Below are 257,389 nucleotides of genomic sequence, written 5' to 3'. Positions count from 1 at the left end.
CCCTCGTAATCATTCTTTGTAGCAAAAATGCCTGCGTTTCAGGGCACGGATTTGTCTGTGGGGCGAGATCCTTTGCAGATGAATGGATATGCAGGAACCTTGAGACACCCCCACACAACCTGTTTACATGCTAGTCCTAATAACAGTGCAATACCCAGCTTGGACCTGGGAAGTCCAGTCTCTCAGTATCCAAGTCTGTCCCACTACAAGCGCCTGTTGTTTACCTGGCAGGACACCCCATCCTTCTTAAGTGCGGCTGCAGCCCATGCTCCTCTCTTAAAAACCATTTGATATCGAGAGCACCTTTTGGTCTGTCCCTTCTGAGATCTAGTTTCAGTCTTCCTGCTCCGCTAAAACATACTAACCTCAAGTGCTTCTTAACGTTTGCTAGATTTTGCTGCTAAATCACTCATCACTTGCTATTAGAATACAGACTCATGTGACAGCATTTTGTGTTTGGTAATGGAAGGGAAAGAGTAGATGTCCTAAACTACTTGTGGGGAACCTGCAGCCTTCTTGGACGTTGTTGGGCTCCATTGTCCCTCACCATTGGCCATGCTGGACGCTGGGAGTTGGAAGCCCATCAGCATCCGGATGCCCCCCCCCCAAGTTATTTTTTAGTTTTTGCTCAAAAACACTGTGTTCTGAATCAATGGCTTTTGGAAATTTGATTTCTCTCTTTCTTTACAGCATGACCAAAGAACTTGGTTATATATATATTTTTTGTCCCCAAGTTAGTTGATAGACACCATCTTTTCGTGATGGGTAGCAGACTGCGGAGGTCAGCCGTTGCCTCCGGGGGTGGAGACTAAAAACGAGCATTAAGCAATGAGAGTTGGAAGTTATCTCCTGATCATGAGGACTAGAACCATGGATATTCCCGCCCCCCCCCCGAATCCTACAGGTTGTAGGTGGAAACACTGTCCCTGTCTCATAGTGAGTTCCCCTTGGCTGATAGAAATAATAGATCTTGAATTACATCCTTCTGACTTGCAGAATTTGATAGGGTTATTCCTCAACTTGCCCATTCCACTTTGTTCTTCCCTTGGGTGGAATTGTATGGGTCCCTGGATCATATAAAAACAACACCCTGATTATAATATCTACATACCATACAAGGCAGTAGCATATGTACTTTTTACGTTAATAATGCTGAATTTTTAAAAATAATATATATGTGGTGCTTTTACACCCCGGCGCCCCCCCAAAAACCCCCACTTTTGCGTGTTAGTTTTGAGTTGTTCAAAACTTTTTATTCTCTCTCTGTCTTGCAAACTATTATTTAAAGGGAAATAATGCAGATGTTTTGTTAGCAGGGAGTTGTTCCCAAATCAAACAAGACCTTAACGAATGCAGGCCAGGGAAGAAGCTAAAATACAGCCAGTTTCGTGGTTAATGAGAAGCCCATCGGAACGTCTGGAGGCAAGGATTCATTTTTTAAGTATATAAATAAATTCAGGGACGCGCGGTAATTCACACTCTTGAATGTAGACAGAGACAGATGTTGAAACAATTCCTTGTCTTGGGACTCCCATTTGAGTGTATATAGGTTGCTCCTGGTAATCTCAGCGGGCGCCGTTCAATGGCTTATTCCGCACGCTATGCTGCTAACTTTTGCATGAAGTTTTAAATCTTGTGCCTTTTCGTCTTCTCAAAGTCTCCGTCTTTGGAGCACCCTCACCCCAGAGAGAAGTGTGGAAAACGTGTGTGTACGATGTAGTAATTGGGGGCGTTCAGATTTGAATCGGGGGAACATGTTTTCAAATGGGACACTCGGGTGTCAAAGAGCTCCCTGAATATCTTCAGGAAAGGCCATCTTCCAGCCTTGTTGTTAGGATAAAACGGGAACAAACCCACACGTATATTTGTCAAGGCGGGGCCAAATGAAGTGTCAAAAGAAAGAGATTGAAGATATAATTCTAACTCCATTAACGTAAGCTGGAATTTCATTGATTTCAGATGAGATGTGATTTATATTGTACCTACATCTGAAGCTATACTTAGAAGCAAGGAAGTTTAGGTTCTCGTTTGGAAGACTGTTCCCACCTCTGGATTTAAATAGCACCAGGGTGCCTAGTCTCTTGTGTCCAGGGTTGATAACGGCGGGGTGTTAGGTTTGGGAAATCTCTCAAGACTTATTGGGACTGTCTGCTTCCTTAAAGTAGATTCCTGAGTTCCTGAGCCACTCTATGACTGCTTTCTAGTTTCTGAGCTGCCTGATCTTCTTGTCAAGGGACATCCCAGAAACACCTCAACCACTGCAAACCCGTGGCCTGGGCCTTAGGCCATATCTGCACCATACATTTAAAGCTCTATGGTACCACTTTAGGCAGCGATGGCTTCCCCCAATGAATTGTGGGAGCCTTAGTTTGTTATGGGTACTGAGAGCGGTTAGGAGGCCCCTATTCCCCACTCAGAGCTACAGTTCCCTGGGAAGAGGGATTGGTTGCCGTATTTCAAAAAGTAAAATTCCCGACACCCGCAAAGTTGTGAGCTTTTTTTGGGGCGGGGGAAACAAAAATCGCACAGCACATGCTTTGGGCACCGTGTGAAATTGCAACCCCCCAAAAAAACACATTTTGCGGGAGAAATCGTGCCGCGAGATCACAACAACCCAAATGGCCACTGTTCTCTTGCAATAAGAAACAGGGTATTCCTTTCCCCCCGGGACACTTGAGGGGTATGTTAAAATGTTATAACTGCTTTTAAATGTTGGGTGCAGATGTGGCCTTGTCCTAGCTGAGACCCTCATCTGGACCTGGGAACAGTTCTTGAAAGACACTTGTTTTCTTTCCTCCTTTCTGGCATTGTAGGCTAACATGAGCAGTTCTCTATCCAAACAGGGGTGAGTTACTTTGTCGTTCCCTTCAGCCTGATTGACAGCCTAGGGGACATCAATGGCTCTCCGGACGCGGCTAGTGATGTTGGGGGTGAAGGGAGTTTTTGTCCATCAACATCTCTCTCCCCTCTATCCCTGCCATCAGTGGGAGCAGCCACAACCAGTGAAACCACCCTCTCCGCTGCCCCAGAGAAGCCAATCTCTTGTGTGTCTCTGCATGAGTCCGTGTTCAGCATGTGCCTCCCCTACTGCAAGAGAGGTGCAACAGGCACCCCCTTCATTCGACTCGCCGGGTCTTAATTTCTCGCACCGCCCCAGACTTTCCCTCTGGACGCATTAGCTAGGTTCTGGTGCACGATGCAGGAATGATTTCTTATCAAAACTTGTCTGTTATTTATTTATTTCGTTATATGTTTACCGTGGAGGGGCGGGAGGGAGGTACCATTTAGATTTTCTTGCCTTAGGCACCACCAAATGTATTGGGCCACCTCTGTATGTCTGTCTGTATGTAGAGACTTCCTCTGAACCAGACCAAAGAATCAATTTTCAGAGCTTGTTCATTGCCTCCGGAGTCACTACCAATGGCCGTGCTCTGTTCACAGCAAGAAGTAGCTCGTGAACCTCTGCTGCCAGATTTCCATAAACCTCTGTTTTACCAGGTGAACCATCTAATTCTGTAAGGCGAATAATATGGAAACTGTCGTCTAGAATGAGGCTTCAAGCGGCAGGCAGCATAGCAAGGCAAGTGAGTTGGCCACATAGATTGTCCTTTTTTAAAAAAAACAATAGTATCTCCAAACAGCACAAGCTGCTTCCTGTCCTGTTCTTTAGCCACTGGTCTCTGTATTGTAAGCAGGACTCCTGTTTTAGGTTTTTTGGGGTGTGCGGCAGTAGATATTGTCTAGGGTTGCCACCTTTTTTTAACAGCACCCTCACACACACACACACACACACACGTTTGCAGGCAGAGCAAAATTTATCAGCATGGCGAGGAACTAGCAAGGGGGGGGTCTTTTTCCTCCCCTCATGTGACATCTCAGTGGCTCTATTTATCTGCCATTTAAAGGAGCGGGGTCAGAAAGAAAAGGTGGCAACCTCTGATTCTATCCGTTTAGGCCCCTCCAGCTGTTTTGGGACTACAACTCCCATCATCCCTAGCTAATAGCATCAGTGGTCAGGGATGATGGGAATTGTAGTCCCAAAACAGCTGGAGGGCCAAGTTTGGCCATCACCGTTCTAGATTCTGGCGACATGTTTACATCTCTTGGCGTTAATGGGTCTTTATTTCTTTTTCGCCGCTGTTAAGTCTTTCCTTTTACCCCCAGTTTTGATTGCTCTATAAATCTCCAAGTGGACCAACAGCACAAATTATTGGATTGCGCTTTGGCAATATGACTGTTTGATCAACGCAGCATGCGTTTCATTTCTCGACACGCCCTGCCCCTTCCCTTAAAACTTTCTGGTGCACACACATTTTAAATGACAAAACAAGCAGGTGAAATCTCGTGTTCGCATATTGGTTTGTTTGTTTTTTTATTCCTGTGCGTATGTCTTGTGTTTTCGAACTGAGATAATTATGTATTAAATGTACATTTCTTAGTATCATTTCAATCCACACACACAACACCCCAGCTTTGCGTCACTCACGACGAAAGAAATGGATGAGTAGCTGAATAAATGCTTTACCTGTCTGAGAGAAAACCGGAGAGTGAAATGTTCTGGAATATTTGTGTGTGTGTGTGTGTGTGTTGGTTTTCAGGAATGTTTTTTTAAAAAAAAAGAAAAAAGAAAAAGGAAGTTGAATGCTGGAAAACGGTTGAAGAAGGAGAAAGCAAATGGTTTTTAACTTTAAATTTAAAAAAAAAAACCCTGCACACTTAACTGTGAGCAGAATAGCATTATGGGTAAGATACAATGGGCACCTTAATGCTTTCTTTAAATGAAGCAACTATATTTCCAGTACCAGCCTGTCGTGTTGACGCCCTCGTGTTTACAAACTGTGTGTACATATTTCTTGGGTTTTTGTTTTGTATTTTATTTTTATTGTACGGCATATTCTTCAGGTTGTTATTTTTTGCTTCAGTAATAAATGTTTTTAATTGTTTTTGGGGTTTTATTTCCTCTTTTTTTGGGGGGGGTCGGTCTTCACCTCGTCATGTCCTTTGTATAATTGTACATAGTACTTCAGTATTAGAAGGAATTAAGCATTTGTTTGACCTATTTACGATATGTGTTGGTGCTCATTTGGAAGAGAAAATAAATAAATAAAAGTTTTCCGATATTAAAAAGCCACAGCTCTGTGGGTAGTGGTGGTTTCCAGCCTCCCTCTTATTTGTTGCTTTAAAAACAAACAAACCCCTACAGTTTCTGAATCTATGCGTTAAATCAGGTGTCTCAAAGGAGCGGGTGGATCAAGAGATTCTAAGAAAGCATATCTGAGATTTGTAATGCTGATTGTTCCCCACATTTTTACCTCCTGGCACATAGCTGTCAACCCTCCCTGCTGTTTCCCCAATGCTATAATAAGGGAATTTCCCGCAAAAAAGGGAAAGGTTGACAGCTATGTTCTGGCATGTGGTCCCCAGAAAGTTACCTAGAAGTGAATATGGCCCTTGGTGGGGGAAAAAAAATCCCTGCCCCCTTTTTGAGCTCACCTGGCAAATCTCCCAACTTCCAGGTTTTAAGGCTTGAAGAGGTGCCAGCCCTTAGTGGACCACAGGCTTAACCTGAGCCCACTGTGTGACGCAGCAGCTAAAAAAGCTAATGCTATTCTTGCCTGCATCAGCAGAAGAAGTCTAGTGTGCGGATCAAGGGAAGGAATAGTACCGCTCTGGTCAGACTACACCTGGAATACTGTGTCCAGTTCTGGGCACCACAATTTTAAGAAGGATGTTGACAAGCTGGAAGGTGTGCAGAGGAGGATGATGACAAAGATGATGAAGGGTCTGGAAACCAAGCCTTATGAGGAGTGGTTGAAGGAGCTGGGTATGTTTACCCTGGAAGAGAGGAGACTGAGAGGAGATATGATAGACATCTTCCAATATCTGAAGGGCTGTCTCATGGAAGATAGAGCAAGCTTGTTTTTTTTCCTGCTGGGGGGGGGGAGGGGGTAGGACTCAAACCAATGGCTTCAAGTTACCAGAAAGGAGATTCCGACTAGACAGTAAGAGCTGTTTGACGGTCTCCCTCAGGGGGTTGCGGACATGCCTTCATTGCAGGTTTTCAAGCAGAGGTTGGATGGCCATCTGTCATGGATGCTTTAGTTGAGATTCCTGCATTGCAGGGGTTGGGCTAGATGACTCTTGGGGTCCCTTCTAACTCTACGATTCTATGGTCCTACCTTTGGACAAAGTGAGGCAGGTGGAGGAGCGTGCCATTAAAACAAGACTGAACATCTACTGGTGTCTATGTCTTTTCATCGCTCTCAGACAGCAAAGTCCCTGGCTTATTTTGAAGTGGCCAGAAGTTATACCCCAAATCCAAACAGCTTGACCTTTTCCTCCCCCCCCCACCCTTTTACAGTATTCCTGCAGAGAATCTTCCTTCTCACTCATCCTGCTATGTACCTTTGTGTTTCCATGACTGTGGGATGGAGGAGCCCACTGTTTCCATGGTGACAGATGATACCCTGGTACTGGGTTTCACCTCTAGCCTCTTGGTGTTGTGTTGTCGAAATGTAAAGATGGGTTCAGGCGGGTGGCAAAGAGAGAGCTCAAAACGCTCCATTGTAACGTGAGGAGCTGCTGCTGCTGCTGCTGCTGAATGGAGATTTGAACCCGGGTCTTTCCCAGTCTTACTCCAAAATGAATGGCTACATCAGCTTTTAAATCCACACTACTACAACATCTACTTTTCAAGAGCTGCTGCAAGTCAGTTGCGTGCAATACTGGCCTAGGTGGAATAACGGATCTTCCTCAGTATCTAAAGGCAGCTCCTGCAGTTTCCAATTAAATTGCCCTTGATTCAGAACCATGAGGACTGGAATCTTGCTTCATTTTTAAGGGTCAATCCCCACCCTCTCCAGGCAGGGCTGGAAGGGGCACTGCTTGGCTGAGACCCTGAAAAGCTGCTGCCAGTGTAGAAAATACTGAGCTGGATGGACATACGGCAAGACACCATATAAAGCAAAACATAGCCTTGTGTTCCTGTCCTCCGTTGGATTGTTGTGATCAGGGAGCAAATTTGCAGATAAAACACCCACCCTGTCTATGAATCACCATTCCATTTGCATCTTGGAACAGGAGCTCAGCTAATAGTAACGGCTGCATGGAACAGAGCAAAGCTTGGCATCTGTTCATCTTGTCACAGCCAAGCTGCTAGCCAGGTCATTAAGGCTCCGGGTGGTGGATGGGGGTGTTGCCGGTAATTGTTTTCTTCTATGTATGAAACTGCTTGATACCAAATCAGACCCAGTTCTGGCTTTCTCTGTTGGGCCACTGCTCTCCAGGGTATTATGGTATATGGCAGAGAGAGGAAGTTCTTTCCCCCATCCTTTGCTCTGCCTAACATCCTTTTAACAGGATGTAGCAATGGGAGAGAAATCAGGTTCTGTTCACATGAAAAGGTACAAGCCCGCCTAATCCTAGCTGAAACACACCTGTCCTCCGGATTTTGTAGGGCACTTACCCAGCCAAGTAATGGGTACAAAACAAATGCATATACTAGGGTAAAGTGTTCATAAAAGTGCGTATAATTGTGGAAATGACATGCAAAAGTGCATTATAATATATTGTTGCATTTATATCCCACCTTTTCTCCATGGAGCTCAAGGTGGCATGCGTGGGTTCTCGTCTCATTTTACCCTCCTCACAACCCTGTAAGGTACGCTGAGAGGCTGTGATTGGCCCAAGGCAACCCAGTGGGCTTCATGGCCAAGAGGGGATTTGAATCCGGCTGTCACCCTAATCCTAGTACATGACTCTAACCACTACAACACGCTGGCATTTACATTAAGGGAAATTGCTTTGCAAAAGTTCCTATTAGGCAAAATTGCTTAGAGAAATGTGTATATTGCAGCATTAAAAAAATAAATAAAGATAAATTTTCAAGCAAATTTGCAAAACGGATGTGGCAAGCCAAACTAAATATATTGAAAATGCCTTCTGCATTCCAAGCAGGTGTCCTGACACTGAGCTTGTGGGGCCTTGTGATTCTGGGAACATCGGTGACTGGTGAGTGGTGGTTGTTTTCATTGCTTCATCCCTGCCTGTGCCATATTTACCGGTAGGTAACGTTGTGGATGGCGTAGGTTTTCTGCTTCTGGTGACAGCAGATTTTCTAATGGGCCCTGAAGCTCGAGAGCGCGTTCTGACGCCCAGGGGGCTATTTCTGTTCGAGATGTACGCTTTGGGGTATAAATAGCACAGTGGGTTATTCTTTTCCTGGGACAGGGCATAGCTAGATTAAATGCCTTGCAGAAAGCAGCTGCAAGGGGGGGGAGAGGTCACCTAGGGGGCATCATCTCCCACTGTTCACAGGAATAGTGCCAAAAGATCTCTAAGGAAATGGAGAAGGCTTGGCCGCTATTTTCAAGCACCTACTTGCTTCCTCTGCCTCCTCCAACATAATTCCAAATTCTGCACCAAGGTGCCTAGAGTTCTCTATTTGCAAAGTTGCCTACACCCTACTAATTGCAGGTCAGATTCTAATGGTTGTTAAGGGGCAGAGCAGTAACTCGGGGTTCGGGGGAGCCAGTGCAGACCCTCTAAGTGTCCCTATTTAAAGAAGCCATTCCGGTTTCTGATTTGATCCCAGAATGTCCCGCTTTTCCTTAGTAAAGGTAAAGGGACTCCTGACCCTTAGGTTCAGTCGCGGATGACTCTGGGGTTGCGGCGCTCATCTTGCTTTACTGGCTGAGGGAGCCGGCGTCCAGCTTCTGGGTCATGTGGCCAGCATGACTAAGCCGCTTCTGGTGAACCAGACAAGCGCACGGAAACGCCGTTTACCTTCCCGCCGCAGTGGTACCCATTTATCTACTTGCACTTTGCCGTGCTTTTGAACTGCTAGGTTGGCAGGAGCAGGGACCGAGCGACGGGAGCTCACCCTGTCACGGGGATTCGAACCGCCAACCTTCAGATCGGCAAGCCCTAGGCTCAGTGGTTTAACCCACAGGGCCACCCGCGTACATTATCATCAGATAAATGTTGGAGGGTATGGAGATATCCGACCCCCAAGCCACCTGAAAATAGCCCTGTATAAGGAAGTCTTTTTAAAAAAAATAATGCTTAATGTTTTCTTATTTTTAAAAGTCTGTTAGAAGCTGCATAATAAGAGTAAAACTGTTGTTGTTGTTCTTTATCAATGAAGATGTCCCTATTTTCATTGGATAAATGTTGGAGAATCTGCCTGGGGAGGCAGGTTTATCAGGGCAAATGGGGCACTGCCCCATCAACCTCTCTCTCTGCCCTCTCAGCCAGCCCGCCAGCCCTTCTCTTCATAGTCTCAGTGTTGCACCTTGTAGAATTTAGCAGTGAGGAGGATGGGGAGAAAACTAGGATGAGTTATCTCTGCCTCTCGTTGACTCTGGCTCCCCCAACTGTTGGGCTCCCTGCCTCCTCTCTTGCCTTCAAGCCACCACCAGCTTAGAGCAGCTGCTTTGCATGCAGAAGGTGACAGATTCAGTCCTTGCATCCTCAGGTAGGCCTGGAGAAGTTGTTGTTCAGTCGTGTCCGACTCTTCGTGACCCCATGGACCAGAGCACGCCAGGCACCCCTATCCTCCACTGCCTTTCGCAGTATGGCCAGACTCATGTTAGTAGCTTCGAGAACACTGTCCAACCATCTCATCCTCTGTCGTCCCCTTCTCCTTGTGCCCTCCATCTTTCCCAACATCAGGGTCTTTTCCAGGGAGTCTTCTCTTCTCATGAGGTGGCCAAAGTACTGGAGCCTCAGCTTCAGGATCTGTCCTTCTAGTGAGCACTCAGGGCTGATTTCTTTAAGGATGGATAGGTTTGATCTTCTTGCAGTCCATGGGACTCTCAAGAGTCTCCTCCAGCACCACAATTCAAAAGCATCAATTCTTCGGCGATCAAGTCTTCTTTATGGTCCAGCTCTCACTTCCATACATTACTACTGGGAAAACCATAGCCTTAACTATACGGACCTGTCCAAAACAATGTTTCCCAAACTTGGGTCTCCAGCTGTTTTTAGATCACAACTCCCATCATCCCTAGTTAGCGAGGCCAGTGGTTAGGGATGATGGCAATTATAGTTCAAAAGTATCTGGATCTCTCCCAGTCACCTTCATAGCCCAGAGGGGAATTGAACCCTGCCGTCTCTCAGGTCCTAGCCCAACACTCTAACCACTACACCACACTGCCTCCCCCCATGGGTGATAAATTAGCAGAGTATAGCTGAAGGACACTATTGTTGCCACTTAGCTGTTGAAAACGGTCGCTACGCTTAACCTTTCGTGCATTTCAGCTTTGCGTTTTGTCTTTGATGACCTTTTTTATTATCATTTTTATTAAATGTTCTGTTTTACAATTTTGAACACTCTTTTAAACATCCTTAAAATATCAGTGACTTCCCTGCTTCTCTTACCATGGTTCATTTTGCATACCATAAATCCCTGCATATTTTTACATAAACTCAACCATTCAGTATTCCATTATTACACCCATCAAAACTTATTTACACTGCTGAATTTGTTAATGCTGCCAACGTTTTCAAGTGTGCACAATTCCCCCCCCCATATATTCAATAAACATTTTCCAGTCTTCTCTAAACGTATGTTCTTCTTGTTCGCTTATTCTATATGTTAGGTCTGCAAGCTGCTTATATTCCATCAGCTTAAGTGACCATTCTTCTTTTAGTTGGGACCTCGCTCGCTTTCCAATTTTTGGCTGACAAAACACGTAGTTTGGATCTGCTCTTCATGCCTGACAAAGTGAAGTTGAGTCCACGGAAGCTTGTGCCCGCACTAAATCTGTTAGTCTTTGAAATGCCGCAAGTCTTTTATTGAAACAAGAGGCTTTTTAAAAATTAAGACATATACTTCTCTTCCTGTCAAGCAAATCTTCCTTGACACACATCCCTCTTCTTCCCAAAGAGCTGTGAACGACCCATGAGCAGCTTAGCCGGTCAATTTCTTGCAGCTGTTCCAGTCACAAGGTGCTATTTCAAATCCAAAAGGGAACTTGTTTCCCATTCAGTCGCCCCGCTTCCCCAAAGGCTTTGCACGGGCTGTTGGCGCATTTTGAACCCTGCGTAGATTAGTACATATTTCCAAGAGCCTAAGTCCTCGGATCCTGTTACAGGCCCCTGCTGGCAGGAAGTTCATATTTTGGGGTCTGTCAGTCAGTGCAATATTATATGCCTCTATTCAGAAGTAAGTCCCATTCAGTTCAACAAGACTTGCTCCTAGGTTATTTTACAGTCACGGGAAAAAGAAAGTGCACTGCTTTTGAATTATGTGGTTTTACATATCAGGGCATAATAGCAATCATTTGTTCCTTAGCAGGTCTTAAAATTAGGTAAATGCAACCTCAGATGAACAACAACACATGACACCTGACTCTGTGTCATGATTTATTTAACAAAATTAAAGCCAGGATGGAATAATCATGTGTGGAAAAACTAAGTACACCTTAGGATTCAATAGATTGTAGCAGTACCATGATAACACCCATACCACTTCCATAGGAATTACAGGTGAAACTCGGAAAATTAGAATATCGTGGAAAAGTCCGTTTATGTAAACTATTGTTTTCATTAGCTACTGGAGTTTAATATACGAGATAGACTCATGACACGCAAAGCGAGATATGTCAAGCCTTTGTTTGTTATAATTGTGATGATTATGGTGTACAGCTGATGAGAACCCCAAAGCTGAAATTGTTAATTTGGGGTCCTCATCAGCTGTACGCCATAATCATCGCAGTTATAACAAATAAAGGCTTGACATATCTCGCTTTGCATGTCATGAGTCTATCTCATATATTAGTTTCACCTTTTAAGTTGAATTACTGAAAGAAATGAACCTGCTTCAGGTTAAGAACAGTTTCAGGTTAAGAATGGACCTCCGGAACGAATTAAGTTCTTAACCCGAGGTACCACTGTTTTTAAAATGCATCTCTGGGTTATTTGTGGGGCATAGGAATTCATTCATTTTATTTTATTTTTCAAAATATAGTCCGGCCCCCGACAAGGTCTGAGGGACGGTGGACCGGCCCACGGCTGAAAAAGGTTGCTGACCCCTGCTCTACAACATGTGCAGAAACTCCCTTTATTGACCGTTGGATCCACAATTGATCTCATCTGCTCAATCCACCAGAGCCTGTCTTTGCATGCAGGGGAAGTTTACAAAGCTGTTTCCAAAACAATAATGTTAGAGGTTAAAAAGCAGTTTAAAAAACAGCTACTTAAAACATTCATAAAATAATTAAATCGGCAATAAAGCTAAAAGCCAGGTTAAAACGCATGCCAACATTTTACTTCTCTGGATAGGTTTGCGTAAATAAAAATGTCTTTTAGCAGGCACTGGAAAGAGTTCAGTGAAGACACCGCCCTGGTGTCAAGAGGCAGGGAGTTCCAAAGTGTAGGTGCTGCCACACTTAAATGTTAATACATATAGCAGGGATAGGGAATGTGTGGCATTCCCCAGGTTGCTGGACTACAACTTCCATCATCTCTGGCTCTTGGCTTTTCTGGTGGGGGCTGATGGGATATAAAAGTCCAACAGCATCTACAGGGCCAGAAATTTCATTCATTCATTCATTCATTCATTCATTCATTCATAGCATGTGTATCCTGCTCTGAATGAATGAAAGGCTTCCAGTGTGGCCGACATACGATTAAGCACTTTCTCCTGTCTGTCCTGAATCCTGCAACATGGGATGCCCACTGAGTTCTACTGCTTTGGGAAGAGAGGGAAGGAAAACTCTTCTCTGCATGACTCCATATCCTTCCGTCTTGTTGCCTCTCAGTCGCCGGAGACAGCAAGAATGCCTAGTCGTTTTGAAAGAAGAATTGTCGCAGCGAGGCTGGATCTGTGAAACAGCCAAATGCAGCGGACACGAACATCACCTGGGAGAAGAACGGCAGGTGAACAGCCCCGAGGGATGCGCAGGGTGGTTCTTTTGGGAGCAGAGCTCAGAGGTGAGCAGATGGAGTCTGTTTCTTGGTGCCTGTTCTCTCCGGTCTGACCAGATGCCATTTCTTTTTTGTCTAGAAAGCGGCCCAGGACTGGGTGATGCTTTGCTGGGCTACTGGTGCATAAAGTGAGCTCTGGAGAGAAGGTTGAATTGTGTATTTGTGCATATGTGTGTTTTCCTCCAGGGTTTCAGACAGAGCGTCTTTCGCAGCCCTACTTTGAGATGTATTTTTTTATTTTATTTATTAAATTTGTACACCTCCCTATACCTGTAGATCTCAGGGCAGTTCACAACATAAAATCACAATATAAAATGCCAGAGTCTGGATCTGGGAGCTTCTACAATCCAAGGCAAGGCTCCTTTCCTACAAATATACCAAGGCTCCAGTCCTCATGGTACTTAATTTACGGTTAGGCTACATTGGCTACTAGCCATGAAGGCTGTTCTCTGCCTCCACAGTTAGAGACAGTAATGTTTCTAAATACCAGTTGTTGGTTATTGTGGGAGGGGAGAGTGCTCTTGAGTTCGAATTCCACTTGCAGGTTTTCCACAGTCATCCAACAGAACGGGATGTTGGACTAGAGGAGCTATGGCCCTGATCCTAATTCCCAGAGTTCCTTAGGAAGAGGGGTTAACTAATAAACCACCCTGGGAATTGTAGTTCTCTGTGAGGAGAACAAGCAACTCATAACTACTCCAGCGCAGCTACATTCCCCAGAGTTCCCTGGGAAGAGGGACAGGCTGTTAAACTACTTGCAGCTCTGGGAAGAGAACCGGGTCTCTTCTAACAATGATCAGCACCCTTAAGCAGTTACATATCCCATGATTCTTTGGGGGGGGGGAGGAAGCCATCGCTGTTAAAAGTGGCATGATAGTGCTTTAAATGTATAGTGAAGATGGGTCATTTGTTTCAGCTGAGATAAAGCTTGCCGTTTCTTGCAACCGCTTGGCTGCCCCAACATCCTCTCGCCAGACTGTTCCATGCGGAGTCTTGAACCCTTTTCAAAAATAATACAATATAGGAGGAGTGTGCGCGCCTATGTATGTTTGAACAGCATTCCATGCTTCCTTTGGAAAGTTAGACTGATGTTTTCTTTTCCACTGGGTGACGGGAGTGGGGGGGTGTCTTTCCCCATCATGGAGCTATTTTTATTCAACCTTTGTAAGTAAAACAGCAAATGCTTACAGCCAGGGAAGAAAGAGTCTTGGATTTATGGGCCTGCAAAGGGAGGTTTGAAGAGGACGGTGTTCCTTATTTTTATTTTTAAAAAGTCTGTCATTCACTGAGGCGGTAGCCAACAAAGACAGAGAATCATAGACTGATGAGTTAAGCGCTGATAGAGCCAGGTTTTTGCTGGATCAGAGTCTCAGACGGAATGCTGGCAGGAAACTTTGCAGAATGAGATACACTTAAATTTAAGTGTGTGTGTGTGTGTGTGTGAGAGAGAGAGAGAGAGAGAGAGAGAGAGAGAAATACCATGCAAATCTGCTTCAGTGCAGTGATGAGAGAAGTTTGACCTGTTGAATTTCTGCCATCCAGGCAGCTACTCAAGCCACAGAGCCCCTACCCTAGAGGGAACTGCAACAACATGTTTATTGAGCATAAATGCTAGAACTTGTGGCCATGCATTGAAGCTGAATGCTGGACAGTTCGGGGCAGTCAAAAGGAAGTACCTACTTCTCCACACACACACAGCACATAGCTAGGACTCTGGAACTCCCTCCCACAAGAAAAGTGTTGGCCACCAACTTGGACAGCTTTAAGAGAGGATTAGTCAAATTGGTGGAGGATAGGGCAATCAATGGTTACTAGCCACAGCGGCTATGTTCTCACTGCTGCCTCCGAATACCAGTTGCTGGGAATTGCAAATGTGGAGAGTCGCTGTTGCACTCTAGTCTTGCTTGTGGATTTCCCATTGGGGCATCTGTGAGAACAGGATGCTGGCCTAGATGGGTCCCCCTCTAGCCTCATCCAGCAGCCAGGCTCTCATGTTCTTAAGAACATTTGCCCTGATTCATTTGCACAGAGTTTCCAGGAAGATATGACGCTGGCTGTTTATTGAGCACAATCTTTTGATTTGTTTGTGGGTCATTACGCGAGGTTGTGTCAAGCCATGGTGACGTTCCCCCACTTCCCGGGACATTTTCCTGGCACTTTTCTCACTGCGGAGAGTGTCTGATTTGTGTGTTGGTTGCGCTAGGGCACCAAAAGGCACTTTAATTGTGCAAACCTGAATTTGTGCCGATCGACTCCCTAGACGCAGAGTAGCAGCAGCGTAGGAGCTCCTTGACTTTCAAAGCCTCTTGACCTATTCCCCCCCCCCCGGGGGGGTGGAGGGCGGACAGACAGACGAGGGAGTAACATTTAAGCTCTACATCCGTACTGATAACATCTTTCAACGGAGGTGTGCGTAAAAATAAATCTCAGCAGCTGGCCAGCGGAGGAGATGTTTCGCGCCGCTTACAGCTGTGCTCTGTGGGGTGAGGAGACAAAATTAGTTTGACACACCAGACTGCCTTCTGCAAAAAATTCCTTCTGCTCCGAACAACTTCAGACCGTGTGGCTGAAAGCAGACTGGGGCTCTCTCCAGCTGTGCTCCAAAACACCAGGCCACATTCACACAATATGTTTAAAGCACTACGATTAAGGCGCCTGGGGTGTGTGTGTGCCCAGACTTTTTTCAAAGAGGGCCAGATTTGATGAACATGCGTGAAGGACGACCAAAGATTTGAAGTCGCTGAGTGTTTTTTTAGAATTTTACCCCAGGACATATACTGCCACGGGGGCCGGATTAAATCGACTGGTGGGCCAGATTAGGCCCCCAAAACGGATTTTGGACATGCCTGGATTAAGCAGTCAGGGCTTCCCCTCTCAAAGAATTCTGGGAGATGTAGTTCATTAAGGGTGCTGAGGACTGACAAGAGACCCTTATTTTCCAGGCTCAGTCCTGGATTTACAGAAGCCATCCCAGTTTCTCCTGTGATCCCAAAATGTCCTTCTTTTCCTTAGAACGTCCCTATTTCCATCGGACGGTATGGAGTTATATGACCCTTGAACTAAGGAGATAAGTAAACTTTAGAAGACAACATCTGAAAACATCCCTGTATAGGGAAGTTTCATGTTTTGTTATGTATTTATATATGTTGGAAGCTGCCTGAGAGTGGCTGGGGCAATCCAGTCAGATGAGTGGGGTAATAATAATAATAATAATAATAATAATAATAATAATAATAATAATAGAGTTCCCTATTTTCATCGGAGAAACGTTGGAGGGGTGGTGGCGGGAACCAATGGCTGAGGCTCCCACAGTGCCAAATTATGTGCTGTTGCGAATTCAAATCCTGGCCTGCTCCTGCCCTACTTCAAACTTCCAACGCCGCCTCTCTCCCCACACTCCCCCCCCACCCATTCTGAGAGCTTTGGGGTCATATCCCGCCTCTGTGGGAAATATATATAATGACATCAGTGTTCAAAATCCTGGCTTGAAGGTCTGGAGCCTTTACGATGCTCCGGGGAGCAGCAGTACTTCCACTCAAGTTGCATAAAGGTCGTGGAGCTCGCCCCCCCCCCGGCCCCCCTTGCCGAGCTGAAAGGCACTCAGTTCAGGCGAAATAGAACAAGCCCACACAGATGGAATGATCCAGGAGGTGGGAGGGGGAACCAAAGCGGTTTGGCCGAGAGCATGGAAATGGATAATACGCTACAGAAAAGGCTTCTGTGCTTTCCTGATAGGGATGTAGCTGGGGTGGGCAAGTGGCAAGGACTTGCCCCCCCCATCCTACCCTACATTTCCCCGGGATGCTTCATCATGAGCCTTCCCCGAATACTCAGCTTTATATTTTGAAGTATTCTAAATACTTCAGTAAACTATCTATACCTCATTTCTCCGGCTATACACACCCACACATCAATACATTGAATGCACACGTCTTCCCCCAAAGGATTGTGGGAACTGTAGCTTGCTCCTCAAAGTGCTACAGTTCCCAGCACCCCCCAACACACTACAGTTTTCAGGATTCGTTGGGGGAAGCCATGTGTTTTAAATTTATGCAGTGTGTGTGTGCAGCCCCTCTTTCTCTCCTTTGCTGTCTATATATCTATTGAGATCGGATATAGATATATCTATCTATTGATTGATTGATTGATTGATTGAATGAATGAATGAATGAATGACTAATCCACACACATACTTGTGCATCATAGTTTCCATTTGGTCTCCTCTTGTGTCTTTTAAATCAGCCTGGAACTTTTCCACCAGTGTGACCTAGTGGCTATTACAACGTCAGGCTAGGACTTGGGAGGCCTGGGTTCGAATCCCTGCTCAGGCATGAGACTCACTGGGTGACCCTGGGCCAGTTACCATCTCTCTCTCTCTCTCTCTCTCTCTCTCTCTCTCTCTCTCAGCCTAACCTACCTCTCAGGGTTGTTGTAAGGCTGAAACAGGAAGGAGATAACTTTATATACCAGTAACTTCATTAAAACCTTATTCCACATTTTTCCTAGAGTATATGCCAGTATCTCCCCCTTTTGGTTTCTTAGTGGCCCTTTTGGTTTTTGTCCCACCACCTGAGTTCGCTATGAGCACATGAGAGACACGATAATCAATGGCCGTGATTAATTGCTGCATTTCTATCGCTCCTTTCCTTCAAGGAGCTCAAAACAAAGATATTAACATACTCAAGGAAACTGGAAGAAGATTTTTGAATAATAAAAACAAAATGGGACGGGACGCTAAATGCTTAAGAATACACACAGATAGCCCATTATGAGCATTAGGGGGAAAATAGCAAAGAAATAGAAAGTTGGGATAAAGGATGGAATAGAGTACTGAGAGGCCGAACAAGGTTGGCTGGCTGGCATTCTGAACAGGAACAAGTATGTGCGTGTTTGGTTGTCAATTTCCCCCTGATCTCTTTGTCCGTTATCTTAATAGCACATGTAGTCACATAGCCTGAACATAAGCTAGCAGGCATCCGATCAGCCTCATGACATTTCTTCTGCTGTTTAAATTACGCAACTGGATATGTCGCCGCTGCTCTTCAGAGGCAATCCAACAGACCTTTATTTCCTCCGTAACTCCTAATTACTGATCGCCGAAGAATTGATGCTTTTGAATTATGGTGCTGGAGGAGACTTTTGAGAGTCCCATGGACTGCAAAAAGATCAAACTTATCCATCCTTAAAGAAATCAGCCCTGAGTGCTCACTAGAAGGACAGATCCTGAAGTTGAGGCTCCAGTACTTTGGCCACCTCATGAGAAGAGAAGACTCCCTGGAAAAGACCCTGATGTTGGGAAAGATGGAGGGCACAAGGAGAAGGGGATGACAGAGGATGAGATGGTTGGACAGTGTTCTCGAAGCGACTGGCATGAGTTTGGCCAAACTGCGGGAGACAGTGGAGGATAGGGGTGCCTGGCGTGCTCTGGTCCATGGGGTCACGAAGAGTCGGGCACGACTGAACGACTGAACAACAACAACAACAACTCCTAATTTCTCCAACGAACATGCCCTTTCTTCTCCAAGCTTAATCAGATGTGTCAATTTCGACAGTGCTATGATCATCCAGAGACTTTGTTTGACCATGAGCCGCATTTCCATAAGCTTCACTGATTCCATTTGGGATCCACTTTTAAATAAAAGTACTGTACACAGAAGGACACGGGTGGCGCTGTGGGTTAAACCACAGAGCCTAGGGCTTGCCGATCAGAAGGTCGCCGGTTCGAATCCCCGCGACGGGGTGAGCTCCCATTGCTCGGTCCCTGCTCCTGCCAACCTAGCAGTTCGAAAGCACGTCAAAGTGCAAGTAGATAAATAGGTACCGCTCTGGCGGGAAGGTAAACGGCATTTCCGTGCGCTGCTCTGGTTCGCCAGAAGCGGCTTAGTCATGCTGGCCACATGACCCAGAAGCTGTACGCTGGCTCCCTCGGCCAGTAACGCGAGATGAGCGCCGCAACCCCAGAGTCGTCCGCGACTGGACCTAATGGTCAGGGGTCCCTTTACCTTTACTGTACACAGAAGAAGAGCACTATGCAAATCTGCAGCCATGGCTTTAAGCAGCCATGGCTTCCCCCAAAGAATTCTGGGAGCTGTAGTTGGTTAAGGGTATGTTATCAGGCACCCTATTCCCCTGCCAGAACTACAACCCCCAGCGCTCTCCAGGAAGAGGGATTGATAGCAAAACCACTCTGGAAATTGTAGCTCTGTGAGGGAACAGGGGTCTCTTACCAAGAGTCTCGGCACCCTTGACAAACTACAGCTCCCAGAATTCTTTGGGGAAGCAATGGCTGTTTAAAGTGGTATGATAGAGAGAGAAAATAAGTCCACTAAGTCCAGAGACTAAAATTACCTAACTGTTGGTGGTGCTAGCTTTTAGATAGAGCTGGGCCCTATGTGGGGGGCTGGAAGGATTCCAGGCCTCCCAACCCACTTCTGGAGAACGCAACTGGTTCTTGAGAATACAGGAGCATCCACAGTTAGTGCTTCAAGCCAAACATCGCCCCATCTCCTCTTCACCCCCTCACTCCAGCCCCTTCTGTTTTCTTAAGGAACTGCTAAAATAATGTATTGATAAAGACAGCTGAACTTTGCTCCTCAGCTGAGTAAATATTAAGTTAGGAAGGAGGAAATTCGGTCCTGTCTAGTTTCTTTTGCGAGGAGCTGAGAGGTAAACACAATATAAATTTCCTTTTGGGTAAAAAATAATATTGACTTACCTCTCTGGTCCGTCTTGGCCCTGAAAGCATCTCAAACAGTATTTGGCTTTGACTGGGCAGAAGTGGATTTTTAGGAAGGGAACTTTTTATTTATTTTTTGCAAGGAACTATCTAGCAGAAGAAGACCACAAGAAGTCTTGGACTAACACATTTTATTAATTTATTGCATTTCTGTCCCACCTTTTTTCCTCCTAGGAGCTCAATGTAGCCTACATGGTTTTCCTTACTGAATCCCCACAACAACTCTGTGAGGTAGGTTAGGCTGAAAGGCGGACACTGTCCCAAGGTCAGCCACTGAGCTTCATGGCCGAGTGGGGATTTGAACCCTGGCATTGCAAATTTGGAAGAAGAGTGGATTTTGAAACCGTGTTTCAGTTTATGGATTGTTTCACAAAGCGTGAATCCGGTAGGTTCGCCTATAAAGGCAAAGGGAATCAAATTAATCCCTCGTTGGCATCTGTCTTATCACCGGAGACAATGGAGGAGTGAAGCCTTTGGGGGTGAAGTCCAACCATTGGAGGATTACAGCGTCTGCTGTGGCTGTAGAGACTGATGTGGGAGAGACATGTTTTGTTGCAGCTGAGGCAGAGGAAGGTGTCCGGTTGTGCTGATGTGCAGATGCAGATGTGCCATGGTGTTTCTTCTCTCTGCGCTTCTCCCGGAGTTAATTCCTCCTCTGGTCACTGCCGTGGATACACAACCTGACTGCCTGTCTGCAGGCACCGCGGTCGTCTACAAGGGAATCCCACAGGGCAGGGTTGACGTTGCCAGCCTTCGTGTCACGTTTGCAGACATATTTGTACAGAATCATTGAATTGTAGACGGGACTGCAGACATGCTGGGAATGTGGGTTTTAAGTTAACACAATAATCTTAACAAGGCAGGGAGTGTTTCCCAGCCTTGCCCAGAGAAGCTGAGGATGGAGACCTTTTTCATGCAAGGCAGATGTTCTACCACTGAGCTGCAGCCCTGCACTTAAAAACAAAGCAAGATTCTAGTCCTCATGGGTTCTCCATGCCCATGATAGCATCGGTGTGTCTCAGAAGAAGTGGAGGACTGTGTCCTTTTGGGGCGAAGGGCTGATTGAATAGGAACTTGGGAAGCTGCCTTATTTGGAGGCAGACAATTTGTGCGTTTAACTTAGTACAGTATTGTCTACAGTACACTGACAGGCAGCAGCTCTCCAGGGCTTTATGCAGGGAAATCCCACCCCCCACCCCTTCCTACCTGGAGACACCAGGGACTGCACCCATGACCTTTTCTCATAAAAACTATGTGCTGCACCACTAGGCTACGTAGCCCGTGCAAAACATGTTTTAAAAACAAAAATCTAGCCTGTTTTGTATTACTCCTGCCCCGTGGGTCTGAACAAAGTGAGCTATAAGCAACTTCTCTCTCTCTCTCTCTCTCTCTCCCCCCTTCCAGATTTAGATTCCAGGCTGCCTCTATGAAAAACGAAACTAAAGCTGATTCCTCAGCAGCCGGTGTCTGCCCTGGGAATTGAGCAGAGTTTATTTAAGGCCTTCTGGAAAAAGAAAAGAAGAAGGGGGGGGGGAAAAAACCTTAAGGCTGCCTGCAGACGACTGCAATCGAGTAAATGTTTTTGCAATAATTCTCCCGGGGAACCGAAAACTCACCCTCCTGACTCAAGCTATGGAAATAGCAACATGGAAAAAGTAGCTATGGAAATAGTAATAGCATACGGACATTCATTTTGCGTCTGTGTTTTATGGGCAGTGCTGTGGGTGACATCCAAGGAAGTCGCATTCAGGGAGGGAACAATGGCCCAATTCAACATATGGTAGGCGCCGTCCGTTTTGTGATGATTTGTGCTCATTACATAGTGGAAAGCTCAGTTGGTTACAGCCAAGGTTGCAGGTTCGATTCCCGTACAGGGCAGCGGCATATTCCTGCATTGCAGGGGGTTGGACTTGATGATCCTCAGGGTCCCCTTCCGACTCTTTCATGGATATTGATAAGGGGGAAATCCTATGGCAAGACCTGCCAGGGTGAGCAGCTTAGGATTCAGTGGGTCTCCAGCACAGCTGGCCTTAAGTCTCCAACGCCGGTTCTGCCAGAGATCCATTGTCATAACTTTATTTATATATTTATTGAGTTTGTGTCTCGCCTTTCCCCCCACCAAGGAGCTCAAGGTGGTGTATATAGTTCTCTGCCTCCTCATTTAATACTCACAACAACCCTGTGAGCTACACTAGGCTCAGAGCTGAGACTGATCTAAGTCCCCCCAAAAGGAGATTTTGGGGGCAGGGGTACCAACTTGGATAAAATATTGAGGGGGCTTACACATAATTAATCACATGACACAGTGCATGCACACCATTTGAATGGGAATGCCCATCAACTTTGGGGGTCCCAGCCCCCTCAAAATATTTTATTGTGGGGCCGAATCTCCCTTGGTCCTAGGAGTTGGCTCCTATGTCTGGGGCCAGGAGGGTGTACTGGAAGGAAAATTAATTTATGTTGATTCATATATATATGAATCGAAGCTACTAACATGAGTTTGGCCAAACTGCGAGAGGCAGTGAAGGATAGGTGTGCCTGGTGTGCTCTGGTCCATGGGGTCACGAAGAGTCGGACATGACTGAACGACTGAACAACTATACACACACACACACACACATATATATTAGTAAAAGGTAAAGGTAAAGGGACCCCTGACTGTTAGGTCCAGTCACGGACGACTCAGGGGTTGCGGCGCTCATCTCACATTACTGGCCGAGGGAGCCAGCATACAGGTTCCGGGTCATGTGGCCAGCACGACTAAGCCGCTTCTGGTAAGCCAGAGCATGGAAGCACGGAAACGCCGTTTACCTTCCCGCCGGAGCGGTACCTATTTATCTACTTGCACTTTGACGTGGTTTCGAACTGCTAGGTTGGCAGGAGCAGGGACCGAGCAACGGGAGCTCACCCCGTCGCGGGGATTCGAACTGCCGACCTTCTGATCGGCAAGCCCTAGGCTCTGTGGTTTAGACCAGTGTTCCCCAACCTTGGGCCTCTGGCTGTTTTTTGGACTACAATTCCCATCATCCCTGGCCACTGGTCTTGCTAGGTAGGGATGATGGGAGCTGTAGTCCAAAATCAGCTGGAGGCCGAAGATTGCGAAACACTGGTTTAGACCACAGCGCCACCCGCGTCCCTTATATGTTAGTAACTTTTTATTAATGTAACATTTTAATATGTAACTGTGTATTGTTGGAATGTTTTTGTTTAAGCTGGGACTATGAACTTGCTTTGAGCTGCTTGTATAGCAGTGTTTTTCAACCACTGTTCCGCGTCACACTAGTGTGCCGCGAGATGTTGCCTGGTGTGCCGTGGGAAAAACTGAAAAATTACTTTATATATAGTCAATATAGGCACAGAGTTAAATTTTTTAACATTTTCTAATGGTGGTGTGCCTCGTGATTTTTTTCATGAAACAAGTGTGCCTTTGCCCAAAAAAGGTTGAAAAACACTGTTGTATAGCATCACTTGTGATATATTGTTGCATCACTTGTGATATATTGTTGAGGACTGACATGTTTTATTGCTGTTACTTATTTCATCTATGAATCATTTCCTATCAAGCATATCAAAGTGATTTCACAGTACAATATTGGATGCAAAGTGCTATTAGCAGTAGATAGATAGATAGATAGAGTGGTATATAAATAAGTTAACTTTGACAGTGACGATATATTTGCTAATTCAACCATGGCCAATAAATGACCTTTAGACAACCCCTCCTGCAAAACGTCTCCAGCCAATTTCTGCCTGTTCCAGCACTGAATATTGCAAGAACTCAGTCATCATTCTCCCTCGGCTGCCTTCAGACCAATAAATGAAACAACGGATGAAGCGCTATATTTAAAAAAGGAAAAGAGTGGGGGGAAACCACTTAAAAGAAACGAAATCAATTTAAGGCAACCCCTCTCACGGATTCATAAATAAATTTTTAAATACGGTTCCCCGCTTTTGGAAGATCAAAGCGGATGGGAAATGGAGTATTTCACAGTTGGTAAGATCAAAGGAGGAAATATTTTGCTTACTTAATGTAATTATACCACAATACTGTAGGAGTCAAATATTTGTGTGCCTACTGATGACCTGCTTTCATCCTGCTTAGGATAGGGGCCTTTATATACAAACTACCTCAGTCAAGTAAAACGAGGGAGTGCAGGAACTCTCCTCCAAAACGGAGGCTCTCTTCGCAAGATGAAAATAATAACTTCATTTACGAATCACTTCCTGTGAAGCATATCAAACTGATTTCACAACAGAATTAAAACCACACGGAACAATTGCATGCACAACAATTCCCATGCAACCATTTTAACTGTTTATATGATTACTAGCAATGAAGGCAGCTAAACAATTGCACACCTAATTTCATTTATCTAATTTACACCCTGCTCTTCCTCGCCACAAGGAGACCAGGGTGGCAAAGAGATATATGGTGAAATAATAATAATAATAATAATAATAATAATAATAATAATAATAATAATAATAATTTATTATTTGTACCCCGCCCATCTGGCTGAGCTTCCCCAGCCACTCTGGGCGGCTCCCAAACGAATGTTAAAACAATACAGCATTAGATATTAAAAATGTCCCTTCAGATGTCTCTTAAAAATAGGATAGCTGCTTTCCCCCCCTTGACATCTGATAGAAGGGTGTTCCACAGGGTGGGCGCCACTACCGAAAAGGCCCTCTGAAAAAAACAACATTCTAAAACAGATTTAAACAGCCTCAAAGTAATTACAATGAAAAGTGACTGAAAGCAGTTAAAAATATTATTCCACTCAATAGTCTTGGGGTTGCCAGGAATAGTGTCCTTTGGCCACCAAATGCCTGGGTAAGCAGCAATGTTTTCAAATTACTCCTGAAAGTTACTAATGATGGAGACAGGTGCACCTCACTAGGTAGGGCATTCCACAGCTGCGGAGCCACCACTAGAAAGGCCCTGGCGTGAGTCAGCACAACCGGGGCAACCACCAACAAGACCTCTCAACTGCTGATCGTTGAGTCCCAGACCGGAGGCGCCAGCTTCTCCAGACGATTGAGGGGGTGGGGCGTGACGTCCTGACGTCCTGCACGGAACGCCGCGAGGATCCAGGGGGCAAAGCCAAATGCCCTCTGAACATTGAGGGGTCCTCTTGACCCCTAAAAACAACAACAACAGGGATGGGGTGACAAAGTGCCTTGGCTTCCAGGAGCCGGTGCCTATGTCCAAGATGGTTAGCATTGGGGAAGGAGCAATTTAGAAAACTATTTCGAATCCAATACATATACAAAATGGCCTTATTATTTTTTATCTCCACTTTGAATACCTGTTGGAAGAAGAAAGTCCAACCGGTGATGGAAAGACAGTAGCATGGCAGGTGGAGAATTCTATAAAGTAATAATATAACAGTCCTAGTTAAAACGGTCAAATGATTCCAGTGGAAAACCACCAAACCAGTCGCCATAGCCTCTGCTACTCCTTCTCTCTACAGAGCAGGTGTGGGGTAGCTTTGTCCCTCCGGATATTGCTGAACTACAACACCCACCCTCAGCTTTTGGTCACGCTTGCAACATCCTGGGGACCAACGGATCCCAACACGTACCATAGGGAGGGAGGGAGGTGTAGTTCAGTGGCAGATCACCTGTTTTGGGTGCAGAAGGTCTCATGTTACAGTGTCAGGGTTGGACCGGGGAGATCTGGGTTCAAATCCCCCACTCAGCTATGCAGCTCTCACTAGGGTCAGTGATGGCCAAACTTGGCCCTCCAGCTGTTTTGGGACTACAATTCCCATCATCTCTGACCACTGGTCCTGTTAGCTAGGGATGATGGGAGTTGTCGTCCCCAAACAGCTGGAGGGCCAGGTTTGGCCACCACTGCACTAGGTGATTTGTGAGCCAGATGTTCTCTCTCAGCTTAGCCTACCTCACAGGGTCATTGTGAGAAGATGGGAGGAGGGGAAGAAGTCACACCAGCACCATACATTTAAAGCACACACCCCAAATTATGGGAACTGTAGTTTGTTAGGAGTGCACTGTAAGTACACGAGGGGGGAACTACAATTCCCAGTAATTTTATGAGGGCAGGCGAGCAAGGTAGTTTAAACGTGCGGATGTGACCTGAGTCATGTCTGCTACCTTGAGCTCCTAGGGTGAGATATAAATAAAATAAAATGGATATATTTGGCCTCTTAACAGCAGCTGGCTTGGGAACAAATAACAAGCAAACCTCTCCGTTCCCTTCTCTCTCTCCTGACTTTTGATTTAAATGCTTTTAACAGGGTTTTCTAAAGCAGGAACAAAAAGCAAAGGTTAATATTTAATTAGGTGGCTTTTTAATACATATATATGTCCTGCCTGCTTTCTTTGCCTGAGAGAAAACCTGACAAGGAGGTTGTTCTAAAAGCAGATCAGAGAGAGATATTTATACATCCCGGCGTGTCGAGTCAGGGAGGCTTCAGCTTTTTGTAGTCGTTGTGACAGACGAACACAGAGAGAGTGCTTTTGTTTTGTGTACAAGGTTGTAAGTGTGCCAATCCTTCACTCACACACACACACACACACACACACACACTCTTAGCCTGTCAGAAAAGGGGCATCGCTCACTGACAGAACATCTGCTCTGGGTTAAATTACCTGGTAGGCTTGGCAAAGGCTCAGTGTAGGTCAGAGACTCTCAGGATCAGGGGCCAATGCGGCCCGATTTACATCTTTGTCTGGCCCTCGGGACTCTCTCCTTGCCATATCCTTCCTCCCCCCAAGTCACACCCCTCACCAATCCTGCTCTGTACCCTTCACAAGTTTGAACATAGCATTAAACTCTTGCTTCCCAGGATGCAGGATTGAGAGGGTGTGTGAAGGCAGCCCTGTGTGGGGGACGTTTTAAATGTTCGGTGTTTTTATTTTATCCATTGTTGGAAGCAGTCCAGAGTGGCTGGGGCAACCCAGGAAGATGGACAGCATATTTATTATTATTATTATTATTATTATTATTATTATTATTATTATTATTATTATTCCTGCTGCACAAAGGTGACATTTACTTTTGTTGCTCTGGCATGTTTGGCCCTGGAAGGGAATGTGACGCCCCATGCTACAAAAGGTCCCCCTTCCTAGGCAGGGTTCCCAGACCTCCAGGTGATCTCTGAAATCTTGCCTGGCCCCCTCCTGGTGGCAGGTGTGGGCCTCAGTCTGTAGGCAGGTGAGAGTGCCTTGCATAATAGAAATATTAAGACTGTATATGCAGCTGGCAAGCTTTAGCCTGTCAGGAGCTAGCTGGAAATCAAGGCATAAGACATGGTCTGTCCTCCTGTGCTCTCCTCTCCTCTCCCAATTAACCTCCGTCTCCAGGGCTCAGCCATCCCCATGGCATCACCAGAGGCAGCCCTTAGGTCTAAGCTTTAGACCCTGAAATCGCAGGGTGTGGGGTGCTCCGGATCTGGCAACGCTATTCCCAAATGTAGACAACACTAAGTTGCATGGGCTGAGAATCTGACTCAAATCAAGGCAAATTCCCATGGACCATATTAGGGAAGGGGCTGCAGTTCATTGGTAGAGCGCCCACTTTGCATGCAGAAGGTCCCCAGCATCTCACAAGTGGGGCTGGGGAAGATTTCCTCTCCGAAACCCTGAAGAGTCCCTGCCAGTCAGCGTAGAAGACTATACTGAGCTAGGTGAGCCAATAGCCTGACTGCTATAAGGCAGCTTCTTGTGTTCCCTTAAATTCAAAGCTAGCATCTTGCTTTGCTTGTAGGGAAAGGGCCATTGCTCATGGTTTGCATGCAGATGTCCTAGGCTCAATCCCTGGTATTCCCGGGCAGGGCTGCAACGGGCCATCTGAAACACAGGACAGTCTCTGCCAGTCAGTGTAGACAGTATTGAGTTAGTGTAAGTCAGCTTCTGAAGTATTCTAATTCCAAGTTTGTTGATGACACAGGACCTCATCCCTGCCCCTCACAAATTCAGGGTGTGCCTTCAGGACAACCAAGACTTCAGCAGGTGTTTTAGGACCTAAAGCTCCAGATCTCGGCCTCCCGTTCCTTGCTCCCTTTTGAAACAAGCCCTCTGTCCAGATGTGGTTGCTGACCAGGATTTCACGAGTTTAAAAGCAAAGGCAGGAACAGCTGTGAATGGAAGACGGGAATGACTTCGAGCCAAGTCCAGTAACTTCTCAGACGGCTTCCCCACTCTCCTGGGCACCAGCACGGTATTTCGATTAAACTCTTAATGTGCACGGTAATTAAGAAAATCCATTAGAGTTAAGGAAAGTCATTTGGAAACCGTTAATTGAACTTGTTGGTTGGTTGGGTTTGGATCCGCCGGCGAGCAGAACGAGAACGACTGTGTCAGCTGCTTCTAAATTGCGGTTTGTTGGTTTGTTTCTTCTTAGCAGATCCTTTATCAGAGGGTTGGAGGGGGCACCTCAGAGGCCATCTAGTGCAACCCGCTGCTTGATGCAGGAAGAGGGGTGGCTAGTGGGTAGAGCTGCCCATGACAGCTCCTGGCCTCCTGTCGCCATGTTGCTGTGTTTACTGGGAGCTGGGGTGCCAGTGCTGGCGTTGGCGCAATGCAGACAGTGCTTTGCTCCTCCCTCTCTTGGAGAGGACATAGGAACAGCCGGCTGGATCAGCATCCTGTTCTCACAGTGGCCAGCCAGATGCCCCAATAGGAAAGCCCTCAAGCACAACAACTCTTCCCACTTGTGATTCGCAGCAACTGGGATTCAGAGGCATTTACTGCCTATGACAGTGGAGGGAGAACACAGTCACTGTGGCTAGTAGCCTGGTCCTCTGTGAATGTGTCTAACCCTCTTTTAAACCCATCCAAGAGGGCGTCTACCGCTGCCTCTTGTGGGAGCGCATTTTGTTGTTTAACCACGTGCTGTCAGGAATGTCCAGAGGGAGGAATCAAAGAGTTATCAAAAGTACATTTAAAAGTTAGGGAAAAGGCATGTCCATCAGTCCTACGTCTCTCAGCTACCTTGATGAGGCAGTTGCCGCAACAAAGCCTCCAAACTCTGCTTATGTATCTCCCCCACCCAAGCTGCGTGCAAGCAGACGAAGACTACACCTGTAACCTGCTTCTGCTCCTCCCTCTTCGGTCCTCTTCTGGTCCTGCGAGACAGTGGAGCAGGAGAGATGGGGGCAAGAGGAGGAGGAGGTGTGGAAGCCCTTGACTCTCCACCAGGCTGACCCATCTCTCTCCCTCTTCCTGCCCCTGTTCTTCCCTCTCCAATCCTGCACCTTCTCCTGACTCTCATCTCCCAGCCATTACAAGCTCCCCCAGATCACAGATCCCTTATTCCATGTCAGTCTCCAACCCTCTTTCTTCTGGTGCCCCTCATCAGTATCCAGACAGTCCCTGACCTCAAATAGCTAGCTGTAAACCAGGAGCAGCCGACATGGATCCATCCAGATGACATGGACTACAACTTCCCTTGGCTATGATGGCTGAAGCTGATGGGAATTGTAGTCCAAAACATCTAGAAGGCATTGTGTTGGAAATCCCTGCTGTAAGCAGAAGGCCAAAAACACCATGAAATGAACAGCAGATTCCTCCATGGGACTTCCCATCCCGTTCTCATGAACTCATTTATAAGAATGGCAGCCAAGATGACCAAGGAACCGTTCATGTAGGTCAGCCTACAATATGACCCATTGTTTACTCCAAAGTAAGTGCCAAAAGATCAAACTTATCCATCCTTAAAGAAATCAGCCCTGAGTGCTCACTGGAAGGGCAGATCCTAAAGTTGAGGCTCCAGTACTTTGGCCACCTCATGAGAAGAGAAGACTCCCTGGAAAAGACCCTGATGTTGGGAAAGATGGAGGGCGCAAGGAGAAGGGGACGACAGAGGATGAGATGGTTGGACTGAACGACTGAACAACAACAAGTGCCTGTTGAGTAAATGAGACCATAACATTTGACTTCTTTATAATATATATTATTTGCTTTCTGAGTCTGAGCAATGAGGCATAGTGGCATGTTTTCTGTTCCTTGAGGAAAACAGAGCTTTCCCCACTTTTATTCAAAATACCCGGGGACAGGGCCGGATTTAGGTTTGATGAGGCCCTAAGCTACTGAAGGAAATGGGGCCCTTTATGTGTCCAGCTGTCAACAACAAATTGCCGCTGCTTTTTTGTGTTGAAGATATGCTATATGGTAATTTATGGACCTAGTAGGTATCTAAAGCCGTTTGCACATAACAAAAGCCTAGCAGGCAGGGGCCAATATTTACATCACAGGAGCCTACACAACACAAAACACTGTTGCTGTATGTAGGTTTTAATTTATTTGTTTATATATTTTGGAAATGTAGATCCAGGTTTTTTTCCTTTAAATTTTTTGGGGGCCCCCCAAGAGAGTGGGGCCCTAAGCTATAGCTTCTTTAGTTTATATGTAAATCTGGAACTCCCTGGGGATGATGCAGAATGAGTCACAGGAGGACAGAAGGCCACCCAGTTTGTAACAGTGAGGTACTGAAGAGAGGCACCACAGTGTGGTGTAGTGATTAAGAGCGGTAGACTTGTAATCTGGTGAACCGGGTTCGTGTCTCCGCTCCTCCACATGCAGCTGCTGGGTGACCTTGGGCTAGTCACACTTCTCTGAAGTCTCTCAGCCCCACTCACCTCACAGAGTGTTTGTTGTGGGGGAGGAAGGGAAAGGAGAATGTTAGCCGCTTTGAGACTCCTTCGGGTAGTGAAAAGCGGGATATCAAATCCAAACTCTTCTTCTTCTTCTTCATCTCCGCCACTTCAAATCTCCTCCACCTCTTTGACTAGCCCACATATTATCGAACACAGGAATGATTTATGAGCACATTGCACACTCCTTGCAAACATGTTTGTGAACCTCCTGTTGCTTCCACCGATTTCTCTTTGATGTTACAGTTGGAAGGCAAACACTACCGACAGCAAAAAGTCTTATAGCACCTTAAAGACTAAGAACCCCATCTGCACTGTATGTTTAAAGCAGTACAGTATAGGTAAAGGGACCCCTGACCATTAGGTCCAGTCGCGGACGACTCTAGGGTTGTGGCGCTAATCTCGCGTTACTGGCCGAGGGAGCCGGCGTACAGCTTCCGGGTCATGTGGCCAGCATGACTAAGCCGCTTCTGGCAAACCAGAGCAGCGGACGGAAACGCCGTTTACCTTCCTGCCAGAGCGGTACCTATTTATCTACTTGCACTTTGACGTGCTTTCGAACTGCTAGGTTGGCAGGAACTGAGACCGAGCAACGGGAGCTCATCCCGTCGTGGGGATTCGAACCGCCGACCTTCTGATCGGCAAGCCCTAGGCTCTGTGGTTTAACCCACAGCGCCACCCGCTTAGCACTATGGTAACACTTTTACCACCAGAGTTTCTCCCAAAGGATCCTGGGAGCTGTTCTTTGTTACGGCGACTGAGAGCGGTTAGAGAAGATCCCTATTCCTTTCCCTGAGGTACGATTCTCAGTGGGTTTATCAATCAATACTTCTTCCCAGGAAACTCTGGGAAATGTAGTTCTGGGAGGGCAACAGGGGCCTCTCTCCTAACAACTCTCTGCTCCCCAGATTCTTTGGAGGAATCCCAGTTCTTTAAATGTTTGGTGCTGATGTAGCCTAGTACATTTATCACGGGAACATTTAATAAACTAACGAGCCTGCTTCATCAGATGCATTAAGTCTCTCGGGTGCCATAGCCTAGTGGTTAGAGCACACGGATGCAAAACACCCCAGGTTCGACCCTCCAACATCTCCAAGCAGGGCTGGGATACAAGCCTGTCTGAAACCTTGAAGAGACACTGCAAGTCAATGTTAAACAGGGATAGTCAAGGCAGTGGACTCGCCATGCTGCTCCAACTCCCATCTTTAGGACATCAGGCAGCTCACCTAAAATCAGAATCGCAGGAAATGCCTGCATTCACCTTTCAGAGCTGCAATTATTATTATTTCAGGTGCCAGCCGGCATGAGTTATTTGGGCTTCGATCCCACCGTGTGTGCATTTTTTTTTTTAGCAAGATAAAAGCCCCACACAACCATGCTGAATGGCAGCCTTGATTCATCCGCATCTTGCAAAGAATAGCTAATTGTACGAGTTTATTTCCATGTGATAATTAAACTCCCACAGCAGATGCTCCCGTTCAGGCTTCAGGTTATTTCTCCAGTGTGTTTGTGCCACCTTAAAATATGCATGATTTGATGAATCTGGGCATTAAACAATTTCGTCTAATTAATGAGAGAATCAGGCGCGCAGCTGTTTCCAAGGCCCTCCTGTGCAAAGGGAACCAGGTGCAAACTGCGAAGGGAAAGGTCGCTGGGTTGCAATGTGGACTCAGCTTTTTCCTGCATCTGCCCGCGCCTCTCTCCCTTCTGCTAAAACTGCAGAAATCTAGTGGGAAGTTCTGGTGATTTGATACAGATGATTAAACACACACACACACACCCATACACATGTCACAGAGGTGGAGTTTGAAACCTAAGAGCCTGCTGGAACAGGCCATCCATCTAGTCCAGCATCCTGTTCTCACAGGGACCAACCAGGTGCTTGTAGGAAACACACCACGAATGCACTATTATTGCTTCAATGAGTTGTTGCAGAATCCATTCACCAAAAAGTCTCTGAATTGTCAAATGCCATGCAGACATTGCCATCGGGGTTTTTTCCTACCTGCCTGGGCCTGTTACCACAGTGAGCATCCAGAGATTTTAGCAGGCTACACTACTGCAGATCCTGATGTCGTGCAGCCTCGAGATGAGTTTACCAATTCAGTGAGGACTAGAGACCTGGATCTTCTTGCTAAAACCCAGCCCTAGGGTCTCAGGCAGAGATGTTATGTATTCCCTACTGCCCACATTTACTATTAAGGACCCTGGATTAGAATACATACAGGTATATATACACACACACATAGTGTGAGAGCCAGTGCGGTGCAGTGGTTAGAGTGTTGGACTAGGACCTGGGAGACCAGGGTTCAAATCCCCACTCAGCTACAAAGCTCGCTGGGTGACCTTGGGCCAGTCACTGCATCTCAGCCAAATCTGTCTTGCAGGGTTGTTGTGAGGATAAAATGGGAAGGAGGAGAATATATAGTTGTGGCAGCACAAATGAGGAAATGTGCATTTTGGAGGTGCTCTTCCCCACCCCACTCCTGTGTGTGTGTGTGTCTGTGTGTGTGTGGCTTATGTTACTCTGCAAAAGACCCCATATGCTGACAGAGCTTTGAACAAGCCCTTCTTTTCCCTGCCACCGAAGCCACTGCGTTTTTCTGGCATGCCATTCTCTGCTTCCTAAACTGGCTTGACAGCTCAGATTGTGCTGATGTTAACGGGGGCCCTCTGTCAACTTCATGCTTCCCTGCTCAGGGCTCTCTGTATTTTATTGAGACAGAAAACATCCCTCTCCTTTAGGCCTTCTCAAAATAGCAGCAGCAGTCTAGAGTAGCAATGATTTGTTAAGCAAAGTGCTCTCGTTTTCTTTTGGGGGGGGGGTTATGCTGTTTTTGTTATCTCCGAGTTGAGTTGAAACCCCCCCTCCTTCAATTTAGTCCTCCGAGGTATGACCCACTGATCTCCTGTGCCTTTAAGATCAGCTTGATGAACATAAATCTGCAGGTGGAGGGTAAACGAGGACCTGCTACTGCTAACATCTGCAGACCAAAGGTGTCTCCCAGAATGTCTGTGCTCTGCAGGAGTGATTCAGCCGCAGACCTGAATGTCAGCTTTGCCTGCTTAAAGTGCATTAAGGCCTAGGGTGCCCTTAGACACCCACCTTGGCACCCTCCAAGGTCTGCTGCCCCTACTAGTTTTTAATTTTTCATACAACCATAGAATTGTACAGTTGGAAGGAATCACGAGGGTCATCTAGTCCAACCCCCTGTAATGCAGGAATCTTTTGCCCAACCCGGCTTTCGAACCCATGACCCTGAGATTAAGAGTCCCACGCTTTGCCAACTGAGCTATCCCATCAATATCGGAGCTTCGCCAGTTTTCCTCCTGTGTGATGGGCATTTTGTGTGGTGCCAACAATACTTTATTAGATTTCCCAAATGGGCCCAAGAAGGTTGGAATTCCCTGATCTAATCCCAATGTTTTGCTCGATGTAGGATCACAGGATAGAAAGTAACTATAGACTCCCTGACTGGTGGATCTCCAGCTTCTAGGAACATTGGAATCCGCCTTAAACTGTGTCACACCTTTGGCCCATATAGCTCAGTATTCTCTACACTCAGCGGCAGCAACAGCTCTTGCAGGGTTCTCTCCCAGCGGCCGGGGATTCAACCTGGGACATTCTGCATGCAAAGCAGGTGCTCTACTGCTGAGCTACGGCTGTTCCCCTAAAAATAAAGCAAGATTCCAGTCCTCATGGTTTGGATTTAAACAGGAACAGAAGATGCACCTTCTTCTTTCGTTCTAACAGACCTGCAGCCTGCCCAGTCCTGACCTAAAGGAGTGAGATCTGTTAGGGGGCACCTGAGGATCTCCCTTCAGCTATGTGACTGTGCTTACCTTTGTGCTTTACAGACACAAAAAAGTGGGGGGGGGGAGAGCGCACTGCTTAACAGCATGCATAGTTAAACTACGGAACAAACCCCCACAGGAGGTAATGATGGCTACCAAGTTAGCAGGCAAATTCGTGGAGTTGCTGGGAATTGCAATTGAGGAGAGTGCTGTTTTGGGTTTTCCATTGGGGCACCTGGTGGGATACCGTATTGCTGGAAGAGGACGCTGTGCTATTTGGGTCACCGGCCTGATCCTGCGGCAGGTCTCTTGTGATGCTCTGTCCTGTCCCCCATCCCCTGTGTTTCATATTGTTAGTCTGCCACCTTCAGGTAGTCCCTGTAATCGCTGCACAACAATAACTGCATGACAATCTCCTACCTGCAGATGCTGGGATTGATCCCAGGACCTTGTGCATACAAAAGGCTGCACACTTCCTCTCCCTTAGAAATAAAAGAGGGTTCCAGTCTTCATAGGATCATAGCATTGTACAGTTGGAAGGGACCACGAGGGTCGTCTAGTTCAACCCCCTTCAATGCAGGAATCTTTTGCCCAGCGGTGGGGCTCGAACCCACGACCCTGAAATTCAGAGTCCTATGCCCTACCGACAGAGCGGTTCTGCATTAAAAGCTGATTTAAGCAGGAACACAGGAAGCTACTTTAAACCGAGTTACATCATCATTACATCCATCTAGCTCAATATTGTCTACACTAGCAGCTTGGAGACCTTAATAGCATCATGATAAGTAAGACCTCGTTCTCATCTTTACCTATTCAACGGAAGTAGAACCTCGCTGAAGTTTTAGCATTGATGAAAATATTGCTGATAAATGTATAACTTTTAATAAGTTTACAAAAGTGAACAGAACATTCAGAGGGGAATAGTAGCTACCGTATGTAAAATAGTCTGTTTTCTAAAAAATAATAATTTGGCAAGAGATTATAATGAGGCCCTGGGATGCAGCCCACTCGGCACGTAATGTAAATCCGGCACAGTCTCCAGACTGGGGGGCACCCCAACCCCACCCTGATGATGCCGGTGGGGTTGAACCGGGCATCTTCCGCGTGCAAAGCACATCCCTAACTAGTAAGGATATTCAAAATCCCAATAGAATATTATGGGTTGCCTGGTCATTTTTGCAAAGCGTCCCTCTCGCACCCCCCCCCCCGCCCAAAAAGTGCAATTGCCGAGCACGAAAGAGCCGCGGCATCGCTAACGTCCCGGCAGCAAGATGCAAGGAGATGAAGCGGTGGGCGTGGCTTGGTGAGGTGGGCGTGGTTTGTGCAGGGAGGACGGCCAACGTCATAGGCGCGCGCCACTTCCTTGCTGCTTTTGAGTTGGGAGAGGAAAAACAAGGGGGGGGAAGAGTCGCCTCCAGCCGGGCCACGTGGTTTTCTCTACCTGTAGAAGGTGTGTGCGCTCAGGGAGGGAGAAGGGTGGGGGCTCCTGTTTCTCCCCCCTCCCCAATGGTTTGGGAAGGGGGGCTTTTGCTCAGAGGGTAGAGCCCATAAACACTTTGGGCACTGGAGATGTTCTATATTTAGGAGCAACCTTTTGTGATTTAAAACTCTTGTCAATATTGTGTAATCCGCCCTGGGACCTTAGGGTGAAGGGCGGGTATTTGCAATTATTAAAAGTCCCAGGTTCAATATCTGCCTTTAAAAAAAACAACGGATCAGGTCGGACGTGACTGGGACAGACTTTCTCGATCTGAGACTCTTAAGGCAGCCGCTGCCAGTCAGAGCAGGCGTGAGGAAGCTGCGGTGCTCCAGATGTTGCCGGACTCCAGCTCCCATCAGCCTTAGCCAGCATGGTCAGTGGCGGAGGGGAAAAGGAATTGTAGCCCAGTAAGAACTGGAGAGTTGTCAGTTCCTCATTGCTTATGGTGAACTATTTGTATCAGGCCACTTCCTGCTAGAGGGTGTGTGTAGGGCTGCCTCCCTCTTTTCTTTTTCACTGAGCTGATCTGCCTTTAAAAAAAACAACGGATCAGGTCGGACGTGACTGGGACAGACTTTCTCGATCTGAGACTCTTAAGGCAGCCGCTGCCAGTCAGAGCAGGCGTGAGGAAGCTGCGGTGCTCCAGATGTTGCCGGACTCCAGCTCCCATCAGCCTTAGCCAGCATGGTCAGTGGCGGAGGGGAAAAGGAATTGTAGCCCAGTAAGAACTGGAGAGTTGTCAGTTCCTCATTGCTTATGGTGAACTATTTGTATCAGGCCACTTCCTGCTAGAGGGTGTGTGTAGGGCTGCCTCCCTCTTTTCTTTTTCACTGAGCTGATTCTGAGCTTGTTGACAAACACATCCAACAGGTGCCACTTCCCCACTCAGCATGCTTGAGCTCTGTGGAGGGAAGATGGGATATAAATGTAATAAACAACAAACAAACAAACAGCTCCCAATACTCCTGTGCTCAGTACGGTACTCCCAAATAAGTCTATTTAGAATTGTGGCCTTCAGGTGACATCTGGAGTTGCATCGCTGATCATGGCATGTTTATATCTCTCTCTTTAGCCCTGCTGTTGTGTACAGATGAAACGAAAATCCAAATTGCACCAAGGAGAAAGGAGAGATGATCTGGGCTTTGCCTCTCTGCCAATCAGCAGATACCGGAAGAAATTAGTTGAGGCCGTTCGAGATAACTCATTTATTGTAGTGACGGGCGAAACGGGCAGTGGTAAAACCACCCAGCTTCCAAAATACTTATTTGAAGAGGGTAATCATATATTTTTCTATATGGTAAAAGCAGTGACTATGTTTATTTTCCTATATTGCATTTTGGAATACAAATCCCATTAGCCCCCGGCAGCATGGCTGTGCCTCCTGGAACCGATGGGAGTTATAGAGCAAAATATGTGGATTACACATGTCTCTCTGTCCAGAGGGGTCTGTGTCCTTTATCCAGACAAGCAGGAGACATAATCAGAGTTCAAGGACACATTTCCAGCCAGGCAAAAACACGCAATGAGGTTGCAAAGTAGGGCTCGTGAGGGCTGTGGTCTGGGGAGAGTTCCAAGGGGTTCCCCACCCCTCTTTCATCATCACTTTTGAATGCAGCCAATAAACAAAGAAATTGGCTGAGTTTAGAAACATGTGACAAACTTCTCATGCCCGGAGAATCCCAAATAAAATAATGAATTGCTGCTTCTTTCTTTTTTCTTTTTAAGGGTTGTTAATCCAGTCAGTCTCTTTCCTCTTCCTGTGCAACTTCACAAGTCCTTCTGCTCCCTTTCGTAGGTTTCGCCAAGCACGGGGCGATTGGCGTGACACAACCGCGGCGAGTGGCTGCCACGTCCGTGGCTCAGAGGGTGGCGGAGGAGTTGGACTGCTCTTTAGGGAGCATCGTGGGGTATCAGGTTCGCTTTGATGAATGTGTCTCGGAGGTACGAGTCAGAATCAGTCTGATCAAACTTTATCTTGTATCCCCCCCGCTGCCTCTTGAGTCAAAGGGGGAGGGGAGCTCAAGACAGAGGGATCAGGAAGCTGTTGTAAAGCTGTCGCGGCATCTGTCCTCTCCTTCAGATTCTGAGCTCCAGGTGTGTCCCTCTGCACCCAGTCTTGTTCTTGGAGGGCTCCCTGCGTCTGGCTCTTCTTCAAGCCTCCTGTGTCTTCCACCTCCCAGTTTTCTTCCTCTTTTGATCTTTCTTCTGTGTCTCACCACCACTCCTCTGGGTCTGAGCCTTCTTCCACTGTGGTTTCGCTAGGGGGTCCCTTAGCTGGAGCCTCCCGCCACGCTTTGGCATCCAGCCAGGGGCCCTGACAACCATGTGCATTTGTTGCTCTGCCCACTTTTGCCTCTGGCCCTGCCCTCCACCGGCATGCGGCGCCCCCAGAAGGGATGCGGCCCTCGGGCTGAGAAAGGTTCTCCACATGTGCTCTAACCAAATGCCTGATCTTGAAACCGCACAGGATACTTCCATCCGATACATGACGGACGGCTGCTTCTTACGGCAGATCCTGGCAGATCCACATCTCACCAAATACAGCATCGTCATTCTTGACGAAGCTCACGAGCGGAGTCTGAGCACGGTGGGTAACTAAGCCAGGATGGGCTTATAAAGAGATGCTCACTTGGTCGCCTAGAAATCGCCTTCAGGAGACTAGTCAGGGGAAGCAAGTGTATAGTTTGGGACACTGTGTACAGTTCTGAGTGCCTCACCTCCAAAAAAGGACATTGTAGAGTTGGAAAAGGGTCAGAAAATGGCACCCAAAATGATCCAAGGGAGGTTGCAACTCCCCTAGGGAGAAAGGTGAAAGCATTTGGGGCTTTTTAGATTGGGGAAAAGGCGTTTGTAAAATTATGCATCGAGAGTGTGGCTAGAGAAAAGTTTATCTCCCCAGCAGTAGAACACGTGGACATCCAATGCAGATGAAAGATTCAGGATAGAGGAAATAAATTGCTCCTTCGCGTAGGGACCAGTTAAACTATGGAACTTGCTTCCCCAGGAGACAGTGATGTCCACAAACTTGAACGGTTTTGAAAGACGACTTGACAAATTCACGGAGGCAAAAGCTATCGGTGGCTACTAGCCACAATAGCTATGTTCTGCCTCTACGGCTGGAGGAAGCAATGCTTCCAAATGCCACTTACTGGAGCCCACAGGAGGAGAGAGAGTGCTGTTGTGCTCGAATCCTGCTTGAGGGTTCCCTGTGGGCAACTGGTTGGCCACTGTGAGAACAGGATGCTGGACTAGATGGGCCACTGGCCTGATGCAGCAGGCTGTGGGTTTTTTGTGTGTCTGGGTGGAAGGCTTGTAAGAGGGAAGACCCTCTTATTTCATCCCTGGGAATTTAATGATGACTAGGTGCTTGGATCCCCTCCCGCTTCCAGGATATCCTGTTTGGCCTGCTGAAGCAAATGTTTCAAGGGAAGAAGCCGCCGGAGAGGAAAAGGCCCTTGAAAGTGGTGGTGATGTCGGCCACTCTGGACACGGACAAGTTCTCCGAATTCTTCAATCACTGCCCGGTGGTGGACATTCCTGGAAGGAACTATCCGGTGGAAGAGAGGTTCTGTGGTCTCGTGGGCCCGAGGGATGCTGACGGCTCTGCATATGTTACAGAGGTACTTCCTGGTGGCATTGGGAATGGCTGTGGCTCAGCGGTAAGCAGCACCGGCCTCGCTTGCGGAAAGCTCCCAAGTTCAACCCCAGCATCTCCAGGTAGGGGCTGAGAATGTCCTGGTGTCTGAAAGCTCGGAGGGCCGCTGGCAAGCAGTGTAGACAACCTTGAGCAAAATGGAGCAGTGTTCTGAGTTGGTACATCTGTTTCCTGTGTTCAGTCCTGTAAACTTTGAGTTGAGGAAAGCATCTTTCCAATGCTTTAACAATCTCTGGCTGCTCCCACCTTGTCTGTTAATCTTTTTTAGAAGTGGATTAAAACCACATCTAATCATCGTTTCTTCATTATGGTCCTCTGGACTTCCAGCCAAGGTGGCGTCGAGAAAAAGTCGTACTTGGCTGAGCTCCGCAGGCTCTTTTAATGGTTTAACTGGGGTTTGTTTGTTTTTCTTCCTGTGTGATAGTGGTGGTGTTGGTTCGGCAGCTATCTAATTTATCAGGGGGCAAGGCCCTTTTTAGTGTTGGTTTATTCTCTGGGGACCCAAGAATTGTAAATCGGTTTCAAAGGGAACTCAACAGCCGTTCTCAGTGTTTACCTATACAGGTTTTAATCTTTATTCTAAGGATTTTTTAAACCTTTTTTTTTAACCTTTTAAACTTTTAAGTGTTTTACCACTGCATTATGGTCCTCCACGAGGTCACCAAGGAAAATGGCTAGACTTACAAAGGCTTATCGCCATCTCCTGCACTGACTTGGTATATCTAAAAAACACTATGATACCACTTTAAAGAGTCATGGCTTCTAAAGAATTCTGGGAGCTGTAGTTTGCTAAGGGTGCTGAGAGTTGTTAGGAGGCTCTTGGTGCCCCTCGCCAAGCTACAATTCCCAGAGTTCTCTGTGAAGAGGGATTGGTTGTTAAACCACCCTGGGAACTTAATAAATAATGATAATAAATAAAATCTTAGCTCTGTGCGGGGAATAGGGGTTTCCTAACAAATCTCAGCACCCTTAACAAATTACAGCTCCCCAAATTATTTGGGGCAAGCTATGACTCTTTTGCAGGGACACGGGTGGCGCTGTGGGTTAAACCACAGAGCCTAGGGCTTGCTGATCAAAAGGTCGGCAGTTCAAATCCCCGCGACGGGGTGAGCTCCTGTTGCTCGGTCCCTGCTCCTGCCCACCTAGCAGTTCGAAAGCACGTCAAAGTGCAAGTAGATAAATGGGTACCGCTCCGGCGGGAAGGTAAACGGCGTTTCCGTGCGCTGCTCTGGTTTGCCAGAAGCGCCTTAGTCATGCTGGCCACATGACCCGGAAGTTGTACGCCGGCCAGTAATGTGAGATGAGCGCCGCAACCCTAGAGTCGGACACGACTGGGCCTAATGGTCAGGAGTCCCTTTGCTTTTACCTTTATAACTCTTTTAAAGTGATTCTATAGAGCTGTAGATGGGTGAATGTGGCCTTGGTGAATGCAGGATGCATCCCAGGACTTCTGAAGTGTCAATGAATGCATTATTTCTCCCGTCTCTTCTAAGTTATGATGGGGTGTGGCTGCAAAATAGAACTTGGAGGTGGGGCTATGCAGATCAAGGGGTGGAGCTTATACGGCTAGGAACAGGTTCTGCATTATCAGCAGCTTCTGCCGGGTCTGTGGGCTCCCCCAGGCTGCTGGAGAGCATTTCTGAGCCTGTGAAGGAACTGTGGGTTGCCCACAACCCCAAGCCTCAGCTGGCAAAGTACAGTTTCCCCCACATTGGCATTGGCTTTTACAGCAGAGGAAGGCCATGAGTACATGTGTGTGTGTGTGTGTGTGTGTGTGTGTGTGTGAAGGGAAACTGCTTCCAACGCTTTGCATGAAAAGGGGGGATCTATTTTCAGCCAGTCCTAATCTTATTAATGTTGCTCGTTTCAGACTGTAAAAGTCACCTTGGATATCCACTTGAGCGGCTCAGCCGGAGACATCCTGGTTTTTCTAACAGGTGAGCATTTCCCCTGCAGAATAACCACTTTTGATGGTGAAATTACGATATTAATAAAAAGCATGATCCTCTTTTGGCCCCTGTGCAATTCAGCTCCAGGGACCACCATTCGTCCCATAAGATGCACAGATATTTCGCCTTACTTTTTAGGAGGAAAAAAGTGCATCTTATGGAGCGAAAAAATACGGTAGTTCTTAGCACTTGAAAGCTAGGCCTGGAATAAGACTTCCAGTAGCTGTAAAAGGCAAGTACAGTTCCATAACTTCTTTCTCTTCCCTGTGTTTGAAATAGGGAGGGAGAGAAAGAGAATGTAAGTCTACCCCTTTAGTAAAATGCGAAGCTTTTATTGCCCCAATGCAAAAACATTTGCTTTGTTTGCTCCAAATTCAGAACACAATCTGGCCAAAGCTAGACAATTTTTTTAAATAAAAAAACAGGCTTGCAATTTTGGAGCCTTCCCTCTGCGCCCCCCCCCCCCAGACCTCCTTGTTTCTTTTTTTGTTTTTAGGCCAGTCCGAGATTGAGAAAACCTGCGAGTTGCTTTTCCAAAAGGCAGAGTCTATCGATTACCAATTCGACGTGAGGGATCGCTCCGTTGAAGGCTTGCTCATATTGCCATTATATGGCTCCATGCCAACAGGTGAGTCCGAGTTCTGCTGTTTGAGAATCTCAACTTTCATTACAAACCAAGTTGCTAGTCCTTATGACTTGGAGCTGTCCAGGCAGTGCCTTGCTGAAACTCAGGTTGACTGGGCAAAATGGCGAATCCCTTGGCATAGCCTCATTTCTCCTCCCCATGACCCCATTTGAAGAACTAATGACAGGCGTCTGTTTCAAAGTCTCTGCAACTCTTTTTTTCCACCCCCCAGATCAACAAAGGAGAATATTCCTCCCCCCTCCTCCAGGAATCAGAAAGTGTGTGGTGGCCACAAATATTGCCGCAACTTCTCTGACAATTGATGGAATCAGGTGAGCTGTTCAAGGTATTTTTTGACCAGGAGAATGAGGCAGAGGCCTGAGAACAGAGCGTTGGGTGACTTGGATATGTATCAGTTACAGGTGGGTAGCCGTGTTGGTCTGCCATAGTCGAAACTAAATAGAAAATTCTTTTCAGTAGCACCTTAGAGACCAACTGTGTTTGTTCTTGGTATGAGCTTTTGTGTGCATGCACACTTCTTCAGATACCTTCTTCATATCTGAAGAAGTGTGCATGCACACGAAAGCTCATACCAAGAACAAACACAGTTGGTCTCTAAGGTGCTACTGAAAAGAATTTTCTATTTTGGATATGTATGACAGGCCAACCTCCCCCCCACCCCCCGCCTTACGAGCTCACATGGTTCCTCCACCATTTTATTCACATAACAACCCTGTGAGGTAGGTTAGTCTGAGAGACCATGACTGGCCCAAGTTCTCTCAGTGAGCTTCATGGCTAAGTGGGGGTTCAAACCCTGGTCTCCCAGTCCTAGCCCAGCACTCTTAACAACTGTACCACACTGGCTGTCGCATTTTACGAAAATAAGGGTTATAAATTTGCAAGTAAATAAATAAAAGAGTTCCCAGGGAAGAGGGACTGATTGTTAAACCACTCTGGGATGGGGGTCTCCTAACAACTCTTGGCACCCTCAACAAACTACAGCTCCCAGGATTCTTTGGGGGAAGAAGCCATGGCAGTTTGAGGTGGCAGGATACCGCTTTAGATGTATATGGTACAGATAGGTCCATACTGCACAGAATTAAGAGTCGCTTCTGTTTCTCCGCTCACCTCTGACTCCACCCACATGTGGCTCCACCCCCCAAAAGCATGCCCACGAGGCAATGGGGTATTCAGGCTGCAAAAGGTTCCTCGCTGCTGGTTTAAGGGGCTGATGTGAAATTAGGCTTGCTGTGATGGTTGAATGCATGGATCACATTTGAGCTTCTCTTTAAGGTACGTGGTGGACAGTGGGTTCGTGAAGCAGTTAAACCACAACCCGAGAGTGGGCTTGGACACGTTGGAGGTTGTCCCCATTTCCAAGTAAGTTTGAGGTACTGTGGGGTTTGTTCCCCCCCCCCCATTTTAGAGGAAACGGCCTTTCTTATAAAACCTGTAATTTCTCAACAGGCTGCTACAACTAATAATAATTTATTTAAAACAAAATCAAATAAAAGATTCGTTCCAGTAGCACCTTAGAGACCAACTAAGTTTGTTCTTGGTATGAGCTTTTGTGTGCATGCAAACTTCTTCGTATCTGAAGAAGTGTGCATGCACACGAAAGCTCATACCAAGAACAAACTTAGTTGGTCTCTAAGGTGCTACTGGAAGGAATTTTTTATTTTATTTTGTTTTGACTATGGCAGACCAACACGGCTACCTACCTGTAATAATTTATTTATTATATTCTGCTCTTCAGCCAAAAGGAAGGCTACCAGAGCCATCATTTTTTGGGATAGCCCCTGCCAGCAGGCTTACGATCTAAAAAGGCACGACACAAAAGGAAAATGGGTTGGGAGGGCAGAGGAAATAAGCAAATTCAGGTTCAGGTTTTTGGTTGGTAGTAACTATTATTACCATTGTATTATTATATATTTGTATCTATTATATATTTTGGAAAGTTGTGGGTCTGCTAGCTATGCATTTAGACACACCTCTTAAGGTACCATGATCAAAATTTTCATGCAGCGGTAAAACTGCCAGCACGTTTGCAAAGCTAAGCAGGGGGCGCGGTGGTTTCAAATTGGACGGAAACCGCATATTGAGGATTCCTGCATTGCAGGGGGTTGGACTGGATGACCTTCAGGGCCCCTTCCAACTCTACAATTCTGTGATGCTTCCTGAAATCATGCAGTTGGTTTTTGTCTTAGTTCGGGTACCATTTTGAATCACGATGGGAGACTGAACCTTTCGAAACCCTGCTGATCTTAACCACTGATTTTACGACTGCCTTGATTTTTAAAAATGAGTTTTTTTGACTTCCTGAGCAATGGAAACATTGCTGCTAGTTGCTAATATAACTTCACACATATATCTCTGTTCATTTGACCTGCATTCCATTTTATCCTGGCTTTGTAGAATTTCGGAAGGGATCTCAGAGGCCGTGCAATTCAACCCTCTGGTCAGTGGCAGGAATCTTGCAACTGCTGTGCCCCTGTCAGACACCCGGCCACCCTTTGCTTAAAACCCTCAGCCAAGGAGGGGACCCTGTTGTTTTATACCAGGGGCCAGCAAACTTTTTCAGCAGGGGGCCAGTCCACTGTCCCTCACACCTTGTGGGGGGCCAGCCTATATTTTGGAAAAAAAATATATGAACGAATTCCTATGCCCCACAAATAACCCAGAGATGTATTTTAAATAAAAGCACACATTCTACTCATGTAAAAACACGCTGATTCCCAGACCGTTTGCGGGCCGGATTTAGAAGGTGATTGGGCCGGATCCAGCCCCCATCTTTTACACAGAAAGGGAACCCTGTTTTTTCTCTCTTTCCAAATTCTGTTCTTTGAAGTAGTGTGGGGCTGTGCGTTATCAAAACAATATTTTTGTTGTTTCTTCCAATAGGGCCCCCTCTGCTGAGCTTAACACTTGAGAGGGCCTGTGGGGAAGGAGGCGGTCTTTCACATATTTGAAACCTAAGTTATTTAGTTAGCCTCCAGTATATTGATAATCATTAGTTAATGATCCTCTTTTCAGGAGTGAAGCATTGCAGCGAGCTGGCCGAGCCGGACGGACATCTTCTGGGAAGTGCTACCGGGTGTACAGCAAGGAATTCTGGGAGCAGTGTATGCCCGACCACATGGTTCCAGAGATCAGGCGAACCAGCTTGACGTCTGTCATCCTGACCTTGAAGTGCCTTGCTATCCACGATGTCATCAGGTAGCCCAGCGAGCTGAACGGGGAGCCACGTGGGTGGGGAAGGGAAGAGAGTTGGCGATCTTGTTGTTTCACTTCTTTTTATTTATATTTTTAATAATAATTTTTATTATTTTATGCTATAACTACTACAAAAAATAAAATATACATTCACATTCATTTATCAACTTTGGCTATCATAGCCATGACTTCCCTCAGACCTTCCACATGGCATTCAGATTAATATCTTAATAATATACTTCTTTAGTCTACCATTGCTTATAATATAATATATCTCTTACTCACTTTAACTACCATAATTACAATAATATTTCTACACATTAACTACAGAGCTTCTTGAAGTCCTATTAACGTATTCAATTGCAAATTATTAGTCAAATAGTTCGTAAACTTTAACCAGTCTTTGATGAATTTCTGGTCCTGCTGTTCCCGGATTCTTCCCGTCATTTTGTCCAGTTCTGCATATTCCATTAATTTCATTGTCCAGGCTTCTTTTGTCGGTATTTCTTCTTGTTTCCACCTTTGTGCTATCAAAATCCTAGCCGCAGTCACTGCATATTGAAAAAGTTTAACATCCTGCTTTTTAATGTCTGTACCTATAATACCTAGTAAAAAGGCTTCGGTTTTTTTAACAAAAGTATATTTCAACATTTTTCTCAGTTCATGATATATCATATCCCAATAAGCCCTTACCTTCTTACACTCCCACCACATATGATAAAATGTACCGACTTTTTCTTTACATTTCCAACACTTATTATCAGACTTATACACCTTTGCTAGTTTAACTGGGGTAATATGCCATCTATACATCATTTTTAGCATGTTTTCTTTTATTGATGTGCATGCCGTAAATTTCATTCCTTCCTTCCAAAGTTTCTCCCAGTCTTTTGCCCAATGAATCATCACTGACTCGTTTCACTTCTTTTTAAGGGATCCCACAACCTTTGGTGATTCGATTCCCCCCATTTTCTGTTTAGGTTTCCTTATTTGGATCGCCCAGAAGAGAGGCGTATTCTGGAAGCTCTCAAGGAGCTTTATCAATGCAGTGCTATTGACCGGTAAGTTTAAGCACCTACGTACGTACAGTGGACGCTCGGGTTGTAAACGTGATCCGTGCGGGAGGCACGTTCGCAACCCGCAGCGTTCGCAATCCGCAGCGCCGCTTCTGCGCATGCGCAAAGCGCGATTCTGTGTTTCTACGCATGCGCGAGTGCCGAAACCCGGAAATAACACGTTCCGGTACTTTCGGGTTCGGCGCGGTGCGCAACCTGAAAACACACAACCTGAAGCGGCTGTAACCCGAGGTATGACTGTATGTTTGTTTCCCCTGTAATTTGCTTAAATTATGTTTACCTGCCAAAAAGAAAAAGAAAACCTCGCATCCACCTTACAAATCAGAAAAAAACAAGAGATTGCCGGTTTTCACTCTCCATTGACACATGGAACTTTTACTGTGGCAATGGATTCACACTACAAGAAAGAAGATTCCACCTAAACATTAGGAAGAACTTCCTGACAGTAAGAGCTGTTGGACAGTGGAATTTGCTGCCAAGGAGTGTGGTGGAGTCTCCTTCTTTGGAGGTCTTGACAGCCATCTGTCAGGAATGCTTTGATGGTGTTTCCTGCTTGGCAGGGGGTTGGACTGGATGGCCCGTGTGGTCTCTTCCAACTCTATGATTCTATGATCTAATATTATAGCCATCAGCTGATATTTTCCTTTTCTTTCCGAAAAACTGCTAAGCTCTGTATTCCCTGCGTTGCTTGAAATTAAAAATCAATAAAAATATTTATCTGTTGGGATCCACCCAGAGTGACTGGGGAAACCCAGGAGATGGGTGGGGTATAAATAATAATAATAATAATAATAATAATAATAATAATAATAGAAACAACAGCAGCAGATTAAAACAGAGCATATGTTGTACAGGGGCCACCTGGATGGTGCAATAGCACCCATGAAGTCTTCCCCTGCCACCCAGGAAGCCTCTGGGCCCCCCCACCCAGCTCAAGTGTCCCTTTAGTTGTGGGGTGGTGAGTGTGATTACTTTTTCCCTCTTTTGAATAGTTCATAGAGCTGAAGGAGGAAGTTGGAAGAGTTCTCTCTTTCCCAATTCCTCTTTCAGCTCCAATGCGCTTTTCACAGCTCAGTTTCATTTTGCTGAATCTGACGGTTACCCAGATCTCTTGGCGAAGCGAACTGTGTGTGTTGGGATGCGGGTGGGCTGATCTGGAGGAGTGGGGTGAGAAATGACCTGAGGGAGTGGTGCGCCTGCTCAAAAATCCAAATGTGCTCTTAGGTCTGTAAAGGTAGGAGGCCCCGAGATAATGTGTCTGCTTCCAGACTTACAAGTTCTTTCTACTGCTAATTTCTTCTGCTCCCAAGCAGTTGCAACTTTGCTTGTAACTCAGTAGTAGAGTAAATAAATAAAATGACGATTGGGGCAGAAGTGGGTGGCGCCTTGACTTCTCTGATGTCATTTTGCTACTTTATGCAGTGGGTCACGTGACGCCTCTGATGTCACTTTGTGGAATGGGATCACATGCCTAGGGCTTAATGTTTGGCTAACGGAAGGATAACCAGATTTCCGGATTAACCCTCATTCCTTAACTACCCGCCACCCGTCTTCTCTCTCTTCACAAAATTTAGGAGAGGCTATGTGACCCAACTGGGCGAGTTCATGGTGCGGTTCCCCCTGCCTCCGAAACTGACTTGTGCTGTCATAAAGGCTGCCTCTCTAGGCTGCGAAGACTTGATGCTTCCAATCGCAGCCATGCTCTCAGTGGAAAAGGTGTTCATTCGACCAGGTAGGACGGGAGAAGGGGTGGCCGCTGTTGGCAGCTGTGGAGCCAGAGAACACACATTTCCTCCCCTGAAGACTGTCCTTTTAGGGTAGGATCATTCCTTTTGGAGGCCTTAGCCAAGGTTGTTGTACTCTGGATCGTGATGATGACGATAAGCTTGTGCATCTAGGTAACCCACATTATTTTGCATCAAGAAAACGTGACTTCTATCTAGCCCTGCAAATTTTAAATTTTAAAAAGGCACCCTCCTAATAGCGAACTTGTGCGTTGAGTGCCAGCAGCAGTTGAGAACAAGAGGGTTTCTCAAGAAAGGTTGAACAAGAGGGTTTCTTTTTTTTTAGTTGAGTGCCAGCAGCAGTTGAGAACAAGAGGGTTTCTTTTTTAGCAGCAGCTAAAAAAGCCAATGCAATTATGGGTTGCATCAATAGGAGTATAGCGTCTAGATCAAGGGAAGTAATAGTACCACTGTATTCTGCTCTGGTCAGACCTCACCTGGAATACTGTGTCCAGTTCTGGGCACCACAGTTCAAGAAGGATACTGACAAGCTGGAACGTGTCCAGAAGAGGGCAACCAAAATGGTCCAAGGCCTGGAAACAATGCCTTATGAGGAACGGCTTAGGGAGCTGGGTATGTTTAGCCTGGAGAAGAGAAGGTTAAGGGGTGATATGATAGCCATGTTCAAATATATCAAAGGATGTCATATAGAGGAGGGTGAAAGGTTGTTTTCTGCTGCTCCAGAGAAGCGGACACGGAGCAATGGATTCAAACTACAAGAAAGAAGATTCCACCTAAACATTAGGAAGAATTTCCTGACAGTGAGAGCTGTTTGACAGTGGAATTTGCTGCCAAGGAGTGTGGTGGAGTCTCCTTCTTTGGAGGTCTTTAAGCGGAGGCTTGACAGCCATCTGTCAGGAATGCTTTGATGGTGTTTCCTGCTTGGCAGGGGGTTGGACTGGATGGCCCTTGTGGTCTCTTCCAACTCTAGGATTCTATGAGAACATATAACATTGGTCCTGAAAGACCTACATTGGCTCCCAGTATGTTTCTGAGCACAATTCAAAGTGTTGGTGCTGAGCTTTAAAGCCCTAAACGGCCTCGGCTCAGAATACCTGAAGGAGCGTCTCCACCCTCATCATTTTGCCCAGACACTGAGGTCCAGCTCCGAGGGCCTTCTGGCGGTTCCCTCGCTGCGAGAAGCGAAGTTACAGGGAACCAGGCAGAGGGCCTTCTCGGTAGTGGCGCCCAGCCCGTGGAACACCCTCCCGTCAGATGTCAAGGAAATAAACAATGATCTGACTTTTAGAAGGCATCTGAAGGCAGCCCTGTTTAGGGAAGTTTTTATGACTGATGTTTGATTGCTTTTTATTATTATTAATATTACGTTGGGAGCCGCCGAGAGCGGCTGGGGAAACGCAGTCAGATGGGCGGGGTATAAATAAATAAATAAATAAATAAATAAATTATTATTATTATTATTATTATTATTAAAGAGAGGGATATTGGTATGCTCAGGGAAATTCTTGGGATTATGGAAGTCCAAAAGGCTATTATTAAAACAAAAGAAAAGGAGTTCCCTTCCCCCCAAATCCTAGCCAATGTGAGCATGTTTAGTAGACATGGAATGTTAAGTATCAGATGGAGAAAGAAAACAGAAAGGGGGTGTGTCGGTGTGTCTGTGTGAGTGGAAGGTCCTGCTTGAGTCAACAACTCCTGATAGCTCAAGGTGGCACCTGTGTTTCCATCCTTTTTTAGTCCCCACAACAACCCTGCGAAGTAGGTTAGACTGAGAAGCACTGAGGGAAATAGCTGTTTTCTGCGTCATGGCAGAGGCCTGTAATGGCCGTGGAAATGACAAAATAGGCAAAGGGCTGGGGTGTGGAGTGATGCTTGAATTGGAATGATTGTTGTCCGAGGACAAAGGTCCTTTGATGGTCCTCCCCATATTCGCTGGTGGTGCTGGGCAATCTCTGTAACACATTAACTTTGGGTTTCTTTGGCTCAGCAGTAAAAGGCAGTGCATGGTAGCGGTGCCTTTGAAAGGGAGCTGCTGCGGATGGGGGGCTACTTAATCATTTATCTGTGCCCAGTTTTAAAAAACCAAACTTGAAAACCTGCCCTGTGCCTTCACAGCTACCTCCTTTCCCTAGCCACAAGCTGGCCTGTAGCAACTGAACAGTGACAGGGATATCACTCTGCCTATGCCCAGAGGCACAGTTTCCCCCTTTCCCCACTGCTAATTCTCGTGACAGGTTCTGTAGCTCAGTGTTTTTCAACCTTTTTTGGGCAAGGGCACACTTGTTTTATGAAAAAAATCACGAGGCACACCACCATTAGAAAATGTTAAAAAATTTAACTCTGTGCCTATATTGACTATATATAAAGTAATTCTCTTGAATAGGAATCAAATAAACACAATTTTTCCCACGGCACACCAGGCAACATCTCGCGGCACACTAGTGTGCCGCGGAACAGTGGTTGAAAAACACTGCTGTAGCTAAGCGTTTGTCTTGGACCTTTTTCGGATGTTGTTATAAAAATTAGGATGTCTAATAATAATAATAATAATAATAATAATAATAAATGAACACTTCCTGGGTTACTCAACCATTGTTTCCTGTTGCACCTGACCCAGGAAACGATGATAGAAGCCTGAAAGTACCCCAAAAGCATTAGATTGCACTTGTAAATTTGGAATAAAAGATATTGATGCCCAACTTCATCCAACTTCTCAAATTTTCAGACCTTTATTGGCATATAAACAAGATTACAATAAGGTTCTGTACAATGAAATCACTCAGCAAAATCTGCATCTAACACTTGTATAACACTCACGAATCCTCATTGCGTGCTGCAGAAACCTGGCTACTATCTCCATCTTATTCCCATCCTGGATATACATAAGAAAGACTACCTTGCATCCGCCACCATATTTCCTTAGGTGATCCTGAGGCTCAGAAAGAAGCTGAACTCCGACACCAAGAGCTGTCTTCACAAGCTGGAGGATGCAACGACTTTGCGACTCTCCTGAATGTCTTCGAACAGTGCAAAGCAAGGTACCCAAGAGGGGAGTTGGCTGCAAAACGGGCAGAATGTAAGATCGGTAGGAAGCGGGGATGTTTAGCCCCATTTCCAGGTCACCTTCTCCAAGCTGGTGCCTTCCAGGTGTTGTCAGACTACAACTCCCATCAGTCCGTCTGTGCAGCTATTGGGTCTAGGACAGGGGTCCCCAAACTAAGGCCCGGGGGCCGGATACGGCCCAATCGCCTTCCAAATCCGGCCCGCGGATGGTCCGGGAATCAGCGTGTTTTTACATGAGAAGAAGAAGAAGAAGAGTTTGGATTTGATATCCCGCTTTTCACTACCCGAAGGAGTCTCAAAGCGGCTCACATTCTCCTTTCCCTTCCTCCCCCACAACAAACACTCTGTGAGGTGAGTGGGGCTGAGAGACTTCAGAGAAGTGTGACTAGCCCAAGGTCACCCAGCAGCTGCATGTGGAGGAGTGGAGACGCGAACCCGGTTCCCCAGATAATGAGTCTACTGCTCTTAACCACTACACCACACTGGCAATCACTGGAGTAGATTGTGTCCTTTTATTTAAAATTCATCTCTGGGTTATTTGTGGGGCCTGCCTGGTGTTTTTACATGAGTAGAATGTGTCCTTTTATTCAAAATTCATCTCTGGGTTATTTGTGGGGCCTGCCTGGTGTTTTTACAGGAGTAGAATGTGTCCTTTTATTTAAAATGCATCTCTGGGTTATTTGTGGGGCCTGCCTGGTGTTTTTACATGAGTAGAATGTGTCCTTTTATTTAAAATTCATCTCTGGGTTATTTGTGGGGCATAGGAATTCGTTCATATTTGTTTTTTCAAAATATAGTCCGGCCCCCCACAAGGTCTGAGGGACAGTGGACCGGCCCCCTGCTGCAAAAGTTTGCTGACCCCTGGTCCAGGACGATGGGTGTTGTAGTACAGCAATACCTGGAAGAATTTTCCTCTGGTGCTTCAGTGCCAGAATAGCAGATGGCCAGAGGGTTGTAAGTAGGGTTGAGTTCAAGGTTTTTTGGGGTAGATATTAGGGACGTGGGGCCTTTGCCCAACCTGGGGGCCACATTCCCTTCTGGGCAACGTTGCAGGGGCCACATGCCAGCAGTGGGCAGGGCCAGAAGGAAAAGAGGGTGAAGGAACACATGTTAATTTCCTCACACATGTTACTACATCTTCTATCCAGGAAAACACCCTGGCATCTCTAGGTAGGGAAGAGACCCCTGCCTGAAACCCCGGAAAGACACTGCCAGTCAGTGTAGACAGTACTGAGCTAGATGAACTTGGTATAAGGCGGCTTCCTTTCTTATTAAACCTTCCTTTAATTCAGAACCTTGAGGACTGGAATCTTGGTTTGCAGAAAGCAGCTTCCCATGTTCTATTTAAAACAACAGCTTTTGTTGATCTTGCTTATTTCCCATTTCCTCTGGCTTAGCAAGTCCCCTTCTGCTTGGTGCCGGGATAACTGGGTCCACTGGAGAGCGCTGAAGCTGGCGTTCAGTGTGGAAGGGCAGCTCTGGGAGATCACCAGCAAGCTGAAGCAGGTGGGCCTACCTGGGGCAGGGGTCTTGGGGCGGGGGTGGGGGGGGGGTAGTGCCACGTAGGGGTCCTTGGTAGGTTGCCCCAAGGAGCTGCGCAGAGTTAGCGCTGTGGAACTCACTCCCACAAGAGGCAGTGATGGCCCCCAACTTGGATGGCAGATTTCCCCTTGGCATCTGGTTGTGCGCAGTGAGAAGAGTGCTTTGGACCAGATGGGCGTTTGGCCTGATCCTGCACGCTTCTTACTCCTGATTGTATTTGGTTTTGCCTGCTAAAGCAGTCATTCCAAAATACAAATTTAGTGTTTCACACACCAGAGATTTCACAGCTGTCGTTTAGGTTCCTATCTCTTGTACTCTTTACTTATTGTCAAAATTGGCCCGTGGGGGGGGGGGTGGACTGAGGAATCTGGCTGGCACTAGCTTGCAGTTACCTGGTTTCACACACCTTGAGGTCAGGATACCTGCAAGATTGTCTCGTCCCCTTATATGCCCGGTCGATGACTGCACTCCTGAAAATACCATCCCATCAGGAGATTCACTCCAGACAAAATATGAAGCAGACCTTTGGTGTTCTTTTGGCGTTTCCTCCCCTTTAAATATTAGACAGACGCCATTCAGAAAATACCTGAAGGCAGCCCTGTTTAGGGAAGTTTTTAATCTGTGACATTTTAATGTATTTTAATATTTGTTGGAAGCCGCCGAGAGTGGCTTGGGGGACCTAGCCAGATGGGCGGGGTACAAATAAATAAAATAATAATAATAATAATAATAATAATAATAATAATAATAATAATAATCATCATCATCATCATCATCATCATCATCATCATCATCATCATCTCTGTTGTCTTTTTGGTGCAACCTGAAGACTTTCCTCTTCCAAGACGGCTTTTAAGCAGAGATATTTCCTAGTCTGCATGTGCCTGGGAATTGTTTGGGGGATGTTTTTAAAATGGCTTAGCTTTCTTGTGGGTTTGCCACCTGGGATGCCTTTGGGTGGAAAAGGGGGAATATAAACTTCATAAAAATAAATAAATAATAGAGGATTGGCCTGGAACAAGCGTAGCAAACATGGCACCCTCCAGATACTGATGGACTACAGCTCCCATGATGCCCAGCGGTTGGCCAAGCTGGCTGAGGTTGATGGGAGTTGGAGGACTCCATGTTGCTCACCCTAGAGTAGAAAGACCTTCCATCGGATTGAGTAAGGCAGTTTTTGGTTCCTTCTCTCTCTCTCTCTCTAGCTACCAGACTTTCCAAGAGAGCATTTTGACGGCTCCAGGAATGAGATCCTGAGAAGATGTCTCTGTGCAGGTTATTTTGCCAATATTGCTAGGAGGTAAGGGGTTCAACAATCAAATCTCTTTATTACGGTCAATTACCAATATCCAGAAATAAATTCTGTACAGTTTTGGAAAATAATAGCAAGCAGAACTATATCCATAAAAATTACTAATAGCTGTATAGTACTATGGGATGCCAGGCATGGAAAACAAGATTTTTAAGTTTGCTGAAATGAGTCCCTGTTGAATTTTGCATGCAGCTGCACAATGTTTCACTCCCCCTGAGAGGGATGGGTGCGTTCTGATCCGAAAGGAGCCAAAAAAGTAGAAAATGGACGTGATCATCCTGGGAATTTCCGTAAAAGAGGTTTTCAGTAAAAATCTTACCTATAGCATGATAAAAAGAAGAACACACAGGGACATGAGTTACCGTTTCTGCCTGTCTAGATTCACACGGGCATTTACGTTAATGGGGAAAAGGAGTGGCACTGTGGCCTAAACCAGTGAGCCTCTTGGGTTTGCCAATCAGAAGGTCAGCATTTTGAATCCATGCAATGGGGTGAGCTCCCATTGCTTTGTCCCAGCTCCTGAAGTTCGAAAGCATACCAGCGTGAGTAGATAAATAGGTGCCGCTGCGGCAGGAAGGTAAACGGCATTTCCGTGTGTTCTGTCACGGTGTTCCATGCGCCAGAAGCGGTTTAGTCATGCTGGCCATATGATCCAGAAAAGCTGTCTTTGGCTCCCTGAAAGCGGAGATGAGCGCTGCACCTCATAGTCGAATTCGACTGGACTTTAACCACTCAGGGGTCCTTTACTTTTCCCTTTACCTTATGTTGATGACAGGGAATTTCTTGGAGAACCTCCCCTCCAGAACTGCTGTGATGGAAGGACATTTAAACGTACCAGAGTAAAGGCTCGGTGATGTTTTTGAGTGGAGACCGCGTAAAAGGAGTCCACTGGTTTATAGGGCTGCAGTGCTCTGTCAAAAAGCATGTTATTGGAGGTTAAGACTATAAGCTCATAGAATCATAGAATTGTAGAATTGGAAGGATCTCTTAGGATCATCTCGTCCAACCCCCTGCAATGCAGGAATATGCCACTGTCCCATACGGGGATCGAACCGGCCACCTTGGCATTATCAGCACCACGCTCCAACCAGCTGAGCATTGCAGGGGGTCGACTAGATCATGGGTAGGCAAACTAAGGCCCGGGGGCTGGATACGGCCCAATCACCTTCCAAATCCGGCCCGCGGACGGTCCAGGAATCAGCGTGTTTTTACATGAGTAGAATGTGTCCTTTTATTTAAAATGCATCTCTGGGTTAGTTGTGGGGCCTGCCTGGTGTTTTTACATGAGTAGAATGTGTGCTTTTATTTAAAATGTTATCTCTGGGTTATTTGTGGGGCATAGGAATTCGTTAATTCCCCACCCCCACCCCCCAAAAAATATAGTCTGGCCCCTCACAAGGTCTGAGGGACAGTGGGCCGGCCCCCTGCTGAAAAAGTTTGCTGACCCCTGGCACTAGATGATCCTCAAGGTCCCTCCCAACTCTGATTCATTTTGTAATGTAAATAAAACAGATAGGACAATTATAACAGCAGGTGAAAATTAAAGGGGGGGGGAAACAAAGCTATATAAAACATGTAGAATGAGTACAGTTGCGCAGGGGTTAAAATAACAAAAGTCCCAAGGCAAAGACTATCAGCGTTAGTCAAGGAAACGTGATCGTCCCTTTCAGTGTGTGGTGCTGTACGGGCTGGTTTTTGGAAAGGGTGTTGCTATCTGCCTCAACCTCTTCTTGCGTTTTTGCCCTTAGATCCATAGGCAAGTCGTTCTGTACCATGGACGGCCACGGGAGCACCGTCTACATTCACCCTTCGTCGGCCGTAAGATCCCTCCCTCTGTTAATAATTGTTGGGGAGGGTGGGGGGATTGAATGGTTAAACCTTTCTTTAGATAAAGAAGAAAGCCCAGCCAAGCAGATTCTCTGCATTCCTGGATTTATTTGATGGTCTAGGACTAGGTAAATAGTCTTTTTAAGAGACAGGTCCCAGGTTCAATCCCCAGTTGCATCCCCTGGTAGGGCTGGGAATGTTTTCCTACCTGAAACCCCCGGAGAGCTACTGCCAGTCAGGGGAGACAACACTGAACCAGGTGGACACCAGTGGTCTGACTCGGCACGAGGCAACTTACACCTTATTTAGCTTTTCACTGAGTCAGACCTGACCACCAGCAAACTCTCCAGGGTTTCAGACAAGGGCACTCTTGCCCACCTGGCTCGGGGGCATGAGAGATTGAACCCTGGGACCTTCTGCAGGCAAAGCAGGTGTTCTGCCACTGAGCTATGGCAGTATCGTTCACCATACAGGCAGGGTCCCTGTGGCCAGACGCACAGGAGTTACTTGACATCTAGGTGGATATAACAAGGATATCCCTTAAGGCAGGAAGTCGGGAAGCTGCCAGTTCAGTACGTGCTTAACTCTTCAGTTTTTACCATGGCGTACCTTTCTTTATGAACATGAGATGAGCCTGCAGGATCAGGCCGGTGGCCCATCTGTGCCAGCGTCCTGTTCTCACAGTGGCCAACCAGATGCCTCTGGGAAGGCCACAGGCAGGATCCGAGCAAAAGAGCAACTCTCCCCTCTGGCGCTTTCCAGCAGCTGGCATTCAGAAACATTACCAACTCCAGCCATGGAGGCAGAACAGAGCCATTGTGGTTAGTAGACATTGATAGCCTTGTCCTCGATGAATTTGTACAATCCTCTTCTAAAGCCATCCAAATCGGTGCTATCCCTGCCCTCCTGTGTGAGCCAATTCCACTGTTTTAGTTAAATAATAATAATAATAATAATAATAAGAAGAAGAAGAAGAAGAAGAAGAAGAAGAAGAAGAAGAAGAAGAAGAAGAAGAAGAAGGCGGCGGCAGTGGAAGACAAGAGTGCCTGGCATGCTCTGGTCCATGGGGTCACGAAGAGCCGGGCATGACTAAACAACAACAACAACAACAACAACAACAACAACAACAACAACAACAACAACAACAACAAATTTATTATTCATATCCCGCCCATCTGGCTGGGTTTCCCCAGCCACTCTGGGCAGCTTCCAACAAAATATTAAAATACAGTAGTCCACCAAACATTAAAAGCCTCCCTAAACAGGGATGCCTTCAGATGTCTGGTAGTTGTTTTTCTCTTTCACATCTGGTGGGAGGGCGTTCCACAGGGCCGGTGCCACTAGCGAGAAGGCCCTCCGCCTGGTTCCCTGTAACGTGGCTTCTCGCAGCGAGGGAACCGCCAGAAGGCTGTTCTCGGCACTGGACCTCAGTGTCCGGGCAGAACGATGGGGGTGGAGATGCTCCTTCAGGTGTGCGAAGAACTACTTCCTTTTGTCTTCCTGAAACTTCAGGCATTCAGATGGCCCCGTTTGGGTTCTGTTATTTTGAGAGAGGGAGAAAGGCTTCCCCCAGAACTTGCTGCAACCCATCAGCCCCAGCCAGCAGCATCAGGGATAAGGAATGATGGGCAATGTAGCTCAGGAATAACGGGAGGTCACTGTGGAGGCAGAGCATGGCCATCATAGCTAGTGGCCATCGATAGCCGTCTCCTTCCTGAAAGGAAGCTCCTTTTGTACGAAGCATTTCTGATAACTTGCAAAGCACACATATCTCCCACAGCTCCGTGATCAGGAAGCCCAGCTGGAATGGATCCTCTTCCATGATGTCCTCGTTACCTCCAAGGTCTACGTCAGGATGGTGTGTCCGGTCCGCTACGAGTGGGTTCAGGACCTGCTGCCCCGGCTGCACAAGATCGACGCTTACGAGCTGAGCAGCATGGCCCGGGAGGAGGTGACGGAGGAGGAGGTGGCCAAGTGGAGGAACAAGGAGGACCTCGAGAAGCGGAATGGTAAGCTCGAGCCAGGCCTCCTCTGTGGTGGCCCCAGGTGGTGGAGTGGAATGGCATCCCCTCCAAAGTTGCATCTTGCGCGATCGGTAGTAGAGTATCAGGCTTGCAAGCGAAAGGCATGAGGTGGGGCCAGGGAGAGGCCTCTGATTGAAACTGGAGAGAGCCACTGCTTGTCAGTGTAGATGTTACTGAGTGTAGATGTTCCTGTGCCTTTCGATGTTTGTTTACAATGCACCCCTTTAGCCAGACATTTGGCTGAGTGGCTCTTCTCCCTCCTGTAGCAATGATGTTCTGTGCTGCTGTTTTATTTAAATCTTATTGGCTACTTCATGTATTTATTTATTTATTAGATAGATATCCCTTCCTTCCTTCCTTCTTTCCAAAGGAGCCCTGGGCTGGCCAATGTGGATTTTGAAACTGAACTGGATAAACAGTCTTTCATCTCCTGTGCCTGTAGTTTGTTGCATGGTTCACAGTAACCAAAGCTGGAGAGACAGTTGTCCCCAGGCAGAAATGCCTAATCGCCCCTTTTAGTTGGTAGTTGTATTTTATGATTTTAATTTGGGAAGGGCTGAAGTACATGGACAGAGCATCTGCCCAAAAGGGAATGTGGCCCTCGGGCTGAGAAATGTTCTCCATCCTTGTTAGTTTTGCCTTGGCCTGATGATTATCAGCTTGTTGTAACAGAGAGGCGTTTTTTCCCACTGGTGTTGTGGAATGCCCTCCCTGCTGGAATATGAGTGGCCCCATCATTATTGGCATTCCGCCAGATCCTCAAAACACACCTGTTCAAGTGAGCCGGTGATTTTGTTGTTTTAATTGTTACTTTTAAAACATATACAGTGAAAATAACCATTTTCTAAGTTAGGATGTTTTAATGTTATTGTGCAGTTTAATTATGGATTGATTTTATAGTGGTAAACAGCATAGAAGCCATATTGGAACATAATCAGTATATAAATTTATAAATGATAGTAGTAGTAGTAGTAAGTAGTAGTAGTAATAATAATAATAATAGAAATCCTGCATTTTGCAATATTGATTTCTAGTGTGTGGTTTCCCTCTTTCTCTTTTAGAAGAAGCGACAGACAAGTCTGCAAAGAAAATGGAGAAGAGGAATGATAACCAATCCATAAGTGATGCTCGGGCACGGTTCTTAGAAAGGAAGCAGCAGAGACTGCAGGAATTAAATACCTCTTCCAAGGAAACGAGCTAACCTAGAAACTGCGGCTGACTTGCACCGGCAGCACTCCTCCATCCCTGCCACCCGCAATGTACACTTGTTTTACCTGAATTTGCACAGCTAGAGCTGGGGGAATAGAGACAGTGGGAAGGTAGGACCCAGGGGAGCTCAAGCTGTGTCACCTGATACCTTGAGTGGGTGGAGCTACAACACTGTGTATATAAGGACCAGCTGCAAAGGGACAGCTCTAGTTAACAGTCCCAGCGGGTTGGCTCGTAGCTCAGAAGCGCTTGCAAATGCTGTGGTGGTTGCCGTGTTGAGGCCAAATCAGTTATCTTTTAAGGAGGCAACTACACTTCAAACAAGCCCCCCCCCCCGACTTCTCGTCTCTCTTACACCACACACAAACCTTCCTCTCTCATACAGAGACTTTCACACTTCCCTCTCTCATATGCCCTCCTCCTCTTTTGTCTCTTTTGCAAGGACCCCCCCCCCCCAGGGCAAAAGCCACTTTACAGTTTTCCATGTCAAAATTGATCAAACTGTTGTTCTGCGATCAGAAGAGAAGGCCACTTGACAAAACCCTGGCGGGGAGCCACCTTTTAAAAAATGAGTGCATTAAAAATATTTATGGTTCTTGCCTATGCTGCTTCTGAGCACTGTTCATCTATTGGTATTTGGCTTAGAAAGTGGCCTATGACATTGCAACCTTTTTCTAAAAATGCACACTCACATTGGGTGAACTGTTCAAGCAAGAAGTTATAAAGCTTTTATTAAGCCTTTTAAAGAATATATTCATTGCAATATTGTATATACTGGTGTGTGTGTGTGTGTGTGTGTGTGTGTTTTTGGTTGTAAAATATCCACCCCCTTTTGTTGAGTAAGAAATATTTTTTGTACCTTTTTATAAAGATCTGACAGCTTAAATTGAGCTCTTTGAGTGTATGTGTGTGTGCAATGAATCTTCAGAGTTGATATCAATCTCGGATGGATCTGCTATTCCTCTTTTTTTGGAGATGAGACCTTCAAGTTGAGTTAAAGATACTAGTCCCCATTGTCTTCCATTTTTCTGCAGGGTTACCTATAGCAAGGGTTTGCGGGAGGCAGTGAAAGACAGGCGTGCCTGGCGTGCTCTGGTCCATGGGGTCACAAAGAGTCGGACACGACTGAACAACAACAACAACAAATATTTACTTACATTGTTCATTTTTAAGATAAATTTTTATTTAATTTTTACAATGTAGCCTGCCCAGAGACCTATTCTGATATAGCTGACAGTTAATTTTATTAAGTATTTGCACAACCTCAAGTCATTTCTCTCCTTTATGCATAATAATAATAACAATAACAATAATTTATTATTTATACCCCGCTCATCTGGCTGGGTTTCCCCAGCCACTCTGGGCGGCTTCCAACAGAACATTAAAATGCCATAATCTATTAAACATTAAAAGCCTCCCTAAACAGGGCTGCCTTCAGATGTCTTCTAAAAGTCTGGTAGTTGTTTTTCTCTTGGACATCTGGTGGGAGGGTGTTCCACAGGGCCGGTGCCACTACCGAGAAGGCCCTCCGCCTGGTTCCCTGTAACTTGGCATCTCGTAGTGACGGAACTGCCAGAAGGCCCTCAGCACTGGACCTCGGTGTCCGGGCCGAACAATAGGGGTGGAGACACTCCTTCAGGTATACTGGACCGAGGCCGTTTAGCACTTTAAAGGTCAGCACCAACACTTTGAATTGTGCTCAGAAACATACTGGGAGCCAATGTAGGTCTTTCAAGACCGGTGTTATGTGGTCTTGGTGGCCGCTCCCAGTCACCCGTCTAGCTGCCGCATTCTGGATTAGTTGTAGTTTCCGGGCCACCTTCAAAGGTAGCCCCACATAGAGCACATTGCAGTAACCCAAGCAAGAGATAACTAGAGCATGCACCACTCCGGTGAGACAGTCCGCGGGCAGGGAGGGTCTCAGCCTGCGTACCAGATGGAGCTGGTAGACAGCTGCCCTGGATACAGAATTGACCTGCACCTCCATGGACAGCTGTGAGTCCAAAATGACTCCCAGGCTGCACACCTGGTCCTTCAGGGGCACAGTTACCCCATTCAGGACCAGGGAGTCCCCCACACCTGCCAGCCCCCTGTCCCCCAAAAACAGTACTACTGTCTTGTCAGGATTCAACCTCAATCCATCCTCCAACCGCCTCCAGACACTCACACAGGACCTTCACTGGTTCTGATTTGAAAGAGAGGTAGAGCTGGGTATCATCCGCATACCGATCAACCTGTGGAACAAGGTTACCAGTCCAAGGTCATCTCACTCTGCGTGCCAAGGCTGGGATTCGAACCGGCGGAAAACCGTAAGCAGGTCTTTTCCGCGCAGGCGCCGTAACCACCTACGCTATGGAGAGTTCTGAGCATTTCTTCTCACCAGGGACTATTTTAATAGCCGTGAAAGAGAACGCGGAGGGGAACAAGGTGAACTTCCTCCTCCTCTGCCTAGAAAGTCCACCGAGAGAGAGAGAGAGAGAGAGAGAGAGAGAAAAGCACCTTCCTCCCCCCCATCATGTGATCACGGGCAAGAATCCCAGGTGGTAATGACTGTGGGGCTCGAGAACGGAAGTGACGTCACTCCTCCGCCCAGGTCGCATGATGTGGCAAAAAAGGGGGGGAGACGTAGCGCCGAAGTAGGCGGGGCTCAGGAGAGCGAGAGAGGGAGGGGGCGAAAGCTTGGCTAGAGAAAGACAGATCGAGAGAGAGAGGAGGGGGGGGGGGAAAGAAAAAAGTCCCTTCCGGTTTCGCGTATCCTTCCGCCCTTCTCATTGATTCCTTTGCGTGGGCGGCGTTCTGATCCTTCCGCCGCTGCGCTAATTGGCGGCAGGTGAGGAGAAGGATAAGGCGGAGGGAGCCGCCGCCGCGACTGTTCCTGCGCCGCCTAGCCGTTGCTCTCCCTTCCCTTGAGGAGGAAAGTGGTGTGTCCTTCCGCCGAGCGAGCGGCGGCTGTTTCCGGATCGCTCGCGGCGGCCTCCCACCGTCTTCTCTCTCTCTCTCTCTCTGCTTTCCCCGCCATTGAGAGCCGCCCTTTCCCCCTTCCCGGGTCCTTGGCTCGCCTCTCCGTCGGCTTCTTTTTTCTCCTCCCCCCCTCCTCCTCCCGTGTTTTTTCTTTTTCCCTGTGGAGAGACTAGGTCCCCCGCCCAAACGCCGGGCTGGAGCCCCAAAACCCCAACAACGCTTCGGGCGCCATGGCTCAAATCCTGCCCATCCGCTTCCAGGAGCACCTGCAGGTGAGTCTTCAGAAAAAAAACCCGTGGGGCGGGTGCGGAAGGGGGTCGTGTCTGTGGGGAATGGCTGACGCGGGAGGGTCAGGAAGGCCTGGGGTTGGAAGCGGGGCCGAGAGAAAGAGAGAGGAAGGGGCTCTCCGTGTGTGACAGTTTTAGGCCTTGGGGGACAGAGGAGGAGGGGGGCAGCTGGAGGAATGGGGGGGCGAAGGGAGGTGGGTCCCGGGTTAGGAGCTGGAGCTGGGACAGGTGGAAAAGGGGTCAGGTGGAGGATTTGGGGAAAGGGAGGGAGCTCCTGGGCTTGAGGAGGGCGGGGGAGAAGAGAGATTTGTGCGTTTGATTATTTAATTTCTATACAGCTTAACGTATTAAAAACGCCTCTTAAGTGGTGCGCAGAAACTGGAAGCAACAACAGGCAACTTGTACAAAACATTACAAAAATGCACAGTTGCATATTTTTTTTTAAAAATGTTGCATTAATGCACAGTTAACTGATATGTGTAAATCAGCATGCTTCCAAATACCAGTTGAGAGAGAGAGAGAGAGGGCTGCTGGGAGGTGAGTGTGGGGGAAGTTAGGATTAAAGGACGTTTCTGGAAGGGGTGGGGAGATAGATGTTTGTTTTATATATGTAATTGAACATATATATATATGGGGGGACGTCTATAGTGGAAGTGAGGTGGAAGTGGGGGTGAAGCTAGGGTTAAAGGGGGTTCCTTGGAGCCATGGGGAGGGGAGGCAAGAGTCTTTTGTGTGTGATATGAATGAAGGTTGGTCTTTGGTATAAGGGTAGCTGAGGAAATAAGACTAAAGGAAGTTCATTGAAGGTATTTGGGGTGGGTGTAATGCAGGAGTTGTATTGGTGAGGTGTATTTAAGTATGAAGGAGGGAGGGGACATCTGTCTGATAGCTGAGAGGGAGGACTGGTAGGAGTCAGCAGGAGAAGCTATGGTTAAACAGGGTTCCCTGAAGTAATGGCTGGGTGGAGGGGTAGAGGCCAGAGCTTACCTGATTGTATGAGATAAATATGAAGGGGGGAGTCATCTGTGATGGTTGAGAGAGGGCTGGTAGTAGTAGGCAGGGGAAACTATGGTTAAAGGGGTTCCTTGGGGGAGGGGAGGCATGTGTGTACATAATACATGTATGAAGGAAGGTTTTAACTCTTTCCTCTCTAGAGTACCCATCTGTGTGATAGCTGAGATGAATGGAAGGGAGGCCTTGACTGAGATTAAAGGAGGTTATTTGAAGAATTTAAGGGAAAGCAAGTGAAGTGGGTGGGTGTTAACACTGAAGGTCAGGATCATGAATGGGGGGATGTGTGTGTGAAAGGGCTGCTGGAAGTGGGGAGGGGCTGACATTAAAGGGGGTATTTGGAAGAGTGGAGGAAAAATATGTGAGTTTGTGTAATGTATGCACACACATGTGTTGTAAGGTGCTCTGAGGCTAGGAAGCCACCTGGCAGGCATAGTAAGGCTGCTGGGAGTGGGGAGCTGAGAAGGCAGGTGACTGGGATTAAAGGGGAGCATTAGAGGAGGGGTGGAAGTAAGGGTGTGTGTGCCTAACTTTGCACCAGGAAGGAAGGTCATGGGGCTATCTGGAAGTGTGTGTAGGAAGCAATTTGTGTTGTAGTTTTGTCCTGTAAAGAGGGGATGCTGAGTGAGGCAGTGATAAAATGGCTCGGTTAAAAAGATAGGGATGCTCCAGAGAAGGTTAGGGGAAAACAAGTGTCAATATGTAGAGAGTAAGGAAAAGAGGAGGCGGTTCTGTGATCTCTTCCAGGAGGAGGAGGGAATGATGCCATCTGTATGACAGTGGGAGGTGGGAAGTGTTGGGAGTGATTCCTTTGGGAGAGGAAGGAAAGCCAGTTCTGCTAAAATGAATGAAGGGAGTGAGTGAGGAGGTGAATGAGACTGAGATGGGGGCAGGGGCTTTAGAGGAGCTGGGAGGCAGGAGGGGAGCCTCAGGCATTTAGGTGGAGAACTGAAAGTCACTGGGAGTTTAGAGGCTTGCAGGTAGGGAGGAGAGAAGGCGGTCCTCCGATAATGAAGTAGGAGAGAGGGAACTGTGAGTGAAGATGGCTGGGGCTGTTTGCGCAGTATTCGGAGGAATTGTTGGGTGGGACAAAACCTTTTGGAGTAACAGGTGTTTCTGTATGGCATGGCAGGAAGGAAGATGATCCTGGAGTAACTTTGAAAGGGAGGGGAGGCCTGACTGAGCGGGATTAGAAAGGCATTCTAGGTAATGTGGAGGAGATGGGGCTCCAGAGTAGCAACAGTAAGGTTTAAATAATGGAGGAGAGAAGAAGTAAAGGCTACTGGGATTAAAGTGTTTGTTTGTGGAGAGGGGCATTCTTGTTTGGAGACTAAGAGGGTGGGGTGGGTGAAACTTAGGGAGGTTCTTCAAAGTGGCTGGCATTAATGTTTGGGCATATAGTGTGGGTGGAAGTAGCCCTGGACTAATTTGAAGAGGTAGATGCACCTGTGTGAGAGGGAGGTGGCTGTTTCTCCATATGATGGATTTGGCAGGGTTTGAAAAAAGAAAAAGCCAAGAGGAATTATTCTGGTGCTTAATTGGGTGTGGTTTACTTGCCTTAATGTAGATTAACTTGTTAGGCCAATGCAGGGGCTTGATGGGAGCAAGAACCTGACCTGTAGTGATAGGTCAGGAGGTCAATTGGTTTCTGGTTAATGATTTGTGTGACTGCTGAATGCAGAGTTGTTCTGGAAGAATAATGTGACTAGAACCAGACAGGAGATGATGTGAGTGATTGATGTAGATTTCAGGGAGAGAGAGATCTGTATAGTGGGTTAAGATTCGGTAATGCTGCAAATAACTCTGCAGGGGAAGCCCAAAAGGAATGTTGGGTATGCATGGACAGTTGAAGTGAGAGTGAGCCAATAATTCAACTGGCACATGTTTCTTATGTTTTTCAAGCTCTATCCCGTGTTTCCCTTAGGGATCATGTCCCAGCTGATGGTGAGAAACTGTAAGGAGTATAAAACAGGAGGGAGTGGGAAGAAATGATGTGATGTTGGGTTTGGCTGACTTCAGGAGGTGGGTGTTACGTTAGGCTGAACTTAATAACAAAGTATTTGGAGCTAAAGGAATTATGTATTATAATGTGATGGTTAATCCAAGGTCAGAGGTCATAGTGGGACCAGGTGTGCAATATCCAGTCACTTGGAGGTATGCATAAAAGGTAGAGACAAATGTTGGTGCTGTGCGGCTTGTGGCAGGTAAATAAAAGTGCAGGAGTGGAATCCAGGTGATTGGAGCTAGATCAGGGTCAGATGCATTTGAGGATTCCTTCTTTTTGTGATGAAGGTTGAGAAAGGCAGTACTCATCTTTTTGTGGGTGGAGCTGAAGGTTGTAGTAGTGATTGTGCAGGTATCTGCCTACAAAGTGCACCCCAATCACTCCAGGAAATGGCCCTTTGAGTTCCTGAAGTGGAAGGAACAAACACACTGCTACTCTTGAATCATAGCTTTCTTAACTGTTGAAATAGCATTGCCTATTAGGGGAAAGGTTATCTACTTCTACAGCAACATTTCCCAGCTTCACTCAAGGAATCTGCTGCCTTCACTGTCTGTAGAGAAGTTGGGTATGTGTGAATGAATAAGAGTTGCATTCCCCTGATGTGTAGATGCTGTCGTCCTACACATTCTTACGTGTGCAAAGATGGCTCAGTGATGGTGAATTTTCCTCTGTACCTTGATCGTTCACTTCCCTCCAAGCAGGCACTTCAAGTTGCTTGTGGTCAGTGCTCAATTATCCTAAAATCATAACTTCCTGTATTCACACCATGGCTTCATTGTGCTGGTTTCCCTCTGCCTTCTTGCCTGCCATTCAGATGTCAGCCTGACCTAAGATCTGACATATGCAAACTTTGCATTGTGAAGGGGGAGCTTAGCTAAGTGGTTTCTACTGCAATTCCTACTGTTGCCACTTCACAAGAATAATATAATCCTTATTGCTTGGGCGGCACTGGATCTCTGCCTCCAGTAGTGCCTACTGGGAAGTGTGTGTGGCATTGTAGGAGGGGTGAGAGGGAGGAAAGTGTTTCTGCTATGCTTTGTTCCTTGTTTGGCCGCAAATACTTTGGTTGAGCAAAATGGGGTGGGGGGATCACCTTAAAAAAGAAAGAAAAAAAAGAAAAGAAAATTGACAAGTGCTACTCATAGTGCCTTGGTTATCAAACTTAAGCCGTTCCGGAAGTCTGTTCCAAAACCAAAGCGTTCCTAAATCAAGGCACACTTTCCCATAGCAAGTACCGTAATGCAAAACGGTTTAATCCGTTCCAGACTTTTAAAATCAACCTTTAAAACAGCAATTTAACATGGATTTTACTATCTAGCGAGACCATTGATCCATAAAATGAAAGCAATAGTCAATGTACTGTACTATAAAATAAATAAAACGGTATTGTAGATGATAAAAATTAAAATTAATTTTTTCCCTTACCTGCACTGTTGATAGTCATTGTTTGGATGGGGGGCTTTTATCCATCTCCGCAGTCACACAGTCAATCAGTAGCTGAACTGGGATCCACGCAGTCACAAAAACAAATCAAAAACGCGAAATAAATAGCAAAAACAAAAGCACCAAAAAACCCTCCAAATATCACCTTAGAACACTGCAATTGGAAATGGAAGGCTTGAATTACAACGGGGGGGGGACACAAATTAGCAGCGCAACAGGAAACAGGGGGACTCAAAACAGAGCACGTTTTGTAGCGTTCGGGTTCCAAGTTGTTTGTGAACTAAGCTGTTCGAAAACCAAGGTACCACCACACTTGCAGCTGGTTTTCAGATGTTGCATGTCTATTGTGAACATGTCTCTGAACTTAGTGGCAGCAAGAACAGATCTCTGATGTGAGTAGCTGTACTGTAAAAAGAATAATTCCTAATCTTGCTTCCTGCTGAGCATTGGCTTCTAGCCTCTTGTGTCAGGTCCTGGTTAATGTATGCAAGCAACTGTTTCTGGAAAATGCTTTTTGTGTGGAGCCAAAGTTCTTGCCAAGGAGACTGCATAGGATGATAAGGCAAAATGTAGATGAAGTTGGCGAGAGGCAGTACTCTTGCTCTGCTCAAAGTTATCGCAGCTGTTTTCTTTTGTTTGGAGGCCCTTCAGAAACCTGAGGTGGGGTTCCCCTTCAGGGGGATTTCCCTGAAATAGGGTGTAACTTTGCTTGAATCCTTTGAATGCTAAAAATATGATAGAGAAGGAAGCTTGGTACTGTATATGCACTTCTTTCCCCCCCTAAGACAGCTGATTTCAACTTGTAATAATTTAATGTGTTTGGCATGGAGGGGGGCAATTTTTTCAACCATTTCTTTAGGAGCGGTCAAAAGGGTGCAAAATGTTATTGGGGCATCACATACTGTGGAGGCTCCTTTGCTTATACTGCATGCCTCTTGCTATGCTGAGATTGATGCAGCACAACAAACTGGTGTGGTTTTATTACTCCATTTACACACCACTTTTCTTCCAAGGAACTCCTAGATGGGGTGCATGGTGTTTTACGGCGCATGGTCTTCCCATCCAGGCATTGCCTAGACTGGACTTGGTTGGCTAAAACAATGCTGCCTTATCTTCCATCAACCATGCAATGGGGAAGTGTTCTTCTCCCTCACCTGTTCAGAGTGGGGGGGGGGAAGTGGTTGGCTGTGTGTGCTGTGATGTCACATCCACTATGTGATCTCTGATAGGCTGGGATCACTCACAGGGAGCTAAAACAGAAAGTGACACTGAAGCAGCAGCAGAGAGGGGGAACAGTTGCTGCAGACGCTTCTGAACATCCATGAAAAAGAGATGGGATTCAAGGGCTTTGTGTTGTTTTGCACGTATGGAAGGCATTTCTGATGAAATTAAACTTTATGGCACAGAATTTAGGCTTAGTTCCTAGTATGTGGAAATGCTAATTTGGAAGGATGATGGGGTTCGAGGGAAAGGAATAGAAGGCGTCAAGTAACATTTAGTGTCCTCAGGTGGGTGGGAATTTGCATTAATGTTTTCTTTTTAAAAAAAATACATTACATGGCAACTCAGTGCAAGTTCATTAGTTGAACCTCAAGAAAAACAATGAAGGCTTTGAATTCTTAACATGCTAAGACTTCAGTTCTGTTCATACCTGGAAGTAGATTTCAAGTAAGTTGAGCTTCATGTTGAATAGTGCACTATAATTTTAGCATGCCCAAAGCTCTGTGCATTAGATACATAGGCATTGCCTAAGTTTAATAATATTGGGGGCGGGGAGGGAGGGATTGCGCACCACAGCTTCTAAAACTACTCAGTTTTATAGGATGTTCATTGTTGCTAATGTGGAATGATTCATTTTTGGAAATAAAACATTTCTACTGTACTGAAAAACATAGGTTGGAAATCTTTCTGCCTTTGGGCACCAGTTTGTTTGCTGAGATGGTACAGCATGTCTTCTGCGGAACACCCATAGGCTGCAGAGGATTCTGGGCCATATTCTAGCTATACACTTGGTTTGTATTGGCCAGTCTTGTTGAGCCTCACTGTTGCTCTGTATGGCAGGGGTGGGAAAAACTGTGGCCCTCCGGATATGTTGTACATGTACTAAAATTCCCATCGGACCTGACCATTGGCCAGTCTGCTCCAGCAAGGGCCGCAGGTTCCCCAACCCTCTTGTACAGGCTGCAAGCCCTCCAAACACGTATTTGTTATTACACATTGCAGAAGAAAGCTACAGTGGTACCTCGGGTTACAAACGCTTCGGGTTACAAACTCCGCTAACCCGGAAGTAGTACCTCGGGTTATGAACTTTGCCCCAGGATGAGAATGGAAATCGTGTGGCGTGGCGGCAGCAGGAGGCCCCATTAGCGAAAGAATGCCTCAGGTTAAGAATGGTTTCGGGTTAAGAATGGACCTCCAGAATGAATTAAGTTAGTAACCTGAGTTTGTTTGTAGTTTGTTGTGAATCTTGTCCACCATCATTAATCTTTTCCCAGAAGAATCCTGGGAATATTGGAGTTCTCTGGAAACATAAATGCTGCTTCATGTGGGAGTGTAGAGTTGAGCAGTCCGTAACCCCCCACCCCCCTGTATTTAAATCCTGCCCTCTATTGTTTTGAATTAAATGTTTTTGGATTCCCACAGACAGAGATGCCAGAATTGGTATCTGGGTTATTTCAAGCAAGGTATTGTCAGGTGCTGCAGGTAGGGTCTCCTCCGTTTGCTGGATCTCTTGGCCTCTCTTAGCTGACTCTTGATGCATTATTCAAGATGCAGGCTATGCGTGTCTGCCTCCTTTGAGCCTCAAAGCGACAAATGAAACCTGCATCCCTGCTCACTTTCAGCATGGGCAGTTGGCTTTGGTAACCGTCTGTTGCTCTGGCAGTGAAACGGTCTGTGGTAAAAGAAAACTGGCCTCCTTTCCACGGTGTACCTGCTGTGGAAAAACTTCTCCATCTGCATGTATGCTTGGTACCTTCCTGTACATCTGCCTCCTTGTGTGGAGGAATATGTTGTTCATGTTCTGCAGAGCGTGTCCAGAACGGTTGTAGAAGTGGTTTGGAGATTATCGTGTTGAACTTTAAGCTGTTTTCATTTTGCAACTAGAAATCTGAGAAGACAAGCCATTTATCTGGTTGCCTCTGACAAATTACCCCCCCAAAAACCTACCTGCAGATGGATCAGGCAGGAAGCTCTTTTAATTTGTCTCCAGAGGATTCAATAAAATATTACAATGTTTCATCCAAGTCTCAGTCCAGTAGCCTCTTTTTAGCCACATTCATTACATAATTTCTCACACCTAGTTATGAGGCAGAAAATTGTAAATGGGAAGAGTGTTTTGCGCTCGCAGACTTTCTGTGTGCTGCAAATGACTGACACTGACATGTGCGAGCAGGTAAACTAGATAAAAATTTAGTAGTTCAGTAGGTGACTGAATACTGTAACCTTAACGGAGTTGGTTTATGCAGTAGGGAGCTTTAGGCTTATGTTAATACACTGGAGAGTTATTAATGACTCTTGAAACATAAGCAGTTATGGATTAAAGATATAAAAAACTAGGCTTCTAGAATGTATTTTTGTTTTCAGCATATGCAAACAACCCTGCGCATCAACAGAACAAAATATAACATAGCAAGGAAAACAATATCCAGGGATGAGTTAATATTTGAACTTCTATTCTTTGACAGTCTTGCAAGGCTGTTATGAGTAAATAGAAAAATCATGACAATGTCTAAATGTCCAATCTAATATAAAACACATTACCGCTCTTGATCCATTTCCCAGGTCTCAAAGTCCTTTTCTTTGGTGTGAGTCTTTAAGAACACTGCCTACCTTAGCCATCTCCTCAAGCCTTTGAAAGGCGGGTGCAGGTTGCTTGATGAAAATCTGGGCTCTTTGAAGCCATGGGAGGGGAAAGCTAAAATACCTGCAGTACTTCATTAAACTGTGTTGTTTTAAATTGTTTAAATATTTTATATTGTCCTTTGGTAAACACTCTGAGGGGACCTTATAGGTATTTAATGCTTCAAGAACATGAAATACAACTTATTGTTTCTTATATATTTATGCAAACCATATGTCAAACCAAATACACCCAGTACTGGAAGGAAAGCTACCAGTTCTGGCCCCTTTAGGTTCCAGATTATAGCCACTTAGAATTTTGTTTACTATTGTTATATTATATATACACTGGCATTAAGCAGTATATAAATAACTAATAATGGCTTTGCAGTAGTGTGATTTTATTGTAACAATATTTTTAAAACAATACTTCTGAAACATAACTGTGATTATTCTAAAACTTCATGAGTTTTTGTCTGTTTTACAAGCCCTTACCCTTTCCTCATTCATCCCTCAGTAACAACCAGGGTTCGAAATTAGCAGGCACCAGTCGCATTTTTGCAACCGGTAACCAGCCTTTTGCAACTGAATGGAGATGTCCAGGCACCACCTGCTTGGCTGGGTCATTCAGGGGGTCTTCAGGGTAGTGCAACAGCAAAAGTCCCAGGTCCCAGGAACCACATGGCTCCTGGCATTCCTATCCCAGTTTCTGACACTGGTAAAAACCTCCCACCCCATGGATTTTTCCAGTTTTCCTCCCCATATTTCTTAAAATATGGGCTTATGTGCAGCAGGTTGCAACGTAGCTGTTCCAGAACCTTTCTTTAAAATGTGGGTGAAGTCTTGTCTGTGGAACTATTTGGGGTCAAAGGCTTTATGGGTCGCAGCCTTCATATTGCAGAGGAGGACTGTTGGATGGTCTTACCCTAGCTAGCCAAGACCATTCTTGACAATACAGAGACAAATCTCTATTCTGCCACTTGGCACAGAAAGGTTCACATTTTATTCACTTGATCTCGTCGTTCATCCCCTGAGTAATTCACGATGACACATGTCTTATTTTATGAGATACTTTCATTCAAAAAGGCACTCGCAAGAAGAGCTATGGAAAGTGAAAGGCACTAGCAACAGGATCACCTGCCATCTAAGATTGCTGGCTGTGCTCTTCGTACCACCCACTTGTTGTATGGTGGAACACATAGAGGCATGCTCAGCACGTTTCTTACTTCTGGAGATCAACTAAACACTTCCTGCCTATTCTCTTACCTTCATACTACGACTCCCCTTATTGATGACAGTCTTGTGGCACCTTAAATGACCAGCAGATATTGTAGTATAAGCCTCCCTGGTTCACTTCATCAGATGCATCACTTAACATCCTCTGTAGGTGGGAATGAAAATATACATGTATGGGCATAAAGTGCAGAGATGTTATGCATCTGAGTGAGTTTCAGTACAGGAAAGCTTATTTTACATAAAGTGTGTCCTCTAGAGCCACATTTCCTAACCTGGGATGGCCTTTAGATGCTGTTGGACTACAGCCATATCCAACTTGCTGCCATCCAGATATTTTGGATTCCGACTCTCATCAGCCGCAGTCAGCATGCTGTGCTGGCTGAGGTGGATGGGAGTTGGGAGTACAAAATATCTGGACGGGTAGCAGGTGGACAGAGGCTGGACTTTCAGCTCCCACCTGTCCTGATCATTGGAGGTGATGGGAGTTGGGAGTCCACCAACATCTGGAGATTTCCAGGTTGGCGAAGGGCGGCTTGGAGAATTTGGGCTACGGAGTGAATTAAGTAAACCTTGTTAGCTTCCAAAATGCTGCAACACTCTTTGTATCTGCTCCTCCAATAGCCATCTCTGCAAAAGCTATCAACTATATTAATGGTGCAAGTTGTTCACTGGGTCCAGTAATGCTTCTGAAGGCAAGTTGCTGGAAGCTACAGGAGAGGAGTGTGCTCTTGCGCTCGGGTCCTGCTTGCTGGTTGCAAGCTGGTGGCCCCTGTGAGAACAGGATCCTGGACTGGATGGGCCATTGGCCTGATCCAGCAAGCGCTTCTGATGTTCTTATGGAAGCCACAGAAGTTAACAGGTACACGAAGCCAAAACGCATGTTGAGCCTTCCTAACAAAACAGAAGGTGAAGTGTGAAGTCAGGTGAGACCTGAACGCAGTCCAAAGTGGGGGTAGGCAGAAGAGGGCTTGGAACAGCAGGTGTGCAGAAAGGAGCAGAAGCAGGAATGAGAATGGGCAAAGAGAGAGGTTCAGAAAGAGACTCTTTGCAAAGGCAAGGAAGGTAGGGGCCCTTGTATGGTTTGGGAATCTATACCTTTGCTTGCAGAAGGTGAATTGAGTATTAAAAGAACTACGTTGTAAAAAAAAAAAGATAGGCAGTGCCATCCTCCTTCAGGAGGGGAGTTAAAATGCATTTGTTGCAGCTTACAGACAGATGGGAATACAGGATTGGTTACACAATGTATCTTACATGGTGTAGTGTCAAACAAACAAACAATTATCCCTGCTCCACCTCTCTGACAGAGGCCAAGAGGAGGGTGGGGCATTGACTGGGCCCGTCCTGCAGTCAGGAGGTTCCTGGTTGTTCTGAGAATGGAGTTTAAAAATCTGGATTTTAACTGCCTTGTTCTCATCCAGGAAGAAAGTGCCCCGGGTACCAAAAGTATGGAACATAGTAGGTTAGGGGAAACTTTTGAGTGTGCAAAAAATGTGTCTACTGTGCAGTCTTTGGAAGATAAACATGTTGCAGGAGGACGGGGCCCAGTTTTCTCTCCAGTAACAGAACAATGGCCTGCATCCGGTTGTGTGCTATGAAATCTGGCAGAAAAATGCTGAAAATGCAGCATTGTCACTTCCTCCTGGAAGGTGACAGCTCAGAGGCTCTTCTAGCAAAATAATGCCAACTTTCTACTGGAAGACTTTGCTTTGCTGTTGTCAGCATCTTTTGTTCCTTAATTGTCATCTGCAGGGGTTAATTGATAGAAAGTCTAAAATGCCCTCCTTACGCATTGCTCTTCATAATTCACTGTTGCTACAGCGCTTCTAATGACGTTTGAGGGAAATGGTCCTGAGCTCTTCAGCTTACGTTATAGCAGGTATAAAGCTTGGTGCTCCCAGGCTGGTTACATAGTGTTAAGCAAGGTGTTGCTCAAGAGTAAAGGTAAATGGAATGTAATTATCCAAATAGCAGAGTAGGTACAAAATGGCCTCCTGGGAGATTAGGGAAACCTTTCTGGCTTTTAGTGCATACTTACAATAAAGTGTGTGTGTGTGTGTGTGTGTGTGTGTGTATATATCCTTCACCTTCCATAAAATGTATATCCACAAGCATTAAAAACAAAAACCTTGATGCATCACTAGAATGAAGAACCATAAAATCTCTTTTGTTACATAGTAAACACTAAACACATTTTGGCCATGCTGCCTGGCATAATAGAACTATGGGACAGATCCACACCATAAATTTAGACCACAGGGCTTCCCCCTAAATAATCCTGGGAACTGTATTTTGTTCAGAGTGCTGGGAATTATAGCTTTGTAAGGAAAAAATGCAATTTCTGGGATTCTTCGGGAGGGGGAGGCATGTGGTTTAAATGTACGTGTATGCTATAGACCTGCCCATGGTATGGAAGTGGTGTCACCACTTGAAAGCCTGACACCTTTGGGAGGTAGTGGAATGCTGTCTTTGTTATCTTCTAGCATGGGACTGTCATCATACAAATACTTCTATTTTTGCCCCCTATATGGATATGGGCAATACCTTAAGCGGTGATAGCCACTGATTTACCAGGTGGAGTAGGCTTATTCTTATTCTACTTCTGTGGAAAATAACAATCGTGATAAAAGTCAAGGTGAAGAACCCCTGACAGTTACGGTAAGTCCAGTCGCAGACGACTCTGGGGTTGCAGCGCTCATCTCGCTTTACAGGCCGAGGGAGCTGGCGTTTGTCTGCAGACAGTTTTTCCAGGTCATGTGGCCAGCATGACTAAGCTGCTTTTGGCAAACCAGAGCAGCGCACGGAAATGCCGTTTACCTTCCCGCCGGAGTGATACCTATTTATCTACTTGCACTTTGATGTGCTTTCGAACTGCTAGGTTGGCAGGAGCTGGGACTGAGCAACAGGAGCTGACCACGTCACGGGGATTCAAACCATCGACCTTCTGATTGGCAAGCCCAAGAGGCTCAGTGGTTTAGACCACATCTAAAGACCAATTTATGGTCACAACCTGTTTGGTGTATGTTAATGTGCAAAATACCACATTTTTTTAAAAAAAAGTATATTAAGGAACATGGTAGCCAGATTAGTATTAGCCTGCAGTTTGTAATTATGTGTGCAGTTGATAGCATTTTTCAAAAACCCTTTATGGTTAAAAGAAATAAATGGTTTGAGATTTTCAGGGGGCTGAGGAGACAGATGAGGAAAATGCTTGGGTGCTGTAATAACAGTTGTCCTTCAGTCCCCCTTTTTATGGGATGTGTGGGTCATATAAAATAGGTTTGGAGAAATTTTGGTGGCCCTCCAGATACTGTTGGACTCATACTGGCCAGCAAGGCTAATGGAGAGGAATGGAATGATAGGAATTGGAGTATAACAGCATCCATAGGGCCGCTGATTCCTCATTCCGTGTGTGTGAGAGAGGACAGTACATTACAGTACAGTAGTTCGTTGGTTCCCGAATGGCTTGGCTCCCGAACGCTGCAAACCCAGAAGTGAATGTTCCGGTTTTGCAGGCGTTTTTTGGAAGCCGTTCGTCAAACATGGCTTCCGCGGCTTCCAATTGAGTGCAGGAAGCTTCTGCAGCCAAAAGAGAAGTCGAACAGATTAAGTTCAAGAACCAAGGTACCACTCTACTGAGCTAGGTGGACCAGCGTGTTTTGGTATAAAGCAGTATCCAATGTTCCTAAAGGAAAAAAAGAGAACCAGGGAGCATTTGTGACATAGTCTCTTAAGATGGTGAGGAGATCAGCAGCTGCTCTTGATAGACATACTGCTGTGACCAAATGAGAAAGCCATTAGGCATATAGTCAGTTATTCCTGATCACCAAGGATATTGTTTCCCTGGCTTGGGTGCCATGATTCTCAAGATATGTTTGTGGAGAGCTTGTGGGCATTTGATAGAATCCTGAGCTTTCTTTGTTTCTCACCCTTAATTTGGAAAAAAAGTACAGTAGTGTTTTTATTGATGGAACTTCAGCTTGCTCACCTGCGTGATGGATTGCAGTCACTGCCTGCAGCTGTTTGTCCCGACACCATTGACCAACTAGGGTGTCTCCTGACATTGGTTCTGCGAAAATTTGACAGGATTGCTTATTCTAGCAGATGGCTATAATTAAGGTAAATCTGCCTTGCTTTGTTGCTTAAGTGCTGTGGCTAAGCTAGGTCTTTGCTCAGATAACTGTTACCATCTGCCAATCAGAAGACGCCTGCTTCTTGGGAGAAAAGCAATGACAAACCTAGACAGCATCTTAAAAAGCAAAGACATCACCTTGCCGACAAAAGTCCGTACAGTTAAAGCTATGGTTTTCCCAGTAGTAATGTATGGAAGTGAGAGCTGGACCATAAAGAAGGCTGATCGCCGTAGAATTGATGCTTTTGAATTATGGTGCTGGAGGAGACTCTTGAGAGTCCCGTGGACTGCAAGAAGATCAAACCTATCCATTCTCAAAGAAATCAGCCCTGAGTACTCACTAGAAGGACAGATCCTGAAGTTGAGGCTCCAGTACTTTGGCCACCTCATGAGAAGAGAAGAATCCCTAGAAAAGACCCTGATGTTGGGAAAGATGGAGGGCACAAGGAGGAGGGGACGACAGAGGATGAGATGGTTGGACAGTGTTCTTGAAGCTACTAACATGAGTTTGGCCAAACTGCGAGAGGCAGTGAAGGATAGGCGTGCCTGGCGTACTCTGGTCCATGGGGTCACGAAGAGTCGGACACGACTGAACGACTGAACAACAACAACAACAACATCTGCCACACTTTGGCCTGTTATAAGTAGCCAATGCGATTAATAATACATGGATTTCCATAAATTTGTGTAGCCAACTGGGTGCTAAAGGCCAGTTCAGCCTTTAAAAGGGAGCGAGCTGGAAAAGAGAATGGAAGAGATGGGTGACAGGTGCTGATGAGATCTCTTTAATAATGTGATTTGTATTCCACACTTGCACCAAACCTCAGATAGAGTGACTTGTGTAAAGCTAACGAAGTGTATACACCAAACTTTTTTTCTTTTTTTTTAAAAGTTGGTGCAGGAATCATTACTCTTTTCCTTCAGAACTAGTGCAAGGAACATTAATCCTTATAGATGTTGCTGAACTATAACTCCCATCATTCCTGCCCATTGATTTTGCCCTGCTAGGGCTGATGGGAGTTAAAGTTGGCAACATCTGGGAAGACCAAATGCTCGCCACACACCTGTTTCAGCTTAAAGAACCATTGTGTGCGTCTATAGAAAGAAGAGCTCCTGGAAGATATTGTACCCCGCCCTGTGAGCCAAAACGGCTCTTAGAGCAGCTTACCAAAAAACAAAACAAAACAGTTCTGAGATGGTCGCTGCCCTAAGGTCTCAGGCACACAAGGAAAAAGGAACAGGAGGGAGAAGGGAAAAGCAAGTTCAGGCAACAGTTCTTCAAGTTGGCTGCTTTGCCCTTGCTAAAGAGCAGCCGTGCCCCAGAAGCACTTCTGCCACCACACCAGATTCAGCAGCAGATCTGATGAATTCCAGGACAGGGCACTTTATGCAACACAGTACTTTCCTCAGACAAGTCCTTGGCCAAGTGGAGCCAGTCAGTCAGCACGCTGAAAATATGAGAGAGAATATTAAAAAGCGAAAGACGGTTAAGAGTGTTGCATTTCAAGGCAGCATATATCATTTGAGCCTGGATAGCAGTGCCGGTTTGGCACGGTAGATTCAGTGAAGGGAGTGGTGCATTACTAATAGCTTGTGAATGGTTACTCGCAGAGGTGTGGCTTTACAACAGAACATGACGGCACAGTTGTAGACAAGATGCTTGTGGGGAGCTGAAATGGAAGTTAAGGCGTAGCAGTGCATGAATTAGTTTCCCTTCTCTCTGTGTTATATCAAAGTGGGCAGCCTACCCTACTGCTCCCGAGGCATGATCTTTGAGGCTGCTCTCAGATTCTTAAGAAGCCTTGCTTTAAAATAAATAAATAAATCAACATGCTTCTAGTTCAGGGGTAGGCAACCTAAGGCCCATGGGCCACAAGCCGCCCATGGGGGTCGTTTAACCAGCCCACGAGCCACCCCCAAACTGAACCACCCACTCCGCGAGTCCCTGTGTGCTGTGACTCACTTCCGTGGCGCTGAAAATTGCGTCTGTGCATGTGCGGACACCAGAAATCGCAGGCGTGCACACTCACGCACGTGCGCAATCCAGCCCACGGAGGGATCTCTGCTGGAGTGAACCAGCCCAGGCAAGGTAAACCTTGCCGACCCCTGTTCTAGTTGATGTGGTGACTTGTATTGGCTCTGCTTGGGTCCGGTAGACCCGTGTTTGAGCTGATTCAAGACTGTGTATGAAGCTCACTGGTGCGGCCTCTTAGAGGGACTTGCCCACCTCCTGGGCTGGCAAGGGTAAAACTAATTCTCAGTGGAATATAAAGTATAATTGTTTACCCTTTTAGCTACTGTAGTGTCTGACAATGTGGTGGTGTTTTATTAAACACTTAATCTTTCAGTTGGTTTTTATTATTGTTGTTTTGCAGTCAGCTTTTGTTTGTTTGTGATCCCGCCTCAGTATATATATATTCTTGAAGTGAAAGGCGGTGTATAAATTGCTCTAATAACAGAACAATATAAACCTCTTACGTGGTTTACGTAAAGACATGAAATGAGCAATCTGAATGAAACTCGGTGTTTAAAATGTTGCAGCAGTCTTAATTTGGGGGCTGACGAGAATTGCTGCGTGAACTGAGGAAATGGTGATGTAGAGTTAGGGACTGGGAAGGAGCCTACTGGTTGGGCATTGGACTGGGGGCATGGAAAATCTGGGATCAAATCCTCACCTGGCTGTGAGGCTCACTGGGTGGCTTGGTGTCTTCTGTCCGTCAGCCTCGCTTACCTTAGAGGTTGTGAGAATTGACTAGAGGGAGACACAACATGTGTACTGCCTTGACCATGGAAGACGGGCACAATATCTGCCCTTCAGCTTTCAACCTGGCAGATCCAAAATCACAGCAAATATGGCATGTAAGTCGCATTCACTTTGACCTTCCCTCTCACTCGGATGTGTTTTTTGATGCAGCTTTTAGTGCCTGCCCCTGTTGTAAGTGACCTGCTTCGGAGATATGGTGCTCCTGCACCTGAAACACCCCGACTATTAAAAAGCTGATAATGGGTTTGATATCCTTGATGCGCAGCAGATGATTATCCCTGTGATGCAGATCTGAGATGGGTTTGTCTTCTCATTGCCATATATTCACTCCCCCCCCCCCGATGATAGTCCTTGTTCTATATAAAAACCATACTTCCACGCCAGAGGCAATGAATGTTCTTGAATTTCTCCCCTAGATAGCAGAACAAATACAGCTCTTGTTTTGTTAAACAGCTATTTGTACTGCAGTATAAACCGACCAGAGTTTTATGTGGTGTAGCTTTGAATAGAACAGTCACCATTGGACGGAATTGAGCTATTGCCATTTCTGTGCAGGGCCTACCCTAACTTACATTTAGGGAGAAATTTCAACCCAGTTAGCCTTAGAAATGTGTGCATTGTGGTAGAACAGAGGTTGGGGGGACCTTTTACAGTCTGGGGGCCCCCCAATTCCCTTTAGACAATCTTCTAAAGGGTAGAAGTGGCACCGGAGACAAAATGGATGGGGCTAAAAGTAATTGACGGGACCCAGGTGGTGCTGTGGGTTAAACCACAGAGCCTAGGGATTGCAGATCAGAAGGTCAGTGGTTCGAATCCCTGCCACGGGGTGAGCTCCCGTTGCTCGGTCCCAGCTCCTGCCCACCTAGCAGTTCGAAAGCACGTCAAAGTGCAAGTAGATAAATAGGGACCGCTCCAGCGGGAAGGTAAACGGCGTTTCCGTGCGCTGCTCTGGTTCGCCAGAAGCAGCTTTGTCATGCTGGCCACATGACCTGGAAGCTGTCTGCGGACAAACGCTGGCTCCCTCGGCCTACAGAGCGAGATGAGCGCCGCAACCCCAGAGGCGGACACGACTGGACCTGATGGTCAGGGGTCCCTTTACCTTTGCCTTTAAAAGTAATTGGGGCTCTCGCCTTTGCACAGTGGGTAAAAAGCCAGAGATGTTGACGCCCCCTACACACAGGCGCACACCGCTCTCTGTCCTCCATACAGGCAAGCAGGAAGCACCGCCACAGTGCAAGGACACATTCAAGCCAGAGAACTGTAGTCCTCTTGGAGGATGTATGAAGAGTACGACTGGTGTGGTGTTGGCCTGATGAGGGGATGTGACCTAGGGAGAGTCCTGAGGGCCACATAGAGAAGCGTAGAGGGCCAAATTCGGCCTCCTGACCCTGAGGTTCCCGGTATCTGTTGCAAGGAGGAAAGTAACAGGATGGCTTTGTGGGGTGTGAGGGTCTTTGGTGTGTAGCCTCACATGGTACTCCTAGGGCTCCACAACGTAACTCTTCAGCCGTTACAGAAGAGAAGCACAGGAGTGGCACACCCTGTCTTTATCGCAGGCTACAAGGAAGGACACAGCTGAATTGGGAAGGTGGAGCCTTTATTGTGGCGGATGAAATGACACTGATAATAAGGCAGGGTGACACACAAGGAATTCACACCCTCTTGATGTTCCATGAGGTTTTCACAGGAACGATTGTGAAAAGCATCTGCTCCCCCCCCCCACAAGAGCTAACCTTAAGGAGCAGAATAGAGAACTTTTTTTACTTCTGAAGGGGTGTGTGAAAATGGCTGGCTCTTGCAAAACTCTTGTTTCCAGTCTTTGCCCCCCTTATCTGGCTGTTGTGAATGAATCATTCTTTCTTGGTAGTTTACTACACTGTTGCACAAGTGAGGAACTGAAAGTGCACAGAGTCCTTGGGAAGAGCTCTGCAGAAAAGCTGTCCTTTCAAAAAAAGAGAGGAGCTAAACATTCTAGGCTCTCTTTCTGGCTAAACATGGCTGTCTCTCATTTCCTCCCAAGGAGCTCAGAATGGTCTTCATTCACTTTCCCCATACCCAGCTGCACTCCAGCTGCTGCAGGGCTCCTCCAGCTCCCATCACCCCTGATCTTTGGCCACGCTGGCTGGAGCTTATGAGAGTTTAAGCCCAACAGCACCTAGAGGACATCAGGCTGGGGCAGTCTGATCCACTGCTCAGAGCTGGCCTGCTGTAGTTACTAAGACTGAAGTACAGTACAAATCTGGTTTGAATTACCACCTCTACTATGGGGTAGGTACCTAGGCAGAAACTGAGATATGAATGCTAGGAGCTAAGTGGCACCTTAAACCTAGGTTATGGGTGCAACAAGAATACATAGCTGAAAATGAACGAACTGCAGCTAAAATATTAGGTTCATTTTTCACATGGTCTAGTCCTAGCCCACCCCCCTAATATTCTTAAGAGGGTCCCGTCTCTTCAGTCTTCAGAGAGTAGCAGGAAGTGGGGAGGCAGAGAAAGGTCCTCTTTTCCTTCTACTCTGCAGTTTTAATCTGAAATCTTAGGTGCAGTACTGCGCCCAGAGCTCAGAAACTGTTCACGCTAATGAAATTCCCTGTCGCAAAATGCGCCTAGAACAATGGGAGTTTCAAACACGGTACATAGGTGGCCTTAGTGCAGGTGTGTGAAACCTTTGGCCCATCAGAAGTTGCTGGGCTGCAGCTCCCATCATTCCTGGCCACTGGCCATGCTTGTGAGGGCTGATGGGAGAAGCATCTGGAGGACCAAGAGTTCCCCATTTCTGCCTTCAGGGGACTGAGACCAAGAGTGGCTTCCCATCTAAGAACATAAGAGCCTGCTGGATCAAGCCAAAAGCACATCTTATCCACCATCCTGGTCTCAGTGTTCAGATAGGTGCCCTAATGAGAAGTGCACAAGCTTGTGTTTCCCAGCAACTAGCATTCAGAGGGGTACCACATCTGTATTATGGGGATAATACTAACTTACCTTGCAGGGCTCTTGAAGCATTTTTTAATGCTTTGGATCCTTGTGAGTGCTACACAAATGTTAAGTATATATGCATCCTCTCTAGAACTCCTGAGGTAGAGAGGGCAGAGAGTGACTTGCTCAGGGTTACCCATGAGCTTCCCAGCTGGTTAAACAGGGATTTGACTCAGTCCCTCCGTTATAAGACGTAACAGTGCGACTCAAACATGTTGCTTTTGAAAATGAAGCGTAGTTGTGTGTGACACACGCAGCCTCCTTAAATTTCCCTGTAACACTCTGCAGAAGTGAAAATCAAGTCGAAACAGGAAAATGCGGTTTCCTTAGTAATTGCTGCTTAAATGGCTTTGCCTGAGCTCTGCCCATCCCTTGTGTAATGTTGTTAGTGTTAATTTGGCCTCTTCAGGTTGGAGTAGTGGTTAGAGTGCTGGACCAGGACTTGGGAAACCCAGGGTTCAAATCCCCACTCAGCCATAGATCTGAGTGGATGGCCATGGGCCAGTCACTCCCTCTCAACTAACATACCTCAAATAATTGTTGTGAGGATTAAAGGAGGAGGAGGAGAACCATGTATGCCACTTGGATCTCCTTAGAGAAAAAGTTGGGGTATAAATGCATTCCTACTTTCAGGGGACCATTTCCACATGGACTTACCAGTTGGGGAAGCAGTCCATGTTAGAGGGTGTGTGTTTGTGTTAGGTTACACATTCATTGTATGCAGTGGGAAAACTTGTTCTTATTGTTCAGAGTTTAAGGGTGGCATTCAACTAAGTTTTGCCCATTGAAATTAATGCACGTGACCAAGAGTGTTGGGTTAGGACCTGGGAGCCCGGGGCTCTAATCCCTGCTCCGCCATAAAACTCACTGGGTGACCTTGGCCCAATCACAGTCTCTCAGCCTAACCCACATCTCAGAACTGTTGTGAGAAGAAAATGGGGAGGAAGAGAACTATGTATGCCCTCTTAAGCTCCTCGAAGGAAAGGTGAGATAAATGCAATAAGTAATATGCAAGTTAGTTCCATTGATTTTAGTGGGTCTGTTCCCAAGTACAACTTAACACCACCCAAGGCCTTTGTGCTTAATTCCAGTTGTTGCAGAGGTGATTTAATTACGTTTGAATAACATTGTGTCAGTACTGCCACTTTTTACACCCTGGAGCAGAAGGCCTTTTGGGACTCACCATTTACTTTCCCAGGTTCCTTGGGCTCTCAACACTCTGCAAGCAGGGCCAGCAATTATATTTCCTGTCCTGGTTTTGTTCCACAGCAACCGTGCTTCACTGAGTGATTGTGCCCCACCCCCCAGTTCCAAAACCATGCAGGAGAAACATTTATCCGCAGGAATAAAAAACTAGGAAGGAAGCTTCTGTAGAACTTTCTTTTACAATCTTGCTGGCCTTGAACTACATTACATTTATTGGGCTTCGGGACTTTATTTTTTAAAAAAATAAAGATTCCTACAGTTCAGCGCTGGCCTTGAAGCTCGGTCACATGCGTAATGCTCTGTTTCTCTTTTTTTATGTAATTGGAGACCCTGCATTCTTTGTAGATGGGACCTGGGCAAATAAAAAGCAACCAACTTAATTGGCCGGGGTGGTTGCCCAGTTTGCATTAGGCACATGATGCTTCTGTTGAGCAATCCTTTTTAGCTCTCCCTGCAAATCCCACTTGCCATAGGGCCAATTGCTGGTGCAACACACTAGTGCAAACATCATGGCCAAACGTATCCCTCAAAGAATCGGTTAGTAGCCGCTGAAGAAGAGGCCTCAGTGTCGTAACCCCTGCAGCGTTTCCTCTGGCTGTTCAACAAGTGTTGCTGCAATGCCCACTTCTGCATCCAGCCTTCCCTTAAAACCCTTCCATGTTGGCATAGCTTTCTAGGCACTAATTTGCATGCTTTGTTCATGCCTTTGAAGAAAAACTGGCTTGCTGTTATCTTAAGACCTTGGGACCTGGCAGCTGTCTTCATGAGCTCAATAGAAATGGCTGTTTGGTCATAATCTGGTGTGTGGAAGTGGGGCACTATGGTAGACCAGCCTCCTCCCAACCTGGTGCCTTCTTGATGCTGTTGGGCTGCAACAACTCCCATCAGCCCCAGCCAGCAGTGGCCCATAGTCAGAGAGGATGAGAGTTTGAAGTTCAAAACATCTGGGCAGCACTAGGGCTGGGGGGGGGGGAACTGTTTTAGATGCCATTGCACTATAAAACACTCTTCATCTTTGTGTTCATTGGAGGTTGTACAGGTTTACTTGCACAGTACATAAGGGATGCAATTTGAATTGGGGAATGTGCCCTGGAGCACACCAAAGCCTCTTTTGTGGCTGTGTATTTAGAAGGGGAGATAGGATTATTTTATTTTTAGTGTTGCTTATTAAATTTGTATCCAGCCCTACCTCCAAAGGAGCCATGGGCAGATTAGATTTATATTCTGCCAAGTGGTGTGGGCTTTCTGGGAACCCCCCCTCCATCCCCAGTGTCCTAAATATGGGGTGTGTTTGACATTCAGTGCAACAAACAAACATCAAAGTTCTTTTGGTGTTGGTTAAATGCTATATTCAGCACTTTACCTGGAAATTGTTTTTATTGGAATACTTGGGAGATTGCAGTAGCCTTCCATTGTACAGATCTTAAATAGATGAAGAAATGGTTAATTGATTGTTTTTAGCATGTCTGAAGAGCTGTGTGCATTAATGTACTTCCTAGGGAAAGTTTATGGTGCAACTTTGGTTTTAGATCTTACGAATATTATGTCCTTTCCCATTGCTCAACTTTCTAACAGTGCATTTTCTAAAACAACCAACCAACCAACAATTTTCTAGCCCTATTAACTGCACTCCCAAGGGCTGTATAGTCTCTCCTATCACTAATTTTATCCTCACAACAACCCTGTGAGGTAGTGACTGACCCAAGATCACACAATGAGCGTCTTGGCTGAGGAATTTTGTTACTTACCATTTTTATAACCCACCTATCCCCAAAGGGTCCCAGGGCAAGGTACATACATTTTAAAATAAAAAATTTAAGAGTTTTATCTCCAGGTTCCCTAGGCCTGTTCAGATATTCTTTACAAGGTCGGGGGTAGCCAACATGGTGCCCTCCAGATGCTTCTGCTTATAAATCCCACCCGCCCTTATCAGTGGGGGTCACTTTTCAGGGGGAATTATTACTATTATCACTGATTAATTGATTGCCTTCTATGTAACCGCCTTAAGGTGATGTAACCGCCTTAAGGTGATTAAAAACATAAGCAGCAGATACGTTAAAACTAAAACAATACTAAATAGACTCTCATGGCAAAGACCCTTTTATCCAGCTGGGGAAGCCTGCTGGAACATCTGTTTCCGGAAAGGGCAGCAGTGGGCACCTTGGATCTTGAAAGGAATGCTGTTCTGCATAACAGGAGCAGACAGTCTAAGAGTTACTACATAGTGGGCTTCTGAGATTTTTGGAACTTACAGGAGACTACAGGTAAACTTGCACCTTACATGGGGATTAGGTACTTTTCTGTCACACGCTATAAGCAAATTTGTGTAAAGCCAGGAACTCTCTGGGACTGCCCCCTCCAAAAATGGAGAGCTGCTGCTTGTCCAGCTTCAGGAAGGAAATAAAGTAGACAGGTTGCAAGGACTCAGGCCAGGATGGCAATAAACAATGGTTTTCTCTATTTTTGTTGTTGAAAGTATAAAACAAATTACAGTTACGACGATTGTTAACTCCAGTACAAGGCCCTGTTTCGTTTATTCTTCATCAGCTATCGTTTCTTAGTTTTATGGTCAAAGTGTACCGAGTGTGTCTGGCTAGCTAGCTCTGTTTGCACCTTATAAATGTTAGTTAAAAATAGAGAAAACCATTGTTTATTGCTGTCCTGGCCTGAGTCCTTGCAACCTGTCTACTTAATTTCCTGTATTCTCCAAGGACTCCAATTTTCTAATTAATCGGCTTCAGGAAGGAGGCACAAGGGCTCTGACCAGGGTCCTAGAGTTCTCCTTCCTCCTTTACAAAGTCACGTAAGCACATGGTGCTGGTGGGAAATAAATGGAGAGTGGGTTTCCTGTGCTCTCCCATTCATTCATTCATTCATTCATCCACCCCCCCCCCATGCAAAGCTGTAATCACAGAAGTTAAAAGTGCTTAGGTTTCGAGTTACCTGTACAGAAATCTACTGGGTGCATAAGCAATAAGGTGGTCTCTTAAGTAACTTGGTCTTCAGCTGTAAAATAGGGCCTTAATATGTTTGTATCCCTGAGCTGTAATAGGGACTTATATGTTAGTACCAACACAGTTGAATTTGCAGGTGGCAGCCAGTGAAATCCTGCAAGCGGGGTGTTTGTTATATGCCGGTGGTAGTCAGCCCCTGCAAATGACCTAGTCTCTTCGTTCTGTGGGTGATACAAATTGTGGTCCAGCACCTTGCAGGTACCGTACTGGCTACCCCTGCAGTAGCTTGTACTTGTTGTGACCAAAGCTCCTTTTGATAGAAACAGGTGTATACAGTGTAGTAAGCAAAAGTGTTAGGGAGTAGTACCCATGATTTTAACTTAAATTGTGAGTCCCATTGATGGCTTTAGGTTTTATAGTGTTGAGGCGTTTCTGTGCCTGCATACTGGGACAGGTGGCAATTGGATTAACATCGGAATGGAATACAGGATGGAGCTCTTAGTGACTCCCTGTAATGTGCCAAATGGAATTGCTTGGAATCTAATCCAAACCCTATTGAGTTTTTATGAGATGTTGGCTATTGTAAAGGGACTACGGTATTAATAATTGAATGGCTTTGAACTCTCTTGTGTGTTTGCCTTCCAGCTCCAGAACCTGGGCATTAACCCGGCCAACATCGGCTTCAGCACTCTGACCATGGAGTCTGACAAGTTCATCTGCATACGAGAGAAAGTTGGAGAACAGGCCCAGGTGGTCATCATTGACATGAATGACCCCAGCAATCCCATTCGCCGGCCGATTTCGGCTGACAGTGCAATCATGAATCCCGCCAGCAAGGTCATTGCCCTGAAAGGTACAGGAAATCTTTCTCATCGTATTTCTGAATTGGAATTGAGCTTTTTAGAAACGTGTTTTAAGTTTCAAAAGGTGCAGCGATTTTTGTTGCCCCTACTATTTTGTCATTACTGCTTTTTCTCCTCTTACAAGTATGAGAAGCTTTGGGTTACCAAACATATACAGTATTTTTTGAAAACTAGCAGGGTTGATGAGCTGGTGAAATCCTTGATGGGTTTTTCCAATATAAGGCTGGTTTGTAGTATGGCTTCTATCAAAAGCTCTGCTTAAACTAAATGAGCCTTGTTTCTAAGCCCCCAAAATTTCTAGCCAGTAAAAAATAAATAAAAATAGTTGCATGCTCTTTTTTTTTTGCATTTTAACCAAAAAAGGGCTCCCCGAACAACTTAGATAAGTAGTAGAACAGCCCTGGAACTCGTTTATGATTTAAATGAGTGGCTAACCCATGGGCTGTACCCAGCTCCCTGAATTTTTTTTTGTTCAATTCAAGAGCCCTCCAGTTTGTCATTAAAAATAAGAGGGTTAAATTTACTGCCACTTCTCTGGTTCCCCTGCCAAGCTGCCATTGTTCCAGAGGGTTTTAAGCCCCCCTTAAACTTTTCTTTAAAATGTTTTAACGCCGAATTGAATAATGAACTAATAAGATTTAAAATTGTGTAAAATAGCTAGCGGGTATTCTTTCGGAAGGCAGCCTTTATAGCTGCAGTTCTCACCACACCTATGACCGCACCTAATTGGAGGTATGGCTGCCAGAAGGTTGGCCATGGGTCAGTGTTGGGGGAAAGGGGCTTCACAGCCAGAATAGACACTGGGAAGGCTAACAAAGGGAGGAACAGAGAGCTCTCTGCCATTTGCTCCAGCCGGCTCATTCTCCTGGAAAGGAATCTCATGCGCTCACCTGTCTGGAATTCCTGATCTCCCATGGTGCCTATGCTAGTGGTTATGTGGAAAACTGGTGTGATCAGTGCTTGTGTTCATTTCCAGAGCACTGGAAGACCAAAGTTTTGAAGAGAGCTTACAGTAATTAGCAACTGGGAAATAAGAGAGAAGAGAATAGCATAGTTAAGCTGCATCCCACCTCATTATTGGTGGTGATTACCCCTGTGATTTCATCCTGGGTCCAGTTGCTACCATCAGTGACCTGGCGTGCATGACATGGTAAGCCAGACTACTGCTCCCCAGGAACGTGCAAATGTGAGCTCCTAGAGAGGAGCTCGCAGCTGATTTGCATTTCCCTGGCCCATTCGCTCTTGTGATGTGCAAATCTAAGGCAAGGTTTGGCTTAGTGCAGTGTTCCCCAACCTTGGGCCTCCAGCTGTTTTTGGCCTACAACTCCCATCATCCCTGACCACTGGCCTTGCTAGCTAGGGATGATGGGAGCTGTAGTCCAAAAACAGCTGGAGGCCCAAGGTTGGGGAACACTGGCTTACTGTGTCTTTCAAACCAGGAGTCACTACCACTTTTTATTTTTTAAAGAAAACCTTGCTATCATTTTAAAAAAAATCAGAGTAAGAATATTCGCAATATCATAATTGGCAAAGGGACCCCATTTGTTCTCTTATGCAAGTTAATAAGGAACATACCTTCTGTCAAGTCAGACCATTGGTCTGTCTAGGTCAGTATTCTCAACGCTGACTTTTCCAAGGTTTTCCAAGGTTTCAGGCAGGAAGCCTTTTCCAGCCCAGCTGTAGATGCTGGGGATAAAGCCTGGGACCTTCTGCATGCAAAGTTGATGATCTACCACTCAGCCGTGGCCCTCCACCACCTCCTCCTAACGGGGCGCACCAATTTCCCCGCCCTCTTTCTACGTTCCATCTCTCCTGAGGCATAGTTTTCAAAGACAGGGCAAAACAATGTTATGGTATCCTCCTTGTTACACAAGAAATTGGTAAATATAACTTACCTAGGTTTACAAGTCCCAACTTGAGCAAGTCTTGGGAGTCTTTGGATGCGAACTGCCTGGTCACCTTTGCTCAAAACGTTCAAAGTTATTTTTTTATTTTTTATTTTTAAAAAGCACTGCTCATCTGCCCTCCCCAAAAGACAGCATATTGCCTCATTTCTTTTATTTGCTGGAGAAACGTAAGCTCTCAACTGTCTCATTACAATAGCTTCCTCTTTTTTTTCTTCTGATGGCTTTAATGTTGTATCACTATTTTTGTCACACTTTCTAATGCTTTCTTGTGTGTGCAGATGGTGAGTTACCTCCGTTTCAGATTGTATTTGTGTTTGTCCTGTTTTATGAAAAGAGAATGCAGAAGGCTTACCAGCTTAAAGGCTTAACGGGGGCACATCTCTGAATAATTAAGGTGGAGGAGTAGACAAGGACCTATATATTCTGTCTGCTGTTGAGTCTTGTTCTCAAAGCTCCTCTTTCTTTCTTTTTTTGAAAAAAACAAAAAACGAAACCCTATTCCTGAAATGCTTGTACCTGCAGCATCGTTACTTGGAGCTGTAGAGATGTTCTTGCTTGGAAGCAGTAAACTTGGATATGCATAAAGCTTTTTATAAACAGGACTGAGACTCTTACAATTCCATATCTGGCTGTATAATTTTTTGCTTTTCATGTGCTCCGTGTGGGGCGAAACTGAAGCCGTAGCCTGGCTGTCAAATAGATGTTATCTTGGATTACCATCCCCAACCTCTAAATCCAAGTTTGCATAGTGAAAGGAATACTGACTGAACTAGTCCTGGTGCTGTCCCCCCACCCATCCTTGACATTTTTTTTTTTTACCCCAAGGAAACAAGCCTAACCTGTTGTCTTGAAGACTAACCATCAACCCAAGCCCAGCTCAGAGCAGATGGGTGACCCTTGGTGGATGGTTGACGCATATCCTTCATCCCCGAAACTTAGTACTTTAATGGCTTTGAAAGTCTGGCCTGCATAGCTTCTGTGCTTTTGTGTTCCTCTGGATTGTGTAAAATAATAATAATAATAACCCACCACACACAAACGACCTTAGGAGGGAAATACACACAGCTTTCTCCCCTAGCTGTTTAAATGGAATAACCTCCCCCCTTCCAATGTCTTTGCTTCTAATGACACCCATGAATCTTTCCTGCCTGGTGCAATTCTAGTTCTCAGAGCGGCAGGTGTGAAACAATTGTGGTGTTGTCATGGCTGGGCTGGGAGATAATGCCACACTAGCTTCTCCTCTCCGCTTCCCAACCTTGGTCAATGTCTTGATAGTAAGCTGAACTCCTGGCAGTGTTTAGTACCAGAAGGAAAAATGTATTGGCTTCCTTCCACAATGTCCCACAGGCCTCTTTCCTTGGCCATTTCTAGAGCTTGCTCTGTGGCTCTTTGCCTACTATACTCCCCTTTCCTGTCACAGAGGAAGCTTCCTCCTACCAAGGGAGCCCATTGGTCAGTTTTTTGTCTAACACTGTCAGTGGCTCTCCAGGGTTTCAGGCAGGAGTCTCTCCCAGCCCTACCTAGAGATGCCGAGGATTGAACCTGGGACCTTTGGGATGCAATTTGGGTGTTCTGTCACTAAGCTGTTGGACATTTACAACAGCACTAGTTAGAGAGCCACATGTATGGAAGCTATTCCATGGTATACTGCTTATTTTATTTATATGCACAGTACAAAAGTTTTTATATGCCACCTGTTTCAAGCCATCTCAAAACTTGGTTCAGGTCCATATGATACAACCAGAGTGGCTGGGAAAGCCCAGCCACTTGGGCGGAGTACAAATAATTAAATTATTATTAATATTATTATTAACCAGTAAAACCACTTGCTGTAAATAACTGCAACCAATAATACAAAGGGCTCAGTTAAGAATTAACATTAAAACACCAGAAAGTCTTGGTTGCCCAGGTATGTCAAGTGTACCAAAACCTTCATGGGCACTGGGCTCTTTCCAGAGCTCTTATGGGAGGCAATTCCATAGGAAAGGTGCCACCACAGAGAAGGCCCTTCCCCCTTGGTTTCCACTACCTGAGGTTGCAGCTAAGTGTGTTGCTGGGAACTGGAGGCATTGCTGCTTCATTCCCGTCTGACCCAAGGAGCTCAGGGGAGTGTCCATGTGTTGGTTCCCAATGTTGCCCTCCCAACACCCCTGTGAGGAGGGTGTGGGAAAGACCACGCAGAGAGTCGAAACCCAAGCCTCCCTGCTCCAGATTCCCAGCACTTGTCAGCTGTGCCGCACTGATTCCTTACTCGTGGTAAGAATGCTGGAGGTGGTGGCATGATCCAGCGTTGACATGTGAACACTCACCCCCCCCTTTCCACTCCTCCTGAGACTTGAAGCACCCCCTCCGCCAAAGCCTGCCTGGTTGTCATTGTGTGAGCTCATCTTCTCCCACCCACCCCTGTGTGTAGTGCACGTATCTTCCCCCATACCCAAGTAATCTGCAGTACACAACAGCAAAGAAACTTTGTTAAGGGTTTTGGTTCGATCAAAACCAAACTTGCAGCTGACCTAACAAAGTGCCCGCTTTGTGACTGCCTGTTCACGTGGAAAACTTGTATTGTGTTCCTCCTGTACTTGTCCTCGATGCGGACATAAATGTGTGTGTAGCACTGCCTGTTGTATGCTGTGGTGTACTTTTATCTCGCAAGTGAGAAGTCTTTTTTTAAAAAACCCGCCTCTTGGATTAAGGATGAGTTTCACCTAGCATGAGAATCAAAACATCTCGGCTTCGGTATGAGTGAGACTCATGTTTGCAATACCCGGCTGTGAAGCCATAACCAATTAATTCAACAATTGGTTCTATAATAATAACAACTTGTGTGTAAGAGTAGTAGATGTGGCTTTAGAAATGTTGGTGTCTGTTTTTTTATTTTAAAAAGCAGCAGCCCACTGATCACTGAGGATTATTGCTATTTTTTCACAACTAAATGCAGTGCATGAAACTTTCTGAGGGGTCAGGTGGTGTGTGCAGACGTTCTAAGCCCTCACCCTGGCCCTTCAGCTCTGCTTCTGCTTTGGCTAATTTCCCTGTAAATCGTGTCCCTAGCTGGGAAGACCCTCCAGATCTTTAATATTGAAATGAAAAGCAAAATGAAAGCTCACACCATGACGGACGACGTCACCTTTTGGAAGTGGATTTCTCTGAACACGGTTGCGCTGGTCACCGACAGCGCTGTGTACCACTGGAGCATGGAAGGGGAGTCCCAGCCGGTCAAGATGTTCGATCGCCATTCTAGCCTCGCCGGCTGCCAGATCATCAACTACCGGACGGACGCGAAGCAGAAATGGTTGCTTTTGACTGGTATATCTGCACAGGTAATTCATCGGTATAAGTGGATCCATGTGTATGTAGAAATTGCGGCTTTAACTAGTATCTGTGCTAAACTGCATGGGCAGAGTGTTTCCCGCACTCTAAGGAACATCACAAGAATCTTGTCAAAGGCCCATCTAGTCCTGTGCTCTGTTCTCACAGTGGCCATCCAGATGTTCATGGGAAGCCCGCAAGTACGACCTGAGCGCAACAGCAGCGCTCTCCCTACCTGCGATACCCAGCAACTGGTATTCAGAGGCATATTGCCTCAACCATAGGTTGTCACCCTCTCCATTTTACTAATGGGCAAGCACACGACCTTTGAATTTTTCCATGGCTAAATGGGGAATCTGTGCGTGTGCATTCTGTGGAGAGCTCTCCCCCTACCCCCAGTGCATACCACGTTGATAATTCTGGTCGTTGTCCTGGCATAAAGTCACAGTATTTAATCTACCCCGATAAAATAGTGTGACTAGATGCCACTCTGCAAAGACGTCTTGATAAAATGTGACACAATCCAGACCACAAGCCTGAACCTGACCAGGGCCAGTGAGATGGGGGGGGGGGAGTATTCCTAATGACTGCAGCATGCTGCCTTCTCATTAAAAATAACCTTGGTGTTCCTGGGTTTTGTTTTTTTTTGTAAGCTATTGTCCCTTTCAATGGTGCCTGTAGAGAAATAGAAACTCGTTATAATGCATTTCAGCTGAAGTCTGATATCCTGTGGCTAAAACAATACACCAGCTTTTCCTGGGCAAATTCTTGCCTCCATAGCCTGGCGAAAAGGAGGCTGTGGGTGACAGTGACTTGTTAGGAGTGTAATGAAGGGGGTGGGAGATTCATCACTGCTGCCAGGCCTTCCCTTTTCGCCTGCTTTTTTGACCAGGCCACACCCACCTGCTCTGCATCTGACTTCATATGGTGTCAGGTGTAAAGCAGGTAAAGATGCCACAGGGCTGAAAGGGGGCTTGTAAGCACTGTTGAACAGCTGATATATGACACCTGCCAAATCCTTTGCACAGTGCTCTGCAAACCCCAGTGATCAGGAAAGGGCAGTCTTTTTATCTTCAGATTGTGTGTGCAGAAATAGGTCACCCGATGTCAGGTAATTAACAGGTTGGCACTCCACCCACCTGCCAAATATTGCCAGTGGGAGGTGGAGGAAATTGGGGTCCAGCCCTCCAGCCAGATCAAGTTCCTCATCCCCACACTACAGGAGGAAACTAGAGGAGCCAAATGCAAGTTTCCATTTTGTTTAACTACATTTTTACATGCCCCCTTTCTACCAAAGCAACCTGGGCAATTTGCAGTTTAGAATAATGCCTTGGATAGAAAGCATTTTACAAAAAGAGTAGGTGGGTTGGGGGAGAAGCAAATCTAGGTCCTGGATACCAGCTCTTCTCATACTGTTGAGTAGTGGGCAGATAGAATGATCACTGCAGGAGAAAAGGGTTTAACTGCAGTTCATTCCATTTGGACCAACGACCTCACTTTCTCCTCTCAAGTTGGTCAGGTGGAGTAAGGGTTCTGTGAAGTCACCAGTGGGCAACCTGTTGCTGGCCTGCAACCCCCTGTCATCCATGACATTTGGCCTGGGTGTTGCAAGTGCAACAGAATCCAAGGGACTACCACTACCCCTGCTGTAGATTATGCCGTTAACCATACCTTTTAACCAGACTTTCTGCCCCTCTACACATGCACAAGTCGAAAAAACTTCCTGTTTCTATAAAGACTATGCCTAGACTTGCATAAACATGCCTAGCTGGCGTGTTAAGCCAGTTAATTAGGGTTTATGGTTATCATAACGTTACAGAGTTGAATATTCATGTGTGTGCTCTTCTCTTTTCTTTTTTTAATAAAGCAAAACCGTGTGGTAGGAGCCATGCAGCTTTACTCCGTAGATAGGAAAGTGTCACAGCCCATTGAGGGCCACGCGGCTAGCTTTGCGCAGTTCAAGATGGAAGGCAATGCGGAAGAATCCACCCTTTTCTGTTTTGCAGTGAGAGGACAAGCAGGAGGCAAGGTAAAAGGGAGGGGACACAAATACAGGGTTCTAGGTATGGCGTGTAATAAGCCTAACTGGCAGATATGAGAAAAGGGAAGCAATAGTGGAACAGTGGGGAGCCTCAGGCCTTGAGGCTGTGGCCCTCCAGTCTTCCCTATCTGGCCCTCGGGTCTCTTCCAGGGTTACAGCTCATGCTCAGCCCAGCCCTAAACCCATCAAGATTGTATTTCCCTGGCTGAAATGTGTCTTTCAACTGTGATGATGCCTCTTGCTTCCTTGCAAGAAGCATAGAAGGGTTTTTTTTTGGTGGGGGTAGTGTAGAAACCTCTTGACATTTGCACAACTGGGGTGTAGCTACCGTGCATAGTTAAGAGTTGCATTCCTTTCCATTCTTCTGGACTTGGTATGCGGCCCTTGCAAGATTGCTCACAAGAGAAAATGTGGCCTTCGGGCTGAAAAAATGTTCCCTTCCCCTGCTATAGTCATTTTCAGAAGGACACTTTCAAAGAACATTGGTTGGACGCTGGAGCAAGGAGACTTCCAGCAAAGACACACACCATGTTGGCCTTGCTGTAACAAGCGTCTCTTGGCTGATCTTTCGCACAGTTCAGTGGCCTCAGTCTAGTGTCAACAGGGCTATAGCCTGGACCCTCTTAAATTAGAGTGTTCTCCCTTTATTTGATAAAGGAACAGAGTATTGAAAAGTATTTGCACCAACCGTGGCTGCTGACGTGTAAGATAGCAGGCCCGAATGATGAAAATGCTCGAGGAACTTCCCAAGGAAGCTTGGAGATGCAATTCAATCCTCTTTTCTCTCCCATGCAGTTGCATATCATTGAAGTTGGCACCCCTCCCACAGGAAACCAGCCTTTCCCCAAGAAAGCTGTGGATGTCTTCTTCCCACCTGAAGCTCAGAATGACTTCCCAGTAGCAATGCAGGTATTATTACTAAGGGACAATTTTTGCTTTCTTGCTCCTCATACCCTTTTTGGGGGTGGGGGGGAGTGGTGGTGGTGGTGGTGGGACATCATCTGTAAATCAGTGATTTCAAAATGCTCATGAATGGCGAGGCTTAATACCGCCAACTTCCAAGCCTTGGATTTAACTGTGTAAGCTGCCTTTAATTGCTGCTTAGCCTTCCCTTTTATAGAACAAAAGTTCAGGTATTTTTGGCTTTTGTAAGTGCTTGTTAGGCAGCTCGTTACTTAGCGAAGCTTGCTCTGCTCTTTGGCACTTGGACAGTTTATACTTGATGTATTCAACTTACTTCGTAGCCAGTACTTAACTACAGCCAGGTCTTGTGTTTGTGTACCATGCATATGTGGGAGAACAGTACGGGGGCAGAGTTCAGTATCCTGAGAATCTCAGCTTTCAGGAAAATGTAAGGAGTAGACCCATTGAAATTAATTGACATGACTAACTTAGACTTAACCTTGACATATAACTTAGTTGAATACAACCCTCATCTCCTGGAAAGAAGGCAATTCCTGCTAAAATCTGGGAAGCCAGAGGGTGGGTGAATATATCTACTTGTTGAGCTACAGGACATTGTGTATCTGCTGTCACCACGACTAGTGGAAGGCTTTGAATTTTATGCAGAATGGGTCAGCTTGCTAACTTGCTCAATTAGCATTATGAATATCTTCAAATTCCCTTAGCACATAGCTTCAATTTCGCTTCCTACTGAAATTCTGTGCCTTGGTGGAGAGTGTATACAATTGATCACAACACCTGGTGGAGCACCTTAAAAGGACTGTCTCTGTTCATTTTTGCCCCCCCCCCTTCTCCCTGTAGATAAGTGAAAAGCACGACGTGGTTTTCTTGATCACAAAATACGGCTACATCCATCTGTATGACCTCGAAACGGGCACCTGCATTTACATGAACAGAATCAGTGGGGAGACAATCTTTGTCACTGCTCCCCATGAAGCTACGGCTGGAATCATTGGCGTCAACAGAAAAGGACAAGTAATGAAATCTTAATTGTCTTTATTTATTTGTATTGTGTTCATACCCTGCTCTTCCTCTAAAAAGGAGCTCAGGTCAGACTCAGGTTGCCAGACAGTAGGGATGGGGAGAACCTGCAGCCCTTCAGATGCTGTTGGATTTCAACTCCCACCAACCAGGGATGATGGGCATCGTAGTCCGTCAACATCTGGAGGACCATGGTTTTCATTAAGCCCATTGCACAGACTTTGAAGCTGGCTTTACTACGAGGTTAAGGCCAGGTGGGTAAATGTAATGTGGATGCTGTGCTTGCATCTCTCTCTCTCTCTCTCTCTCTCTCTCTCTCTCCCTCCCTCCCTCCCTCCCTCCCTCCCTCCCACCTTCATATGCTCTTCAACGTCTGAGTCTTGGTGCAGTATTCTGAATGTGTGCAGGCATTCAAAACTCCCACCTGCCACCCCTTCCATAAAGCAGGTCAAAGTGTTGTATTTGAGCGTTAGTAGGTGAAAGTTCAGAGTTTGCCGCCTGAGCAGTCTCTTGGAAATGTTTAACGCTGCTGACCTTAAAGATCTTTGGCATACCGCTGATATTTGCGTTGAATTCCCTACGTGCTGTCTGCAGCGGGGTGTCACTTTTCAGCCAGCAACCGTGACTTCCCAGTCAGCCCTATATCAGGTGCTTGAGGATCTAGTGCAGGGAGAATTGAGCCACCAGGTCAAGCATGGGGGAACCAGTAGCCCTCCAGATGTTATTGGACCACACCTCCCAGCATCCCTGACCATCGACCGTGCTGACTGGGACTGATGGGAGTCTGGCGGTCCACAGATTTCCCACCTCTGGCCCTGGATTTAAAGGATCTTATCCCACTCAAGACCTGCTGAAATGAATGGGACCAAGTCAGCCATGCCCATTATTTTGAATGGCTCTTCTCTGAATAGGACTAGCATTTGCTACAAACCAAAGAAGTGTAGCCTGGGGCTCCACACCCCTCTGGTTCAGAAGCCACACCTTTTCCTCTGGTTGTCCTTCTGGAAGTACGCATGCAGACACACACGCACACACACACACACCCCGGCATTCTGTGTTGTGTTTATCTGTTGCCACTCTGTGATTGTGATGGCCGAGGCAGGCTACCCTACCCTATCATTCCTCGGCTTCATTTCAATGGCAAACTTTGGTGATAGGGGGACAGACCCCATTTTTAAGCAGCCAGGAGTTAATAAATGCACGGGGAAGCAAAAGATCTGGGCATCCTTTGGGAACTCCAGGATTTTACTCCTGCAAGGGATCTAGGAGGACTTCAAAGCACTGAAATGTGTGAAAGGTACTGTCTTACGTATCCTCCCTTCCCTGTGCTTCTCTGCCTTTTAATTTTGCTTCTTAACCCAATAGAGGGTTGCAGTCTTTAATTGCCCTAGACGGATTAGCCTACCCAAGTTTTAATTGGGCTTTGAACAAATGGGACACTGTAGGAGCCGCATGACTTCTGGGGTGTTCATGTAGTAGTCATCCATCTCCACTTTCGTTCCCTTACAATGAGTGGTAGACCTTCTTTGCTGAAATGCCGTGGTTTCTCTGAAGATAATCCTACACGCAGCTTTTTGGCACCGTGCAAATTCTAAATGGATTGGAAAGCCGCATCGCAATCCTCTTCCTAATTGGACAGCTCTGTCAAAAGCTCTATAAAGTGTGGCCACCCTGCTAGCTCTTGGCCCACCAACACAGTTCTTGTTTGAAAGTATGGAGAGCAAAAGGAACGCAGGAAGCTGCCTTGTGCTGAGTCAGACCATTGGTCCACCTGGCTCAGTGTTGCCTACACTGACTGGCAGTGGCTCTCCAGGATTTCAGGCAGGGGAACATTCCCAGCCCCACCTGGAGATGCCACTGAGGACTGAACCTGGAACCTTCCACATGCAAGGCAGGTGCTCTACTGCTGCCCTTTATTTAAAACTTAATTCCTTTTATCTCGAGAGCCTCAGCTGGTTTTTTGGTTTCTCTCTCCCTGTCTTCCGCTCCTCCCCCCCCCCCCAAATTAAACTGCTTGCCTCTTGGCCTAGGTAGCAGTGAGCTGTCCTTCTGTTTCCCCCCCCCCCCTCTTTTTTCTTTAATGGTCAAGTCTATCTGGCTTGAATCATTTCTTGCAATTGGGGAAGGTTGCAGCTAGTGGGGAGCCGGGGTGGGGGGTAGTAGCAATTAATAAATGCAAGTAATTTAACTCTTTCTTGGAAAAAAAAACAATACCCCTCAATATATGTGCAAAATGACAGTGTTAAGGTAAAACTCGTCTTAAGTTCCTTCTTGGGTATAGTTCCAAGGGCAAAGGCTACTTGGACTGTTTTGCTGTTAGGGTTGCTTTAATCTTAGAATTCCAGCAGCTTTCTCAAAGAGCTAGTATCCCTCTTCTCCTCGGATTGCGTTAATCTGCCACTAAGCTGCTATGGCCCTGAAAAAGCCTTTCCCTGGCAGCTGGGAAGCAGCAGCGTTGCCATTTCCTCTGTGTATTAGAGCCCGAGTTGCATCGGAATCTGCCTTACACTGGGCTACGTGCCCATCCCCCTCAGTATTCCCCACACTGACTGGCAGTGGCTCTCTAGGGCAGAATCCTACCTGTCACCAGCCACTGATTGTCCTGTTGCCAGGAATTCAAACAGGGGCGATCTGCCTGCAGTGCAGGTCTTCTGTTGTTGAACTATGGGTCCTGTTAAGTTGATTCAGGTAGTGTTAAGTTTCCCAGCTTCTTAACTGCGCACTCACACACACACACACACACACACACACACACACCCTATACCAGGATGCAAAGGACCACCCAGCTAGTTCAGCACATGTAACGAAAACAGCTGTTTGCCATGCTAAACTGCAGCTTTGAAGCAGGAGAGACTTGTCCAAAGCAGCCTGATGGGGTTCTGCTGTCTAGCCACCCCACTTGGGTGTTCTTGAGCTGTTGTATTAAGGGTCTTCACAAATTGTGCCTTGGTGGTTAAATACTCGTGAACTAGGAGCCCCTCTTTCGCTTGGGGGGGTGTTGGTTCCAGCCCCCCCTGTGGGGAGGAGAGTAAGTAGATGGTGAGGAACCATGGCTCCCACCAACTTCTCCTTTTTCCCCAGCTGGGCTGGGCCCTTTCTCTGCCTTACAGGGAATTTTTGGAATCCGGCTGCCCTGTGAGGAAGAGGAACTGGACAACTTGCTCTTGAGCTGATGGTTTTGGCTTGGCTCCCGTGAGCCTCCCTGCCAAGGCAGGAGGGACAGGAAGCTGGCAGGTTCCAACTAGGCCCTACCTTGCAAGGTCAACAGATTCTGGTTGCATTGCAGCCACTTTGAGAAGGTTGGGTTGCCAGGCTATCACTAAGGAGCCACTGCTTCCTGTTTTTCTAACTGAACCGCCTTTTTTTCGTCCAAATGGGTTGTTGTAAGAACTTAGTAACATTGAGATTTTAGTTCCTAGTTTACTTCTAGTTTGCTCCCTACCCCCACTTCCTCCCCATCCCCCTTTCCTTTCGTATTGCTTCTTCGTAAGCCATAGGGCAGGGACTGTCTTTATTAAAAAATAAAGCTGTAAGCTGCTCCGGGAGTCTTTTTGGCTGAAAAGTGAGGTATAAACGTTTAAGGCAAATGACGAAATCTAGTCTGAGGATGTGCCTGGCACACTGTCCCTTGGAAGCAGGTTCTGAAAGATCAGTGTTTTTTCAGTGGTGGCACTTTTCTATCTTAACTTCAGTGAACAGGGGTAGTGAGCAAGGCTGCATCCCCATATCTTTTTTTTTTTTTTTTTAAAGAAGCTTGCAGGGAGATGCCAGACCTAGGCTCTGGGGGTTATGCACTCCTGAGTCTTTCTGCTTGAGGGTTGGGGGGGTGGGAAAACAACCCTTAGGAAGCTTGTCGGAATTCAAATACTAAAATACAAGGTTTCCCAAGTTGGTTGAAATCAAAGGTCGATCCAACCCAGCACTCAGTCCAGCAGCAGAGCAAACCGATCGGGCACCTGGGGCGGTGTGTGTGCCCTGCACCCAGGGGCGGGGCCAGCTGCCTGTGGGGCGGGACGAGCCAGGGCAGAACGCTCCGCGGTGCCTCCGAGGAGTCTGCCTGCCTCCTCCCACTCAGTCGCCCTGCAGTTGAGGGGGAGGCAGCGGGCGAACTGTTTGGTCAGTGCGGAGGCTGCACGCGCTCAAGCCACCGTGTCTCTCCCAGGAGAGATGTGTGGCTTGGGCACGCTGCAGGCCCCGCGGTGAGTGCCACCCGGCATTTTGTCACCCCCCTCAGTGGTGACACCTGGGGCGCCCCTCCCCCACCGCCACCCCCCTTCCTCCACCCCTGGCTCAGTCTCCCACAGCAAAGGGGACACCTGCAGGAATTTCATGAAATCTTCCTGTATCACCTCTTCGGTGGGATACTAAATGCAATCTCCATATTTGGCTGTTGTGGCTAAGTAGCTATTGATGGAGAAATTTGGAAACGATCAGTATTTTTTAAAATAAACGGCAATCCCTATACCAGCTTGCATAACATTAGCAAACTGTGCTGCCTGTGCGCTGGCTCTGGGGGCAGCCGGGAGTGCTGAGTTACAGCCCTGACCAGCTGTCACGTTGTGAATACTCTAGTCTGCAGTGTGTGTTTTTTGCATGCTTACTGAGGTTTGGAATGCTATGCAAATCTGACCTGTCAGGCATCCATCTGGGATCCCAATGCCCCTTGGTAAACCATGTAAATAAATGCATGTATATATAAATATATACATCCAGATTTGTGGCATGATGTCCTTCTGAGCTGACTGGGAGTATATGATTCATTGCTATTGGCAGAAGAGTCTTTGCTCTTCTCTTCTTCCCTTTGGGCCTCGAAAGCCTAAAAGGCCAGTGACTCATTCCCTTCACACAGAGGAAGAAGGAGCGCTTCCCCAACTCAGAGCAGCTCTATACATACACAAAGAAAAAGCAGTGCAATTCTAAACTGCACCATTTCAAACAGCAAGTGAAGAAGGCATGGGTTTGAATGCTTAGCCTGTATGAAGTGAAATACCTATCAGGGAGAGGGATTCTTCTCCCCACCCTTGCCTCTCCTTTTTGCTAGCTTTCTGGGCTTGCCGATCAGAAGGTCTGCAGTTCAAATCCGCGTGACGGGGTGAGCGCCCATTGCTCTGCCCCAGCTTTTGCCAACCTAGCAGTTTGAAAGCATAGCAGTGCAAGTAGATAAATAGGTACCACCGTGACAGGAAGGTAAACAGTGTTTCCATGCGCTCTGGCTTCCTTCACGGTGTCCCGTTGCGCCAGAAGTGGTTTGGTCATGCTGGCCACATGACCTGGAAAGTTGTCTGCTGACAAACGCTGGCTCGACCTGAAGCAAGATGAGCGCTGCAACCCCATAGTCACCTTGGACTGGACTTAACTGTCCAGGGGTCCTTTACCTTTTACCATGTTAAAGGGTCTGGAAATCAAGTAGTTGAGGGAGCTAGGAATGTTTAGCCCAGAGAAGAGGGGACTCAGAGGAGATAAGAGAGCCATCTTCAAATACCTTAAATGCTGTGACATGGAAGATGGAGCAAGGGTGTTTTCTCCTGCTCTGGAGGGTAGGACCTGAACCAATGACTTCAAGTTCCAAGAAAGGAGATCGTTGAATAACTTCCAGACGGTAAGAACTGTTCGATAGTGGAACAGGCTTCCTTGGAAGAGGGTGGAATCTTCTTCATTGGAAGCTTTTAAGCATGTGTTGGATGGCCATCTGTCAGGGATTCTTTAGCTGCAATTCCTGCATTGCTTGTCAATATCCTACTTAAAATTGGTGCCCAGAACTGGACACAGTACTCCAGGTATGCTCTAACCAAGGCAGAATGGAGTGGTACTGTTACTTCCCTTGATCTGGACACTATACTTCTGTTGATGCAGCCTAGAATAGCATTAGCTTTGTTAAGACCCCCACATACCTTTTCACATGTAGCTGTCAATCCTGGTGTCCCATATCTTATATTTGTGCAGCTGGTTATTCTTGCCTATGTGTAAGACCTTACATTTGTCCGTATTGAATTTAATTTCATTAGTTTGGGCCCAGTTCTCTAAAAGGCGGTCTTGAATCCTGATTCTGAAGTATTAGCTACCCCTTTCCAGTTTGGTGTCTTCTGCAAACTTGATGAGCACCCCCTCAATTCCTTCATCAAAGTCATTTTTAAAGATGTTTAACAACAATGGGTCCAGGACAGAACCCTGTGGCACCCCACTTGTCACTTCCCCCCCCCCAAGTATAAGGAACCATTAGTGAGCGCTCTTTGGGTTTGGTCAGTCAACCAGCTACAAATTCACCTAGCAGTAACATCATCCAGCCCATATTTTACCAGCTTTGGTGCGAAATTGTCATGGGGGACTTTGTCAAAAGCCTTATTGAAATCTCTCTCTCTCTTATATTTCCAACGCAGGTTCTGTCTGTGTGTGTGGAAGAAGAGAACATCATCCCATACATCACCAACGTGCTGCAGAACCCTGACCTGGCTCTCCGAATGGCCGTTCGTAACAACCTTGCTGGTGCTGAAGAGCTCTTTGCCCGGAAATTCAATGCGCTTTTTGCCCAGGGGAGCTACTCTGAAGCAGCGAAGGTGGCGGCAAACGCCCCAAAGGTATAGAAAAATGGCTCTTAATCCATCCAGGCTTTGGTGCCCCTTGAGCGCAGGATCACTCACACAGGGTGTGATGCTGCAGATACTGCTGGCTGCATGCTTGCTTCACTTGGCTTGTCTCCCAACCCTTGGAGGTGCTCTATTAGATATCAGCTTGAGTTATTCCTGGCTGCCGCTTGGGAATTTATACACCAGCAGGTAGGAGTCACGCTCCTCTAGCAATTGGGGCTAAATGTGTGCAGCTGAATGAAGTTGCAGAGGAACATGGGTAGCCCATCTTAAACAGAATCACAATAGTCAAGATGTCTTCGGGTTACAACTCCCATCATGCATCTCTGTTGGCAGATGCAGGGGCTGATGGAAGTTGAGGTCCAGCAAAATCCAAAGAAAAACTGCATACAACCTGGGCTACTGAGTCCACCTGCATGAATGCCACCTAATCCTTTGCTCTTGAAAGCCCACCTTTTCTGTGAATCCTTTGGCAAAACTCTCCCATTCACTTGCTGTACTGTAACACAGCATTCCTGTTCCCCCTGTCTCCACACCCTTCCCCATCCTCTTGTTTCCCTAGTGCAGGCATAGGCAACCTTCGGCTCTCCAGATGTTTTGGCCTACAACTCCCATGATCCCTAGCTAACAGGGCCAGTGGTCAGGGATGATGGGAATTGTAGTCCGAAACATCTGGAGAGCCGAAGGTTGCCTATGCCTGCCCTAGTGGATGCTCTTCGGGGCAGAGATCTGTCCTCTTGTTCTTTTAAAAGTGCTGTGGAAATAGTAACACACACACACACACACACACACACAAACACAAACAACCCTATGTACTCTGCCTATTTTTCAGAAGAAATTCAAGGTGGCTAACAATCAAAAACAGTAAACAATATTTTTTTCTAAAAAAACAACAACAACCACAATTCATCTGAACCATAAATGGAAAGTTACTATAAACAGATGCGTATTTTTGTTGTTGTTGTTCTAACTGGAGGAAGTTATAAGCGTGGGGGCTGCTCAGTCTGTAAAGAGCTAGCTCTGTAACTACCTTTGTGTTCATAATCTAAATGCCCAGTTGGGGGAACTGGGACTGTGAGGTAGTATGTGGCAATAACTCACTCTTTCTGGGATTTTATGAACAGCCCGTTTCCTGGCAACGATTCCCATTTACCATTGCAAAAACCCAAATTGAAAAGTCAGCTGGAATAGCAAGTTCCACTAACTGGATTGTGCCTGGTTCACTAGAGCAGTTCTGTGTCTGCTGATAGGTTGGAAAATGAGGGCACGTGTGCATAACTTTAATCTTAAGGTCGGGCAAAATAGTGAAAAATTACGCCCCCTAAAGGACAGGTGATGCATTTTATTTACCCCTCTCTCTTCCAAAGGGGATCTTGCGTACCCCAGACACCATCCGCCGCTTCCAGAGTGTCCCAGCACAGGCAGGTCAGACCTCTCCGCTGCTCCAGTATTTTGGTATCCTGCTAGACCAAGGTCAGCTGAACAAGTATGAGTCGCTCGAACTCTGCCGGCCGGTGCTCCAGCAAGGACGCAAGCAGCTCCTGGAGAAATGGCTGAAGGAAGACAAGGTAAAACACGTCTTTTTCAAGGGTGGGGGGTGGGGGAGTGTGGCTTAGGAGGTTACCAGTCACCAAATCCACCCTTCCTGCAGACTGAATTCAGTGGCTCTGTTGTGCATTAAGCCCAAATAGCAGCTGTCCATAAATGAGGGCGTTGCGGTTGCTCTTAAGGGGCTGGTGAGCTACAGATCCGTGCTGTGGCAAATGTCAAAATTAAAAGTGCCACATTGCATAGAAAGCAACCTTGTCTTCAGATTGCTAGTTACAGAAAACAGTGTTCATTTGCCAGGACCTTCCCAGATAAACCCAGGGCACTGAATTCTCTACCCCCTTCATTTTCCCAATGCCTTCTGGCTCCGTGCCCTATAGAACTGTTTGACTTCTACCAGCTCTTTTGTCTCCAGTTATAAGCTGTGCATTTTGGTTTGCCTCCTTTAGAAGGCGGTGGGGAGCCTGCTTCGCTCATTATTTTAAATACTTCTTAACAGGATTTTTTTTAAAAAAAAAATCAAGCAGTTTATATCTAGTTGTTTTGATTTATTACCTGCTCTTCACACTAAGTTCCCCAGGCAGGCCACAAAAATTTAAAATGCGACAGCCTCTTCTCACAATTGTAATTTGTTGCAAATCGTTTGGAGTCCGGAACCCCAATTGGTCCCACTCTACCCTTTACCCACCCCTGTTTGGTATGACTCACAGGACCCAAGGTGGCTGGCAGGCAGTGGTGTGTGTGTGTGTATGAGGTCATAGGTGCGCAGGTGACCCTCTGAGTTTCTTCTCCGGCCATTCCATCTTGCACATTTCGCAGCTCTGCCCTTGTCATTTTGCTTCTCTTTTCTAATCTGTTTAAATGTTTGTTTTTGTTTCTGCGGGGGAAACAGCTGGAGTGCTCCGAAGAACTGGGGGACCTGGTGAAATCTGTGGACCCAACCCTGGCTCTGAGCGTCTACCTAAGGGCTAACGTTCCCAGCAAAGTGATCCAGTGTTTTGCCGAGACGGGGCAGGTTCAGAAGATTGTGCTGTATGCAAAGAAGGTGATTTGCTGTTGGGCTGGAACAAGGAGTTGGCACTGGAGTTGGGGGCGCTCGCTTTGCCAGCCCTGCTTGGGCCCTGCCGACTGGCAGCAGCGAACGAAGGGACCATTTGGCCATTCCCAGCACCCTCAGAGCTTAGGTGGATTGTCACCTTGGATAGGGCTACTTCAGTGTCACCCCAGTGATAGGATGATCTCCTCAGGGTGGCCTATCTAGCAGAAAGATTATTTATCTTTGCCCCAGACAGTTTAGTCTTGTGAGCCTTTTACTTTACACCTCTTTTTTATGGCATGGAGCTGCTGGTTAATTTTGTATTTCAACTACCGTAAGCTGTTTCGAAGTGTCTGTGCCCAATTTTTTTAATAGCTAAAAACTGAATAACTTTCTTACTACATTGGAAAGAGAGAAGGGGTTGGTTCTGACACACACAGCATGCACGAGAGATCAGAAGCTAGCTATGGAAGCACAGGACGAATCGACAGCATCAGCAGAGCTTGCCTGTTTGGGTGGCTGCAGTGTTTTAATAGAGGAAGCTACCTTATACCAAATCAGATTACTGGTCCAGCTAACCCAGTATTGCCTATACTGACTTGGCAGTGGCTCTCCAGGGTTTCAGGCAGAGTACCGGGAGAGGCCACTGGGGTTTGAGCAAGGGACCTGCTGCATGCAGAGCACCCCTGGGCTACGGACCTTCCCCATGGTACTTGGCTGAAGCCCTTTCCAGGACGTGCTCCAGAGGAGACGAGCCCTTCTGATGTAGAAGCTTAGGCAGAGTGGCTTGCTTTCTAGTTTATGTATAAAATATTTTAGGCCATTTCCTTCCTTTTGAAAAAAAAAAGCACAAAGCACGTCTTGCAAAAAAATAATAAAAAAATAAATAAAAGGAAAGGAAAGGAAAGGAAACAGTAATGAACAAAGCAGCATGCAGAATCAATAAACAAGACATTTAAAGCCTAAAATGGGATTGGTGGGATTCCTATAAAAGACCAGCTGTGCCGGAAATAGTCCATGGCAAATCAGAAAATTGTGGATGTCAGGGGATTGTCCCAGGCTCAGCGCAGGGTGGTGGAAGGGCTCTCAGGATGCTACAGAGAGCCTCATTCCCACCTGACCAGTAGCAGTTCCTCTTCCATCAGGGGAGACAGCGATGTCTCCAGTAGGGAGGGGGAGGTAGCCCAGGGAACTGAGAGCTGAGGCTCTGGGGATGTTGGAGAGACCCTGCACTCCCCTCACGCAGAGGGAGGGGAGAGGGACGCCATTTCCGTCGCCCCAAATGCGTAGAGAGGTGAAACGAAAAGAGGGGAGGCGGGGATTTCGTATACCGAAGCTCTTATGTTGGGGTCAGAACCGGAAGGGGCCACTCCTGGATTCTGCAGATATTTGATACAGACATGAACTTTTAAGCTCTGCACTGTACATAGTATGCACAATAAAACTACTAAAGGAATGGCTGGAGTTTTGCCTGGTTACTCATGAGCAACCATCCAAGGACCTTACAGTAGCAGTAGGAGGCTGGTCCAGAGAGTCTTCCCTGCATCTCTGAGGCTCAGTTTTGGGGTAGCATTTCAGGGGTATGTAATAGAACTTGAGCTTCCAGCAACAGATCTTAAGAACTGGTTCGAAGTTGCCAGGATAGCTGGCTCTTTAAAAAGTTCACAAAATATCTCTCTGTACATGTGTGTGTAGGTTGGCTACACTCCCGACTGGATCTTCCTCCTGAGGAATGTGATGCGCATTAGCCCAGACCAAGGACAGCAGTTTGCCCAAATGCTGGTTCAGGATGAGGAACCTCTTGCAGATATCACCCAAGTAAGTAAAACTTGAACATGAAAAAAAAGGAGGTGCCTTTTTTTGGGGCTTCTGGGAACCTGAAAATACTGATTGCCCCTCCGGAAAGGTGTTTGTATCAATTTTTAGATGAAAGGTATTGGAGTAAGAAATTCAAGGAATAACTTGGTTTGTCATTTTAAGAAGTGATTCTGTGGCCAAATCTTTCCCCCCACAGGCATAATTCTAGATAAATCAAGGCTGTTGTGAAGATACCAAAGGCTGCATCTACAAATGAACACTGGAAACTGGGTGGTTCTCCAGGACCGATTGCAGCAATAATTTATACCTGGTGCAATAGTGTAAATAGCTGTTGTGGGAGAAACATGAGAAGGGGGTGGGGATGGAATAAGTTCCTCTGTCCCTCTGGAACATTTTTTTTTTTGGTGTAATGCATTGGGTCTTTGAGAGGTGGTATTTGTGGTTTCTAGGATCAGGTAAGAGACCCTGCCACAATCTATGTGGCTCTCCCAATGCTGCCGGCCTTCAAATCCCATCATGCCCAGCCAGCATGGTTGATGGTCAGGCATGATGGGAATTGTAGTCCCAAAAGCTGGAGAACCACTCGTTCCAGCCCACCCTTTGCAAGTCCCTTGAGTGAGTAAGAGCAGATTTGTGCTATGTCAGTGTTAATGACTGGAAGCAGCTCCTTGAGAGCCTTGGGATATGGACAGCGTCTTCTGATTTAGATAACTCGTATAGTTAGTCAGGATTTTTTTTTGGGGGGGGGGGGACAAATTGTACGGTGCTTTATTCCCTACCTCAGGGCAGTTTTGAGTAGTGTGAGCTCTACAGGGAACCTTCTCTTCCCCCTCCAGATCGTGGATGTGTTCATGGAGTACAACCTGATTCAGCAGTGCACAGCCTTTTTATTGGATGCCCTGAAAAACAACCGCCCATCCGAGGGACCTTTGCAAACCCGCTTGCTTGAAATGAACCTCATGCACGCCCCTCAGGTAGGTGCTTTTTGGGGGAGTATGGAAACTTTGCAACCAGGTGGGTGTTCTGGACTAAAGCTCAGTAACTCCGGGGACGGCACCCTTGATTCCGTGATTATATTCCCCATGTTGCGGTTCTCAAATGCTGCAGGAACAACCCAAATGGGGGTTGAACTTGCGCTTTATCCAGTAGTTGGTGAGTTGCTTCAAAGCAACTGCACCGTCTAGATCAGGTGGGGGGGGAACCGTTGGGCCTCTGGGTGTTCCTGTGCTACAACTCCCATCAGCCACAGCAAGCGTGGTCAGTGGCAAGGGATGAAGAGAGTTAAGGCTCCAGAAACCTTGTCTAAATACTCATCCCTTTCTTGATTTGTGGAATGAATATTTCTGCAGCTGTATCTAAGCATGCTTGAGCCTCAATATGTGTTAAAAATAGAAATTCAAAATAGTTGTTCAGTCTAGTGCTCTGATTTGTAAACAAAACAATAAGAAATAGAGGTGGCTGCATCAATCTGGTAAGACACAAAACAAAGAGTCCCCTGAAAATGGAGGTTGTGGTTGTGGTGTTGTTCTAAAGCTGTGAATGGGCAGCCCTGGTGAGCCTTCTTAAGTAAGAAATTCAGAGCAGGCGCCCCATAGAAATGCCTGGAATATCCCTACTTCTCCAAGCAGGCTGCTTTTACCCCTGACGATGGATTCTCTGAGCACATGGGAGGAAATATATTTGAGGCTTGCCGTACCACGTCACTGGCTTTCCTTGTAGCCTCTTAGAAGTTTACATCTGGTGGCAAAGCCGTAAGTGTAGAATGAAGCCTCCCTTTTGACTGCCAAATCTCCCTTTCCTTCCAGGTTGCTGATGCCATCCTAGGAAACCAGATGTTCACCCACTACGACCGAGCCCACATTGCCCAGCTGTGCGAGAAAGCTGGCCTCCTCCAGAGAGCCCTGGAACACTTCACCGACTTGTATGACATCAAGCGGGCCGTCGTCCACACTCACCTTCTCAACCCCGAGGTACAGGGTCCCAAACCAGCTGTATTTTGAAATGAGTCTTTCCATCACTGATGGTGATGGTAGATTCCACCAGTTCAAGTCCTCTGCTTTGGGTGCTTGCTGTGTGCAAATGGGACTTAGAACAATACCATGGGTTAGATTTCTTTCTTCCTTTCTTTTTTTGACTGCCTGCTTTTAACCTGCAGTGGTTGGTGAACTACTTTGGCTCGCTCTCGGTGGAAGACTCCCTCGAATGCCTCCGGGCGATGCTCTCGGCCAACATCCGCCAGAACTTGCAGATATGCGTCCAGGTTGCTTCAAAGTACCACGAGCAGCTTTCGACCCAGTCCCTCATTGAACTCTTCGAATCTTTCAAGAGTTTTGAAGGTAAGGCGACTTGGCCACCTCAGGCTCTTCGCCACAGGGATGAGGAACCTATTTCAGCCGGGGGGGGGGCATATCCCCTCCTGGGGGGGCCACTTGCTTAGTGGTGTCCAGGGCCAGAAGCAAAAGTGCACGGAGCAATGAATGTAAAGGGTTCCTTTCGTACAGTAAGCTGAGCCAATGTGGTGCTGTGATCAGGGTGTCTGGCTAGGACCTGGGAGACCAGGCTTCGTATCCCTGCTCAGCCATGAAACTCACCAGGCAATGGGCAAGTCACTCCATCTCAGCCTAACTAACTTCCCTCGCAGGGTTGTTATGATGATAAAATTGGGAGGAAGAGAATCGGGTACACCACCTTGAGCTGCTTGGAGGAAAAGTTGAGGTGTGAATGTAATAAATAAAATAAAACAACAAATGCACACACCTCTCTCTATCCTCCAACCAGCTGAGTAAGAGGCACTGTCAGAGTTCAAGGGCACATTTCCAGCCAGGCTAAGTTCACTTGAAGGTGCAAAGCAGATCTGGTGAAGAATGTGAGGGGGTGTGGCTGGGGTGAGATGGGGCTCGCACCCCGAGGACAGACAGGGCGTGTGGGTCTGCAGAAATGAGCCTAGTGCACAAAGGTTGATGTGCTCACCCCTGGCATGTGGCCCAGATGAGAATGTGGTGCTCAGTCTGAAAGGTTCCTCCTCCCTTGCCCTACATGAACATTCCTTGTACACAGAGAGTAGTCTTCCCACAGTCCTGCAGGAACTTGTATTACACAAACTGGTCCCACAATCGTACAATTGCTCCACTTGATTCCCAAGATAATGGCATTTAATTTTAAAGTCTCTTCTTTACTCTCCCCCCCCCACTTAGGTCTCTTCTATTTCCTGGGCTCCATCGTCAACTTCAGTCAGGACCCAGATGTGCACTTCAAATACATCCAGGCTGCTTGCAAGACAGGCCAGATTAAAGAGGTGGAAAGGATTTGCAGAGAAAGCAATTGCTATGACCCAGAGCGGGTGAAGAACTTCCTCAAGGTAAAAAAAGGATTGGAGAATCCTCTGCGAGGCCAGCTTATCATCGGCTTGTGGTTTTTAATTCTTATTTTGGTGGTGGAAATAACAGCACAGCTCAGGCCGTTGATAAATCTGTTGGAATATAATAGGTCTTTGATTCCTAAAAGAACACGTGCATTTTGTTAAAAACATTCCTGCATTGCAGGGGGTTGGACTGGGTGACCCTCGGGGGTCCCTTCCAACCACAATTCTGTGATTCTACGAAAATGCCACCACCTGAAGATACAGCTAGGTATTGATTTTGGCAATTTGGCAGAGCAAAGGGCTAAATCACAGGCGAAGGAGCTGTTCGACAGTGGAACGGTCTCGGGAGGTTGTGGACTCTTTCCTCGGAGGTTTTTAAGCAGAGCTTGGCTGGCCATCTGTCACGGATACTTGAGTTCATTGCAGGGGGTTGGACTAGATGACACGTGGAGTCCCTTCTAGCTCTACAATTCTATGGTTCCATGACCTGTGGCCCTCCAGTTGTTGCTGGTGCAGAACTCACATCAGCCCCTGCCAGTAGGGTTATTGATCCAGGATGATGGGAGTTGGGAGTCCAATAACATCTGGAGGGCCAGAGGTTCCCCACTCCTGGCCCTGAACCAAAGTTGCTCAACACTTGTGGCAGCTCTGGTTAGCCATATCCATCCACTTCAGTAGGTCTACTCTGAATAGGGCTAACATGGGGGACAACCCTTAGGGAGGAATAGATCTTGTTAGTGGGGATGGTGTGAGGAGCTAGAGCAAAGGAAGAGGTTTTGGGACCCTTGTAAAGTAGTCTAGCAGTTGTCTTTGAAGTCAGCTTATAAGCAGCGGTTTTGAGTTGCGTGTGTTTGTGAGTCAACCATTTCCTGATCAGTGTGTTGTCTTTTGTGCTGATCCTTGTGTCTGTGGGATGTTCAGGACATGTACCAGGTAAACCTTCCAGCATAGAAATCTCCCCGATCTGTTAACTCCTTCAGTGTCCACTTTTAGTGTAGAGGCTTGTATCCTGGGATTAGCAGCCTTGAAAAACTGTGTGAGTGTGTGTGGTGGCTTAATTTTCCTCTTAGAACACAATCCTTTCTTGTGCGTGCGTGTGTGACCTTGACACCTTGCTTTCAAATGTCATTCACAGAGAAGAACGCTACCTATCATTTCATTACTAGGAGTCATGGAGTTGGATTCAACGAAATTCTGCTCAGGGTGGGCCCATTGAAATTAACGAACCAAGCTAGTTATGCCTATTTACGTCAGTGGGTCTACTCCCGTGGTTTCCAACGTGGGGCGTATGCCCCACAGGGGGGCAATTTAATTTTTAAGGGGGGCAATTTGGAAGCTTGCTTAGACGACGATAATGGCCTTTGAGGCTTCCTCCATGTGAATAGGAGTTCACTTTTTGAATAATAAGAATTCTGTGTCACCGGGGTTAGGGTGGCAATCAGGATTTTAGAGATGCTTAGGTGGGGCATGGCCAAAAAAAGATTGGGAACCACCTGTCTACTCTGAGGAGGGATAGCCTTTCATACCGACACATAACAAATTGCAACAGCTGCATAGGGTTTCTTGAGTTGGGGCGATAGACCCTTGTAAGTTGGCCACTTTTTCCAAGTTGCTTCCGCTATGTGTTTGGGTTGCATCTCGTCCTTGGGTTGCTCCCCTCATCCTCAGCTGGGGAAGAGTTGCTAAGGTCCCCACAAGAGGATTGTTGCCCTTGTAAAACTTGGCAAGGAAGAGGATTGGGGACAAAACTAGAATGAGGTTGCTGTTGTTGGCTGTGGTGCCACCTGCTGTTAGTCTTCCCACCGGTCCCAATGGGCACCAACCGGCTCTGTAAGCAGATCCTGTTTTAAGAGACTGGATTAGAAGACACTGCATTCAGATCAAGGTGCTTTTGGCCCAAAAAAGGAGGATGGAAGCAAGCAAGAATCCACTCTCTCTCCAGTTTGCAAGAGCTTCCTCCATTTGGCTACCCAGAAATTGTTCACTTGCCTGAGGGGATCAGGCAGGCATGACTGGGAAGTGCAAGGTGAAAGGGCTCAACTACTCTAAACACGCCACCCTTTGGTATTAACGCAAGCCTTAATCTGCATTAGCCTCCACAATCCCAGAGTTGATCCTGCGCACTGTGTAACTTGTAGCAGTTGGCAAATGCTGAGGCCTAGTCTAGGCTCGTAATCCTTTTGTCGTCTTGTGCTTTTTGTAAAACTGTCTGCAAAGCGTGAAGCTATGGCTGTAAACTTGATGACTGATTTAAAAAACAAACAAACCACAAAAATAATAAATTGGGAGCTTGGAGCAGGATAAGACCTTGGGACATGCATGGTTGTAAAGAAGAACCAAGTCTGTAAATAAGCTCATTACATTAAATTTGGATAGAAACCTGTCTGTCCCTAGGGTGTATAAATGACTTCATCTCGCCAAACTTGCTTTTCACAGCACAGTTACAGCCCTCTTCAGGAAAGCAGTGGGAGGAGGAGTTCATTCAAACCTTGATTTCTCCCCTTTTTTTTGCAGGAAGCAAAACTGACAGACCAGCTCCCACTGATCATCGTTTGCGACCGCTTTGACTTTGTGCACGATCTAGTGCTGTACTTGTACAGGAACAACCTCCAAAAATACATTGAGATCTACGTGCAGAAGGTAAGAAGCAGGTGGTTATAACTCCTGAAAAGGGGAACCACCAGCCCTTCCTTGATGAGCCACCTTGGCTCACTGGCGGCTCTTTGCCACAAGCTGACACAGTCAAGAAATGGTGGTGCTCACTTAAACTTGAGCTCAGTCAATGAGATCATCTACCTCATCAGTCATTCCCCAAGTTGATGAGGCTCATCTGATTAAAAACAAGACATGGAGCCTTTAGTGTCATCAGCCCAGTTCTATGAAATACTGTGCCAATAGAAATTCCAACAGGCGCATTCTCTGATTCTCTGATTCTTTCAGCTTCTAAGCAGCTGCTGAAAACTTTCTCGTCCTGCCACGCCTATGCAGACAATTAAGAATATTATTTATTTCATTCATTACGTTGATATCCTGCTTTTCCTCCGAAGAGTTCAAGGTGGCATGCATCGTTCTCCCCCACCCCATTTTATCCCCCCGGCAACCAGGCCATAGTCCAGTACAATAACCATGCCATTTGCATGCATCTGTCCACAATAATTAATTGATGTCTTAATATGGCTTTTATTGTATGTTTTTAATGTATCACTGCCGTAGGCCGCTTTGATATATTTTAAAAACGAAATAGCAGTATATATTTCTTTAAATAAATAAGCAGCAGTCTGGCTTTAATCTCATTGGGCTGCTGTCTTGGATTTCTAGTCTGTACAGAATCTAACTTGTAGTTAACTGGCTTTAAACCTCTCTTATATAGCGACCCGCAATGTCAAAAGTGTGTCTAATGAAATACAGTCGTACCTTGAAAGTCGAATGGAATCCGTTCCGGAAGTTTGTTCGACTTCCAAAAGGTTAGGAAACCAAAGTGCGGCTTCTGGTTGGCTGCAGGAATCTCCTGCAGCCAAGCGGAAGCCGTGTCAGACATTCGGGTTCCAAAGACCGTTCGCAAACCAGAACACTCACTTCCGGGTATGCGGCATTCAGGAGCCAAAACATCCGAGTACCAAGGCTTTCGGAAGCCAAGGTGTACTGTATAGTCAAAGGTTGGGGGTGGTCTCCCTGTTGGATTCCTACGCTGATAGAGCCAAAGCGACCCAGAACAAGGGGGCGCCTTCTGGCGGGGTCTGGGAGGATGGTTGCTTGACTTCCCCCCAGGGTTGCATCCTTCGCTGTCCCGCCACGTAAGCTGAAGCTTGTTTTGGGCAGCAACGTGAGTGGGGAGTGTGAGGTTTGGAGCCTGTTGCATGTGATTGTGGCTTTGCTGCTTTAATGACCTCTTGGTGCTGCTGCAGGTGAACCCGAGTCGCCTCCCTGTGGTCATCGGGGGCTTGCTTGACGTGGACTGCTCCGAAGACGTCATAAAGAGCCTGATCCTGGTTGTGAGAGGGCAGTTCTCCACGGATGAGCTTGTTGCTGAAGTAGAAAAAAGAAATAGGTAAACCTCACACGTCTTGTGGGAACAGTGTTCTGTTTTGTGGGGGCATCAACATTCCCCCGGTCTTGCTAACCAGGAATGTCGAACCTGTTTTTTGAGTTTTCTGTTGTGTTGTTAGTTTATTAGTCACCTTCTAAACCACCACCTCAAGGTGGTTTACACATAATTGTTGGAAAGGGAATATCAATTGGTAATTGATCAAGGCTAATACTGAAAAACGCTGTTTGGCCATTACAGAAATATACAGTAGCCCCATAAAGCTAATATTCCAGGGAAGCTTTTTGAGCCGGAGGGCCGCATTCTCTCCTGGGCAACCACTTAAGGGCCACATGCTAGTGGGGGGCGGGGCCAGAGGAGCCACGAATGTTAATTTTATCTTTGGAGTTAAACTAGGCTAGCTTGTACACATACTCTCAGACCCCTCCATCCAAGCAAGTTATTTCTAGAATACAGTGGTACCTCAGGTTACAGACACTTCAGGTTACAGACGCTTCAGATTACAGATTCCGCTAACCCAGAAATAGCACCTCGGGTTAAGAACTTTGCTTCAGGATGAGAACAGAAATCGCGTGGCAGCGGGAGGCCCCATTAGCTAAAGTGGTACCTCAGGTTAAGAACAGTTTCAGGTCAAGAATGGACCTCCAGAAGGAATTGAGTTCTTAACCCGAGGTACCACTGTACACATTTACTTCCAAGCAGAAGCAGTTGAGAAGAATAGAAAGCAGGGTTGGAGAGGGGCGTGGCCCAAGAAGAATTTTGAGGGCCAGCTAGAAAGCCTTGAGGGCCATGTTTGGCTCTTAGGCCTAAGGTCTCTTCCCCCCCCCCAATGGAATTCCAAGTAATAGATGAGAGAGCAGATCCTTTTCTTAAACCCCCTAGTGAGTTTATGGCTGTGTAGCGCTCTGAAGCAGGGATTTGAGGAGCCGTTTGGCGATATTATCCTTGCGTGTTCAGCATGCATTTTCCTCGCTCTCTTCATTTCATCGATCGCTTCCTCCTACTTTTAAAGAAAACTTGTTGGATTCAACGCGAGCCAGCTTTTTTAATAAAAAAAGAATTCATTATTTCACTACCCTCCCAAGGGGCTCAGGGTGGTGCTGTACATGGTTCTTCTTCCCTTCCCCATTTTATTCCCACAATAACCTTGTGAAGGTAACTTAGGCGGGGAGACCATGACTGGCCCAAAGTGTGAGCTTCATACCTAAGTGGAGATTTGAACCCTCATCTCTCAGGTCCTGGCCTGACGCTCTTGACCGCTGTATCATCGCCACTCGCTCTCTTATTGGCTGCTTTCGAGAGCAAGGTGCACTGTCTTAGTTCATCCTTTGCCCTCTGGTGCCCTCCAGATGTTTAGAACTTCAATTCCCAGCTGCTTTTTCAGTTGGCTAGGCTTAGCAACAACCTGTTGGGCAGACAGGGAGATGGAAACAGATTGTGACTTGGCTTGAATTTAGCTCTAACTTCCCAGGATGTGCGTGTATGTGTATGTATGTGGTGGGGTCATGGAAATACATTTATTTGTCCAAACAGGCCTTTTTGGGATCTACCCAACCAATTGACTATTTCTTCCCTCCCCCCCTTTTAAAGGTTGAAACTCCTCCTGCCCTGGCTGGAGGCCCGAATTCATGAGGGCTGTGAGGAACCAGCCACCCACAACGCACTGGCTAAAATCTACATTGACAGTAACAACAACCCTGAGAGGTTCCTTCGCGAGAACCCCTACTACGACAGCCGGGTGGTGGGGAAGTATTGCGAGAAGAGAGACCCGCATCTGGCCTGCGTCGCTTACGAGCGGGGGCAGTGCGACCAGGAGCTAATTAATGTGAGTACCCGACACGTTGAGCCTCTCTTAGCTAGAAAGATGCTCTCGTCGTGTCTTTCGGAGCCAGGAAATGATGCTGGATACGATGTTAATGAAAAAGTAGGTTGCTTGGCTCAGTTCTGATCAACAGGACACGCATCAAAGCAGTTCTCAAGATTGTATGTACTCGGAAGCGGCAGAACTTAAATTGGTTGGAAGAATGGAAGGCTGGATTTGAAGTGACTGGTAAAACAGCAGGTTGTAAGTTTCAGTGTATTCCTCAACTAGCGCTGTCTGTATTTGAAAATCAAAACGCCAGTTTTCCTTAAAAGGACTTAGTTGTATTCTCTATGGCGGCGGCTCATCAGCTGGTGAGGAAACACTGGAAAACTGTTCTAGGATTAACATTATGGAGGTGGTAAGCAAACATTTGGCAGATTGCTTTAGCTGAAAAGTTAACGGGGAATTGAAGGCTATGAAAAGTAAGAAGAGATGACTTCGACATAGTTAGGTTTCGTTTTATTTCATACTAGTCTAGTTTTTTGCTGCTCCAGAGGGTAGGACCCAAACCAATGACTTGACTTCAAGCTACACGAAAGGAGATTCCAACTAAACATCTGGAAGAACTTACTGATAGTAAGAGCTGTTTGGCAGTGGAATGGACTCCCTCAGAAGGTGGTGGGCTCTCCTTTATTGGAGATTTTTAAGCAGAGGTTCGGTGACCACCTGTCAGAGGTGCTTCAGCTACAATTCCTACGTCCCAGGGGGTTTGTCTAGATGACCCTTGGAGACCCTTTCACCTCTATAACTCTCTGAGTCTGTTATTCCTCCATCCACCCATGAAGACCTACGGAGAGACTGCTTAAGTAAATCTACCAGACTTCACAGTGAACGCTATGGCAGCAGAAAAATCTGTTTTACATTGATGCTTGTTATTTGTATGTTCAGAAATCCATTCAATAAAAACACATGAACAAAAAGAGAGAGAGAGAGAGAGAGAGAGCAAAGAATGGTACCCAGAAACCGACATCCCCAGGCAAGACTTGCCTATTCCAACCTATGTTCTACTCCAAACCCTCCCAAATGACTAAATGCTGTGCACTGACTGAACCTTTCACCTCTGTAAAATCCAGGCTCGGAACTCTTGACGCTTTCTCTCTCTTTCTCTTTCTCTTCCTCTACCTCCCCCTCACAAAAGAAGACCTCTCTTTCCCGGCCTGAATATATTATTCTCTCGCATTCCAGGTTTGCAATGAGAACTCCCTCTTCAAGAGCCTTTCACGTTACTTGGTCCGCCGCAAGGACCCTGAGCTGTGGGCCAGTGTACTGCTGGAGAGCAACCCTTACCGGAGACCCCTGATTGACCAGGTACTTCGCGCTCCCCTTTGCTTGTGCTGTGTGTACACTTAAGAAAGTGAGCAATAGGCAAGCAAGTTGCCAGCTGTGGGTGCCCATTGCTCACATCTCTCTCTCTCATCAGGTCGTGCAGACAGCGCTCTCTGAAACTCAGGACCCCGAGGAAGTATCTGTCACCGTCAAGGCTTTCATGACCGCCGACCTCCCCAATGAACTCATTGAGTTGCTGGAGAAAATTGTTCTTGACAATTCTGTGTTCAGTGAACACAGGTCAGTACTCTTGTGTTTGTCTGTCTTGTATCGCACCCCCACGCCTCAAATAATACTTGGGAAGATGCTTGGGAATTTGTGAGTTCAAAAGTGCAGGCTGCTTGCTGGATAAGATTATTAGCAGTGTAAGGTTTTTTTAGGTAAAGGTAAAGGGACCCCTGACAGTTAAGTCCATTTGCAAACAACGTTGGGGTCGCGGCGCTCACCTTGCTTTACAGGCCGAGGGAGCCAGCGTTTGTCCGCAGAAGTTTTTCTGGGTCATGTGGCCAGCATGACTAAGCCGCTTCTGGTGCAACGGAACACTGACACGAGCAGCGCACGGAAACACCGTTTACCTTCCTGCTGGAGCGGCACCTATTAATCTAGTTGGACTTTTTGGCGTGCTTTTGAACTGCTAGGTTCCGCCAGGAACCTCACCCCATCATGGGGATTCGAACCACCAACCTTTTGATCGGCAAGCCCAAGGCTCAGTGGTTTAGACCACAGTGCCACCCACATTGGTTTTTTTTAGCAGGTGCCAAAAAAGAGGATGTTGAAGACATCTGCATAACCTCAATGGACAGGGCGTTCCAGAGTGGAAGACTTGATTCCTTACAATTGCTGAATGAATATTAAGTGGCACTTCATTATTATACCAAGTCACACTGTTTGTCTATGTAGCCCAAGTTTGGAAGCCTTTGTGCCCCCAGAACTGCAACTCCCACCAGCCCTAGCAAGCATGACCAGAGATTATGGGAGTTGTAGTTCAGCAACATCTGGAGGCACAAAGGCTCCTCACACCTGATCGAGCCCCTTACTGTTAGCAACTGCCTAGGATTCTTCTAAGGCTCTCAGCAGAGGGCCAAAAACCCTTCTCAGCTACAGAGATCTGGGACTGAACCTGTGAACTCGCCTAAACCTTTATTATGCCGTTTTGAATGATGTGCCTTAATTCCTTGCTTACCATTCCTTGCTTTTTCCTGTAAAGGAATCTGCAGAACCTCCTCATACTGACAGCTATCAAGGCCGACCGGACCCGAGTCATGGAATACATCAACCGCCTGGACAACTATGATGCTCCTGACATTGCCAACATTGCGATCAGCAACGAACTCTTTGAAGAGGCCTTCTCCATCTTCAGGAAGTTTGATGTGAACACCTCCGCCGTGCAGGTAACGCTGGGCGTCCATGTCTCTGAATTCTGGGTATGCTTCTCTTCACGGAGCTGAGCGTTGGTTTGTGTCCCCAAACTGCTCTGTGTATTTGTGCTGAAGGCGCCGCTTCCGTGTTAAGGGAATCCAGCCCAAGTTTTAAGTGTTCCAGTTCACCAGAGTCTGCAGGGGTTCTAGCCCAGGTTTTACATACAGCTCAGGAGCCCTATATACCAGTGTGGTGTGGTGGTGAAGAGCGGTAGGCTCGTAATCTGGTGAACTGGGTTCGCGTCTCCACTCCTCCACATGCAGCTGCTGGGTGACCTTGGGCTAGTCACACTTCTCTGAAGTCTCTCAGCCCCACTCACCTCACAGAGTGTTTGTTGTGGGGGAGGAAGGGAAAGGAGAATGTTAGCCGCTTTGAGACTCCTTCGGGTAGTGATAAAGCGGGATATCAAATCCAAACTCTTCTTCTTCTACTACTAACTAGACCCATGGGGGGAAGCTGCAAATATTTATAGTGGGCTTTTATCATGCCTCATGTTAAGAGTTCCTGATAAAGTGGCTTGGTCATCCTTTGTGTGAAGGCTTTCGGAGGCACATGCTAGGCTTAATTCTGGCCAAACTGCTCTTGCACTGGCAAATTCTTACCAAAAGCACGCTATTAGTTTTGGTTCTTTTAAATGGCAGCTGTCTCCCCACTTTCTAGGTTTTGATCGAACACATTGGCAACTTGGACCGTGCCTACGAGTTCGCTGAGCGCTGCAACGAGCCAGCCGTGTGGAGCCAGCTTGCCAAAGCTCAGCTTCAGAAAGGGATGGTTAAGGAAGCGATAGACTCCTACATCAAAGCAGACGATCCTTCTTCATACATGGAAGTGGTTCAGGCCGCGAACACCAGCGGTAAGGCTTGGGAACCCCGTATAAAGTTTTGTTTTCAGTAGCCTTTCTTCTGGGAGCTTTCAGAAAAAGGCAACACCCAGGTTGGATTGTAGTAACTTAAGCACTTCTGCGAATGTAGAAAGTTTGACGCATCTCGGAAGTCATAATTTAAATACATTGGGTGTCCTTCCTTTCTTTCAATAATTAATTCATTCCTTCTGCTTCTCATCTCACATTCTCAGTCCAGCATTGCTCTTAGTGTGGTTTGCAGTAAACACAGTTATAATTATGGCAGCTGGAGGAAAACAGACAAGGACAGCAGTGCCGTGATGGGAAACCTGTGGCTGAACTGTAGCTCCCATCACCGCTTTGGCCATGCTGGCTGGGGCTAGTGGGAACTGGAATCCAACACCTAGAGGGCTGCCGGTTCCTTGTCCTTGTGGCTAAATGTTGCCAAGGTTTGAGTCCCCCTTCCCTTTCCATTCAACTCTCCACTTCTCATGCTCCAACACGGGGTGAGGAGCCTCTGAACTGTGGGCCTAATTAAGCCCGCCACACCATTTTAGCCTAGCCAAGCCCTTTTGCCCTCTATCCAGTACTATTTTTTTCTAGAAAAAGAGGTGCTGGAACTCACCATGAACGCCGCCTTTGTTCTTTCTTAATGAGAATGGCGCCCACCTGAGAGGTGCCGGAACTGAGTTCCAGTGAGTTCCGGCTGGAAAAGAAAGCCCTGCCCATACTTCACCTCACAATGTCAGATGAGGGGCAGGTAAAGCTGCAGCTGGGCCCAAAAGGGGTCTCCAGGCACATCCAGTCAGCTGACAGTTGGCGGCTGCAAGGTGCTTTGAAGTCCCACCAGCTGATTGTCGGGGCTTCAAAGCGCAGGGCAGGTCTCTGCAGGCACAGTCCTTAAAGAGAGCCCTGCATTGCCAAAGTCCCGCCACTTGGCTGGTATTGACCGCCTTAGGGAGTTCCACTTTGGGAACTCACTAGTTCAGCTCAGTGGGCTGAAGGAAGCCACTTGGCTTCAATGCACTTTGAATACATACTGCTTGCTCGGAGCAGGGGGAGCACTTCCTTTTAAGTGAAACATTTTTTTCCCTCTTTCCAGATGAAGCAGCTTATCTCTAACAAAGTTTTACTCAAGAGTAGAAATAAATGGACCCAAGTTAGTCATGTCATTGGTTCTATTCTGAGTAGCGTCGGCTACAACACTTTGCTTTCAAACCACTGAAAGAAGCGCTTTCAATGCAATCAGTTTTCTGGGTGGAGGGGAAATGCTTCCTCCCCCCAGGAGCGGTTCTCCCTCCAGACTTGAAAGGGGCTCCCTGTGACCAATTATCAGCTGGTTCTAGGGAGCCTCTTTGAAGGGACACCCCCAGCCTTCAGAGGAGTCTGCTGTAACCACTGATCCTCTGGTGGTTACCAAAATCTCGTTTGGACTTTTGACAGGTTTCAGTCACCTGCCACCATTATGATGTTGGGTGACTAGGGGGTGGGTGGTCCTTCCCACACGTGGAGTTGCCCTGTGGGGTGGTTGGAAGATCAAGACGTGTCCCGGCAGCTGTATCCATTTCCACACCCCATGCTCCACCATGACAACCCAGAAACACAAGAGAGTGACCAAAGAGCTGGCTATTGCACATGGGAATCTGATCTGACTATTGCACTTCGTTCCACAGCATAGGGCCCTTGAGAGAGGGGTCTGTTTTTGCTTTCCTTCAAGTTACTCTAGAATGGCAAGATCAAGCAGGGTTTGCATTGCAGCCAGTCGCATGTGAAACTTTCTCCCCTCAGCCCTCCTCTTGCCAGTGTGGTGTAGTGGTTAAGAGAGGTAGACCCGTAATCTGGTGAACCGGGTTCGCGTCTCCGCTCCTCCACATGCAGCTGCTGGGTGACCTTGGGCTAGTCACACTTCTCTGAAGTCTCTCAGCCCCACTCACCTCACAGAGTGTTTGTTGTGGGGGAGGAAGGGAAAGGAGAATGTGAGCCGCTTTGAGACTCCTTCGGGTAGTGATAAAGCGGGATATCAAATCCAAACTCTTCTTCTTCTTCTTGAAAGCATTTTAAACAGGACTTTATTGGATGAGAAATTCCTAGTTCTGAGACAGTGGCCAGGCTCATACGTCACGCTACACCAGTTTCTTTGCCTTTTTTAATTTTTTTGAGTTTCAAAGATTTTTGACAATTTAACTTCAAATTTAATACAAATTTAAAAGAATTGTAAGGTGCCTTCCCACCCTTCCTCCTGGGTGTTCCCATTCCCGCCCCCTCTTGCTGCATTTAGCCTCCCTCTTCCTTGTTGCAGGAAGCCGCTATTCGAAGCCTAGTTGTCCTGCAACATTGACTTTCTTTTTGTTAAAGGAGCCTCTTTGCTTTCTTCTCTCTGTTCCCCAGTTTTGGTCACCTTCCTTCAGGGTGACCAGGCCGAGGGGTAGAAGAGCCCCTCTCCAGGATTCTAGCAATCACAGGGAGACTTCTTTGTACCAACAGTAACAATTGGTTGTCCCCCGTTTAACTCCCCTCCCATAACTGCAACTGGGAGAGGGGTCTATTCCCTCTACCCTTCAGGGTCCCACTTTTTGGAACCCACAGTAGAGGAAAATATGAGGATCTGCCCCCCTCCCTAATGGCAAGATACCCAAGTGGTTGGCAAAGTACATTTATCCTCTACCAGATGCGTTGAACAGACTTGCTCAGTATAAGGGGCGGATGACAAAGAAGTGGATTGTTTGGCTGACCCGATTTTTTTTTTCCTCCCCTCTTCCCTAGTTTTGGGAAGCTTGTGTTCTGTCCAGCAAGAATGAGCGACTGTGTTTTGCTCTAATAGCTCAGCACGCAGCTCAAGTCTAAGTACGAATTAATCAGTGTTCTGGGGGGCTCATCCTGTTTTTGCTTTTTGCCAGTGTCGCACATGCCGTGATGTTGTCCACCCCTCCCTTTTCTCTAAAAAGTGACGTTCCTCGTTGAGTGAGACTGTGCGGTCGAGTAATAAGTACGAAGTGAAGGATCTCCGTCTTTCAGCCTAACTGGGCAACACTGCCGATTGATTGTCAGCATGATATGACCTTGAACTTTTCTTTCTTTCTTTGTCTCCTCTCCCTCCGCCCCCCAACCTAGGAAACTGGGAGGAGCTGGTGAAATACTTGCAGATGGCCCGCAGGAAGGCCCGGGAATCCTATGTGGAGACGGAACTCATTTTCGCACTTGCTAAAACAAACCGTTTGGCCGAGCTGGAAGAATTCATCAACGGGCCCAACAATGCCCACATTCAACAAGTGAGTCCTTTCGTCAGACTTTTAAATGCGAATTTCAAGTGGGGGGGGGGGTGTTTTGTTTTGTTTTTAGTTTGGTTAGTTCAGCTCCTCCTGTCTCTTTGCAAGGTTTGGATGGGCCTATTGGAGGTTTCTTTTCTTTTTTTGCACACACACACCCAAATATTCTTTACAGCTTTAGATACAAAGATTTGTCTCAAATATCAAAATGATTTTTATATGGGATCTGAGAAGTTTTCTTTGGAGTGGGTGGTTAGCATGTTGAAGGCTGGGAGGACCTGGTTTGAATCCCCACTCAGCCATGAAACTGCCCTGGGGTGGCCTTAAGACAGTCACCACCTCTCAGCCCGCCCTACTCCAAAGGGCTGTTGTGAAGATAAAGTGTGTAGGAGCCATGTAAACTGCTCTGAGCCCCTTTGGAGAAAGACTGGAACAAAAACAGAACGAATGGGCTTCTGAAATAACAGAACTAAACTTGTGCGTGTGCTTTTGGTTAAACTGGCCCAGTAGCGTTTTGTTTTGTTGTTATACAGTTTTATTGGTCGTAAGACACAAATGAACAAAAGTACACAGTGACCTATGTGTGGAGCAGTGAAAGCTTATACAGGCAGTCACGATTTCCCAAATTTCCAGAACTTGTGAAATGTAATTCAAACAGTATTATGTGTGAGGGCATATCACGGAGATTGAGCCAGTGAGAACATAGCCATGCCATACCATTGTGTGGGTCAAATCTCTATTCCCATTCACAAAACTGGCAAACTGGAACCGCATTTTTGTCAAATTGATCAGTCCAGCATTCATATTTCATTGTAACTGTTCATTCACACTCCGAAAGCTTAGATAAATGCTTTCATATGGTCAAATGGTTCAGATAGTTTAGCCTTGTTTTGTCATTGCTTTTGGGGGTGGGAAGGACAGACGGGTGCCTAAATAATGAGAAGTTGAAAATAAACAGAGAAAAACTAGTCATTTCATTAGATGTGCTGACTTGCATAATTGCCTTTCCCAATCCTTTTAGAAGTTAGGTTAATATAAGCAAATACAAGAGACAGACAGGGGGGGAATTGAAAATTAGTAGAAAGGATTTCGTAGAAATGAAACGAGTAATAATGATAGAGAGAGGACACCATAGAAGATACAGAAGGGGAAGAAAAGGAAAGAGGAGGTTATAAAAAAATAAAAAGGTAAGGGAGAAAAATGGGGCGTGGGTGCGATGCAGAGAAAAGGTATTCAGATAATTGAGAACAGGTAGTAAGGGGAGGTGTGACCTCAGTTTTAAGAGAGGACGCTTGAGTATGGAATGAGCATGGTTGGATGGATGGATGAAATCAAGCACTTTTTCTCTTCACCGTCTTCCTCCCTAGGTTGGCGACCGTTGCTATGATGAGAAGATGTACGACGCAGCCAAGCTTCTCTACAACAATGTCTCCAACTTTGGGCGCTTGGCTTCTACGTTGGTCCACCTCGGCGAATATCAGGCAGCCGTGGACGGGGCCCGGAAAGCAAACAGCACTCGGACCTGGAAGGAGGTGAGCCCTTTGCTTCATGCAATAGGCAGAGCTTGTTCCTGCTGGCTTAGATAGGTAGCTTTTAAAAAAAAGAGGGGGGGGGGTTAGAGAGATTCATGGAAGAAGAGAGGCCTGGTCAGACGAGATAGTGTCAGGGAAGAGTCATAGCACTTGCCCTGCATGCACAAGGCCCCAGCTGCAATCCCTGGCATCTCCAGGTAGGGCTGAGAATGTCCTCTGTTTGAAACGCTGGAGAGCCGCAGCCGGTCAGTGTAGACAGTACTGAACTAGATGGACCAATGGTTGGGTTCTGTATAAAGCAGCTTCCTCTGTTCCTGTTTAAATCAGCCTTTGATTCAGAACCATGAGGACTGGAACCTTGCTTTGGTTTTAAAGGAAGAGCTATAGCTCAGTAGTAGAGCACCTGCTTTGCATACAGAGAGGTTCAAGCCTTGGCATCTCCAGGTAGGACTGGGAAGGCCTGGAAAAGGCCTGGAGAGCTGCTGCCAGTCAGTACAGTCAACACTGAGCTAGATGGGTCCATCATCCTTGGCCTCGCCAGCTTGAGCTACTGGGAATTCGAGTCTAGCATCATCTGGAGAACGATGCTGGCTCAGTGCAACAGTGGAGAAATGGGTTTCTAGAGGAGGACTTTGCTGCTCCCTCCAGTTCCTCTGAGAGAGAAGGTAACTGAAGCTTGGTCTTTGATGTTTCCCCCCTCCAGGTCTGCTTTGCGTGCGTGGATGGGAAAGAGTTCCGCCTGGCCCAGATGTGCGGCCTTCACATTGTTGTGCATGCGGATGAACTGGAGGAGCTCATCAACTATTACCAGGTAACGGGGGGAAGAAAAAGCATGGGTGCGCCAGTGCTGATCGTACGGCAGAGCTTTGCCTTCGTAAAGGGATGCTCAAAGAGGCGGCTGTTGCTGAGCATTAACTTGTTACTCTTTCTCCCCCACCACCCCCAGGACCGCGGCTACTTTGAGGAGCTGATCACCATGTTGGAATCGGCTCTGGGGCTGGAGCGGGCCCATATGGGAATGTTCACAGAGCTGGCCATCCTCTACTCCAAATTCAAGCCACAGAAAATGAGGGAACACCTGGAGCTCTTTTGGTCGCGAGTCAACATTCCTAAGGTAACTCTGCCCCCAAGATTGCAAATTATATGAGGAATAGAAAACAGGTGGGGGGGCGTGTAAGAGGAAGATCAGTCCAGTAATAAGAGCACTGGTTAAAAAGCAAAAATCCAGAACCTTGCAGAGTGATTGCGGCTGAGCATTTTGGTGAGTTGCAGTGTTAAACTAGGAACAGGGAGGCCCTGGCTCCAATTTGGGGAGAGACCCCTCCTTGCTTAGAGCCCATGGGGAGCGGCAACAAATCGAACAATAGATATTGTCCGAACTGGTGGTATTGCAGCTTCGTAACATGTCCCCATTCAGCCATAAGGTGGCCGCCCACAGGGTGGCCTTGGGCCAGTGGCTGCCTGTTAGCCTAACCTACCTCACAGGCGTCAGGTGGAGGAGAATCCACGCATATGCTTCCTCTTTCTCAAGGAGGATCAAGAGGCAATTTGGGTGGTGCTGCAGCAAATGCTGCCATCATTGTGGCTCAGACAATGAAGTTAGTAGCACCAGACGCAACAGTGGCTCCAACAATGCACACGTGTGGCAGGACAGCTCTCTCCATGGGCCTGTCAGACAAACTGAATGGGTGGTAGACCTAATGATGGCTGTTAGACATGGTAATGGCTAGGTAGCTCTGGGCATTGGGAGGCGGGGTTTGCTTTCCTGTGAATTCCAGTTGGTCAGGACCAACTGAGGAAGGCTGCCACTGGAGCTTCCCAGAGGCATCTGGTTGGTTATTGTTGAACACAGATGCTGTGCTGGTCTAAGCTAGGAATGCTCTCAGCCTGTTCTAGACTGGTTCTAATACTCTTAAGCCAGTGGTTCACCCTCCATGGACCACTTGAAAATTGTTCAGGGTCTTGGTGGACCACTTAATGATTTTTCTGCCTTTTGTAGCAATTGTAATGCACTGCTCTAGATGCTGTGTGATTTCTATACATTGTATTACAATTCGAATTCCATACAATTCAAGGCTCTAAGTGTTCTTCCCAGACACACTGTGGGTGACCTGCAGACCATAGTTTGCGAGCACCTATTCGAAACCATTTTCATTTCTTGAAGGTGTTGAGGGCAGCTGAACAAGCCCATCTTTGGGCCGAGTTAGTCTTCCTGTACGACAAATACGAAGAATACGATAACGCCATCATTACCATGATGAACCACCCGACAGATGCTTGGAAGGAAGGGCAATTCAAAGACATCATCACTAAGGTACTGTCCTGTTTCTCAGCGAGTTCCCCTCGGTAGGTTTTGTATCTGTGTGGGTATTTTCATTTGGCTGTTGGAACAGGAAGCACCTGCATGATCCTGCGCCACTGATGTGGTGGATGGGCAAGTGGCTTTCTGGTGGGAACTGCGCCAAAGCGAGGGAGGGGCTGTGCCAGGGATAGCCAGAATTGTGCCTTCGTGGCCTTAAGCTCTCCCTGCCACCCTTGCAAATGTTTGGGAGCCAGTTAACCCTCCTTTGCTTCCCTCAGGTGGCCAACGTGGAGCTGTATTACAAAGCGATCCAGTTTTACTTGGAGTTCAAACCTCTGCTGCTCAACGACTTGCTGATGGTGCTGTCTCCCCGACTGGACCACACGCGTGCGGTCAACTTCTTCAGCAAGGTAGGATCATCCCTCTCTGGAGGAAACTTCCCTCTGCATGCCCTCCTTAATTTGGAACCGGCCTTGACACAGATCAGAGCACAGCTGCTTGTGTATTGGCCAAGATCTCCCCCCCCCCACTTTAAGGCAGTTTTAAAAATGATTAAATAGCCCCTGGCTGCTTGGGTGGGTCATAATCTCCTATCTCTGTTCACAGGTTAAACAGCTTCCCCTGGTGAAGCCCTACTTGCGCTCCGTTCAGAACCACAACAACAAATCGGTGAACGAATCTCTGAACAACCTCTTCATTATAGAAGAAGACTACCAGGTAGGAATGGTTTTGGGGTGTCGCATGTTCTCAGGATGCCAAAACTCATCTTCAGTTCTGTCTCCGTGCACCAGAAACTTCCCTACCACCTTTGCTTAGAAACTACATCCTCTGTTTCTCTGGGATATTACTTTATTATATTTATACCTTTACCCTGCCTTCGCTGGCCCGAAAGTGCCGTTTTAAAACCTTCTCCCCCCCCCCCCATCCAGGCTCTCAGGACCTCGATAGATGCCTATGACAACTTTGACAACATCTCCCTCGCTCAGCGCCTGGAGAAGCACGAGCTGATTGAGTTCAGGAGAATCGCTGCGTATCTCTTCAAAGGCAACAACCGCTGGAAGCAGAGTGTGGAGCTCTGCAAGAAAGACAGGCTATACAAGGTAACAGGGCTGGCGGGGTGAGCGCTGCCTGTCTGTGTCGGGAGGGTGGCCAGCGATGAGGGCCAAGCAACTTTGCTTGCAGAAGAGTTTCCGAGGCCCTTCGATCTGTGCTCGCAACCCTCCATGCCATGGTGTTTGTCCCCTTCTTCTTCTTCTTGCCCTTGGGATTGTATGGTTTATTCAGATTCATGTAATTGGACCTACTCACCCAGCCATTGGAAAACAAGTGTTCTTAACGAAGCAGACTACACATCCGTGTGAAATACGTCTATTCAAGTGCTTTGTACACTATCCTTCACCAATAGGCTCCAGAGCAGCTTCGTGTCACTAAACATCTAAATCGGACACAATAGAATAAAGATATGATAGGTTCCACAACTGCAATGCACGAAGAATGGGGGCATCATCTTATCAGTCCCATATTCATGTAAAAGTAGCTCAAGTTTGGAATGCATAAAGCTGATACCATCTAAAACTGCATGTAACATGAAACTAACTTAGGCTTCTGAACCTCTCTGGGAAATCACAGCATTCTACTTTGGGGGAGGGGAGAAAAAGCGCTTCCTGCCCTTAACATTTAAAAAGGCATTTTTCATAAACGTGAATATATTTAAAGAGCCCGAGTAAAAGAAAAGTGTGAAGAACATTCTGAAGATCCCTGGTAACACCATTCCTTTTGAAAATGTTGCCCTGGTAGCAGCTACTGCAGATGGAAAACACATAGCGGAGAGGCCGGCCTTTCCCCCACTCTGATATTTTGGATTACAGCTCCCATCAGACGTAGCCAACACAGATGATGAGATTTGTTGTTTTTTTTTTAAGAATTTATTGGTTTTACAACAAACAACATACAAATATAACACCCACATTAACCCACCTCCAACTAGAAATAAACAAATACACAAATACCAATAATTCTTCTTCTAATGCTGTAAAAAAAAATTTCTTGATCGAATCTTGGTACAGACTTCCCCTGCCTTTTCACCTTCGGTTCCAATCCCAAATATTACTTTCATAACATCTTATGCCATCTAAATCTTAAAAATCCAAATATCTAAAAATTAAAATCAAAAGCTTCCTTTTAACAAATCTTGTTTCATAATAAACAATATTTTCCCATTCTTAACTTAGCATAGATCAGATCATATTATAACTTAATATTAATTCCATACAAGATTCTAGTTCTTATCCACTTATTTTCAAAATAAATCATAACAAATATCTTCATTCACTATAACTGCTGTTAGTAACAGAAATTTAGAGTACCTCTTTTCTTTCTCTAAAAACTTAAAGTCTTGACACACCGGTTTCAGGTTACCCTAATGTAATCTTTACCTTTATACCCTAATATCATTCACCCTATCCCCCTTCTGTCCATTTTCTTTGGTCGTCTTACTCCAGAGCTGCTCCTCGAAGTGTCCTTTTTCTTTACATATCCACAGATCCCGACTGAGTCCAAAGTAGTCCTTGCATAGAACATCAGGGTGCGCACCTTTTCCCCCAGCCTCTCCGGTTCATCATCACATTCTTCTTCTATTTGTAGATATAAACATAGAGTTCTCACCTTCACTCCCAAGCTCTCACCTCGGGAGTTAGTTATAACAATTTTCTCCGTCCTGGGTCTGCCATTACTCCGGAGTAGCCATACCTTTTCATCCTGTTGTTCAATCAGTCCCTTCAGTTCTGTGCCAAGGCTCTCCTCCAGTGCAGCCATTTCCTGTACAGTCTCCTCTGTGGGATATAACTTTTTTGACATATGACAGTTCAATATCTCCAATTTTCGGTTGAGCAATTCCAGTCTCAATAAAATAGTCCTTTCTTCATGGGTCATTTCACAGTTCATAACCAAGTCAAAAACAAAGCCAAGCATGGCAGAAGCAGGCATAGGTGTCAAATTACAGTTTCGGTTCTCAGACTTCTCCATCTTGCCAGTAACTTTCCATTCAATCAAAGTCTTTCACGACCATTTTCCCCGAATCCAGGGTGCAAGAACCAAAAATTTTAAAAAGAGATACTGTCCACCACAGATGATGAGATTTGTAGTCCAAAACATTGCTGGGGCTGATGGGATTTGTAGTCCCAAACATGAAGTTGGGGTAGATGGGCAACGGCTAGGCCACTCTTGAGCAGTAGGGCAGTTACACATCTTTGCTTGACACATTGTTCTCTTTTCCTCCTCTTTTTTTTTGGGCACATTTCCTGATTCTTTTTTTCACCTGCTGCCCCTCCCAGGACGCAATGCAGTACGCTTCGGAGTCCAAAGACACTGAGCTGGCGGAAGAGTTGTTGCAGTGGTTCCTGCAGGAGGGCAAGAGGGAGTGTTTCGGGGCCTGCCTCTTCACCTGCTATGACCTCCTCCGGCCAGATGTTGTCCTGGAGACGGCCTGGAGGCACAATATCATGGATTTTGCCATGCCTTACTTCATCCAGGTCATGAAGGAGTATTTGAACAAGGTAAGGAGGGCCTCAGATCCCACCCACCCCAATAAATCAGAGGCCTCCCCGCTGGTTGCTTGCCGTGCTCTTTCCCCATGAACACAATCAGTTGTGTGTTACGTGTGCGACTAACCCCTGCGTTGTGCTTCTTGGAGCGTCAGTCTCTGTCCTCGTTGGCACTCCTTGTTCTTCTTGAGACTCCCCCCCCCCAAATCAATAAGACGTGGCACAAGAGGAAAAGGGAATGGGAGGGAGGAGGGGAAAGCAAGCCCGAGCACAAGTTTTTCAAGTCACCCTTTTCATAACATAGTTAAATAAGTTCTGGCTGTCTTGATAAAGAGCAGTCCCTCCCAGGAAGCAGCCCCAGATCAGGTCCAGGACCAGAGCAGGTGGCACTGTGTAATCAGCCACAACTTCTACCATTGCTGAACTTGGAGGATGGGCCTGGAATTGGAGCCCTCTGATCAGTCTAGCATTGGTCTCGCAAGACCAATTCCTGCAGGTTGGAAGCCACTTTTTGGGCTAATCGAGAGTGGTTCATCCATAAGACTTAAATCCATGAAGGATTGAATGCTGTGTTTCCTGCCTATGACGGCATTCACAATTAGTGTGATGTAACCAGGTCTTTGCAATTCCTCCTTACATGAGCAGAAGTATGTGCCAAGCCAGAAAGAGTCTGTTTCTATCATCCACTGTGAATCTTCTTCAGGGGTGGTCGGAAGCTTTGCCCACTCAGGAACAATCTGTCCAGCAACGAGTGCTGCAGTCCCCACTAGGTGATCTGCTCTTTGCCAGATTGACGATCTCCCCTGTTGGTCAAGCTTTGAAAATGGGTTTCTGGTCTCCTCGACTGAGCCCAAGTGATGCTTTCAAAGAGGTATCTCTTGAGCAGCTGGCTTTCCACTTGCCTGTTACAGTACCAGCTTAAAACTTGAGTGTTTCAGAGGTTCCAAAACATTTCAGGTGATCTCAGCAACGCTCAGCAATCCTTTCGCTGAAAGAATGGTGCCTCAATGACCCCAGCCAGCTCATGCTCCCAGCCGTTGCCCTCCCTAGTTCTAGGCAGTCTGAATTCTCTCTCCATCCCCCAACCCCCAAGCTGCATTCCTGTGTTTATGGAAAGTTGTGTTTGAGTGATCGCTCTGCTCAAAAGATTTATCCAGAAGCTTGTGGTGCTCACCGCAAATAGCCCTCGATAAAAACAGTGAAAGTTGCTTAGTAGCCGTATAATCGTTTAAATGGGAGTATTTTATTTTAGTTGTTGACTTTATATCCCACACTTTCCTCCAAAGGAGTCCAGGGCGGCAAATGTATCAATGCTAAAACAATAAACCTCTTTAAAAACAGTTTAGAATAACCTTCCAAAAACAGTTAAAGCTCCTAAAAGCATAATCCTGCTGCTCCTGAAAGGGTGAGAAAACTGGGTAACCAAGGCTGAGATTAGGTGGTTCTGTGTATGCTAGGATGTGAACTATTTAGACTGGATTCCAGGCCTACCCCACAAGGCTCTGTTCCTTTCAGAAACACAGGGTCACAGGTCAAAAAAGAACTTGGACACAGCATGCATGAGTTCAGGAAGAAATAATTTTGGCGGCGGCAGCAGTAGTAACCTTGTTCCTTTAACCTGGGGCCAGCGATCTCAGCATAGAAACGTCCTAGTCCAGAAGGCCTGCACTCAGTTGCACTCCGTACATTGTGTATAACCTGGCCTGGCCTTGGAATCGGAAGCCCGACTTGGCTTTCAGCAGCAGATAACTTCCATTATGCTTCTTCTTTTTTAAAGGTTTTAACTCCCCCCCCCCCCCTTTGCTCTTTGCTGATTCTACCTTTAAAAGAAAAAGAAAAATGCTCGATGATGGAGTGAGTTTTTTTCTCTAAGCTGCACCTTCTGAATTCCTTTGCAGGTTGATACAATAAAGGAAAAGGTGAAAGTTGATTCTTTTCCATCTTTTAAGTCTGGAGGCCTAAGTCTAAGGATATATATCTGCATGAGTTTTCCCCCCCTCTCCCCGTCCTTCCTACCTTTACTACACTGCTGCTACTGCTTTCTGCCCGCCAGCCCCTTGAACAGAAATATCACTAAAGCCTCTGCAAATTAAAACCATAGTCATTAGCTGTAGGACCAACCAGTAGACACTAATTGGCTAATAGACTCTCCCAGGAAGGTTGGATACAATCAGTTGGATCACAGTTTGAAGAGAGACCACAAGGCCCTGGGAACCTGGTCCCCAAGAAACATTTCAAAACAAATTGCCCTGCAGGTGGCTGTAAATCATTTTAATGGTGCCACCCTCTCACACCCGCATCTCCCCCCCCCCCCCCGAGAGTATCAGGGTGGCAATCTGGGTTCCTCTCCCTCATTTAATGCAAAAAATTTTTTTGCCTCCTTGAAAAGGACTGTGATCCAACACCTGATCCTCGAGTCTTACTAATGTGTCTCGCTGAAAGTAGGCAAAACCAAAGAATGTTCCAGCTAGCTGCTTAAAGACTGTTTTTTCTCTCTCTCACCTCCAACTCAGCGTCCAGTTTTCCCACTTCCAGCCGGCTCTCCTTCCAGCCCAAGGCTCATTCCCTGAGCCAAAGCCCTCTTGGTTTAAACCCTTCTCACCTTTAAAAAAAACAACACCCCCCCCCGATGTTCTCAGCATTTCCTTTAAACCAGAATCGATGCTCAAAGAACTTCCTTTCCCAGAAATTAAACCCCTTTCCGTTTGGCTGGTGGGTTCTAATGGATGCTAAAAAGCCATCTTCCAAAAAGTCTGCAAATCAGACGTTGATTTAAAGCTGCCTCTTCTTCCTTTTTTGAGCACCCCCCTTCCCCTTGCGGCAGCTTCTGGAACCTGTTGCAGATCTGTGTCTTAAAACGCTCTCCCTAAAAGTCCTTCAGCAGCTAGCAAGTCGAGTCGGTTGAAAAAAATAAATAAATAAAAGTGTGGTGTGAAAAAAGGTTAATGAACTGCAGTGTTTTGCTTTCTTGAACTGAGCATGTTCAACAGTCATTGTGATGTTACATCTCACTTTCCCCTGAAGCTGCAAAGCGCATTGCTGTGGGTGATCGGGAGGGGTGCGGGGTGGGGTGCTGCGTGCCGTGAACTTTTTGGGGGGGGGGGGGGGGGGGCAAAGGGAGCCTTGTCTGGCCGCCATCTTTCCAACCTCACTCCCCTGCTTCAGTTCTTTTGCCTTTTTTTCCATGATCACACACATGGCACCAAAAATATATAGATAAATATATATATAACATTGACCGCATGTGATTTCTTTTTTTCTTTTCTTTTTTACTCTTTCTCCCCCTTCTGCAGCTTTATCGCAGTCTCCGTGGAAAAGCCTTTCTTAAAAAAAAATGCAGTTCTGTGCACTTAACAAAATCTATCAGCAGGGAGTGTCCAATAGTTTGGTTTTTGTGTAAAGAGCAGCTTCTCCCCCCCTTTTTTAACAAGCTTGCAGAGTATATTCTAAACACTTTTGTTTAGTAAGAGCCACCTGAGTAGAGTTTAAAATTTATTCTTAATGGACAGGTTTTTTATTTGTTTTTAATGGTCTGGTCCGGAAACTGGCCTGGGCCCTGTGGAGACTCTGCCTCTTCTGTTTAGCTTGCATTTCTCTGTCTGGATCTTTGCTTCAGCAACCTCACACGATCCCAGCTTATTCTGGTTCTACCTCATCATCGCAGGCTTCCCAGCAGGAGCAGTGTTGAATTTTGTAGGGGTAACACGATCTGCCCAGAGAGCAGGCTATGAAGCTTGAGAAATTTTGACTGGATGCTCTCGTTTGCCTCTCTCTCCCCCCCCCACCTTCTCCATATTTGTTCCCCCTGCCCCCTGTGTGTTCTCCTAACCTCCCTTGTGTTTCGTCGGGAAGCCAACCAGGGGGTGTGGGGGAAACTGCATTCCTGACCCTATTACTCCAGAGGTGGATTCCAGCCCAGCGATAGTGGCTGTGCCCTGCCTCCGCGGCTGGAGGTAGCCATGCTTCTGAATACCACTTGCTGGGAACCACAGGAAGGGAGAGGGCTATTGTGCTTGGATCCTGCTTGCGGGTTTCCCACTGGCATCTGGTCGGCCGCAGTGAGAACAAGATGCTGGACTCGGTGGGCCATTAGCTTGGCCCAGTAGGGCTTTTCTCAAGTTCTTAGCAGTCTTACTAAATAGTAAGGAGAGGGCTGTAGCTCAGTAGCAAATCGCTTGCTTGGCATGTAGAATCTGTTCCCAGCATTCCCCGTTAAAAAGGGAAACCAAAAAGGACCAGGTAGCAACAGGTGAGGATAAGATCTCTCTGGCGGAGACCTTAGAAAGCAGCTGCCCGTCAGAGGAGGCAATATGTGCTCAGACGGACATTCAGTTTGACCTGATAGAAGGCATCTTCCTCAGGTCCAAGAGTAACTTCCAGATCATAGAAGTTAAGTCTTGTAATTTGTGGCATTGGAGTTAGGATCCACCCATTATAATCCTTCTGCAATGCACCCACAACACACCGATTTGTGGGAGGTTCTGCTGGGATCCTCTGGATGCTGAACAAAAAAATGTCTCCATCCCGGGCACTTCATTCAGGTTGGGGTGAGGTGGGAGGGCGCTGAACCTTCCTCCAACCTGGCACAGTTCCAGTGGACTGCTGTATCTCCCCCCCCACACACACACTTCTGAAGAGTATAAAGGATGTTTTCTCCTGTATATGATCAGCCTCTGCCAACCCGAGTGTTTTGAACTCAAACTCACATCCTGCTGGCCGGGGCTGGTAGGAGTTGTATTCCCTTAGACCCCGAGGAGCACCAGGTTGTCAAAGGCAGCCATAGGTTATGGAGAAGCAAGAAGCTTGGATGGCCAACGGACACCCTCCAGTCTTGCTTTTAACAAATGGTTGCAACCCTGTTGTTTTTAAAGAGACGCGCCTGTGCTTCTCAGGTCACCCAAATCTGTGTCAGATGGGGCCTGTAGAGGCTCAGCAGGCAGGTATCGCAGGTTACGTTGCAAGCTGGGGATGTTTGCAAATCGGTTGGGTGGCAGTGTAACAAATTGCCTAGAAACGTATTCTTGGATGTGGTCATTTGATCCCCCGAGTTTAGCCTCTAGAGACCATGAGCCTGACAGGTCCAGGCTGGGCTTGGGGAACGAATAACTGGAAAAACCACTTGGCGGTCGGTGTCAGGCTTTCCCCTCCGTTCTGAAGGTTTATCGGCAGAACCACGATGTCTTTTCCCCAAACGGCTGTCCAATGTAGTTAAGGCGGTCTTTGTAACAGTCCCAACGTTAACTCGACCCCCCCCCCAGCCCCCGAAACCTCATTTTGGGAGCGACCTCGTTTCTCTGACTGCGTTCCACGCCCCTTGAAGGCTTTTCCACTTCTCTGCCAGAAAACAAAATGGGAGTTGAGATTCTGCAGCTCAGCCTTGCCTGATTTCATTGGGGTTCTTCTGTCTTCCTAGGTGGACAAACTGGACGCCTCAGAGTCTCTGAGGAAAGAGGAAGAGCAGGCAACGGAAACGCAGCCCATTGTTTATGGTAACGACCTGCGGCTTAATGTGCAGTTGGGTGGGTGAAATGGGCACGCTTTGCAGCAGATAGTTCTAAAACGGGACTTAATGAAGTTTGGCAGCCGGCAGCCAGAGGCCATATTCTTTTGGCCCCTGGGCCTGAGGTTCCCTGCCCTGGTACAGTGTGTTTCTGGAAGATACCTAGAGCTGCCATGTTCACAGTTTGTTCTAATCAAATAAACTTATTTGTAGGGTACTGAGCAGATTTAAATTAAAAACTTTCCGAAGCAGTCTTTCAAGATTGTAGGAAAGGGGGGCAGTTTTCAGGAGAGGCACCCCCCCCCCTCTCTGAAGGTGCTAGGGCTGGGCAATACTTGGTTTCCAACATTGTGATACAGCAGCAGCTAAATACCGGTACAGTGCTACCTCGGTTTTTGAATGTAATCCATTCCAGAAGACCATTCGACTTCTGAAACGTTCGAAAACTGAGGCGCAAAGGGCGGCCTGCCAATTCAGTAGAGAAAAATGTGAAAAACAACAGATACACACAGCGGAAGCCGTTCCAACTTCCGAGGTGCGTTTGAAAATGGAAGCATTTACTTCTGGGTTTCCGGCGTTCAAAAACCGAAACATTCAGCAACGGAGACGTCTGAAAGCCAAGGTTCCACCGTATATGCTGATAATTCACGATGGCTGGAATTGATCTCAGCTTTTTCTTGCGCAAGTCCCAATGCCTCTCAGGCTCACGTGGGAGCTGAGGATCACGGGGGCTTCACTGAACCGCTCACCTGTGGGGTGGAAGAGGCCTTCTGCCCCCCCAGCTGGGAGCAGTTTCCTTGAAGGGCTGCCTTGCCCCAAATGTACCCACTCAGCCTTTTCACTAGGACCACTTTGAGTGCTTTCCACACTTGTGAAATCCCCTTTCAGTCTAGCAGCATCTATGTTGTGGAACTCCTTGCCTGTCTACAGCAGGCAAGGCGCCCTCACTAGGCATAATACACTCTACAGTGGTACCTCGAGTTGCAAACGCCTCAGGTTACAAACGCTTCAGGTTATGAATTCCACTAACCTGGAAGAGTTACCTCGAGTTGAGAACTTTGCCCCAGGATGTGAATGGAAACCGTGTGCCGGCAGCGCAGTGGCAGCAAGAGGCCCCATTAGTGAAAGCACGCCTCAAGTTAAGAACAGTTTCACGTTAAGAATGGACCTCCGGAACAAATTAAGTTCGTAACTAGAGGTACCACTGTACAGGTGAAACTCGAAAAATTAGAATATCGTGGAAAGGTTCATTTCTTTCAGTAATTCAACTTAAAAGGTGAAACTAATATGAGATAGACTCATGACATGCAAAACGAGATAGGTCAAGCCTTTATTATAATTGTGATGATTATGGCGTACAGCTGATGAAAACCCCTCATCAGCTGTACACCATAATCATCACAATTATAACAAAGGCTTGACCTATCTCGCTTTGCATGTCACAAGTCTATCTCATATATTAAACTCCAGTAGCTAATGAAAACAATTTGGACTATTCCACGATACTCTTAATTTTTCGAGTTTCACCTGTACTGTATATAAAGCCTTCTATTTCAGCAAGCCTACACAGACATATAATTTAAAAGCCAGGAGCGCTGCTTCTTCAGAACAGTGCTTGCTTGCTTTTTGTAAACTGCTTTGAGTTGGTAGTTCTTATTAAACAATCAAATCAATAAAATAAAAATTAATTGTAGGGGTTTTATGCTGTCTATGAACATGGATTGAATTGAGCACTGACTCTTTCACTAACCATTCTTCCTCTTCCTCCCTGCCTCCTTTCCCCGCTAGGTCAGCCCCAGCTGATGTTGACGGCTGGGCCCAGCGTCGCAGTCCCCCCACAAGCACCTTTTGGCTACGGCTACACTGCCCCTCCCTATGGGCAGCCTCAGCCCGGTTTTGGATACACCATGTAAGAAAAGCAAGTCTGTTTGGAGCTAGCATCGATTTGCTGTTGAAACTCCACCGTCCCACTTCAGCTCGACAGGGAAAAAGCTTTGTGCCCCTTATAACCTTTACTTTATGAAGGACTGTATTTTTGTTTTTCTCCCCTGTCCCCAGCGCAAACCTTTTCAATCCCACTTAAGCATAATCCTTCTTTTTTTTCCACATTCCATGTCACTTAGAAAGGACTCTTTTTTTTTTCTTTCTTTCCAAATGGGAATATTTGAGTGGGCTTTCCCCCCCTCTTTGGTTTATTTTTTATTTTTTTTGCAAGACTTGCTTCTTGACATTAAACCCCGGTCTCTTTGTGACTCTTCCAATTTGCACTCTGTAAACGTTTAAACTCTACTATCGAATCTAAAGTTCAGTGTATGTGAGCAGCTTTACAAATATGTACCGTCTTATCTAAGAAAAAAAAATGCATTTAAAAGTCTCGTCGTATATTCTGAAGGGGGGGCGGGCGGGGGGGGGCGGCAGAAAAGCTTAAACCAAGAGAAGGATTTGTATTTGGCAGTTGGAACACTAAACCGGCATCTCCTGCCCCGCTTGGATTGCTTAGCTCTTTAAAAATAAAAGACATGCGTACAGACAACCTTTCCTGAATTTAAAAAAAACAACAGCGGCAAACCTAGTAGAGTCCCCCCCCCCTTTTTAACCTATGCAGGTTTCCAGTTTAGTCTTAGAGAAAATGCTAGTGTGTGTTCACTCCATACGTAAACGGATGATGACCCTTCTGTCGTGCTACTGTATACCCTGTGCTTTTCTTGTGGGGACCATTTTTTTTTATTTTCCATTGAGGAACAAGGAGGGAGCACCATGAATCCAAGTGTGCGTGTACTTGACCTAACCCTGCCCTGCGGTTCGTGTATGTTGGATATTGTGGTGTTCAAGATCAATATTTTTTTCCCTGAGTGTACAGAAGAGAGAAGGGGGGGAAAGAGAGAGAGAGAGAATTCAAACAGAAGAGCAGGGGGGGGAAGAAAACCAATTGCTGTTCAAATTTTTTGTTTGTGCAATTTAAAAATGACTCGAATTGGAAAAATAATAATAAATTACTGGACTGTGGACATGCTCTATGGTAGTTTTTCAGTATGCATCTCTCTTCAAGCTCCTTTTTACGATGTATGTGCTCTGCTGAAAAGCAAAACACGGAAAGGTTGGTGCTTTTTAAGGTCAGAGGGGACCAGCAACTTAGCAAAAATACCAAATTGTTACTATGGAGACCAGATTATATAGGCAGGTGACTTTGCACTGAAGAGATTATGTGTGTGAGAGAGACAGAGATGTGTGTGAGGCAGATGCTTGGGGACTATATACTGGAATAAGGGAAGAGATGATAGCACTTTTCAGCAGGCGGCTGCAGCTGGGCCAACGACAGCGTCTTTTAACCAGGTGATGAAAACCTCTTTAGGGTTGTAGTTTTTGAGTGTTTCCAGTTAAATCTGACAAAAAATTTAAAAAAAAGATCATGTTATAGGTATGTTAAGTTGCCTTAATATATTTAGCTTCAAAATAAAATTGACTTCAATGTTCAAACACTCTTCGAATTACTGTCATGTTTGCATGTACAAAATGATGAACCAGCCGCTGGAGGAAGACCAGCCTCGCCAAGCGTGGAAGAGTCCAGTTTGTACCTGCACATGGTGGCGTGGTGCATGTGACCAAGCCACCTGGCAACTAGCTGGGCTGTCCTGGACTGGGTCTTCTCTAGGTCCTAGAGCAGACGAGAATCAAAGCAACACATGTCTGGTTTACTGCAATATAGGTAGCAATCTGGCTTTTGCCATTTTAAAGGCGACAAGAGTAAACAAAGCCTGATATAGCCACTTGCAAAACGCCTGCAGGGTTCTCAGGGCAGCGGCTACGAGAACTGACTACGAAAAATAAGCTGCCTGTATCACATATTTTCCTTGCAACAAATCCATTTTGGTGGTCTTAACCAGTATCAGTTGACCCAAACTCCTCCTGTCTGTACCAGAGATGCAAGCCTGCTTTTTTGTTGTAAAGGTCACTTGAGTGTGCCTTGATTACTCTTAAAAAACACCTCGCCATAGGTATGTTTTCAGAGTAGACCTATTGAAGTTAAACAGGCATGGCTAACTTTCCTCCATTACTTTCAGTGGCTCTACTCAGTAGAACTTAAGGCAGATACAACTGGCCAGATCCAGGTCCTCACCTCTGCTCTACTCAAAGTAGACATATCGAAGATTATTTGCTGGCTGGCATCTGTTCTACATAACAACCCATGTTGATGTTGTCATGTTAATGCAGCTTCCCTCCAAGAAGTGGCTGAAGTAGATAATCCTTTGCACACACACATTGCAATTCTCAGGTTCTCTAGCAAGCAAAGATTAAGTCAGTCTCTGTGTTCTGTATGAATAGAACCATACATAATTTTTGGAAGCATGTTTTGCTGAGCGTCTCCTATATTAAAATGTACAGTGGTGCCTCGCAAGACGAAATTAATTCGTTCCGCGAGTGCTGTCGTATAGCGGAAATTTCGTCTTGCGGAGCATGGTTGGAGGAAGCGCGGTTTAACCGGGGGGGACGGGGACCGCAAAACGTTTTCGTTTTGTGAGTCACAGCCATAGGGAAATTCGTCTTGCGAGTCACCCTTTCATTAGCGAATGCCTTTCGTCTAGCAAGGCATTCGTCTAGCGAGGTACCACTGTACAAAGCAGCAACGTCCCTCCTTAAAAGAACCATTGCCCACCACCTTGAACAACACCATAAATACGAATCTATCATATCCTTAATAGATTGTAAGCTTAAAATAAGACACTTCTCCCATACTGTGCCATAAGAGTGGTGTCTGAGCTTCCCCCGGAGCCTCACATGAAGCTTAGAGTGTGCCTTGGCTGATTTAAGTACAAGACTAGCAGTTTTAGGACTCTAGGTCCCATTAACCCCAACTAGAGTGACCAATGGTTAGAAAAAGTGGGAGTTGAGAATCCAACATCTGGTGAACCACAAGTTCCCCACCTCTGCTAGACCAGTGATGGTAGGAATCTACCATCTTTGTCTTATCTCTGCTTTAAGCAACATAGTTGGTCTCTAAGGTGCTACTGGAAGGAATTTTTTAATTTTTTATTTTGTTTTCACATAAAATATGTGTCGGATAGCACTAAAAACACACACAATAAAATTATGAAAATATGTTTGACATCAGAGAGGTTTTAAAAACAGTTGCACATAATTATGCAACTTACAGACTGCTCTGCAAATAAAGTATGCTGGGGGATTTTTAACAAGGAATGAAATTAAAATTCTGCAACGCACAAACACTATTGTTTTGGGCTGTTGGGTGAAATGCCCACCAGAGGGCAGCACCTGGTCAGGTTTCTCCATTTTATAAAAAGGCATTGATCACAGGCTGCTAAGGTGCAATCACAACATGCCACTTACATGCTGTTGCATCACTTGCGCTCTTGCATAGATATTTCAAGGAGCGGCAGCTGCTAACCAAACAGCTCTTTGTTTTTGAAGTTGATCTGCTTATTCCCCTATGGGCACCTGAAAGGCTGCAACCTAGAGGCATGTAAATGCAGGTAGTCTGTATCACAGACCTGCGGCCTTTCCCTTAGAAACAAAGCAAGATTCTAGTCCTCATGGTTCCATATAAAGGTTTGAAATCTGAACCTGAGTCAGACCATTGGCCTTCTAGCCATGGATGTCCACGAGGGAGCAGGCGTGGAGAAGGGGGCTGTGTCCGCTCCCCATGCATAGACCACAATCCCAAGATTCCCAGCCTTTTTTTTTTAAGGTAAGTTTATAGCATTTGTAGAACCTGAGATACAAGGCAAAATGTGCAGAGTCCAGGCATAGGCAACCTTGGCCCTCCAGATGTTTTGGGACTACAATTCCCATCATCCCTGACCACTGGTCCTGTTAGCTAGGGATCATGGGAGTTGTAATCCAAAAACACCTGGAGGGCTGAGATTGCCTATGCCTGGTACAGACACTATTATCATTTGGGAATGGAGAAGGGTTAGGGTTAGAAGCTAACCTCCCAGGGCTCTACTTTATACACACACACACACAGGGAAAAAGTTCTGTGACTGCTCACACATGGCAGTATTGTCTAGTATGCTGACATGTAGTGACTCTCCATGATTTCAAACTGATTGATGGTGAAACTGTCTACCCCCGAGCTGCTGCCATCCAATGAAGTGGCAAAATGGAATAATTAAGTTTGGATTTTGTGGGTACTTTTTAAATCAAAGGCTAACAAACTTATTTTGGCACAAATTCCATCATGGACTAACCCCCATTTTGGCAGAGGCATGAAGTGAAATCTCAGATGGAAGGTATTATAAAAGGGGGCAATTGTAAGGTGGGAGTTGAGTGTCAATGAAATGCAAAAATTGCAGTTAGTGATAATTAGAGCTAAATTGTTGCAGCGTTCTTACAGCAGCACATTGCTGATCATGTACTCAGCACTGCTGAGATGGTTTTTTTTTTTTAAAAAAGGAGAACTTTAATTGATTTCCAATGATACAATGAGGCAGAGTCAGTTGCAAGAAACTATCATAGCAAAGTTATCGTGGCATTTGTGGCTAATTAACTCGTTAGGGTGTCCCTTGAGATAACAAAGATACAGTTTTGGATTTATAGTCGCAGTATTAGTGACTAGTATTTTCCCAAGTAACAACTGTACATTTAACTACAAGGGGGGGGGGGGCAGTTGCATTGCTACATCCAACCCTACTGCCAGTTTAAAGGCTAACTCCACCCTTGATTCAGCTCTTTGCCTGCAGGGTTGAACAAATCCTCCTTCATGCCAAAATGCAACTTGCTTTTCTGGCTTGAGCACATGAGCTGGGCAAGTACAGTGACTTAATGTGCTTCATGTGTTAACTCTTAATGTCCCTCTTCTGGGCATAGGTGAGCAGAGATGTGTCTAACAAGGCCTTTTCTAGAGTGGCACCCCATATCTGAAACACCCTTTCCCACTAATTCCAGCTGACACTATATTAGCCAGTGAAAACCTGCCTGCTTGTCCAGATGTTTTGAGTGTTCCTGCTTGATCTCTGTATCTTTTTATATAAATTTTGGTTTTAGGTTAAGATGGTTTTTACTGTATTGTATACCAGATAGTGGTCGCTTGGGTGTCAGAGAAAGAACTAAGCTGATATCCCCTTGTAGGAAAGCATGTGGCCCCTGGAAGCCTCCCTAAGAGGGAATGCGGCCTGTAGGCTGTTAAAGCCCGCCCCCCACCATTGCCTTAGGGCTGCCAGTTCCCAAATCATGCCACAATGGGTTCAGCCAGGGCCTGAAAACTTATCCCACCATGTTCTTTGGGTCTACTGCTCTGGCAGAGTACAGTACACACATGGATTTAAAGTACACAGCTTCCTCCTAAGAATCTTGGCAACTGTAGCTTACCCCTCTCAGAGCCACAATTCCCAACATCATTAACAGTCCCCAGGATTTGGGGGTAGACCCAGTTGGGCATTGTTGAGGTTTCTTCCATGAATATATGCAAAGGTTTGCTCTGTTACTATACGAAGAGCCCACAGCTGTGGAGGAGGAAGTGTGCTTCATTTCTTCTAGGAGCAGATGAAGACAAGTGTTGTTATCTCCTTGACTGTAGAAATGTACCTCCAGTTTACTTCCTAGCAGTCAGGGAGCAAGAGTCCTGGCCTATGGCTCTGGTTGCTCTCCTGGCTCTGGTTCCTAAAGATCCACTCACAAGTCACTTTACCTTTGGGGGCTTAGCAGCGATGCTGTGTTAAGAACCTGCAGTTTTTCCTTGCCTGCATTTTACTAATTAAAAGGGCTGTTAAAATGGGTGAAAAAAGGCAAGTTAAAAATCTTGTCCGGCTACAAGCAGCAGAGGTGCTGCTACTGCTTCATTGCTGCCCTAGTCACTGAAGGAGAAGACTGAGCTAACAGATGGATTTTGTTTTGTCATGAAGGCATGATGTTGTTGTTGTTTAGTCGTGTCCGACTCTTCGTGACCCCATGGACCAGAGCACGCCAGGCATGATATGCTGCTGCAAATATCAGGATGCTGCTGCTAGACAGCAACAACAAATGCGGCCCTTCAGGCCTCTCCATCTGGCCCTTGGATCTCTCCCCAGGCCACACCCCAAAAGTTTTTGCTCGGCTGCAATATCCTTGAACTCTTTTCAGATCGTACTTAGGCATATGTGAATGACAGCTAAAGAACTCTGTAGGATGCCCACCTTCTACATTCCTCACCTCAGATCTGTTAAAAACAAGGATGGGCTGGCTACCTGTGGCTGACCAGAGGTTCCTACGCTACCACTCCCATCATCCCAAACCACTGGTTGTGCTGGCTGAGGCGGATGGGAGTCTGAGTCCAGCAATACCTAAGGAGTGACAAGTTCTTCATCCGAGGAACAATGTCCATATTCCTAAGAACTGTCCCTTCAGACCGACCGTTTTCAAAGAGCCAATTCTCTGTTAAAAAAAAAATCCACAAAGACTGCTCCAGAGAACCAGATTTCACCCTGTACTTAATATACATGCCCTTATTCCCCCCCCCCCCGCACCAACAATTTCCTAGGACAGTAAGTTCAAGGATCATGTTTAACCAGCTGATAACAAAGAAGTAGAGCGTGGACAGGTAACCTGTTGCATTTTATGTATTCCAAATACTGAAAGGCAATGAAAAATAAACCATGATCCTGCTCAATAATCATTGTTTTTAAGGGATTGTTTGCTTTAAATCTATACAGTTGATATCATTATCTCTGGGCTAGATGCTCCACATTCAGTAAAGTTTTAAATGGCCAGAGACTTTGTCAACAACATCCACTGGTCCTGGTCCGATGCCGAGGACAGTCCGGGAACCCGGGGCTATCTGTGTACGGCCCGCATCTTGGATTAAGCTCACTGTCAGGCCCAGCGTTTTGGCCTCGCCCAGGAGCTGAAGCAGCGTTTCCTCGTCAGGAGCTTTGAGGACCACCTTGGGCTGTCCGCAATACTCCCACTGCTTCAGGAGTTCAGGGTTTCGGCGCTGGATTTGTTTGTAGGCTGAGACAGCCGCATGGGAGCACTGGGCTGCCACTTTGCCCTTCTGCATCTTCAGGTCATTCCGGACAACAATCACCATCTTGAATTCGCCGCTTTCGCCCATGATAGTGGCTTCGTTGCCCAGTTCATTGGCAAGCTGGGTCATTCTGGCTTTGGGTGGTCGCAAGAACCGGGCTCGAATGCTCCAGCCCAGGCATACCCCACAGGCAACACCAGCAATTATACTGAAGAGACCAGGCTTGGAAAGGTAATCCATAGCACATCTAGAGATCAAAGACCAGAGGAATGTTAGGAGGACCTAAGAAGTGATCAGGAAATAGAAATTGCAGCCTTCACGACAACAAAGCCATGCAGAAGGTACCAAGTTCAAACCTGGGCAACTGCTAGCTGCATCTGAGAAAGACTGAAAGCTTAGAGAGTGTTGGTGTAAACCAGCATTCACCTACCTGGTACCTTCTAGATGATGCAGGCTCCCACTCCCACCATCCCTGGCCATGGGTCATGTGGGGTGCTGGGAGTTGTAGTCCAAAACATCTGGAGCACAGGATATTTTCAGGCGGGTGTGGGCGGTGGGAAGATGGGTTTGTAGGCCAATGGTCCTCAACTCATACGTCGACACAATTACAATACTGTATACAAGAGTTAAGTGCTACTTAATTCTGTATTTTTATGTTGTAAGCTACCCTGGCACCTTATAGGGGACAAAGGGGAGGAAGAAATCCAATGGGTTGTACCCAACTACGAGGCTGAACCCACTGAAATGAATGGATCCAAATTAGTCATTTCCATTCCTTTTCAATGGGTCTACGTTTTCATTTGTTACTATGGTCTTTGGCGATATAGAAAATTAATTAAAAATAGTAAAAATAATACTAATAAATATACCATCGATCCCAGTCTTCATTTAAGGAACCCATCTTTCTCGGTCAGCATCGAAGTAAATTTGCATATGCAAATGAGGTTGTGTTTTTTTGTTTTTTAAAGTCGGAGAGACCTAACCGTCCGAACTGACTTCTCTGGCCTCCCCACTATATATGCATAAATCTGCATATCTTCACCTGATTCACAGGCACGCTCCGTAGCACCGTCCCCTCCCCTTCTCTCCCCCTTCCCGCCGCCGCTTCTCCTCACCAGCCACTCGCCGCCACCTCGCGTCGCCGACCAGCCTCAGAGCAGGAGCCACGATGTGAGCCGGCAGTCGACGTCACAAATACGGCTAGCCAATCGCAACACCGCGCGTGCCTTTATCGAAAGCTGCCCCGCCCCCTCTTCCCAACGGCCTGTGGGCGACGTCAAATCACGGCCGGCCAATCGCCTTGCTCCTCCGCGGAGCGCAGGTGGGCGGCCTATGCGTGACGCCACACGCACACCGACCAATCGGAAAGCGCGCTTGCTAACTGAAACAGATGTATATTTTTCTCTCTTCCCAGCCCTCTCCCTCCTTTTTTATTTTTAAAAATCTTTCCTTTTCCTTCTATTTCCTGTAATAAAGCTGAGAAGAGAAAGATGAGATCCGAAAAAAGAGGGCACGTGGGGACACGACACCACCAACAACCATCGCCGCGCAGGAACTGACGTCACCGCGTCCGGAAGCGACGGAGTACAGCCCGGCTTTCCGGTTGGTGGGCGGGGCCGAGCGGAGAGCCCTCCCCCGACTTCCGGGTTGGCCCGAAGCCCGGAGGTAACATCAAGAGAGGCAGGAGGAGGAGGCGGAGACGGAGGAGGAGAGGAAGAAGCCGGACGGAGCCGGGGCTGCCGCGCGCCTGTGTGAAGAGAGCGAGCGAAGTAAGTGGCGGGGGCCTGAGGGGGGCGGCCTCCGCTGCCTACGGGTCCCCCAGAGGGACACGGGGCAAGCAAAGCGAGCGCGGAGTAACCCCATCCACCCACCCCGTTCCTGCGCTTTTATTATCCTGTCAGGAAAGGAAGGGAGGGACCCCGGCGGTGGTCTTGGGGTGGGTAGGCTGCCCCTCTTAAACGGTTCTCCCTCCTTCAGTTCCAGAGCTCCCTGTGGGCTGTGCCTACCCAAGTTCTCCTCAGAGTAGACCCATTGGAACCAACGGGGTCTCAGCCCGCTCTCTCCCATTGATTTCAATGGGTCTACCCTGAGAAAGGTCAGCGCCGGATATAACCCAATGGACCTGAGCTAGTGATGGAATTGTAGAGTTGGAAGGGTCATCTAATTCAACCCCCTGCAAGGCAGGACTCTTTCGCCCAATGCGAGGCTCGAACCCACGACCCTGAGGTTAAGAGCCTCATGCTCGACCGACTGAGCTAGTCGTGTCCTTTGGTTTCAGTGGGTCTTCTCTGAAGGTAGGCGGGAGCTGGGCAGCGTCTGTTGTTTGTGGAGTGGGGGGTGGGCTTCTCTTCATCTAGCTCTCTTCTTCAGTTTGAGGCAAGGACCCTTCTTGTGGCTCCAGTGTGGAGGGCAGTGGTTGGTTGGGTGAGAGAAAGAAATAAAGAGCCGGGTTCAAATTCTGCCTTGAAACCTAACTAGCTCTGTCTGTTAGTTCTGCTCAGAGTAGACACAGTGAAATGAATGGATGCATGTTAGGCATGTCCATTGATCTCAGTGTGCTTGATCCAATCATGGCTAAGATTGGATGCAGCCTTCTTAAAAAAAATAAAAAATAAAGTCTAGCTTTCTATTAACTTATCTTTGAAATCTGAGTAACTATATAGGCTTGTATCTGACTTAAGTCTGTAAACTTATACTGTACACACTTGGCAGTAAGTCTCATTGAGGACAGTGGAACTTCTTAGTGTACAGGCATAGATTTGTACTGCAAGTCATCTCCTTGAAAACGAATGGGTCTGCCCTGAGTATGACTCGTAGTACAAACTTATGCCTGCTTACTCAGAAGTATGCCCCATAAAGTTGAGTGGGACTTACTCCCTGGTAGCCAATTCTCTACTCAGTTACAGCATCAGTTTTTTCTTTAATTCGGTTTACTTCATATGCATTCGGTTTATTTCATATCTTCTCAATGTCCATGGGCTCTTCATGGAAGCTCTTATTTATTAAATCTTCTGTATTTTGCAATATGCTGATATTTTAAAGGAGATGGGTCTTTGCCCCAAGGAGCTTACAGACTAAACATTGAGAACCTTAGAGACACATTTACAGCAGAGATTGAAATATTGGCACATGTGTTTGTGTATACTGAGACATAGTTTCTGTTTAGTATGAAGAATTGAGTGTGGAGCGGGAATGATTTCAATTATTGATTATTTAACAGAAATGAGTGTTTTTGACTTGCATCTTCGTAGGGCAGCCAAACTCAGTTGCAGTTGTAATCTAACAGTTGGAAAGAGGAGCTTTCCGTTGGTGCAACTTGTGCCATAGAGGGTGTCATCAAGGAGAGAACAGCCTTTCCAATTATTAAAGATCCAGAAACTTGGACAACTGGTTTGCTTGTTTGCTGAAAGTATGATTGCACTTTGGGAGACAATATTATTATTATTATTATTTTATTTTATTTGTACCCCGCCCATCTGGCTAGGTCCCCCAAGCCACTCTGGGCGGCTTCCAACAAATATTAAAATACATTAAAATGTCACAGATTAAAAGCTTCCCTAAACAGGGCTGCCTTCAGGTATTTTCTAAATGTCAGGTAGTTGTTTATCTCTTTGACCTCTGATGGGAGGGCGTTCCACAGGGCGGGCGCCACTACTGAGAAGGCCCTCTGCCTGGTTCCCTATAGCTTTGCTTCTCGCAGTGAGGGAACCAACAGAAGGCCCTCGGCGCTGGATCTCAGTGTCCGGGCAGAACGATGGGGGTGGAGATGCTCCTTCAGGTATACTGGACCGAGGCCGTTTAGGGCTTTAAAGGTCAGCACCAACACTTTGAATTGTGCCCCATCACACAGTGGGAAAAGCCATAAGGCCATGGGGTGCTAGTGGGGAAAGAGGGGCAGCAATCCCCCTTCCATGAACCAGGTTCACTGCTTTCATTTTTATCCCCAAGCTCACCACTTGCTTTCTTTTCTTTTTTTTAAAAAAGAGTAAGCTTCTGGCATTTATAGAACCTGAGATGCAAGGCAAAATATACAGACACCGTGTGTAAGAGATACTAGCCCACTCCCTGGGTTTCAGTGTTTTACTCCCCACAACCTCAAAAAATTCCTGCAGACACTCGTAAGTAGGCTGTGTGTCATGAGGCACAGGGAGAAAGCAGTTGGATAGCTGCTGTGTTGTTATTTTTAAGTAAGTATTTCTGCTGCCATGGCTTGTCACGCCACAATACTATAAGGATTAGAAAATGTGCAGCTGCTGAAATTCCCTCTTTTGGCCACCTGAGATCTCTTGTGAAGTTGAAACATGATAATGGCAATCTCTTCTTAAGGATCTTACAAAGGTGAATCATAGAATTGTGGAGTTGGAAGGGACCCCAAGGGTCATTTGGCTAACCCCCTGAAATGCAGGAATCCTGCCCACAGCCGTCCCTGGGCGGGCTCGAACCACCAACCTTCCAGTTAACAGCCAGATGGAAAACTGATGATGCTACTACCCTCATTCCTTTATCGTCTTCTTTGCCCCCAGTTTACTGAACAAAATATTCAACTTGTTTCTGGGTGTGTCACACACATGCTCGCACACACACATTCCCATTGCCACAACATTCCCACAGGAATGTTGATTTCCTCACTTCACTGAGGTGGCAACAGCTTATTGCCCTGTTAAGAGCAGCCAGGCTAATGCCCATTTTACCCACTCACCTTAGATAACACTTTGGGTCCCCCAGAGACTGTGGAGCACCTCAAGAGCGCCCTGCAGCCCTGCAAGATCGACACGGCTTGCATGATGCCCACCGACCAGGAGAACTGCCCCTCCGGACATTTAGCCTGCAGAGGCCCCAACCAGCCCTGGACTCTGCCTGCTCTTTCTCGCTAGCTGCTGCTTTGTCTCGACCAGCACAGCCTTTGGGCTGGTGTACTTTGCAAGCCCTCAGGCCGCCAGGACGGGTGAGAAGGCCCTGCGCCAGCTGCCTTGTAGCACCCACCTGTCCTGGGGAGGACCTTGTTGTAGTGTCCTGCTGCCCCCTTCCGCACTGCTGTTTCTGGGTTAAAATCTGTCTCAAGTGTAAAGCAAGGATCTCTGGGGAGGCTGCCACCTGACTGAGGCTGCCTGTTGCTTCCTGGAGGGTTGGGAACCTGGGACCACATACCAAATTCTCTTGTGAGGAAACTTCGGTTTTTCTGCTTAGGATAAACTTGGCTAATCAATAATAATAATAATAATAATAATAGTAATACTTTGGGTGTCTCCTCATGACCTCATGTCATTCTGACTTGCTTGCAGGGAGGCTAGACAACGTTGTTTCAAAGCAAACATCATTCCACGCTTCCCATCACTTTCCTTATTGCAAAAAAGCCCCATATGTTTGGGAAGTGGATTTGTTGCTCAACACCTCCCGGTCGGCTTCAGTTGCACAACCTGGACTTGCCTGTTGGCACTTGAACCCCAACCGAAAATAGCAACAGGCTAGAAGTGCCCTTCAGACTCAGTTTCTGGTAGTAATAAAAGAGATCAGTTTTCTTTCTGGCTTTCCCCTAATCCCAGCCCTGTCTGACAGTGTTTGGGTATTGTCTCGCAAGCTAGCAGTGAAACTTTAGAATGAGGAAATCAGTGGTTAGATTCTTTTGTTGTTGTTGTTTTCAAATTGAGGCTCGACTGCAGCCCTCTTTTTTTTTCAAAAGGTCAGTTTGAGGTAGAATCTCTCTTTAAGACCTTCACACCAGAACAGTCCCTCTCCTCGTTCCTGTTACTCCCTCTGGTGTCTGAATCTAGCATTGTTCTCATCAAGCCTCTTGATTTAGCCTGCTTTCGAAGAAAGGAGTCCTGTGAACTTAACACAATTAAGATCAGGCAGTAATGCTGATTTATGGAAGATGTTTTTGATGGGTATTGTAGAGGCAGGAAGCTGGCACACTTTCACAGAAAACCTTTGAGGTTTTTGGCATTGATGATTGAGCAACTTAGCATTCGTGTGTAGGTTCAGTCGTTTACCTTCCCGCTGGAGCGGTACCTATATATCCAGGGCCGTCTTAAAGGGATCGGCCGCCGTGGCGCAGCGATCCCTCGGCGCCCCCAGTGGGCCGCCTCTCCGCCCACCTCCCTCCCGCGCTGGCCACCCCTCAGGAGGGGGAGTGGGCGAGCGGGGGGTGAGGGGCGTGGCGTTGCAAGCCGGCCGCCCTCCGGAGCCCCAGCTGGAGCGCTGGGAAGGGCGCGCAAAGCCCCGCGCTGCTCCAGCGCCACGCTCCTCATACCCCGAGGGGCGGCCAGCGCGGGAGGGGGGTGGGCAAGCAGGGGATGAGGGGCGTGGCGCTGGAGCGGCGTGGGGCTTTGCGTGCCCTTCCCAGCGCTCCAGCTGGGGCTCCGGAGGGCGGCCGGCTTGCAGTTTGCCCGCTGGCGCGCGAGCGCCCGCCCGCCCATGGGGGTGGGCGCGGGTTGGGGAGGGGGCACCTGGTATGCCAGCGGGCTCGCGGGGGCGCCCCTGGGGGGCCTGGCACCCTGGTGCGCCGCGCCACCCAGCCCCTATGACGAGACGGCCCTGTATATATCTACTTGCACTGGCGTGCTTTCAAACTGCCAGGTGGGCAAGGAACTGGGACCGAACAACGGGGGCTCGCCCTGTTGCGGGGTTTCGAACTGCCGACCTTCTGATTGGCAAGCCCTAGGCTCTGTGGTTTAGACCACAGCGCCACCCGTTTGTGCACTGCTCTGGTTCGCCAGAAGTGGCTTAGTCATGCTAGCCACGTGACCCGGAAGCTGTCTGCGGACAAACGCCGGCTCCTTCGGCCTATAGAGTGAGATGAGCGCGCAACCCCAGAGTCGTCAGCGACTGGACCTAATGGTCAGGGGTACCTTTACCTTTATAGGTTCAGTCAAGATGCTAGCTGGGCTCATCCTATATCAGCCAACCTGGTCCCTTCCAGATGCTTTGGACTACTACTCGCATCAGCCCCAGCCAGCACATGGAGTTGTAGTCCAAAACATCTTGAGGGCACCAGGTTGGCGAAGTCTGTCTGATACTGTTATTTTTTTAGGTATAATATCCAAGTTTATTTCAGCACTCTCTCTACACTTGGGAAACTGAGATGAATTCTCTGTTTTTTTATTGTCAGGCTCCAACCCTGAAGTCATAGAAAATATAGCCAAGTTCCTCACTTTAGCCATCAAAACAGGGTCAAAATTATTAAAAGGAAGATAAGTTCAAAATCGAAATCGCCTGTATTTTTAAACTGTTTCCGGCTGTTTATTTTGTTTCACAAGATTTATATGCAGCGTAATTATAATAAAACCTCAAAGCAGTTTACATAATGAAGAAAACAATAAAATTATCAGTATAAAGCAGTTAAAAACTATGGTATTTAAATTATTTTAAAAGTAATAATTAAAACAAACTGTAACCTGATTAAAACACATGCCAACATTCCATATGTCTGGAAAGGCTTGCCTAGAAAAAGTACAGTGAAGTCTGCCTGTTTCAATAGGCAAGGAATTCCAAGATCACTTTCTGATTATGAGTTTTGTTGTCTATTTATTTTAAAAGGTACAATTTGTGGGTGGGTGTATTTGTCAGGGTCGTGTGGGGAGCCTTTCACAAGAAAATCCACTTGCTTGCCGGCTTGCTTTTGTTGCACGCCAGGCACTCCTGTCTTCCATTGCCTCCTGCAGTTTGGTCAGACTCATTGGTAGCTTCGAGAATACTGTCCAACCATCTTGTCCTCTGTCGTCCCCTTCTCCTTGTGCCCTCCATCTTTCCCAACATCAGGGTCTTTTCCAGGGAGTCTCCTCTTCTCATGAGGTGGCCAAGGTATTGGAGCCTCAGCTTCAGGATCTGACCTTCCAGTGAGCACTCAGGGCTGATTTTCTTCTCAATAAATAGTTTTGATCTTCTTGCAGTCCATGGGACTCACAAGAGTCTTCTCCAGCACCATAATTCAAAAGCATCAATTCTTCGGCGATCAGCCTTCTTTATGGTCCAGCTCTCACTTCCATACATTACTACTGGGAATTACTACTTGCTTTAGAGTAGTATTTATTAAGTACATATTTACAAAGCAGAGCTGATTTCTCAAGCATCCGACCCCTCACTGTCAGTTGCCAGCACTGCCCGCTTGCGGGTCAGCCCCCAACATAATAGTTTTGGCAAACCCACCTGCCTACGCTGCTGCTCACGTCGTTTCCTCTCCCTTCTCTCCGCTGCTGATGGAATGAACGACAATCTCTCCATCTGTCCCGCTGGACAACGGGCGGCGCTGACCCTCTGCAACATCAGGAGCCCCTCTCTCCTCGTTCCTCCCTACTGCTTTCCATAGCCTCTGACTGTCCCGTGACAGTATTCCGTGTTTCCAAACCCCCTGCTGCAGTTGTCTCAATATCCCTCTAGTGCCATTATTTCAGCCTTTGATCAGTTTGTAAAATCTAAAAAGCAGCCCTGAAAGTTAGTTAGCTTTCTTCTTCTGAGAGTGTTCTGTTAGTCCCCTGGCAAAGGCAAGATTTGAATGGGGCAGACCTCTGCTTTTGTGCTTCTGTGCTTCTGTCCACAAGGTTGACCTCTTACTGCTTTACACATTATACTTCTGTGAGTGTGTGTATAAGTGGAAAAACGCTTTGGGAGTTTTGCCAGGAAGTGGCATTTAAAAATGTGAGAAATCGACTATAAAGCCACTGCTTACGTTTGTATGTGCTGTGGATCTCTCTCATTGATCTTGTTATCTTTGTTGATTGACAGGCTAGCTTTATCTAGCTGAAATACACAGCCGCCAGTGAGAGGATATAGTTGTATAAAGCAATTGCTCAAAGTTGGTAAAGACTCTCTCAAGACAGAGTCCAAAAGGCTTAATATTGGATCTTTGTGCGGTTTTTCACAAAGAGCAAGGTTCACTTTGAATCCTTTAAGACTCAAAGGTTTCAAAGATAACCTGGTTCTGTCTGTTCTTTCTTGATAACTAGGACTTTGGCTGAGTGAACATTCTGTGGCCTTTTAAATGTGTTTGTGGGTAGGTGGAGGTTATTGCCTCTATAATAATAATGTTTTGTTCTTGTTTGGTATTTTTATGCTGTGATCTTCAGATGAAATGTGGTACACAAATTTAATTAATACCACTACTACTAATGAAGTATCTTGCCATCTGTTAACTCCTTCATCCTTGCATTTCCCTCCTGCACACTTTCTGTGTTTATTAAAAATATTGTGGTGACGGGTGTGAGCTAAGAGCTGCTTCAGATCTCTCCTCAGGTAGGAACTTGCCAAAGTCACCAAGAGCTGATTCATACCGTATAGTCAAAGAACATTCAACACACATTTAAAGCACGTGACTTCCACAAAAGTATACTGGGAGCTGTAGTAGGTGAAGGGTGCTGGGAGCTGTAGCTCTGTGAGGTGGAACTGCAGTTCCCACGATTCTTTGGGGGAAGTAATGTGCTTTAAACGTGTGTTGGGTGTGCTTTAAATATATGATGTGGACCTGTCCTGGGTGTTTTTGGGCAAGGGAGCCTCTATCTTCCTCAGGTTCAGCCCCAAATACATTATTGGGGAATAGTAGTGCAATTATATCCTGCACCTTCACTATAAGTGTGTGTTGTTCGGGCAGCTAACAGATCATTTACAAAACAATAATCCTGATCCAGCAGGTCTCTTATGTTCTTTTCCCTGCTTTTTGTGAGATTTGGAAATGGTGTCCCAAACTTTGCCATTTATACTCTTTTTAATAATATTTTTTTATTAAATTTTCTGTTTTTACAATTTCAAAAAAAACATTTTGCAAACTTTAAAATATCCAGTGACTTCCCTTTTTCTCTTTCCGTGGTTCATTTTACCATGGTTCATCCCTGCATATTTTACAGTAGCCATTCAAATCAGTTTTCCACTATTACATCCATCGAGAATTATTTACTCTGTTGAATGTTGAATTTATCTTAATGCTGCCAGCATTTTCAGCTGCACACAGTTATTTTCCATATACTCAATAAACATTTTCCAATCTTCTTTAAACGCATGTTCTTCTTGGTCTCTTATTCTATATGTTAAATCTGCAAGTTATGCATATTCTGTCAACCTGAGTTGCCAGTTCTCTTTCGTTGAGACCTCTCTCACTTTCCATTTTCGGGCAAACAAAACATGGGCCCCAGTTGTTGCATAAATGAATAACCTTTTCTGGCACCTGGGGATTTCAGTCTGAGTTATCCCCAGCAGAAAGGACTCTGGGTTTTTTTTTGGGGGGGGGAGTAATTTAAACATTTTTTTCCAGTTCATTATAAATCATTTCCCAATACTCTTTTACCTTTTTGCATGTCCACCACATGTGAAACAATGTTCCCTCCACATCTTTATGCTTCCAACACTTATCTGATTCTGTCTTGTAAATCTTAGCCAACCTACTCAGGAGTTAAATACCACCTATGAATCATTTTCAAACAGTTCTCCTTCAAAGAATAGCATGCTGTAAATTTCAAGTCGCTTTTCCAAAATTCCTCCCAGAGGTTAAGATCTATATTGTGTCCTATATCTATTGCCCAGTGCGTCACTGAAGCTTTAACTAGGTTGTCTTTTGTTTCCCATTCTAATAATATCTTTGTCATTTATACTCTTATTCCAGTTCCTCCCCCAACCCCCCCCAATCTATTCATAATAAGGGGGAAGGTTATTCAGTCAGTCTTTAAAGTTGATTGATGTAGTGAGGATTTCTCCACTTCATTTCCAACTCATTTATGAGAGTGAGAATCAAAGCTGGAGGAGGCCTTGCTTTTCCTAACACCCGTCTCCCTTTGCTGAGGCACCGTGTTCATTCATGAGCAGCTGTGTTGCCATAGGATTGGCGGGTAGAATTGCTGGGGGTTGAAGAAGGGGGAAGTGTGGTGGATTTTAAAGCTTCTGACTTGCGAGGAGCAGAATTCGTGAACTAAATATAGCCTCCTCTGAGTTGGAGGGTTAGAGATGAAGTGAGAGACTAGCCTTGTGGTTTTGAAGCTGGGTTTCACTGGCTTTCAATTGCTGAGGCCCAAATTTTTCCTTCTGTGGTTTAAAACTGCGTTTAGTGTATTGATTGGGAAGAAGCAAGCACAAAACAGTGAGATCTTGGGTGCATTTGCACATTGCGCTAAGACACGGTTAATGGTTTCATCTGAATGTGCTGATTGTTTCCCCCTCCTCCCCTTACAACATGAGAGCAGCAAACCAAAATCCTCGGCCTCACATTAGGTCCAAACTGTGAGTTGCGGTTTCTTTTACAAAACACCATTGGTAAGCCAAGAGTAAGCCATGACTTTTCATCCTAGTTTGGAGCAAAGCAAATCAGATTTGACATCGTGCTGGACTAAGGATTCTTAAGAATTGGGGTTTGTGGCTTTGACTCGCTAGCAGGGAGGAGCAGAACAGAAGCAATCTGCACGTTCCCAGTAAATCATTAACCATAGCTTTCATAACCCACAAATGTAGCCGGTAGGGATAACAGCAGGCATTCTCTTCAGGGTTGGCTATATTTCTCTATCAGAAATGATTGACTGATCTGATCACAGCCAGTGCAGGGACAGAATGGAATTGGGCAACACCCTCACCCCAGTTGAGTCCAATTGCTCATGCCTCGCCTCCTTCCAGTGACTCATGCAGAGAAGCAACGGACAGCCTCCTGCTCACGGCTGGCAGTTCTGCAGCCCTTCTGCATCGAGAGCAGTTGTCGAATCCAGTTGATGTAGAGATGGGGCAGAATTTTCCACTCTGAATGGAAGGAGGTAAGGCCAGGGCAGAAAGTCATTTGGAGGCTAGCGATACCTTGGTGCGTGCTTGTGAGTCCTGGGACATGATTTAAGTGTGACTCATTTGGACCATGGCCCCATCAGGTGGACATCTCAGCATGGAAAAGAGCCGTTCTTACTGGTAGATCATCTGCTTGTATATAGTAGGTCTCGGATGCAATTTCTGGCTTTTCCAAAGAGGGGGCTGGGAAAATATTTTTGCCTGAAACCCTGCCTGCCAACCAGTCATACCTGGGAATAGAGGAAGTTGCCTTTTAGACACATTTGTCCACCTAGCTCAGTATTGTCCACACGGACTGGCAGTCTCTCTCAGCCTTAAGTGGAGGTGCCCAAAGACCTAGGAGTGTAGAACAGTGCTGCTTCATAACCTCCTCATTGAGTGTTTTTCTTTGGCTAGAATGTGTCTCTGATCGTTCCTCTTGCTTGCCTGGAAAGGGACGGGTGTAAAAGGGGAGCGTGTGCTGAAACTAGCCTACTGGACAAAAGGTAAAGCTTACGCTTCTGGCATGTGGCCCCGAGGAGCTTCCCCAGAAAGGAATGTGGCCTTTGGCCTGAAGAAGGTTCTCTACCCCTCTGGGGTAGACAGCGCTGAGCAAGGTGGAACAATGGTCTGATTACAAAGGACGCATCACTGCCTGTTGAATGAAGCATTTGCTGCGTAATCTTCTAACAGCCTCTGGAACAGACACAGAGGAATCTCACCACTACTGAGTCTGGAAGGAAAAATAAATCCATGAAAGAGAGTGTCTCTCCGCTTTAGCCGTCACTGATAATGATACAGCGGGCCATTATTTTTTCACCCCTTGTTAGTTTTCCAGGCCATTCTTGTTCAGCCAAGTAAGGACAGCGTATAATAGTCAGGCTGGCGGTGTCCCTGGTTTAATATTCTACTTTTGACAGCCGCTGGTTCCAAACTGGGATTTCCTAAAGCTTGGGAGTGGAGGCGGGGAAAGAAGGGGGGAGGACAGGTTGGGAGGATTGATGGGACAGCTTGGCAACACCCCAAGCCCACCGGGGGAGGGCAGGGAGAGACATATCTGTTGACCCTTTGCTAAGTCATAGGAGGCTTGTCAATGGGCAGCTGGGAAGGGGCATCGTAGCTGTGCTATGCTGTGCATGCAGAAGAGCCTTGGCATTTCCAGCTAAAAGGAGCTCAGGAGGAAGTGGAACCTGGAAATAAGTTCTTCCTGAGACCTTAAGGAGTCTCTGCCACAGAGAATAGACGGCCCTGTCCCCACCCCCACCCCCACATGCTTTGGACTATGTCAGCTTCGGCTAGCATTCCCAGCAGCTATGGGTGATGGGAGTTGTATTCCCAGCAACGCGTGTGGAGGGCATCAGATTGGGTGGGAAAGACTGGGCGAGGTGAAATTTCGGTCTGATCTGGCTGGGCTTTTCAACACAATCCTGAAAGCTGAGCTGAGAGCCAACGTTTTCATAAAAAAAAAGGAATTGGACCGGGTGTGGGCACGAATCCACCCTTGAGGCCGTTTCTCCATTGTCATCGACTCCAGCCTGATGCCATGTGCAGTCAGATTCGGGGGGGGGGGGGCAAGCAGGGCTTGCTGATTGGCGCACAAGTTCTCAGATCATCTGCACCAGTGTAGCTGGGGCAGCTCGCTGTCAGCACGGACCAGCTGATGAGCTTCATCATCCAGTCTGAACCCAAACCATACCTGCAAACAAACATCCAAGGAGCTGACTGCTTGGTGGTTTTGGCAAACCACCTTGGAATTGTCACCTGATGTCATAATGATGTCCGATTTGGCCCACGGGAAGTTGGCAGAGGGTAGGATCTGGTCGGCCATGTGGATCTGGGTCATAATGCTTGGGGGGTTATGTCCATCAACAAGTGTGTTACATGACAGCTCAATGGACTTCCCACAAGCATCTCTCTGGCCACTGTAAGAACTACAAGGCCCTTTGGCCTAATCTGGAAAGATCTTCCTAAGGTCTTAAACGTGGGGAAAGTGAGCTTCTGGGTTGGAGATGAGCTGAAGAGAACCATCTGTGACACCAACTACCTGAAGAATAATGTGAGGTCAAAGGGTCTGTCAAATCTAACATGTTGTTCCTTTGCCAGTCTTAAAGTTGTATCCCGTTTCCCTGAGACAAGGGACGTGTGGTCCTCCAGTTGACTATAACCCCCCTCATTCCTGATGGTTGGCCATGAGTATCTGGGGAAAGGGCGAGACTGGCTTGCTGGAAGGCCAAACAGGAGCACTCCATTCCACAGCCCAGTGTTTTGTTTGGGTTCATCTTCAAAGTCCAGTTAAAGTTTCCAGTTAAAGCTTGCTTACCTGGTCACCTGGGGTGAACTTTATTTCATCCCAGGCGAATAGCTTTTGCCGAATCCCTTTTGAAACAAACCAACCTTTCCTTCTCTTTCTGACCTCCTTGTCTCCTTGCCAGAGCTGGATCCCATTCTCTCAGCCCCACCCATGCAACCACCAGCTTCAGACCCGGTTAAAAAAAGAAAAGAAAAGTAGGACACCCCATTTGGCCCAGATTAAGCAGGCGCCGCCCAGGGAATGTGTTCTGTTGTGCAATCAGTGCTTATACAATGAGCTAATGATTCTGGGTCCCCTGCTTTTCCAGTAACTAAAATGTAATGTAACCTTTAAACTATGTTGCCGTGTCTCTTGGTTGTGTTACAGTGCTGAAGACTTTGGAGGCGGTGGGGGGGAGGGAGATGAACATAGCAGGACATGAACCCATCAGTTGCTAAACATCTCTGCCAGTTGATCTTGGGCCCAGAGGACCACCTGTTCTCTCTCCCAAAAGGTCCCCTAAGGACATCTGACTTCCCTGAGGCCCTTTCAAAGTGTTACTTAGCTTAAGGGGATTGGATTTTGCATTCTTCAAGGGAGATGGCTCTGTCACTGTTTTCAAGAGGATTTTTGGAGAATTCCCCCTCCCCTTCTCTTTCCCCAGTCGTGCCTTAAGGAAGCACATAGACTTGTTTACAGCAGGGGGCATTAACCTCTGGCGTTTCTGGGGCTACCAGAAGATCCACGCCGCACACTTAAAAGCACAGCCTGGATAGCTCAGCTGGTTAGAGCGCGGTGCCGATGAAGGCAAGATTGCAGGTTCGATCCCTGTATGGGACAGCGGCATAGTCCTGCTATTGCAGGGGGTTGGACTAGATCAGTGTTTTTCAACCTTTTTTGGGCAAAGGGCACACTTGTTTCATAAAAAAAATCACGAGGCACACCACCATTAGAAAATGTTAAAAAAATTAACTCTGTGCCTATATTGACTATATATAAAGTAATTCTCTTGAATTTTTCAATTTTTCCCACGGCACACCAGGGAACATCTCGCGGCACACTAGTGTGCCGCGGAACAGTGGTTGAAAAACACTGGACTAGATGATCCTCAGGGTCCCTTCCGACTCTACAAATGTACGATTCTGTGATCCAATTGCACATTCAAAGCACATGGCTTCTCCCCTCCACTCCCCCCCCAAAAAAACCAAGAATACTGGGAACTGTAATTTGCTCAGGGTGCTGGGAATTGTACTCTATGAGGGGGAACAGCAATTCCCAGAATTCTCCGAGGGGTGTCACACGCTTTAAATGTAAATTAAGTACATAGTGCTGGTCCTTGACCATTGGGCTGATGGGATTTGGAGTCCAAAAACATCTGGGAAGCATTACAATTCTCACTTTTGTTTGATGGGTTCAGCCATTCATTTGTACTTGAGAGAGAGAGAGCCCTTTTGCTCCCTTTGCTACCAAAGTAAGTTCTTCGTTAAGTTGTGCTGTGCCACTTTTGGATGCCTTTCAAGGGTGTCCTAATTTTTTGTCCTAATTTTTTTTTTTTGGTCCTAATTGAATGTTTCCTTTTGGGTGTTCATAGTGCTAAAAATATACAAGGATTTTTTAAATAAATAAAAAATCCCTTTCCACACCACCCTAATAGTTTGTCTGAAAAAAACTTATTGTCTCAACCTTGTAAAACTGGTGTTCATTCTACACTGCATCCCGGGTGGTCTCTCGTTTCTCTCTCTGAAACCCGTAGAACTTTTCCTTCAGCATTTCACAGACCCTGGGCTGCTTCGTTCCTTTGAGAGCAAGGCGGCAAAGGCACAAAGAGGTATATTAAAGCTCAGTCGGGGGAAATTGGTCTAATCGGTTTTGGGTTGAATTTATCTGGTGTTACATTTATAATGTCGCAATTATATTTTTAAAAAAGTCTGCCCGTTTACTCCAGGGGCAGAAAGGATGGGGAGACCCCAATTGCCTGGTCAGCCAAGCACCTAAAAACATGCCTAGGAATTTTAAGGGTTAGGGCTCTGAAAATGCTGAAATTTTCCTCCGGTTTGCTGGGAATGTGGGGGAGAAGGGAGTACGTTTTTGGGGTGTTGATTGTTTGTTTAAACAAAACAAAACAAAAAATTCCTTCCAGTAGCACCTTAGAGACCAACTAAGTTTATGAGCTTTCGTGTGCATGCACACTTCTTCAGATACACTGAAACGGAAGTCACCAGACCCTTAAATATAGTGAGGGAGTGGGGAGGGGTATTACTCAGAAGGGTGGTGGGAATGGGTGATCGGCTGATAGGTGTGGAAAACCGACGACTGCAATTGGTCTTACAGGGAAAGGCAAGGGGTGAGATGGCTAAAGATAGCTTTGTTTGTTTGCTTGCTTGCTTGTTTATTTGCTTGTTGTCTTTCCTTTAATACGGTTTGTTTCCTAAGAAAATCCTACTTTTTGAGTTGCTATAAACCACTTGGCTCTTTACACTTTGCTTTGATAAGCTTGCTATAAAAGAAGATCAACATTGGTGGAACAGATGGCATGGGAGATAACTTGCTTGCTGCTGCTGGTCTGTGGAGAGCCAAAGGGAAGTGCTAGTGGAGCCTGTTCTACTCCTGGGAGGGAGGACCTGTGGACTCCCATTAGCCCCAGCCAGCAGAGCCAATGGTCAGGGATGATGGGAGTTGTAGTCCAGCAACATCTGGGGGGCCACAGGTTCCCCACACCTCCCCTGGAATTTTCCCTGTAACCTCCTGCAGTGTGGAAAAGGGGTTCCCTAGTGGATGAGTCCCTTGTGTATTCCCTGGAAGACAAGGCGTTTGCTTTTTAAAAAAATGCTATAGAATTATGCTTATGAGTCTTTGCCCTGAGTATGGGTTACTCATGGAAAGCTATTATCCTCTTGCTGCTCTCTGCTTTTAGTGGTTTCCGTTGGTAGCAAATAACTCTCGAAGCACCAGAAGGGATTTGGAAGGCAAAGCTGAAAAGTCAGGAGATGTTTGATACGGAAAGGGATGCTTGTTTCCAAAGAAACCTGCCTGTTTGCCTGTCATTGAAGTCAGGAAATGAGGCTCTCCTCTGGGTGTCCTCATCACCCGAGAAACTCTTTCAGTGCAGTCTCGTTTGTGGAACTCCCCACCACCACCCAACAGGTCCACGGTGGGGATGTGAACCTGGGATTCCCTACACACCGATATAGCACATCTTGGCTGTTGAATAAAGCCAGCTGTCCATGTACCAGGAAGCTGCTTGTTAATTAGCACCCACAAAATCAGGACTTTGATTTAGAGAGTCCTAAGGCCGTGGTTGGAGTAAGATATTCGATTTGGGCAGTTTGATCCAGAGGTGTTTTCTGGTGTATATGATCAGATTTTGCAGAAAGTAGTTGGTTCGTGTGACTTTCTGCTCTCGGCCTTAGTTCAGCCTCCACCAGCTTCTGCACTCCTTTGGGTACAACTCCCACCAGAGTGCATGAGCTGGGAAATTTGAAGTTTAGACCCTGCGTGAGTTGGGAAAACATAGTGAACTTTGGCCCTATATTTACTTCTCCAGGTGGCCTTGTGCAGTCATGAGGACTAGTGTATCTCACCTTTACGCTGACCCTTTTTAGATGAGACTTGCGATATTTGATCATACAATACTGTATGGATAAGGGCTCCCTCTGGTGGTTACCATGAAATTGAACATGCAGAAGATGCCGGTCCTCATGGATCTGAATTAAGGGCTGATTTAAATCAGAACATAGGAAGTCATCTTATACAGGCCACTGATCCACCGACCCCAGTATTGTCTACACGGACTGGCAGTGCCTCTCCAGGGTTTCAAGCTGGGGAAAGTCCCGGTCCTGTGTGGTGTGGAGATCTTGCATATTGAATCAGAGACCTTTTGAACGCAGAGCAAATGCTCCCCCACTGAGCTACATTCCTTGCTCTGGAAAAGGTGTCAAGTGGAAATGTGGACTCCTGGCTGAATCATCTCACACTAGAGCCTTTTTTTTTGCTGTCGGGCAACATTTGGCTTAACAGCTTTGTGAGTTTTGCGTCTTGTCTCTTTTGAAGGTAGGTCCCCATAAGTGACTGGTCTATGAAATGGCAGAGAATGGAAGAGACCTGAGGCGCATTGCAATGAGCAAAGAGCAGTACAATGGAAACCTCACAGGTGAGACAGTGAACTGGGATAATGCCGCTTGCTAGCTTGGGAAAGTGTGTATTGAGGGAGGGGGTATAGAAACCATAGTTTGTTTGTTTTTTTTGTTGTGTTTTTTTTTTGCATGGTTGGATTGTAGCCTACTGTGCAAATATAAGAGTCTCATCTGCTGCTCTGCCCCCGTTTTTTTTTTCTTTTCGTTTTGCTTCTGGCCCCACCCACCACGGGCATGACACTAAAGGAAATTGCGATGGGGCAGGAGGAGGAAATTTCTCAGATCTTAAATTTCAGTAAATATCTGTATCAGCTTAGATACTTTTATTTGAACACTGTTGAGGTAACAGTTGAGTTACTTCCTTCTGATTGCTCGGGTTAGATCTACTTTATTTAGATAATTTATATACTGCTTAACTACAACGATGCAATACAATAAATCGGTCAAAACTATAAAATCAAACTTCAGGTAGGTTTCCCCACCCCTGATTTATCTCAGTACTGACCTGCTGTATTTCATAGCGGTTCTCGGGGTCTTTGATACTATCTCATCCTCTGAGGCTGATGTGAGCCGGAGTCCAGCAACATGGGAAACTGACTGACACAGAGTCAGGCCATTGGGTTGATTCTAGCTCAGTTCTGCCTACACTTCTACAGGCTATGAAGTCATATAACACTTTGTGCCCCCAAAAAAGCTGAACGCTGCAACCTGTTTTCGTTATACAAGCTGAAAAAGTGCTGCTTAACCAGTCTTTATATTGCACAATGCATTCTCTTCTTGCAAATATCAGGCTTTTCTATACCCACCCGCTCCCACAAACACCTCTCCCTGTGGCCCATCCAGGCAGGCAAGAAAAGCATGGTCAGAGTTCAAGGGCACATTCCAGCCAGGCAAAAACATTCAAGGAGGGTTGAGAGCAAGGCCATTTGGTGTGTGCTTTTGAGAGAGTTCCAAGGGGCCAGGCAGAATGATCTGGAGGTTAGCATTTGACCCCCCCTAGACCTGCTCTTCTCCACCCCTGTATTAGCCCTTTTGCTTTTTGGATCAAGGAGCCAGCTGAACAACCGTCTGGTGGGTGATGAATCCCCCAGAGCTGTCGATGGCCTCACAGGGGTTCATACCCAGAAGGGAATTTCCTCATCTGAACAAATATCTGCTGTTTCACCCGGAGGGTGAAATCTTTCACAGGGCTGGCAATGCTTGCCATTTCTCATAGCTCTTCTCTCCTAATTCTCCCCTTTCCCTCCACCCCCCCTCCTTCCTCTTTGCAGAGCCTTCTCCGTCAAGCGAACAGAAGAAGAGAGAACGAGAAGAGCGCCTGGATATCGTCCTCTGGAAGAAGCCACTCATTACCTTGCAGTATTTTTTCCTGGAAACATTATTAAACTTGAAAGAATTGACCATAAAGTAAAGGCCCACTTCTCCTTAACTTTTTACTCTTGAACCACGGGGGTCCCAAAACGGGGTATCTCCTCCCCTCCCAAGTGGGGCTGGGTCCAGCTGCAGTTGAAAGGCACTCACTAGCCACCACCTCCCCCCCCACCCCGCCTCTACCTCCTTTATCAATGCCTAGATTTTACTGTGTCCTGATTTAGTCTCAGAGGTGGGAGATTTTTTCCCCTCTCCCTTCCCCTGACTCTAGAACGTGGTGCGCCTAATAGAATGGGGTAGGATCCGACCCATGGCGAAGGAAGTGCACCTTTGCCACAGTACATAATTGATTGGGGGGGGGGGTCTCCTGCAAATTCCAAAGATCTCAGGAGCCTGTTCTGGAATCTTGTGTTATTCTTAGGAAGAGCTTGTCTGGATCAATATAAAGCAGCTTCCTATATTCCAGGGGTGGCCAACTCCCAAGAGACTGTGATCTACTCACAGAGTTAAAAACTGGCAGTGATCTACCCCCTTTTTTGGGGTTCAAGTCAAAGTTGTTGAGTTTTCTCAGGGAGGAGGTAAAATGTTGAGCCTTTTTTAGGAGAGCCACAGTTCAGCTTTTTTGGGAGCAGCCAATGATCTAGCAGTGATCTACCGCAGACGTCCAGTGATCTACCTGGTAGATCACAACCTACCTGTTGGACATGCCTGCTATATTCCTATGGGCTCGCTAGAGCAGGGGGTTATCAGGTTCAGCCACCCAGAGTGCCTGGGGCAACCCAGTCAGATGGGTGGACTACTACTACTACTAATAGTTGTTGTTATGGCTGAAATATGAGTATGAATGGGGCAGGGAGGGAGGTACCAGTGCGTGTCAGTGTGGTCCTTCTCTGGATTTTTGATTCTAAAAGCAGTTTGTTTATTTCCGCCCTCCCAAGATTGTGGCATCGCCGAAGGATCGTGGTGTCTCTCTTGCTGCTGCTGGCACTGCTTACATCCGCGTATTATATCGAAGGCGCACATCAACAGGTAACACCACATATCAAAGGGGCATAGGGCTTTCAGGATGTGCAGGGTCCTTGCATGCATTCTCTCGGTAGGCCAGCAGGTTAAAAAAAAGAAAAGAAAGAAAAAATGCCCAGAATTGGACGATGGGCATCAGTAGAAGAGACGGTCGCTTCGTATCCTCCAAATAAGGAATTTCTTTTCTATCTAAGTGATAGCGCTCACAGTTAAAGCTGTGGAATTTGCTCCCACCAAATTCACAGAGGAGGAGGCTCTCGGCGGCTATTAGCCACAATGGCTGTCTTGTACTTCTCCAGAAGGCCACTTCCTGGGAATCACGAGTAGGGAGAGGGTTGTCGTGCTCAAGTCCGGTTTGCGGGTTTCCCTTAGGCATGGCTGGCCACTGTGAGAACAGGATTCTGGACTAGGTAGGTGACTGGCCTGATCCAGCAGCCAGGCTCCTGGCAATAACAATAATTTTATTATTTATAGCCTGTTCATCTGACTGGGTTTCCCCAGCCATTCTGGGCGGCTTCCAACACATATGAAAACATAATAAAACGGCAAACTTTGGAAAACGTTCCGTTAGGGTCTTAGATAAGTAACAGTTGCATTCTGATGATATGTATGTTGAAATGGAAACCTGTTGAGCAATTGTAATTTTATATATCTAGAAATAAGGTAAAATAATCGTGTTTTTTCTAGCACCCATGTGAGGTTCACCTCTCTGTGTGCTGGTCTTTGGCTTTTTGGTTCTTCCTCCAGATCTGGCTTTCTAGGAGCAGGTGTCAACACCTGAAGTGGGGGGGGGGGTAGGGGACCTGTGGCTCTCCAGATGTTGCCAGACTGCAATCTCTATTATCTCTGACCTTTCGCCATGTTGGGAGTGATGGGAGTTGGAGTCCAACAATGTCTGGAGGGGCCCACAGGTTCCCCACCCCTGCCTTAAGAGGTTCTTAGCCCAGGACTCAAATTCTGCATCAGCACCAAATGGTAAAGCCCTGTGCCCTGCAGGTTTTTTAATTTGACACTGCCCTCCTTTTCTCTGAACTGCCCAGAATTCTGTTTTATTTTGATGTGTGCTACTGTCTCGCAATAAGAGCTTTCCACCCCCTTTAAGGTATGCTCTCCCCAGGGAGACCCACCTGGCAGCAACCTTTTGGCGGCACGGAAATAGATTGTTGTCTTTCTCAGATGTTCAGGCAGCACCAGTGATGTGACACATCCTTAAAACTGGTTTTATGGTAATTTTTTCGAAACGCTAGTGCAGGGGTAGGCAACCTAAGGCCCATGGGCTGGATCCGGCCCAATCGCTTTCTAAATCCAGCCCGCGACCAGTCCGGGAATCAGGGTGTTTTTACATGAGTAGAATGTGTGCTTTTCTTTAAAATGCATCTCTGAGTTATTTGTGGGGCGTAGGAATTCATTCATTATTACTTTTTTCAAAATATAGTCCGGCCCACCACATGGTCTGAGGGACGGTGGACCGGCCCACAGCTGAAAAAGGTTGCTGACCCCTGCGCTAGTGTGTTTTTACTTACTTTTCATTGACGCGCTGTAGAAGGATTTAATAAGCATTGCACCTTCTTGTGAAAGTGTAATCTTCTATTCTTTCTCCCCCACCCTCTTTTCTCTTAGTATGTGCATTATTTGGAGAAGAAGCTCTTATGGTGTGCCTACTGGGTAGGCTTAGGCATTCTGTCCTCAGTGGGACTTGGAACGGGTCTTCACACCTTTCTGCTCTACTTGGTAAGCAAGGGTGTGTTTGTGTGTGCATGGGTGGGTGGGTGTACTCTGAGGTTTGTTTTTATCTCTCTATGTCTGTGGTTTTCAACCAGTGCCTTGAATGATGGTCAGGGGTGCCACGGGCAGCACTGGCCTCTGTCCCTCTTTCCTTCCCTCCCTCCTCTGATGCCCTCTCACATCTCTGCCTCCCCGGGGCTTGTGAAACTGTTCGCCTCACGATCACCTCCATTGGGCCACCAAGACTGGGGGCATCCTCTTCCTTTTTTATTATTAATAATCTTTATTGAAAATTATCTCACAACATACAAATAAAAACCATCATACTAATAACAATCACAGACTAAACAAAATACATTAAAACAAATCGTAAACATTCAATCAGTTTAACAAAAACAAATAAATACAAACAGATACAAACAATACAAATAGTTGAGGACTATTGAATATCCTTTGGATATTTGAGAGCTCTGCGCCTCTCTCACATGAGGCAGCCGAGGAATGGAAAAGTAAGAGTATAGTGAGAAGGGGGAGACACTGAAGAGGGGAAAGTTTGAGTAAAATAGGGATGGAGAGAGAGTGTGAGAGGGAGGGAGGGAGAAGGTGGCTGTTGGAAAAAACAGCAGAGGTTTGAATAAAGCAGGGATGGAGAAACTGGCTGAGATCAGACAGGCCTCCACCTCTGTATTGAACTTGGTTTTCTCCCCCCACAGCAGGCATATTAAGTCACATTGTGCCTATTTTGCTTTGTTTTTTACGTGTGGTTTTTATTGTTTTATATGTCATGTTGTTTGTTGGACTGATGGAATGGTTTTGTTAATACAGTCATACCTCGGGTTACAGCCGCTTCAGGTTGAGCGATTTCAGGTTGTGCACCGCGCCAAACCCAGAAGTAACAGAATGGGTTACTTCCGGGTTTCGGCGCTCTTGCATGCGCAGAAGCGCTAAATCGCTCTTTGCGTATGCGCAGAAGCGACGAATTGCGTCACGCGTGTGTGCAGACGCAGTGGCGCGGGTTGCGAACACTGCGGGTTGCGAACGCGCCTCCCGCATGATCGCGTTCACAACCCGAGCGTCCACTGTAGTTCTGTCAACAGCTTTGTGATCCATTTATGTTGAACAGTGGTCTTAGGAATAAATGAGACAAATAAATTCTGCAACTGCAATTAGGCTCATTGAAATCAATGGACCTCTTATCCATGCCTGGTTGGGCAGAGCAACATCTGGCTTTCAACATTGTGGTATATCACGATGTCTGAAATAAGGCTGGAAATATGTTGAGGCGAACGGCTTAATGTCCTGGCAACTGCTACTGCTTAGGGGTCTAAAACTTACAAGATTCTATTTACCTTTAACATACTGTTACAACTGTTATTTTATAGTACAGAGCAACAGGGGCAGCAGGAATAATGAGAGAAGCAACAACTGGCTTCACAGTTTCCCCAAAAAATCTTGATTTTTTTTTTTACATAGCACACACAAACACATTGTGATTTGCGATATACAGTGGTACCTTGACTTACGAATTTAATCCGTTCCGAATGCACATTCGTAGGTCAAAAAATTTGTAAGTCGAAAAAAGCAATTTTCCCATAGGAATGCATTGGAAACGAAAAATTCAAAAAAAATCGTGAGTCGAGTAAACCGCATCTAAAATTCGTAAGTTGAGTAAACCCCATCTAAAACCGCCAACGGATGTCCATTCGTAAGTCGAAAAATTCGTATGTCGAGTAATTCGTAAGTCGAGGTATTGGCATGTCAAATATTATGAAACCATTAGCACAATGTGGACTTCAAAGTGATTTTGGACGATGTCTTGATACATTGTCCCACTCTAATGCCGAGTGATTACAATAGGTCTTCTCCGAGTGTGTCTTATACCAAGTCAACCCATTGGTCTATGTAGTACATTATTGTCTGCACTGACTAGCAGTAGCTCTCCAGGGTCCCAGCCCTACTTGGAAATGCTGAGGATTATACTAGGGACTTTCTGCCTGCAGAGCATGTGGCCTGCCCCTAAGCTACGGAATCCTTATTCCATAATAGTTGCTATATACTACATGTGGAAGAAAATCTAGCATTCACGTTGTGATTAAAGTTAAGGTCTGTCCAATACTCTGCTTATTAAGGCAAAGCAATGGCACTGGAAAAGACCCCATTAACCAGAATCTCTTCTGAACTGATCAACATGGTGTTCCAATTACACATGGGCGCTAACAGCTTTTTATTGCAATCGGGAAGTTGTTGCAACCCAGTTAATAAGAAACCACAAGGAAGTAACTGTACAGGAGAAAACACAGTAAAAGCAACATTGCTGAAATCAAAACCTCCAACATTCCATGCTCCCTTAATTCTTCCACTTCCTACTAGCTTTCTTTTTACACTCTTAAGAGAATAAACTCAGGCCTGTTGTAGGCTGAGGTCCTCGCAGGTCCCAATTCTGCTTCCATGTGCAGGAGACAAATAAAGTGGCTTTGTGGGCTGCTAGCTGTTCATCCCCCACCCTAAAGTTTCACGTCGCCTTTAATTCTTGCTGTTCCACTTATCAGAGTTGGTTTTCTGGGATAGCTGAGTCGGTAAAGCATGAGACTCTTAATCTCAGAGTCTCAGAGCTGTGGGTTCAAGCTCTGCATTGGGGGGAAAAGATTCCTGCATTGCAGGGGGTTGAACTAGTTGACCCTCATGGTCCCTTCCAACTCTATGACTTTCAAATACAGGAATGTCTCTGAAACTATCCCCCCCCCCCCAGTTTGCAATCAAATTTCTTGCCTTTTTCCTGAACATCATTTATTTATTTTGTATTCCACCCTTCATCCGTAGATCTCAGGGCACTTCGCAACATAAAAAAAATACAAGTCCTTATCTACTCCCAGGAACAGAATTATCAAAATGAGGTGAAACAATAACCTCCTTTGGGACTTCTCTTTTGGGTGGAAGTGGACTTCCAGCTTCAGACACGTAGTGGGGGAAATGGTTGGAAATGAAGAGTTCTGTGTTGGGCGTAAAAAACCAAACCAGCTGCTTACTGATTGTGGTTCAGTAAAACCGCCCCTCTTTGCCTGTTAGCTGCTTTCGCGGCTTTTGGTTCTGCATGGAAGAGTTCTGCCCAAAACCACCACTTGGGGGCTCTGTGAACACACCAAGATTTGAAAGGGTCACGCTTTAAATTTAAAAGAAAAAAGAACCCATATGAAGTTGGTTTACAATTTCCCAACAGATCTTTGTTCTTGCTGTGTTGTTTAAAGGAGACACTAGATGGCACCGTTGTCCTGGTCATTGGTGACAAAGAAACCTCACGCTTGCTCTCTCGTAGTTTTGCTGTTCATTTGCTTCTTAGCATATGAACTCCGCAAGCGACACGTTGAATCATAGAATCGTGGAAGTTGATTTCCCCTGAAACAGACAACTCATGGCCTGCGAACGAGGAAGGCAAGACTCGCCTCTTTCCCCTGGTATGCGGGGTGCACTCTTCACACTTAACGGTGCTGGAAGTGCCCTCTGCATGTGCTCAGGGGCACTTTCGCCTTCTCTTGCTTCGTGTGTTCCAGAGAGGAGGCCCAGACATTGAAAACATAAAGAACAAAAGAAGCTGCCTTATACTATACATTAAAACCACTGGTCCATCTAGCTCAATATTGTCCACACAGACTTGCAGCGAGTTTCCAGGTATTCAGACAGGGGCTTCCTCAGTCCTATTTGGTGATACAGGGGGTTGAACCTGGGACCTTTTGCAAGCAAAACAGGCGCTCTATGGCTGAGCCATGTCTCTTGCTCAGCCTTGGTCCGCTCACCCACATTTTGGGTTTAATATTTCTGTGTCTTAACATGACTGGGCTAGTGTAAGGAATTACTGAGATGAAGTAGGAGAAATATTCCAAGTCAATATTACTGTACTGAACTGCTGAGTGGGATTTTATGCCTTGTTATAATATATAACAAGCTCTCTTGCATTTCCCTTTGCAGCCTGCTTTTGTTGGCTTGGAGTGAGAGGCTACAGCAGTCACGAAAAGCCCTCAGCTTTATGCCAGGTTCCTTTGTGCCATGAGCTCCTTTCGCATCACATTCCCTGTTTGAAATGTGCGGGGGAGCCCTCCGTTTCCTGCCTGTTCCGGGTGGCTTCCAGCATATCGGGGAAAAAAAGGGAAAAAAAGAAGCAGCTTTCTGGAGAGCATGCTTTTTAAGATGCACATCTGTAACTGGATGTCTCGGCTGTGACAACCAACAGCACAGATTGTGCCTGCCCTAATATCATGCTGGTAAATCCCCACATCGTAGCAGCTGCAGCCCAGCGGAATCAAACCTCGCCTTTGCCAAATTCGTGACACCCGTGCCTCCGTCACGGGCGCCGTCCTCGAGTGATCACCAGCTCCACCCCTTGGCTGCCCAAACTCCCCAGCCTTGCCCAGAACCCTCTTGCGAGAGATTCTGCTGGCATTGCAACCATTTGAAATCAGATTGCCTGGCTGAATTAAGCCGTGGCTTTGCTACTTTTCCTAGAGCTCGGTCTTCTTGATGTGTTTGTTTTTAGTTTTGGCTTGTGGTGTGCAGCAGCCCTGGCCGAGGGAGATATGCTCCCGATCCACTGCTAATTCACAGCTGATATGGCCGCAGAGCCTCCTTGTGGTACCCAGATGATTTCCATGCCACCTGAAGGGGTCATGCCAAGGGCAAGGAAGAGACAAACTGCCACTGGAGCAGAGGAGCCTGTCTCTCGTGCCAGGTTGCAAGCAGAGTTGCCACTGCCTTGTTTTTAGAAATCAAAGTACTTCAGAGCTAAGGACCATGTTCAAATATATCAAAGGATGTCATATAGAGGAGGGTGAAAGGTTGTTTTCTGCTGCTCCAGAGAAGCGGACACGGGGCAATGGATTCCAACTACAAGAAAGAAGATTCCACCTAAACATTAGGAAGAACTTCCTGACAGTGAGAGCTGTTCGGCAGTGGAATTTGCTACCAAGGAGTGTGGTGGAGTCTCCTTCTTTGGAGGTCTTTAAGCAGAGGCTTGACAGCCATCTGTCAGGAATGCTTTGATGGTGTTTCCTGCTTGGCAGGGGGTTGGACTGGATGGCCCTTGTGGTCTCTTCCAACTCTATGATTCTATGACCTCTGAACATGGGCAGAGGGACATTCCATAGGAGTAACAAGGGGGAGATAGTATGATTTTTATATATATATAAAGAAAAGGTCCATGTGCAAAGTGCTTTTCTCATCTTGGAGTCAAAAGTAGAGGCGATGAGTTTCTCATGGGGTCAGGGATGTGGCTCAGTGGTAAAGAGCATCTGCCTTGCAGGCCAAAGGTCCCAGGTTCAATCCCCAGCAACTCCACGTAGGGCTGGGATTGTCCCCTGCCCGAAACCCTGGAGAGACACTGCCAGTTAGCGTAGACAATACTGAGCTAGAGGGACCAATAGCCTGACTCGGTAGAAGGCAGGTTCTTGTGTGCTGCATTGGATAGGGTCCCCCGTCAAAGCGCACCGGCCTGTTTCATGCTCTGTATTCTGCTAAACTCCTTTCAGGGTTTGTGCCAGTCGAGTTGCGCAATTGTTTTGCGGGCCGTTTCCTCTTTTCTCGGGAATCTGTTTTGCTTTCCTAATTCTTTGGAAGAGGAGTCAGGAGGGGCGGCAGAAAGCCCCGGAGGACACAGTGACCTTGGAAGTTGTGGGCGGGAGTGCCGCTCTGTGGTTTCGTGAAACGATGTGCTTCTCTCTTCCAAGTGTCCCATTGCACCTTACTGAACCCCACCCATTCCCAACTGTAAAAAAAATAAAAATAAATCTCAAAGCAAAGCAGGTGCAATCTATGGCGTCGTTGTTGTTGTTTTAAAAAAATGGATGTGGCTTGCACCTGATAACAAAAAAATAGTAATAGTAATAGTAACAAAACGTAATTCTAAAAGCTGTGGTTGTATGTTTACCAGACATCTGCATTGAGCTGCGTGTCTGTGCCTCCATCGCGGGTGTTGCCTGCACCTCCTTAAACATTCCTCCTGTTAATAAGGGCTAGGAGAAGGGCTAGGGCAGTGCTCCAAAATTTCACGTGGAAGAGCACAGCTGTGAGGGTGTAGCACCAACCCCCCCCTTAAAAAATAATAATAAATAGAATAAACCCCATAGTGTTCTGTCAACTGAGTGGGAAATTGAGAGGAGTTGGATTGGATTATTTTGCTAACCCACTTAACGCAATGCTTAGGAAGAGAATGATCACTGGTGAATTGTGGATTCAGTAGGCCCTGGATCAGTACCACTGGGCTACTCCAGTGAATGGTAATTCATGGCAAAAAAAGAAGCACCCTTACACACAAGCAGAGAATGGATGGCCCTCTGTCACAGATGCTTTAGCTGTGATTCCTGCATTGTAGGGGGTTGACTAAATGATTCTCATAGTCCCTTCCAACACTACAATTCTGCGATTCTAAGCTCTAGCCCGTATTAAGCATTAGGGACACATCTTTCTGTCTTGCTGTCTCTGTGTATATGTGTGTGCTTTTCCTCTCTTTTTCTCAAGCAAGTTCTGCAGTGACTTAGAGTTACTCTCCCGTACGCCGGATCTTGTTCTTAACTTCACACATCTGTGTTGCAAAACTGGCTTTTGCTGATCGCTGGCATTGTCCGTTGCCGAGGTCGGGTTACTGGTGAGAGGGGTTTGAGAGAGAGAGTGGCTTGGACTGAGAGAGAAGATCCGGAACATGATTTAAAAGTCTTGAAACCTAGCCTGTTCCCCCCACCTCTCTCTCTCTCTCTCTCTCTCTCGGTATGTGAATTGTTTTTGCGACTTCCATCTGTCTCGTGGGCTTCCTCCGTGATTTTTCAGCCGCTTCCTCTCTCTAGTTGTCGCACTGTTCACAATAGGCTGAGGCTTCCTGGAGCGCTCCATGCTGGCATGGAAAGCTCGGAAATCACTTCCGCCCCGTCTGTGATAGTGACCTAGTGCCCGCAGGGTCTCTTGTTCCCAGAAGTGCTGGCAGTGCTTAGACAGAACCTCTGGGGGCTATGCAAACAGAAACTCCAGGAAGGCACTGAATTAAGCCAGATTTTGCTCTGGGGAGATCTCTGCAGAAGCCGAATGATTTTGCCAATAATTATTATTTTTGTAATGCATGTTTGCTTTCTTCCCATAAGTCATTCCGACTTTTTACCCAAGCAATCATGCACATCTGCTTCCCATGCATAATTTTAAATAGTCAGGATAAATGATCCAAAGATATCAAACAGGCATAATTTCGAGGGGGAAGGAATTCTGCTGTCCAGGGGAGAAAGATGGTGTCACTATCATTAATATCACAGTTATAATTAAAATTACAATTGCTATTACAGGTGGGTAGCCGTGTTGGTCTGCCATAGTCGAAACAAAATAGAAAATTCTTTCCAGTAGCACCTTAGAGACCAAATGAGTTTGTTCTTGGTATGAGCTTTCGTGTGCATGCACACGAAAGCTCATATCAAGAACAAACTCAGTTGGTCTCTAAGGTGCTACTGGAAAGAATTTTCTATTTTATTACAATTGCAAGTTATTAATAACTAGCAATAACGATCGCACCCTCAGAAGCTCTACCAGTGGCAGCCTGAGAGAGGGGGAACTCTGGGGCAGCCCCTTAGTTGTGGAATTTCCTACCTTCCCCCGCCCCCCAGGTCCCTCTGGCACCTTCATTGGGAAGTTCCCATCGTACGATGGCAGAAGCACTTCTTTCCCCTGGTGTTTGACACCTGAGAGAGATATATTTTAAGGCCCACCCTAGCCTCTCCGCTGTCATTTCTTTTAAACCGAGTTTCATGCTGTGCATTTAAACAGCTGCAACCTGTCCCAAGCAGCTAAGAACATCAGAAGAGGCCGGCTTGGACCAGCGGCCCACCTAGTTCAGCATCCTGTTCTCACAATAGCCAACCAGGTGCCCCTGGGGGAAACCCGCAAGCAGGACCTGAGCGGAGCGCACGAGCAGCTCTCCCCGCTTGGGGTTTCTAGCAACTGGCATTCACAGGCTTACCTCCACCAGGTAGAACATAGCTAGTAGCTTGGGCTAGTAGCCATGGGCAGCTTTGTCCTCTAACCCTGCTAATTGGCAGCCACTGAGGTTACATTGGTTCGGTGAGGCCTGCCTCTGAGAAATTTCAGCTTAGGCCTGCAGGGAGTGGGTGGGCAGTGTGACAGGATCCGATTCCCCCCCCCCCCAATGGCCAGATCACATCTCAACAGTTGCCTGCGTGTCGACTCCTTGCCCATCGTATATTTAAAATGCTCCGTCACGGGGTCTCGCTCGGCTTTTGAGTAAGGACGGTGATGAGCAAGGGGGACGGACGGGATGAGTCGCTGTTTGTGGTGAGGCAAGCAGGCCGATTTTCCCATGAGAAAATAGCTCTTGCTTCTCTTCATCAAAATGGAATGACACATCCCCCCCCCCCGGCCCCGAGAACTTGTACTGAAAGTTTTAAAATCCCACATTGCTGAAAGGAAACACCATGTTTCAAGAATGCTGGATGGCAAGCAGAGAGGAGGGATCTTTGTTCTCCCATCGCCACCATCGCACTCGCCTCCAGCTGCTTCGCTTTTCCGTCCTCTTGGTATTTGAAATCTTTTTTAGAAACTGCACAACCATTTTTGAACCCCCTGTTACGGTAACTCGTCAGAATGGGCGGGGGCGGGGGGGGGGAACCTTAATGAGCAAAGGAATGTTGCTCTTCAGTTAACACCACCCAGGCCAGAATTGCCCCTCCCCACCCAGATTAAATTCTGGGTTAAATTAACTCATTCATTAGCCAATTCTTTAGACGATTGATCCTGTGGTTGAACCGATTAAAACTTGCAACCTTAAAAGAGACCATTTCAGTCTTGGGCACCTTTTATTTTTTTTCCTGCCCTGCCTCTGAGGAAACTAACATTCAAATCTTTTAATGTTGTTAGTCAGCAGTTTTGAGAGATCGCTCCCACTAACTCTGTCCAAGGGATGCAGACTCACAATCAAGTTGGAAAGAGTGGTGTGTGGGTCCCTCTCCCCCCCCCCAAAAAAAGCTTTGCAGAAGTCTTTGAATGAACCTCGTTCGAAAGCTTTAACCCACCAATGTTTTGATTTATTTTTTTTAAAGAAAGCATGTTCCTTTAAGTTTAAGATACATGAAAAAAAACCGCAACAGGTCTTCCATGGAGAGAGAGAAAGAGAGGCTACCATATTACCTCTTTAAAAAATGGCTGAGGGGCTGAGGGGATGTGGGGGGGGGGTGGAGAAACTTCATCTTCTGATGACCAGCCCCTCATGTCATTTTGATTTATGGTTCACCCTCCGATTCCCAACAACGTGAATTCCAGTCTCCTAACCACAGGCTCCTGAGGGTCCCTCTGTCAGAATTGTATGGCAGCCAAATGTTTTGCACCCAAGTCATCAAAGGAGATTCCTAATAGGGTTTTTCTCCCCTCTCCCTCTCTTGTCGCAACTCGCCCTGGCAATTAATAACACACACACACACACACACACACACACCCCACAAGTTAGCTGAGGCGGGGAGAAAAATTAATGATTAGGTTGCGGCTCATCTCTTAAGCACCTTTTCAACCCTCCTCATACAATTCCCTTCATGCTGTTTGTCTTCTCTGAACGTACAAAGGAATTATCTGTACAAAGGAATTGACTGTGAATGCAGGGCAGCGTCCAAAATCTTATCTTTCATCTTAATCCTTAAACTTCTTTTTTTTTTTAGTTCCTACTCCTTATGGTCACATCTCGTTTATCTGTTTTTGTTATTTAAACTCTGCCAATGGCAACAAATGATCAGGGCCGCTTCCACAGTTTAGAACGCTGTTAGTAGTTAGGGTGTGCGACTTGAAAGTTTGAGAGGCAGAAGCTGGACAAAATCTACAGCGCAGGATTTTAGTGTCATACTTTGCTCCCTTCCTCCTGCCTTCTCCCCCCCCCCCCCCCCGGCCAAAATAAATGGCAAAATCTTGCTCCCTTCCTCCTGCCTCCCCCCCCCCCCGGCCAAAATAAATGGCAAAATCAAAATCATTGCAAATATACTGATTATTAGTAGTGATAGCTCTATGCTGCTCCCACTTACAGAGGTAGGATCGACCATTACACTCAGTTTGTGATGTTTAGCTTCATATCTTTGAGCTCAGGGTGAACCCAAAGGGTTTTTTGGGGGGGGGGTAATAAAATTTAAAAAGAAGAAACCCCAGGTGTGCAGGAAAGAACCAGACCAAGGTCTAAGCATGGGAAATCGGCATGTTCTGTTGAAGGGGCCGCCAGCCTTTTTTGAACCCTTGGGACCTTTGAATTTTTAGAGTGTGCTGGGGGCGGGGTGCCCACCGCAAAACAGCTGAGGAGGTGGGACATGGCACAGAATGGCTGTCATGGGGAGCGAGGCCTAGCACAAAAGCCACCCCCAACAAACTAGAGTCATAGAATGGTACGGTGGGAAGGGACCTCCAAAGGTCATTTGGTTCAACCCCCTGCGATGCAGGAATCACAGCTAAAGAATACCTGACGAAGGAGAGATCTTATGTTTGCCATGCGAAGGCAGCCATGTCCCGCTGCTCCTGATTGTGGAGGTCAGACAATACTGATTTTTACACACGTGCGCAGGGAGTGAGGGAGAGATGCTGTAATAGCACCAAGCAGCTGTTCCTCAGCACCAGGAAAAATACGCAAGATGGCCACACCACATTCATTCTCATTTCACAGTTACTTGCACATTTTGCCCTGTAACTTTCTAGGAGGACTAAGAGACTTTTCCCTTCTAGGGTTGCCATGTGGCCTCTTTTTCCAGGACACGTCCTCTCTTTCCGGGGTAAAAATTTCTGTCTGGGTGGATTTTTTTTTTTTGTAAATGTGCCAAAATGTATCTCGCTATGCTTTCTGGAAGAGACGTAGAAATAACTGGTGGCCAAAGACTTGCTTTCCTCTTCTTTTCTCCTGCCCCCCTCAGCAATATATCACAGCTTCTACAGTAGCCGACATATAGTAGAGGTGTTTAAAATGAGAGTCGCCAAAGCGTCCTTTTTTCTTTTTCTTTCTTTCTTTTGCTCTTCGAAATATGGTAACCCTAAAAAAGCTCAGAGCCTGGGGCACCTGCCCAGAGGCACCAGCGAAGATTTTGCAGCCTCCAGGCTGGTCCTCTCTGCTCTATGGGGTTTTTAACCGTGGAGATAAAACTAGCCCTGAGTTGAACCATTTAGGGGAGTCTTACCTGTGCATTCTAGTTCTGCATACTTCAGTGAGCATGCAGTTGACCACAGTGGAATATTTTTTGACCTGGATAATTGTTAAACTTCTTTGCTTCAGAGCACATGAGGCCCAAGGTTTGGTCATGTTAACACCGAGCCCGTTGTTTTGGAGCTGCGTCTGAACCAAAAAGTATATTTATACTTTTTGAACCACTGGAATATCAAAGAGGAGACTGTCTACTACGTACCGTGGAAATAGTCACGGCAGCCTAATTGCCCATTGCCTGTGCATATAATGTGGACGTCATGAATTTGAGCTCACAGAGGAATCCTGTGCGCTTGGGCCAAACCATGATCCAGGGCCCAGTTGTCTTTGGAAGAGATCGATCCATAAGAGAAAAGGCTACAGACCCCAGATTCCTTCCCTCTGAGCACTCCACACTCAATTATCTTTATAAATGCCCTTTTTACATCTTACTTTTCATTCCCATCGCCGTGTGGTTTCTGTGGGTTCCCGAATGCCAGCCTTCCCCCAATCTCCCATTATAAAATTGTTTGTATTTCAGGCGAACAGTGTTCCTAAATAGGGCCAGTCTTCAGGTGCGTTGACGGATATTTACAGCAGCTCAGTGCACTGCGAACTTGTTTCCTCCCTTCTTGTTAGAAGGTTCAGAGGGAATGGCGGTGGGAGTCGGACAACAATGAGTTGTCAGAGGGAGAAGAGGGAGCAGGCTGGGAGGAGGAAGTGTCGGAAGCTGAAGAGGGTTATTGAGCAGGAAGAGGCTGTGGCAGAGAGAAGCCCAGAATCAGAGGCAAAAGTGGAGGGTGGAGAGGAGGGGGCCCAGAGGGAGAGTGGAGGTAGACATCTGAAGAAGACAGGGGGGTCTCCCCCTCCTGCTGCCACCAGCTCCCCTGCCCCCTGGTCTCCCTGGACCAGAAGAGGTATGAAGAGGGTGGAGCAACGAGAGGCGAGAAGCTGCTGGGAAGGAATTGGGAAGGCGGGGACCTTCAGTCCTCACAACTGCCTCATTGGGGCAAGAGCTACTGGGAAGAGTTGCTGTGACCACTAGGCCTGCGCTGTTTCAGTTCCTTCGAATAAAGAGTTAACTCCAGTGACACCGGGTGGCCTGACTCCTGCTGCTAACACCGGAGCCCACCGACAGCCCATCCTCTCAGGAGCTGGGCACCCAGTCTGGATCAGAATCTTGCCCACCCTCTTACCAAGAGTCCATATGACGAACAAAGTTTGAAACAGGGTGTCCTTTTAAGAACTGTTGGAGGAGGAGGTTGTGGGACTGGGAGCCTGCTCTCTGGAAGAGGAAGTTGTTACTTGGAGTTGCGCTTCCTTGGCTTGAACATTTTCGCTGGCGCTAATGGCGACAATCCGTTAGCAGTTCTGTTTTCTGTTTGATGCGCTAATCAATTCCACATACAGCCCTTCCCCTGGCGTTTGGTTTTGTCTGCGTTCTCCTGCATGCATGCCAACGAATAGATCCAGGGTGGAGGGGCGGTGGCTTGCCGGATATTGCCAGGCTCTCAGCAGCCCCTGCCGCCAGCATGGCCCAGGGGTGTTGGGTGCTGGGGCCCAGCATCCCCACGCTTGAGGGCTGTGAAATCCCCCACCCACAGAGTCAGCCTTGGCGACCAAATTGGGTTGTTTTAGAAGAGGACTTGACAAATTCATGGAGGATATATGGCTGCCAGTGGCTACTAGCAATGATGGTGATGCTCTGTTCCCGCGTTCGGAGCCAGCTATACGTCTGAAAGCCGGTTGCTTGGGATCACGAGTGGGAGAAGCTGCTCGGGTCCTGCTTGCAGGCTTAGCGCTGGGAAATTGGCTACTGTGACAACAACAACAACAACAACAACAACAACAACAACAACAACAACAACAACAACAACAACAACATTTATTATTTGTACCCCGCCCATCTGGCTGGATTTCCCCAGCCACTCTGGGCGGCTTCCAACAAAAATCACATACAAATATATCACACATTAAAAACTTCCCTGAAAAGGGCTGCCTTCAGGTATTTTCTGAATGTCAGGTAGTTGTTTATCTCCTTGACCTGTGATGGGAGGGCGTTCCACAGGGCGGGTGCCACCACCGAGAAGGCCCTCTGCCTGGTTCCCTGTAGCTTTGCTTCTCGCAGTGAGGGAACCACCAGAAGGCCCTCGGCGCTGGATCTCGGTGTCCGGGCTGAATGATGGGGGTGGAGACGCTCCTTCAGGTATACAGGACCGAGGCCATTTAGGGCTTTCAAGGTCAGCACCAACACTTTGAATTGTGCTCGGAAACGTACTGGGCCTCTGGCCTGATCCAGCACAGGCACTTCTTACATTCCTAGTGTATAGTTTTCATCGTATGCTGAGAACATGCTCCCTTTACCCCGGCCTTGGTACACCTGAAATGTAATTTTTAGGGCTTACCCTTGGGGCTGTGTGGCCCTCAGTGGGTTACCCTTGAGGCAGTGTGGCCCCCAACATATTACTCTTGTGGCTATGTGGCCCCTGGTGAAAAAAAAGGCTTTCTCACCATTGTTCCCCCTAGCTTGGCACCGTCTGCACCAGTCGTCTGACTTGCTGTAAGGCAAACTTCCTGCGCCCCTTCCTTGCCCAGAAATCTGGAGGTGTGAGTCACTCAAGCTCCTTTATCTTCCGACTCTTTCTCCATACAGAAGGCCTTGGCTTTGGCCATTTGCCAGGACCCCCTGCTGTCCATGAATCATTCTCAAGGGAGACTGGGGAGTTGCGGCTTGGGGTGGGGAGGGGAGGAAACATCACCGGGAAAATTTGTTCTCCAGAGGTAATGACCGAATTGCACATTGATAACTGAGGGGCGGAGCTGCAAAGCCTGTCATTCTGTGCTGTGGTCAGGATCCAGCAAATTCTGCCTTTGCATGTGGCTTTGGTGTCTTGAAACCGAAAATGCTCTTAGAAGCAGTCTCTGTGTGAGGAACTTTCCTTTGAAAGGTAAAAATTCCAGAGAAAGTAGTGATAGGTGTGTTTGAGCCCACAGGCCTCCCCCCCAATTTATTTATTTATTTATTTATTTATTTATTTATTTATTACAATTGCTGTATTACACCACACTGGCCAGATTCATTCGTAGACTCAAAGAATTGTAGAGTTGGAAGGGACTGTGGGGGTTATTTTTCCAACCCCTTGCGATTCAGGAATCTTTTGCCCAATGTGGGGCTCAAACTCACGACCCTGAGATTAAGGGTCTCGTGCTCTACCGTCTGAGCTATTCAGACACACTGTTTAGCTGGGTTACGGCCGTTTCATGTGTCCACGCTACCAGTCAGTGCAGACAGCACTGAGCTAGATAGACTAATGGCCTGACTAGGCAGGACAGCTTGCTGTGTCCTTCCCCCTACTCTTGCTACACTCCTGGTTAGCTTCTCCCAGCTTCTTCTCCTTGCAAAGGTGCTTTCCTTGCCTCTTCGATTAACTATAACGGGGGCTGACGTGTGTCAACAAATAGGACTCCCTTCCTGGTCATAGAGCGCCTGCATCCAGAATTCTTGAGAAGCCAAAAGGTAAATACTGGAGGTATGTTGTCATACCTTGGATCCCAAATGCCTTGCAAGTCGAACGTTTTGGCTCCTGAACGCCCCAAACCTGGAAGTGAGTGTTCCGGTTTGTGAACATTCTTTTGGAACCGGAATGTCCGATGCGGGTTCCGCGGGTTCCGATTGGCTGCCGGACCTTCCTGCGGCCAATCGGAAGCCGTGCCTTGGTTTCCGAACATTTTGGAAGTTGAACGGACTTCCGGAACGGATTCCTTTCGACTTCCAAGTTACGGCTGTATTAGAGTCATAGCCCTGTTTTGTTTTGGAAGCATCACCACGTGCTAATTATTCACTGCAATCCTTGCAAAATTTCCTCTGCCACCAACCTGTTTCTCTTTCCCCTCTCCAGGGTCCACACATAGCATCGGTGACGCTTGCTGCGTACGAATGTAACTCTGTCAATTTCCCTGAACCGCCCTATCCCGACCAAATTATCTGCCCTGATGTAGAAGGGGTTGAAGGATCAATTTCGTTATGGACCATCATCTCGAAAGTCAGGCTGGAGGCCTGCATGTGGGTAAGAAACTAATCAAGCCTAGCAATATATGTTTTTCAAAATTTAGTAGGTTAGAGAGCAGCCTTGTAAATAAAGCTCAAAACACATACTAATCACAAGTTTTTAGCAGCTCACCCAAGCCAATAGTGGACAGGACACCCCCTTTCTCTCTTTATGCCACCCCTCTCTCTTTCTCTCTTGCTTGCAGTGATTCACACCCCCTCTAGAAATTTTTATTTTATATGCAAGTGTATGCAGATTAAGATGTTTTTAAAAATCAATTAAGGTCTCCATTGTATCAGTGCACCGATGTCCTGCTAACTTGCACTATTTACATTTTCAAAGTGTATTCCTTGTTGTTGTTTTATTCTTCTTCATATAGATAATCCACTTGCATTACAAAAAAACAGGTTTGACAGTTCCCTGCCCCAAAGTGCTTGCTTGCAGTTTTAAAATAGGCACAGGGAAAGGAAAGGAAATGGGAAATAGTGAAATTATTTCGCCTACATCTAGCATTGACTTAGAGACAATAAAGCAGTCTCCAGAGGCTGACGGCCTCTCAGCTCCCCTCAGCCCTAGTCAGGATGGCCAGTGGTCAGGTGTATGGGGGGAGCTGAGAAGGCTGCAGTAAGATATAGGTGAGCGAGCGTGTGTCTACATGTGTGTGGTAGCATGACAATGAACAGGAATTAGATGTGAGGGTGAGTGTGTGGCACGATGTTTGAAACAGGAGTCTCGGGCAGAACCAAGAGCCCACGCATGTTGCTAATGCAATTTCCTTTATGGATCACTTTCTACTTTGCATCTTGAAGGAATCTAACAACAGAAACATCAGCTGGAAAAACACATGTAGAACGACTTACTATGTAAAACCAGTTAAAAGGATTTCCTCCCTGACCCCTCTCTCTATATATTCATACAGTTTCAAATCCATTGGCATAACTGGATACCAGGCATGTATTGTTGGTTGGTGGTGTTTATGGTCTTGAAAAACCAAAGAAAGAAAGAAAGAAAGAAAGAAAGAAAGAAAGAAAGAAAGAATATACAGACTGGGGTTAAAACCTCCACTTGTTGAGAACAGGAGGTCTTCATTGGTTTTCATTAGAGACGGGGACCTGTTTTGATACAGAATGGGAGAGAGGTCCACAGGGCAAATACTGCCACACTCAAGGCCCAATTCATCACATGGAACAGATCTCCTAATGCATACGCAGGAGGCCCTTTCCTGCAGAGCACAGTGATCCTGTTGGGTAGATAAGGGGTGAGCCAGTCGTCTCGCAGCAACAGGAAGAGCCACAGACACATTAAGCCAGAGACAAGGCACTGCTTTACTGATGGGGAGCCACTGCCAAGATGGGTGTGATGCCCGTAGCAGCTGAAATGCCTTGCAGCGCCCCCTGCCTTGACTGCATCCTCTTCCAAGGCCTCCTGGCTCCCGAGAAAAAGCGGCTGCAGAGCGTCCTGGCAGTTGTTGTTGCTGCTGCTGCCGACGACATTGGGTGCCGTGCGACTTTTTGTCTTCCTCAGGAGGGGAGGCTTGCTGTTGGCTGATTTCACAACATGTTTTCCCCTCCCCTTGCCCTCGCTTGCGTGAGTGTACAGGCGCTGCCACTTGATTTCCTATAAACTAAACGATGCTGGCAGCTGGATGTGTGTATGGGCATCTCAAAATGCACACACACACACACACACACAACACCCTTTGTCCCAATTGGAAGGAGGACCGGAGCAGAGGCCAGCGGGCATGAGCTCACATAGTGCAGCAGCGGCTTCCGTTTCTTTCCCATCGCTTAGTCAGACCGTACCTGCTCTTCCCATAACACATTGCTGGTTAACGCTCCCATGTGTTTTTATAACAAGGGTGGGGGGAATCGGGGAAGGTCTGAACTCTCACTGTCACCTAACACCGCCCGCCCGCCCCCCCATCTCTCACTGTTAAGAACCCCTTCCTTAAAAGCAGTCAGTTCCCCCAATCCTGCCTGAATAAAACAGTCTTCGCCTGCCAAAGGAAAGGCAACAAGGAGGGATTGAGGCCAGGTCTAAAAATGTAGCGGAAGTAAGTAAAAAAAATAAAAATAAAAATCCCCTTGCAAGCGGAATATTAGCACATTATATCCCCCATAGAACTGAAGGAGGAAGTGGGAAAGAGTGTCACTCTTCCAACTTCCTCCATCGTCTTTTTGAAGGAGAAGAAGGGAAGTTGCTATCGCCACCTTGTGGTGATGATGGCAGTGAGTTAGGGACTCATGGTTCCCGGACACCCAGTTGGCAACCCCTCAATTAGGGTTTCGGGGTGGCAGTTTTAACAAATGGTTTGATCTTATAGATCTTTTTGTCTATCACCTTGGAGGCACTGAAACCCAAAAGACAAGTTAGCAATCGTTTAACTAGAATAATAATAATAATAATAATAATAATAATAATAATAATAATAATAATAATACTACATTGGGGAGGCATAACAGATGTAATTTCCAAGTAAACGGGCTTTTGGTCAGGATGTTTGGGGTATGAGGGGAAAGCTGTCATGGGGAATAGATATACAAGGGCAGCCATTCCCGTGGAGCATGGAGGAGGCTGCCCACTGCATCTCTGCATGAGTCCATGCTGTTGGCATGCCGCATCCCAATCAGCCTCTGGGAACAAGCAATTTGCTGCTGTGTTTCTTCCACGGGGAGTGACTGGACTGCGCAGATTGCAGAGATGCCTGTCCTCCAGGGGCCAGAGCAGTTACTTGTACAGGTGGGTTCCAGGGAGGGCAGGGTGGCACTCTTTAAAAGTAAGAGTGAGAAGGGTCTTCAGTTTAAGGTGGGGAGGGAGTGCTTAAGCGCTCAGAAGTTTGGGAACTGTTGTAATAGGGGGATCTGTTCTATGGGCTCATATGATCCCTGCGCTCATCTGAGTTGTTTTGCAACTCTCGGCATGTGACCCAGCTAATTCAGGGAAAGTTCATTTCCAGTACGTGCAAGGCAATCTCCTCCCCCCCCCTTCAGTTAGCAACACAAAGCCCAAACAAAGTGGCATGCTTGCTTTCTTTCTTTTTTTTCAACAGAGCAACATGGTTTTTATTTTTATTTCTTTGCCGTTTGCATCATTACCCCGAGAGAACTAAAAAACTTTCCCCCCCAAACGGGTTGTTTGGATGGGGAGGGAGTGGAAATAGCTGCCACTTGTTTTCAGGCTCACGCTTTGAATCGGCAGCAGCGAACTGGAAGATTACAGCATTGTCCACGGCGAACCCGTTTAACGGCTCCTTTTGTTCTCCCCTAAGGGCGGAATGAAAAGTTTTTCTTCCCACTCGGGAACAGCTCTTTCCTCTCTTTGTGGGCACACTTCCCCGGGCTGTGGGGATGCGATGAATCGGAAGGTGTGTAAGGGGGGTTGTGGGGCGCAGGGCTGCGGGTTTTGATAGTACCCCTCCATAATTTGTCCAGATCTGTACTTAGAGAGAGGAGTTAAATAGAGGAAGCTGTTAGGGTGGTTTTTATAATTTGCTTTGCGCAGTTAAAGCTGCATGCCTGTCTGTGCTCAGTTGGAGTTTTCACTAGGGCTCACCCCACCCTGGCAACTGAGTATTATTCCATCCGCATCGGTTACTGATTTACAAACATTGGAAGCTGCCTCTATGTCTGTTCTAGGATTGGGAAACCTCAGGCCCTCCAGACCTCTCTCTTCGGCCCTCAGAACTCTCCACAAGCCACACTGGTTCTGCTTGACACCCCAGTGGTTTTCCCCTCCCTTAATTTACATTAGTTGTCCCACCCACCTTTGCTTCTGGTCCACCCACTCGTGGCATGTGGCCCTCAGAAGGTTGAGCAGAAGGAAATGTGGCCCTCCGGCTGGAAAAAGGTTCCCCTTCCCTGATCTAGTGAAGACTAGGTGCATGCCTAGGCTAGTATTGTTTACTCTGACTGGCAGAGGGTGGCCGTTTTTATTTTGGTGCAACAGGTCCAAACTACCATCATTTAGGCACCTCTGAAGATATTGTTGCTCCATGGAGAGGGACATTGCCCAATTTGGCACAATGGATCCAACCTGTACCATTTCAGATGCCTCTCAAGATACTGTCCCCAAACTTGCCACAAGGTTTCATGAGGCGGAGGCAGCAGTCTTTGTCTATATTTGGATGCCGGGTGCCATTTTGAATCAGTGGCAGACCGAATTAACCCTAATTAAACATTAGCTGCTCCCTCATAAAAACTGATTTGGGACCAGGTCATGACAGACCCCTGGGTTGGGTGTGTGTGTGTGTGTGCAGCCCCAAAACTCACAGATTACACTGTCCATTCAAACACCACAAATTTGGGGTGTTTCTTTGAATTTCCAGGCATTCCTAGGTACTCCATGCTAGCTTATTTTTTATAAATATTTATATACCAGTTATATGGGCAAAATAATCCCCCCTTGTAAAAGTGGTGGGTCATTTTGTGTGTGTGTGTGTGTGTGTGTGTGTGTGTACTTTCTCTTTTGTCACCTCCCTGGTGTGTAACCTGGCTGGCTGGCTTTGAGTCATTCGCAGCCAGCTTCCTCTAAGGTGGGGAGGCGGGGGCTTTCTGTGGTTCATCTGCTCCCTGCCTGTGGGTTGTGTGGCTGAACCTGAGAAGGTCTCCTTGAATGAATAGTGTTGCGTTTGGAGGCAGGTGGTGTTTTGCCCCCCCCCCCAATCTCTTGATTCATGTATGTAATCTGCACTTCCCACAAGCATTTCTTGTGCAGGGTTTTATTTAGAAATTCATTTAGGGCTGGTTCACACATTGCCCAGTTATCGGAGAGGCGCGCCAACACCTCTCGCTTCCTCGTACAAAGGACGACGATGATGTTTGGCCTAAGGTCCAAATCCGACCCTCCGGAACTTTCTATCTGGCCCTTGAAACTCTCCTCAGCCACCTGGCCCAGCCACGCTTCGCAACCTGAATTCTTTTTTGGCTGACTGGACTCTGCCTTTGAACTCTGAAAACGCCTCATGCTGGCCTGGATAGAGCATAGAAAGGGATCTGTAAGAAACTAACCAACTGAAATCCGGATTCATTGCTCATTGCATGCCCTCCAGCACTTTGAAGCCAGTATCCGGGACACCATCTTCCTGGATGCCATCTTCTCATTTTTTTATTGTGAGAGAATGGCGGCCATTTTGGTTACCGTGATCTCATGCGATTTCATGCTGCTGTTTCCTCCCCACAAAAGCAGGTGGGTTTTTCCCCGGGTGCTGTGCCAAAATGGGTGCCATTTTCTACCAGTAAAAAACAGGGTGTCCCTGTTTTCCGGGACACCTGTGGGGTATGTCATTTCCCTTTTGCTTCTGGCTCCACCCACTTTTAGCATGTGGCCCTTGGAAGATTGCCCTGAATAGAAGGTGGCCCTCTGGTTGAAACAAAATTCCTGTTTCTGCTATTCATCCCAGATATAGATATAGATATAGATATAGATATAGATATAGATATAGATGAATGAATACACACACACACACGTGTATGAATGAATGAATGAATCAAGGATTATATGGCTCAAGAGTGTACATGTTGACCACATTGCTTGCTATGTACCGGTATATCTTCTGTGCCCCCCTCACCCCCAAGAAACCCATTGCAGGATCATCAGCTAGTAGGCAATCTAGAACCATTCTCCTCGGCATGTATAGTGTCCTAAATCAACCCCAAAACCCTGTCCTGCAGGCCTGAGAGACAGATTGGAATATCGGACGTCCCACGAAACCTGCTCCCTTCCCCTCTGCCCGCAGTGCAAATGATCTGCATCTGGATAATAATGGGGAAATTAAAATTAAACAAGGCGCAAGAGCCATGTGGGTGCATGCTGTATTGTTTCCTTAACAGGACACAGGCCTTAGACTTAACTGCTAAGGTTTTAAAAAGTAGAATTATTTTTTGAAAATGTTTTTCTTTCAAACCAACCTGATGATATTTTGCTAAGAGTACACAAAGCAGCTGCGACTCTCTCTGTGTCCCCACCAGCAGCAGCAGCAGCTGCCTGTGGGAGGGGAACAAAGGAGGCCAAACAACTATAGAGTTTTACTTGAAAAGGAGCCCTATAAAAGCGTTTGTCACTCAGCGGCGGCTCCGAGCAGAGACATCTGCCTCTGTGGCCGAGGTGGACCCCTCCTCCCGCCAGCTGTCCGATTATTCTCCTCCCTACCTTCCCTGCCTTTCTGAGCCACTGCTTGAATCGGATCCAAGTTTCCTCTTCCGTTAACCTTTGATTAGCCAGATGGCTCGTGCGGGGCTCTTGCGTGTGTGGAAACCCACCTCTCTCCTGCCCCCCCAACACACACACACACACACACGAGAGAGGGGGGGTGCTTTTTAACCTCCAGGATGAAGCAATCTGTTTGCTGTTGGGTGCTTTTGTCCCGAGAAAACAAAATACCTGCTTCTCCTTTGTGGCAGAACTTCTAAAAAGCCAGCCATGGTTATTTCCTGTTAATGGCTGCGAGGACGTAAAAGGTGGGGGGGGGGGATGTAAAGTCTTGAGGGATTCTGCAGTTCATTGGATGGTGCGCTTCTGGCCCTCCATTTGTTGTTGGACTACAACTCCCATCAGCCCTTGCCAGTTTGGCCAATGGTCAGAATGATGGGAGTTGTAGTTGTAGAATCGTGGAATTGTAGAGTTGGGAGGTATAATAATAAGAATCATAATAATTTATTATTTGTACCCCGCCCATCTGGCTGGGTCTCCCCAGCCACTCTGGGCAGCTTTCATCAAATATAAAAATACATTTAACATATCACAGTTTAAAAACTTCTCTAAACAGGGCTGCCTTCAGGTATTTTCTGAATGTCAGGTAGTTGTTTATTCCCTTGACTTCTGATGGGAGGGCGTTCCACAGGGCGGGCGCCACTACCGAGAAGGCCCTCTGCCTGGTTCCCTGTAGCTTTGCTTCTCGCAGTGAGGGAACCGACAGAAGGCCCTCGGCGCTGGATCTCAGTGTCCGGGCTGAATGATGGGGGTGGAGACGCTCCTTCAGGTATACAGGACCGAGGCCGTTTAGGGCTTTAAAGGTCAGCACCAACACTTTGAATTGTGCTCGGAAACTAGCCTCCCATCCACACATCCTGCCAAATGGAGTGCTTGTTGTGTGTGTGCTTTTGTGCATGGAGAGAGAGTAGACAGAGACAGGTTTTCCTCCCTCTGTCGTAACACTAGAACTCACGGGTCTCCAGGGAAGTTGAATTTTGGACCAGGAAAGGAAGAGGCTCTCAGTGGTTACTAGACCAGCTGCTGGAAACCACGGGAGGGGAGAGGGCTCTTGTGCTCAGGTGCTGCTTGCAGGTTTGCCACAGTCACCTGGGTGGCCGATGTGGGAACAGGATGCCGGACTAGATGAACCTAGTCCATCCGGCTTGTCTTACATTCTTATATTCTTTTGTGTGTGTTGTATTTGATGGTGGAATGGAGAATGTGCAATGGCGCCATCGTTTTGGGACTTCGGGGCAGAAGCCTAGGGTACCACTCAGCAGAATGCACAAGTGTTGTTGTTGTTGTTAATATCCTGCCCATCTAAAGAGGGGCCCCCATAAATCCATTAAGGCCAGAGTCTAAAATGACTTAACTGCACCACTGCGGATGTGCTGGAATAGGAAGATACAGGGTTGGGTTCCCCGTGAAATCTGCTGGATGGCATTGTACAAATTGTGCCACCTTCCAGCATCATTTGCTTGAGTGGAGGGAAATGCTCATTCCTTTGTTGCTGTTGTTTTCTCCCCCTCCTCCATTCCCCCCGTCCAGGGTGCCGGCACAGCCATTGGGGAGCTGCCTCCGTACTTCATGGCCAGAGCGGCCCGTCTCTCTGGAGAGGAGCCTGACGATGAGGAGTATCAGGAATTTGAGGAGATGCTGGAACATGCTCAGACCGCACAGGTAGGGTCGGGGGCGGAGAGAAAGACAACCCAGGTTGCGTATAAAGGTGAACGTACCTAATTCACATGCTCCAAAAACGGTAACAGGAACCGAAGCGCAGCCACCTTTTGAAATTTGCCCTTCTCTGACCTTTTCAGGGAAGCTGTCCAGCCAATGATGTTTGCAAGAATGCATATACTGGGGTAAAGGGTGCATTTAAAAGCCATATGTCGGTAAAAAATAACATACAAAACTGCATTGGATTGGGGAAAATTGCTTTGCAAAAAGTTCCATGTTGGGCAAAATCGCAGACAAATGTGTCTGTTAGGATAAATTTGTACTAAAGTGCTGGCGTGTGTTCATGAGGGCGCATTTTTATTATCACCAACTGACGTGGAAACCTTAATATTGGAAAAATTAGAAACTGTGAAAGATCAAAACGGGCAGGTACACAGACAGGTAAAGGCACCCAAGAGCATCATTTTGCCACAGGCAAGGTGTTGCAACTGACTTAAGTCCTACTCACAGTAGACCCGCTGAAGTCATCGCTAACTAAAGCTGGATGCAGGTAGGTAGCTGTGTTGGTCTGACAGTTGAAATAATAATAATGATGATGATGATGATGATGATGATGATGATGATGATGATAATAATAATAATAATAATAATAAATTTTCCAGTAGTGCCTTATAGACCAACTAAGTTTGTTCTGGTATAAGCTTTCATGTGCATGCACACTTCTGGATGCTGGCTGTTGACTGTTAACTTCATAAGGTGAGAAGAAGCATGGGGCACAGACTCAAGTGTACAGTCTAGAAATGGCTGTCCTTAGGGAAGGTACTGTGGAACAAAGAGGTAGGCCAAGGCTGAGCAACCTGTGGCCCTCCAGGGGTTGTTGGACTCCCATCAGCCACAGCCAGTCAGGGGATGATGGGAGCAGGAGTCCAGCGCCGTCTAGAAAGCTACAGGTTTCTCCCATCCCTGATCTTAGCGCCAGCATTTCCTGCCCTTTCCATGCGAGAGATGGAAGAATGCCTCTGTTTAGAAGAGGCATCCCCTCCTGAGAGACAGAAACGCTGCTCCTTAGATCAGTGGTAGGGAACCAGATGCTAATAGGCTCCAGTTCTCAGCAGCCCCAGCACAGCCAGCAGTCGGGGATGATGGGAGTTGTAGTCCAGCAACACCCAATCCGTGAGGTAGAGGAATGGAGGAAGAGTCATAGAAATGTAGCTTTGGAAGAGGAGGTGTTTGCATTGATTTAGCAAGATGGGTTGAGATGTGAGGACTGGAGAGAGAGAGAGAGAGAGAGAGAGAGAGAGAGAGAGAAGGGTAGTTTAATTTGCTTGTCTGGGTTGCTAGTGTAGAAATGTGTTCACAAGGTAATTTTGGAACAGACCAGGCCAATGTGCTTTTTAGGCCCAAATCACTGAAAAATGGTTACTCTCTCCCCTCCCACGCCCATTTTTTACACTGGTGCATTAGTGGAATCAGAATGAGGCACAATGGGGCAGGAGGAAGAGCCTAGGAAGATTCGTGCTGGCTGCAAGTAGCTGGACCCAAACACAGGTTGGAAGGACCCGCCAGACCTTCAGGGTCCTTAGCCCTGTCCACCCTCGGGAAGTTCATGTTCAGCATGCAGAAGGTCCTGATCTCAATCCCTCGCATGTCCATTTAAAACAATCAGGTGCCTGGTGATGTGCAAAGGTCCTTATCTCCTTGACAGTCAGGGAGAGCTGCTGCCATTCAGAGTAGACAACACAGGGCTGGGCAGATAAATGGTCCAACTTGATATGAGGTCAGCCTGTTTTTCATGTGCCCCCATGTCCCTGTGACTTCACAGCAGAAGCAGTTGCTGGACTCCCCTCATTCCTGACTGATGCTGGATGAGGTCAGCCTTGAGTCTAATCCACTTACCAGTAGGGCAGCAGTAAGCTTCCTTCCTTTGCCCCTGCAAGCTACACACACAGTATCACAAGACATCGTAAGAACAGCAGAAGGGTGCCTGCTGGATCAGGCCAAAGGGGGCCCATCTAGCCCATCATCCTGTTCTCACAGTGGCCAAGCAGATGCCCCCATGAGAAGCCTGCAGGCAGGACCTGAGCGCAGCAGCACTCCTCTCCCTGATTGTGATTCCCAGCAGCTGGCATTCAGAGACATGCTGCCTCTAACAACGGAGGGAAGATCACAGCCATCATGGCTGCTGGTAGCCATAGATAGCCTTGTCCTACGGGAATTTGTCTTTTAAGGCCGTCCAGGTTATTTGTACCCAACTAAGTTTTACCCAGAGTCAACCCTTTGAAATGGACAGATCTGGGTTGTTGTTGTTGTTCAGTCGTTCAGTCGTGTCCGACTCTTCGTGACCCAATGGACCAGAGCACGCCAGGCACCCCTATCCTCCACTGCCTCCCGCAGTTTGGCCAAACTCATGCCAGTTGCTTCGAGAACACTGTCCAACCATCTCATCCTCTGTCGTCCCCTTCTCCTTGTGCCCTCCATCTTTCCCAACATCAGGGTCTTTTCCAGGGTTATCTGGGTTACCCATGTCCATCTCTGAGTAAGACTAATGTTGGATACAAACCATGCATTGATTGATTGATTGATTGATTGATTGATTGATTGATTAGGATTGAAAAGGATTATTCCTTTGCCACCTCTGAGCAATGCTGCACCTACCTGGCTGCCTCAAGGGGGCTTGTGAACGAAAATTATCTTGGCCCCTGCCTTGCGCTTGACGGGTCTGTTAGGCAACCAGCCCACATGCCTTAAGTCACCCGTTCTCTGAATATGCTTTTGCTTATCTGCTCCGTTTTTTTATGCATACAAAAAGCTCGCAGCTCTTTCCTCGAGGCTGCAAAACGTAGCATGAGAAGCCACCCCAGAGTGACCGAGTAGCTTTTGGGCTTGCCAGTTACGCACGCAGCCGTTCCAGCTCTTCCTCCTGTTCCATTCACCGCCCTCCCATCCCGTAAAATTAAAAAAAATATTTGGCAGTTGCCTTGTGCTACTATCAGTGGCCTGCTGTTTTGTTTACTCTCCCCAACCCTTTATTTTTTCCCTCTCTCTCTCTCTCTTTAAAGAAATAACAAACTTAAGAGAGGGATTAAGGCAATATAAACCTCAGAGAGCTTAAGGCAGGGCTGGGTGGTTAGGAAATATGGAGTGTTAGTTGTTACTAGGACCCAGGGCTGAGTTTTTCTTTTCTCCCCCCCTCTTTTCTTCCTTTGACTCCTCTGAACCTTTTGCTGGTTGTGGTTTGTCTGGCCCATCACATGATTTCTCAGCAAATTCCCCCTCCCCTCCATTTCCAGTAAACTGTTTGAGCAGGGATGAGTCAGGGTGAAACCAGTTTCCCTGTAACCACAGGACTTGTTTAAAGAATTTGTCAACGTGGACTCCAGAGGGCTGGGGTGGAGGGTGGCTGGGGGTGTATCTCTTTCATTTTATTTTTCGTGCTTAGGTTTGTCACTCTCGGGGTTAATGTTGCGTCACGAGTCTCCCACCCCGGGACGGGGGCGACTTCCTGTCCAGGAGAGAACGAGATGGACTGAGCCTTTGCAAGGAGTTAAAAAAACGATGAACTCGGGAGTTCAATAGGACCATCATGGAGCCCCCGCCCGGCCAAGCTCTCTAAGCATTTCTTAGAGCTCTTGTGGGAACTGGCTTCCCTCCTCCATCTTTCCGCGGGGAGTTCCTCTTCTCCTCTTTGTTTCCTGCAACAGAAAGTACAAAGTGCGCTCGCCTCGCCCTTGCACCTTCGCTTTTGAGAACTTGGAAGGGTGCAGTAGGTGAACGGGCGCAAAAGGTATTTTATAATTGCCTATCGGCAGGTGTAGCTGAAACAGACTTGCGTTTTCTGGCTACCTTGTATTTTTATGAATTTCCTTTTTTAAAAAAGAAGTTCCCAACCGGATTCCATGCATTAGGTTTCAGCAGTGTCAATAGCAAACTTGTATGTGGTGACAAAGCCCCGACACAAACAGCTTATGATTTGTTTATTCATTGCATTCGTGTCCAGCCTTTTCCTCCAGGGAGCTCAGGGGCTGTGTGTACATGGTTCTCTCCTTCCTCATTTCGTCTCCCACAGCAACCCTGTGGGGTAGGTGAGGCTGGGAGGCCGTGATTGGCCCACGGTCCCCCAATGAAGAGCTTCGCAGCTGGGTTGGGATTTGAACCCTGGTTATCCCAGCCTGACCCTCCAGCCACTGCACCGCACTAGCTCATAGCCATGAGGTTCACTGGGAGACCACAGACCAATCACCCTCTTTCTCAGCCTAACCCACCTCGCAGGGTTGTTGTGGGGATAAAATGGAAAGGGAGAGAACCATGTATGCTGCCCTGAGCCCTTTGGAGGACAAGGTGGGGTTAAAATGACAAATGAATGAATAATAGTGGGGAAAGGAAAGCTAGGTTAATGCCTTCCCTTTTCCAACACTCTTTCTGACGTCCCTAGAAGGCACTCACTTCCTCTGAGACTGGGACCAAGGAGCTAGTTAGAATAGTCTTTTGCATATACTCAGGGAGATTTTTTTCCCCCCTTTCAAACTTCTGTTTTCTTTGCAGAGTTAAGGTTCCCATCCTGCGCTGCTTTGCAAACTGCCTTGGAAACTCCCTTGTGTTTCCAAAGTGGTTTGCTGTAGCTTTGCGTGTGTGTATCTGTGTGCTGTTCAACAAAATACACATTCAGAGCCCACGAAACGAGTAACATGATTTTTGAATCTTGGCTTGAGAACTTCCTTGTCTCTAACACACACACACACACAATGCTGGCCGTTTCTCTTGCTCTACGTAATTCCTCCCCGTGGCCAAGCTTCTGTTTATTAGCTAGCATACAAGTCTGCTCCAGTTGGCTTCTGAATTCTGTTCTCTCCCGCTTTCTTAAAAGGATCCTCCAGTTGCCAGACAAGGATGACTGTCGCTGCGACTTCTTCATTATCGCCCAGCAAATGGGCATGCTTAAAAATAGTCCATGAGCTGGTTTCACAAAAGAGGGAATTTGGGAAGACGATGGGAGGCTACCATGTTTGAGACAGAGGAAATATTGATTTTTTTCCCCTTCTGTGCCTCCCCACCCTGAAAGGCAGGGGTTTGGATCCAACTCCAAAAGCCAGCCCTTGTCTGCCTCTTGGATCTTTCCCATCAGCCCTCTTTCCCACCCTCCTCCTCAAATCAGCTTCCTTCCTTTATTAATTGTTCTTCTGCATCTGGCCTGTATTTCCTCAATGGGTGGCCACCACGAGATCTGTCTGTGTGTTGTACATTCCAGGACCTTGAGGCATTCGTTTTGCTAAGGCACGCAGAAGTGGATCTGTCTTAACCCTTTTCGCCCTTTGGGCCATAGCTCTGCACGAGACAAGCAGGCCTAGCTCTTGCTCAACGTCCCAGATTCAAAGCCCACTTGCCCTTTTAGACATGTTCAATCTTATTGGGGTGGGGTCTCAGGCGCCTGCTTTTCATGTATCAAGTACCAACAACTCGAGGAGTTTTTGGTGTCTACTCCAGGGGTCAGCAAACTTTATCAACAGGGGGCTGGTCCGCTGTCCCTCAGACATTGGGGGGGGGGAGGAATGAACAAATTCCTATTCCCCACAAACAACCCAGAGATGCATTTTAAATAAAAGCACACATTCTACTCCCAGTCTCGAAAACACCTTGCTTTTAAAAAAAAACATTCCTAAGCCGCTTCTGGCGAACCAGAGCAGAGTACGAAAACGCCGTTTACCTTCCCGCCTTTTTATCTACTTGCACTTTGAGGTGCTTTTGAACTGCTAGGTGGGCAGGAGCTGGGACCAAGCAACGGGAGCTCACCCCATCGCGGGGATTTGAACCGCCGACCTTCTGATCGGCAAGCCCAAGGCTCAGTGGCTTAGACCACAGCACCACCTGTGTCCCCTTCCAAAATACCTTGCTGTTGGCATTCTGAGCACCACCATCACCTTCCAGAAACGATGCAAAACGATTTTTATTTCTGCAGGAGCATAGGGGCTAAGGATATATAATGTTGCTTCTACTAGGGAAGAGTTTTGGCTTGATGGTTTTCCCCCACCCCCTACATATTTGCCTCCTCCACCCCCTCACTGGTTAACTTAACACACTTCACTTTGAACCCACCTTGAGCTACTTGCTCTGTGAATTACTAGTATTGGAAAGTTGGCACAAAACACATCTTAACGTCATTGTTTTAATAATTGACTCCTTCCCTCGAACTGAAGGATAGGATGTTGCAGGAGGTGACCTCCTGGGGGGGGCGGCTGGCAGGGGAGGGGGGCTTGAAGACTTTGGGGAGTAGGAAGGTCAGTGCAGTGGCAGAATATGATGAATACAAGGCAGGGAAGAAAGAAGGTCCTGATTGAAATGGCTGGACTGTTGGCCACATCCACACCATACATTTAAAGCACTGTGATGCCACTTCAAATAGTCGCGGTTTCTCCCTGAAGAATCCCGGGAGCTGTAGTTTACAAAGGTTGCTGACAGGAGACCAGGCCGAGGGCCTTCTTGGTTGTGGCACCCGCCCTGTGGAACACCCTCCCATTAAAATGTCAGGGAGATAAGTAACTATGTAACTTTTAGAAGACATCTGAAGTCAACCCTGTATGGGGAGGTTTTTAATGTTTTATTATGTTTTTGTATATGTTAGAAACTGCCAAGAGTGGCTGGAGAAACCCAATCAGATGGGCAGGGTAGAATTATTATTATTATTATTATTATTATTATTATTATTATTATTATTATTAGCTTTAAATGTATAGTGCAGAGGGAGGCTAAGTCAGAACAGGCCTGAAATTGGAGAGTTATCTCAAGGTCTTAGGGAGTGGAGAGAGAGAGAGAGAGAAATGCAGATGGCGATTAAAAGTTAAGAAAACCCATCGTGCTCAGCAAGGATTTTCCACGTCATTCTTTTTTTTATAAATATAAAAAACCAGCCCAACAAAGGTAACCTAACACCAGCCGGCCGTTTTATCTTTCCTTTCTCTCGCTCAAGACTGGTCAACAGGTGTGCGAGAGTTAACTGAACACGACCAGCTCGGGAACACTCCGTTCTTTTGCAGATTAGCCAAAGGAGTCTAGGAAGGGAAGGGGGGGTCACACACTCATTACTCAGCAGTTCTGCCGACAGCCGTCTCGCCTGTTAACTCGTCACTTGCTTGTTTAAACTTGGGTTGGGTGGGTGGGGGGAAACAGCTGCTGGGATCTAAATGCGACTCATCCCCCCAAAAATAATAAATCAAGGTCACAGCCTCACACCTCCTAAAATGGCCCTTTCAAAATGGAAAAAAAGGAGTGAAAAAGAGCAAAATGAGAACTAGTTTAGGGTAGTGGCAACAGAGAATTTTGAGTAGTTGAGCCGTGAAGTCCATGCTAGGAATCTCATGCTTCTCACTACCCCAGCCACTGCCCATGCCAAAACTCAGTAAGGCAAGGCGGCTAATGGTTGTCCGATAAGCTTAGGAAAACAGGAAGCTGCCTTAGACCTAAACTCAGATCAACAAGTCCACCTCACTTGGTATTTTTTAAACCTGTGTTTCTCAAACTTTAAAAACCAATGCCCCTTTTTAGCTAACATGGAAATCACACGCATCCCTTCAAACCCGAATTGTTTTATTCGAATTTTCAAACGGATTGAAATTTCGTGACGTTGAATTATATTGCAAACACCTATATTTTTTTGGAAACACTAAATCCCAGCCCCACCCAGTCAAGTTGAGAAACAGATTGGCCACAGCTCTCCAGGTTTGTAGACAGTGGTTATCTCCCAGGCCTGCCTGGAGATGCCAGGGGTTGAACCTGGGTCCTTCTGTCTGCAAAGCAAGCTTCCTATCATAGCAGAGGTAGGGTTTAAATTATATTCAGATCTAATGGGACCTTTGTTGCCACATTGCACCGGATCTCACCAGCTGCCTGTTACCTGGTGAGGTTGCCTGCGTACTGACTGGGCGATGTGTTAAATGCTGTGGCAAGGATCTTAAAGAACCAGGTGGCCAGCTCCTTCCACCCAGGGTGGCCTGAAGCTTGTACTTTGCACCCAGCAGCCTCTATTTGATACTGGGCGAGTAGAGCTCCCAAGAGCAATTCTTAGCAAGAGGGTGGTGAGATAGCCTACTGTCTCATTTCCAGGAATGAGAGCGGGAGCCTGTCCACATATGCCAGTCCTTGGGCATAGCCAAAGTCACTCTTCGGTTACGCATGCAAGTTTTAAGCAGGGAGGGCGCACAGGACCTGAACCGGGGGGTGGCGGAGAGCTGGAAAATGTGGGGTGGGCTAGTCACACCCACAGATGCAGCCCCGATAAAAAGGCTGGCTCCAGAAAACCCTTTTCCTCTCTCCTTTGCCCCACGCTTCCTTTCATTGTCTCTCGGTTTGGTCTGCGTGATTCGTCATTTTTGTCAATCAAATTCTTTTTTGACTCGCCTCGAGTGCCAGGCCTTGTGGCCCTGGGCGGGACGGGGCACCAGGCAGGCATCAGTTGAAGGGGGAGTGGACGTTGCTTGTTGGTTCCATCATTTTTTGAAGAGTTGAGGGGAAGCTCCTTTTTTACTCCGGCCATCACTGCTGCAATTGCTACCATAGGAACATAGGAATCTGCCTAACTAATCCTGGGTCAGACTCTTTGTCCCTTTAGCTCAGCATTTACTCGCACAGACTGGCAGCTGCTCTCCTGGGTTTCAAGCAGGGGTCTCTCCTTACTTGGCGATGCTGGGGATTGAACCTGGGACCTTCTACACTCAAAGCAGGTGTTCTGCCATTGAGCCACAGTCCTTCCCCATCAGACACCCCCATCGGCTGCCTTTTTCTCCATCTCTAGCGCTTCCCTGGAAAGCCCCCACCCCACTCCAACATGCATAGTTGAAATGATATTTCCACAGTCTTTCTTTCTTTCATATTCCCTACTTCTGTTCTTGAATCTGTTTTGGTGGAACAGTTTCCAAAATAAAAAGATCCAATGAGGGAGGAATCGTGCTTGGAAAATTTAAACAGACTTTTATTGCACCACTTTATTCGTACGTTGGGAATTGACATTTCTGCTTGAAATACTGTAACCCATTCATTATAATCCTCATTGCAATCTAAGAGCCAATTTATACAATGGGGGCACAATGACACCCATAGCAGGGGACGGGAGCTGAGAACTATATTGGGTTGTTTCCCTGACGTTAAAGGAAAGGGAACGAGATTGCAATCCTCTGTGGCCTTACTTGGGAGTAAGCCTCACTGAAATCAGAGGGGGGGCTACTTCTGGAGAATGTGACATAGCACACATACACATGAAACAGCTGTAACCTAGCGTGTCCAAATAGCTCAGTCGGTAAAGCATTAGTGCCCTTAATCTCAAGGTCGTGAGTTCGAGCCCCGTGGGGGGCAAAAGATTCCTGCATCACAGCGAGTTGGGCTAGACGACCCTGGTGGTCTAGACAACCGTCTACAATTCTATGATTCGAAACGATGCCCAACTGCATTTCTCGCCGTGTGGATGGAGAGATTTAGATGACTTTGAGTGGACAAATTCAGGGAGGAGAAGGCTATCCGCAGCCGCCAGCCATACTTCCTGCGTTCTCCCCCCACTGCCTCTGAATGGCGTTGACAGGCGTCCGGGTCTCTATTGTGAGGACAGGATGCTGGACTAGATGGGCCATTGGCTCAATCCAGCAGGCTCCTCTTACATTCCTGTCCAGAGCCATGTGATCCAGGTATTTGTGGGATTTGTGGGTTGTGAGATGAGATGCTTCTTCGGCTGGGTCAACCATGGAGCATCCTTTTGTTATTTTCATTATCGCAATCATCACCATGCAGAGGGGTTCTTCTTGTTCTTTTAATGAAGCAACATGTTCTGTTTATAGAGTTGGGCTGGGTGTGTTAACTCTGTGGGCAAAACATTTGCCAGCAGCTGCTGCCTTAGCTTCCCAATCTTTGCCCGCATGAACGGGCTTGCCTTGAATGACAGGCCTGTTTGCACCCGGTCCAGGTGATATAGCTGGGGGGTGCGAAGGCAGACAGGAAGTCGAAAGCAAACCTTTAAAATGCTGCCACTGGAAAGTTGGGTGTTGTGCAAAGCATGTTACATAAGGTATCAGGATCCAATCCCTAGCATGGCTGCTGTGGAACAACTGTCCGTACAGTTGGTTCACATGGGCTGGGCTGCTGGATTGGCTCGTCTTCCATGAGCTGTGTGTGCCCCATAATATGTCTCTTTTTGCGAAAAGGGGGCATTGTTCAGCAGGAGACCTCCTGCTTTTCATTCAGACGGTCCCCTGATTGATCACTGGCTTCCCTAGTTTAAAAGGATCAGAAAAACAAGGTCTTTCTTTATCTGCACAATAATGGGCTAGGTTGGATCCTTGCTCAACTTGGCACAAAATAACTTCCTATGTTGGGCGGGGGTCTTTGTAAGCCACTCTCCCTCCAAAGGAACTCCAGGTTATGTACAACAATACAACAAACATCCAAACACCATAGCTCAGGCAGGGGTCGGCAAGGTTTACCTCACCTGGGCCGGTTCACTCCAGCGGAGATCCCTCCGTGGGCTGGATCGCCTGTGATTTCCGCCATCTGCGTCTGTTGCAGACGCGATTTCCGGCACTGGTGTGCCGGTTTAGCGCAGCGCTTGGGGACTCACCAAGCGGGTTGCTTGGTTCGGGGTCAGCTCATGGGCCAATTAAACGACCCCCGTGGGCCACTTGTGGCCCATGGGCCTTAGGTTGCCGACCCCTGGAGTAGAGCATGTGCTTTGTGTGTAGAAGGTCCCAGGTTTAATCCCTAATGGCATCTCCAGGTGGGGCTGGGAATGTCCCCAGGGAGCTGCTGCCAGGGATGGACCAATGGTGTAACTCGGTATAAAGGCAACTTCGTATGTCGTCTTATTGAGAAATCCCCTGATAAGGTTCTGAGGAGCACCAGTTTTTTCATAAAACACCATTCAAAGATCCCAAACTCTTTGCAGGGTGGGCAAGCTGGTATGTTTAAGCAGCATGCCCCCCCCCTTTTCCCTATTTGTTGAAAGTACCTTAACAAGTGTGGGTTGTTTTTTTTCAAGGCTTCCAATAAACTAGATAAATGGAAACACAACATCATCACTTCGCATTGATTTTTGTTTTTTTAAGACCGCATTTGGAGAACCACGATGCGGAGGAGAAAATGCATCGCTGAGGTTCTGCGAAGTCTTGCTCAAGAGCTAGCAGAGGAGCTCTTGTTGTCTATGCAGGAATGAAAAGTGGCGAATTAAGAAAAAAATACAGGCTGTAGCATATAAATTCCACTCAGCCGTGGAATTAAGGGGGGCGGGGAGAGAGCTTGTGGGAATGGAAGAGCCTGTGTGGTGAGAGCCAGTGTGGTGTAGTGGTTAATATCGGTAGACTCGTAATCTGGTGAACCAGGTTCGCGTCTCCGCTCCTCCACATGCAGCTGCTGGGTGACCTTGGGCTAGTCACACTTCTCTGAAGTCTCTCAGCCCCACTCACCTCACTGAGTTTGTTGTGGGGGAGGAAGGGAAAGGAGAATGTGAACCGCTTTGAGACTCCTTCGGGTAGTGATAAAGCGGGATATCAAATCCAAACTCCTCTCCTCTCTGGCTGGCGGGGTGAGGTGTCGTTTTTCTTGCATGGCGCTCTTCTCAGTCGGCAGCACCTGCACCTGTGAACAAACAGCTGCTAGCACAGCAGCACTGCTGACTCTGACTCCCATAGTACACAGTGCCCAGGTAGAAGTAAGAACTGGGACTCCTGAAATCCAGACTCTGTAACTCCTTCTCCTGCAAATCTGCTTCCACCTATTCTTCTCTCCGACTCTGCCACTCTTTTACTCATACCCAGCTCAACTGTCCGGGATGGGGAGCCTATGGCCCTCCAGATGTTGTTGGACTACAACTCCCATTATCCCCGCTGACTGTTGTCCATGCTGGCTAGAGCTGATGGTATTGGGAGTACCTATGTCATATGACTTCCACTTCTTTTTTCCCTTTGAGATAGATCAGGCACCCCCAAACTTAGCCCTCCAGATGTTTTGAGACTATAATTCCCACCATCCCTGACCACTGGTCTTGTTAGCTAGGGATGATGGGAGCTGTAGTCCCAAAACATCTGGAGGGCCAAGTTTGGGGATGCCTGAGATAGATAGATAGATAGATAGATAGATAGATAGATAGATAGATATAGATATAGATATAGATATAGATATAGATATAGATATAGATATAGATATAGATACATACATAATGGTGACCCTCCATATTTTCACAAGGCTCCTTTTCCAATACCTAAACTTTATCTCCTCCTCTAGGCAAGGCCCATAGTTAAGTGGCAGAGCATCTTCTTTGCATGCAGAAGGCACCAGGTTAAATCCCCAGCATATTCAAATAGGGCTGGGAGAGACTAAAACCCTGGGGAGCAGCTACCAGTCAGTATAGGCAGTGTTGAGCTTGGTGGACCCAATGGTCTGACTCAATATAAGCCAGCATTCTTTATTCCTACCAAGGGGTCCTTCCTCCTCTCCAAAGACAGCACTTTTAGAAACTACGTTTTGTGAAGGAATTAATGTGATTGTTCCACCATGGTCCCCGATTTTTGAGCTCTTGACGATTTAGTTTTGATCCTGTTAAATCAAGGCCTCGGTGTGGGAAACAGCTAGACTAGGGAAGAAGAAAAGCTTTCATACATCGTAAATGTGAGCTTGTGAATCGGTCCTTATTTCAACATCCTATTTTTATTTTGAGGGTGCCTGTTCCCAGCACAGCTCTTGTGATCTGATGATTAATCCAATGAAGTAATAACTAATCATTTAACTATTCCCGGCCAGTTAATGCTTAGTGGCAGGAAGCCGTTTTCTAAGCCGACGAACAGTCATCCTTTTGCTAGGAATAAGGTTGAGCAAATAACTTTATTTTTTGTTTAAATCATTACAATAGAGAAAATTAATCGCAGTAATCAGGAGGAAAGGAGAAGAAAGTCTAAATTCTTTAAAATGGGGGAAATAATGTTTTGCCCGTAAGTAACTTTAAAATCTCATATATAGATACAGTATATAGATATATTTGTGTCTCTTAAAAACTGTCAGGGATGAATAAAGTGTTAGTGGGTTGTTGCTTTAAAAAAAAAAACTTTCCCAAAGTGAATCTTCTTTTTTAACCTCTTTGGCTTTTTTTTTTGAAAATGGGATAAAAGTTGTGAAACTGACTGTTTATATAGCATCTGAGAAATGAAACTGTGAAAGGTCTTTTTGATTACTGCAGATGGGATTTTGGCTTGTGTCTTTAAGCCAAGTAAAATTTTATCATTAAGGAAATCAAAGCTAGAAAATCCAAAAACATCAGTGTTCCAAATAATTTCAAAAAGGTCTTTACTTCTGAAGCTCTATTTATTCACCTAATATTTTCTACTCTAGTACAAATTAGAATCTCTGAATCTTCAGACCTTAACATATTAGTAGTACTGCAGTATTCTTCTGTTATTATATATATGTTTAAAGTTCATAAACAAAAAATGCAGAATGAAATAGAGATAATCTCTGAGTGTTTGATAAATGAAATAATTACTATTAATGCATAATCATTATTCGATTTATTTTATTTTAGCCTACTTGTTCACAAACTTTAAAAACTCTTAGCTGTTGCTTAGAATTTGATATAGGTTGTGTACTTTTCCTAGAACATTTGAGAGCTTTAAAGAAGTAATATTAACAAAACAAAACATAGAAAAACAGTTTAAATTTTGCTAAGAACTGGTGCTCGGATCCACTAGGGCAAACTTGATTTTCTTTTTAACTATGCATTTTTGATCCCTTTTATAAATAAGGAACTTGGAAATAAAAATCATGTGCCCTATGAATTACATTCTTTGATGTGTAGATAGCTGTCCATTACCTTTATCTTGAACATGTTTCCATGGCACTAATTCACCTTAAAATCCATGGTTCTTAACACCTTAGAAAATGCTTTTAGGATCGAGGAACCCTTTATCATGGGCTTTTCTCCAAATGTGGAAAACTTAGAAGTGCAATTCTTCCTCTTTTTTCAACAATCTCATTTCTTTTGCACATCCTAAGACTTTTTTTTAAGGTCTTTATCAGTGTAGTTCTCCAAATAGCTTTTGCCCCCTTTGCCAAGAAGGTTATAACATGAGATTTGTGGAAGTCAAACAGAAATCCAGCCTGATTTCACTGTACTGTAGCTCATACCTGTTTGGGTTTAATATCCAATAAATGTGGCGTTTTACTGTACAACCAAACCTGGGGGGAAACTCTTCAGAAATCACCCCCCCCCAATAAAAAATACTATTTTTTGCAAATGTTTCAGTAACGCAGTGTGCTTTGTGCAATCGTTGGGGCGAAATAGGAACTGAAAACTTAATGCTCGGATCTACCATGGTAGCAAGAAACAGAATAGGGAGACTTCTTATGAAATCGCAGTGCAGATGGACATACTCTCCTTAGTTCACTTCTCCTTTCTTTTCTTTTCTTTTTGCCTCCCCTTCCTTTTTATATATAAAGCAAAGGGGTAATAATATGCATGGAAGTCCCACTCTCCCCAGTCGCACATAACCTGTGTGTGAAAAGAAAGACAAACTGCAGTTTCCCACATCTAGCAGCTATGGTGGTGGCCCCAATCCAGAAGATTCAGATCTCCTAAATGCAGAAATCTTCCACCTCCCTGCTAGGAAGGGGCTTGCCCTGTTTCCATTCCCAGCGGTTTGATAACATGGGGTGGGGGGGCTGTGTCGGCTGCTTTGTGCCCTAATTATAAACTGGGGTTTAAAACATTTTTTTTAGAGTATCTCCCTTTGAATCATGGGTATCTACCTGTCCCCCATCCCCGAAACTGGCATTTTTTGGGCAATTAGAAGTGGCCTTCCCCCTCCCAAGACACACTCTGCATCTTTGCTCCCCCAGCTAATTTATATTATTTAAATCACTCTCTACAATGGCTGTTTGAGTGGTCCCTTCTAAATGGTACTAACCTTTTGCCAAAAGGAGTTGCATATTCTCCTCTTTTTGGGAGACGTAAACATTCACACACCTTATAATTTTTAGCCAGAAGGGCAGAACACGTAATTAAAGTTGGTGGTTGTTGTTGCTGCTGCTGCTGCTGAAAATAATTCATAACTTCAAGCTAAATTTGGTTGACAGCTAATTCTTTTAAAGCACGCAATTAATTTCCCCCTTCTTTAGCTCGTTTTCACAATGCGTTATGAAATCAACAAATCATCTCTTCCCCCTCCCCTTGAAAATTTATTGCCAGCAAAATCTAGCCGTTGAAAACCATTAATATAAATGCACAACTTGAGGGATGAATACACCATTCATCCACAAAATGCTAAAAGTCTTTGTCCTCAGATTGCACCAATGCAAGTATATTCCATATTGGCATCTGTAGATAATAGACCCAGAAAATGCCTTCCTGGAACAAACCAGAATTTTATCAGCACCCAGGTCTTTTCTGTTAAAAATAAATAAATTAAAATGTACTGTGTAATAAAACTGTTAATTCCTGAAAGTTTTCCAGCTGTTTTGGGGAAAGAGTGATTTGCTGACAAGGCTGTCTTTCAAACCTAATAAACACATTTTATTTTATTTTATATATTTTATAATACTGGACCTTATCTATATTTTTATATCTAGGAACCACAAAATTTCTGTGAATTTAAGTTGTTTTACACAGTTTTCATATTGGGTTTTAATTGTTGTAACCATGGGATCTTAGGATGAAGGACAGATAATAAATTATAATCATTGTCTGTCTGTCTGTCTGTCTGTCTTAAACTATGCACTCACTAAGACTAGGTAAATTGAAACAAGATTTACATCTATGGTTCATTTAATAAGAAATTCCCATTTTTTAGAGTCAACTTACAAGGAATGTATGACAGCTGGTTTATCTTCAGTCTAAAGCTGATGGAAATGGTACTATGTACCGGTATGTGTAACATATTCCCTTCTGTTCTAGTGAGCTGTAAATAAGCTTTGAATAGGCAGAAATGTTTGAGCTTTGTGCAAAAACTCCCATTTTCTTTTTATTAGAAGGACCTATTTTTGCTTTTGAATTTTTATGTTAAAAAATCCAGGCATTTGAACTGCACTGAATTATATATGAATCAGGGAAAAGGCTGTTGTTTTCTGTATATATTATTTATATTCATTTATTTATGTTTATGAACTGCCAACTCAAATTTTTTGATGTTCAGTATAATCATTAAATTATAATTCATAAAATAGATCTCAGTATGGGTGAATATATATTTTAAAAGAAGTTAAGTGTGATCTCATAATTACCTGCCCTATAAAGTTTGTCTTATCAGGCCTTTTTAAAAGAAAAGAAAAGAAAAGAAAAGAAAAGAAAAGAAAACTATTGAAATTAGCAGGCAAAACCTCTTTTTTTAAGCAGCAGTTTAAACCAAAGTCTGTCAGTTTCCTTTTAGACATACCAATTTAGGGGCAGAAATGTTGAAGAAATTTGAATCCGGATCCTCTGATTTTCCTCTATGATTTCACAAGAAATAAATCTGTGTCCTGGAAAGAAAATGTTGCACCTCAAACCTATCCAAAGGGGGACATAAAAATGAAGTGTGTTAGAGAATGTATTTTAAATGTCGCCTAAAAGTAATAATTTAAACTGCTATTTAATTAGCTGAAAAACATGCTATCTAGTATTTTTTATACAGTGGTGCCTCGCAAGACGAAATTAATTCATTCTGCGAGTTCTGTCGTATAGCGAATTTTTCGTCTTGCGAAGCACCAACGGGGGAATAGCGGTTTGACGGGGGGAATTTTTTTTCGTCTTGCGAGGCAAGCCCATAGGAAAATTTGTCTTGCGAGACAGCCTTTCGCTAGCGAATGCCTTTCGCCTAGCGAGTTTTTCATCTAGCGAGGCATTCATCTAGCGAAGTACCACTGTATTGCATTTTTCAAACCAAGGTGAAACTTTGAAACTGATTTTTGTTCAACAGACTTTCTAATCAGAGTCAAATGATGTGTGTGTTTTATGGGATGAGTGCATTCTGTTAAAACAGTTTTGCCATCCTAGAGTTTAACATCTGTGCGAAATCGTTATTACCAGATTTCTTTAAATGAAGACTCACTCATAATTTTTATATTTGTGCCAGTCTTTAACATAAAATATTATAACTATCTTTGTTCGAAACTAACATGATCCATTCAGACTCATTTTCATTCTTTGTCATATTTCTGTGCCTCTACATAAAATTCATTTGTTTGGGAATATCTATATCTACCTACCTACCTATCTGTCTATCTACTTGTATATGCATTGAGTACCTGAGAGTTAGTTTTTTTTAACCAAAAAATTAGGTTTAAAATTGGGGCTCGCCTTATACACAGGTAGTGCTGAGGGGTGTTTTCTTAATTTAGAGTCCCCAAAAATAGCGGGCGCCTTATACATGGGGGCATCTTATACACAGAAAAATACGGTATATTTGCTTGAAAGTTTATACTTTTAACGTAAGATGGTTTGGAAAATTTTGCCACAGGACATTTTCATGAACATGCTCCTTTCTTTTGCATTGTATACAATATATTATTGCATTGCAATACTAGATATTTGTAAGAATATACAGTAGTTGGGAACTTGGGGTGGGGGGTGTAGGTTAAAAAATAAATAAATTAAAACATGAGTCCTGTAGCTGTTGGTTGCTTCAGAAGTTCCCCAAAGCAGAGCTTCTATAAAGGCAAATGAAGACTCTTGTAGCACCTTGAAGACTGTCAGGTTTTTCTAGTGGCAGATCCCATGGGCAAGAGACCACTTTGACCAAAGGTAAAAAGGTAAAGGACCCCTGATAGTTAAGTCCAGTCGCAAACGACTCTGGTGTTGCAGCGCTCATCTCGCTTTACTGGCCGAGGGAGCCGACGTTTGTCCGCAGACAGTTTTTCCGGGTCATGTGACCAGCATGACTAAGCCACTTCTGGCGAAACCAGAGCAGCGCACGGAAACACCGTTTACCTTCCCGCTGGAGCGGTGCCTATTTATCTACTTGCGCTTTTGGCGTGCTTTCGAACTGCTAGGTTGGCAGGAGCAGGGACAGAGCAACGGGAGCTCACCCCGTCGGCTCTGTGGTTTAGAAGACCACAGCACCACCCGCATCCCTTGTCCAAAGCTTATGCAACAATAAATCTATTAAATCTTTAGGGCGATGTAAGTGGAGAGAGTGGATACAGGCAGGTAGTTAAAATATCAACAGCACACGTACCAATAATATATGAGATGTAGGAATGCTGAGTGGCATGCCTATTGTAACTCAGACAGAATGTTTTAAAGGGCTGCTGCCTTATTTAATTGGTCAGCAGATAGACAAATCTCCCCACAACCTGAATTTGAAGTCCGGTCCTACTCTTGGAATTATTGTTCTCCATCAGTTGGGCTACTTTAGGTTTCCATTTACCAGAGGTCACCAACCTTCCTGAACCAATGGGCACATCAGGAATTTTGAGAGGATGCTGTGGTCACAAAATGGCTGCTTTGGGTGGTGTGGCATATCACAAAAAGGCCGCTGTCAGAGCATGGCCCGACACAGGATGGCCCCCACACCGGAAAGAGCAGAGAAAGAGGCAGGATCACAAAACGGATCAGCCAACCCATCGATGGGAGAAACAGCACCTCCATTTGTGACTGCCGTATTGGCTTTGCACCTCTCTTCTGTTCAGTACGGATGGGGTAAGGTGTCCAGTTTTGGCACCCGTTGAAAAGCGGGCATGAGGGTGGGTTCAGTGTTAGAGGAGGCTGAATCCTGTTGAAACAGGATCTGAGCAGGAATGGCAGTCATTGGGGCATGGCAGATTTTGAGGAGGTGGTTGCTGAGAGCCAGTGTGGTGTAGTGGTTAAGAGCGGCAGATTTGTAATCTGGTGAACCGGGTTCGCGTCTCCGCTCCTCCACATGCAGCTGCTGGGTGACCTTGGACTAGTCACACTTCTCTGAAGTCTCTCAGCCCCACTCACCTCACAGAGTGTTTGTTGTGGGGGAGGAAGGGAAAGGAGAGTGTTAGCTGCTTTGAGACTCCTTCGGGTAGTGATAAAGAGGGATATCAAATCCAAACTCTTCTTCCATAGGCATTGTATTGGCAACCCATGCCATATACTTTAGAAGCTGCCCCTTGTTTGATGTCCCAACACCCATTTGAGGATATTTTCCTCCTCATGCTACCAGTGTTCCATCTCTGAACAACAAGGGTGTTCTTGGTACAGGTTTTGCTACTCTGAAATGCTCAGCCTTTTGGGGTAAGCTCTCCCCATCAAGGATAATGTCCAAAGAGTTGGAGGGCTGCTGGTTCCAGAATCACACTTGGATGCCCTGATGACATTCGGTGGCTAAACGTGCCTTTCACTAGCTTAGATTGCCTTAACAAATGGTGGTTCCCTGGCCATCGTGAGGCCGGGGCTGCCCTTGGGTCTGGCTCAGGAGCTTCATTGGGTGGAGGCATCTGGCCGGCAACATGTGGCGCCATTGTTAAAACATCTGCCCTGGCTCCCCACCCGCAACTGAGTCAGACTCTAAAAGTGCTTGTATAAATCTACAAAACCCCTGAACAACTTGGGCCCAGGGTACCTCAGGGACCAGCTGAGCCCTTTTATCTCAGCTTGATCACTGAGATCTGGATCCACTGCAGGAGTGCCATTGGCTGTCCCCAGAGCTGACATGTAGCTCACTTGACATCAGCATGAAATAGAGATTTCGGTATCATCGACCCAGGCCTGCCAACAAAAAACTCAGCAGGTGCCTTCTGTTTCAGCTATGAAATGCCTACTGAAAACTTTTCTATTCTGCCAGGCTTATTCAGGCAATACTGTATAAGAATACATCTTTCCATTATTGTAAACCACTGTGTGTGTGTGTGTGTGTGTGTGTGTGTGTGTGTGTGTACATGTACATATACATACACACACACACACACAGACACACACACATAAATACACACACACAAACACACATACACACACACACTCCAGGCTAGACTACTGCATCTCTCTTTCTGGGGCTTTCTTTTGGAGACTGTCCGGAATCTTCAGTTAGTTCAAAATGTGAGTCAAAAGGAACATAGTTCACCAGAGTTAAGACATCCACACTGGCTCCCAGCTTCTTTCTGGTCACATTTCAAAAAGCCGGTATTTACACCTTCTACTTCCCCACCCTACGCATACAGGCAGTGCTGTACCACGCGGAAATCCTTCTTTCCCGAAGTTCGGGTACCAGTGGCGATAGCTATTTATTTTATTTAAATATTTATAAACCACACTTTAATTTTTTTAAAAAAAATACAGTAAAAGAGTGTGTGTTAACAGGGCTTTCTTGGCTGTGCTCCCTCTTCTAAGGAATTATGTCCCCGGTGAAGCCCTTCAGGCTGGCTCTTTCCTCATTGAAAAAAAATGGGTTTACGGTAAACCTTCTTCTGTATCAGCAGTCGTTAGTTACCCTTCTGCTGCCGTGTTGCTGGCTGGTTGCAGTTTTTAGTGGGTTTTATTTGCTTGTTTAAACGTGAAGTTGTTTTATCCAAATTTATGACCGTTCTAATTGCTTTTAAGTGACTTGATGATCATCATATTTTGCACTTGCCAGCTGTCCTTCCATTGGATATAAATACGATAACAAAAGTTACGTATTTGCGTCTTCCAGAGGCCATGTTTTTTTTTAAAAAAAGTTCTGTTTGGGATTAATAAGGGTTTCTTTTCATCCCGCATTTGTTAAAAAACTGTGTGCGTGTGTTACATATTTATTTAATATCGTGGCAAAAATACAGCTTACATAAGTTATTTTTTATTGTCATGTTTTTTTTTTGCGGTAACGTGATGTCTTCAGCCCAGATCTTGAGCTTTTTTGTTTGGATCAGGTGGCATTTATTTCTTGCTCTGATACATCTGCCAACATGAGATTCCACGTTCCGCGTTTGTAAGAAATCAATCTTTTAGTGTGGCAGCCCCAACACTGTGGAACTCACGGCCTATTGACATCAGGCAGAATCTCATCATCAACTGCTAAAAACACTTTTGTTTCCGTAACCTATCCAGACATGTAGGCACGTGTTTCAGTCTCGTAGTTAGCTTATCGTTGATTTTAATTGTTTTAAACAAAATTTTAAAAAATTCCTTCCAGTAGCACCTTAGAGACCAACTATGTTTGTTATTGGTATGAGCTTTCATGTGCATGCACACTTCTTCAGGTATCTGAAGCCCATACCGATAACAAACTTAGTTGGTCTCCAAGTTGCTACTGGAAGGATTTTTTTTTAATTTTGTTTAAATTATTTTGTGTGTGTTTTAAATAGCTGCGTTTAACCTTTTTCCTGATTGTTGCATTGTTTTATTCTTTCTGTAAACTGCTTCAATGTTTTGTTTACAATTAAATGGTACAGTGGTGCCCCGCTAGACGAATGCCTCGCTAGACGAAAAACTCGCTAGACGAACGGCATTCGCTAGCGGAAGGCTGCCCCGCAAGATGAAAATGTCAATGGGGCTGCCTCGCAAGACGAATTATTTTCGTCTAGCAGGGCACCACTGTATATACATTTTATGACTTTTTAAAAGAAAGAAAAAGGATGGGGGGGAACCCAGCTCATTGTTATTTCCTCTGACAATGGCTCCCCAATATTTTGGGCAGGTCCAGTTTTTCCTGTCCTTGGTACTTAACATTCCTTTAACCAGAAAGTGCCAAGGGATAATAAAGACTGGTTCTTTCTGCGTGCCAAGCGTATGTCCTGCCACCAAACCACAGCCAGGAGTTACAGTATTAGTGTTTATTGAGTGGAGCTCAGTCCCTACGGTGGGGCTGTGGAGGGCTTTTTTATGGAAAAACCCTAGCTTGTAACCCTTCCCTTCCAGAAAAGAAAGCTATGTTCGCACCTTCGCTAATTGCAGTTAATTGCGTTTTTATGATTCTCTAAAGACTTAATGGCAGTGGTGCCAACTCCAGCTCAGGTGGGAGGGGGGGAGAGATCCCAAGAGAGGTGTCCCCCCCCTTCCTTTAGTAATGAACTTTACCTGTGTCACAAAAGTTCAAAAGGGTCGCTAGCAGGAAGAGCAGCGAATGAGCATCTGGGATTATTCAGCGTTTTCAATCTGAATCAGCCTGCAGGATGTCTGGTTCACCAGTGTGTCAGTTTTATGTCCTCTTTCTCGCTTAATAAAGGCTTTTTTTTTTTAAATTAAACACACTTGCACAATGCAGGGCGGGAAGGCTGTGCAATCCTGTGGGGTTGGAAAAATAAACTCCCCAGCCCTGGTTGATTATTTCCTCCCCCTTTCCCCATCTCTAGTTACTTAATTTGTTGTTTTCCTTGTTCACAGGACTTTCCCTCCCGTGCTAAACTGGCAGTCCAGAACCTTGTGCAGAAAGTTGGTTTTTTTGGAATCCTGGCCTGTGCTTCAGTAAGTCCTTATTCCTTCTCTCCAGTAAATGTATGGATGGGTTGAAATTGTCCCGCTCCACTTTCCACGCCCAGCGTTCCCTTCCCGTTCCACCTTTTCCAGCAAGGAACTCACAGCTGTCTATGTGCTTTTCTTTATTATTCATCATATTGTCATATTCTAATCCTTCTTTTCAGACAAAGATTGCCCTTCAAAGTGGTTCTTATCCATTTACAAAATAAAAATAAGGAGAGGAAGGGCAGACTCTGAGGTTTTAAAACTTAATAAAAAGAGAACACACACAGATGCACATGATAAGGAGTGAAGGAACAAGGTAGAGAAGGGTGGTTGGTTTGATGATGCCCAAGCAATAGGGCAATCTGAAAACAAGCATTTACCTTATTTTTCGCTCCATAGGATGCACCGGACCATAGGGCGCACCTCATTTTTAGAGGAGGAAACCCAGAAAAAAAATATTTTTCTGGTTTTCCTTCTGTAAAAGCCCTGGGTTTTTTTTGTTTTGTTTTTTATTGAGGATCAGCTAAAAGTTTTGCAGCTTTTTTGCAAAGGCAAAATGCCTTTTTTTAAGGATCAGCTAAAAGTTTTGCAGCTTTTTTTGCAAAAGGAAAAGCCCTGGGGTTTTGTTTTGTTTTTTGGTTTTTTTTTGAGGATCAGCTAAAGGTTTTGCAGCTATTTTTGCAAAGGGGGAAAAGCAAAGCTCCTTTTGCAAAGGGGGGAAAAGCAAAGAGGAAAAGCCCCATTTTTATGGGGTTTAACTCACATTTCTGAAAAATCTTAAGGGAGCCTTTCTACTGTTTCCAGACAGATAATCTAATCAGGTAGTCACATGTCCTGGGGAAACAAACAACCTCCCTCTGCAGCACATTCAACAAAGGAGGGCGGGGCTGAAAGGGAGCCGGGACTCTTATCTCTCTCCCGATCTTTTGCTGATCAGCTGCTGAGCGGGGTCCTTTCAACACCCCCTTTTCTCTTTGTAAAATAAAAAGCACAATCTGCTTTTGGCCCCTGGGCAATTCAGCTCCAGGGACCACCATTCGCTCCATAAGACGCACAGGTATTTCCCCTTACTTTTTAGGAGGAAAAAAGTGAGTCTTATGGAGCGAAAAATACGGTAATATTAAACCCCAGGGATGTGCAGGCAATGAATTGTGGGAATACGCTCTGACGCCTCCCACGCGCGGCTGCTATCTTGTGCTGCCGCGCGCGGAGGAGAGAAAGGAGATCCAGCCGGGATCACGGAGCTGGAGCCAAGATCCCTCCGCTGTCCCAGGAGCGCGCCAGGAAGCCTGTTGCTAACGGCTGCAAGGCTGGTTTCCCGCCCGGAAACCCTCGTTAATGCTATGTTGCAATTGGTTGATGTTAGGTTGATGACGCTGTATGATTTTGTTAATAAATGGCCCCTGCCTCAGACAGAGGGTAGTTGGGAGAGCTCGCTACCAGTGAGCACACTTGAAACAACTGACTGCGGTCTTTTTTATTTGGCCGCCTTCGGCCACACCTTTTGCTATACTTCTTGTTGCCTGTCCTATCCTCTTCAGACCCTTTGCAACTTCCGAAAACTCCTCACGACCTTCAGGAAACCCTCATAACCAGCGGACCCATCATAACCAGCCGGAGCAGGCTCTCGGACCATTGGTTATCCCAGAAGCTGGTTATCCCGACAATGAATAAAGACCTAGGGCTTGAAACGGGGTCAAAAAGGACTTGCGGATGGAAAATGCACTTACAGGGTGAAAAATAAGAAGAAGGAGGAGGAGGAGGAGGAGGAGGAGGAGGAGGAGGAGGAGGAGGAGGAAATATGAGCCTCAGCAATAATGAGCATGAACAAAATAGAAAATTCTTTCCAGTAGCACCTTAGAGACCAAATGAGTTTGTTCTCGGTATGAGCTTTCGTGTGCATGCACACGAAAGCTCATACCGAGAACAAACTCAGTTGGTCTCTAAGGTGCTACTGGAAAGAATTTTCTATTTTGTTTCGACTATGGCAGACCAACACGGCTACCCACCTGTAACTGCAATAAAGAGCATGTACAGAGTGCACCTCCCTTGCCAGTGAGGAACCGCTGTATTTAATGAGATGTTATTTTTACATTTTATACTTCCTAGTCATGGTGGTTATATATTGATATTTATTGACCCTTGTCTCGTTTACGTTCCAAAGAGTTTGGGTTGATGGCGACTCATGGAGGGACCAATGAACTCGGGAGTTTGGGGAACTCTGAGTTAGGGCCATTGCTGGTGGGTCTTAGACAGAGGTGTTGCAACGGGCCCTGAAGCCCTTGTCCCTCCGTCAGACGTCCAAGGGTAGATTGTGCCTCCCTTCCTTTCCTTTCCAGAGCCTGGTGGCAATTACTAGTTGGAATCAGAGCGTCCCTTCTCCCTGGGAAGGGCCTCCTCTCTTTCTTTTCGACAACTATTCCCTTTTCTCATAGGCTATCACTGGCTACTTACCACAACGGCTATATTCTGCCTCTTCAGTTGGAATCAACCTACCGCTGAGAGTCACAAATGGGAATAAATGTCGCAGCCTGCAAGCTTCCCCGAAGAAGCATTTGGTTGGCCACCGTGAGAATAGGATGCTAGGCTAGATGGGCCAGATGACCTGAACCAGCAGCCAGAACATCTTCTGATGTTCTTACCCTTTTCATGCTCTAGCAGGTTGCTGCTGGGTGCCAATCTGGCCTTGTTGTGTCAAGGCTTCCCATCCCCACTTTGTTGGGTGGGGTACCGCAATCAAGGAATGCCCGGTGTGATTTGTTTAGTTGCGAGTTTTGGCCCAAGTCCGAACAGACGTGTTGCATTGACGGACTTGGCTGTGCACAGCCAGTAGATTTTGTGGTGGTCTGGACTGACAAGGCGGAGGAAGTTATGAAAGTCCTGGTGGGACGTCCTGTCTAGGAGTCCAGATGAAAAAGAGGTGTTAACGGTGTTGTCTCAGATAAAAAGAGAAGCTGGGGGGGGGGGAGGTTGTAGTTGAGAAAGTTTCATTCCAAGTGGGCCATGATGATGTTGGCATAATTTGCAGGACACCGATCTGAAGGTCTGTGCTCTTCCCCAAAGCTAAAGTAATTGTGGGTAGTTTTGAAGTTCTTATATTAATTTACTAGGTGCTGAACAGCTTGAGTCCAGGATAACTGAAGGATTGCTTATATCCCTGCCCAGTCACAGGGGTCTTTAGGGAAGTCACTGTTAGTGGTCCCTTGTGGCTCAGAAAACACGTCTCATATTTGTTGTTGTTACTCAGACACACCTTTCTGTTTATTTATCTATATTAAATGTGTATACCGCCCAGCTGAGATCAGACTTCAAGTAGTTTTCTCAGAACTTCTGTGGTGTCCTGTAGGTAACTTGGTTTGGGAAATGGAGTCTGTATACCCAAATGTGTTAAAAACAATACCTCATAGGTTCACACAGCAGACAATGCCGTTAAATTAGAATTAAAACGGCACCATCCGTGCTTAGTATTCTGTCGAAAGAACCAGAGTTATTTGTCCGTTAATTGCTCCATTCCCAAGATGGTCTTTAGAGTGGTTTACAGCTTTCTTGGTTATGGATGCATACGGTATCATGTTAACCGAATTAGTTGCAAAGTTTGTGTTCCTGAGCTATAAAGGACACATAAGCAACTTTTACAGAATTGTTCAAAGTGTACTGGCTTTGATTTTGTCCTAACCTTGTTTAAATTCTTAACAATTAAGCCTGTACTGTTGGTGAACTGCCTTGTATTTCTGAGTTTCTTTCCCCAACATTGTTTGGAGTTACATGTTTGTTTGTTTGTTTAATTTGGGCTGCCCGTGGATTGTCTATATAAGATTTATTGGTATTTCCACACAAAATAACAAATAAAAACATACATTCTACATATAAAACAAACCCACCACAAAATACAAATAACAAATAAGACTAATACATACCTATCACCTTACAAAAAGACTAAAACACACCAATCTGATTTTATAAACTTATTTCAAATCTTTCTTGGGGGACTTCCTCACGTTCTCTCTTCTGCGTTCAATTCTAATTTACTTTAGTAACTTTGTAACTATTTTAACAATCATTCACCATTATTCTTAATCTTCAATTAACATCTTATCTTATCTGTATCAATTTATTCATAACCATAACTTCTAATATAAAAAAACAAATTCTTAACTTCTTATATACTATTTTAACCTAACATTGTATAGCTATCGCCTATTATATTCACTGATTTCACTTCAAATGTCCAACTTTTCACGATGTTTCAGATAGTCTTTAAATTTCTTCCACTCTTCTTGCACCTTCTCCTCCCTCTGGTCTCGGAGTTTCGCGGTCAGTTCTGCGAGTTCCATGTAGTCAGTTAACTTCATCTGCCAATCTTCTACCGCGTGGATTGTCAATAAGCAAGGACTTCACCTCTGTCCCGGTCCTGGTCCTGAAATCATCCTCAAAGGGCACAGTCTTGCAGGTCCGGTTTGCAATTGCTCACTGCGTGTATAACTTGTTGCACTGAGACATCTACCCAACCAGAAGTTGTTGTTGTTTTTATGACAACCTTACATTACACAAATGCATGACACGACCAGTGGTGAGGAACTTGTGTCTCTCTAGATGTTATTAAACTACGACTCCCAGCATCCCTGCCCATGGGCCATTCTTGCTGGGACGGGGGGGGGGGGGAGTTGCAGTTCGGTGACCAAAGGGCCAAAGCCCCCCCCCAACCTGACTTAAATAAACTTGTCCCAAGACATAGAGGACTTTGTATATCATTTGTAACAGCTTGAATCAATACACTCCGAGCATAAATTCTTGATTTCCTTATAAAACAGCAGTATGAGGAAGTTGATTCATTTGTAAATCGACCTTACGACTTTTTATAACGTTGGGTTGTGATAAAATAATCTCTGTTCAGGGTTATGATAGAAATAGTTGGAGGGCAAAAAATAGAAACCGTTCCATGCTTGTTTTGGTCTTTCAGTTGGCTAAACCCGTTTTATTTTGATTTTACGTTTCTATCTATGTTTTCTGTTTCATTTTAAGATCTCTTTGTTTTATTTTTTGGGAATCGTGCCATTCGGATTCCCAGGACGACACCGACTTAACAGCATTTTGGAGCAGATTTGAAAGCATACACATTAAAGCCTACAGAAATGTACTTTAGGAAGCTTTTCGGCCTGATCCGTGTCTAGCAGCTCATTTGAGTCACTCAGTTCAACCCAAGCCTTCATTGCATTAGAGATGCTGGGTCTGACTCACCAGCTTTCGGTCACCCTCACATGAGGCATCTTTGAATAAGCTGACATGAGCTGAAGTAAGCTCAGTATAACTGGAAATCATGGGGTGGGAGGGAGAGAAAGAGATTTAAACCCCCCTCATCTGCCTCCATTGTTACTTTTTCCCCCTGTGCGCTTGTTAAATTATCTGCTAGCTCATTGCCTGCTTTGGTAAAATTTCCCCCCTTCATTATGACATTATGCTGCCCCTATGGGTTTTAAAAGTTTAATGTGCCGTAAGATGTTTTATAGGAAGCGATTAATAGATGGAACGAAATAAATAAATGTAGTAATTAAGAAGCAGCCATTTTCTCCCTCTTTTTTTGTGAGATACCTTTTGTGGGGGAGGGCACCTAAGCAGCTCAATTGTATTGTTTTGCTTTTTTGTGAAGGAAAGTGAGTCAGACTTTGCGCTTTCGTGAAGTTCCCATTTTCGAAATATTATTTCAAATTATTGTTATGGCTGCATTAGTTTATATCCCCTTCTTCCTCTGAGAGCCTCAGCGGTGGCCTTCTCTCTCTCCTGGTCATTTTATCCTAACAACAACAACCCTAGTCGAAACAAAATAGGAAATTCTTTCCAGTAGCACCTTAGAGACCAACTGAGTTTGTTCTTGGTATGAGCTTTCGTGTGCATGCACGAAAGCTCATACCAAGAACAAACTCAGTTGGTCTCTAAGGTGCTACTGGAAAGAATTTCCTATTTTGTTTCAACAACAACCCTGTGTGGTAGGTTAGTCTGAAAGATAGCAGAGGGCATAAGTTCACCCAGAGAGACAAGGGTGTGGATTTACTTAATTGTGCATTTGAAATAAACATTCTGCATCTGTTCCAAAGCAAATGCAGCGTAAAACACTGGTTCTAGCAAAATTTAGTTCATTTCCATCGAGGCGACATATATGGGGTTTTCTGGCCTGGATCCCATTAAAACTCTGGGCAGACCTCAGCTTCATCAAGCAAGCCCACTAGATGTGCCCTCAGACCAGCAATTATAAAAAAATGCTACAATTTAGGGCAAAACTATATTAACATTTTTAAAATGCATGCTTTCTCATATTCTTGCCCTCATTGTAAGCAATCACACATTAATAAACGTGAACGGAACAAGAAACAAAATTAAAACAGATGTAAGTGAGGGGAAAGCTGTGACGTCCCCCATCACACATAGGCCCAGACCACATCCACACTGTACAGTTAAAGCACTCTTATTCCACTTTTAAAATCATGGCTCCCCATTGCCAGAGGAATCCCGGGAACTGCAGTTTGTTAAGGGTCTCCTGACACCTCTTAGCTCTTTTAACAAACTACAGTTCCCAGGATGCTTTGGGTGGAATCCGTGACTCTAAAAGCGGGGGAAGAGCACTTTAAATGTACTGCCAGCTCAGAGCTTTAACCAGCTCATCCGAAATTTGGCAGTGGGGTAAAGTTGAGCCCAGGCTAGCTCTAGACTGCCTCTCACCCCTCTCCAGCTATAGGGTGAAGTTTTCTGTTCATGACGACTGCCCTGCAGGGCGGGACCGAGGTTTACCTGGAAAAGGATGCACACCATTTCTGGTGAATGTGATGGGTTCCCCCCTCCCCTTTTGTAGGTTGTGCAACGTTGGTGCACGTTTTAATTTGGAAAAATGTGATTTGCCTTTTTAACCCGCCTTCCTCCTTACCCTGTACATTACGACATCCCCAGCTTAATCTCCAGAACATTTTGTCCTCCTTTTCTTACCGAGACAAGTAAACACATCTCCTCGTGTGTTCTGCTCGTAGTAGCAGTGAATCAGTCACCAGATTCTTTCCTGCCAGTGGCACCAGCGCCATTGCGTTAATCGCACAGATAAATAGAAGGAAATCAGATATTTAAAGGGTTCTGAAAATGACAACTTTGCAGGAAGGACGACATCCGCCCAGGGTCTCAAGAGTTTTAATAGGTTTACTCTGCAACACTCTTTTATAGTCAAACTTAACGCTGTCTTTAGTAACAAATTTGTATGACCGACCCACCAATACAACCGCTGTCCTGAAGACCGCAGTAGGGTTGGAAGCAGAACTCCAGCAAAACGAACGCAGAAATGTTTGTACTTATAACTCAATATGGGGATAGCCAACATGGTTTCCCCTACCCCCCTGGTCGTTTTGGACTACAACTCCCATCATCCCCAGCTATCATGGCCAATGATCAGGGATAATGGGAGTTGTAGTCCAAATCATCTGCGGGGTGCCACGTTGGCTAGCCTTGTCCTAGACTGCCTGACCCCAGCTGTCTGGGACCTTGTTAGGGACTGGGGATTGTATCGGCTATTTAAACTGTTTTCATTTTATTCTCATTTTAACACATACAGCACCTTTATTAATTTTGGAAGACAAGTATAACATAACCCAAATGAAAAGTTGCAACCCACCCACCCTGTTTCGCTGTCCAGTTTGCAAGACAAAAGTAGAGAAATACATTTGCCAACTTTGAAAAAACGGCATCATTATAATCTATTATTATTATTATTATTATTGTTGTTGTTGTTGTTGTTGTTGTTGTTGAAATTATATCTGTTATGATCTCACTGTGAGTGCAGTAATTGCAGAAAAGAAAGATAAATGAACCAGACTTGAGTTTTCTTATTTGCTCATACCCCTCTCTCCTTTTAAAAAAGGGAGTGGGAGGGAGGAAGCCCCTTTTAGCCAGAGGAGGCACTGACAGGACTCTGGATGAATTTATCTTCTTCAAGGAGAGCTGTGTTAATCTGGGCCAAATCCAGGCTGTTGCATTTCTCTTGCATACCTTGTCTAGACTGGGGATAAAGAGTCACATTTTAAATGTGCTGTATAATGTGTCTGAACACTCAGCGCATCGGCGTGGCAGGTCGGATATTTTTACGATCCTTTTAAGCAAAGGTTGACCATTTAGCTGGGGCAATAGCAGCAATAATACTTAGAATGAGCATTTTAGATGGCTCAAAGCTGTCACAGGTACATTCTCTCTCAGTAGGCCTTAACGCTACAACAACCTACAGTGTACGTAACCCGAAAAATTTGGTTTGTGCATGCGCAAACTGGAAAAAAACAAAAAACTGCTTCTGTGCATGCGCAGACCGCAAAAAACCACATCTGCGCATGTGCAAATCGGGTTGCACTTCCAGGTTAGCAGAGTTCGTAACCCGAAGCGTACGCAACCCGAGGTACGACTGTAGTAAGGTAGTCCATTGCTGCTATTTCTATGTTTGGACATCCATCGCGGGGGTGGGGTGGGGACATTTGGGCCTGCAGGGACATTTGCTGGACTTTTTTTTATTCATTATGCTTATTGAACTAAGCTCCTGTACTTCTTGATTGTAGTAAGTAAAACATCTAAGTGGTTGACAAATATTAAAACTACCAATAAAAGCCAGATAGTTGTTGTTTTTTAATTGAAATTAGCAGTAAAAAAAAGAGAGAGATTAAAACACAGCAGCAGCTATGTGTCTGGGTAGGGTTGCCCAAACTGCCTGTTTCAAGCAGTTGCCTAAATAAGTACTGCCTGGTGTCCATAAGATTGATTTCTTATAACTGTGGAGCAGGTATTTTGTGGAACCTGTAACAATGCCAGTGGTTGAACTACAGCTCCCATCATCCCTTGCCCTTGTCCATGCTGATTGGTTCTGATGAGGGTTGGGAGTCCCACAACATCTGGAGGGCCACAGGTTCGTCAGCCTTCCTATCCCAGCAACCATCAATTGGACAAGGCCCTGTTCTGTGTTTAGACTATGCATGAGGTGCTGGACTATTATGGGCTGCCACAGCAATTGTCCCGAAGCTGTGGAATGTCCGCCCCACCCCCCAATACACAGTACCCCTCCTCAGGGCCGATTACAAAGAGACAAGATCGGAACAATAGATCTTTCGGAGACTAGCAGGAAGCCTGCGATGTAGATTTTGGTACATACCAAGAACAAAGTTAGTTGGTCTCTAAGGTGCTACTGGAAGGATTTTTTTTATTTTTTATTTTGTTTTGACTATGGCTGACCAACACGGCTACCTACCTGTAATTGGTACATTGGGTTTCTTTACTCACTTACTCAGCAGAATCAGTGAGCCATGCCCAGGAAACATGCATGGTGGGGGGTTTTGTGCACCCGAGGGGTTTGTGGGGTTTTCCTGAAGGAGCGTCTCCACCCCCATCATTCACTGAGGTCCTTCTGGCAGTTCCCTCCCTGTGAGAAGTGAGGTTACAGTGAACCAGGCAGAGGGCCTTCTCGGTGATGGCGCCCGCCCTGTGGAATGCTCTCCCATCAGATATCAAGGAAATAAACAACTATCTGACTTTTAGAAGACATCTGAAGGCAGCCCTGTTTAGGGAAGCTTTTAATGTCTGGTGTTTTATTGTGTTTTTAATTCTTTTGGGAACCACCCAGAGTTGCTGGGGAAACCCAGTCAGATGGGCAGGGTATAAATAATATCTCCTCCTCCTCCTCCTCCTCCTCCTCCTCCTCCTCCTCCTCCTCCTTCCTTATGAGATAGCAGCCATCCCTCACCCCCAGACCAACACTGCAAGCTGCTTTTTGAAACCGGAGGGGGTTTTCAAAAGCAGCGCTTGACAGGGAATGAGAGTCTGCTTTCTGTGAAAGTGAGTGGATTGGGGCCCAAGATCCACGCAAACTCTTGGAGGTGGCCAGGAGCTGTTTGGGTCTTGGTATCCCAGTCCAACACTGGGAAGGACTTTGCTTCAGTGGTAGAGCATATCTACCAGTACCTTGCATGCATAAGGTTCCTGGTACAGTATCTCCAGGTAGGACTGGGAATATTGCCTGCCTGAAGCGTGACTGCTAGTCAGTGTAGACAGTGCCAAGCTAAATGAACCAGTAGGTCTAACTCCATATCAGCCTGCGTCCCTGACATCCCGAAATAGAAATTAACAAAAAATCTCGAGGGTGGTGTGCACCCGCCGCTGCTAGCAAAATGTTACAATCGTTTACAGTTGCATGGTAGGCTTCCTAACCTACGACACAGGGTTGTTGTGGGGATAAAATGGAGAAACGGAAGCCTTGAGCTCTGTGGAGGAGAGATGGCGTGTACATACAATAATAATATACCCCACAAGCGTCCCGGGGGGAAATGAAATGTCCTGTTTACTTGCACAAGAGCATGGCGGCCATTTTGGGAGCCATGATTTCACACAGAAATCTCTCCCTGAGAAAGCTCTCCCTACAACCCGAAAAAGCACTTGGGGGGGGCACGATCTCACGCAGCACCCCAAAAAGCATGTGCAAGCATGGCATCCAAAAGAACACGTAATGGGGCTCCGTGATCTCATGCAGGTCATGTGACTCATGTAGGAACAGGGCAAGAAAACGCACATCCCAGTTTTGGTGGAACAAACCTTTCTTGGGCTTCATCTTTCTCTCAGCGGCACACACGCACAGCAATAAATACCAAGGTTGATTTTATTTTGTTTTTCGCCCTTCTGTCTTTTGTTTCAGATGCAATTCATGAGGGATCAGTCTCAGAGACTGACTCACCGGGCCAAGTACACTTGTTTGGGGGTGGGGGGTGATGGGGGAGCCTTCTTTTTAATGTATGGCTTTATAATGGCTGGCTGTGGTTTTGTGCATTTCTTACGAAAGACGTCTGCGAGCTGTTTCTAATCTGGGGCTAGCAAGAGAGAATCGGGGCAGGGTCTGTTGTTTGTCTGGGACATTGTCTAGCTGAGGTCTCCCCAGTTTTTGGAAATTTATGTGCTGTAACACTAACATTCTTGGGCACAAGCCTTTTTTAAATTAGGAGAAAATGAGAGCTCACATATTTTGTGTTGTTTTTCCAAAGGATTAAGGACTTCATAAGGAGACGTGAGGCTCATCTACTGCAGTAGTCTTCAAGCTTTCCAGACCCTGGTCCCACCATTAACCCAAACATGCATTTGAAGGCTTGTAGGGTGGTAGTGCTGTGTTTACGACCCACCTTGGTCTCCTAGAGGTTCCTGACCGACCACTGGAAGGTGAAGGATCCAGTTCAGCCTTGCTCAACATGGTATCTTCCAGATATTGTTGGACTGCAGCTCCCATCATCCTCAGCCATTGGTCATGCAGGCTGGGGGTTGATGGGAATTGGAGGCCAAAACATCTGGAGGGTCCCAGGTAACAGAAGGCTGATCTAAAACCCAACACCCCTATTTTCCACAGTGGCTATCCACATACCTCTGGGAACATAAGAGCCTGCTGGATCAGGCCACTGGCCTGTCTAGTCCAGAGACTTGTTCTTCTCATGGTGGACTCTTAGAAACCCACAGCATCACAACAAGAGCCCTTTTCCACTCTCCCCCCCCACACACCTTCAGCAACTAATACAAAGAACAAACTTAGTTGGTCTCTAAGGTGCTACTGGAAGGAATTTTATTTTTATTTTTGTTCTTCCTAATACTGTTTGCTGTACTTTGTTTTCTTCCTTGTTTGCTTGGTTTTTAATTGATCTTTGGCTGTTTTCTAGTTTGAGTAGTTAAAGCTGCTTTGAGGCACTTTTTGTAGAACATGATGAATAAATGCCAAAATTAATGATGATGAAAGATGTGTAAAGGTAAAGCGACCCCTGACCGTTAGGTCCAGTCGCGGACGACTCTGAGGTTGCGGAACTCATCTCGCTTTACTGGCTGAGGGAGCCAGCATACAGCTTCCGGGTCATGTGGCCAGCATGACTAAGCCGCTTCTGGCGAACTAGAGCAGCGCACGGAAACGCCGTTTACCTTCCCCCTGGAGTGGTACCTATTTATCTACTTGCGCTTTGACGTGCTTTCGAACTGCTAGGTGGGCAGGAGCTGGGACCAAACAACAGGAGCTCACCCCGTTGCGGGAATTCGAACCGCCAACCTTCTAATCAGCAAGCCCACGAGGCTCAGTGGTTTAGACCATAGCACCACCTGCGTCCCAAATGTATAGACTGCCCGAAAACATGGAGGTTCTGTTTACGGCTGCGAACTGTTGCTAGGCCTGTGATTCTCCATGGACTTGTCCAGTTTCCCAGTGGCTGTTTGGCATTAATCAAGTTATGGGGAAATTCTCCATGTTATCTTACTCCTTTTTCTCTCTTTTAACTTTACAGATTCCAAACCCTCTTTTCGACTTGGCCGGGATAACATGTGGACATTTCCTCGTTCCCTTTTGGACGTTCTTCGGCGCCACCCTGATTGGAAAAGCAATAATCAAGATGCACATTCAGGTAATGGCGCTGGCGTCTCTTGCAGAAACACTGTGCTTCCATCCGGGCCTTTTCACGCACTTCCACTCTCAATCGTAATTGCTGTTTCCAGACAGTCTCTGACACTGGCTGTGTTAATGTTGAGCACTGATTGGAATGTGCCAGTGATGTCACTATCAGACCTACCGTTCTTCTCTTCCCATCCACCACCACCCACCACCACCCCGTCTCCTGGGGCAGCCTAACGCCTAAAAGCAAAGCATGTGCAAACCTGCTTTGCATTTTGCCTCTGCCGTGAAAGCATTAAGTGGCTCAACCTTCTTCCCACCACCCCACTTCCCCATCTGCAATAAAGGAAACAATAATATTAGTCATAGTCGGTTTATCTATATGCCACATTTTCCACAAATACCTTGTGCCCTGAATGGTTTGCAGAAAACGAACAATTGAAAGTCTAATAATTAGCACAGTACCCATAGCTTTTAATAAAAATCATTATGTCTTGTGGACCTGTGTCTTCTAGGGCAGTGTTTTTCAACCTTTTTTGGGCAAAGGCACACTTGTTTCATGAAAAAAATCACGAGGCACACCACCATTAGAAAATGTTAAAAAATTTAACTCTGTGCCTATATTGACTATATATAAAGTAATTCTCTGGAATTTTTCAATTTTTCCCACGGCACACCAGGCAACATCTCGCGGCACACTAGTGTGCCGCGGAACAGTGGTTGAAAAACACTGTTCTAGGGAGACAATCCTCTCTTTACTATATGCAGTACGTATAAATATTGATTGTAATTGAAGTAAAACCCGATTCCCCTAATTTGTAGTGCTGGTTGACCAAAGTTTGGGATATAGCCTACAGGGTTAAACTGACCAAAATAATCCAGGTCAGAGAGGGTAGGCAAAATGATAACCTTTGAAAAATAACCTCTTGAAAATCATGCTCTGGTGTAACAAGGTACAAGGAAATTTGAATGCATATGTTCTATTGAGATTACTTTAAGACCTTTAATTATGTACTCTGTGAATATTAGCTGCTGGTTTTCCCCTAGCTTAATTAAAAGAAACATGATTTGATAACATTTAGCTATCGTATGCATGTTGCATCCTGTTAAAGAAAAAGGTCATATTGGGGGATTATAATACCTCTACAGTGATAGTTCAACCCTTTCATAACATCAAAAGTGTGAAAATGACAGAGGTGGCCAACATCTTGCCTTCCAGATGTTAGGCTACATGTGCCATCAGTCCCGGCCCACACTGCCCAGACAATCGGGGAGAATGAGTTCACTATTAGTCAGTAGGATAACTAAACATCTATAGGCTTCCCTGAGGATAAATAGTCTGGGGGTGGGGGAACCTTGCTCTGGTGAGATAAGTTTTAGAGGACGTGCTGTTCCGTAGTTGTTTCAGAATGTCATTTATAATGATCTACACCCACATGTGGTTTTGGGGTGGTGGCGTGAGTGGATTTCCCAGACTATTCAACGTTGGGTAAATCCTGCATCTGTCATAAAAGTGTGAGCTCCCGCTCCTTACTCCCGGCTTTCAGCCAGCGTGGAACTATTATCTTGTGTCTGTTTATCCACACTCAATGTGGTACAGAGCCCTAAACTTTTCTAGTGTGTGTGTTTATTTTTTTCTGATGTAGCTGAGGATTTTAGGAAATGTAGCTGTCACAGAAGATTTACAGTGCAACCCCCTGCCCTCCATGCCAAACAGGAAGCTTCTGGGCTCAGCCCAGCAGCTCGTTTTACTGTTGCGTTTAATTGGCCTTTAAATCTGCACCGCAAGATCAAGTCCCGTGTACTGATGGCGAGCTGATTCTCAGAGTGCGGGTCCTTTATGGGGCCAAATTGGATCCCCCTAGGCGCGTGAAGCAGGTGGCTCAGGGATGCCGAAAGGTTTGCAGAGCCAGTGGCCTTTGCGGTTTTGATGGGCTCCCATCAAAACCCTATCTAGCGAGGCTGATGGAGAGGGCCACATTTAATGGACGCTCTGCACCTGAACGGGCTTTGAACTTAAACTTGTGACTTGTGAGATCCTCCTTATTTCTTGACTTTTAGCCACACCCCTCTCCTTATGGTGTGTGGACTGCCCCCAACTATGTGTGCATGCAAGTGATTTGTAGTACAGACAGCGCCACTCACCCCCGATTTAGTGAAAGGGAGGCAGGGGTGGGGAGATCTGGAGGTGGCCCAAACCACAGAATGCTCCCTTCATCCTTGATTTATGGAGTCTAGTGCCCTTGCGGTTGTATCTGTCACTGACACAAAATTTCCCCCTTATTTTGTTTTATTTTTAAAGTTGTTTTTCTCTGAATTCCTTGAGCAAAACAATCCGTTTAGAAACAAAACAAAACTTGGATACCTATTTTAAGAGGACAGATGCCTCGTCAAGTGATAAGCTTGCTTCTGGATGGCACAAGTCCTGACTGCTAGTTGGGTTAAAGTATTTTAAATTCTCCATATATATATATATTTAAAAAGTACTATGCACTTTAAAAGGAACACACGCACAAATTCCTTTTTTATGGATTTGTTTTTGATATGTAGGGATAATTTTCCCTCAGTCGCTTTCCCATGGTCTGATATAGTACTGTCCAAGCATACTTTTACCATGTAATGAGCTTTTAGTGCAAAGAGCATCTTATTTTCCTGACCATGGCAGATTTTGATCCATCCAATGGCCAGTAAATTAAAGGCTTTAAACCATGAATAGGAACAACCTGTGACCCTGCAGGTGTATGTTTCGATGCCAGCTCCGTTCAGGCCCAGCCAGCATGATGATCCGGTCAGGAATGATGAGAGTTGTGGTCCTGACATGTGAAGTATTACAGGTTCAACGCCCCTGCTTTAAAAGCTGCTTACGTTTCATTTGCACAGTCTTGAATTTTGCTTCTATATTTTGCAAAACAGCGGTTTTTGCACCCCTTACGATTGGACATGCTGCCTGAAGCTGATAGTAGTTCAACAACATTGGGGGGGGGGGTGTCATAGGTTAGCAACTCCTTGTACAAGAGGGGGCAGCAATGGAAATGCTTCACAGTCTCCCGGTGGCCCATTTCACACACTACACAGTCCTGAGGGGTATTCACGGTAAAGGTCACAGCCATTTTGCTCCTCTCTTGGTCATCCTGTTACTGTACTAACCGAGGGCTAATCCATGGTTTGGCTTAGCACTGAGTTCATGGTTTGTCTCAAGCCAGACAAAGCATAAAGGGTAGCCAAGGTTTGTTCTTAGATTACTGCTTGGGGTTATCTGGAGGTGAGGCAAACCTCGCACCACCCAGATTCAGATGTAATGCTAAACCAAACCATCATTTAGCTCCAGGTAATTAGGTCCATCGTGTAGCATCCATGACTTTTACTGTGTGTACCTGCCCACTTGCAGGTACACACAAGTGGTCTAAACCACAGAGCCTAGGGCTTGCCGATCAGAAGGTCAGCGGTTTGAATCCCTGTGACGGGGTGAGCTTCTGTTCCTCGGTCCCTGCTCCTGCCAACCTAGCAGTTTGAAAGCACGTCAAAGTGCAAGTAGATAAATAGGTACCACTCTGGCGGGAAGGTAAACGGCGTTTCCGTGCGCTGCTCTGGTTTGCCAGAAGCGGCTTAAGCATGCTGGCCACATGACCCGGAAGCTGTACGCCAGCTCCCTCGGCCAGTAAAGCGAGATGAGCGCTGCAACCACAGAGTCGTCCGCGACTGGACCTAATGGTGAGGGGTCCCTTTACCTTTACCTTACCTGCCCACTTGCTCCTTTGCGCTTGGCTACGGTTTGGCTTAGCATTGCCTGTCAACCAGACCATTATGTAACAAATGTATCTGGTCCCCACTTTAAAGTGATGAGGACATTGAGACAAAATGGGTAAAACATTGTGGGATCAGGGGAGAAGAGAGACACAAAGCTGCCTTTTCCAGCAAAAGTTGTGTACATCGTTTAATGCCTAGATGACCTTCACACTGGAAGAAATGTCAAGGCAAAGGGGTAACAAAATAACAGAGGAGGATGATTAATTGCATTGGAAGATGGGCTGTAATCTTGAATTGTTTTGGCTTCCTCTTCAGTTGAATATGCCTCTGACGGATGTTTTCCCTCTTTCAGAAACTTTTTGTCATTATCACATTCAGCAAACACATAGTGGAACAGATGGTGGCCTTAATTGGGTGAGTAACTTTATAGCTGCCTACTGCCTCACCTTGTTGGGAAGTACTGCTGTTTTGAACCCTTTGCAGCCTTGGGAGGGGGGGCAGACATCAGGTTGCCCTCCCAGATGAGGTTTGGCTGCGCCATTGCCCATGCTGGCCGCAAGGGCTGATGGGAGTTGGAGTCTGGCAACAGATGGAGGGCGCCTTATGGACTTAACCCTTGCTCTGCTGCCTAAGAAGGAGCAGAGGAGGGAGAATGGGAAGAGAACGGAATTACTGCTGTTGGTTTGTTAACATTATATCATGGGCTTTTTTGTCTTGATTTCAAAAGGAGTTCACACTTAAAAAAAATTAAAACCCAACCACAACGAAACACCTACAAAACGATACATACAGCAATTAAAATTGCAACGAGAGGCAGAACAGAAGCCAACATTTATATCAGGGCCAGTACCATTTCAGTGGGTTGTCTCGAGTAAAAGTTAATCGTTTCACTCAAGACAGTGTGTAGACCCACTGAAACTAACGAACCTAAGTTAGTCGTGTCCGTTAATTTCCATAGGTCTTCTCTAAGCAGGAAAAGCATCAGAGACAGCCCAGTAGAATTTACAGCCCAGTTTCGGACTGTAGCCATAGTCTGCTAGTTTCGTTGTCCAATTGTGGTGCCCTCCAGGTGTTGCTGGACTACAACTCCCATCACCCCGATAATTGGCTACGTTGTGTGAGGCTCATTGGAGTTGGAGTCCTGCCACGCCTGGTCCAGCTCAACCAGATGCTTTTAACGTGTCCTGGGTACTTTATCAGCCTAAATGCCTGGCAATGTGCTTGGTTGTATTGAGATATACATGCTAAATGCTAAACACCCACCCACCACGGTAAGGTTAAAAATGATACAATAAAGATAGAACCAACCATAAAATCAGTAAGCTTACTTAAAGTGTTTGCGAAAATGAAGATCTTCAGCGACCTTCAATGTGAACAGTATATTTCTGAAGTACAGAGCAGCTCCTCTTCAGAAGTGCCTTGGTACTAGAATGTGGAGTATGTTTGGAAATGTCAAAGGAGAAAACAATGATTCTGGGGTTATTAGCAGCATGTTGTTTCATTAGAAAAGATTGCTCACTTTTCATAGACAAGCTGTTCCTATTTTAGAAAAGACATTAATTCCCTATATTTCCACACACCCCTTCCCAAATGAGTGTCCATCTGTGTTAGGAAGTGATTCAGACTTGTTTTAAAACGAAGAATTTATTGACTCTTATGGGCAGGAAATAGAGCGAGGCTGTAGATAACAAGCATGCAGTTATTTTATATTTTTAAATATCTATTGGCTTGTATCCCGTGTGCCCTGTCCCTGTGTTAAAAGGGACAATAGCAGAGCTTTTAAAAAGAAAAAAAAATGAATGCCCGTTTATAAAGGCATTGACTAATTGATATTGTGCCCATTCTCTTCCTTGCTGCTTCCACATGACCAGCAACTGCTGAATAAATTTGGTACTGCACACATTTTTAATACAAATTCCACAAATATATGCAAAGGTGTTGAAATCTCCACTCCCCATGAATGCAATTTGCAGAAATCACTTGAAAGTCACACAGAATTTGGGTTAACCCTGGTACAGAATCCTGATGTCTTGTTTTTGTTGTTGTTGTTTTGGAAGCTACAGAGAACACCCAATGCATTCTCTCACTCTCTCTTTCTCTATGTATATAAATTTTTAAAAAGGTAAAGGACCCCTGGACGATTATAGTCTGTTTACCATCTTCCCCCCCCCCCCCAAATTTTATCAGCTCTGGCCAGCATGGCCAATTGTCAGGGCACAGTTGTAGTTCAGAATATCTGGTGGGCATCAGGTTGAGGAAGGCATATATACTTGGTCTTCATCCTTTTCATTTTGGGGCCCAGCATTACCCCCCCCCCCAAAAAAAATGCTATGTGGGATCCACTTTTATTTTGTACTTCTTTCTTTCTTTCTTTCTTTCTTTCTTTCTTTCTTTCTTTCTTTCTTTCTTTCTTTCTTTCTTTCTTTCTTTCTTTCCTTCCTTCCTTCCTTCCTTCCTTCCTTCTTTGCTTTCTCTCCCTCCTCGCATTTCCTCCTGGTTTCACGATATCTCTACCCCTTCCCCATCCTAGGTTGAGATTTGACCCGTATGTGAGTTGTGTTGTGTGTACAGTTGATAGAGCTAATATCCACGATCCTTAGTATTTTCTTGTGTGTATTTTGCTGGGGGGGTGTGGATTTATCTCGAGGGTACTTTTCAGAATCGCCATGTCTTGAAGTAATTGCTCTGGAAGTTTGTAAACTAGACATGGGTAGCATTATGCAGAGGAGCTGGAACATCCAAAGTTACATTCTTGAACTCTTCAGTGCTGGAACAAATCTGTTTTTTATAACTTCCGGAGCTTCCAAATGCATTGTCGTTGTTTACAAAATAGAAGTCTATTAGTGCACATTTATCATTGTAATGACCATTCTCAAAGGCAATCTGAAAGGTGGTGCAGTACAGATTTTTGCTGTGAATTAGGATCCCACCCCCATCTCCTAAACTACTGGAACACTTAATCATACAAAGTAGAAGAGATTCAGGGAAGATCTGTGTGCTAGTTCAGCTATTATTGTAAGCCACTTTGTGAAAACTTTTTGCCTTGAAAAACAGGGTATAAATAGCTTTTTTAAGAAACCCACTGTGCATCCAGACAGATCCAGGTTTTTTATTATTTATTACATTTACCGTATATTTCCATGTATAAGATGCCCCCATGTATAAGATGCCCCCTATTTTTGGGGACCCCAAATTTAGAAAATGGGCATATGCACTATCCGTGTATAAGACACCCCCAGATTTTTAACCTTATTTTAAAGTAAAGAAACCTAGTCTTATACATGGAAAAGTACGGTATATAACCACCTATTCTTCCAAGGAGCTCAAGGTGCTCTCCTCCTCCCCGGTTCATCCTCACAGCAACCCTTTGAGGTTGGTTAGGCTAAGAGATGGTGACTGGCCCAAGGTCACCCAGTGAGCTTCATGGCTGAGTGGGGATTCGAACCTTTGTCTTCCAGGACATAGTCCAACATTCTATCCATCATTATATCACACTTGGCTTATTCTCCAGCTAGGGTTAGGAATGTCCCTGTTGCAAGCCAGTGTGCACCAGAGATGGGGAACCTGTGGCCATTCAGAAGTTGTTGGACTCCAGCAAGCCAATGGTCATAGGATATGGGTATTGTAGTCTGCAACCAGATCCAGAGGGCCACAGGTTTCGTATCCCTGGTGTAGACAATACAAAGTTAGATAAGGTATAATAAAATAATAATAATAATAATAATAATAATAATAATAATAATAATAATAATAATAATAAAAAATTTATTTATACCCCCACCCATCTGGCTGGGTTTCCCCAGGCACTCTGTGCGGCTCCCAACAGAATATTAAAAACACAATCAAACATTAAAAAACTTCCCTAAACAGGGCTGTCTTCTGAAAGTATTAAGGTAGCTTGTACCTGTCTAAGGTAGCTTTCTGTGTTTCTAAATAAATAAATTCTCAGTGGTGGTTGGCTTCTTCTTCCTCCCATTAAAGAAAGCTGTGCAGAGGAGGGCAACCAGGATGATAAAAGTCCAGAAGAAGACTTAGGAAGTTGGGTATGTTTAGCGTGGAGAAGAGAAGGCTGAGAGATGAGATGATAGTCATCTCCAACTATCTGAAAGGCTGTCACATGGAAGGTGGAGCAAGCTTGTTCCAGGGGGTAGGACCTGAACCAATGCAAAGAGAGAGAGAGAGAGAGAGAGATTTCAACAAAACATTTGTAAGAACTTTCTGACGGTAAGAGCCATTCAACAGTGGAACCAGACTACCTTGGAAGGGGGCAGACTCTCCTTCATTGGAGGTTTTTAAAGAGAGCTTGGATGGCCATTTAGTTTTGATTCCTGCATTGCAGAGGGTTGGTCTAGATCAGGGGTCAGCAGACATTTTCACCAGGGGGCCGGTCCACTGTCCCTCAGACCTTGTGGGGGGGGCGGACTATATTTTGAAGGGGGAAAATGAACGAATTCCTATGACCCACAAATAACCCAGAGATGCATTTTAAATAAAAGGACACACATTCTACTCATGTAAAAACACGCTGATTCCCGGACCGTCTGCGGGCCGGATTGAGGAGGCGATTGGGCCGGATCCGGCCATGGTCTAGCCATGGTCTAGATGAGCCTTCATGGGTCTCTTCCAACTCTACAACTCTTATGAAAGCTGGTGTTCTGCCGAGTGAGGTCTCTTCGAAAACACCCATAAATATTCAGACCAAAACTAGTAGCATTTTTCTTCCTCGCTCATCAACTTTCAAGAGAGTTTCTATCTCTTCCCCCCCTTGCGTTGCTTAATATCTTTGCAAAAGCTTCTTTCAAGTTCACCTCAGGCTTCAAAAATGTTCTCGGGAGATGGGAAGGCTTCTGGAATGTCCTGATATCGTTTGGCTTTTATCATTATTATTATTATTATTTCCATCTCTCAAACATGACCTCATCTGTGTCTCCCCAGAGTAGCGTATATAAAACCATGTGTAAAAACCACAGCAGGAACCAGAATTTCTTAATCATTATCGGACACAAAGTGTAGCTCACCCTTTTGCGGTGCACAATGTAAACTTGCCAGGCACGTTCTTCTTCCCGGTGGATTTAATTGGAGACAGCCGGAGCCAAATCTAGGCTGCAGATTTTTTATTTATTTTTTTGCACCATTACCTGGGAGCAAATCCCATCTGAACCAGTGAGGTTTGCTTTCTATGTAAACAGATCTCCTTGGGCTTCTTGAATATCCCCGCCCAGTTCCAGGCATGGGCTGCAAAATTTTCCTAACATCGCCAGACGCTGTGCTTGTGGCAACCTATATTTGTAAAAATCAAATGCGTGCACACAATATTTTACTTTATATTTTGGGCAAGGGGGGTGTGCGGTGAGAGATTTCCATAGCCGTTCTGTGCTGTATATATTCTTTGAAAGATACACAGTCAAGTGTATTTATTTCCAGCCACTTAAAAACTAAATGTTGCAACCTTCCTCGTTTTCTGGCTGCCTTCCCTACCCCACTCACTCGAAGTAAGAAGAACTCTGTCACACGATTGTGATGTATAGCATATTTATTTATTTATTTATTTATTTGCTCTGTGGTGTTTTTCTTTTATCCAAGCAGATTTAATTAATTTCACTGCAAGGAATATTTTTATTTATTTTTTGGTGTGGGGTTTATTGTTGTTGTTGTTTTGGATCTTTTTCTTGCTTTTTCTTTTTGAGACAGTCCGCTAAATGACTATGTATGAAATCATAAAGACCCTTTCAATGTGGGTTGAGGGGTTCCCAGCCATTTATTTCTTTTAAGAGCTGTTTCTGCAAACTGAACATGGGGCTAAGGTTTGGCAGACCATACCCCTGTCAAAGGAAGCCAGCCCTCCCCCCCCTCTCCTTTTCACTCCCTCCGCCCTCCTGAGATTTAATAAATTGCTTTGCTATCAAGAGGGAGAACATTCCCCTCTTTGCAACCGTTTTAAGCTGCCCGATGGGGAAGCCGTTCCGAACTTCTGCAAAGTGTTACGTGATGTTAGGCAGGAGAGCGGGGTAGCGCTTCACTGGAACTTTAAAAATGAAAATAAATTAACGACAATGCTTTGCGGTGCCTTTCTGTGTAGTTGTCATGGATTCAGACAACATGACCCACCTGTCCCAAAAGCAGACCACGAAAGTACTGAGCTCCTCATGTAACAGCAGTAGACTAGAAATATGTCAATAAAACCATTTGGTAAAGCTGCAGGTACGAAACCTGAAACCGGGTTGCCAGGTGGGTCTGTAGGTACCTTTATATATTTCCCAGTTGGATGCTGTTTAATCCAAGCATCCAGTGTGCTTCAGCTTAAACAGCATTGCACCAGTGGGTTAAAATTGGGGGGTGGGGAGCACGTGGTCCTCCAGATGTCACTGGACTCCAACTCCCATCATCCCCACCCCAGCCATGGGCTGATGGGAGCTGGAGTCCTGCAACAAGCCTTTCAAGTTCAGAACTTTCCCCATCTGCTTGTGTATTGGAATTGCCTTTCCATATGTTTTCAATCGCTTGCCGTTTGCTGCCCTGGGCTCCTTCTGGGATGTAAATTGAATAAATGAAAAGCAAATAAACACCTAGAGGGCCACAGGCTCCCCACCACCATCTCTGTTGCGGCTTTTCTGAAGCTTTTTTGGCATGATGACTCCACCTGGACACAGAGAGCATCCAACCAGCCCCCCCCCCCTCCTCCAGGTGGGAAAGAGCCCAAGCTCAGTATCTAATAGGGAACAAGCCGGAGTTTCAAAGCTCTTCGAAGCAAAGAAATCGAAGGGTTGCACTGGCTTAATGCTTGGTTAGGAAAAGACGCGGAAGCCAAGGAGATGTGTAACCGTCTCGGAAGTTTCTCAGTCACGGCATTGGGACCTCTCTTTCTCTCTGTGTGTGCTGTAAGCGACCTCTTCCCACCAAATACATCCGAAACCAGTGGGTCGAAAACATTCTTAACTCAGCCCAGTATGCAAGTTGGGCAACTCTGAAACAGAAGGGGGGAGGGAGAAAGTTCCATTTATTATATTGAAAAGGAGGCGCAGATGTGAAGGAAATTCTAGACACGTAAGGTCTTTAAACCCTTTTTAAATGGATCACAGCAGCAGCACAGTAATTGTGGGGTTGGGAGGTGTGGTTTTTTTTGTGTGTGTGTGTGTGTGTGTGTGTGTGTGTGTGTGTAAAGAGCTACAGGGATTTAACCCAGCAGCAGAAAGAATGAGTTTGCAACCAGGAGCTGTGGTCAGTAGGATTGTATTTGAATCTGCAAAGGTCATTGGCCCCAGCCAGCCAGGATTTCTCCTGCAGCGAAATGAATGCAGCGCATACTGAGAAAAGGCTCTCCTCTGCCTCTGTTTCATCAAAACATAAGCCCAGCAGATGTGCAGAAAAACACATGCCAGTGTGGTGTAGTGGATCAGATTAACACCTGGGAGACAAGGGTTCAAGTCCACACTTGATCATGAAGTTCACTCGGTGAGTGATTTGGGGCCAGTTGCGGTCTGAGCCCATCCCCACCTCGCAGGGTTGTTGTGAGAATAAATGGGGCTAGGGAAGAACCCACATAAATCACCTCAAGCTCCTTGGAGCAAAACATGTCCTGCTGGTGGTGCTTAATGGAGTAACAATACGCAACAGGCCCCTGCCCCAAAGAGATTACTGTCTGTGTTTTATGAGAACATAGGGAGAGAGGCAGAGCAAATTGTACTATCTGGTCCTGGGTTTTCTTTCAGTCCAGGGCAACGATCGCAAGAGTATTCGAAAACGGTGACTTGGACCTCCAGGTGTACCATACTAAAACCTGGAATTATTGGCGAAGGAAGATATTAAGGTGATATATGAATGTTCACCATGAACGGAAAGAGGAAGAGTAGCGAATGGTGGTCCCTGGAGCTGAATTGCCCGGGGGCCAAAAGAGGATCATGCTTTTTATTTTACAAAGAGAAAAGGGGGTGTTGAAAGGACCCCACTAAGCAGCTGAACAGCAAGATATTGGGAGAGAGATAAGAGTCGCCTCCTTTGTTGAATGTGCTGCAGAGGGAGGTTGTTTGTTTCCCCAGCGACATGTGACTGGCTGATTAGATTATCTGTCTGGAAACTGTAGAAAAGGCTCCCTTTCCTTTAGAAGCTGCAGAAATGTGAGTTGAACCCCATAAAAACGGGGCTTTTCCTCTTTGCTTTCCCCCCTTTGCAAGAAAGCTGCAAAACTTTGAGCTGATTCTCAAAAAAACAGGGCTTTTCCCTTTGCAAAATGCTGCAAAACTTTTAGCTGGTCCTCAAAAAACAGGGGTTTTCTCTTTGCAAAAAAAGCTGCAAAACTTTTAGCTGATCCTCAAAAAAAAAAAAAAAAACCAGGGCTTTTAGAGGAGGAAAACCAGGAAAATATTTTTTTCCCCCTGGGTTTCCTCCTCTAAAAACGAGGTGCGCCCTATGGTCCGGTGCGCCTTATGGAGCGAAAAATACGGTAGGTTTCAGCTCTTGATATCTCCTGAAACAGCTCTGAGACAGTAACAATCCTCTTCCTGTTCACTCAGCAGGAAGGTCCACTGGGGGACTTATCCCCGAATAAGTGTGTGTAGGATTGCAGCCTTAAAACTAATGAAAAGCCAACAAGATCTGCTTGAACTGAACTTCAGAAATCTCATCACTTTCTTTTGCCGGTGCTGCTGGCAACTATATATAGCAAGTATTAAAAAAAACCCACACAAATATATATAATATATATTTTAATGTCGAAATGAAAGCATATCTCCAGGCAGCATACTCCCCAAGTCTGTTTGTAAGCAACCTTGGTTTGGAGTGGCAAGCTCCCTTCTGGAGCTGATCCAGAGTTTCTGCTGCAGTGTGATCTTTTACAACTGAGTCAAGCTCCTCGAAGTTCTGGGTTTGTTCTGAATTGCCTTGCATCTTCCCTTGGTATTGGCTGAGCGTGGGGAAAACGGATGGCTTTTTTTTTTAAGACTGCAAGAACCTTTTATCATTACAGGAAATGACAAATCATTAAAAAAAAATATCTAACCGTTAAAAGCCGTTTATATCACCGTCCGGAGGTGGGGGTGTGTCTGTGTGTGGAATTAAATGAGCCATTTCAAGGTTCAGATAAACCAGGTGGAAGGAGTCTGGGTGTGGCTGGGAGGGGGGAATGAGATGCAGATCTTAGAGAATGTATTAGCAACCCCTGTATCTGAAGAAGTGTGCATGCACACGAAAGCTCATGCCAAGAACAAACTTAGTTGGTCTCTAAGGTGCTACTGGAAGGAATTTTTTTATTTTTTACCCTGCAACAGAGAATGCTTTACCAGGTTCTCCTGTTCTCACGCCCCCCCCAAGAAAACCTCCTCATTTGCTTCTCTGCATTTACATAAGCATCTCCTCCTCCTGAGACTTGCCCCAGATTATTTTTCTTCTTTAAAACTGGAACGTAGGACGGTTCCTTACAGATCCTTGCCCCCCCCCCCGCCACTTCAGTACTGTCTGCACTGACAGGCAGCAACTCTTCAAGATTGCAGGAGGGAGAAGCCCTGCCTGAAGATGCCGAAGGAGGGGTTGAACTAGAACCCTTTTGCATAAAAAGTAGGTGCTCTAAACCTGGAACTACAGCCTTCAGCTTAATAATAATAATAATAATAATAATAATAATAATAATAATAATAAAATTTTATTTATACCCCGCCCTTCCCAGCCAAAAACCGGGCTCAGGGCGGCTAACACCAATTAAAATCACAGCAGAGTTAGGAACATAGGAAGCTGCCTTAGGCTGCATCAAACCATTGGCATGTCTGGCTCAGTATTGCCTGCACTGACTAGATGCTTCGATTGAGTATCCTGCATTGCAGGGGGTTGGACTAGATGACCCCGGGGTCCCTTCCGACTCTACGAGTCTAGGACTAGCAGCAGCTCTCCAGGGATTCAGGCTGGGGTCTCTCCTAAAGATGCTCTTCTACCGAGCAACGGCCCTTCCCTTAAAAACGAATGCCAAAGGTTCTTGCGTGGCCATTTGGTGCCAGGGGGTAATCTGCAGACTCTTCTACGGGAGGGAATTACCTGTAGTAAAGAGAAGCAGTGTGGCGTAACAGACCAGGGTTCGGATCCCAACTCAGGACTCAGCCTTGAAGCCCACTGGGTGACCTTGGTCCAGTCGCTACCTCTCAGCCTGGCCTGCCTGACAGGGGTTGTCATGAGGAGAAGATGTGGAGGGGCGGGAAAACATGTACACTACTTTGAGCTTCTGGGTGGAAAGTTGAGCTATATAACTGCAACACATAATAAAGAAACAGCTCCTCTTTTTAAAAAAATAAAAACTCTACCCACCACTCCCCCAAGAAAGTACAAAGCCACAAAGAGATGTTGTTCAGCGGTTCGGCCTTGAACAGCTGTTTTTATTCCGGACTCTCCTCTTCTTCTTTTTTCAATACAGTCTGGTGCAGAGTTATTAAAACAGTACCCGTACAGTCATTTGGAACAACTTTGGCCCCAAAACATAGAGACCCTGGAAACTTTTAAGCAAAACGTTAGGCTCTGTTTCCTATGATGCAAGATGGGCGGGAAGCAGACGTTATGGCAGGCGCGAGGTTGCTGCCCCAAAATCACCCCTGTGCATGTGTCCCTCCCTCCCTCTCTCCATCGCTATGTCCTAGCGATGCTCAGGGTAACTGCATCGAGCATGGGCAGTGGAGGCTGGGCCGTTTGGGCAAATGGGGCACTGCCCCACCAGCCTCAGCCAGCCCCTTCTGCATGCTTTCCTACTTGGGTGGGGTATGGATGGTCGCTGCTTCACCTATCGCGGGGGGGGGGAGCAGCAGCAGAAAATTCCAGTTTTGGGATCGCCACCCTAAGGCGTTCTGCAGGATGCTGCTCCCCAAGCATAATTTCTCCAGGCGAGCTAAGTGATCTTACATATTTATACAGAGCCGGGTCATGTGGCCCCGTGAGGAGGTAGCAGGCGTTCCAATCACCTCCTTAGTTTTTAACTGGAGGTGCTGGGGATTGAACCGGGGTCCTTCCGCGTTGCAAAGCGGGTGCACTGCACCGAGCTGCGTTCCGTCCCCTAAAAATAAATTATGATTTCTAGTCCTCATGGTTCTAAATGAAAAGTTGGAACATGCCTTCAGCCGAGTCAGGTCATTGGCCCATCCAGCTCATTTATCATTTACAGAGGGTGGGGGAACCTGTGAGCCTGATGTAGCCAATGGGTCCATCCCCCCCCCCCACAGTCTCACTTACAGGCAACAGCTTTCTGGGATCAGTCAAGGAGTCTTTCCTACTCTTACCTGGAAATACTAGGGATTGGATCTTCTGCTCTGGCATTCCCATCATGGCAAATCTTAAAGCGAAGGATGTGTACCCACCATATGCTTAAAACCCATGGCTTTCCCCCACCAAAAGTAAAATATAAAATTAAATCCTAGGAACTGTAGTGTAAGGGTGCTGGGAATCGTAGCTCTGTAAGGTGTGAACTACGGTTCCTAGGAAGCCATATACCAATTGCTGGAAACCACAGGAGGAGAGAGTGCTCTTGCGCTCGAATCCTGCTTGCTGATTTCCCACAGGCATCTGGTTGACTAATGTGAGAACAAGATGCCGGACTAGACGCTTTAAATGTAGATGTAAATGTACCCAGCAAAGAGCATCACTAGGGCATTTAGCAAGCCTGCACAGACAACCCCTTCTTACTCCTCACGTCTTTGTTTCTCCTTCCAGAGCAGGGTTGTGAGATGAGATGAGATGAGATGTGACTCATTCTTAAGTCACCCATCAATGTGCATCTTGCTGCGTATAGTTTGCATGATGTCCATCACCTTACGGCGCCTTCCTTCCTTCCTTCCTTCGAGGTAACATGTTTCAACGATCTGCTTCTGCGATACAATTTCAAAGGGAGCAGAGTCAGTTGGCCACATCTGACGCCCGCAGTCCTGACTCACTCAGGTTGTCAAAGGGAGAGCCAGGAAGAAGCCTCAGGGTTGCGAGGTCAAATTCCCAGGCACCACCATGGCAAAAATGTAATAGGCCTGAGGCTGGGGCAGGGGGGAGGAATATTATACCTGCTTTCTGCTGCCCAGTAGCACTCTAGTCCTCGTGGTTTTGCAGAATTAAGTGGGGAACTGCTGGCTAAAAGAGGTATTGGGAGAGAATGGCAGAGCTGGGTGTTGTTGACTACATACTTTGTATGCATGCGTTCAGGCAATCTTTAAAAGTATACCTCGTTGGATGAGACCAAGGTCTGTGGAGGTCTGAGCCCAGGGTCTTTTGCGGTGTGCCCCCAATCATCTTCCTCTCTTCATTTTAAAACCCTTTTCCCTTTGGTTCCCTAAATTTGCATTGGTGCACATGCAAACCATTTGCAAACGTGTGTCTTGAAAGAACTTGCCTGGGAATAATTAAAAAAAACACTGCCAGGTAGATTGGTCGTTCAGTGCCCGATGGGCCAGGCGGTCTGCTTAAGAGTGAGGTAGTTCCTTTTGTATCAGAAACAAAGAGCCAAGATGCCAATCTAGCTCGCTTTCACACACTTCTCTATAGTTGTATGGGAGGAGGGTGACAATCCATTTGTGGTTGATGTGCTGCCACATGAGCTTCTGCTCATGAGCCTACCCATCTCTAGTCTCACCACTGCCCTAACCTGTCCAGGTAAGCTGGTTTCAGGAGGGTGGCTCTGCAGCTCTGCCTTATCACACCAGCCACTACTGGAAAGGAGACCCTTCATTCATCATCTCTGTGTGAACAGAGGGGAAAGCAGGCACGGAGATCACCTACTTAACTCCCTTAGTTGAAATCTCCTAGCACCTCTTTCCCAATGGGTATGGGGACACAGGCTCAATATTTGTCTGCTGTAGGTTAGTTACCTTCTTTTTAAAACTTTCAGAATTGGTAGATGAACTGTTGTTTGAACAAAATGCTTTTCAGTGCACACTTTTGTCAGTGGTTTTAGGAGTTGTGAGCCACGGCTGATGGAGTAAGAGAGGAGACTAGAAAGTGTTAGGTTGATGGAGAGAGGCAGCCAAGGGGAGTGAGAGGGGAGGATGGAACAGAGAGGAGAAAATGAAGAAGAGAAGCTGTCAGAAAATGAGAGGAAACAATAGACAGAAGAGAGAGGAGAGTCCTATGATGCTGAGTGGAGTTTTAAAAACTGATCCAGAGTCTGCAAAGGTTGACAACCACTGCTTTAGAGCATGAGAATTTTCTGAAGTAGGAGTGCAAGGGGTTGTGGTGCCCGAGACAGAATGCCACAGTAAAATCCCACCCAATTACTGGAATGGCAGACTAACCACTGCTTTTTACTCTGAGGCTTTCAAAGACACCATCTCCATCTCCTTAAGCTTTCCTTCCTCATGAGGGCTAGTTACCGTACTTTCCCTCTTTTTTTAAACAACAACCAAAAACAACAGCAACCTGCAGCTCTCATAAGTGCATTCGGCCAGACTGCTTGAAGGATGTTTAGCATCCTTAAATGCAACATGTGCTTCCTTGTCCGTGAAAGCTGGCAAGAAATGTCCAGAAGCGTTAGTCCGGAGTACAATGAATTCTGGACAGGACAGGCCATCTGGCTTGTAAAAGAAAAGACCGAGGAGCTTAACTATATTTAGCACTTAGGACTGCGCTATTAAACAATTTGGAACTGGTTTCTGTCTGTTGCTTATTAAGAGAAGGGACACCGGGCAATGTAAGATCGTTGACCCATTTGGCTGTTAGAATAAAGAACAGGGTCCAATTTCTAGCCAAACAGTGACCAGTTCCAAATTCTTAATAGAGAAGTGTTCGTTGTTCCCGAAGAATAGCAGAGATTTGTAATACACATAACTGACTGTTTAAAAGTTATCTTGTGTACTTCTGCAATTGAAATTTTGATGATGCTTCCATATATATACCGGTATATATATATATATATATATATATATATATATATATATATATATATATATATATATATATATATATATATATGGAATATATATATATATATGGAATATATATATATATTCCTGCAATACCATGTACTATGCAAAATTTAAGGGACGCAGGGGGTGCTGTGGTCTAAACCACTGAGCCTAGGGCTTGCCGATCGGAAGGTCGGTGGTTTGAATCCCCGCAACAGGGTGAGGTCCCAGTTCCTGCCAACCTAGCAGTTCAAAATCACGTCTAGTGCAAGTAGATAAATAGGTACCGCTCTGGCGGGAAGGTAATCGGCGTTTCCGTGCGCTGCTCTGGTTTCGCCAGAAGCGGCTTAGTCATGCTGGCCACATGACTCGGAAGCTGTCTGCGGACACCGTGCAACCCTAGAGTCATCCACGACTGGGCCTAACGGTCAGGGGTACCTTTACCTTTTTGCAAACTTTGGAACTTGGGGTACAAGGTTCCCCAATGCAGATGGGATTTTGAGTTTATAAGTGCAAGGGGAGAAATAGTCAGAGGGGATTGCCTCGGGACTTTGTCAAAATGCGAAATATCGAGCCAGCAAGCAAAGGGGTGGTGATCCCACTAGGGTGGGGTGCCAGTTGTAATAGTGCTTCATTTGTTCAGAGGAGGGTTTAGTGGAAGGGCCCATTTCACTGCGCAGTGTGTGGCTAGAAACTTGGGCTGTGGAATATCTGGATTTGGATCTGCCCAGCCATGAAGTTTCTTTGCCACTGCCAGACTGACTCTCTCAGCCTGACCTACCTTGCAGGGTTATTGTGAGATTAATGAAGAGATGGTGTATGCTTTCTTGAGCTCCTTGGGAGAAGGGTGGATAGAAATGTAATAAAGGCAATAATGATTAGGGTATGATTCTGCCGAGTTTAAATCCCACTGATTTTAATGCAATAAAGCATGTTTTTAACTGTCACACTGAAATCCACCCATCATGCAAAATGTTTAACTTTTAGCATAGTGGCTTTTTAGTTTTGACAGCTGTGAAGGTGATATTAACAAATCGTCTTCAAAGACTGGAGACTGTAAATAATATTTTTCCATTTCTGATCTGCCCAGCTATTTATGAAACTGTTTTAACTGCATGCAAAATTGGATACTTAGTACCAAAAGGCAGTACTGTACAGTATAAGCAATTCCAAGTAAAATTGGTTGCGATGATGGACAAAAGTTTTTATGTTTTCAGCCTTTTTGATAGAAATGTGTCCTTTTGTGCAGATGACAGTAATCAGAACAGATTCCCCCCCCCCCTCAAAGGGCACATTTTGGGTGATGGTAGCTATCCTGAAAACAGATTACTGTATAATTAAAATCATAACCACCATCACTGACACATTGTTACGTTTCACAATATGAAATGTTCTGCAAGCCAAAATGTACATTTCCCATTTTTTGGTCATTTAACTGGATTTAGTACTTGTAGTAGCCTTGAAACAGAAACACAAAAAAGTACAAGAAATTAAACTGCAAATTGTATTTTATTTATATTCCCATCTGTCTTCATAAAATCAGGGTTGCTAAAGTTATTTTTTAAAATCTAGGTTTTATTAAGCTTTCAGCAAACAGTGGCCACGATCCAATACATTCAGAGATGCCAGTTGATTTCAGAGATTTCAGCATTGAGTGGTGACTAGGTATCTCCTATCACCTGAGTGTAACAGAAATAAATTAAGCTGAGGCACAATCCAGTTAAGTTCCATCAAACTGAAAGGTAGAATTAAACAATGGTTAAAGGGTTGCCCTCTCTGTTCTTTGGGGATCAGAAGTGCTTATACTTAGCTGAATCACACACTCTTGGCTTTCTTAGAAAAAGGAAATCGAGGCTGTAATCCTTGATTTCCTTTTTCTAAGAAAGTGTTGCATGTAGAGTTAGTCCCATTGGCCCCAATTCACGTACAGGATTGCATTGTAATACAGTAACAGTCATCGTAGTACTTAATTTAATTACGGTACATGAATTTTATTCGAATTCATCATTAATTTTTTTTTAAAAAGTCCTGTGAGGAGCATACTTTACAAACACCTATTGTAGTAAAGAAGAATACTTTTAAAAAAATCTACTATAGGAATACCTTACACACTTATAGACAGTTGTCACTCAATTTATTCCAAAGTGAAATTTAAGGTGAGTTTGGAACACCCTTCTCAAGGAACACCATAATTTTTTATTTATTTTATTTATTTATTTTTGCTTTTTAAATATAAATTTGCCTTTGTTGTTAGTAGCTGACCTGGGTCATTCTTTATATATAAATCCAGTAACTGACTCCTAGCTAATTTATTAATAATTCTAGGGATGTTTAAAATTTTGATCATAAGAATTTCTCAGGGCTTGTGGCTTTTCATATCCACCATCAGGGTTGTAATAACACACCGGCTGCTCTGACAGTATGATCCTACTACTCAGAAATAAGTCCCATTGAATTAAATGGGGCTCACTCCCAGGGATGTAGGTATAGGATTGGCACTTCAGTAACCTATATGGACAGCAGCACACACACACACACACCATTTTTATTTTTATTTTGCTTTTAAGATAAGCTACTATTTAAAAGGTAAAATCTGTAGAAGTTGAGATGATTATTTATTTTTACACTGCGTGGATAGTAGCCCCGGGTAGTAAGCCTGGCTGTATTTTATTTTATTTTTGCACCTAGAAAGCCAGAACTATGTTGCTACTCTGCAGTTTTGCCCAATGACAGGCGCAGGTTGGTGATGTAACACACTGACGCTGCTGCGGTCATTGTCTGCGCAGATTTCTTGAAATAATACCTGAAATATCTGTCACTGACTGAAGCAGTAACTGAAGCAAGGACCTATGTTCTTCCACTAAAGCGTAATGCACATGGATGGTGCAATAACGGCAGTATTAGTAAGGGCATCCCTTTGGTATATATATTGGTCAAATGCACATTTTGGAGGACTCATCTTTCAGATCCTCTGTTGACTGACTTTAATAAAACCCATCCCCGGTGATCTAGAAAGTTTTTGCTCAAATTCCATAATGTGTTTTTTGGTTCCCTTTTAATTGGATAATGGGAAAATCATTTCAGCTGTTCTCAGTTTTGGTTTCTAACCCTTTTGGCATTCTGAAAGAGTCTTACATAAATGAAGAATAAGTATGCAAAATGCTAATTAATAAACCAAACTTTATTGCAGAGTATTTTTGAAAGAGTCTTAAATGAAGAATAAGTATGCAAAATGCTAATTAATAAACCAAACTTAATTGCAGAGTTTTGTTTTTTTAAAAAAATCAAACTGAGTGAGCAGAAGCTACAGCCTTTTAACGTTTAAAATAAATAAAACTTCTCCTCTGTATTAAAAACGCATGGTGTACATTTCCTGGACAAGCTGTAAATTTTCAGTAGATAACACTCAGTTGTGTAATTTCATAAACAGCTCCCAAAAGACCACAGAATAACTTAATAAAATTTATACTGTGCAATGGATTTACAAGGTTGTCATTCTGCACCGTTTTCGGTTACGGGAAAAGGGATATAAAAAGAAAGAGAGAATAAAACTGAGCATAAGGAAGAAAATGTACCCACCCAATCCTGAACAATGCAAACTTTGTTCAGCAATTAACTTTTGATGGCAAAATAGATTTCGGCTCTTGCAATTAAAAAGACCTGAATAATTTCTTTTGCCAGTCATTCAACTCTCACCATCTAAGTATTTCCTACCTAATACAGGTTTGTTCAAGCAAAAGCGTTACCTTTTTCAAAAGCTCTTTTCTCTGTCGGACTTCTGTGTCATCTGAAATCTTAACCCGAGTGTGATTTTTGAGAATACGGTGACTCGTTTTTGCTGGACGAGTCATTCTGCACAATCATAGTGGGCAGATGAGTCTTCACTTTGGTTTTGCAAACTTTCCTAAGCTGACATAATTTTTACCTTAATCATAATACCTTGGGGGGATGTTTTTTAATTATAAAGGAAAATATACCCCTTCCAAACCTGGTTCCCAATTTGAACTGTGTTCGCTGTCCAGTCCTTGAATATATATATTCACACACACACACACACTAAGTACTTTACTGTATGCTAAAATTTGAAAATCATGGGTTGCATCCATGCAGTATAAATTCAGGGGAACAGCAGCTTTGGCAAGGATAATTTTTATTTAAAACAGATTTAACCCCTAAAGGAAAATACATTAAGATAAGAGTTGCTTGAAACTTTCCAAAAGGATCAGTAGATCCAACCTGGAGAAATGTACATAAATTATATAGGTGATATCAAATTAAGTCAGAATACATCAGTTGAAATTAATGGGACTTGAGATGCTGTTAGATCTACCGAGTATGAGACTGGCATTGGCTATCGCTTTTCATATTTCCCATGAAAAGAGCAATGAAAAAAATATTAAATTTTTAGTTGGCTTAAAAAAAAAAACCTTTTGTCTCCAAGGAAAACGAAGAAGGGCTAGGTCCCACTTTTGGGGCACATTATATTGACTGTATTTTGTGGCACCTCTTAGCTAGAAGTTGTTTAAAGGAATGTTGGGGGGGGCTTTTCCCTTGGATTTTCTTTTTGTTTCGCTTTTCAAGGGAGGGGGAAGATCGCTTTAGAATGGCCTGTGAGACCACAGTGAGGGGACTTCCCCCAAAATGTGGGAGGGGGGCAGCTGTGCCCTGTCTGTGCCCCCACAGCTAGACTTCTGCCCTCAGCTGTGATGGAGCATGCTATCCTGTGGCCAGTGTTGAAGCAAGTTTAAACTACTAGCCCAGCTGGCTTTTGTATGTGGAGTTATGGTGATTGTGCCCAATGGCAGAGCCGGCCCTCTTAAAGCACTGTGTTGCCTTTCGTGTCTTAATTGCATTCAAAAGAGCAAAACAACAGAGCTTCTCGTTTCATTTCCTGATTACATTTTTACATCCTGCCACTTTTCCAGGAGGCTCGGTTAGTTGCCTGGGTGCAGGGGCTCCTGCCTTCTGCTCCCTCCTCGGTCTCATCCTCCTCCTCGACAGCCCTATGAAGTAGGATAAGCTTGAGAGACGAATGCCTGACTGAGCCTTGCGGCCTCCCAAACACACCTGCTCTCAACCGGGAGCTTAGCATCCTAATCCTAAACAACACATGCAAGCCCTCCAGATTTCAGTGGCACATACTTGCAGGGAGGGGAGAAACTGGAGCATTGATCTAATTATATGGAATCACCCTTTGAGGGGGCATCTCCTTGTTCTGGCAAAACTGCCCTTGGCTGACTTCCTTTCTCTCTCTCCACCCTTCAAGCTTTTCTTTGTACATAACTCCTAGTGTGGGTGGGTGGGTGGCGGCTTTTCTTTTTAACAGCATCTTAACCAGCAGTTGCACTCCTCTCTTCATCACTCTGCTCAGGTGATGGAGGGATACCTTTCCCCTCCATACCTATATCCCTGTAAACATATTGCATCAATGATCTTCAGCACTGAGAGCTAGCCTTTCCACCACCCCGTACCCTGTTGGGAAACCAGAGATATCTGGGAAAGCGCTTTTTTAAATCAGTTTTCCTTATTCCTCCCAAGGTAAGGTGTGTTCCGTAACTATCATTTGCCTGCGGAGTCATTGGCCATAAAGTATGGAATGATTCAGAAGGAGGAAAAGTTCACAGCTTTTCCTTTGTTCCTTGTTAATCAGCCACTTTTCCCCCCTCTCCTTTTATTGCCTGGCTTCTTTCTCTCTCCCCCCCCCCTTTTTTTGGGTGGGAGGTGCCTTTTGGAATTGGCTAATGCATTTATTTTATTTTTTTAGACCAGGGAGTGTGTGAAGGGGGGTGGAGTAAGTGTGGGGAGAGAATGGATGGATGGATGGATGGATGACGCAGGAATTGTCCTAATAAGGACTTGGTTGGAGCAAAGGCCCGCCTCCTTTTGAGCCGATGGGGGCAAGTCACAGAGGTGGGAGGAGGGGGGGCGGGCAGTTTCTTTTTTAAACTGGGGCGAATGACACAAGCCCAAGTCATTTCCTTGCTAATCGGTTCAAACCAGTTCTTACAGGAACCCTTGGTGATAAATGGTTGGGACTTCTCAGAAGTCACTCCATTTGAACTCCTGGCACTGCGCTGGTGCATTGAGCTTGCTCTCAGTCTTGGCTTTCAGGAAGAACAGTTAGCAATATAACCTCAGACCTCCTGCTTCTCTCTGCTGCTGCTGCTGCTGCTGCCTCCGATCTAGCTAACCGGCATTTGGCTGCCAAAAAACATTTGCTATTTGGGCTTTTTTCCCCTTCCCCTTTCCTTTCCTTTCTTTCTTTCTCTGTCTCTTCCTTCCTCTCTCTCTCTCTCTCTCTACTATCTTTTATTTTATTTTATTTTTTTGCGAGGGGAGAGTTTTCTGTACAGTACTTCCAAACCATCAGGAAAGCCGATAACCACGTGCTATTTCTTTTTTTTAAAAAAAAAAACCCTAGTAGACCCGTGGTTGTTCCACGTGCCTCCGGTTTGATTGCCCCCACTTCCTTAAGCTGTGATTTTGAATTTTGGCGGTAAGTTTTTCCCCACCCCACCTAAATAATATTTTTTCGCCTCTTGTGCCCTTTTCTTCCATCCTCTCTTTCCCACCCCAAACCCGGCTTTCCCCTTTTCGAATGTTCTGCCTGAATTGCTCTTTTTGGGGGACCCGAACTAGCGCCGTCCCCAGCGTAGGCCCATCTCTCCAAAAGCCCTTTCAGCAATATTTGGAAACTCAGCGGCTGAAGCTTCACCACAAAGCGGATGGAGCACCCCAGGTAAGAAATCTCCAGCCTTGTTTCCCTGATTTCTGTTTTCCTGACTTCGCCCCCACCTTCCCCCCCGGGCCCGCTTCCTGTTTTCTAGGATTAGTTTCACGCTTTGAATTTAAAGATCCTCTTAGAGACAGCAACCTAGTCTGTCACATTGTAGCTTTTTAAATTAAAAAAAAAAAATCGCTTGAATGATGGGTCTTAGCGCCTGGGTGTCCCCTGTGATGACCAGATCCAGTTCTTTCGATGTTCTTACAATTGGCTTTTAAAAAGGGAGAGGGTGGGGTGAAGAGCTGGTCAGAGTCCTTAAAACTGAACCATTTAAAATGATGGTTAGAATGACTGTCCCAGAGGTCTATTTTAGGAAGCAAGCCAATCCCGGGGAGGGAGGGGTCACTATTATATGACCGAGTTGTCGCAAACTCATTTTGACTCGGGGTAGACCCATTAAAGCGAATGAGCCTGTTTTGCCATGTGCATGGTTTTCAGTGGGTCTACCCTTGAGCAGGACTGCCACGGGTTAAATTGAATCTGTGCCCTTCCGTGTTGGAATATTCCAAAAGCAAACAAACGTAGGAGGGCGATGATCCATCAAGATCCCTCCCAACAGGAATACCCTGATGATTAGTATTTTCTCTGCCGGAACCTAAAACAAGCATTGGGGGGGCTGCAGCTCCCCATCAGCCCCAGGTAGCGCTGCCCAATGGTCGGAGGTGATGGGAGCAGCGGCCCAACAACGCTGGTCTGGCAGGGGGAGGTTGCCACAAGCTCTCCCTAACCCTAAACCGAGTATGTCACAGAGCATCCAGCACTCACGGGCATCCGGAGTCTTGTTCCACCTGGGAAAGTTAGGCAGCCTTCAGGTACCAGGAAGCCGACATCGGGCCTCCCAGAGCTGGGGGTGGGTGGGGGGAATTATGTGAATGACCCGCTCTGAAAATGCTGCTGCTCACTGCTGCCCTCTCTTGAGCCCGAAGGGGAACGCCCAGGCTCGCTGCCCGGCTCTCTCCTCTCCAGCCCTCTTTCCGGCAAATGTTTTAATAGCAGTTCTTTTCTGCTGCGTCAGTCGCGGGTTGCACAACCCCGATGCCAACCGGAACAGGCTGCATACAAAACAAAAGCGAGTCCTGAAGGAGGGGGGGATGGCCTTTCGCGGAACTCCGCTGCCAGCCAATGGCTGCACTGCGCACGGGGCGCGGTGGATTCTTTCTACAGTATTTCTTTATTGTCCCGAGTGTGAACTCTTTTGAATCGAGGCAGGGAGAGGGGCGGGGGACGCGCCAGGAGGGCAGATCGCCCTCAGTTAACCCCTTGGAGGCGTCTGCGCTCAAGCGCCCGAAAAGCAAGGGGAAAGAGCAGCCGGGGAGGTCTGTAGCTCTGTGTGGTAGGTGATCTGTCTTGCATGCAGAAGAGATCCCAGGTTCAATCGCCGGCATTTCCAAGTATACCCCTCCCCAAACCCTAGAGAGCTGCTGCCAGTCAGTGTAGCCAATCCTGAGCTTAGATGGGCCTTTGGTCTGTCTTGATAGAAGGTTGCCCTGGGTGGTTTCGCATTAGCTTCTGTAACAGCATGTTTCTCATTCATTGTGCCAGTAGCTTTTAAGCAGAGGCCAGACACAAAGTCCAAGCCCCCCCCCTCCATGGGGGGCATCTCCAGTTCAAAGCATGGAGTGGTGGGCAATGCCATTGCCTTCCCCTTGCAGACAGTGCTCAGCTAGATAGATAAAAATCGTCTGAGCCAGCATAGGGCTGCTTTAAACCAGAGTTTAAACCATGCTGGATCATTGTTCCACCTAGCTCAGTATTATCTACACTGGCCAACAACAGCGACTAGAGGCTTTCAGGCAGGAGTGTTTCCGAGCCTTACCTGGAAGCACCAGGAATTGAATCTGGGTCCTTCTGTGTGCAAAGCAGATTCTCTGCCCACTTACCTGGAGCCCTTCCTCAGGAGCTCTTTGGGCCTTCTTCGGTTAGCTTCCCCTGAAGGACTCACTGACTGATCTACCCCTGCAGTGTGGGACTCAAGTCTTGTAGGGAACTTTGGAAGCAGCCTTAGACCAGGTCAGACTTTTTAACTACCCTACCTGGCAGTGACTTGCCCTCCTTCCCTGAGCCCTTTTGACTGGAGATGCAGAGGATTTGAAACTTCCACTGGGAAAACAGGTCACCCGCCCCTGGGCTATATAGGGCCAATTCTGGATTTCCCCCGGGGCAACAGAGAAGACCCAGCAAATTTGGCCTGTGTCTGCATGTAGAACCCCAGAACTCTTTTCTGGCTCTGGTGATAAGTCAGAATCTTGAAATCCCTTAAGTGAGCTAGGTGGGCATTTTTGGAATGGGGTGGGTGGGTTTAACCATTCCCTGACAGTCCAAGGGAATTTTTTTATCTATGCATTCTAACATGGATTCCCTCCTGCCTTTCTCTCTCTCTCTCTCTCTCTCTCTCTCTCTCTCTCTCTCTCTCTGCTTTTTTCTCCATCTGCAGAGCGAAAACTGGCTGTCGTGGATGTTTGAAAAGTTGGTTATCGTCATGGTGTGCTATTTCATCCTGTCCATTATAAACTCGATGGCTCAGAGCTATGCTAAGCGTCTCCAGCAGATGTCCTCTGAGGAGAAAACCAAATGAGCTCCGGGGAAGGTGGAGACGGACCCCAAATTTAATTGGGACGACCAGCCTCACATTAAAAAACAAGATTGGCATTATTTGAAATTGGAGGGTGGGTGAGAGGGTTGTGGGGTGTTTATTATTATTATTTTTCAAAGTAACTCTGCCGATTAGTAAACATTTCTCATTGACTGCCATTTGTAAAGGTAATGTACATGCTTCTGTTTATTTCATCCAAGTTGGAATATAAGGGGAGAACATTGCCTCCTATTTTAAATTTAAATTTCCAATGGATTATATCCAACGTTCATCCTCAGAGTAGACCCACTGGGTGGTATTCCATGCTTTTCCTACTCAGACTCAGTGAAACTAATGACCAGGACTTTGGACTTTGTTAAATACAGTCCATTGAACTTCTTAACATGGATCCATTAACTTCAATGGACCTAACTAAGTAAAACTTACTTGAATACAGCCCAATATCCCAGATTTTTCTTTTTTTAACAGGCAGCACAACTCCGGACTTTAACTTATAGACCCAGTTTTTTCTAAAAAATAAAAAAGTCCAAAGTTGGTAGCTCCATCTTCTCCCCTGAGATGGTCACATGTCCATCCCAGTCTTAACATTGAATAAATAGTCTTAGATTGGCTAGCAGACTTGCATGACCCTCGTGCTAACGTCTGGGTTCTTCAAAAGTTCTCCATTACATGTTGGGTGGGGTGGGCGGAATCTCAGATTTTTTTTAACTTCATAATGGTTCTGAGCAGAGACACTGGTGCCATCTGCTGGAGTTCTTTTTTCTTTTTTCCATTAAAAAGAAGAAAAAAAATCTGTATATTTAGAATGACGTTAAGATGATAACAGAAGAAATATATATAAAATCACCTTGGATCATTCCAGACCTTCTTGTCTTGGTCTTTTAAAGCTCTTCTTCCTCCTCCTCCTCCTCCTCTTTACCCTTTTGTATTCCTGTTTTCACCTTCATTTTATTTTGCAAAGTTTTATCTCCCTCTGGGGTCTCTCTGATCCTCCGGAGCTCTTTTTTCTTTGATTTCTCCCCTCCCGCAAGAACTTCTCACTCAAGGAAATAGAAAAGTGTTGGGACCTTGACACGGTTTGGTTAATTTTATTTATTTAACTGACAAGTAGCCTGTTGTGTTGGGTTTGTTTGTGTTTCTTTTTTTTAAAAACGGTTAACTTGCGATGTTTTGCATAGCATCGTTAGGAAATGCACAGGAAGGTGTCTTGCAAGGTGCAAGAAGGGTGGCTGGAATAAACAACCATTCAAATATCTTTTTAAATGCCTTTTTCTTAAACAGCAGTTACAAGCGTGTGTATATTGCGTTTTGCTTTAATGCCTGCAGAAAATTCAACACTTTTTGCCCCCACCCAATAAATCTCCTCTGCTCCCTTTCTATAAGTAGGCACTGTAGCTTAGACGCTGAGCACAACATCTCCAGCTAGCACTTGGGAAAAACTCTTGCCTGAATATCCTGGAGAGCTCCTGCCAATCTGCATGGACGAGGGAACTTGTGACTCTCCATAAGTTATTGGACTCCAGCTCCCATCATCCCCAGCCAACATGGCCCAAGGGTCAGGAATGATGAGAGTTGGAGTTCAGCAGAATCTGGAGGGCCACAGGTCTCCTGTCCCTGTTTTAGACAGTCCTGAGCTAGGTGGGCCGAGGGTCTTGGGCAATATAAGGCAGCTTCCTCAGTTTCCTATAAAGCAGGAGACGTTGATAGTTCCCCTAAATATCAGGTGGGGCCCCTTAAAGAGGTATCCCCCTCCTAGATGACTGCCCACCCTATTTTGGCTTGCATGCAGAGGTAACGCTGCGCCTCCCCTATCCCAACATTGCAAGGCAGAGACAGGCCTCTGCTTGTTCCGTGTGCCTTCAGTTTCATTGTTTTTCAAGGTTCCCTGGGGCCCTTCATTCACACATTTTCTCTGCTGTCTTCTCTTGGAGGAAGGACCATATAGCTCCATGATAGAACATGCTTTTGACATGCAGAAGGCCCTGGGTTCAATCCCTAGCATTTCCAGGAGGAAAATAGCCATGTAAAATGCTGGAGAGCCAGTGCCAGTTACTGTAGACAATACAACGCTAGATTGACCCAATGATCTGGCTCGGTAGAATGCAGCTTCCTGCATTGCTATGATGTAGAATAAGACAGAACAGCCTATCACTGGTTTGCCTTAACAATTAAGAGGGTTTCCTGAGACAAAATATAAGACCTTGCCCCCTCCAAGTATGTTATTTCTCAAACCATGCCAGGAAAGCTGTTTTCCCTTTTCAGAGTGTCATCGCTAGGTTTCAGTGTGACTGTCCTATTATGGTTGAATTCAGTTGGCTCTCTTTGGGACAAAGGCCGTACCTGTGCAATCACCTTTGGATACCAGCTCGTTCTTCTTGCGCATCTGCGTTTAACCGTTTTTGTCAAGGTGTGGATTGTGCTTGGTGTATGTGCGTCATGTGTTGTGATCACTCCCACTCGTCTGCCTACCGTCGTGATACCTCCATGGCCTTGTACCTTTCTGTTGGATAGCTTATCAGACTGATGTTGACTGTTGGATGTCATGGCAACAACAGTCGGTAGGCTGTCTGACATTTTGGTATCTTTCATCTTGACTGTATTCATCCATCTCCAAGCTCTTTGTCAGACAAATACCCACCGGTGTCTTTTTGTCTTTCCTCATTGAAGTGTGTGGGGCTTTCTAAAGGATAGATTTAAATGAAAGGTGTACTTTGAATCTGCTAAATGTTTTGGAGAGTTCTTTGTTCACTCTGCATTTGGATCCCTCTTAAGATACTGTGAACAAATTTTACATGGTGATTCCTAAGAACAAGGAGCAGGTTTTTGTTTGAACACCATTTTGAGTCAAGGTGGCAGACTGAACCTTTCTAAACGTCACTGGTGTTAACCACTGATTTCAAAACTTCACTGGGTTTTTGTTTTTTTTGCTTTCGTCCAAGTTCCCAAGCAACACCAAGCTTCTAGTAACGAATAAAAACCTTACTCCTCCAAGGTAGTCACCGGTATCCTGGGACATGTTTGGGACAAGGTGGTGTTTTTTTTTGCAGGTATGTTTTCAGAGTAGTCAAAGCTGGGATGACAGGTGGGTGTGGTACGATTTCCCAAAGGCTTTTTAGCAAAGTAGGAAGGGGGGGGGAGAGAAACCCTTCCTCCGCTCAAAGGCATGGAAGGAATTTCGTGCTCGGTTGAATTCAGCCAGAAGGCTTACCAACCTGACTTCCACTTCATGAATGAAATGGAGCTCTGCTAACATAACAAGATCCCTCCTCAGGAATTGTAAATATTGTTTAAGTAAACATGTGAGATTGATGCAGTGGAGATCACGCTATGCCCTCCACGTCACTGTTCTTTTTGCCTTCCAACTCCTCGGAGGGCTAACTTCTGAAGCAAGGAACCTCCCAAACTTGGGGAGCCATTCAGAAATCGAGATGTTAAAAAGCACAGGGAACCTCTGATGAGTAAAGGAGGCTCCATTCCCTCCAACCGATGGAGGGAAACTGGAATGTAGCAAGGGAATTAGTGTTCCCACTTCCCTCCAAAATAAAGAGGTTGCATGTTTACTTAATTCATATTTAGAATGCTTGAAGAGGGCTCAGGACCCCCCCCCCCCATTGTCTCTTCCCAATTATAGTCCCACCACACTCCCTGGGAAAATGCAGACAAGAGCTGGGGATCCAGAACAGATCATGACATGGGGAAGTGTGCATTTCTGTGTGCCACCACCTTTTGAATCTAAGCCACTAGTTTTAAGGTTTGTTTGCAAAGAGATGCAGCTCTCTGTATCCCCTTTGGGGGTCGGCTGTTGAGAACTATGCAATCAGTGCTGCAGAAATGGCATTAGCTACCAAGGATGGCCTCATCTACCAACCAGGCTCATGAGGAAACTCTGGCTTTCCACCTTGTCTTGGTTGAAATGCCACCCAGCCTCCCCCCTGTTCTAAGACCACCCTAAATTCAGCAGTTATTTTCTTTCAGAAACACCATTCAGTCCATTTGGCCTCTGTTCAACGTGTGCTAGTAATAGTTAACAGCATATACCATGCCTATTTTGAAAGAAATCTTAATACAGTGATTTTGATGTGTTGGTTTTTTTTCTGTCTTATTTCATGCCTTGGTTCTTTCAATAAACCAGACTTTAAAACCAAAACAAAAGGACAATGAATACCTTTTAACGCCTCATTGCTTTAATGCATTTTGTTTTACGCCTTTGGTACTTTTGAGGCCAGAACTAGATGTTATGCCAAAACACACAGAATCTCAGCCTCGCATATGCCAAATAACAGCAGGGGGAAAGCGATAGATTTAAAGCTTCCTAGAGCACACACATACCCCAGTCTCATTTCTGCCCACCTCAGGGAGGGAAAAGGCCTGGATAGGAGGAATTTGCATGAAGGGAAAACAGCTAACAGCAGATACATGAATCTTGTCCCTTCCTGCTCTGCTGCCAATCCAGAGATGGGGGGTCCTGTGGCCCTACAAACATTGCTGGACTTCAACTTCCAGCAGGCAGCATGGTCCTGGGGTCAGGAATGATGGGAGATGTGGTCCAACAACGTGGAGGCCCACAGGCCTCCCGCATCTGTGCCATTGTTCAGCAAATGTACCACTGTGGGGGAAAGACTTTGCTTGGTATAAATTGTCATTCTGGCCTGGGTCAGGAAATCCCAACTGGTTGAGTAGCTTTTCCATGGTCGTTTTACACAGTCTTGCATTTCCCACACGTCCCATTCTCAGGTTTGCTTACTCTTGGAGTTTATTATACCTGGATTGCCTTGAGCTGTCAGTTTTGATCACGTAGCAGGATTTTTTTCTTTATTTAAAGAGTGAAACCATATGTAGCTCAGGAATCACATAGGATCCGCTAATTCTAGAGAAGGAACAGCACCTTGGCACATGGTCCCATGAAGCAGTGGTTGATGGCACAGAACAAAGAGCGGTGAAATCATGGAACTAAGATAATTAACTCAGATATGCCATTTCAAAGTTAAGGCTTCACTTACATTGTTAGCAACAATAAATTCCTGCAGACAATACCTTCCCTTCCCCTTTTACAGCTCGCAATATAGCAAGCGTCCAGAAAGATTCTTGTATACCATTCTTTATCCAAGCTCTTTAGAGTCCAGCACCTTCTAGAATAACCAGTCTAACATTTGTATATTTGTGTGCAGATAAGATAGGTGGTTCTGCTAGATTCTGCAAAATGTATAGATCTTATTTGATGTTATATTGGGTTATTGTGCCTCTTTCTGATTGAGGGTTGGGTGGGCGAAGGATGCTTCTCCGATACTTAATGACCCAGTAAAAAGATGAAAGATTTTCAAAACTTCTTAAATGCAAATAAATGCTTTGCTGGTTGGTCAAATAAAAAAAGAGAAAATTTAATTTTGGTGTTAAGATTGATTCATTTCAAGCACATTTAGATTGTGGCTCTGTAAATTGAGAATCTTTGTGTGTCTGCCTTATGCTTGTTTATTCAGGCTGCTGCTGTTGTCGTTCAGTCGTGTCCGACTTCATGACCCCATGGACCAGAGCACGCCAGGCACCCCTATCCTCCACTGCCTCCCGCAGTTTGGCCAAACTCATGCTAGTCGCTTCGAGAACACTGTCCAACCATCTCATCCTCTGTTGTCCCCTTCTCCTTGTGCCCTCCATCTTTCCCAACATCAGGGTCTTTCCAGGGAGTCTTCTCTTCTCATGAGG

The 257,389-nt window shown here is 46.0% G+C and overlaps 4 protein-coding genes and 1 long non-coding RNA gene across 11 annotated transcripts; 3 read left to right on the top strand and 2 right to left on the bottom strand.

Moving 5' to 3' along the window:
* The first annotated feature begins 36,613 nt into the window (after positions 1-36,613).
* DHX40 (DEAH-box helicase 40) lies at positions 36,614-59,029 on the top strand. 2 transcript variants are annotated; one of them, XM_033171966.1, is made up of 17 exons: positions 36,614-36,834; positions 37,356-37,501; positions 38,028-38,147; positions 38,950-39,180; positions 41,086-41,152; positions 41,661-41,792; positions 42,022-42,121; positions 43,083-43,169; positions 44,823-45,005; positions 45,983-46,063; positions 47,653-47,810; positions 50,747-50,861; positions 52,284-52,392; positions 53,634-53,728; positions 55,489-55,558; positions 57,348-57,576; positions 58,653-59,027. In XM_033171966.1, exons 1-17 carry the CDS (start codon positions 36,651-36,653, stop codon positions 58,790-58,792), a joined length of 2,247 nt encoding a protein of 748 aa, XP_033027857.1. In that variant the 5' UTR covers positions 36,614-36,650; the 3' UTR covers positions 58,793-59,027. The 2 variants fall into 2 exon arrangements, with proteins under 2 accessions (XP_033027857.1, XP_033027858.1); XM_033171967.1 differs by lacking the exon at positions 38,028-38,147 and having other exon boundaries at positions 58,653-59,029.
* Positions 59,030-61,637: 2,608 nt separating this feature from the next.
* CLTC (clathrin heavy chain) lies at positions 61,638-137,786 on the top strand. 4 transcript variants are annotated; one of them, XM_033171675.1, is made up of 34 exons: positions 61,638-62,033; positions 86,258-86,465; positions 88,661-88,663; positions 91,434-91,702; positions 93,559-93,720; positions 94,528-94,641; positions 95,497-95,670; positions 102,054-102,251; positions 103,628-103,828; positions 104,701-104,853; positions 106,540-106,662; positions 107,499-107,636; positions 108,468-108,632; positions 108,818-108,998; positions 109,857-110,020; positions 112,538-112,663; positions 113,929-114,071; positions 115,659-115,893; positions 117,118-117,240; positions 117,353-117,498; positions 118,466-118,649; positions 119,338-119,530; positions 122,630-122,787; positions 124,152-124,316; positions 125,020-125,127; positions 125,263-125,430; positions 126,481-126,630; positions 126,897-127,028; positions 127,225-127,335; positions 127,548-127,718; positions 129,951-130,172; positions 132,059-132,079; positions 135,574-135,649; positions 137,449-137,786. In XM_033171675.1, exons 1-34 carry the CDS (start codon positions 61,992-61,994, stop codon positions 137,571-137,573), a joined length of 5,052 nt encoding a protein of 1,683 aa, XP_033027566.1. In that variant the 5' UTR covers positions 61,638-61,991; the 3' UTR covers positions 137,574-137,786. The 4 variants fall into 4 exon arrangements, with proteins under 4 accessions (XP_033027566.1, XP_033027567.1, XP_033027568.1 ...); XM_033171676.1 differs by lacking the exon at positions 88,661-88,663 and having other exon boundaries at positions 61,639-62,033; XM_033171677.1 differs by lacking the exon at positions 132,059-132,079 and having other exon boundaries at positions 61,639-62,033.
* Positions 137,787-144,188: 6,402 nt separating this feature from the next.
* PTRH2 (peptidyl-tRNA hydrolase 2) lies at positions 144,189-145,876 on the bottom strand. 2 transcript variants are annotated; one of them, XM_033172353.1, is made up of 2 exons: positions 145,735-145,876; positions 144,189-144,866 (listed from the first exon to the last, which is right to left on the bottom strand). In XM_033172353.1, exon 2 carries the CDS (start codon positions 144,857-144,859, stop codon positions 144,341-144,343), a length of 519 nt encoding a protein of 172 aa, XP_033028244.1. In that variant the 5' UTR covers positions 144,860-144,866; positions 145,735-145,876; the 3' UTR covers positions 144,189-144,340. The 2 variants fall into 2 exon arrangements, with proteins under 2 accessions (XP_033028244.1, XP_033028243.1); XM_033172352.1 differs by lacking the exon at positions 145,735-145,876 and adding an exon at positions 145,050-145,127.
* Positions 145,877-146,226: 350 nt separating this feature from the next.
* Positions 146,227-252,944, top strand: VMP1 (vacuole membrane protein 1). The gene is made up of 12 exons (XM_033171435.1): positions 146,227-146,388; positions 162,684-162,783; positions 164,038-164,173; positions 165,076-165,166; positions 166,781-166,891; positions 181,961-182,128; positions 189,848-189,979; positions 212,226-212,306; positions 224,612-224,728; positions 228,815-228,876; positions 248,952-249,051; positions 251,531-252,944. The coding sequence occupies exons 2-12, from the start codon at positions 162,714-162,716 to the stop codon at positions 251,669-251,671; spliced, it is 1,209 nt and encodes a 402-aa protein (XP_033027326.1). The 5' UTR covers positions 146,227-146,388; positions 162,684-162,713; the 3' UTR covers positions 251,672-252,944.
* On the bottom strand, positions 243,735-249,942 carry LOC117059689. Of its 2 annotated transcripts, XR_004427944.1 has the most exons (3): positions 249,862-249,942; positions 246,059-246,164; positions 243,735-243,991 (listed from the first exon to the last, which is right to left on the bottom strand). It is a non-coding gene; the product is annotated as an uncharacterized LOC117059689 (long non-coding RNA). The 2 variants fall into 2 exon arrangements; XR_004427943.1 differs by lacking the exon at positions 243,735-243,991 and having other exon boundaries at positions 245,593-246,164.
* Positions 252,945-257,389: the final 4,445 nt, after the last annotated feature.

Source organism: Lacerta agilis, chromosome 15 (assembly GCF_009819535.1).
Source record: "Lacerta agilis isolate rLacAgi1 chromosome 15, rLacAgi1.pri, whole genome shotgun sequence".
NCBI lineage: Eukaryota > Metazoa > Chordata > Lepidosauria > Squamata > Lacertidae > Lacerta > Lacerta agilis.
This window is presented reverse-complemented; position numbering and strand designations above follow the sequence as displayed.

Bases quoted from the DNA above. Each gene is read 5' to 3' on its own strand.
- DHX40 (XM_033171966.1), top strand. From the start codon at position 36,651: ATGAAACGAAAATCCAAATTGCACCAAGGAGAAAGGAGAGATGATCTG. The intron at 39,181-41,085 runs GTACTTCCTGGT...TGCTCGTTTCAG, and splicing joins GCTCTGCATATGTTACAGAG to ACTGTAAAAGTCACCTTGGA. The intron at 57,577-58,652 runs GTAAGCTCGAGC...TTTCTCTTTTAG, and splicing joins GGACCTCGAGAAGCGGAATG to AAGAAGCGACAGACAAGTCT.
- CLTC (XM_033171675.1), top strand. From the start codon at position 61,992: ATGGCTCAAATCCTGCCCATCCGCTTCCAGGAGCACCTGCAG. The intron at 62,034-86,257 runs GTGAGTCTTCAG...TTTGCCTTCCAG, and splicing joins GCTTCCAGGAGCACCTGCAG to CTCCAGAACCTGGGCATTAA. The intron at 112,664-113,928 runs GTAAGAAGCAGG...GTGCTGCTGCAG, and splicing joins TTGAGATCTACGTGCAGAAG to GTGAACCCGAGTCGCCTCCC.
- PTRH2 (XM_033172352.1), bottom strand. From the start codon at position 145,099: ATGGCCAGGGATGGTGGGAGTGGGAGCCTGCATCATCTAGAAGGTACC. The intron at 144,867-145,049 runs GTAGGTGAATGC...TTTGATCTCTAG, and splicing joins CATCATCTAGAAGGTACCAG to ATGTGCTATGGATTACCTTT.
- VMP1 (XM_033171435.1), top strand. From the start codon at position 162,714: ATGGCAGAGAATGGAAGAGACCTGAGGCGCATTGCAATGAGCAAAGAG. The intron at 189,980-212,225 runs GTAGGGTCGGGG...CCTTGTTCACAG, and splicing joins AACATGCTCAGACCGCACAG to GACTTTCCCTCCCGTGCTAA. The intron at 249,052-251,530 runs GTAAGAAATCTC...CTCCATCTGCAG, and splicing joins AAGCGGATGGAGCACCCCAG to AGCGAAAACTGGCTGTCGTG.